This window comes from Cottoperca gobio, chromosome 15, assembly GCF_900634415.1.
Source record: "Cottoperca gobio chromosome 15, fCotGob3.1, whole genome shotgun sequence".
NCBI lineage: Eukaryota > Metazoa > Chordata > Actinopteri > Perciformes > Bovichtidae > Cottoperca > Cottoperca gobio.
The window spans coordinates 15,294,941-15,583,298 of NC_041369.1; the positions used below are offsets into that span (position 1 = coordinate 15,294,941).

Consider the following 288,358-nt stretch of genomic DNA (forward strand, 5'->3'; position numbering starts at 1 on the left):
TTACAGCTGCATGCTGACTGCATTGCAAGCACAGCAGAAAACACCTGATAGCATCTCCTTGGGGGAGGAACCGCCCGACCCCTTTGTTGTCTCACTAACAGTCATCCCAGCGCCATAAATCATGTTAATTACTTGACTGATGGAATAAATCTTTAAAAAGTCAGTCTGTGGCAGTGAGGCTTGGAACAAGAGGTTCCCGCACCGCAGTTCTGCTTGCTCTGCGTTATCCGTCATCTCATAGTCACTGTGTAATCTGTCCATTTGTTGTTGTCTGAGCGGGACTTTTGAAGATGTGGACGGGCTGAGGGAGGGCTGGGTGTTTTTGACACAGACATCTTCCAGCAATCCATCTTCCTATGGGTGGTCTCTAAGGGTGGATTTCATCAAATGAAGCTAATGTTAAACTAAGGATCCGCAGGTTGATGTGTTGAAATGCAAATTACAAGATGGTCTTCATTTAAATCACGAGAAAACATCAGAGTAAGTCTTAAATCACTGTTTATGTCTGCTTCGGAGAGAAAGATTTAAAAGCTAGATCAATCTTCAAGCCTGCAGACGGCAGAAAACCATTATCGTATGAAAAAGAGGATAACGTTTTTTTTGAAAGCATCTGTAAATGACGTATTTATTTCCTATTGCTACATGCTACCAGATTACATGGAACTGCAACAGTCCGACTCAGAGCTTCGGAGCAGCATGCCAAAGACATGAAAGGTCATTCACACACAATAACAATCCCTATAAGAGTGCACTCACAGGCTTGTGGGTAATTACAGTTCTTTTGCTGGAGTGTTTTGTGTTGCGCTTTGCTTGTTCTGTCTCAAAAGCTAACAACCACTCATTATTCACGGTCTGAGTTGGGCTTTTTTTTTTTTTTCAGCAGGGCAAATTACACACAAGAGTGACAGCTCTCAGAGAAAGAGAGGACCAACAGCCTCACCGGGTTCTGGTAAGTGCAGTCTTAAATCAAGGGGGCAGGGACGCTGACTACAGCCTTGCAGTCTGTTGACTTTGTGGCAAGGGCAGCAAAGGGTTGAGAACATGGATATACTGTACTCTTACAGTGCCCACTACAATAAACCGCCTTTCAGCCATAAAGTCTCCATGATATACTTTTGTAAGATACTTGTCCAATACATATAAATGTCCATATATCAATATATCCACTGAAGGTGCTTCTGGGCCAAACAGATAGGGCTGTCCCAATACTAAGAGAGAGTGTACTGAGGCGTGTATACAGCCGTGTGTGTGCAAAGGCTTGGAGCCCTTCAGGCCTTCACTGGCACCACACAGGGAAACTAGCAGACAACTAGAACTCACACATTCTTGTACATGCACACGCAAACACACACAAATCTACCTGCATGGCTAGTTTGGGGAATGTTTTTTCTTGGGAAGGATTTATGACGGCAAACAGAGGGTAATGAAACCCAGAGAGATATTTACTGTCAGTGTCAGAGCTTATTATCCCGGGGAGGAAAATGGGGTCAACTGGAAATATTTGGTGAAAACAGGGTGTTGTCTCTTGTCTGAAAAAAAACAGAGTTCTAAGATCTCAAACAGTGAGGTCAGTGTCGAAGCATCAAACAGCAACAGTAATAAACGAGCAATTCACTGAGAGCGTCTGAAGTTTGGATTATTTGTTTGCAGAACTTTGCCCATGGTGTACTGTTTTATTACTTCGTTATGGTCCATCACTGTGCAGCTGGTGTGGCATCTCCCTCCTATTTAAAGTGTACCCAAGGCCACCATGTGCACATCAAGATGATATATACTCGTCACACAAGAAGAAGTAGGGCTTTGTTTGAAGAATATGGCACTGTCTGGTATCAAATTCAAGTACAGAACTTGTATTATAATACAGCCATTTTATGGCTTATGCAGTGCTATAATTTGACCAAAGATATAACACAATTTTCCCCCAGATGTAACACAAGTTAAAATTAACCGGAGAAAATTTGAAACTATTTACAGATTTTGAGGAAAATGTATCATATTACCAAACGTTAATATTTAATTTCAAAGGACAACGAAGCGGTTTTTACTACGCATTTATTTTTTACCTATTGGACCTTCATATGAACATTTCACCCTTACAAAGTCACTACAATCCTGCTCTTCCTTTCAGTCCGTCTTCCCATTTTCACATGCAAGGATTATCCTGATAATGCAAGCCAATGCCGCGGTATTGATCACGGCATTTACCTTGTCTGCTTAAGAAAGGCTCGTCAATACAATCAAGCAAAAATGAACGAGCTGCCAAAAAAACAAGCTTCTCTGCAGACAATTAATCCATCCAGAAGATCATAAAAGCACAGAACTGGCTTCGCGGTGCGACGGCAAACACTCCTGCGACGCTCAGTTTGAAGAGGAACACAGTGGTGTTATATTAAAACCAGACGAGCGTGGATGCATTCCCATTCACACACGACTCCACTGAACCAGACCCCATGAGCACATTCAATTATTCTTCTCCTAAGCCATTACAGGGAGAACAGCTAATATTATCCCCGCCTAATGGCAGATAATACACAATATTCAGGAGTTCAGTGTACTAAGCATTTGCACAAGCCTTAGTAAAGTCCCGTACTTAATCATCCATCTGGTACTCTGGAGAGTAGGTTGGAAAAAAACCAGAGGCAACATTTCCGTTCGGGCCAATCTACAGTGGAACTGCACATGTTGCTCAGAGGAGGCAGGGATAGAGCTGCCGTTTCTGTTACTGCAGAAGATGTTGTTATTGTGTGCTCTACATTAGCAATATCCTTTAACTTTAAGGACAATAACAGCAGAAGAAGAAGAATTATAGAAGAGAAGGTGTGACAGACATTACACGAAGTTAAGATAAATAACAAAAATGACAAGTGACCTAAGTTAGTCGAGGCGCTTCATGAATATCAAACAGCTCCTCTAGAACTTCCTTAATTCTGCAGCATCATTTCCTCTGGGAACAAACTTAAATAGATCACATTGGTTGGGATACATTATCCATCACAGCATCCCCATTTATCTCAAGAGCTTAATTTCTATGGATGATGTGATGCAGTTTCCAATGCATCAACATTATTTATGGTTTGACATTATAAAAGTAAGTGCATAATTTATGGCCCTAAATTAATGCACTACCTTCCGTGTGCTGTCTGTTTTTCAGAGATCCAAAGCCAGATTGCCGCATGCCAAAACTATGGAGCAATCCCATTTACAGCAGAGAGCCCACAGCAGCCGTGATTTATGACAGTAAATTAAAAAGAATGAAAAATTTATGATGGCAATTTGTGGGTAGTCATAAAACTATTATGGAACTTTGAAGTGGTGTTTTGTCCTTTTGCATGTAAGTGATGCAAGATGATCCAATGTTACAGAAATATCTTAAGTCCTTATTTGAAAAGGATCACCACTGACTAGTGCTGATAGCTTGCATCAAAGTTGGGAAGTTAATTGACAGCAACTATTGATGAATTCTAATGAATAACAGTGTTTTAGGAATCAACACATCACTACAGCCCATGCAGTACATGTACAGTACATGCCCGCTAAGTATGTATTCAACTTCTCTTTTGCATGAAATCGAAGCCCCAGCTGGCATTTGAGTGAATTCCAGGCCATGATTGAATGAAAGACCATCCTTGACTGACAAATGATATATTAAGTTTTCAGTCAGCAAGGGGGAGAAGCCAGGCATGTCAGTTACCTGCTACAGCAGAAACTCCACTTGTCAATCTGCCATTGGCAGGGCTAAACAAGATCTGAAATGTTAAAAGCCTTGCACACCGTAGTTTTTCACTTCCTTGTGCGTCCCAGGCACTTAGACATATCAGCCATGTGACGGCTATGAATCAGTGTCTGCCATGAATGTCAGAGTATCGCATTTATAAGTGAAATACCATTTGTTAGGCCTGTGGGCATGCTTCTCCGGTTTCAGGATATGAGAGAACATCAAAATGACAGACAATTGACTCCTGAATATTAATGGTAAAGTGACCTTCATAAGGAAGAATACATCATCGGGTATGTCGCCATGACACATTTCCTATGGGCAAATTAGACGCACCCATTGAAATGGCAGTGTTAAAGTTAGTATTAGTGTGTAATTATGTTTGTGTCTAGTCCATGTGTGGGCCATTAATAAAGATCGGAGTGTGCATGTGACGGAGGTCTGTGGGCAGTGTTGGGCAGCTCTGAGTGGCCCTCTCCTTGACTCTGAAGGTGTTGATTATGGATGATTAATGGCGCAAAGGAACAGGGAGAGAAAGGTCATCTCCTGGGTTTTAGAGGGAGCAGCTACATTGGGAGTAATTAAGACACTGGTGTAAGCATGATTAATACGCACACACTGACACTGCACGGTAAACAAGGCAACCAGATGGTTGGGTTTTCAAATTGTATTTCTGCATGTAGCGCAGGATAGAATACTGACTATATGGATATGATTTCGCAATTGTATGCTCGACTCAATTTTATTCAAGTAAATAGTTTAGCTACAGCTTACCTATTTTGAAGACATTTACCCAATCAGCATGGTTCAGGATCCAGCAAAACAGGAAGACATGAAAAAGAGGAAAAAGTATAATTTACTATTAATTTCTAATAGAGATCCAGGCAAAAACATACATACTAATAATTTGTACAACCTAACGTGCATTTAAATGTCTGACCTGTTCCCACGTATTTGATTGATGCAGCTGATGTATTACATGGCTTTAGCGGTTCAAAGTAGCATTTGAAAATGAAGACGAGCCAAACTAAGATGACCCATATCCGCAGAAAATCAATCAACATCAATATGTTCCCACCACAGTATTCTCCACGATAGAACACATCAGCACATCCTGTAACCGGCTTATACTCATATTACACTTGGCTTCATGTATCATATAGCATGTACTCATGTGTAACACATCAGATTGCACAAATTCTAAAGCATAGCGGTCATAACTAGTATCCAAATGATGGATGATAAAACTAGATGTAGTTACCCCCAGGCTATTAATAACTAATTCAATTGTTGCATCAACACCATGTAGGTATCTAGAAGAACTGAAGCCCCCACTCAGGCCTCTCTGACCCTGTGGTCTTCTGTCATGTGACAGGCTTCTATAGAAACATTTACTTCACAGTGCACGAGTTAGGGCAGTCTGGGGAGACAGGTGTCCCTTCACTCCAGTAAGCAAAGCTAACTTCTGCTCATTCTGCGGTCTCATGTCTCCATGTCTGATGTGTCAGTCCTCTTCTTGCAGGACACTGACTTGCTGCATGGGTTTAATAAAGGTTTGTCAGACAAACAATGACATAATTGTGTGGGATTGTAGGTTCAGTTCACTAAGAGAAACATGGCAAGATGTCATGTTATGTGTGTAACTGACAATTACAAAGATCACAATGTTGTTAAAAATACACTGCATTGGTAATAGTAACACTATCTATGTGCACTACACAATTAGGTGTATGATGACTGATGAATGTGATGGTCACCAAGGACTCATACTAATAGCGCCATTAAAATAATAGCTGACAAAGGTCTTCAGCTTTAGATCTTGTCTAATAATCACTGACAGTAGAATAGTACAGCTATAATCAGTCTGACTAAACTCATTATGAAGGCACAGGGGCTTGGGGGCTGTAGTTGTTGAGAAGTTAGAGCAGAGCATGGGGAAGCGGGGGACAGTGAGGGACAGTGAGGAGAAGGAGAGCCATGTGGAGGGAAGTGTTGAAACATGTGTGCAGCTGGGAGAGACACCAGCATTCTCCACACTGCTCACACATCACCTCTGTCCTTCACTTCCTCTTAGTCATCTGTATTCTGCTAACACATACAAAAAAAAAAACGTTTTAAGTTGATGCATTCTTGTAGAGTTAGGTCAACATCCATGTAATGTCCTCTTAAATATGTACAGTAATAACTGATTTATGCTCTATGGGATAACACGCAGCCGTCTCCACCCGATACTTGTCGAGACAGAAGGCCCAGTGTCAGCGTCCTCTCACGTTAATTGTAAGTGAGTTCCAGCATCAGGCCTACAGTATGCTGCACGGCTTCACATGTCAACAAACAGAAGACTACCAGGGTTGACAGTCACCAAGCAGCTCCACACGCTAACCCAGCTCCACCAGAGGCCCTGCGATGTGATCGCACCACAGAAGACAAAGGGATGGGCTCCATATGGCCAGGAATCACAGCCTTCAAAAAGAAAAAGAATGGAACCGTGAAGAGAATCTGCATGACAGCGCCAAGAAGCAAGCAGCATGGAAATGGGATCCAAGCCAATACAACACTGATTTGGTGCAAAAGCTGTTTATAATATAAAGAGTGCAGGGAAGATCAAACTGCTTGAATAATTCTGTTTAAAATCCAGGGCAACTAATTCTATTTCGTGTTTGTAGTATTCTTTTGTTATCATATTTTCTAGGTCAAAGTTCTTTGTAGGTTTCCAATATGTTTGGAGGTTTGAATCCATGTAGAAACGGTTTAAACCACTCGTTTATCAAGAGCAGTCTTGTTTAGTGCATATTTTGACAGTCTGGAAAACTCTTATTCCTGAGTAAGATAGAAAGCAGGACTTTTCACTTCCTAACACAGAGTGCACACAAATGTTGGCAGCACATTTCCTGTTGGAACTCTATGTCTCCTTTGTCCTATCCAAGTTTGTTAAACCGCTGTCATTTCAATTGTTCTGCAATAGAAAAATTATAATCCACCTGTCAACGATGACAGGGTGTTGGAAAACTTGGATAATGGATTGTGTAGGGCTCTGAAATTTCAACCAGGGCACTTACTGCCAACTAAAACCATTACCAAATGACAATTCTTTTCAGTTTATTTGAAAATTGCACTGAATCACCACTGCTTCTCTGACCATCTAACCACAATCCATTTCCACAGCCAGACCCAGATATCAATGAGAGAGGGGAAATGAAATATTGACTTGTTTGTCTCCTTACATTGTTGACAACACCATAAAAACTCCATCCAGCACACTTAACTATTTCACCATAGTGCAGATAGTAGAGGGTGACTCAGAGATAGCGGTCCTATATTTAGGGTTACGCTGACATTGAATTAATAATTTGATTTATGAGGCCATTCCAAACTATTTCCATAGATAATCAACCTTAAAAGGAAAGCAGTAGTGTCCACAATTAGGGATTAATGCTTTCTTTGGCCAACTTGCTCTCAGGCGTCATCAAGGTAATTAGGGAAAGACAAATTTACACAGTTTAACATAACAATGAAAGTCAAGTAAAAGATGTAGCAAGGGGTTCGGCTTCGAAAGGACCACATTTAGTCACACAAAAAGTATAAAATGAAAGAAAAAAATAACAGTTAAGATGATGGGGGGGGGGGGAAAATCCAATATAGTGTTGATTCCTCTGGTGACCTCTGTACAGTGAGCATGCTGTTAGTTCCCCAGTGTTGTGTAGGATTGGTTTGGTTCACACTTGGGGCCTATACACCCACAGCCCACTGACAAACACCGAGAGGGATCACTTTGATCTCTGTGCCTCACTAAATCAACACCAGACAAGGTTCACGCAAAGGTCGGCAAAGTCATCTGATCGTCACATTCCAAAACAGAGCATTTCATGACAGCCATGCGCTGGTACGGGTTAAATGTCACCAAAGGTTCAGGCACGACGACGGAAGACGGACAAATTTAACAACGCAAAAAGAGAAATAGATCGGTCAAAGGGAATAAGAAGAGTGGATTGAAAGCTGAAAGACATATGGCATTTATCAATTATTCACACTGACTATCATACCACATTTTCAGAAACTGTTAAATTAAAGACTTTTTACAATAATAGAGTATGACAGTTGTGAATGTACAAAACAAGAGAAAAAGGTAGTTTTGTTCTTCTGATACGTCTGCTCCGCGTATACCATGGAAATCAAAAGTTAGGCTAAAATGGGTCTGGGTTTACATCACTTCACACCCTTTAAACACACTGTATACACATTTTCCAAGCTGTGATACTGAGCAGAGACAAGTATAGCAACAGTAATACAATCCATGTTCAGATCACACAAACACAGCGGTTCCCTGTACCATACAGCCATTTACACAGGGTCACTAGTCTTCACAGGAGACCAAACCTATCATAACACAGCTGTGAGAACAGACCTCCTTTGTATTCTGAGAAAAGAAAGGGGGGGGTAAAAAGATGATCCAATTAAAGTTGTATATCATTGGGCTCTCCTCTGTCAGTGCATATTCCTCTGGCTCTATTAGAAGCCAGCTCCTCCCAGGCAGGCCAGTGTAGCTCTGTAATTACACCCCTTCCTTTGACAACCTGCATGATTGTTTTCCTAACACTGTATTACTTCGTTAGTACTTTCCAGTGCGCGGTATTTTTAAACTGTCAGTCTGGCCCGACTCATCCCCCCGATCTGCACACGTCTGTTTATCATAACAATCATTAATAACTGTCACTTGCCAACATCCATAGAACAAACTCATTGCCTCATTACCATGTTGCAGCGTTTGTTCCGGCGCAGCGCCTGTGTATCGCTCACAACAGGGCCAAGCCAATTACTTTGCTGAAATGGAATCGCATTAATCAAAACTTAACAAGGTGGCAAATTTAAAGATATCACATTGCAAAAGACAGCATAACTAATATGTCACTGTCATAGTTGCTGTGGAGGTATGCAGCAGGCGGAGACTAAATATATCACCTTCCAAGGTGCATATGAATTTTGACATTTCATACGAGTTGAGAAGCATTAGAGACAGCATGGAGTATACAAAGTCGAGCACTGGCTGCTTCTGAGGACTGCCTTGTCTCTCTACTAAGCAACTAGACATATAGAGGACAGGAAAGGTGGAGGAGTGCAAGGGAGAAAAAGAATCATGCAGACAGAAGAGTGACACAACAAAAGTGAGTTAAATAAACCTGAATAAAAGAGGGAGGACAGAAGTGGAAATCACGGGGGCAGCAGAGGGACAGGAAGAGAGTGCAGGAAGAGAAAAGTGGGAGGAACAGAGAAGAAGACGACGCGGCAGGGAAGGCGCTTTCGACTCGGAGAAATATTAAAGCAGAAAAGAAGGTAAAGAAAACCAAGCATAAAGGGAAATAAGGATAGAGGGATGAACAGGGGAGCAGTGAAGTAGAAACGAGGAGAAGGAGAGGGGAAAAGGGATAGGGAGGAGGAAGCGCCGAGCGTGTCTCTGTGAGCGCCAGCAGGCGGCAGTTCATCATGTCTCCCTTCACAGAGACGTTTTCTTTTACACTTTAAATGATGATACTCATCAATCACAGGCTGACAGCTGCATCAAGCCAGCTGCAAACATGCAAAGGCCAGCAGTGTGAAACCTGCTGACGCCACCCATCGCTGCATACAGGAGGAATCAGTCAGCCACTCGGCCTCCGCCCAGGATTTATCTGCTCTCACAACATACCAGCTTGCTTTTCTCTCCGGCAAACCTAGAGTAAATACAATCCATTTTAACAAAAGTACCTTGCATGGGTTTGAGGAGTGACATGTAGGCTTACTTTCACTTAGGTTTGAGACTTATAATACTATATGATAATACTAGTAGTAGGAGTAGTAGGAAGTAGTAGGAAGTAGTAGAAATACAAAAGTATTAGGTATAGAAGCCACATGTTTATCTTTACTTAACATGTAGTATATTTAGGAACGTGCACTAAAGAGGAAGTTTTTGAAAATATGACTGAAGTCAAGCTATAGCCTTTTTGACCACTGTCTGACTGGACAAAGCATGAATCTGGACTGGAGCTCCCTGACTGAAATTTTGCTTTATCAGAAAACTACTGTGACAGGCTTTAACCCCCTGTGTCACAACACATAGCTGCGGTTCTTAGACGATTGTAAACCCTCCATCAACCCCAACACCAGAGATCCTGAGTCTTTGACAGAAATCCGTATGTGGATCAAGGTACATATTGATAGATAGTGAGACATGGAGGCATACATTTTAACATTACAATGAGAAGTTAAGAAGATCTGTTCAAATTAGAAGACAAGTGTGTTGTGTAATCCAACTGATTTCCCCATGAATGATTCGCAATAAATACATGGTTAATGCATCTGCAATTCATCTGCATTATGACTATCATTCATGAAGATGACTGCCTTTGGGCAGTCCTTTGTGCCAGAGGTTATCCATACACAGCTCATGCACACTACTGGTCTTAGATTACTCCCTTCAGCCATCCTTCACTTTCTCCTCCTCCTCCACCCTTTTATTTAGCGTTCTTAGTGACTGCTTATTTTGAGCACTCAGACAGAGGGGGGTTGAGCTGAACAGAGCCAAGCAGATGGATGCGAATTCAAAGTTTCCTGATCTTTAGCAGAAGTTATGGAGGGTTATCTTTGGCTGTATATCTGGGCCCTGGCAGCTCTCCCCTGGTGATGAAGGATTAAGCAGCACAGCTGTCTCTTCCCAGAATGATGCAGTGCAGTGCTCCCCGACACGACAGCATCACTTAATCTTAATGTCCGCTCCTCCAGCGCAGACGCACAGGACAAAGCCAATCAGCATCACATGCCACGGGGATGGACCCTACTGCCTGGCCCGGGAGTCTCTCACCCTCACAGGCCGATTAATCAACTTCAGACAGCCCAGTTCAATCCCAACCACAGCTCCCCCTGCTCTGATCTGCTCACTCTCTCTCTCACACACATATACACAGTCTCTCTAACTGTTGTGATGTATAGAGCAGGGGAGGGCTACCATGCAGGAACACTTATCAGATTGCAGTCCACATTATGCATGTCTTTGTGTTACACTGAGACAAAAGGGTAGTGAGCAAAGAGGGAGGGAGTAGAGAGTAGAGTAGGAGGATGGGATATTGAATGTTTACACCTTACTTCTGTCACAGGCCACCTATTTGTTGAGAGATCCATGAGCTCCAATAAGGGCTTAAAGAATAATGACTAATGCACATTTGAACAAATGACTCTTTGGGTGGTCTTGAGCAAGGATTTAAAGCCGATATGATACCAGAGCCTTTTATAAGCAGACAACACGCTCCCTTGCATTGCTGTCTTAACTCCTCATTTCATGTGATAGCTTAACAACCTGGATCCAGATCAGGGGATTGCATTAATGCATGTTGCACACAGACAAACCATAGAGAAATGGCTTACACTGCCCCAGAGAAAGGAAATCCTCAGAGAATCTGCTCTGACATATCAAATACAATTCATCAAGGCGTGCAACAATTACAACACCACCATGAGGACAGACAGGGAAATAATATGCATGGCAGAATGATGTTTGGAAAACACACCCAAGTGTATGTTTATGACATCCTGTAGAGCCCTGGTCATGTGCAGATATAGAATATTAGCCCCATAAGTTATTCTCAATTGCAGTCAGTCTCATTACCCACGGGGCATTTCGTGGAATGATGAAGAGCATTTCGGTTTCAAGTAGAATAGTGGGGTGTATACAACATTAACACATGCAGGACTCTCAGGCGTCCCATCCGAAAGCCCGCTATGATTTAAGAGAGCTAATTTAGAGTAATAAGCATTGAACACCATGAAAGCATCACCGCGCTGCTAGTATACAGTATGACCTTGAATAAGTAGTAAAGCAACATAATGGGGTTCTTTATCTGAAGAATACTCTAATCTTTCTTTCACACAGTACCACTGTATCTAATATATGTGTGCTTATATAGTGCCTTAATAAAAGACATAAAAAGGGAGATGTTTACATTATTGTATCCGTTTCAACACTGAACTGCAATTCATAACAGAAAACCACTCTTAGGCTCGACAATAAAGACCTGCTTTTATTGCAATAGAGTTCATGGTTATAAACAAAAGGAATTCATCTTATTAGTCAAGTGATGTTATGAAACAACTTCTGGTCAGATATACAGCGCATTCTAGGATTGGATTTCTTTTTCTGTCGTTTCCAATCTCTTCACAGAGCAACGTCTTAATCTAATAAGTTATTCAGGAAATATGATATTCGCCAAGCAGCAGTGGTCATTTACACATAGTAAGGTTGTTTCTACCGGGGTAATTGTTGTTGGCAACAACACAGCGTACCCCTCGGGCAGTTTGCGATGGCGTCTGAGAGTGATTTTGCAGCGTTATCGTCCAGGCTAGCAGGAATGTTCTGAACAAAATGAGCAGAGCCCTTTGGCCGATCCCAAATGAGAGCTTTCCACGAAGACCTCACTATGTGAAACCAGAACAAGACTCGGAAAAATAAATCTTCTTAACCATGGGACACTCTTCTGCCAAACTGGGCAAAGCCAATTTCCTGTGCATTATTAAAATTTCATGAACGGAGATACTTATTTGTGGATTGGAATAAAAAAAGGGTAGACCTAGCAACTAAAAGATCAAGGATGTTGTGGTCTCTTCCATCAAAAGGGTGATGATTCAAAGAGAGACATGGCGATAAGAGAGAACAGGAATACAGGTTGTAGTGAGCATACCAAAAGCTATTACCAATCGTGAGAACCGTGTGGGTCAGGGACATTTCTAAGAAAGTCAGCCACCATTAAAACTTTGAGCTGTACTCTTTTTGACATTTGTTTTGAAACATCCTTGCCACGTTTGCTCGTTGTTTTCTCAAACTTTTGTCCAGCATGTATTCCCACTGCTGTTATTCGTGATGTGGGTTACCAGTTGGCTCCAGTTGAGTTGCCTGAAACCCTGAATCTCCAAAAGCCACCTGGTGTTTATTAAATGGGCTCCATTTAAGATAGCTTCTATGTGAACCCCATATCATAAACAGATCAAGATAACTGGCAACTGCTGAGTAATTTGGCAGCAAAATAAGCTAAGAGCAGAGAGACATTAAGTCAACAAAACCTGCAGTATAGCACATCGCTCTAAAACACAAATATAGTCACTTTTAGTGTCGATTGATGATTACGTCACATTGGTAGCTGGAGCCAAAACAAAGAAAGGACTGGAGGCAAACAGAGTAGAAGTCTAAAGTTACACCATCTCTGAAACGCTTCACCGATATGGTAAGACCTTCTTTTTGTCAGTCTTCCTTTTTTGTGTTGCTTTGTACATAGGCATCCGAAGATTTGTGCGCCCTCAGTTTCTGTTTACTATTCACGCTTGGTTTCTCCATCCGGTTTGTAAATGTCTGGCGATTCCACCATAGGTGTAGTGACAGTTAAGTGACATATTTAAAAGGAAAGAAATCGTATTTTCTTTAGCCATCGCTAGCCAGCGTTAGCTAACATCTGCCTCCATCCACAAAAATACCTCATTATATTTACTAACAGTAAAGGGGTCTATAGACATTGATATGTAGATAGACATACTCAAATTATAAATACCAGTCTGCAGCCATTTTTGTGTGCCAGGAAAAATGTTGAACCAAGTCTCTGTTTAGTCCACTATTCCAAAAATCCCACTTCACTTGCACATGAGTGCTCATGGAGAATATGAATCACATACTGCAGCCATGATATAGTGCAGATAATTTAAGCTGCTGCCTAAAAATTACTGCGCCATTACACTGTTATAGATTTCTACCTGTAGTGTGAAACCATCAATGGTCTTCTAATGATATGATGATTGAGCCGGGACATAGTTCCATTAATTCATCATTCTATATTCCCCTCCACAGCTTCCAGAGACCCTGCTAATACAGACATCATCTCCTGTCCCACGCACATAATAAAGGCCTGTCAGATCCACAGCGTTATTAATTAGCACTTCTCTGAGGTGAAATTCAATCAATTGTAGGCCCTGTGATAGCTTTTTAGAAGGTTATGCAAATCAAAAGTGACCGAGCCCTGTTGCTGACACGGTGGCCGTTGAGGAGAAAACCTAGCTGCACTGCACAGTCACTCCTCTCCTCCTCCTCCTCCTCCTCCTCCTCCTCCTCCTCCTCCTCCTCCTCCTCTTCTTCTTCTTGCTCCTGTCACGGTGCTAACACATTCATTACTTTAACATTTGAGCTCTCATAGCTCTGATAGCATCACGGAGGGCGAGAAAGAGAAAGGGATAGAAGGAGAAGGGGGGTCTTAATGTTCATTTAATTAGAATTAGACATATGGCGTATGAAGCAGAGAGGGTGACAGGCCCTGCAGTGACTCACCTGAGGGGAATGAGGCTGCACTCAGACACCATGAGATCATAGGAGTGCAATAATGGATGGACAAAGGTATTTGATCTGAGTAGGTTGACTACAGCTTCATGCTTTGCTTTAGTATGGATTTCTGTATCATAACAGGTTAGCTTAAGTAATTATAACACTGAAGCACCTACACAGCCATAATACATTACTGTTGTAGAGTCTAGGTGGGCGGAGATATAGTTCCTGTTGTTGTAAAGCAATAATACTCTGGACTCTTAAGGAGGCTTGTCCCTGCCTTTAAAGCAACGTAATGTAGGATTCTGTATTTACCTACAGTTTCAGAGTGCAATTCACTTATAGCTTACACCGCTGACGTGAATATGAACAGCTGTAACGCCGTATGTGCATTTGTTATGATAACATATGATCAAATATAGTGATATGACAACTTAGCTAACGCAGCCATACATCAGGCAAGTGCAACAACACAAGACATAGCAAGCCAGCTAATATTAATATCACTACATAAAATATGGTGAAAATCAGCTTAGTGCCGTAAAGCCTCATGCACTCGGTGTAGCAACAACATGCTTTTGACAATGTTATTTTAAGGTAAAATAGTTTAAGTGCATAACGTCGCTTTCAATTATTTTCGTTCTACAAAAATCGGAAACGAGCACTCTCTTAAAATGCTGTGCCAAGACAAAAAGATACAGAAGGAATGTCAAGGCTCTTCTGTGATTATAAAAACAGACTTGAACATTGGCTACCGAGCAGTCATACATCACTGCAAATGCACACTTACATGAAAACATGTGCGCATGAGGACAGCTAATGGTTCCAAAATCTCTCCTTGGAACCCATGCATTTTTCATGTCGCTGTAAAAGGACCGTCTGTGGCAAAGCTAACGGCGTCGGACGCTAATTGATCTTCGCCTTTAATGCGTGTGAAACAAGGGAGTGCCGAGCCATGCTGCAAAACTGTCACCTCAGCCTTTTTCCTCTAATGCAGCCATAAATCCTGTTGCCGTCGCCCACTCAGTCAGATGTTTTCATTACTACCATATCAGGTTTATTGAAATTACTGACATCTGCATGTTTCAATAATTGTAGGTCCTGCAAAGCTGTTGTAGCAATTTCAAAAAGGGGGAAGCCTCGCTCTGCATTCTGGATCAATTTTCTGCTCTCGAGGGACAAGAGAGGGAATGTGATATTGGAAAAAGGCACAGAGGGCCTGATAGATTGTGTGGTTACCCCGTGACGGAGACAAACAGTTTAATCCGGTGTAAATCGGCAGGCGCAGTGTGAGATTGTTTTATACAGAGATGTAAATTGCATTGTCAAACTCAGTCATCTTCCAGGTATGGGGCTTAACAGGAGCCACTTTAGAATGGGAAAGACAAACGCTTATCTCACTCTGCAAACCCTGGGGGGAGGCACAGAGCCACCTGGAGCTATAGCGCTCTCTTTGTGAGGACAAAACACCGTCAAATGAGCGGAAGCACAAATACCTGCTGAATAAGGTGTTTGGGATTTATCAAAGCTGAAAACTATGACACAAATTTGTACATGTAGCCGGCTGCACTGTAGGTTCTTATCATTTCACTGTAATGGGATCCCGGTGCAACGCAAAAACAAACAACAGCATAACCTAATATAATAGACAGTATGAGACTGGGAGGTTACAGCGCAGAGGTAATGCATGTGTTCCTCCTGTTTGAGTTATCTATGGTCTATCTATGCATAATGCATACTGGGATGGGTCCCATTATTATGGCGTAGCCAGGCAAATGAAATATCCCTCGAGTTTTCTGGGCGACACGGTCCACTAAATCAATGCAGCATTTTGATAAAGCTGTGTGTCTAGATAATAAGTCAGCAATAACTACTTGCAATCATTTCATTAGGTACAGTATGGATGATACAGTTAGGGAAATGAGAAAAAGAGGGTTGTGTCTCTAATGTGGAAAGTGCTGGCTCTGTGCCTGTGTGTGTGTGTGTGTGTGTGGACTGGGTCTGTACTGCTTTACTTGTGAGTTAAGGCCTGTGTGCGTGTGTATGTCCTTGTATGACGCACAAGCCTGTGTGCGTGTGGTAAATGTGTGTGCTTGGTGTGACTGGGACTAGACTGATGAGGCTTTAGTATTTCTGTCAGGCACAGTTTGGGGATTGGAGGAGTAGGCGTGCAGGAGCCGGTGGCCATACATCTCTATTACACTAGATGGTCACCACAGTGGCCAGCTGTTTATTCTCATTAGCTCACACGTTGGCCGTCCAAACTGACTCTCCACACAGCCTTGCACGAAGCCAAGTCCATTGTGGTCCAGTTCAAACCAGTCCAAAACAGATGTAGTCACATTTGAATTGTGTTGTGTGTGTATTTTATTGTTTAGTCAATGGGTATTTTAACAGTCTAGTATATTGGAAAAACCTCCAGTCCAACGGCGGAGAAAATACTCACAAAAAGGCACGCAGAGCAGAAGGTATATAGGCAAAAATCAATATTGACAATCAATTCTACCTTACAGCCACTCAATAATTCCTCCCATATGTCCCCGTTCTGCTTGGTGAAGAATCACAGGTTATTGGATATAATGACCATTTTCTATATTACAATAGCTGTCTGCCGTGTGCTGGAAATGCAGCCGTGTGACAGTGAGGCAGAAGTATTAGCAGCCTCTCTTGGTGTGGGATATGAGAGAAATGGCTGCTTTTTCATAGCGGTGCACAGACAAGGCTGCAGTGAGAAAAGCTAATGGCTATGATTAATGACAAAGGGCCAGAGGAGAGCCGGGACACAGACGCTACATATATCATCCTCTCCCATCAGTCAGTGCACCTCCCAGGACCCTCTCGGTAGAGGGAGGAGGAGGTGGAGGAGAAGTGGGGGAGGAGGGGAGGTGGAAAGTGCGAGTGAGAGAGGCAGAAACCGAGAGAAGGAGGAGAGAGAGAGTTATCTACTCCCAGTCCTTTACACGCAGGAATTGCTTCTGTCTTTCTTCTTGGGGGAAAAGTGAAAAAAACAAGTGACAAAAAGGTGATAAGGTGAACAAGAAAATGGCGTGTAAAATAACTGGGAGATATTCTGTGTGAGAGGAAGAGAGAGGGGGAAAGGGAGAGAGCAGTCTGTGATCGTTCCTGATTTCAAGCAACTTGACTCTTCGCATGCCGAAGCCACATTTCCAAGGTCTTATCTGCCATATGGTCGGCCCTGTTTAGATGATTTATTAGGTGAGGAAAAGCGCACTGATAAATTTTACTGTGTTTCCCTGCATAGGCAACCCGTGGTGTCAATAACAAAACTCAGGCGTCTTTAATGAAAACTTTTAGTACCAAAAGGGTAACCATCTATTTATGAGTCACTATAATATTACACCAGCAAAAAGAAATTATCCGTGCTTCTCACGCACTCTACAAAAAAGGGCTGAATTGGACAGGGGGGAGAGCACAGATCATATCCATATGTCAGCAGCTCCCAAGCACCCTGCATTTAACATGGCGCGGGTGAATTTCTGCTTAATTGAAGCATTCAGCTGTTTACAGCTCACACAAAAACAGCAAGGGTTTATTTATGGCCAATTATAGAGTAGTGTTTTGAGTGAAGGAGGCCCATTATGGATTCCAGCCCTTTTGATTCTAATTAGTCACTGTGTTCTGGTTTTTGGTTTACATGCCTGATTTACTGGGAGGCAGGCGGTGGGGGTGGGAATTAATTTCCTATTAAACAACATATGCCCGTTACTAAATCAGACAAAAGCTTGCATAGAAACAAGGCACGAAAACAATAACTGTAGAACAACCTGATTTAGTTCTGCAGTGGTTACCTCTCTACTCTTTTTGATGTGCAGAAATGAGGAAATTAAAAAATAAACAAGGCTATATGCAACATAAATCTGTCTGTCCGGCTCTGATTTAACTTTGTTTAGTATATAATTAGATTATTATCATAATCAAAGTTTGTATAACTTAAAGTCACGGGAACATTTTGTTTGTACTCCTTTTAGAATGTAATGTTATCATAAGACTATACCAGATATAATAGACTACAGTGTAATAATAAGATCATTGAAACAACTTTAAAGCAAGATCGTCGACAAAACAGAAGTATCAACCTGTCACATGACTAACTACACCAAAGGGAAGTTTGTGATTGCAAATGCAAAGAGGTTTTCTTTTCACCCTCGTGTCTTATAAACTGATGACATGTGTAAGCTATTCATTACGTGAAAAACGGTTTCCCAAACATGTGCCAACAGCTTCCTAACAATGAACTGTTAATTTGCAACTAAATGGGAGTCCAGAGCACCTTTAAGAAGTCATTTGCAAACCAAAGCTGGCCCTTTGAAGTACAAATATCTTACATTTAACAAGTAAGAGTCACAAAGGTCACACAGGACAAAAGGACTGATTTACAGAATCGCTGTCAATATGTTGCTAAAATACTTCAACGGCCAACACTTTTTATAATAAAACAATAACCCACAGTTAGATGAGTGAAATATTAAAGCGCAGAACGAACATAAAATTGTATCTAAAATCGAATTACTCAGAAAAAGAACATAATAAAAATAATTGATGCATAAGATTTAATGTTGTTCTCCTGTTTTATGATCAATGGATAACCAGCACTGCTCTACTTTGTTCCTCTCTTAAAGCTTTTTGACTTATTTATGGGGACTGTGTAGCAATTAATATTGCACAGACTGCATTGTCATTTTTCAAACCATTTCCCAGGAAATGTTCTACACCCCGTAATGGCCCCTCTAACGCTGTAGCTGTCATGTCCTGGACAGCTGCATTTTTACAAGACAAACTCAGACACGTCACACTCATCTCTCTGTGGACTAACTTGCTGCTCATTGCCACACAATAAACACACACGCATACACAGACCCACACAGAGGCCAAGGCCAGCAGCTGTTAATAGCTGCTTGGAAAACTTTGATTAATATTTCACCCCTTGTTGCAGGGCTGCTGAGCGAGTGTCACCTTCCAAACAGTGTCCCGTGAAACCTTTTCTTTCAGGGACCCTGCTTTGGCAGGTGGACATGATAAATCTGTTAGGAGGACCCTCCAAAACCTCATTAGGCTAATTACAGCGTAGCCATGCAGCTCTGATGCATGTCTACGTCTGTGCCTGTGCGCACACATGTTTAGGTGGAGGTTTGGACTGCAGCCAGGTTAGCAGTGCAGGCACATGCTTTACGGAGAAATTGAGTCCTCAGCTTTCAAATTAGCAAACTCTCGAGCAGAATTACTTCCCACTTGTTTATTCTCGGTCTCATGTGCTTAGGAAACTCAGGTCTTGGTCAGACCTTTGCATCAGATTCAGCAGGCCATAGTTGGTGTGTCTCAGGGGAAGGGGTTTGGCTGCAATAAATAACAAACACAGGCACGAAGGGTGTGAAAACAAACTTGGCTGACACACATGGATGTAAATATTTCTGTTCCGCTGAGAGCGTTTTTGAACAGTTTTTGTCATTAAATTGGAGGGGCAAGGTGACAAAACCCTACATGATGTTGAGTCTCATCATGTACTGTTTCCCAACTGTAAAACGCTGACAACATCATTAGGTCGAAACACAGCCTGTGCATACAACGGCTTCAGTGTTTAGTGAGAAGAACAAAAAACATATTTAGCCTTTATATGGGTTTAAACCTATAGGCTACTTTTTTTATACATTATTATATTTTTTACAGCTACTTATAATCCAACATAATTATTCTGAACTTCAAATCACAGACTTGAGACAGTGTGCTAATAATGTGTTATCAATCATAACCTGTTTGCCTCCATCTGCTCCCACAGAGTGAATGTGACAACAGCACCAATGATACCACAAAGAAATGCGTATGAGAGAAATATGAGCGTATTCGTGTCATCCCACACCTCGGCGTGTATACTGCCGCATGGCACAGCTTCTCCGTCAGCTGTTGTCTTTTGTTTTCACACACCTCACACTGTTTGCAGCACCTGTCTTTCCCATTCCTCTGTGAAGACTGTGTAGAAGGATAGAGGATGGAGAAGGTGTGTGTCACCTGGGGTCCTCTGTCTGAGAGAAGCTGTCATGCCCATCACTGCCCCAGCAGGGCCGCCAATCACACGCAGGCAGGCCCACGCCGAGACAAGGCCAGAGAAAACAAGCAAACAAGACAACAATCGACAACAATCTTTAAACGAGCTTGTCATTCTCCTCGGAGAGATTTCCATTTCAGCTACTTAAGCGGCACATAAAAACACGACAGCCTTCGCCAACAATCTCTAAACACAACTCTGGTGTTCTCCCTCCTCAGAGAGATTACAGATTTCCAGCCATTTAGTAGAGAATGAGAGGCGTCTGCAGATTGAGGGGATTGGCACAGCAAGCGTTGCCGTGTCGCAGCCTGACTGGGTTGAGCGCGGTGTGGCGTGTCATTTTTGGGCGCGCTGTTGCTCAACATCAAGAGAAATCGATGGCGTCTCCACAGGGGCAGGGAGGCCTGTGGAATAGAGGAGCTTCTCAGGTCTGTTTGAACTCATTTTCTTTTCTGGGCGGTTGCCCCCTCGCTCAGCCCCCTAAGGCATCTCCCTCACAGCAGGCCCTGACAGCTTGACACATTGACAGCTGCCGCTGAATGACAACTGATTTGTACAAATTTCAAGCCTTATAAATCTACCTGTCACAACAAGAGCATAAAAGAGCTTGGACCCAGCAGGTAATTCGGAAGTGGTGGGGGAAAAAGAAAAAAGCCCTGCTTCCTCTTCTTCCTCCTCCTCCTCCTCCTCTTCCTCACACCTGACAGCCCGGTCTGAGAGGGAGAAAGAAAAAGATGGGAGGCAGAGAGTAAAAAAAGACAATATGGCTCTTTTTTCTTTTCCTGCTAGTACACCATCATCCTCTCCTCAGGTCCACTTTCAATAAGATCTGATGAAACCATTTTCTTACCAACAGGCGATCAATTGTCTCATTTAGAGATTATAAACAGTGGACTGAAAATGGAAAAGTGCAATTTTGTTTTTACACCGGCATTAAAGCAGCGCCACCTGCTACTCACAGGATTATCACATCAGTCTGCTTCTCGAGGCTCTCACTGGGTAAATGAGCGGGCTCTTTTTACGGTATTTAAACAATATCCAATACTGCACTGCTGTAGTGCCCCTACCTCCCCACTCCCCACTCCCCCTCAGCCTTTCATCTGTTGGTAATGGCAGACCTGGCGGCCAAGGCCTATAGCTGCGATAAATCCTCGTCAGGAGTATATCTTATAGCTAGATATAAAATATGAGAGACAGGGGCAGAAGAAAAATCAATAGAAGTGACAAACAGAGAAAGGGGTTTATAATTCTAAATGAGTTGTCTGTCTCATTTTTACAGGGATGATGGCTCGTCTGTAAATGACTACTCTTCTGTAAATTTATGTTTCACCGTTAACCCATTCTTTAAATTCAAAAATATGAACGTGACATGCTGCTGACTTATAGCTAGAGCTGCTAAGACCCCCATGCTCCCGTGCTTTCTGTAAACAGTCCATTAAGATAAAACCTGGTGATCCAACGCTGCAGACAAACGCTACTCCTCCCTACCTGTGTTTGGCTTCACTTTAAGCAACAATGAGAAGCAGATCAGGAGATAACAGCGAAGAGGTCATCCAGTCTCTCTGTTACAACTCGTCCATGCTGGGGCTCGGCAGGCTCTCACTGTTAAACAGGAATCACATAACTGACCGATGACACTTCTTGTGCTTGTTTACCGCTGGTTGTGATGGATGTCTGGTGGCTGTTGGCAATGACTGGGAGCAGACTGAATCTGCAGAGCAGGCTGTTTTATGTGAAACTGCACTGTTTGCATGCAATCTGACAGTTGGTAATATGGGTTTTTTTGCAGACAGGCATGAGTCATTAAACTAAGATTGACTGCCACAATTATCAGAATGTCAACGTACCACAGCACTGAGAAGATGCCATTTTGTGAAGCGTGGATCATGAATGGCTCTCAAAGCGGCTGTATGAACTCAGGTCTGTGGGGAAGAGAACAACTCCCTGCTTTTCCAAAACTCACCAACTCACTCTTTCAATGTTGTGTAACTGCCGGCTAAACCGCTCCTATTTGCAAGTAGGCAAAACACTCTAATCCTCCATTTGTGTGTATTCATCCCTGTCCTAAATGTGCCCTTCCGCACTCTAACCCTCAAAGACCCTTCCCTTCATGCAGCCACCGACCCTGCTGTTTGATTAAGACTTAGCCCACTGCTTTATCCCTGAACAGGACCCCGGCTGGGCCAAAAAGCACGAGTTAAGCAAAGGGATTATCAGTGCCACTCCCGTCGAGGCAGTCAAACTGTCACACAGATCAAAGCGGTTCCCAGCTGACCCTCAGTCATTTAAGGCAGGTGTCCTCTCATATTCTAATGCCGGGACAAATGCACAAACTCAGCTATTGAAAAAAGGTACCGCAGGATTGTTTCCCTGCCATAATTGGAATCGCTGCCGTACATCATCTGAGGATTTGTTTCTAGTATGTCATGTTGAATGAAGTGCAATGCGTAAAAGCTGGATAGGATTGTCATTTATCCCTCATTAAACTTTTGCATCAGCAGGACGTATAACCTATGAGTGTGTCTTCATTAAATGATTACAGTTATTTTTAATATCAAGTATCACAGTCTGTTACATTAATTATTTTGAACCTCAGATAAAATAAAACTTGCAAATTGCAATTACTTGTATTGCAAATCGCCTACAAACAATGTTGGCAGCCGGATAATGCTGAACATTTATTGTGAAATTGATGTTAGTGTTGGAGGAGAGTCCCAGTAAATAGTGGGCTTTATTGCATTCTATATTTTACTAGAGTTACTGCTGTTGCTGATATTATCACATTTAGATGGACACCAAATATGTATAATCCTCTTCAATATACAATGAAAACCTTTTTAAATGAATCCTGCAATATGTTTTTATTTTGTTACAGCTGTTACTTGAAACAAAACAGCAATAGAGCAATAGTCAGATGTTTTAACTGTGAGATCACAGTTGATGACAAGAGTCCTGTTATGTCTTGATAATTTGGGAACATTGGCATGACAAGCATTGGTGCCATAAATAAGTGAACACAGACTCTGGTGTGACACCACTCCAGCGGGAAGACAGCCAAAGCTCGACATGTCCCTCAAGACCTCCCAAATAACGCTGGTGTAAAATCACTTCTCTCAGCACCCCAAAAACACCACAGAAAACTAAAGGGGTGGGGAAAGTAAAGAAGAGCAACAAGAAATGATGAGCACATGATACAAAGAAAGATTGATAGTTAAGAAAAAATAAATAAAAAGAAGGTGTGATAGCGTGCCCAATAGTCACACAATAATTAAAAGCCCTGAATGGTTCTTATTATGGCATCTGAAGCCCAGCTGGCCTTGGATCCAGCAGGTCGGCTGCAGTTCAGCTGAGGGTCTTGTGATCCGGGGTGTGGGGTGGGGGAGGGACTTGGCTTTAGAAGGAGGAGTTGGGGCATGACGGATGGGCCCTAAGGTTGAATGCCAAAACCATAAATCCAACCTCCGCCTGACCCCAAGTTCCTATAAAGTTTATTTACATTTTCACATTGCGTACACCTCTAAAACGTCTATGTTTAGACATTTCAAAGCAGCATGACGTGCCCATTTATCTTACTACCAGGCTCTCACAGAAGACAGGGAGCTGGGACCAGTTTATCCCACCCTGACCTGACTGGCTGTCTGCTCATATCCTCCCCTGTTCAAGGTTCACTCAAAGGATCTTTTATTAATTTGTGTAGGGAGTTTCTATTTATATTATCCGGCAGCCGCCTTTGCAGCTCGCCTGCTGGGCAGAGAATGCTTTGAGGCATTTAGGGGCTTTTAACCTTCTTCATATTGTGTTTGATATCTTTCCCACATGTTATTCCCAGACTCATTTACTTATGTTTATTTGCATTGATTTAAGCCTAAAGCCTAAATTAGATTTATGGAAGACATTGGCAGTAAAGCACTAACCACAGTATCACATTTCCTACTGCGAGGTGTCATGGGGGATCGTGTCTATTTACACTTCAATTCCTTTAATGATTTTCATTCAGAAATCAGTTTAGCGTGTACTCTCATCAGTCCTGCTTAGAATGATGTCTGGCAACTTTGAACACAAAACTGCTCGACTGTAATTAGCAGTAGCAAGAATTCACTGTTTTACTGCCAAAACGTTAAACAAAACAAAACCTTACCAGGCCAAAAGAGCTTGCATGCTTTCAACTCTTTTCTTCTGTTTGTGAAAAGCAAGATAAATAAATAACTAAAAGGCAACATCCTGCCGTTTCACTTTCCTGCAGCCCCCATACACTGCTCTTTTTGATTTGAGCGCCTGTTGAGAAACCTTGTTTGGACAGCCATGGGGTGGAGCTGCCAGGCTTATAAGTCTGCCATAGAACACAGGCACACACAGGGCAGCCCGCAGGGGTCCTCTCATCTTTAGAGGGAGGGGATTCTACCACCTTAGCGGGTGAGAAAGGCACAGTATTATTACACCCCATCAAGGAAACTCCAGCTGACAATAAATCCCTGAGTGCTTTACAGTGCAGACAGTGAGCATGGAAGAGTGCCACTGAGAGCGAGAGGGGAGGAGGGAGAGGAGACAAGGAGATGAGGGGAGGGAAGAGGGAAGAAGACTATCCCTCAAAAGGCCATAAAGCCTTCAGGCTGTCATTCAGGGCAAGCACCATGGCAACGGAAAGTGTTTGGAAGTTCCTTTTTTTTTTTTTTTTTAAGGAAGGAGCACAGTTGGTCGGTCACAGTTATTACATTCCTTTTAAGGCTAATAAATGTCTGAATTCATGAGGCAATTATAAATAATATACTCAGTTACATGTATTTATTTGCTTCTCACAAGCTCCACTGAATGCATTCTGTCTTTCAAAAAGTGTGTTAACATGCGCACAATCCTAATTCTATTACCAATAACTTCATTCTACTACAAAAAAAAAAGTGACAGTGGAAAACAATGTACGGGCAAGTTGGCAGCAGGCAAAACCATTACTCGAAGAGTGTCCTGTCAGAAAAATCTGCCATGAGCTAAAAGAAAAATACACATATAAAATAATCACTGATGATTCTGGGCTAGTTCTGTGGTGAAGACAGCGCTGTATGGCCTTGTGTGAGAAAACAGGGAACATGCCTAAGTTATTACTGCAGGAAGGCAATCTGTCAAAGCCAGGCTGTTCTGGCATAGCCAATACCACTGGTGAGATCAGAGAGTCAGATTCTGCTTGCAATTACTGCTAAAGGACCTTGGATGCAGGCAGCCTGCTATCAATTATTTCCCTGGCCCTAGACACTTGGAGCTGTCAAAGCCCTACTGTCTTCTGTTTTGTAACAGAGGGCCCTCTGAGGCTCGAAGGAAGCCTAGCCTCTCTCCGACATCAAGGGAAGATAGTTTGTGTCATTAAGTGGTGCTATTATGGATTCACACACACTTCAGAGTATGTTTTTCTCCTACTTTTCTTGCTCTTTCCAATCTGTTACTGTACTATACCATGCCGTCTCTGCCTGTATCTGTTTCTCTCTCTCACTCCCCCTACAATGAGTGGATTAAAATGAAAAAGAGAAGACAGACTACGAGAAGACGTGTTCTGGCTGACAGCTCTGAACTGGGTATTTATGGTGAGGCTCTGGGCTCTGATATTCACCCTGGGTACTTTATGTGTACTGAACACGGCCCCTTAATGGGTACAGAGATCTCTTGTGCCCAACTGTGCAACTAAAACAAAAATAGTTTTTGTTTACTTCACATTATTTTACTAAATTAAATATATATAATATGTTTATTTACCTTGTCTCCATTTCCAATTACCCCTAAATTATAATGATGAGGCAATTTAGCAATAGCCTAATTTGATATAAGTGAAATTTACATATGCCCCATTGAGCCACTTATCCGTCTACATTTTGTAGTGCATCCTTCCTTCCTTGTGGAATAAAGGATAGACGGGATAGATTAATCATTTTTCCGCAGGATGACATTACTTTGGCCCACTCAGCCCTGAGCCATCCCCCAGGGCAAGACCCTGGATCATCCAAGACTGGAGCTTTGGCACAAAACGACAGATTCCCCCCCCACAGCCCCTGCCAAGTTCCAGGACCTTATCACTGAAAATTACATTCTTATGGTAAGCAAATGTGCTCTAAAGCAATACTGCAGTTGCCAGTTGCATGAAACTGTCAGGGAAGGGAGGAAAGGTCATTTGCTGTGTGGCTTTCAGCAAGTAAAATATGGCACAAACAGTGTGTGTGTGTGTGTGTGTGTGTGTGTGTGTGTGTGTGTGTGTGTGTGTGTGTGTGTGTGTGTGTGTGTGTGTGTGTGTGTGTGTGTGTGTGTGTGTGTTTATGGGCGGGTGCATAAGTGTACTCACATGCACCTAGCTGGAAGAACTGGGGATCAAGGGATGATAGCAAGGTTATTGTCATCTAAGCTCCTCAAGGTCAGCTGCCATCATCAGCACAGGTATTATCTCCTCACACAGACAGCTAATGTACTGCAGCTTTGTCCTTGAAACCAAAAGGCGGTCAAGAGATGGTCAAGCCATTTTTTTTTTCTTTGGCTAGATAAAATTGGACTGATGACTTTTACATGTGCATCTTACATGGTTTGAAAAAATAATTTAAATGCCGTATGAATTATATGTACAGTATGTCCCTAAGTGAAACCAGAGAGACCTTGACAGCATAAAGTTGAGTGTCCATAGAGCATATATAGTTATTTTCTGAGCACCTGTGTCTTTTTTTTCAAGTGCTCCCAATGAGCAGAGAGCATACGCGGCCTGCTCTGAGCGCATCTAGTTAAAAATGGTGCTGTTGTCGTCATTGTCGCTCATTTTCAAAAAATCCTCCGGTCGGTGCTCAGGGTGAAGAAACAATGTCAAACAAAAAGATAGTAGCCCAAATAGATAATAAAAAGCAAAGGGGTGATGCTAGTCTATCATACAACGACGGTTAGAATGGTGATATGTTGTCATGAGATTGTTGTCATAGAAACAAAACCCAAGCGCAGCTGGAGCACTTTTGTTTTGATGAAGCACTAAAGATGAAGCGCTTCTCTGCCAGAGGAAAACGCTATATGGACACATGCCTTAAGACAAGAATTCTAATGTGTTGGTTAAATGTTAATATGTAATCAGCCTTCCAGATAGAGACAATAGAAAGCGGAAAAGCCCGACAAGATGCTTGAAGGATTAAATGGCTGATCGGCTCCATTGTTTCCCTCATCTTTGTCAAAGGGTCAATGAAAATGTACAGCACAGCAAACTTCACTTACTAAAGTCTTCTGCTTCACTTACTCTCAACAACAACAACTGTGTATATATATATATATATATATATATATATATATATATATATATATTTATATATAAGAAGTGAAATCAGCTGAATCAAGTATTTCTACAGTATATCCAGACAAATCTTCAGTCAATTTCGTTATCCTCTTGGAATAAGATGGAATAAACCCCGACAATACCAACAATTGTTGTTGACAAAACTATGTGAGAGGATTGTCAGTCATTGAACAGGTTAGAGGATTCAATTCCACCGCCTTGATTGATACCAGATATTTGTTTTCGTAGGAAAATTAAACTTTGGCTTTTAAGCCAGTGAGTTCCCTTATCTCTCTATTCTTCAGTAGGTTTAGTCATGCACGGAGAAGGTGCTCAGAAGTTTCCGAATACATTCAGAGAGATTGGGAGGAACTCACTCTGTCACAACCTTTTGTGAAGGGTTTACAGCTTAAAACCGTTGCCCTATACACCGGTGACCCCTTTTCCCCTCCGACTCAAAAGTTTCTCCAAACATCAAACTTGGGATTATCTTTTGATTTCCTTTTAGGTGAAAAGAGTTCTTAAATCCACAGCTGTGGGGTCTGCCAGACAAAGGGGGAGGAGGAGAGACTGCTAAGTCACCATATTTATCATGACTGGGTTACCTCTCCTGTCAGAACCTTTTTTCTTCCACATGCTAATTGGCAATATCTTCCAACACTTCTCCAAGCCTCCTTCATCAACCCCCCACCCACCCCCCTCACTCCCCATCCACCCAGTAATACGCCCCTTTTTTTTTAACCCGCTTTCCCTTTTTTTTCTTCCCCCTCCCTCTTTTCCCTGCTTACCCCCATACAGAACCCCTCTCCCTGGCCCAAGGCTGTCCCTCACTGGAGGGATGCAAGGTCTGCCAAATCAAGTCAAAAGCCTATTAGCATGCTAATCCACAATAAAAGCTCAGGATCTCCTGGGCTATGTTTGGCACTTCACCTAGGTCCAATCGGACATATAAAGAGGTGTTGATAACTTATAACCAAGTTTAACTGATTCGCTTTAAAGCTAAACTCCATATACAGTATAAGCTTGTGGTGATCAGACACACACCAAATCCAATCAAGAGGTGGACTATTTAAAAGTGAAGGCTCCACAAATGCTCAGAGAAAATGCATGTAATGTGTGTCAGTTCAAAGGCTGGAAATACAGTGATATTCATGGTAAGACTACGGAAAGAGAGAAGGGTCAAATGAAGCCAAGAGGAGACGTTGTGATTCTTAGACCCAAAGCCCGGGGGGGCTCTTTATTGAAAGTATCAGTCTTGTATCTACGTTGAAGGCTGTAACTATCCACATCCGTAGCGCTATAAATCACAAAAAAAAAGGCCAGCTTTACTGGCACCAGGATCTTAAAAAAAAAGAGGTTGGACACAACATTTTTGAACAGTTATTATTCAGTGGAACTTCCTGATGTGTGAAACATGCAATTAAGTGATTTTGACAATATTGTGTAAATGATTCAGCTCACATCTACAAAAAACCTTGACATGAAAGTAACTAATTATTAACTTATGATTACAATTACTAAATACTAGATATACAGTGCGTTATCTGTGCCACAGTAACCCAGATTTTGATGATGTCATCAAAATTCCTTTTCCATTTTTCATCAAAAGGCCGCTCATCTTCTCATACGATAAACATTTCATGCATCCCAATTCATCATCTATTTTCTGAAACACTGACACAGATAGGATGATAAATGTAATGCAATGTATCTGGCAGCAGCATTAACTTAAAAAAAAAAAAAAAAAAAAAAAACTTCTCCAGTTTCTCAGAGAGCGCCAGGCATGGCTCGCACATAGGGAGATCAGAGAACATGGCCGCTGTGGTTCGCCTGCTACCATCCATCAGACCCCAAATGGCTTCCCTGACACCACCACTACTCATTTTCCAGCATGCCTTATGTGGCCACCATCTTGAAATGAACAGTAGAGAAAAAAAATGGAAGAAGGGTGCTTTTTGATGAAAGGGGCAGGGAGGGTTGGCTAAAACCACTGCCAAATATTCTCCTAACAATAGCTTTTCAAACACATCATCTGGAGAGGTGGGCTGTAGATGTAGTCCAGGTGCACACCACTAGCGAATGAGTTCTCTTGTCAATAGTGTACGTTTGAAATTTTTGACACATGCTCACCCCTACCTTACCCCTCCACTGCTAATGCCGTCCACCCTCGACACACTCCTCTCCATATCTTTACTCGTCTCTCCTTTCTCCCCCACCCCTCCCTTCCCTTCCCTTCCGTGTGCAGAGGCAAGAGTCAAATTTACAACAACTGTCAAAGTCAGGGATGACAGATAAATTAATCATCTCTTCATGAGTTTACATCCCAGGCATCTGGGCTGCTGATCTGGCCCCTAACAAGCGCAGGGTCTCAGCGAGCTGTCTTTTAAAGCTGATGTTTTCATGGCCAGAGATGAATTACCCTGTCAGGAAAATCTATTTATACAGCAGTTAGAGGGTGGGGCTCTGGATGCAGGACAGCGTGATTTCATGGGTTAAGGTCCCCTTGAAGCATCTCTTAAATCTGGTTCTGTCAGAAACACATCAGCACCAGGTCCGTTTTTGGAGTACTTTTTATTGTAGATTTTCTTCACATATGCAGACTTATTGTTTTCATCAGACTGGCTGATTTCCGGCTGGCTCGTACTTTGGACATTCCTCCCTATATAGATCCAAAAGTAAACTTCTGTTTGATAGTGGCTCCATTAGGGAAATTACATTATGGTAGAGTTTAAAAGCATAAAGAGCAAATGCAAATTCACATTCATCATCCCAAAGTCAGACAGGAGATGGAGTACAAGGGATGGAGTTGCCCCTGAGGATCATGGACCCATTATCCAACTCAAACAAATCCAGTGGATGTAAATGCTCTAAATCCCACAGGCACTAAATTACTCTTAACTGACAGACAGGTATATTTTGACAAGGCATGAGAGCTTTTTCATTTACTGGTGGAATGGAATATATTCTTAGGGGCCTATTTTAGTTATCAACATAAACGCATCTGTATTGGGAATGAAGGGCATACAAAAAGGGTTAATATTTCTTTTAGTACAAGTCAACATATATTCTTTATTTATCAAAACCTAAAAGCAGGATTCCCACTATTTCTTGAACATCAAATTCAAGGACTTTTCATAGTCTTTCCAGGCCCAAATTATCCCCAGAAATGCAGACACTGAGCAAGGACCAGTGGGATTTGTTATGATGAGCGCTAGCAGGCTTTACAGGAGCTCATAGAAAGAAAGAAATCAAAATAATTTATATTATGGACAAAATAGAGTAATCAAGCACTTTCAATGACCATGGGCATCTATGTCTATTTTCAAAAAAATTCAAGGCCTTGATTTTTTTCAAGGATTTCAAGACCTGTTGGAACCATGTAAAATTCAGTAGTAACATTTGACTTACAACGCACACTTCTGTATAAATACTTCAAATGGATTACCTGCATTATAAAGTACAACGGCTGGGCCACATCGTCCACATTTTTTAAGCTTGGAAATAATGAGTCATGATTTAAATAATTGTTTTCCTAGACTAAAACTGAACCTAAGACTGAAACGTGATTGAAACATACATTTAGAACTTGATGTTGTACTGCCGTACGATGGTGGTTCACTTACAGCACTTGGTATTAGTGCTAAAATTGTCACATGACCCACATGATCTAACAAGAGGGTCAGTGTGTGTGTGTGTGTGTGTGTGTGTGTGTGTGTGTGTGTGTGTGTGTGTGTATTTCACTTGCCTGTGATTATGGAACTAGGGTTACAAACGTGTAACTCGTTCCTGAAAGTGCTGATGACTTTCCTGTTTCAGTCTCTCTGCCTCTCTCGCTCTCTCTTTCACTCTCTCACTCTCATTCATCTTAAAATGGATTGCTCTGTCACCTGGACTAACACTTTACTGAGAGCAGCCATCAATACTTTTTGTCAAAAACTGCAGGCTACGCCAGACATGTCATCAATCACCATTTACATAAAACAAAGAGCTTTCTATGACTGCCAGTCAGAGGCAAGACTGCTCTGACTTTGCTGAAGATAAAAGGAGCTGTTTCATAGGTCCACAGAGACACTGACTGCACTACAGGCCTACATGTGTTGTCAATCTCAAACCAATTGCTATTGGTTTGCAAATAGCAAGCAATAAATCAATGAACCGGAGCTATTTGATCTCATGTATAAGACTCAAGGTGAGCCTACAGTTTTAAAGAACAGCTCTAAATGAAAAGACAGATTAATGTTTAAATTGAGGGGGAAAAAGCACCAATAGGACATTTACTGTTTATAATGTTGCTTACAAATTCTACAACGAGAGAATGTTAAACACTAAGGCCGAATGACAAAATACAACTGGAACATTTGATTGCTTCACCAGCATCTGCGGCATGTCAATGTCCGCCGGTGTTTGGACGAGTTCAGAAGTCAAGAGATATGAACGGCATCAACCTCCCCATCCATTCCCAGTAGACGAAAATAAGCGAGCGTTGATATGAAACACGCAGCGGCCTCAGAGGTCTGGCTCATACATTCACAGCTTCTGACACCCAGAGGAAAGCAAGATTTCATATCATTTATTTAACAGAAGAAATATGGTAATCTTCTTTATAATTGTCCCCACTCCAATCCATATTTTCCAGACAAATGCAGTAAGCGGACACAAAAATTCAGAGATAATCTATTCAGCCGATATGGTTTGTTATTTTGGAAATAATGTATTGCATAAACACTAAAAAGTGATTCAATAGAAACTAACACGATTTCTTCTGTTTTCTTCTCACCTAAGGTTTAGCAAAGACGCACACATGCAAGCCATGTGAGTGTGCGTGCATACATGCACAAGCACGCACACAAAGAATTCAATTTGGAAACCATCATTGGAGCGCAGAGGAGAACTGGAAAGTCATATTGCTATAATGCTCAGATTATCAATCATTCTGACATTTTATTGGCTTTATCACTGTACATACCATTAAAATGATGTCTGGCCCAGATTGTCAGGGGGCAAACATTAAACAGGCCAGGATTAAAATGCAGATCCCAAACACCTTCCCCTCGGCAGCTGAAATTGCACAGGACTAGGCAGCCGACTTTGGATGTGCTGTCAGCAGAGACATCGCATCAACACGGAGCTGGGCTGACGAGTAGATAGATAGTGTCACACTCAGGAAATGCAGAGGCTTCCCTCTATTTATCACATGCTGTAGTCAGTCAATGCACTAAAAGAGTGATAACAAATGAGGGGAAGAAACATCTATTAATCTCCCCTTGCACTCCTAATCAGACATCATTGGCAAACTCTTTTGCACTAGAATGACATGCGGCTAGCCTACTGCTCATGAAGGAACATATTAATACCAACACTTGTGCTATTAAAAGTAATTTTGGTGGCTCTGAAGCCTGTGAGGAAAGCAAATATCCATATTTCAAAAGATCTTGACAGTTAAAAGGTTGTTAATGGGCATTTAAATGCTAGTGCTGCTGCCAAGCTTGCAAAGAGAGTCATAAAGCAAAAGAATGTCTCCTCTCTCTCAAAAGCTTTAATCAAAGCCATGTAAAGCAAGCAAATATACCACGCGGCCGCCTGTGAAGAAGGAAAACTTTTTTTAACAAAATTCTAATTAAAAAGACATTATTTCGAGTAATTCATTACATCTGTCGCAGCGTCAAATTTGTTTATTTCAGACTTTGATGAGCATAGAGCAGAAATAATGAGGGACATTTTAAAAAAGAAATGATACCGTGCCAGGGAAATCATTGTAAGCTTGTACTATGGATGAAAATGCGGTATTTGTACCATTTCTACAAAACAAACAAGAGGTTTGGTTGACATCCAGATCTTTCTCAATTGTCCCATTGTGGAGGACGTCCAGACATAAAGTGAGAATGTCCATTACAACAAGTCTGACATGATCAGCAAAAATGGAATGAATGGTAGGAATGTATTGTGGTAATATTTAGATACGTAATTCTCAGCAAGACTCCTGCAATGATAAAAGAGCCGGTTTGTGCATTTACATGCTTTCTACAGTAACATTAATTGTTTTTTATTTTATGGTTTCCTTGATTGTAATAATGGACTGAAGAAAACACAGTTTTGAAATTGCAATTAATATACAAGTCTTTATCTAAGTCCAACATTATTTGGAGCAATTCATCATAGACTTAAAATAGGAAACTATGGCTTGAATAATTAGCCTACAGCATGTTCGGTTGTGCTTAAGATGTAAGACTACAAGTGAAGCCGCATGCAGAGTCAACCTTACTGTAAAGGAAAATCTCAGGGGAAAGTCTGTGACAGTTATGAGGATTGTTTGACTTTGTTTGCTGTGTCAGTCATCTGATAAGAAAGAAATGACACAGTTCTTACTATCAGAAGAGAGTTTTTACTGGTATTTAATAGAGTGCATGGAGTTGTATCAGCAGAATTTCATTTGTAGTTAAATGTATAGTTATGGGGCTTCATGATACATACATACATACATATAGAGGTCCTGCTGAGGTTGCATTATTAATCTTCACTCCATTCCCATATTATATACCTGGTGTTATATACATATTATATACCACCTTTTTTTTCATATGTTAATGTAGGAAATATGTGTACAATATGAATTTGACCAATAAACAATTAAATCAATGTACTTTAAATGAATTTATTCCGCAGTGTCTGCGTTTCTAGGTTTGATTCTACTCCTACATGTGAACTTAGTTCTGGTCTCTATATGGTAAGATCCATTGTTGACATGACATGAGAAGAAGAATTTAAATATCTGAAGTGAGAAGCAGTATTGAAATGCATTGACAGTATATCCAATGATTGAGTGATGAGCAGAAGTCACAATATTAAATCCCCCCCGACTATGAATGCCTCCTTGTACTCTAGATAAGAAGAGGAATGTACCCGTCTCTACACCACAGGTCTCATGACTAGACACAAGATGTTTATATCGACGTCATTTCCTCAGTCGTGCCAGCCCCGACTCGAGCCAGTCAGTCCACAAAGGTTTCACTTCATGAAGTCAAACTCGCGTCAAACAATATTTATATCTAGGTCTCGGTCAGCTGTTGTGGTAGTCAACTCATTCAGCAGGTGATTTAAGTGTTTACAACATCCAGAACGAGCTCTCATCCACATCACGTCATCAGCGTTATGCAAAAACGGGAAAACAAATGATGATATAATGTAGCATAGAGTTTTGATCGTGAGCTAGCCGAATTAACTTTCACAGCGTAGACGCAAATGACTGGCTGCCCGTGTGAACTGTACAGACGAACAGACACGGGTCCTCCTGTGCACAGACTTTGAAGCCTGTCACAAAAGGCTTGAGACAGCACTGTTCCTCTCATTAATCTCCCAATAGAGGAAATGACTAGACTGACTGGGCTCGACATTTTTTTTGTTCCCCCATAAAGAGAAACACAGAAGAGCTTGGAATGAGACTCCACACATTATGAAAGCTATTATCTTCAGCTGCCAGTCTTGGTGAGAGAGAGAGAGAGAAAGCTGGTAATCCAAAACTAATAGGCAGAATGAGAGGTGCAAAAAAGTAGGGGACTGGGTCAGATCATCTCTCTCTCTCTCTCGTTCCAATTACTGACAGACAGTTGAGAATATGAAATGAGACTGAGGAATGAGGAAATATTCATATTTTCTCTGCATGGTATTAAACCCTGACAAAGTAAAAGAAAATTGATAGTGGTTTCAATTTTGACAATGTATCAAATCTGACAAGATATTAAACTGATCTCAAAACACAGACTGTCTGTATCATTGCCAGGACAAAATAGGATGTTCTCATCTTGGGTCATAAAAAAAAGATTTATTACTAAAAAGAGACAATTTGACATTTTCAAAATGACTGTTCCAATCCCTTCCTTTCATCAAATTATCAGGCTAAGAGCATAGTCTGATGTTTACAACTCCAGACTCAACTGGCACCGATCCTCAGACACCAAAACCAGTGAAAATAGCAAGCATGACATAACTCAAACTACTTGATCTGCAGTCAGTCACTGCATACAAAATCCCTTCAAATCCTTGATGACTGCAGGACACTCATCTACCACATACACATCCATCATCAGATAGCTTGCCAGAGGGTCATTCATGGTTCTACTAAAACAGACTATCCAACATCCAGAAGATAATGAGCAACAGATACGACCACTGCACGATACAGATAGAATATATTGCAGTGTTATTATGCTTTGAAAATATGCAACATTCAGTTATAGGCTCTTTTTATTAGGGCCTATTAATATCATTGTTTGAATGACAAGTATTATATATTCTAAGCTTTCTTTTTGCAGTTGTTAATATATATATATATATATATATATATATATATATATATATATACACTCATATTTGTGAGAGCATGAGTTCTCCAAGATCTATTTTCAGCTACAATAATGCACAAAAACAACACACTTGGTCACACAAGCCTTTTTTTTGTTCTGCTTCCGGATATTCTTTTCAATTCTAGGTACCCCGAGCATCCTCCACTGGCTCTACCACTTCAAAAACACACCTCATGAAAAAATCAGGAGGCCTGTCTGACATGTGTCCCCGTGCCCTGATGGCATGCCAACACCAAAGACCAGCATTGATTTTCTGTAACGCGGGGTCGGATTAGCCCTCTACAGGGATTAGCTGCCTGTGCAAGGCCTCAGGGTTCGCTATAAAACTAATAATTAATTTAAACAGCCGGGCCCATGGAAAGATACACTCACTACACGTTCGCAGCATGAGGGGGTGAGTATGAGTGACGGACTGTCTGGCACTCTGTGTAAGGAACAGCTGTGCATATTTATAGGACTACTGTATATTCATCTTGGTTCTGATGATTACCTTCGCAGTTGCAGCCCCGCTTTGATGTAGCCCCACATGGCTACCACTATATATCTATAATAGTTAATGCTACAGATTAATATGTAGTGTTAATTAGATGTATTTAACCATTAGACTTGGTTTAATTACTTAAATTGTCTCATGGCCTCGTCAGTAGCCAATTAAGATTGACAGGGAGGTGTTCAGCCGATAAGATCAAGCTGACAAGAACACGTGCTCCCACACTCACACCATTCTGAAATCATAATAAAAGGTCAATAAGGATACAGCATGTACTCAAATATAGCCATACATGTCTGCAAAAGACAGCGACCATGCTGTTCCTTGTCAGGCGGTGTGGTGACAACAGGCTGGATGATCTAATTGCAAACAAAGCCAGCATTTGTCTCTAGGCCGTTAAGAAATGCCTGACTGTAAGATGATTGTGTATCAACACTGTCACCTACTAATTACTTGTTTTTTTTCATACAATTAACTATCATTTGAAGTCACAATATGCAGAGAAAAAAAGTTACGCGGGTACTATGATATAAAAAGTGCTAAATAAGAAAACGTCTAAATTAAATTGGCTATATGTAACCAAATGGTTCATATGTAAACATATGAAGCAGGTCCCCTTTGGGCCAATCACATAACAACTAAAAATATAGAACATTCCCTCCACGGCCGCTAACAGGTGTGTAACGCCACCACAACTGAAGAAATTCATAATGAAAACATTAAAATGCTTCAAATGTAAGCCTTTTATTTAACCAAAATACAAAGAAAGTCCACATTTTTTATTAAGTTTCCAATTGCACCTTCATATTTTTTAAGATGATCTCATTTTAAGTGAAACTTATTTACTGTGAATGGAGGAAAAACAACAATATTTTAGTTGTGTGAAAACATAAAAGCAAGTAGAAATAAGTTTAAAGCAATCTGTTGCCACGTAACAAAATACATGTTTCCATACAAGCACAGTTTTCTTAAAAAAAGAAAGATGCTTAAGCTGTGTTATTAAAGCTGGGATGAATCCATAGGTTAAAAATGTTGAAAGCAACAATATCTGTGACAATGAATGTGTTATGGATATGGTTTCTCAAAATGTAGGCCAACCCCTGAATCTCTTGCTCTCATTTAAAGAACTCTCATCTCCTCTAGCTCACGGTTGGGGCATCCTTTCACCTGTAAAAAGAAATGATTTACAAACTATGAAAACAGCAGCCGTCTTTAAGTATATTATTCTTTAATATACTAAGGCACTAATCCATTGAAATGCAGCACATGCTCATTGGCAATAGTCGTGTTTGTTTACAGCGAGTGTGTATCCCCATGCCTTGGAATTAATGTGGTAATAATTATTGACAAGAAATAGATAAATGCATGTATACAGTATATGTATACATTTAATACTACCCAAAACAACAAGCCTGAAGCTGTATGAATAAAAGTGTCTGAGGACAGATGTGTGTTTTACTTGAAGTGAAACGTAAACAATGAAAACCATCACAAGTTGAAGCATCTCACAGTATCCTTCTGTTATCATTCCCCTTCCTTTTACCTTGCTGGCAATAAGGGTTGCTATAGTCAGAGAAGGTAAAGGGATTTCGCCTTCTCTTCAAAAGACTTTGATCTGACTGACACACAAACGGCCCTCAGATCACAAGTCTACAGACCCTGTTGGGCCTCTCTGGCTGGTCTGCTTGTACATACACTCCGTCCCTATGAGGATTCCTTACCCTCCTCCCATTTCCCTTCGTCTTTCCCTTTATCCCTTCTTCTTCCTCCTCCTCTGCCTCCTCCTTCTGCTCCTCTTCCTCTGCTGTTTGGTGTTTTTTGAAACATCTGAGTACAGACATGTTCTGAGCTTTGGAGGACCCAGGGGCCCGAGATCCAGACAGAGGAGAAAATAAAGAAACTCTACAGTGCCCACGGTGCAAAAGCTATCTCACCACTATCACTGGGGAGAAACTCTTAAACATCACCAAATGTCTGGACAGACAGAGAGGATCAGAAGGCTGTTTGGTCTGTTGTTCACAATCATACTGTCAGCTAATGGTGGATTCAGCAGCTCACAGTAGAATCACTATGATTTGAGTCAATTCATTTATCTAATGGAGAGACAGTGTTTTATGAGGGAAAACAGAGAATAAGAATACTGTACTACACAGACAGCTGGCCCCAAAATGGAAGGGTTATTCCTTGTAGTTTTCCAGCACAGACGTGTCAGCAGCACGGACCTGAAACATGCTGTCACTGTTTCTTATCTCAATATGTCCCTGGGTGGAAAAGTGAGGCAACAGCTTAGTGATGTCTTGCAGCCTGCCTGACCATTAAAACATATTTCCATGCTGATGGATGTCAGATGTAGCCTCAAAAAAAAAAACATAGTTCGCCCTTGATTTCTGAGCTCATTCCCAACTACAGTTTTCTAAACTTATTCTTCATGCTTTGCAAATGGAACAAGCGAATGTAGACTATAAACAAGTTAAATATAATAGAGGAAAGGGTAGAACAAGAGTGCAGCCGGGTGAGAGCACACGGGCCGTTATCTCCCACAAATGATCCTGTCTGACCAATATCAAGTTCTTGGGATGGCGGTTTGGAAGGACAGTCAGTGTATTTTATAAGTGAAAGCTGTGAAAGATGTGAGTAAGTTTATCTGAAATAGAAACAGGAAATGAGTTACAGCTGTGTTGAGAATGTGGCACAGCTGTCCAGGCCCAGAGATGGTTTAAGCATTCTACAGGAGTGCAGAAAAAACACGTGGACTCACCCACGAAGGCCGTTAGGGGCCTGAAATTGCAGAGCAAGCAAATCAAATGGCCCACGTGTGCAGTAGTATATCACTTCAAAAGTGGCAAACCGTGATTAAACCTGACTCAAATCATAGAGGTTAAAAAAATATATTATATTATTCCCACGTCTTCACCGAGATGTAACGGCAAATTATTTTAATAATCATGAGGCCTTCAAGAGCTGTTATCTCTAATACCAGCTTCCAACTGCATTTTATGGTCATAGGATTTATTCATCAACTGACAACATTTATCATGCAGCCCTCTTAAAAAAATCATCTCCTAAAATTCAAAAACACGGCAAGAACTGCAATCATCCTCTAAAATCTTGGCATGAATACACCCGTGTATCTGTCTTCACTTTTCACCCCTGGGCCTTTTAGAAAAAGGCTGTGTGAGATTGAAAGCCATGAAGCGACCAAAACTGCCTGGACCAAACCAAAGGAAGCTCCTTTGTTCCTCTTCCAACACGGGCTCCAAACCTTTTTTTTTTTTTTTTTTTCTCCCTTTTTTCCATTTGGGAACCAGCCAAGGGAAGTAGAAGTATGGCTGCCCCTCTCCATGCTCTGTTCTAATATGTTCCATGCCTTCCAGTTGCTTACATCATCAATCTGGGAGATGGCTAAGTGTGATGGGGTGAACATAAACAGTGCTTGAGTTATGGGCTAAAAGAGACGCAGGTTGTGTCTCAAACATAAGTCGGTGCCCTCTTTCCTTTTTTTTCTTAATTGGGAAAACGCTCATACGGAGAGGTCCTAATCGCTGGCGTGTATCCTGAATGACTTTTTTATGTATTACGTACTTTAAAACCAGTACGGCAGAGGGAGAGGATTGAAGAAGGGAAAGCAGCTTTACAATATCAAAATTCACCAACATTATTAACTTCAAGCATCAAGCTTGTTATTGACAGCTGAGTGTCAGTCCTAATCATCTCCCTTTTAATGCTTGCTTAAAAATGCACACCCTCATGTCAAAACCTGAGTACACATTAACTCTCCCCAGTAAAAAATTACTAAACATGTCACTACTGAATTATACATCTGACTTTTTCCCCCCCTCTCATATTTACATGGTGTTTCGGCAGAATGTGTGTAGTAGTTGAAAAGTATTTAATAAGTGTTTAAATATGTACAAGAGTCAAAATCTTAGCCAGTGCGCGCACTGTACAGTGGATGTTTACGCAATATCAAAAGACTCTGCTATGCCGATCAAAATGAGTAAGACATATGGATGGTTTGTTTTTCACTTGCCAAAATAGAAAAGGGAGTATGTCCACTTGGGCCCCATCAGGTCAAATCATAAAGATCCATCACTGGCTTTGCACTCTGCTAAAACGCTAAGGAAACATATTGTAGATTTTAAGACCCTTTTTATTCAGCCAGACTGTGTACTAAAACTAATTGGATTTCTGTCAATGGAAAAAATATATCCCTGGGACAGCTTTGAACTCAATAGCTCTGACTATCCAACAGCACATGAGGGAGTGGGACCTTGCCACATGCCAAGCACCAAGGAGGAAAATGAAATCGGTGGTCAACATAAAATATTAAAATAGCACGGTATCGAATTTTTGAAAAATGATGTCAGGGTGGCTCATTATGGCCAGCAATGCAGTGAATTAAGCTACATTTAGTGGGTGATAATTGAAATCATAGCTGTAGTCATTACCACTGACAAGTTTCTAAATAATACTCAATAAATCCCCTCTTTTTAGCAAAGTCCCTGTGACAGCTGGCAGTGCTGAAAAAAAATATAAAGTAGAGAAACAGAATCTCTTTTCCTTTCTTTCCTCTCTCCCTACCTCCCTGCATTCCCCCCCCCCCCCCCCCCCCCCCCTCAAAAAAACTCTTCTTTCTCTCTCTCTCTTAGAGCCAATAAAATGTCAGCTTTTATTCTCCTCCTCCAAAGTGTTGGCTAGATGTCAGCAGACCCTTCTAAAGCTCTGCCACTGCAAGCTGAAGGCTTGTAAATCTCTGTGTCAGTGGCACGCCATCCGTCTTGGGATATACAATAAAAAATGTGACGCAGTCATAAAAGGAATGGCATCGCTGCCCAGTATATATAATGTGAACAAAAGGAACATAAAGATGTTCCATTCCATTCAGAATCCAAAACCACAAGATGGCCCTATATTGAGGAAGAGAGGAGGACGTGAATTGCCCTAGAATGCTGATAGCAGCTCCTGACAGTGATTAACAGATGGTTCACCAGCCATCAGTGGACTTTTGTTGTGTTTTAACAGAGAGATAAAGATTTATACTATACAAGTTATACTGAGGGTAAAGGAAATGTGAAGTTGATAGACTAGCTGCTCGACTTTTGCAGCCAAACCCTGATATAGCTTATTCCCCTTGTCCCGTAGACCTACAATGTTGTCCAAAGAAATATTAAAAACACATCAATGTGCCCCACTGTTGCAGTGGGTGACATGTTCTTTCATTATGATTAACATGGGCACTGTAGATCTCACTACAGCACCAAATGTGTCACCCGCCGTTGGAACATAGTCCCCAACAAACGCATCGTCTAATTTGGGGTTTGGTACCATTTGCTTAAAACTACAGTGCCCAGCTGTTTTATGAAATCACAAAAGACTTTTTGAAAGATGAAGCTATATATCTGTGACCCACTTTTAAAGATTGACATTGTCAGTCTGGGTTTGGGACTGTGTGCGAGAGACAGGGTAGGGAAGTTGGAAAGTAGAAACGTTGTTTGTTGGTTGTTGTTGGTTTTGGTCTTCTCACTGAATTTGTTGACATTGCGAAACAGATTTTTGCATCATACTATTGCAATGAATTTGTTCAGTTCACTAAATATCTGCAAACACAGACAAGAGTCTACCAAGTTTATCTTTATTCTTGGTTGCGTGAAACTTCACAGCTGTCTCTTAAGAGAGTGGATGTTTGTATCTCACTGTTGCACACATGTATACTTCTGCAATGCTTTGGGTAACTTCAAAGATTGTTGCACAGTGTCACAGGATAGTTTGTTGCCATGGTAATATTTTTGCGACTTCCTTAAAGTTGAAGCCTGGCAGAAGTAAGAAAATATTTTTCACTTACAAAACTTATTCCATGAGTGAAACCACATCAACCTCTCGAGAACCAACAAGACCTTGATTGTGCGATTACTCGTTACTCATTAGCGTATTCATTTACTCACCAAGGTAAATAATGCTGGATGTGAGAGTGGGGTTTCCTTTTAAAACCTACATGAATACTTTCATTTCCATTGAAAAGAAAGACTTTACTGGCTATATATCTAATTCAGTCTATCCAGTGTGTTCAAAATGTGTTTTTTATTGATTCTTGCAGCAAGAGTCAAACACAAGGCCAGATGTACTGGGATAAATCAAACACTAGATCTTAATGAATGCTTGGCCTGAGAGCATATACCACATTTCATGAGATCCATTAGGCAGGATAAAATATGCAGTCCATCTGCAAACATCTTCTGCCCTTGGGGCAAATTTGTTATTAAGGCAAATTAAAATTAAGAGTGAAAATGCATTGCTGGACACAGAAAACACAAAAACAAAACAATGGACGTAATGAAGGCCACATCATTGTGGTTTGGTTGCAATTTGTGGAAGAGCTTTCAATCATTTACAGGTTGTCCATTTTGTCAAAGAAAAAAATGTAACCTTTTACAGATCTACCCAAAGACATTAGAACAAACTCTCCAAAAATATAATTTAATTTCAAAGTCTTGATTCATCAGATACCACACATGTTATTTTGATTAATAGAAAGAATTACTCTTCATTTCTTCAGCAAAGGAATCTGTGACTCAGGCTCTCTGTTGGCACTGTTTTAACCATCTCCACAACAGCGAGAAAAGTGTTTCCAGCAATCACATAAAACAAAATTCTGATATAACCTCAAATTGGAGAGATGGAGGAACAAGACAAGCCATCCATTAAGCATAACATCCTTAGCTCTATGCCATCCCACCACTTTCCCAGGAGTAGTAGTACATCATTTAGAAAAAACATCCCAATGAAAATTAAAAAGGTTGGTTTTTTTCCACCAATATGGAATGATAAAAAAAATAATATCAATGTCCTTGATATGAATAACTTATATCCTGCCAGACCCTGTCCATCTCATCTCTCTGGTTTAAATCTCTTAGGGCTGGGAGAGCTTTGCATCGTCCTTAATTTATGAGAAACAGATCAGGTTATCCCACGATATTGGCCTAAACAGGCCTGATAGATCGGATATGGAATATATTCGCTGAGCAGAACAGAGTACGCCACCACTATTACCAGACACACACACACACTCTACGCTCCCTGTTAAGTGATTTGAAGACTTCATACTGCCAATGTTTCATCTGCTCTCCTCCTAACTGACACTTTATCTGCATACCGGCATCTCTGAAGATTGAACACTTAGGCAAGACAATGACAGGCTCTCTTGCCGTTGTCACTTCTCATTCTAGGACTGGTCTAATGCCTCTTACTGGGCTTCTGCCAATAACAGACCCCCCGCCCCCTCCCCTCCCCTCACCATCAAACAACCAGAGTCTACCTAGCTTGGATAGAAAAGGAGCACTTGATGTCTGTGACACTCATTTGTCAATTAACAGGCCCCTTCCCGTGTTGACATACAGCAACTTGAAAGACAGAGCGGTGCCTGTGACGAATTAAGAGAGACAGATGAGTGAGGCATGAGCGGCGGAGTAATACTATAATGTTCTTTAGATATGAATATAAAACGACACAGCTGACAGGCCATACAAGGTTTTATTTCATTTCTCAGTGTACCGGGCCTCCCTACTTTGTCTTCTTTGTTCTCTTTTCATCAGACTACTTACATCTCATTTTGACAGCCAGGCGACATTTAGAGCACTTTCGTTTTAAAACGCGAGTTAGCATACTTGATTTGTCATTAAAATGCAAAACGCCTGCCATCACCAACATAGCCCGGGTGAACACATACCCCCTCAGACACACACACACACCACACACAGGCACACACATACTGTACACACACATACACAGGTAGCTGAGGTTAATCTGCAATGCAAAAGTCCAATATGGAGCCCTCTTTCTTAGTGGCAGGCTGAATTTCAACTTAAAAGTCTAATGTTAGGAGTTCATCTGCTACACGCTTCTTATAAGTATAAATGAATTAAAGTTCTACGTGGTCAGAAATGTAAAGACAGCTGCCTTGCTCCAATTGTGTATCAACTCGGTCAAGATCTGACCACGTCTACAGTAAGAGAATGTATTTAAATGCATCACTTCAACTGTAAGACACTGGGTGAAAAGACAGCATAGCAGGATGATACGCATGCTAATTAAGGCTCGACTTTAAAAGCATTATTCATGTTACTAACAAGATGGGTTAAATTTGCCCGGTCTGACAGTAGACAGTATAAAGGTCAACCACTGCAGGAGAATGCTCCCAATGATGGAGGAGAGAGTCAAGTACCAGTGCTACAGGTTAACTGCATTCCCTGTTAACAACTGGTACATTTTCTCTGAATGGGTCAATGGTTGCTTAGAGTGATTGCATTAACATTTCAGAGCATATTCATCTAATTTGTCTTGGAGTCTTACCTTAGATGAAACTGGGATACCACTAAGAATAACCCAATCACATACAGGATTTAACTTTAACCTTGATTTTGGTCTAGACCTTTCAGAATTATTTCTCCAATATTTTACCACAGTGAACAGAATATTAGAAATACCTTTATCATAATGTTGAATCAATACAAACTGAATATGCTAAAAGTGGTTATTATTGTAATCCTTTTGTATTGTAATGGTTTGTACATATGTTTCCATTTTAGTGTACATTTTAAGCACCATACTTTAAATCAAGTTCTGCTGTGGATAGCATTTGTTTGACAGATTTGACCAACTGGAATGACCAACATCATGATCAACTATAGCAAATATTTGACAGTCGTGTGTAACATTTTACGTGCAATTTAACATCACATGTGCAGTAATCGGTATCACATGTTGTGAGAGGACAAGTGATGGGCAGATCTAACTCGCTAAAACAGATCTAAGTAAAATAGAGCAGGCTACACTTTCAGCTTAGGTTTAAGGTTTCACAAAAGCTGCCATTGCACAAATGTGATTTGTTTATCGGGATGCCATGTCACACCTGAGAAGAAAGGTTGTCACTGTTATAACAACATTAGGATTCATCCTGTGACTCGCTGACATGTGTCCTCCTCAAACCTCATGTGTCCAGGGTGGAGACACTGCATATAACAGAGGCAGGCACCCAAAGTGCACCCCAGTCACCAGAGAGGAGTCATGTCAACACAGCACATGCCCACTCATTGCATTGTGTACACACCTGACCTGGAACAAAGTGGACGACACAATACTATCCAAGCCCGTCCCGAGACAGAAATCTCACTGTGAGCCACACTTCTCAACACATTGATGAGACAGGCTGACACTGCAGCACACAGAGGGAGAGGTGTGGGTGTGACAGCCCGCTCCCATAATTTCATCCTGCCATTACCTGCCCAGCCACTCACAGTTATGCTCACAGAGACAGATGCACAAACACTGCATGCAAGCAAACATGCACGAAGCATACACACAAACACATGTGCAACACACACAAAAGCACACAGGACTCAGTTAAAGGTGGTGCCAGTACATTTCTTCTCATTGTGACTCATTGTCAGTTTGCTGGATGAGTGTTGTCAATTGAGCTGACAGAAATAAGCATATTAGCTACAACAAACTCTGGCAATGTCTCGCTCTCGATTTGAGTCAAGCAGCATGAAGAAGTGCACGACGCTGAAGGCAGTCCACCAAGTCTCAACAACATGTGCATCTGTTTACACCTGGTTTGCTTGAGCCGACACCGAAACAAGGTCACAGTGTCGATACACAAATGCCTCTAGTATCTGACGTGTATGTCACATAGTAGATTCCTGAATGTAGAAGCTAGGAGATAAATAATTATATAATATTCTGAAATGAGGTTTAATGTAATCTGTGATTCTGGACAATCGTATATTCCAATGAAGCTTAGCCTAAATGTCATCTTTTCTTAGGACTCCATAGGGAGCATGATCATCAGTATCTGGCTATAATGGCTTTAAAGTACAGTGTCAGGTGAAAATATAAAGTACCATAATGTTACACTAATTTAATATGTGGATGGTTCATTTCTTTACGACAAGGGCGAAAGTGTACCTTTACATTTAGTCAAGCCATAATAAGCTATGTCTGCTTAAATGTGACATTTACTAGCCAACTGTTTTTATCAAGACATTGTGTAAAAACAATTATAAAGGTGACAAGTTTTTCACCATTAAGCTGTAAATCAGGGGCCTCTGTCTATTAGGTTCATTCTTATGGGGATCAAAACTTCTGAGTGGGTTGCTATTTCTTAGTTAGCATAAAACTTGATCACATGTTGAGCAGCTTATTGAATTTCACAGCTCAACCCACCCATGACCTCCCAATGTTGTCATGTGAGCACCCACAGACACCCATCGCAACAGAGAACACATTTAAAAGTGGATCTGTAGGTCTGTAATGTGAGTGTGTGTACGGTGCAAAGGCTTGCATAACCACCCTAGCAGGTCAGTAATGCAAAATGTCTCGCTATGGATAGAGACATGGTGTTCACGCTGTGCTCACGATGGGAGTGAACGTTAGCTTGCAATGTTAGCCATTTAAACACACTATCTATCGGAAAACAATATGAAGCACTATGTAACACGTCATTTTGCCCACTAGCAAACCATCAGTCAATAGTCCACTGATATGAGCCCCAAATGGTTTGAGCAGCACTTCATTGCTTCTGCACCGCTTCTCTGCCCACACCACCCTTTGAAGTTTGGTAACGATATCTGACATCTGAGATTAGCCAAACTGAAAATTAATAATGAATTAGTAATATTTGAGTCATAAATATTTGATTGTAAACATCAAGTCCTTAATGTGATGGGTTCAAAGGCGAGGAACATAATACCGGCCTTGATCTCGCTGGAAGCAACACACATAAGGGTTGTTTCAGTCGGATTCCATAAAGCTGTTTACAAGACATAACATCACTTCCTCTGAGGTAATGCCAAGACGTCTACTGTTTGACTTCCTTAAGTATGTTGTACCATGCGCATGACAGTAATGATCTGATGGCCATCATTCTGTGTTAAACAAATAAAGATTACTCGAAAGTCTACTAGTTACTGCAAGTTAGCAATGAGAAGGAACATTTCAGCAAATGTTTGTTTTTTTATTGCAGAGCTTGAAGTGAAACATATATCCGAACACCTGAATTTGTGTGTCGGAGGGCAGCATGACCAATAAAAATGTCAAAACACTGTCAGTCTATATGACTTTCATCAGGTTTATGAACAAGCATCACAACAGTTCCTTATATAAGCCACACATAGATGCAGGGTAACTACTGACCACATGTTTATGGTGCCATACAATTGACAAAAGGTTGTGCAGACCAAAATGTTGTAAATGCAATAAATATACCTGCACGACGAGTAAAATGTTCAAAACAACAATAAAGCTGTCATGTCATCTGGCTATCATGTCTGTTTGTTATGATGACATTTTACTCAATGGATTGGGAACAAGGTGACCCTGCTGGACACAGCATAACAAAAAATCTGCAATGAGACATGAGTCAAGTTTGACCAAAGTATGTACACAAGATAAAAGAGGGGAAAAGTTAAAAAAAAAATCTCTTTAATTTTCACTTTTTCAACTTGTTTTTTTTTTACGATATTTATGCAAACACCAAGCGCAGCCTTCAAACTCAACAACCATTGAAAGAGTCAGAATAATCTCCCATTGTAGCACATTTACAACGATTGGGAGGGACAATGCCTTTTGTAAAGGTAAGCGCCATACAAGCAAAACTGTGTGCACACATAAATACAGCGAAATGTAGGTCAGTAGATCACAGGTTATACGTTTCCTGGGAGTGATGTGTTTTTTTTACCCAGTAACATCTATATCACTGTCACTACACACATTCACAGTGCCTTGCTCAAAGGCGCTTCAACAGTGGGTTCATTCATTAATTTATCTATCGACTCAAAACATATTTTTCCAGCTGGTCTGAACGCTGTGTGTAAATTGGAGATTTTGCAGCATGACACAAAATAAATCTGTTAAATTGAGGACTCCACATTTTCAACGGCGCCTCAAGACAAAACAAATAAACAAAAAAGCACCTCTATTGAGAGTGCTTCATAGCCTGACAGTCATGAAAAAGGTTCAGAAACAAGAGCACCTTATAACCATCATCTCCTTTCTTTTACTTGCCAGATCAACTGTGCTAGTCCTGCTGTTGAAATGGCAGCCCCCTCTGAAGCAGCTGCCATGAGGTGTTCCTTCATGTCCTGACAGAGAAATCTTTTCTTCTATTTGCCCCCGAATTAGCATGTCACATTTATCGATCACGCCTTTTATCCTGCCCCAGCGTGGCACAGCTATAACACTCATTCAGTGAGACACTCTGACCACCTATAGACCGACGACACACAGTCTAGTGCACCTGATGTAAGGATGCATGTCTCCAAGTAACAAACCGTGAGACAGACAGACAGCATATGCATCCAGGTGGTTACATGTTTGTCACATCTGTCATTTACCTGAGCTGATTGAAGCTTAGATCCAACCTTCTTGCAAACTGGCCATATGTGTCTCCAAGGAAGTTTGGGATTTCCTTGCAGTCATGGCCGATGTAGGAAATCTTTATAAATAAAACAGAGAGATAGGCTGTGTGTGAGATAAGTAGAAGTAATACAATTGCACAGCAAAATAATATTGTTTGATATCCCTTTAAAACAATAATGATTTTGAATGATAAATAATGATACTATGATGCAGCAGTTAACCCCACAGTGAGGACGTAGGGGTAAATGTGTGTGACTAAAGCCATGACATACATTTTGCAAAGTTATAATACTTTAGTAGAAGCTTTCCAATTATCATTGTACACACTGCTAAATACCCTAACAGTTTAAAACATACCACCCTGCTCTAAGTACACTTTATGACATGATAGTGCTACAACTTGGAGGCATTATTCTTTCCAGGGCAGTTGTAGGAGGAACTGCAAAACTGAAAGTCACGGTCACGTAAGCTACACTGTGTCACATGACACTGGTGAGGTAGAAGAACTAAACAAGCCCACGTATACATTTAACACTGGTAAACTCCACTATTTAAACATAACGTGATAACGTATCGCCGAAATATCGCAATAGGACAAAGTCCGACAGAAACATTTCCCGACACCAACTTACTTGAGTCCCATTCAAAGCGACCAACGACTCGTTATGTGCCATAACTTTCTCCTGAGGGTGACAGCTCGGTGACTGTGTTAAGATACGCTATCTGACTTGATATCCAAGGTCCTGCTCACGGTACAAACCCCGCTGCTGTCAACATTAAAAACAAAAAAAAGTGGTGTTTGTGGATATAGCCCGGCTACTTTGGAGAGCTTCGAAATTGACTTTACAGTTTCCGCGTGCCGTTTCAATCAGCTGACCTGCCGTTGTGCGGAAGCATGCGGGCACAGTGTTTGTTACGGATCAAATCTGAGTGCTGACCCTTCTCCTGATGAAAGAACAGTAGCCTAAAAGCATGTACCTTTATTTACATGTTAACAATTATACTGCTTTAATAGAAAAAAAGAACATCAGCACCTGTTGAAAAGCATCAGTAATAGCCTACCTGTTTGTAGTGACTATACCATGTACCAAGAGATGTTATAAAAATCTCCCATATCATGGCTTAAAATTTGATTCAAGAGTCCATTAAAATTTAATTCAATGCTAAGTCAAGCCATTTTTATTTATATAGCCCAATATCACAAATCAATCAAACAATTTGCCAATTTTACAATCTGCACAGCACAGAACACCCTCTGTTCCAAAATTCCCCAAACCATTTAATGGGAATAAAAATGGAAGAAACATCAGGAAGATCGACTGAGGACGGACAGACATGCAATAAATGTTGTGGGTATAGAATAGACAAACATACTAAAACTCCAATATAGACACCCATATGACAAAATGATTCATATAATGTGTACATAATGTGGAAATGGATTGAGGAGGATGTGAAGCGTCACTAAACAGTTTTGTAAACCAAAAAATATATTACTTGGAAATACTTACGATAAAGCATACATCTCTCCACCTCTCCACTTAAAGCACCATGATATGATCACTCAAATTACAAAAGCTAACTAATGTATCACTTGCCCTATTTACATATGGCTAGCCATTTTGCTCATATTTGCTCAAGTTACCTTTCTGTGTCAGCTATTTTTGCCGTAATCAGTTTTCATTGGAACTAGTTTCTACCAAAGAAATAGTTCCTATGAAAACAGTTGCGATATCTTACCTTGACTTTTATTTGTTTAATATAGGCTAATATTTCGGTGATGTGAGCATGACCAGCAAAATTATACTATAGGTATATCTCTAACAGGCAGATATCTCAGCGGCTGTGCAAATAAAACTAAATCTATATTCTCACTTACCACCAGTAGTAAATTATAAAATATGTTTGTTTGTTTGTTGTTATGAGTTATGGTGTTGTTTATCTTTGTGTTTGTTTGTTTGTTAGTTTGTGGGTTTTGCGGGGGAATTAGTTTGCTTGTTGTAATTTGAAACTAATCTGAAAGTTTAGTGCTGCCCCCTGTATTCGATCACACAAAAACATATGTCGCAACTTTCAGTTTTATAAAATATGTGGGGGTTTTTCCATTGAATACAGCGGGCAGCAATTAATCCATTACAGCGTTACTCAAGTAAACTACAAGTACCTCAAAATTGTACTGCAATAGAGTACAGGAGTAAATGTAATTAGTTACTTTCAACCATTGCAAATAAGATTGATGCTCATGGCTCTTGTTTACCAGTATTGGAAGTATTCTCAAACAATGTTTAACTTCAATGACAAACTTCAATGTTGAGGAAGCAATGAGTGTGTCTAGTCCATCCATCCATCCATCCATCGTCTACCGCTTATCCGGGGTCGGGTCGCAGGGTTAGGGTTAGGGTTAGGGTTAGGGTCAGCAGCTCCAGTAAGGAACCCCAAATAGTTTATATGTTAAATATAGCCTATATCGGGTTAACTTCCCCTCTTTCAATTGGAAGCAATGCAGAGCTGATTCCCAAAACTTAGTTAGCATAGTTAGCATCCAGATCCCATTCAGTGAATGAGTCCCTCTGAATGAGGCTTCAACTTCCATAGTGATGTGTTTAACACTTTATTCAGTGAGATATTAATATTCCACTTCACAGTGATATACAAACCTGACAAAAGTAGTGGCAGTCAGAGCGATTACCATGTCATACGCAACAAACCATTAGACCGGGAAAAAAAAGGGGAGAGAATGGGCACAGCAAAATAAGATTTAAGCAATTTGTTGACAAACTCTAGCTAATAAATGTATTTTCTACTGTCCTAAACTAAGAATTTAAATTCTTCGGTTGGATCCATCTGCAGACTACGCTGCTCTAATCTGAGGAGGGAGCTGTGTTCAGAGTCCATGGTTACACTGTTATTAATACGTGCTAGTTCCACTTAATGCCACCTGTAATGTGGAATATATATATATATATATATATATATATATATATATATATATATATATATATATATATATATATATATATATATATATACAGTTTATATAGTTCTAAGACTAATACATAACATGATGCCAAAGGTTTGAGATATCGTCAACTGAGGGTTAACAAGGTCTATCTGCACTTTGACGAGTTTTGAGAAAAACACATTTGAAAATTCAACAGTTCATAACGTGGACACTATAAAACCAATTCCAACCAATTTAGACATATCACATGCTACACACTAGGTAGTGAAATGAAGACTATTTGGGCCATCCGATTCAGTGCGTATTATGGGTAGAAACTAAACTAATTTTGCAGATAGACCTTTGTGGTTCCGAAATTGTTGGAAAACCAGAGTCCCAAGGGTCTATCTGACATTTCCCCACCCGAAAATGTAAAATTTAACCCTCAACTGTATTATGCACTTAGCTTCATTAAGCTCTAAAAATGTTTACACAAGTTCCACGTGGCAGGAAACTTAAAAGTGAAAATTATATTTGCTAATAAATCTGAATTTTTAAGACTTTTTATTAAATTACTAATGATCTTAACTTGAACTACTAATGATCTTAACTTGAACTAATGATCTTAACTTGAACTACTAATGATCTTAACTTGAACTACTATCTACTAGATGACATACATATAAAACAGTTGGCAGCAAAACGTTTTGAATAAGTTATTCCTGTGCTTAAAATGATCACGTGATTCATTTCCCGCCCTGCTATTGGTTGTCAGCAGATAGACCTTTGTGATACTAAAATTATGCTTGAACATGTGGAGATAGACCTTTGTAGATCTCACTGACTCAGCAAATATATACAAAATCTTCATGAATTAGTGATGCAGATAGACCCTGTTAACTTTAAAGCCGTTTGAGACATAGACCTCAAATTTGTCCAATTTGTCAGATACACCTTGTTAACCCTCAGTTGACGATATTATGATTGTGGTTGTTTTTGGCTTAGACCACATCACAAAACTCTTAATAGGCAATATTTTAGTTTTAATGTCATAATGCAATGGTCAAAGACAAAATAATATGTCTGCTGCAGTGCAGTCAAATGTGGAAGAAGGGGTAAAACCTATAATGTATTCAGTGACTGATTACAAATATATGCTCCTGTCCACCCATCCATAGTTTGGGAATATAATAGTTGAGCTTTAATTGTCCCCAAGAGGCTGTTGAAATGGAATGCAAGATAAAATGGCCGCATACTATATATATATATATATATATATATATATATATATATATATATATATATATATATATATATATATATATATATATATATATACGGACAGAAACAAACAGAGACACAAACTGCCTCTTTGCATGGTAGAGGACATTTGCTGGAATGATATGGGCTTTATTCTTGGCTTAGCTTGGCTATATCCGTATAGTGTATGGGCACGGGCAACAGGTAGATTTCACTTATAGTAATATATACTTCATAGGCTGATGGATACCTTGCAACTACTGCAGGTCAACTTTGCATATATTGGTATAGACTTCTTAAGATTATTAATAATATCTCTAGTAACTTTTATTTTTCATAATGAACCAACCCTGAACCCAAACCCATTTTGTTAGTGGCTTTTCTGGCTTGGTACCTGTTCAAAATTGCAACAGTGTGTATTCTGAAATAATGATGACTTCTTAAATGCTGTAAAGAGCTTGTGCTTGTGTCTTGGTCAAGTTCTAAGATTAAATGTATAGTAACCGTTAGTACATAGTAACATTTGTGTATCTGTAGGTTATGTAACAACTCTTATCCTAAACTACCCAAGTTCAAATGTATTATGTATCCCTAACCGTCTGACTATAGAGATCACTGGTTAAAGATATATGGGCACTGGGTCATTTATTTACTTATATGGATCTTAGAATAATGCCAAATTTGTTATTGAAATATTATCACATATTTGACTCTCACTTATCTTTCTATTCATATTTTCCCCCTGCTGCCACAGAATATCCAACACATATTTATATTTTGAGGGTTTTGGATGTGAAAAGTCTGCAACTTGACCTATAGGTCAAAGAACCTGTGGCAGATGTTAGCAATATAATTTTATCAAACTCTTGAAATAAAATAAAATGTTCCTAATGAAATAACATTTTATTTGAGAGAAATATGAACACACATATTTTAATACAAAAATATATATTTATTTTACAAGGAACATGAATGTATCAAACCTTTATTACCAAGCATAATACTCCTTTTTTATTTCACACAATTTAGTATAGCTTGGCAGGTCAACTAAACAATAAGAGCACCTAATTCAACAGTTTCGTTATACTTCTCGTTCTCGTTATACGTCTGTTTTTTTATGGGGATCACTGTCCCCTCCTCTAATAAAGGATTTTATAATCCTGATACTACATGATGACACACTGTATATTAAAGGTACGTGTATTAATTATAAAATCGTTTGTGAAAAAAAACTACCAAAGCAACTACTGCATTTGTGTGGTGATGAAAAACTTATATTATTAAAGTGGAAAAAAATACTATATTTTAAAAACTAAGGTTTATACATCACTAAACTTTCCTTTTTCATTCATTCATTGAAAAGTTACTGTATGTGTCACTGTGCATGCAAGCCCGACATTGCAGCCAAACACTAAAGCAGCTTACCTCACAACTATGCTTATCCTTCTCTAATTTAAAATGTGCTAATGAGTTCAAATCCTGGCTGTAGTGCTTTGATTGAAGTATCGTGGCAAACAATGCATATTTTGAATATTTTGCCCCGAATGGCACTCGGTTGAGAGATAAAGTTTGGGAACACCATGTTGTTCCTGTGGCTCTCGCTGCACGTTGTGTGACGTCACGCGGGACCTCCCATACACGGAAAAGCTCACTTTCCCCTGCTGAATGCCCGGAGAGAGAGAGCGCGCGAGAGTGTGCATGGCTTTAGTCTCCACTGTGCCTTTTGCGGTGCTTCATATTTTTACAGAATGCAATAGCGTGTTTGTTTAATGCAAAACTGTTCCGTTTAGACAGAAGGACTGCATCTTAATGTTGTTACATTGTTCTTTTTATTTTTTTTATCTTTTTACCTCTCTGACGTTTTACATCGGAGCTTAGTAGGAAATGATTCCAGGTAATGTCGTGTCACGGACTTTCCTGTAAACCTGTCCTTCCTCTTTGGAGTTTGACAAACATCTTTTCTACTTCTTGCATGTATTTTAATGGTTTTAATACCCTAATATTGCCTGTATCATATTTGATCTGTTCCTCTGTTATCTAATATTTTGAGATTATATCTGTCTATCAAAAAAAGATTTTGTTATAGCTGGAATATCGCCATAAAGTAATAAATAGAGTGAAAACGGACTGAAATAAAAATGCTAATAATAACTCTTATGAAGAGCTTCAAAAGTCAGAGCCTGGAAAATTAAAGTAGCCTACTTTTTTAAAATTATAAATACAGGTAAGATTTGAAGGAGAAATTAGGAAAGTTGTTTAATTGTGTAATTTCTATTTTAAGTGGCTATACATGCATACAAATCAACATTGAAATGTGTTCCTCTTCGCTTCACAGCAAGAAGACGGCCCAGCATATAGTTTGCAGTAAACCTGCAAGTTCAACATATTTCCTCACGAGATGTAAATAGTTGTATTTGCATGCGGAGAGTGAATCATAAACATGCCAGTGTTATGAAATATATGGGGATATTAAAACTTTCTATTTAAATATCATGAATTATGGTCGCAAAAATGTGTTCCCATTTAAGGGGAATGCCGAGTATTTTGGTGTCTGGTGCAGAAGCCCATTCGTCATACGGACAATAAAGAGGGTTTTCGCCTGACAGTGAAAATTTATGGTTGCCCTTCTTTGCCCTAATAACTCACATATTGTGTCACGGACTGACAGCCCTTGCAGAAAACAGCAAGCCTGTTATCAATCACACATCTTTGCATATTGTGAAACGTCCCCCCTTTTCTGCCAGACAACACTGAAGACATTTGAAGGAATAGAGCTGAGCTCATTTAGACTTTTACCCCCCCCCCCCCCTTCTTACAATCTCACATTAAAAAGAAAAATACTGTTGGCTTTGGAGCTGCTGTTTATTTATATTACACATTATCTCAAAATGATGACTTATGTATTCATAGAGAAGACAATTATTGCTAGTTTTTATTTATTCATAGTTTACAAAGCTGTAGTCAGTCATGCAGACCGGTGTAGGCCTATAAACTCAAGCCAATCTGTTGTCAGCAGATAAATGTTGTTTTCCTCTTGTGTAACGGTCAGTTTATATTTCTAAATTGTTGCATTAGATTCTACTTTGTACTATGTGTAGAACACATTTGGTTTATATTATTTTATTCACAATACCCTTTATCCTAAATTGCCTTTACGGCATATTATGAACTCCAATGCATTGTGTGTTTTATTTATAGGGTGTTTTTTTTGTTTTGTTTTTCTACCCAAAAAAAAAAAGATATTTTGCCCCTTGACTGTCCACTCCAGGTTTTCTTGCTCTCCAAGTTGACCTGTCAAGCAGATTACCACAGAAAGAGATTAATGGCAGAGGCGGGTTGCAATAATAATCGTTTTGTTTGATGTGACAACTTTGATAGGCGTTGATTTACTTACAAACTGATAGGCTTTTAATTGAGCGCCTCCATCCCGATTGAGATGAAAGGAAAACCGCATTGAAAAGCTGCCCGATTGCCCTGGAGCCTCAATACTGATTAGCCATCTCAGCGGTGAATAGTTCAAGGCATTTTAAACTTCTTTTCTCAACGGCCTGACAGACCATTTCTCTTCTTTTCTTTCTCCCTGTCCGCTTTTCTACCTCTTAAAGAAAATAAATCATTTTCATTGTATGTAAATAAAATCGAGCTGACATCAATATAAAATGTCTGGATTTCTTTTTTTGTTCCCCGTCTTTGTTATTCTTGTTGCAGATGACAGTGTGCCCGAGGCAGATGACAGGTTTTAACAACACAATAGCAGATGCGTTTAGCCGAAATGGACAGGGTTCTGTTTTGAGAGACCGTGATGTTTCACCGGGTTGTTGCGCATTATCATTTTTGAATGAATGTTTACTCTCGCAGATTATTTAAACTAACGTAATACGAGAAGGAAAGGCTAAATTAAATATAATTGATAATGGATGTACTCGTTTTTTAATTTGTCCATTTTAACTTTCTATTTGAAAAATAATCGATAATTGTTTTTATTTTTATTTTGGACGTCTTGATGTTTTTTTTCATTTGTTAAAGACACGCTTTTTTCATGGTTTCCCTCAGGCTTCTTGTTAACACCATAATCGGCCGATTATAGTAAAAGCACTTTATCACCTTAAAGCCCTAACAGCTACTTCACAGAACATGTGAGCTAAACTGTCTGCAAGTTATTAAAGTTTCATCACATGTGCCACCTCCGAGGTGTTTAATGAAGAATTCCAAAAGTCACAGACTTTGTTGAATAATTGACATAATGGAAAATGTAGTTTAGTCCTCAGCTTTTGCTTCTTTTTTCCCGACATTGTCTGAACTGGGGAAGTCGGCTATTGTCGGTGCATCTAAAAATTAAATCTTAACACGAGAATCGATTTATTTCCTCTGAAAACTTGGTGTCTCTAGCATAATGTCTCTCTACCCATTTGTTCTTTTCCCGCAGTCACACTGGCATGTAATCAGCCACAATAGCTGACATAAATCAAGCGGTGGATTGACAGCGTCTGACAAATAACTGATTGATTGCGGTGGAGCAGAATTGACACTTGACGGAGGGGTGGAGATAGAAATAGAAGGGCGGTGTATATTATACTGAAAACATGTGACATTCACATCCCTCCATCACTACATTGGTCTATTCCTGTCAACGCTTGTCTGTTTAGGGAATTCACGCTGAAATGGTTGGTTTTATGTTTGCCGGTGGAAAGAAAGTCCCAGTGGTGGACGTGCGCACACTTTGTGCGTCCCTCGGGCTACAGACCGTTGGAGAATAACATACATATAAAAATACTTGTTAAGCTAACGACTGACTTCTAAATAATATAAATGTCACCTATAAACTTCGTTAATGTGTATTATCTTAGCTAGTAATGCCAAATGAAGCCGTGAAAAGGTCAATACTATAGTTTCCATAGAAATCAGTAGCCTAATAGATCGAGCCATCATAACTTACATGTGTTTAATATAAGACTAAGATAACAATTAGTTATGTTGTTAATAATAAAAACCTTTATTCAACTCCACCCAGTAAATAAGGTGAACAAACTGAGTGCCATTTGATTTAACGAACATACTCAAAACGTCCATACTCAAAACTCAAAACTTTCTTAGTAGACAAAATTATATAAAAAGTGATAAAGTCAGTGAAGTTTTTAATTTTAAAAGTGAAAGGATTGTTCATCTATTGTATTATTGCCACATGATTCTGTATCCTGGCGCGCATTGAAGCCGAAGCCCCACATCCAAAATAGTGTAAGCGTTCCCAGTAACCAACATATTTAAGCCTATCTCCTCCCCCGAGCTGTCGAAATAGAGGCGCTTACAAAGAGGAGAACGTCACATCCCCTTGACCCTCCAATCACCTCAGGGTCCCATTTGATTGGAAGGCGGCAAAGGCTTTAATCTCGGACTAATTCAGATGCTTTTGAAGTGAACATTTCTACCAGTTCGTACTTCGGGAGTACAGAGCGAGGACCTGCAGACAGACGCACTCAAGGCGCAGCGCTCATGGTGCAAGACACAGCCTCGGATCTGCGATAAACTCGCGCGGTCTCCTTCCAGCAGCCGCGCCTTGCTTCTTTACTACCAGGATTACTTATTATTGAACCGTTTTACGATTCGTTTTCCCCGAGAGAGAGGCTCGATGCTTTTTTGATTTTCTTAATGAATCTGACTAAAGCATTGCCGTTTCATTTCCTGACAATTGGGACATGATCACATCGCCCTCGGCGTCTGTCCTGAAAAATAGAGGTATTTGTGTAGCCTGGGAAAGCAGCAATTCTCGGAATAGCAGCTCAGCGAGCATCAACAAGCCTTTTCTCCACTCAGCACCCCCGTGTGATCCACTACGGCAAGCAAAAAGACTTCCCATCAAGGTTTTGAAAATGCTTACCGCACGGTCGGGACACATTTTGCACCCGGAGTATCTGCAGCCTTTGCCTTCTACCCCGATTAGTCCTATAGAGGTAAGAGGAAGATTTAGATTACTTAATGTAGGTATAATTACAATGTCAGGTAGCCTATTTTAGTTATATGTGCTTTTTGCGTAACAACGTTTTGGGAGCCTTTTGCTGTTATCCCGTAATATATCCTGTCCAACTGTGATTCCAGTGTTGAAAACAGTTATGTGTAGTATAAAGCCTCGCAGTTTGTTTTTTGTTCACGGAAGAGCCGTGCGTAATTACCAAATGGATGTTCCCGTTTAGAAATGCGCATATCCCTATTAAACGGCTCTCTCTCAGTCTATGTATTTTGTAATCATACAATAAAGTAGTCGATGTGGGTCTAAATAGAATTATCAACATATTTGTTATCTTTTTTTTGCAGCTAGATGCCAAGAAAAGTCCGTTGGCTCTGCTGGCGCAGACTTGCTCTCAGATCGGCAAACCGGACCCACCACCCTCCTCCAAATTATCCTCCGTCACAAATGGATCTAGTGAGAAGGAATCTAAATCTGGTCCTTTGAAAATGAGTGACATCGGTGTGGATGACAAATCTAGCTTCAAACCGTATTCGAAGCCTTCAGATAAGAAGGACTCGTCTTCAGGCGTCTCAAGCGGAGAGAAGACTGGTTTCCGAGTGCCGAGCGCCACCTGCCAGCCGTTTACACCGCGGACAGGCAGCCCTAACTCCAGCACTTCTGCATCCCCCATGCCATCGGACGGGAAATGTGGGGACAGGGATGACAAGAAGGAGTCTGATTGTAATAAAAGTACGGACGGGTCTGGCACCACGAGTCACAGCAGGATAAGCGTGAGTTGTGGTGGAATTAACGTGGAGGTCAACCAACACCAGGAGACGACACCTGGCACTAAAACCTCCTCCTCGGACTCATCTGTAACTTCTGTATCCTCCGCATCCGTTCTCGGGTCAGGACTTGTGGCGCCGGTTTCTCCTTACAAACCCGGACAGACAGTTTTCCCTTTGCCTCCTGCTGGTATGACCTACCCGGGTAGCTTGGCTGGGGCCTATGCTGGTTACCCTCAGCATTTCCTGTCCCACGGAGGGAGCTTGGTAAACGCACAGCTGGCCAGTTCACTGGGCTGCAGTAAGGCTGGATCCAGTCCTTTGGCTGGGGCTTCTCCACCGTCCATCATGTCAGCCTAGCCTTTGCAGAGACCCTTACTGCCTCAGTTACCATTGTGCCAGTCACTTAGCGGGCGCAGCCAGTGCTTCCTGCACGCACGAAGCTGCAGCTGCAGCGGCCGCTAACGCCCTCAAATCCAGCTACCCACTAATGTACCCGACACACCCCATGCATGGCGTTCATACCTCGGCGCCATCATTTAACGGACACCCCCTGTACCCATACGGTTTCATGCTCCCCAATGACCCTCTCCCCCATGTTTGTAATTGGGTGTCAGCAAATGGACCGTGCGACAAGCGTTTCTCCTCATCAGAAGAGCTCCTGAATCACCTGAGGACTCACACTGCTTTTAGTGGGGCGGAGAAGTTGATCTCTGGTTATCCCGGGTCTTCATCACTGGCCAACGCTGCAGCAGCGGCCATGGCCTGCCATATGCACATGCCACAGTCAGGTGGCCCCGGGAGCCCCGGAACTTTGGCTCTAAGGAGCCCGCATCACGCGCTGGGACTCAGCAGCCGCTACCATCCGTACTCCAAAAGCCCCCTGCCAAACCCTGGTGGCCCTGTTCCAATGCCTGCTGCCACCGGTCCTTACTACTCCCCTTATGCACTGTATGGCCAGAGACTCACCACAGCATCAGCGCTTGGATACCAGTGAGGGGAAAAAAAGGACTTTGAAAAGTTTATAGTTCTAAGAATGCAAATATAAAGACTTTTATATTAACAGCGCTAAACTTATGGGCGGGATCCTTGGACTTCAACTGTATTTATTTATATGTCTGCTTAAAAGCAGGCGATAATAGCTGCAAATGGAAAATATTTGAGCAACTCAAAAAGTGCATTATGTTGAAACTGAACTCTATAGGTAAAATGAAAACACACACACGCACACACACACACACACACGTTAGAGTACTAATTAAAGTAGGGGTCTTCATTTCGATGTTAATTTGAAATTGCTATGATTGTATGTGTTCTTATTTAATGTCTCATTGAGAAGAAAATAATTTACATGCATGTTTGTTTCTTAAAGTTCAGAAATTGTCCACATTTTAAATTGCCGTTATTTTTCAGGTGTACACCTTGGAAAGAGAATTGGTATTTTTTTGTATGTATTCTGGAAAAAATAAGAAACAATTCTGTTCCATATCTCCGTGTGCCTCATTTTCTGATGTATTAACGTTATTTGGTGTAAAATAATAGTTGAATTTATAATCCACTGACAGTTTTTAAAATTGGTCTGTTAAATTAATGGGGTTAAGAAAACCTTATTGATCATTTCCGTAACATGGCCTATAGGTTTTACAGGCTGTCATACCTTTTAAAACAATTTACTGCTGTCATATCAGAAGTCATTTTGACTATCTGCTGATATAATGTGCTTCTTTCTTTCTTTCTTTCTTTCCATTATATTAGTTCATATGCCAAATAACTGAGAAGCTTTAATCGTTTACTTTTATCAGAGCACATGTGTTATAAAGTTTAAATTAAACTTGAATGAGAGTGGAAATTCGTTGTGTGTGTGTGTCTACACAAAGTTAAACGGGCTCTATGAAGTGAATTTGTATGAGAGAATTTAGTTTGCTGGTGGGTTACATTTGTCAAGTTGTTTGAGAATTGATTTGACAGCTTACTTGCCACTTTCCCGGCTTAAAAGTAAAAAAAAAATTAAAAATGAAATACAACAGGAAAAAAAAGTTGGTCAAGGACAGCAGATTGTTCTGTGGTTTAAAAATCCTATTCACGCTTTTGTGTTTTAAATTGCTGAAATTAAATATAAAATAAAAAACCTTACATTTGATAAACTTAAAAGAAAGATGGACGGTTACTTGAATACATTTCTCGTTTTTTCTTTTTTGATTTAATGGAATCTTACAAGCGTCTTCGACCAGAGGGTCTTTTTATTTAGGATAAAGCTGTGGGCTGAGAGCAAGCCTCTGATGCTCCACCAGAGCCATTAACTCTTTCATATATCAAATCGGTATAGGTTATTTTTCATCATTAACAGGATTCTATTATTTAATTTGCATTTGATAATTTAATCCAGCCGTAAATCTAATGCACTAAATGTGTTAGTAAAAAAGAAAATCCTTAAAGTTATGGGACTTTCATGCAGGTACGAACACCCACAATTCGTAGTTTAAATTGGCAAAGACTAGGAACATATTAGAGTCCTATTTATATATTTTTAAATTACAAATAACATACAACATGAACAAGTCGTATTTCTTTTTCTTGCACATACAACGGCAATGAACGTATTGTTACTGCTGATTGTGTTTGTGATATCCATAAGCAAAATCAGCTGCTTATTTGAACTTGTGTCTTTGAATATAGAAAACTTTAAAAATCGAAATTGGTGCATGGGTAGATAATTGAGTTCACACAGACACATTAATTACCCACTGTGTATGACTTTAAACCGCAACATAATGATAAAAAGAGCCTATATATTTAGCCTATGCTTATCTTTGCTATTTTCGACACTACACAACATTAACTTCGTCTTTCGGTTCTTTTCGGCATATTGTTGACCCAGCTGTGTTACAGTTATTATTTATTTAGAAGAATGCCTCCTCAGCTATGCTGTCCCTTGTCTATCGCGCAGCGGCTATTCAGACGAAACAAACTCCTCTCATAGTGTGTATAAGGCCCACACGCGCCCTAAACTGATGTAATGACGGTGAAAGGGAGCAATTTCCATTTTTACCCACATCATGGTGGCTGGGCTCCGAGGGTCCCGGTGGAAGGCAATTTATCATGTGCCCCTCCCCCTGGCCCTGTCACTGGAGGAACAGGCAGGCACATGTGTGCATGAATTACCCCCTCCCTCCCTCCTTCACTGGAGATTTCACACAGAGGAGAGAGAGAACATGGGGTTATTAGAGTATGCAGGAGTATTAAAGTGCACATCCACTTTGTCCATCAAGACCTTAAAGTGCTGAGGTGTGCACGGAGCTCCACAGAACAAATGTGTACATCAAGCCAGAGCGTAATGGTACCATTTAATTTAATAATTTAAATAATAAAAAAAAGGAGGTGAAATTAAGTGGATCATGGTGATTACAAATCTGCTTAATATATTTTTTATGGATTTAAGAGGGATCTTATTAACCAAATTAATAGTCTGATGAGTCTTGAGAGGACAATGTGCTGTGGGAGGTGTAGTAAGTAATCTGGAACAGTAAACATGAACAGTGCTATGATAAGGCTTTTTACATGGCAGCAGGGCCTTTCCAAATTAAAATTGGTCAGAATCAGAAATTGCAAAAAGTAAGCAGTAAGGCCCAACACTTTACTTCAGGGGTATACCTTTAAGGGTTTAGGGAGTTTAAAGTGATGGTCTTACTAAAGAAGATATTAAATTACATTAGACATTTGCCATTCCTTAATGAAGACAGCCGCTCATTCCGGTGCCTCACAGTTATGCTCCTGCCTGGTTTGCCTGATGGATGGTCTTATACATGCACATCCATGTTAGCAGCTAACAAACATAGCCACTGAACTATTTTTTTTAATTAAAAGTATGAAAAACCGTAAGTCTTAAAAAAAAAAAAAAAAAAGCTTTTGCTGTGCTTCATCAGTTTTCTGGTCAAGACCTAAAGCAGCCATTTTAGATTCTTGGGAGATACTTGGATCCTCTATAAGCGAGAGAGACACCGCAGGAAACCTGGCAGGACATCTGGCGAGAGGGGGGGACACACACACACACACAGGACGTGACTCACACACACCTAACCCCATAGTCAACCCAACTGAATTACTACCACTAAAGCTGTCATTAGTGGGTGTGTGGCACAATATAAAGACATGCCGTTGTCTGCAGTGGCAAGTCTATAGTTTGTGTAACAGCTGTGTCAATAAGGGGAAGCTGCTATAATGTTCAACCCCGTGCCAGACATAAGTCACACAGTGATTATTATCTTTTATGAATGCATGTGTAGTTGTTTTATCAGGCTGCGATTACAATATAAAAGCTCTCATTGGTAGGAAAAAGATACCTTTCAATAATGGCTTTGTTTGCACGGTTTACTTTATGGACACTTGATATTTAGTAGAAGTATAGATTGTTACTTTACAAATACATTTAGATTTTACATCTACTTATACACCACAGAGTCTGTTACCATCTCAGCCTTTATACATATACTGTACATTACACGAGGCGCCTACATTGAAACTACGCCTTTGTGCTCCAATTGTAGCAAACGGTGTCTTTTAAGCTGAAACACCCGACTGTCCTTATCGCAGTGTGTGATTTATGGTGATATGGGCTGTTGAGGTGTCCGCGGCTTTTGTGATTGTAGTAATGAAGCCATAAAGTGAGCTACAGTAAAACAAAACAGAGACTCGATGGTCATAACCAGACCTACAGCTTTAGGCAAATCCGTAGTAAATCAGCCTATTATCCAGGAGATTAAAACAATCAACATTGTTGTTGGTCACGTCATATCCATCAACGCAAAAGTACGCTTTTCTGACAGATTGATCCTAGAATGCAGTCTCCAACTGAGAGCAGTAATAGAGGTAATTTGGTTCTCAAAATCTGTGCCAAGGCAGAGAGTAATCCCTCCCAGCTCTTCTACATGTGGTTACCCTCCTCATTGATTTACAAATACAAAGTGCTCATCCAGGTGATGCGAGAGAAGTGGCAGTGTTGATCTATCTGTGCCACTCAGCTCTGGAACCAGTGAGACACTTTCTTGTGCTTAGACAGGCAAATGAGGTCATTTCTGTCTACTTTGGGATCTACGGTGCGCTGGGGTGTTTTAGTGTTCAGATAATTTGCCCATTTTCTGATTCTGACAAAGAATATTTTATGGAAATGCACCCTTATCCCAGGCACCTTAATGGAGTGTGTTGGAGTAGTATGGAAGCTGATGAGGTTGTTGTCTGTCACGAATAAATGTAAAAAAAAGCAGGGAAAATGTCATGCATGAGCTCAACTGCAAAAGGCTTTTTGCCTTCATTGGAAATCAGCAATGCCTAAGCACTGTATCGCCGGGGCGTTACGGCACACAATCACAAGGTTATTCTAATAGTTTGAAGCTGTGTGAATACAATATAAGACATAGTACAGCCTCTGTCTTTGTGTGTAGCCATCCAGTGGATTATCAAAGACAAAGTCATCCGACCTAATTTGAGATAAAGTCATTGGCTTTCCAAGTTCTTTTGACAGGTTGAGGTTTCAGTCTACCACATAATTGCTGTCTTCTGCTGTTCCAACCCTTTTTATGAGTAAATCCTGATGGTGTGTCACCGGCCTTACATGACAGTATGAGTACATGATGTCATTTCCATGGGTGTGGGCCACCAATTACCATGACTCACATGCTTACTAACTACATAAACCCTGGTCTTTTGGATTGGATTAAGATACAGTATAATGATTGGTCAATACTCTTCAATTTTACTTTCTGGAAATGTACACAACTTACACTCCTGGAAAAAAACAAACACATTTAATAGCTAAGTGATTCATGACTTTATGTAAAACAAGTGTTATTGGTTATTTCATTGGATGACTCTCTGCAGGTTTGGCCTACATTTGAGGAGACTGTATTATGCAAACGGGTGTGTGTGCACAATAGCAAAAGGCCGCTGGTTCATCTGTGACTCGTAATTGATTCAAATCATTTTTTGTCTGATATGGCTACCATACCTAGCGGTTTTTATTAGCATCAATTGCAAATATGTATGGCAAATATAGCAGATTTAGATGGTTGGTAACTTAGTGAAGTAGTTACATTTACATCCATGATTAGTGCCAAAGAAAAAAGTCTAAATTCTTACATTTATCACCAAGTCATTGCTAGAATGACACAAAAATGACTTGAGCTTTTTAGTGTATTAAATGTTAAGGTCATACAGTAGAAAATAAATAAATGCCACACATAACTGAGTAAAATCGGTTTGGAAGTAAATATTGCACTTGCACACATGGCAATAATAATTACCATAAGAAAATGAAATAATGCAAATTAAAATGAAAGATAGAGTTACTGTATGGAACAAATTATGAATAATTTATAATATATGAATAACCCTGAGATGGTTTTGGAAAGCACAGTGCACCACTCCATGTGTTGAAGCTAACAGGATACAATGTATTAAAATGATTAAAGTTGACCTGGCATCACCGGGCAGGACATGTCATTCAACATCTAAGCAGAATCCACACAACACATGAAAAATACAGGCCCTAAGCAATCTTATGAAAATCTGAAATATATTTGCATACTAATACAACACTAGTTAGCTTGAGGACAAAACAAGCATCTTAGTGACTAAGTGCTACATGAAAGCTATAAAGTTACACTGTGGAGTTTTTGTTGTAATGTCATATCCCACACACTAAATCACATAACTGAATTAAAGGAACATTCATTCTTCACTTAAATGGATTATTGCGGATGTATCATGCATTGCTGGGTGCTAGATGAACAGTGCTGTGTAACCACAAAATGTGTTGGCTTTGAGCAATGAACTATTTGGCTTTATGACTTTTTCTTTAGTGGAAAATGTTGCTCCATAGGTGTCGTCGTTGCTTGATCCACCTACGCATTAAGACTAATGGCTGGATGCAGAAAGTTCAGGCACATTCTCAAAGGGATTTTCAAAGAAAATCACAAACTGAAGTGGGTGAAGATTGAGTCAAGTTGAAGGAAAGTGGATACAACCAAAAGTTATATAACAAGACTTCATCCACTTTTTGGCAGTGGTGCCCATGGGGTTTGGTTAATGGGGGGATTGGTTGTCAGTATCGTGGCTAACTTACCCTGCTCTTCTTTATGACTTCAAAATGTTTCCTTTATAAATTGCGAATGGAAAGTTCCTCATAAAGTAAAATGTTTTGTTTATGCATTACAATAAAACACAATGGCTTCAGTACACAACCAGTTATTACAACCAACTATTACAATGTGCAAAGAGTCATTCATAAATGAAAACCTGCTGCTGTGATATGCTAACGTTAGCATATTTTCTAGCTGATGTCTCACACAGCTAACATGAGTGCTACTATTTGGAGATTTTGCTTAGTCAGAATGTGACTACACTTAACAAAGATATACGATTAGAACATTAAAAACTTCTCTTATCAAGTGAGTTCTGTGCAAACACGTAGCTATTTCACTTAAATGAAAAGCAGTTAAGGAGTGAACACACAGTTGCCTTTGTGTTCGGCTCCATTTCCCACCTGTGCGGCTGTTTTTGGAGAAACAAAACCCGTAAAGAACCATATGGGAGCATTAATAGTTCACTGTGTATCGGTGGTACTCCATAGGACCATTATCCAATTTAAGGAACCACTGAAGACCCAGAACTTTCTGTATACACTCCACTAGGATATTCTTCAGAGTTTCCTGGTCAGAGCCAAGTGTGAAAATCAGCAATATATAACACTTATGTGATTTATGAGAGCTATATTTATCACATTGATATAAACTATTCAACTATTACCAGCCTCCACATTACTCCAGCAATTCATTCATGTCATTGGACCAAACAATTCCCTCGCCTGCACACCGCCAAGCCTAAACCAAACTACTTCTCTCTGCCTGTGCTCGTATGACTTTCAATAGAGACTTCTCCAAGGAAATAAGAGGAGAGGGGGACATATCTCAACTCATCCACATGCAGTAAGTGATGATGCTGCGATGTATCACACATTGATTTGAGGCATTTGGAGGAGCCGAGCGTATTAAGAAGGGAGCGCAGTAGACTAATGGGCCTGACTGGGAGACAAATTGGGCCAGACATACAGCAACACAGCTCCAGGAAATATGGGGGCTCGCATCACTTTTATTGCTTTAACACATTTTAGTGTTAACTGATAAATTGAACCTCAAATTACCTACAATCTATTTGTTTGTTCCCTTTGTTGTTGTCGTCTTCTGCCCTGCAGAAGGTAAAGTGAGAACATTATAGGTGGCCGTATGCTGAGCAAGCAAGTTTCTCCATTTTCCTTTTGAAATAAGTTGCCTATTTATAATAGTTCCGGCTACATTATTCTGTAAAATGTGAGTTTAGGAAAATCAAGATGCCTCAGTTGTATTTCCCGCCATGATAATATGATTATAGGGACATTATTTCATAGGGAAAAGGACAAATGTAGCAAATGTAACAAGATAACTTCAGCATATCTTTTTAGGTGATCACATTTACAAGAACAAAAATAGAACAATTATGTAAAGTAGCTAGAAATCATGTTTTAATTTAGTCTGGATTCCAGTTAGTGATCTCAAGTTTTATTTAGAGGCTGGGTGATCTTGTCATTACACTTTTACAGATGGAGCTGGACTGTATTAAGTCATGTAGTTGCCCGATGCTGAGGGGTTTCAAGATGGCGATAAGAAGAAAAAACCTCCTACGTCTGTCCAACTGTACCATGTCCTGTGACAGATACAGAAGACATGTGCTGTCTATCTTCATTTCCTGTGGCTAGTCAAACAGAAATGCAAACAGACAGTCCATCTCAGCTGCAGACCACTGTGATACAGAGTCTGCCTGTATGATGTTCCCTCTGTGTGTGTGTGTGTGTGTACATAGTGACACTTTATGTAGCGAGTATGAATGGAGCAAAGATGTTGCAATGGCATGACAGGATGAGTCCTGTTTATTATTTCTAATTACTTATATACGACTTAATTTGGTCGCTGAAGAGAAGGCACTCACAATCCAACATATAACACACAGTATTGAAACAGAACAGATGTATGTGTGATAGTCGGCATCCCTCAGTGTTTGGGTTAGGGCTAATATCAGATTTTAACTACACAATTATAATGGCAAAAAGAATTCCCAAAAAAGATATTATTGTGATATCTATTGAACATTTGAATAAAACTCCCCCAAAAAACAATAACGTTGCAATCACTCAAATTCATCTTTAACTGTTTATTGAATGTTTTTTTGTGTATAGAGGTGGAGTCTGTAACCATAAAGTGATTTCAGAGACGCTGGATTATTTACACGATAATATATGTGTATCATCAACATGATATTAATATTTGATATCACGGTTATCATCAATACAGGTATATCACAACACCCCTACTTTGGATTAAGTGCAACTGTTTTATGTGACAAGAAACTGGCTTCTCTCTCTACAATGTGACATGACCTGACACATCTTTTTGAGTGCCAGAAGTGCTTCCCCTATAGACAGGCAGTATATGAATAAGCTGGAGGTCACAAAACACACAGGAGCCTGCAGAGTGTTTCTGATGTGGCAGTCTGTAATAGTTAATTTTCTTTAAAATAAAAGCTGACAAATGCAAGCCATCAACCTTTAAGGCTTTACCTATTATGAGAGAGCACACATAACTTACACATGCACACCCGCCGCACACCCAAGGAGTCAATCAAAAAATAAACAGATGAAATCTACTGAAATTTTCAAGATAGAAAAACTGTCACTAGGATGATTCTCACCACAAAGAAAGCGGAAAAGACAAGTGAAGGGATCTTTTGAAACCTAAGGTAAATAAGAGGAATCAGGCGTTGAACATCCAGGTAATAACTGATGTTATGACTTGGCATTTGCTCTGACATGCATTTGAGACAGGAACATTAAAAGATATCCACCATTTGACAGGTATCACAGTTCCCCCAGGCAAGAAGGATTCTCATTTTGATGAGTGTGTCAGTCACAGTGAAGCCTGTCGACAAGCCAGATCTCAAGCACCGACGTTCAGGAATAACTCTTGCCTCAAAAATTACAAATGGAATATTTGAATAGCTGTGTGAAGGAAGACTGATTATTGCTGAACTACAACATGTTTAGTTTTGGGTGTTGAGTCTTTAGCATTATTCTGAAAACACAGATTTTACCAAGGCTTTCCTGGCATAACCAATAATGCCACAAAATGCTTCAAGTCACAATTCTGTTCATCCCATGTTTAACACTGAACACGGTTTTCCATTTACGATGCACTGGAGAGCTTTTTGCTTGCCTCATTCTTTGAAATAACAATGTATATAAAAAAATAAAGCATTTATTTGAAACATAACACAAGCCACCGCTTCCAGTGTACACTAGCTCAATACTCAGCAGAGTGCAATTGTACAAATTCCCAAAATGGATCATTCATAATCAACTTCAATGAATCGGTTGTGACTGAAGTTGACAGGGCTGTGGAGAGATGGCGGACGACACAGGGTTTTAAATGCCACGCTCAGCGCCAAGTGTGAATAGTCGCTCTGTATGCATTTTTCACTCCGGCATGTGCCATGTTCAGTATATGACACTCACACTGATTTACTACCCTATCCCAGCTAAATAATTTACAGGGATATGGCTTTCTGTGCTTTTAATGGTTGTTGTATAGACCTGCTTGCCTTTAAAATGTTCCACAGGCAAGCAGCAATATGCCTGGATGGATGGGAGACCTCTCAGCACTGATTAATAAGCTGCTCAGTACTTCACTGCAAACATGGCGTCATGAAACACTGCATAACCAGGAGCAGCCGAGGCGCAGCTGAATGTGTTGTGTGCTTTGTGTGCATTTTCTGAATAGGCCTCAGTCCAGGGCGCCACAGGTAATACGAGCGATCTGATGTAGTGCTTATACAAAATAGATCTGTTTTAAATTGTGGATGTGTGATTTACACTCAGTGATCACATGGGAGCCCTATTATGAAATATGAATAGGTGGTTTTCTTTGTCAAATGTTTGTGTTTGTCGGTCTAAATGCTGGTTCAAAGAAACACACCGTTGGTTCTTTGTGGGAGGCCAATCTAGTGGTTAGCAAACAAAGACAAAGACTATTATTTAATACAATGTGATTCAAACTGCATTTCATGGTTGATGCCAATCAAAAGAATGACATGTTATTCTCTGTTAATGTTTAATGTCTATGGCAGTTCATTGAATTTTGTAGCAGGAGATATGCAAACAATTAATCATCCAAGCTTTTACTTTAGAGTACCTGTTGCTTGTGCTCTCTGATAACAATGGAGCCACCCATTTGTGTGATGACTGTACACTTGATTTGTAAAGCACAAAATAAATGTGTTCTGCATTTGACACACCACATGAAAATATGTTATGAAACAGCCAGCCACATTTGAATGATTAAAAAGAAGTATATAAAATTCATTTTCAAAACACTTCCAGTTAGCCCTATGCTAACTTGAATGGGGGTTAGCATAATGAAACCATGCGGCTCTTGTAGACTTTTCAAATGTATCTGACTGAATGTCTTAAATTCTGACGGTGAAACGAATCATTTTGCGGTGGTTGTGACGCTCAAAACTATTTATCTACCTTTTTACAGCCGCAGCAGTAGCGACGGAGTGGGCTATTGTTGAGCGTAAGCACAAGTTAGTGAGCCCAGCACTCTCTCATACACACAGGCTCGTCGGGCCAGAGAGCCGGTAAACATTTAAACTTAGAAATTAAGACATTTTCTCGTATAGAGGACGTATCAGGATGATGATTGTAGCACTCAGGCGGTTATACAATTCAATAGTCAACAGCAAGGATTTTATAAAGGGGAGTGTCATGGGGATGTAATCTACTGGCTGCAGTGAGTCTTTGGCCTAATGTGCGTCTATTCGGGCTTCTGTGACATGAAAATGTTTGAGAACCACTACTTCAGACAGCCCAAAACTGCAGGGAGGCAGAGAGCATTTTCCAGTTCAGAGCTCAACACTGCGCAGCATGGTTTCGACAGGTTGAGTGCCTGCATGCTTTCACTCTGAAACGATAGAACAATATCCCCTTGTTCCTGGCGAAAAGAAAGAGAATCAATGTGACAGCTGTGAACAAATATGAAGTTGATGGGGAAGTCAACCATACGAGATGCAAAATGATTTTTCTTTTCCTTCTTAAATATCGTGAACTTTCGAAGCTGTAATTGCTAATTTGATCCATGAGCATTGTGATACATTTTTCATGATAAAGTGCTCCGCCGTCTGTCAGGAGTTCGACATGATCACAGGACAGAGATTGCTGACTTCCTTGTAGGCATCTTTTCAGCTATAAAAAGGCAACCAGAAAACTGCTTTTAATTCAATCCAATTATCATTAAAGCACTTAACAATCCATTTAATTATATATGGTCACTAGCGGGAAAACCAAACTCTTTATTCCTGTGCATAACATCAACGTTAACATCCAATAATTGTGTATGTAAAGATTTACTAGTTAACTGTAATTACAGAGTTAATTCCCCTTGTGCTAAAGAGAGACAACTTTATGGCGATTCACATCATTTTTTTGTTTTGTTTCTGTAGCAGTTATGAATTCTCCACATTATGCATGTTCACACTCTACATTCACACACACACACACACACACACACACACACACACACACACACACACACACACACACACACACACACACACACACACGCACACACACACAATTCTGCATATCAGGGTTTTAATAAGCACTCAGAGGGACATATCTTTCCAGTCCTATCTTTCCTGATTACTTTCTACAGACATCTCTTTGACTCTATTTGGCTGAAATAAACATTCAAATTCAAGTAAAAGCTGCCGCCTTTCTACAGATCACAGAACAACACACCCTGTAGTCTCTGTATTTTCTGTGGGCTATTTAATGGTTCATCCGTCTCATCTGTTCAGTTAAATGTGCTTGTCGAAAACTATCTGAGCCTGCGCTCTGCCGCAGATTTAATTTCCATACACACTGTATACTGTGAGCTTTTAGCTGTTCTGGTAGCCGAGTCTCTTCGCAGTGAAAGCTGGACCTTGGCCACAAAAAGTCTATCGTTTGAGTATCACATGGTTAGTGGTGTTTCCTTTGGCTATATTTATGTACTCTAACTGTATCCCCTTTCATTGAAACCCTAACCAGTGGGTGATTTGTCTCCATAAGAGAGTGCCATTTAACAAGCAGCCATGCTGGGGTGGGACCCCAACCGGAGGACTTGTTAATAGCACACATCCACATCTCACCAGATGCTTTCCAGAACCAACCAACATATACTGAGAGAGATGTCGAAAGCTATTTTTTATGAATGCTGGACCACAGCGTTAAACTTTAAATGAGTTTTAATGTAACTTGCACATTTCCTTCTCCTTTTCCATCTGGCACCATCAGACAGAGAACCAGAAAGGAGCTAAGAAGTGTTGTGTAACTTCTCATCATTATTTAGTGAGACCAGAGAATTACACCTCGTTATTACCTTACCTTTAATAAGTAATATGGTCGACAGAGGCAAGATTATGTTTACATTTAGTTAGACAACCTTGGGTCTTAAAGACTTTGGCCCAAGAGAGCTTACTTTACTGTTTACTTACAGTCAAAAGTATTTTCCTGCAGACTTTAAGAACAGTAAAGTCACGGATCATCTTTTGACTTTATAATTTAAACTCCTGCAACTCTAAGTCAGTTGTATGTATTCCACACTTCCATGTCTATTTGTATTATCTTATACGTACTGTTTATGTTTCACAACTTACTAAATGTATCTTTCACAGTTATGATATTTTTAACAAGACTTTCTTGTTAAATTTCATATTGTTTATATTATACTTTTTATGCATTTCATTTTTTAATACATCTCAGTGAATCTGCACCTGATTGGATTTGCAACTGTAATTTCCTTTTTAGAGACAACGTCGGTAAAGCTCTCGAGAATCTCTGAAGAATGCTTTATAATAGAATTTCCCCTTGAGGGATTAATAAAGTATAAAAAAACAAAACAAAACACCCTGCATGTGACGCATAACACGTGGCGCTAATGGTATGAAATGGTACACACTTCCTGTCTCATATGTGGGCGCTGTCTAACGTATTTGCATTTTATTTACATTACATATGCACACAGCTAACAAACATAGTTAGCATTACAAAAATGAGTTAGCTCGGGCATTTGCAGGTGTTAGTTGATGTTAACTTCAGTTTGACTTAACGCCCTGTGTTGCCAGATATCGCATGAGTTTGTTGTTTTTTGTAAATATTTGCTTTGGTGACAATGGGGAGAAAAAAATGGTCATAATCTGTGTTCCCGTTCACTTCTCCCATTGTATGTAATAGACTCAGAGTTACTGCATGGCGGTAGCGAAACCCACGTGACACAGGCACAGGAAATTGACAATGTTTCGGGGTCAACAGCAAAGTCAACTACCCTACAGTCATGTATACTTTCAGTGATTATATTTGGCTTTGTGATGAGTGCTGTAGCCTACAGCTATAATGTATGTTTATACATATATGCAAACTGATGTAGCAGGACTTTACATGACATCTAAATGGCAATCTTGATTTTCTTTACTCCTACTGTTTGAGTCATTCTTTCAACCGTCATATGTTGATCCAATTACTGAAGATTTAGTTTTCCTCCAGTACTAATGTGAATTTATGTTATCTAACATGTTTGTTTTTGCTTTCCCCCTCAGTAGATGAGTTCCTGACCCATTAAGAGATGATACCTTCTCAAATATGTGAGGCGCATACTGTAAATTGGAACCTTTTTAGATTCACAGGGGCCACTGAGGGCAATCTTAGATAGACACTATACATGTCACTCCTCACTCCTTGGATCAATTTCGAAAGTCTCTCTCTCTTGATGTAATTGCCCTCCATTTCATAAAAAAAAAGATTTATTGAAAATCAGATCTCAGGTTATTGGCCCTGATGACAGCAAAAGATATATGCAGAATTTACTGTCTGCTTTTACAGCTGGATTTCAGAAGTAATTGTTGCGGGACATGACGGTGAGTTAGCAGTTATAAACCTGTCCTCCATATAAATTACCTAATCAGGAGATCCCAGTGGTTATATAAATTGAGCCACTCATTCGTCTTCAATGGCCTGTGTGTGCATATAAAACCACAACGACCATCATATACTTCACAGGAAAGGGGGTAGCCGTTGCTGTTTACAGAGTTAGGGGGAAATGGATGACTTTTTGCATGCTCAATCAACTGTGAAATGTCCATTTAATCATCCCAAGAAACCCCCCTGGTTTATTTGTGCTGCAGCACAGATTTACATTTCCAAACATCCCCCATATTAATCATTACTTCATCACGCCCTCCAACTGACAAGAAGCATAAACCACCTCAGTGTACTGCCCTGTCGACTAATGTGTGTATGTTTCTGTCTAGGAGCGTGTGTGTGTATGCGTATCTGTGTGTATGCGAGCACTTTAAATGTATGTGTGTGTGTGTATATGGGTGGGTTGGAGTGAGGGAAAAGCCTGCCCTTTGATTCACTCACCACTCACTGTGTCCAGCAGAAATATTGAGTTTTAGTGGCATGATTGCATTCTTTTTGTCCGCTGAGATGTTTGAAATACAACTTTTCGGGCGGGGGAAGCCAAATAGGAGTCACTCACATGTACTTTTTCTTCTCATGAGGAAATCAAAGTGATTTATGTTATTTTTCAGGAAACGGCATCAAAGAAAAACACATGAAGTGAAAATGTCACATGCTATCGTGTTTTTCTAAAGGTTGAACTCGCTTTAAAAATAGCAAGCATTCAGTTTGACTTTTGGATAAAACACTGTGAGCTTTAACAAAATGGCTACAGAAAATGTCGAGGTCAAAATTTAGCTAGTTGCAAAAAAAAAAAAAAAAATACCTGCATCCTGGTCTGTCCTCAGCAGACAGCTTGAGTGATTTACACATACTGTACTGCTGCAGGAGTACCTTGGCAGAGCCTGTCTACCTGCCACCGTAATGAAATTCAAGACGTTTCACCATCAACAATGAATCCTTCATAAAAGAGTGAAGTATGAGTTTATCACCCAGGATGAGAAGCATGTTACATTTGCCACTTTAAACAAGATGAATGGGTCACTCAGCCATTTACATTCTCATACATTTTTATGACTCTGCCATGAAGTGAATTTGATCTATTGGTAACAAGATAAATGATGGGCATAAAGCTTTGGCAGTTCTGACTTTAAACAATCTTTCATTTGATGCCAGTCTTTTACTTTTACATGACGCACCGTCTGTCTTCACAACCTTGTGCTCAAATAGTTGAAGAGTAAGGAGAAAAAAAACATTTCTTATTTCCCGACAAAAGTTTGCCCATCCAACATTAAGAATTTCACTTTACACCACATATTTTGCGTGTTACATGTATGTGCTATTCGTGATGGGAAACAGGTTGACCTCCAAGGTGCACAAAGGGATGTTTTGTTCAACCTAGTCGATGGAGACGTTCAGCAACCACGGTAGTTTGCCTTTCAGAAGCATGAAAAGCGGCTGAAAGCTTCACTTTGCAGTCGCCAGCGCCTTTCAACGTTTTTTTTCTTCCCCTTAGCAATGATGCTCGTATGTGTACACATAAAATGCCAGTAGCACGGAAACTGTGTAGGGTCGCAGGAAATACCCCCTGTCAAAGAGTGATGCAGGACGGTAAATGGAGCTGTCCGAGGGATCAGAGTGATGGAAGAAGATATCCTCTCCGTCTTTCTGACCATGTCCTTCATATCCTTCTCCCTCTCATTCTTGTTATCCTGCTATTTTACACATGGCGTCGGCTGGTTGGATGTAACCACTGTGCATTCCAGCAGAATGATCTGTCTCTGACTGTCACTTAGATGAACATTTTAGCTGTATGGACGGCAGATTAAAAATGTTGCCGTCAGAGCACCATGGATGGATCCTTCTGGAGACCTCAGCAACCCTTTGTTGTAATTTGGAAACAGCCCTGGTCCATTAAGTCACTGGCGAGCGAAGGCGTTGCAGCGCAGACAGAATGATGTATCACCTGGTCCGGCTAAATGACAATTTTATTTCTCACCTCCACTTTCACTGCGAAACATAACCAGCGCACTTTTCTCCGTGGCAACTTTCATTGAAACTAACGTCTGTCAAGTTAACTAGCAAGTGAGTTTGCCACAAAAATACTGACATCATCCTCTAATGCTGATTTGTTGACTGACAATACATGCCAAGAAACACAGACAAACGCAGCCTATTTTGGCGTGCGCGTGTGCATTTCACTGTGAGCTTTGTGGTTAAAGTACAGCTGAGGTCATCCTTTGTAAGAAAAGCATGGAAAAGGCCGCTGGGAAGAGAAACAGGAAGTACAACACACAGCCTTTGTTTGGGTATCCACGCCAAGGCCTGTAATTTATACCCCAATGGCCGACAGCATCGCCACTAGAGGCATCGCTGCTCCGAGCGAGACGGGAGAGAAGGAGAGAGAGGGAAAGAGCTCCATCATGGAAAAGGGAGCTCCTGTCTGCTGCAGTGGTCCAGGACAAAGCTGAGAGCTCCCAGACGCCCTGTATGATTAATGACTTATGGCCACGCTGTGTGGAAGCCTGGTAATTAGCTACAGGCTGATTAAAGACAAGTAAACTTCTGCTGATAACCCGATTCTGTTTCTCCCCAGCGCCGACACTGGCATGTGGAAGCTCTTACTGCCAGGGTTGCAAGAAACAGACCAACGTTGAGTATGATGAATGTAGTCTCCAACAGGCGTATACAGCCTGTAATTTAAAACTATTTAGCGTGTGACATATTGGCATTGTGCTCTCTCTGTCTCCCTACGTTCATGTTCGTGGTTTGCGACGGCGTCCAAGTTTCATGGGGCTGTTGTTTTGAGTCTGCGCCTCGGTTATTCATGAATAAAGTTTTGTGCTGGCTCCCTCCCTTTGCTCCCCCCTGGTCTCCCCCCCCCCCCACCGTTCATAGATTTTCCTCCAGACATTTGCATTTTCGATAATAGCGAACAAGGAGAGTGGCAGCCTGCCACCAGAGTTCGTCAACTACCAGATTTGTACAGTTTGAGCTGTCCAAAAACGGACAGGAGAGCTAAAGCTGGGCCAGAAAGAGGACAGCATTACACTGGATTTACCTTATGAGACAAAATGTAAGCAGAGTTAGCTAAAGCATGAAAAGAAAGAAAAGGCCTCCAAGTACTCCAAAACGACCCACACAAGCATCCAAAGTCTTGTCTCTGTATTTTTCACGAGGTGGGACTATTCCCCTAAAGTAAACAGATGGAGCAAAAGAATAATGGATAGCAACATTAAATAAAGCTGATGTCAGTTGTTTTGCAGTGGAGCTCCGAGACTTCCACAGATACTGGAATTAGTATCCGTGTTACTTAATAAATACTGTGCACTGTCATCATCCTACTCTGATGGGAATATAATGTCATAACAAGATGTTATGCAGATGTAACATTAGAGACGGGAGCCAGTTTTCCAGCGGATAGTTTGCTACAACTAATCGTGCTACAAGTGGCAAAGTGAAAAATGGGCTCTGCTCGAAATGAAATACAGCAGTGTTTGTGTGTATGTATGCGCACACGAGTGCGAGGGTCTCTGCTAGGGAAAGGACAGTGCCACAGGGCAACCGTATATGTGCTGAGATGAAATGCCTGGCCACCCACTCCTCTCCTTTTATCACCCCTCTCATAATTAGGTTGGTTAACATACTGCCGTGTATGCAGTCATATTGACTGGAAGCTTAATCATATTAGTATTGAGTTCCCGTCCCTGCTTGCCCCAGGTGACACTTGTAAGTCCAGAGTTATAGCCCTAACCTATGGGAGGAAATTAGCTGTGGACACAAGTTTGCTCTTGTTCTCCACCCTCTGTGTGAAAATATTTAGCAGGCAGGGCGGGCGACAACACTGTGAGAAATTGAAGGGGAAGCACAATGTTCTACATAGAGCGCCAGTCTAAGGCATGAAAAATGCAGGAAGAGCAGAAAGAGGTGCAGCGTGTGTTAGTTTGGCTGGCAGTCCATTAGGCCTGATAGACATTTCACTTACCAAAGTCAAATATAACAGTCTAGCATTCATTAATATGAGGAAGGGTCCGGGGAATCAAACCCACCATCTGGTTAAGACGACAGTATAATCTACAACTCATGATTAGGTCTAAGGAGTGGAATTTCACTTTAATCTTTTTCAGGGCTTGAAATTTCCATCTGCACTGTGCGGCACATAATTTTTCTTCAAGACAAATGTGCTGTTTTTCATGTTCCAAAATTAGATCAGAAGAAAACGATTAATCATGTCATGGCCTGGGAAAGGAAACAAAGATCTGATTTTTCTCTCTCTCTCTCTCTCTCTCTCTCTCTCTCTCTCTCTCTCTCTCTCTCTCTCTCTCTCTCTCTCTCTCTCTCTCTCTCTCTCTCTCTCTCTCTCTCTCTATGCACCCATGCCCCTCCCCTTTCCTCACCTCTTCCTTTTCTCCCCCTCTAACCTCCTTTCATCCCCTTTGTAAGACCTTCCTCCTCCCCACCTCCTTCCTGTATCTCTTATCCCCAGCCTTCCCTCCGCTGTATTTCCGCCCGTGTTCTGGACAGCGTTCCTGAGCCATATCTTCCTCCCCGTCTTTGTGTGAGACAGAGTTATTTTTCTCTTCATCGCTCGGCCCTGACTTCAAAAGAAAAGATACGCAGGCTCGATGATTAATACGAAAAGGCGACGTGTCTTCAATTAGCATAGCCTTCCCTTTTCTCCTCCGCCCTCCCTATGGCGGCGAACAACAGATGGCGGCCTGTTTGTATGTGACTTCACAACCAAATCTAAACCAGGAAGAGTGCAAGTCACCGGGACTGCAAATTAGTGAGGCCACGCAACTGTCAGGTGCTGGCCTCCACTGACAGTTGTAGCCCATTACGGGAACATTGATGTTTTCACAGTGTGACAAAAAGGAATCCTTTTTTCCCCCTCCTTACAGAGGACCTGTCTGTCAGCCAGCTCTCAAGTCATAACAAATCACTGGCACTCAGCTGAGGCTGAGCATTGGGAGCGTCAGGGGAAGATAAATGACCTGCAGGCCTTTGAAGTGCTTTGGCAGTTCAGATGGCTCGGCGGCGCTGACAGAGAAATATACACAACAGCGTAACCAATAATGAGAACATTAAACATTCCTGCCTCCTGACAGGCTGACAGGAAAGCCCAGCCTGGCATCAATCATCTTCTGAGGCATAACCTTGACAATTAGTCTCCTCTCTGCCTCCAGCTCTCACCCTGCGCTCTCCAGACTCCAATACCCAGACTGCACTAGCTGCCAGGCTCAAGGCGGAGGATAGGATGGCGGGGTGAAGATGACAGCAGAAAGGAATGAGGGCCACAATCAGTGGACAAAGACAGAGTCCCTATCTGTATATGTAGGTGACAGCGGATGTGGGCCCAAACAGGTCAGGGTGTCACATTGGATTTATAGTGTCATCTTAACCAGAAAGGCCGAGACTACTCTGCTTTCTGCTTCATTCACCTCATATTTATAGTCTCCTGTCTGTCTTTCTTTCCAGTTCTAATTTTCACAGATAATACTATATTTTATTATTATATATGTATTATTTTGAGACTATATAAAGTGATGAAAGTACAGTATATTGGTGGAAATATCATCATGTTTTTCTTAGCTTTTCAGCCATTTTTGGAGCTAATCATACATTGAGAATATTTCAAATGCTTTAACACAATTGGAGAAAATAAATCCAATAAACCCAACTGTGGAAAGTGCATTTGTATTTCTCATTTCTTAAAACTTTACTAAAACTGTGTTGGGATTAAATATATTCGGAAGCATTTTGTCTTCATTAGTATCCAAGCAAATTACCTATAAATATTTGGTTTCGTTATCCAAATAAGTATATTTGGTGTGACAAGAGGAAACTGTAATGCCTTTCAGAGCTAAGCAGCACAATCAAAACATACACGTCTCTCAATAATAGGTACTGAAACAGCAGGAGCAGCCAACGTCCCCCAGCCATACCGTTACTGAGCACAGTATTTCACGTATGTTTCCTCCATTAGTCATCCGCATGTAAATCAACACAGACAAGCTGACCCCCAAAATGTTTATGTTCTCCAGTTTCCAGCACTTGTACACTGCTCTGGCCGGACATTTTGTTGCCGCACCAGAAGAGATGATTTATGTGGAATGAAGACATTTCCCCTTTGACTAGCACATTTGCGAAAAGGTATGTCAAGGATGTGAGGAGCCTGGTACAGGCAACCTTTCAAGAGAGTATTTTTTTACCCGCTTATTGGAAGAGCAATAAATATATGGGCGACAGGGCCTTCTCATGGTTACAAAGCTTACCTGCAACTGAGCTGGATAATTAGCAGGCCCTGAAGATGATGTATGACTTTCATTACCCTTTGGGACTGGGCAAACTAAATGAGGACACAGCTAATTGCCGTGCAAAGCAGTCTGGCATGATGGGGGAAAATGCAATCCCTGCCTCTCTCTCTCTCTCACTCCTTCTCTACCTTTCTCTCTCTCTCTCTCTCTCTCTCTCTCTCTCTCTCTCTCTCTCTCTCTCTCTCTCTCTCTCTCTCTCTCTCTCTCTCTCTCGCTCTCTTCTCTCTTGCTCCGTTGAAAAAAAGGAGGCCCTGTTGCGGTTGTGGGGCTGTGATCTCCCTCTCCTCCCTACCTCGCTGCCCGCAGGAGTTCACTGACTGTCCATAAATCAGGAGCTGCTTACAGCTGAAACTACCCTGAGTCATCAACATGCAATAAGCTGAGTGACAGATTCCACCCCGACTACATTACACCCTCAGTTCAAACAGTCTTGTTCTCTACTCTGCTTTCTCTTCACTTTCACCCTATCTCCCTGTCGGTCTGCCACATCTTGAACTTCTTAGAAATCCAAACTCATCCAGGCACGGTGAAGGATAAAAACAAAAGCTGGTATAATCATAAGATCTTCCTGTCTGCCAAATGTTCAGGTGGGCTAGAGAGACGCTATAAGCGGAGTGGGTATGAAAAGTGTTTCCAGAAGCAGACCTCTCAGGAGTTCCAGTGGTGGAAGCTAATGTTTAAAATAGTAGGGTTAAGTATGTTGGCATCCATTACAGCGACAAAGCCCTGCTCTCCTGCTGACATGCCAATTCAATTCAAGCAAGCCTCTCATTCATTTTGGGATAGTGGGATTGTTGGGTAGTGATGGTTGAGTTTGTGCAATTGCAACCTTACTAATAGAACTTGGACTCGACTTGATGCTTGGTATCCTCTTAGTAGGACATCACGTTGCAAGTATTAAAATGTGAATGACAGGTTTGAAGTTACTGTCAAGTGACCTATGAACTTATAGGCCAATGGTAAGATGTACTGTTGAGAAAGTTGTTTCGAGTTCAAATCCATAAACCTACATACATTGTTCTGTTGCAGCTGTAAATACAACACTGACATATCACACTGTTAAGTTTGTATGGCAAACGTGGTAGCAAACAGTTGCCTGTTTGCAGATATGGAGCAACATTGACATTCACTTGAGTCCAATGTACAGTAAGTCCAATATCACCACATGTGGTTACATCCAATCCAAGGCATCCATTCGAAATGACACATGCACTGACTACTGGAAGCAGTTAACACACCTTGAGCAGCTGCTCTGTCAGACATGCAACAGAAGAAGAGCGACTCCTGTATCTGATTACAGTGCACCCAAACAAACTGTGGGTTGAGAGGATCAATCACGTCACGGGGAAAAAACACTAAAAGAACACTGTCAGCAATGTCATCTGACACGCTAGTACTGAACTCATGATTTGAAGTTTGTCTTCTGCATGACATCCAATGTGTGAATGCACCAGCGTTGGTCAGCCACGTGAACACACTTATATAGCGAGGCAATGCACACAAATACATTGACTGGCTAGCGCTGAAACAATAAATGACTCTGGGTTTGACATAATGAAAAGCCTAAAGATTATAACTGTAATTTAATATACATTTATGTTATGCTTTTTATTACATCTGTATATTATGACAATTCAACATTTGAGCCTCTGTTGGTTTAAGTAACAGATTATTGTAAATGCAACATTATTGCGAAGTGTCGGTGCAGGAATATGCGGTCTATTTGATCAGATTTATACTTTTGGATGTGACACCTCCCCAGTGCTTTACCCTCAATTAAACTAATTTTCATCATTTTATATTCTAATGGGGGTCAATCCGCACATAACAGTCGCTGCCCTTCTCTTCAGCAATGCCAAAGACCTATAAAATACAGAGAAGCAGCTCTATCACCAAATGATTTGGTCAGCCATGAAGTTAATTTACTTCACTTGAAGCAGCAATCTGCAGCCTATTAATTTCCTCTCAGTACAGTGAATGAGGTCTTTTTGAAACTATTTCACCTCTCACTAATGAAGCAATTGTTTCCTCTACCACGTGTCAGCTCGTGGAGCGTCACTAACCTCAGACAGACACAGAAAGGCTTTTGAGCTGTCAGGAGGGTTTTTGTTTATTTTCCGTCAGCTGTGCCGATCTGACACTTGAAAGGTACAGCTTGGTTTAGCTCCAGATGAAACAGGCACAGTCCAGTGATGTGAGGATGTGTCTTACTGCTCCAGAGATAATCACACAAGTCAAACCACCAGGCCGTGCCTGCTCTTACGTTTACCTAAATTAATTTAGTTTTGATAAAATTTCAAATTAAGTGAAACGCTAATTGTTCCTGAGAGCATTACTATTTTAGGCTGCGTGACATTAAGGGCTTCAACAAACAAAATAATACTTGGATGATTTTGTTGTGTTGCAGGAGAACAAAGCCTTTCTTCAACTATGCAAACAAGTTTATGATTTCTTCCTTTCTTTGATTTCTACTTCAAGTATCTGTTTCATTTGTTCTATTGATTCCAACTTTGTCTCCTCATCTCTGCCCACAGACGTCAAAACTCATTGGATCTGTTTTTTTATTTATACTGACAGTGGGGTGAACTCCAGTGATGGTTGAATTCCTCGTTGTCCTGGATGGAACTGAGCACAGCAGGAAGGGAGCAGGCCTCAGAGATGCCTCTTGTTTATCTCAAGGTGAGAATTGTTTTTGTTCTCACAATTCTCACAACATATCTTCCTTCTTGGCCTGCAGCTCCGAGGGGCACATATGAAGAGGAGGTGAGTGATTCAGACTGAGACTTCTCTGTCTGTCTCTTGTTTTGTTTTTTTATGCGGGTGTTTTTTAGAGTCTCGTACCTCCAATAGTATCTGGTCCGTTCCAACGAAAGTGTATAGTGAGTTTTTGGCTCCCCACTTATAATTTTAGATATCATTTTAGGTATAATCTTTAGCATCAGGTATGCCTTTGTTCCATAACTTTACTGTAAAGACTAACACAACACAAACTATCACTATCACTTGTAACAAAATGTACATTTCAGTGTGTTTACAGCAAATCTGTGTACTGCTCAGTGGTAAAAGAAGTACACTGATTTATTTAAGTAAAAGTACAAATGCCACAGTCTAAAAATACTCTATTACAATTTGTAACTTAAGTGAAAGTACAGAAGCATTGTCAGCTAAATATACTTAAAGTATCACAAGTAGAAGTACTCATTATGCAGAACGGCTTCTTCCAAAGTGTTTTTAATTATTATTATTATTATTATTATTATTATTATATTATTCACTAACAAATACGTGTACTGTACAAGCATTTTAATGTTGTAGTTCATCCACGTGGAGCCACTTTTAGATCCTACTAGGTAGACTAATAATATCATATGTGTTATGTAAAAAGTAACTCGTGTAAAATAAATGTTGTGGAGTAAAACGTACAATATCTTCCTGAGATGTAGTTGAGTAATATTAAATGGAAATGTTCAAGTAAAGTACAAGAACCTCACAATTGTACAAAAAAAGGGTACATATCATGCAAAACTCACTTTTTCAGTGCTATTACACATAAGTTCTGCACTGCCTCCGAACCCACAAACTGTGAAATAAGACAGACCGGCCTCGGCCAGAAAGCCTGAGATTCAACAATCCATTGAGATTCTGATCCCCTTCCTTCATTATATTATACCGCTCCCCATCTGGCTATCTCCACCAATGGCTTGAGAACCTTTGCAATTTTTCTCGCAAGCCAATCAGAGCAGACTGGGCTCCTTTTTTTTTTTTTTACGTGACGGGGGCTTAGAGAGACAGGTGCTAAAATGGAGTGTTTCAGACAGAGGGTGAATACAGATATTTTCAGACAGACCGTATGAGAAAAATAGTATGTTTTTTGAACAGTAAAGCATGTAAACATGTTCTAATAGCAACCCAAAATACAAATATGAACCTGAATATGAGCATGATATGTCCCCTTTAAGTTAAGTACTTAAAGTAATGTACTTAGTTACATTTGACCTCTGGTACTGCTTATCCTTTGCTTTGGTTTTATAACAGCTTGTTACTCTCTCACGTTCAGCAGCTTGTACAAGGGACGTTGTTTGAAACATTTTGAAATGTCACAGTAGGAAAAGCACAGGTGTAAATAATAGACTGAATGATGGCTGAATTCCATTTAGCTGCTTCAGTTTACGGTTCCTGGTATTGTGCATGCTGGTTCACAGTCACACAGTAAGCCTGTCATGACCTACTGGGGCATTCAAACAGAACAGAGCCATCATTAATGACACCTGTCATCAGACCAGTCCTACACATGGAAACTTATAGGAAAGAAGAAGCAGTTGAGCCCTGCACATGGACAGAGATGTACATTTTCCAATTGTATCTCCTGTTAGCTAACAACAAAATTATTCATGTGGATATTAAAGACCCTGCTCACGTACATAGGGGTTTCAATTATCATGGCTAATATAACCTTTACTCAGGTTGGGCCACCAAACTTCATGAACCAATAAGGTGCAACCTCTCCCAACCCGACTGGTACAACAAGACTAATGTCCCATTTCCACTGCATGGTACGGCTCTACTCGACCCGACCTGCTCTTTTTTGGTTTACCATTAAGAAAGGTTGTGGATAGTACGTGGTACTTTTTTTAGTACCACCTCAGCCGAGGTTTCAAGCGAGGTGAGCTGATACTAAGAGGTTTTTAATAGCAGACTACCGTCAATGGTGATTGCATTCTTTTTTCTTCACTCAACCCTGATTTGTTTTTGTTTTTTTTAAATAGCAGGCGGCAAAACTACGGCGTACACTACGTCTTACAATTGATGATGTGCAGATGTTCCTTTGTTTGGTTGGCGATGAAAGGATTCTGCGAGCCTCCTGTTTACACGACAGTTTCAAGCGGCGTTGCTACGGCAAACAGCTAATCACCCCGCCTACACTGCGGGGGTACTATGCGCAGTAGATCATCAGAAAAGTATAAAAGCAGGCAATGTGACCCAGTTAGCAAAACATTTTGCAGGTTCAAAATGTAAAAAAAGTATAATTCCCAAAGGACAGACCAACAGAAAAACAGCAGCTACTTAGAAAAAAAAAAAACATCTAGAGCTACAGTTTTAAACTGCTGCTGCTGCTGCTTTTCTTGCCAATAACTAGTGCAGTTTGGATTCAAACTGTAAGTCTGAAACTACTGGTTCTGCAATTTGATGACATTGAAATCGTCTGCTATGCATCAATGACTGTTTTTCTAGTTAATCTTCATAAGGAACAAAGCAGAATTGAGGTGACAGTGAATATGAGGAAAATCCTGCTCAGACAGCCATGTTGGGGAAAGTAAAGGTTAACTTTTAAGTAAGGCTAAATTCACAACACAACGTGTACAATTGCAACAGAAGGAGCTGACCCTTTCATATTGTGAGACTTTTAATCAGGACATTTCTTCCAAATTTGAACCATATGTTGGGTTAATAATATCAGCGCTAACCTTTATGTTCCCAGACGTCCAGAGCCAGTAGGTTTAATGATGCTTTGCTGTAAGAACAGAACATCTTCCTAACAAATCCTCTTGGGATAGACTCTTAATACATAACTGCTGTTCCTGATCAATTGTTAATATTATGTTCCTACCTGACCACACTGAACTTTAAACAGTGTCTGAACTTGGAGGGATTTTGACATTTTCTCATCAACATTTCCATTACGAAGTGTTTCTTGACTGATATTGCACTCTAGAACATTTCCTTTTATTATTGTTGGCAATGAGGAAATAACAGGAACAAATGAATTACAGCGAGGCATTATTTGGATCCAGCCAAGACTGTTATCTAATAAGGTACAAATGAAACTGTATCTGCATTTCGCACAACTTTGTTTATATTTTTCATAAACTCTGGGCCTGCTGCTGAAATAAAACGGGTGGAGTTTTGAATGAAACCTGACAAGCACCAATAAATCACACGAAATCATGAATCGATAACAAATGCATTCTAAATTATGAATAATGGCCAGACAGTCATAAACTAACACAAGCACAACTCAGCAGGTCATTCATTTCATGGCAGCACAAAATAAACAGACACATTTCTTTCACAGCACTAATACATTTCGCTGGAAAACTCAAAGAACAGTCCATCTGCTTCGAATAATTTTTAATTTCCTTTTCTGTCCTGTCCCCATTAGGTATTCCACAGAGATATATTGAAAATTCTTTCATTTACCTCCTCCCATATGGATCCAATTACCTTTCTCCCTGTACCGGGCCTGTGCCTGGTCTCTCTTGAGTATGTTGCAAAATACCCCCACCTGTACCTTACGCATACTTTAGGCTTGTTTTATTATCTGTGAGATGCTCTGAGTCATTCAGTTTGTGCTCTGGTGGATTTGGCCTGGGCTTTTGGTTTGATGTCTTCTGGCTCAGGCCAGGAACACCTGCACCTCCAATGCTCTCCCTCTCTCTCTCTCTCTCTCTCTCTCTCTCTCTCGCTCTCTTTCCAGGTTGATCTATTAGCTGGCTAAATGGCCCAGCAGATGTTCACAGGCCAGCGAGGGACTCCGTTCCTGTCCTTTTCACCGCTTCAGTGATGCCGAGAGGATTTACACACGGGGTGGAGGACAACGACACATTTGAGTTCATTTATCACTAAATCATATTTAGGTAAACAATTCCACTGGGTGTCATCAGTGTTAACTGCAGTTAAAACAACCCCTCATTTTCCCATGAACCGGATCATGCTCGGCTTTTTTTAAAGCATTTGGAGGGAATAGAAACTCCTGTGGGATCCAGATATTAACCTTCTTGATCTCATTGTAGTTGACAGAGTAATGATTTTAGGAGAGCATATAACCTGCAACAAGATCATAATGGGGATATCAAAGACTATTTTCCATGTATTTTTAAAATGTTATTTTTAAGTTGACATTTGTGCTTGATGCCTAATTTAAGACATAGCTCCAGTTTTAGGCAATGCTGATCATGCAACCTTTGGTAATTTTGTTAATTTCGCTTCGTCTATTTTTTCCGTCTCATTGTGTCCAATCTGATTGTTTCTAAATCATTGTTTGCTTCACATACTGTAGTAACTGTCCTGATACCTCACCTACACAAGGGAAGTCTTTGCATGGAAATAATCTGTCACAAAAACATGTCACCTCCAGACTTTCTGTAAAAAAGAAGTAGAATTACTTATTGTTTTACACTGAATTTGTACGGTTGGGTTCACACATTCTTAAAAACAAAACACAGTACACAACATATGTTATGCAGTATGCTACAACTAGAGGGATCATCAAAACAACAACACATTATATGTATCTCTAAGTGATTGGAGGACATGGAAACTAGATCATTGTGATTTGTGTGCTACATATCTTGGTGGCAGCAGCATTAACCAAATTAGCTAATTTCATTATTAACTGCATAACTGGATGTTTAACTGTCTCCCACTAAACAAAGCATCTTCATAACATATCCAATTATAGTTCAGCTTCACAAAAACATAGAAACTGGCTGATTTAAGTTGAAATATATCTTTTAACCTTTAGCTTCTGGTCACTGTAACCTCTGAAGCTCCGACTGTGTGAACTGCAGCTGAGTCCACGTTAGTGGCATGATGATCTCATGTTCACACAATGCCAGACTTTTCCTTCACACTATGCCCTCATCCTCAACTGACCCCCAGGTCATCCCCGCTCAAAATAGGCCCCGAGTATCTCTTTTTAAAACCTGTGTTGTGACAGGCTGGACAACACGGCGTGGCAGCTAATGAATGCCTTGGGGACACAAAGTGTCTTAATTAAACAGTTGGAAAAGTGGTGAGAGGACAGCGTGGAGGACAAAGGCCCCTTTAGAGAAACAATTACTCTCCTACTCAAATTGATTGGCATGATGTTTGATTGATAAGTTGATTTGGCTATTGCTGAGCCTGTATAATTGGAATATTTCCTGGGGTAGAACATATGGTTTGATTTACTGGGCAGTTCAAGAGGACAAGCTTGACAAGTAGAGGTAGGGATTGAATGACATTTTTGGTAAGAGAGCAATAATTTATAGTTTTCCCATGCCAACTATTAATAACCGGCTGGCCTCAGCACAGCACCACTTATGTAGGTCTTAAAGGCCAAGTAGGACGTGTTGTCACTGCCGATTTTGTAAATCTTGCCCACAGGAACACAGCTCTAAACAGGAGACTGGAAACAGAGCTGTGAGTGATGTGAATATGTGTGCAATGTGCATGCGTGTATGCTGTCAATATAATCTACAGCACCTAGCTTTATGACTGTGATTTCTTGTGGCACCCTCAACTCTCATTACACAGGATCACACATTTCACTGTAACTAGGCTCAGGAGATAATATCAAGACCACGGTGACTTGTCATGGTTGTGAGTTGCAGAGAATTCATGCTGAAATGACGGAGAAGGAACAAGCTCTGTGCAGAGGAATATGTACTACTACGTGTCCAAACCCTTGATTTTAATTGAGGGCTCTTTTAGAAGGTTCTTAACCAAAATTACACTGAAAGTAAGTGTCACATTATCCCTGACTGTTTAATTAATATGTCTCTTAAAGATTTACAAGAGCAGCTGTTATATGCATGTAAGTTGAGCGAAAGAGGAGAGCTGTGATAGCTGTCAGTGTAAAGCTAAAAGATTGCAGTAGAGAAGTCTTTGCTCTTTAGAGAATTTACTGGCACAGCAAGGGATGAGAAGACATTAAAGGGTATACGCCTGTTCCTGCACCTGACAGTTTGATGGCCGTGTGAAACTCAAGAAAGGCCAAGCTGGTTTGTTTTCAAGCCGTTTATAAACTGTACCAACATGCTCGCAGCACACTGGAGCTGCTAATTCATTGCTGACTTTAATCACTCATCTTGTGATCCCTCACAACAACACAGTGAGTGAGTTTTCATGTGTTTTACAACCTAGCTTCCTGCCTCCTGAATGTGTCTGTTGGGAATGTGTAAGGTTGCACACTAATGCTAAACTCACTTGGTTGGTTTAAAGGAATAGTTAGATATTCTGGAAATAAGATGTTCGTACAGCTTTGTAAATTTGATAATAATGTGTTTGCATATCCACAGAGCCTCTAATGATTGAAGTGACACAGATAATCCTCAACATTTAATAGAAGTTATAGAAGTAACACACTGCTACTAATAAGCTACAAGACAAAAGACAACTATTGATCATTGACCTTTAAGTAGTTCAGCTTTTGAAGCTTTGGGAAACATGTAAATCAGCATCTACACAAACAATATCTAATCCACAGTCAACAACAGCAACACAACATTATCACTTTGACTCTGTGGTGTATTAAACCCCTTGATTGGGACGTGCTATAACTTTCAGAACCCAGTCCTGACCACCTTTAACCCACAATGCTCCAAACAGCCCACAGTACATCCTCATTGTGGGCCTCACTGCTAATCCGGGGTCCCAGCATTTGTGTTTGGTTCACAGGAGACTTCTCAGCTTCTGGGGGCACAGATGCTTGCCTGTCAGAGCCACTTCAGGACGATGGATGGAAGAACAGGCCGCATAGTGCTTGCTCTCTCGTCAGTGTTAACTTACAGTGGAAAATGCTAAATGCCTCTGACACTCTGTCCATCAATGAGCTAGTTAGATGTCAGGGAGGTTTGGAAACAAGACCTTTAGATGAGGAATCTTGACGGGTAGATGGTTTAAAGTCATCATCAAACTGCACAACAGTTGGACAGTAAAGCAACAAGCCACAACTTTATTGTTGAGTTGCAGACAGTGATTTTTACACTATTTTTTACTCTTGCAATTCAGAAACTTGCAAACACAACTTCTCTCCATGTATGCATGTTAAACCAAAAGAAAGCCATAACCTCACAGAGGCATTCACCAATGAAAACGGCAGGTTAGTGAATCCACAAGTTGACCAGGAAGTGGATCTGCTTTGCAGTTCGTTACAGAAATGTTCTGTATTCTTGTTCTCCGTTTCCTTCTCTTTCTTCAGTCAGACTCAAAGACAAATCTTTGAGATGATTCCTGTTGTTGAATCAAATGTTTACTACAATTCAGTAAAATGTTATCATGCCCATTAATAGACAAAACTACGAGAGTAATAGCCAAGTTGATACATACCGGAAATGTACTCTGTCAAGAACATAGTCCCTGCGTAGGGCAAAGATATCCAATTCCATGGGCTAGATACATATCATCTTTTTTATGTGCTTGATTATTGGGATTTAATTACTGCTCCTGGGAAAGTGCAACACACCGGACTGTAATCTAAAGTATCAGTCAAAATAGCACTCGGTAAGCACCAGTTGATGTGGGTCTTGAGAGACACCAGGGGCATGGTCGTCCCTGAGGGCTCTGGTTTCAGTGGTGCATGATTGAGGCTGCCAACCTGACAGGCCCACCTGCCCAGTGGCTACAGCCAGCTGGCCCAGACAATGATTAACGGCTAGCGTAAACTTACTCAGCAGGGTCTCAGACACATTTGTGCATTCACTCACACGTAGGAGTGTTACATGACGCTAAAAGCTATTACAGAGCAGGGGCCCAGACCAAGGCAGGAATGACATCCATAAATGTTTAGTGGGACTGCCTTGCACAGTTATCACTTTTCAAAAGAAGAGACTCACTCTTGTCAATAAAGAATGATTCCAAAGATCAATAGGGCAGATTTATGCACTGTGGTATATGGGAGATTACCCCCAAACCTGGATCCCATATCTGCCTTGAGCTTTTACCCCCTGCTTCCTCCATAAAAAGAAAATGACATCATAAAGAGTAAACTGGGCTTGATATCAGACTCCCTGGCTCTAATCCCTAGGAGCTTTTTGATACCTTTGAATTTCATTTTTCAAGGGCGGCGTACTATTAATCTTTTTGTGGGGTGTAAAATCTAGCTTTGGGAAAGCTATTCAAAATCCTCCAGCTTTATTTCATAAGAGCAAGGTCTTTGACTTGAGCATTATCAATGTTACAATATGCATACTGCTCCTTGTACCTTAGTCCCCTTGGAAGGGATTGTTTGGTCAGTGATTAAACAAATAATTTCAGGGGTAGGAATTCACCTAAATGCACCTGATAAAATGACATTACATATAATTTAGCTGACACTTTTATGCATACAACCAAAAGGGTACAAACTCAGAACAGCAATCAGGCGGAATATAACAACCTTATACTAAATAATAATCTGCAACATTTTCTAAAATGGTAATATTGTTGCTCCGTATAACTGATTTGAATGACATCAAGGTAATTCAACCTTTTTGTACACACTACGAGATAACGTCTCCAAGAACCGGAACCTACTGTACATTTCACTTGACTCTGGGGTGTGCCTTTTCTGTTTTTCCAGTGGCGGTGTAACAGCACTGCATGATGGTCCTTGGACTGGCTGCATTTTTATGATTGTAACAAAAAATCTAAACAAATAGCAGGAGTTACACCAGCCTAAAAGATTATTCACAACCAAACAAATAGTGTAGTAACATTTTAAACATTGCATGTGACCTCAAATATAATAGATTTTGGACCACATTGCATACTGACAATGGGAACATGTCACTTTACAAACTTTATCACACGAGACAGCAAATAATCTAAAGCCCCGTTTAACAGAACGACATTTGTTTCACAAGCGTTAAATAACCGATTGTGGGAAGTAGATGTCGACATTAAATCTATAGATTAAAACTAATGACTCAAAGAGGGATAGTATTGACCATTTTTCAAAAAGGACACAAGTTAAACCCTTTACTTTTACTTCTTTGACTTTAATCACTGCTTTACTTTTTTTTATGCACCTTCATTATAGTGAGTTGAAATTGTACAATATAATAAATAGTTTTGAAGAGCTATCACAGTTCTGCTGATACATACTGTATAAAGCAGATACATCTTAGGCTATGCATATGCAGAAGTGACTCTTATCCCATTATTCCCCAACTAATGATGTACTAGAACCGTGAGATGTAGTACAGAGCCATGCGTCCAAACAGCAATAAAATAAAACACTTCACAAGAATCCAAATGCACATTGTCACCGTCTTTTAATCTCATAGCACAAACCTGCATTTGTAAAAGAGAAGCAGCAGGAGCCCATTTGTTAGGCCAGCCATTTGTTAGTTATGTATATATCGATAAGGAAACTCAGCGTGCAGAGGATAGTTAGTATTCTGGATAGGGCTCTTAGAAAAATAGGCTGTTTTTTATCCCTCCCGTGAAACACCCCAGGCCACACCATTGCTCCAACTCCAATTAATTTCTACACCTCATTCGAATTACTCTTCTATGTAAGTGCAACGTTTTCTAATTGCATTCATCACCAAAACCCTCACTTAAGTTCCCCCAGTATATTTATTATCACGCTAACTGGGTCTAAATTATTAAACCTTAATGATGTGGGCTCTGAAAATATGTTGTCCTTTATTTTCCCCACAGAGAATCAATGTTATACATTAGCAGTATAAATTAAGTAATACTTTACCTAGGCATGTTGCCGCTTTCAATATTCCTTCTCACAGTCCGGTGGCTTGCGGGGGCCTCTGGGGAGGGGATGATATAGTTCATTCTAATGAAAGAGCTAGGTGCTGCTAATGGTTTAAATGATACATTTGTGCGAGAACAGCAGAGAAAATACATATGAAAGATCTGCCGAAAACAAGATCATTCACTATCCCATGGGGATATGATGTCATCGGACACCTAGTGCATTCTGAGGATCCTGGGAGGCCTCTGAATTCAAGGAATGGCTGCGTATTCTGGTGTGATATATGTGGGTCAGTAATAGAAATGGGCAATATACGGTAAAGTCCATCACACTAAAAGGTTAATTACAATAGCTACAGTAGTCCTACCTCTTTATGACGAAATTGGTTGCTATTAATCAACTTTAGAGTGCCTTGTAACATTATAAGGTGTGGAAAGGCATAATGGTCTGACACAATGTAATCTCTGTCTTTTTAGGATACTTAAATAAGCCCTTTATTTGAAAATTATTGCAGAGAAAGTGCCAATTAAAAAAACGAAATCAAAATTTAAAATAAGCTGCTATAAAAGACAGTTTTGTCTGCTTTTGAATAATCAATGCAGTTAAAAGTGGTTATAGATTGAGCCATTAACATGATTTGAAGTAACTGATGTCTTTAATTTAAAACCTTCTTTATTATTATCTTTTCAACAAATCTAAATGGATTTCCGTGCAACCTCTCTTTTTCAAGGTGGGAAGTAGCCTCGAGATAAACGGAGATTAGGGAGCATTGTCTCATTGCAAGAGCATCATCCATAACATCTTCCCTCAGAGTGACTTCAATTACATTAACAAGCTAGATGTTATTGTGAGGGGGCATTTAGAGGTAAAAACAGAGGGCTGCTACAAAGGTATAAGCCTGTGACTGATGACACACAGGTTGAGGAAATACAGAAGAAAGAGCACATCTGAGTGTGGTAGCCTTGATATTTGCCAGACAGAGAAAAGGACTAAGCTCCTCCTGCCTTCTGTCTACTGCTACCAGAATAAATCCCCACTGATCACTAATTGTGTGATTCTTCTTTTCTACATCAACTTCAACCTGACAGGTTATTTCAGCTTGTTATCGGGAAAACATTTATCCACTTGGAATTATTACTGTGCTAGGGCCTCTGGTGAAACACAAACAGTAGTGAATCTTGTAGAGTTATGGTAAGGCCTCTCCTCATTAGATGGCCAATCGACTGGCGGAGCGGAGGGCCCAATCCCAGCCCTTTATTGAGTGTTAAGGAGACACAGACTGACATTTACATCTCTTGCTTCTTCATGACTGGCTAGAGAGAAAATGGCTGCCATAGATCCTGGCTCGGAGGAGCAGCAGCTAAGGTCAGACATTGAGACACATCTTTGTCTCTGAGCAATGCTTCACGGACAAGATAGCACATTTGCTACATAGAAGAAAATGGGATGAAAGCAGAAAATAGAATACAGTGGGTGCAGGGTAAGTAATATGTCATTTTGATGAGTGCGCAACTTGCATACAACAAACGCTGTTCTTCTCCAAAAACAAACCTAAAAGATGTAAACAAGACAAGTCACCCAATCTCATCTTGTCTGTGTTGACTTATTGTGCAGTAGCGGAGGAAAACACTGTTGTGGATAAAGCACCTACATACCCCAAAGAAACCACAACGGCCCCACACTTCTGAGGTGCTCTTTTCGTTCAGTGGCAATTACAATCCACACCTGGCAACATAGAAGACTCAATGCCTAACAATGTCGCAGAGGAACTCTCTTCCAAACTACCCTCCCAAATTGGCTCTGAAGCTTCGACCCAATTAGGGCTGAAATATGGTAACTGCATCAGCCATTACAGAGCCGTGGAGATTGTGCAGGGAGAACTCTTGAAGGTTAGGAGGGGGTATGCTTCAGGAGTGATATGTTGTGCGGATTTATGCTTACACAGCAGAAAAAAGCACCATGACGAGGGGACAGCAGAAAGAAGCAAAGGAGGGATGATAAATAAACACTCCTGGATAGATATCCTGTGGACACATATTAGAGTAGCGAGGAACACATGAAAGGTTAGTGTTTCTGTCAAAAACTAGACTTATGCATATAAACCTTCCTTTTGTTTTTACTGTAATGTGGAGCCTATTGTTAAATGCTAATTCGGTCTGTTCTGTACCGATGTAATGAGACATAGTCCCATCATAGTCTTGCTGAATTGGCATTATTACATGCAGCATTTTACCAATTTATTATAAAAGATTTGTCAATTTGCAAGCCGATACTAGCCACATGTAAAAAAATTAAAATAAAGCCACATCTTTGTTATTTAAGAAAAAAATAAAACATTGAATATATGCTTTTTTTTATGCAAAAAAGAGAATGATGTTTTATAGTAGCTCATCAATATCTCAAGACATTTTAGCAGACCTGCATTAAATAACAAACCGTCTTCCCTTTCTTCCTTCCTGGATGGCTGGCTGTGGCCTACATGTGCTAGTGACACCAAGGTAACTAATGTTCTCTGTGCCAGCAAAGGATTCTGATTTGATATAAGCATTCAAACCTGTCTGCCTTGAGATATGGCGTCTGTCACCCTCCGCTACGATTGATTCTCTCTTGCCCTTAAATGCAGTGCTTGCATGCAAGCCAAGGACACTCGCCTGCCTGGTCAAGTAATGACAATCGTCTTTAAGGAATAATGGCCCGAACGCTGCTTTTGAAAAGTTACCAGGCCGCATCCAATAATGAATTCCCGGTCGATGACACATTGATAGATTCCTATTCTTCAGATGGGACACTGTAGCTGCAGTTTAATTGACAAGAAATGAATTCAGGAGGTTGGGAAAGGAAGGCAGGGATGAGATGGCAGGAGGGAGGAAGCAAGATGGGGACTAAATTCTGTGTGATCAGCAAGGTTTCAAACAATCATTGGCGGAGTGAACTCTCTGCCATATCTATAAGTCATCATGTTTTATAGGCCATTAGGATCTCCAGAGAAGGGCCGTGTGGAGACCGTGGCTTTTTGTCGAAATTAAAATGTCAGAGAGGAAGAAATAGAACAAAACAGGGAATCTGCAATTAATTACCTGGCCATAAAAATTCAATAATCGGGAAGCAATGCTGTTTTCAGCACAGCAGTACTCCTGATCACAGCAAACTGGAATAGAATGCATTCATCTCCCCAAATTACATTTCTAATCTAAAAGGGGATATACTAGAGAGGGAAAGAACCTCCAGCATGAGCCGAGTACTATACACTGCCTGTAACTTACAGTCCTGGGGGTGAGTTTAGTGCATACAAAGTGCAAAAACCCAAATATCTTAAGAATTCAGTATTCTCTAAAATACAAAAGGAACTCTAATCAATTAAACATTCTTAACACATACATTGACGTTTTGGTAAATATGTGGCCAATTTCAAATTTACACTGAGATGCTCACAGTCCTGATACAGTAGGACTTTCCCCATTAGTGAATAATATATAAGCTATATTAGCCTGAGGTAATTGCAGCGAATGATACATGCCATCAGCATATGCCAATGGAAATTCAATAGCATAAGTGTTGTTAATGTGAGAGAAGATACAGTGTGATGTAAGCTTCATTTAATAATGTGTTAACAGCATTGGTAGAAAACTACTGCTAACATGTTGCTTTTTTCCTGTGTAGCTCCTTGTCATGTAAGCACATTGAAAGTAAGCTCTCCTACTTGCTAACCATCACAACATACCAACTGAACAATGACCACATTTTGTAAGAATGTAGGAGCGGGAGAAAATCTCTAAGGAGACAACGCAGGACAAAATTAGTAGCAGATAACTCAACTAAAGTTCAACATTGACAGACTACCCTTCCGGTGCTGGAAAATGAAGGTAAGTTGCAAACACTGCAGTTCCTCGAATGGCCACTTGAGGCAGTCTCAAAAAGCTATTTAAAAATGCCCAACCTCACAACAGAAATAAACATGTTTACAGCATGGTACAACATGGTCTCTATGGCCAATTTACCTGTTTATGACAACTGTATGAAATATGGATCTATAGTATCTAAGGCCTATTCAAACATTGATGACAAGTTTGGTGCATGAATATGGAGTAGGGATGTTCGCTGATCCACTCAATAGACGGAATCGGAGTTTCGGGCTTCCAGTGGAATCGCAATGTATGCTGGGGTGGCAAGTCTAGAAAAGTGAGTACCAACTCTACAAGGGCCGCCATATTGGATTTCTTCTCTACGTGTTTACATTGTATTTAGCTTATTCTTCAAGCGTGTTGTAAACAAACCTACTACTCTACAGTGAGTTCTGAACTCCTTTCTTATGATGAGGTTCAGATGTGGAAAGTCAAAGCTTTGAAAGTATTTTGCCGCAAGCGCAATTTGAAGGTTTCAGGAACAAAGCTGGAGCTTATTGCCAGGGTGTTTGCTGCATCAGAGATGGGCATTGAGGAGCAACCAACAGCTAACGAAAGAATTTCAATCACAGAAAAAGAAAAGACTAAGCTTTTGGTTATGCCGAGTGGCGTTTCAGTGCCTGATCCCTTGACATTGCAGGATGGCTGGGTCAATGAAAACAACAGCATGACTTCTTGGCCGCCGATATACCTCAGCGATATAACATTATCTTTAATGTCTGACCACCCAGGCAACGATGTCGAGTTTCATAAACGAACTTTGGCATGGAACTGCGCAGTCAAGAAAACTGGCGATATCATAAGTGCTTATTGCAGTTGTGTTGCAGGGTAAGCTATTATAAATATATACCTAACTTGTTTGTTCATTATTATAAAACTCAATATATAGAAAGTACATTTGTCTATATATAAATCAAGTAGATAGACTGCATACCCCAGGTCGAGTTCAGGATCAGGGAATTCATTTGCTGGTTTTCCTTGCATGAAATGCTCACTGCAAATCCGCGAAGATTTCTTGGGCTCCCAAGACTTCCCATTGTAATCCTGTCTCTTTACAGCTTTGGTCCATGCTAGTCTTCTATCGTTGTTCTTTAGTGCTGTTGGAAATGGAAATAGTTCGAACAGGGGTTTGCAGTCGCAATTTTTGCAATCGTGAAGCTCACAATGAGATTCTGCCCATTTATTTAGCTTTTTCCCACTGTTTGAACATCCTTTCACCACACAATGTCGGTGTCCAAATCCCATAACTAGAAGAGCGATGATTACACACTAAAAACTAGCCAAATACAATGTAAACACGCTTGAAGAATAAGCTAAATAAAATGTAAACACTTAGAGAAGAAATCCAATATGGCGGCCCTCGTAGAGTTGGTGCTCACTTTTCTAGGCTTGCCACCCCAGCATGCATTGCGATTACACCGGAAGCACGAAACTCCGATTCCGTCTATCGAATTCTGAGTTCTCAAAAGACTTTCTATCATTGTTTTATTAAGCCTAATTAATTTCTGATCTTTAGTCAGAAATTAATTAGGCTTAATAAAACGTTGAAAGGAGCTAGTTGAGGTTGTTCGGGCATCTAGTAAGGATGCCACCTGGGCGCCTCCCTAGGGAGGTGTTCCAGGCACATCCAGCTGGGAGGAGACCCCGGGGAAGACCCAGGACTCGGTGGAGAGATTATATCTCCTCACTTGCCTGGGGACGCCTCAGGATCCCCCAGTCGGAGCTGGAGGATGTGGCTCGGAGAAGGGAAGATTGGGGTTCCTTACTGGAGCTGCTGCCCCCGCGACCCGATCCCGGATTAGCGGTAGACGATGGATGGATGGAATTTCTGATCTTTAGTTCATTGCAATCTATTGTGCTCTGGACTGGCTAAATGGCATGGGGCAACTAAATGGTTAGAGACGATGACCGCTGGGGTTTAAGGACATAATTTATAGATTTAATTATTTTAAATAAAGTGTTTACCTTCAAACACTGTCGTTCATCTACCGCCACGGTATTTACTGATGCTTTGAATACAAATCTAATGTTTTTTTCTACATTTTGATTGATTTCATGTCATCTCATCTTTATGTAATGTATACAGTGTGCCAGGTAGGTTTTGCATATTTGCTAGCCAATACGTCATATTCAACACAACACATCATTTGCATATTGTGCACCCGTGTTGAACCATATACTGCAGATGCTTCCATTTTCTGTTTAAATAGCTCCTCTCAAAAGTTAGTTATGCATCAAGGTGAGAGAAGGGTAAGGACACACGGCAGAGTCCTCGGGACTCCTTGTAGACATGAGAGTCAGACTCCCACAGCAGAGGGTGGTCTGAAGGGGAGGAGGAGTGGTTTTAATTTAAGGAATGCAGCGGTGCTATATTTCACCCTCTGCTGTTGTCTCACATTATCTTAGTAAACATCCCAGGTACTAATATGATATATTTTCGAGCAGGCGGGGTTTCGTCCTGCTCCCTGCGTGATTGATGAATGAAGGAGGAATGAAACAGGGACAGAGATTTATGGTGCTCGGGCTCATAGAATATGTATGATTATCAGCTGTGTGGTGAAAGCAGCTCGGTTTGAGTGATAGGCGCATGGAGAGAAATCTACTAAATGACTCCATTCCTCCTGAGAAGTCACAGGAGGAGGCTTTTTATCTCTGTCTATCTCATTCTGACCCTCTCTTAGACATTTATAGGTATGTTCTTGAGGATGAGTAGAAATCATGCGACTGCGAAAATCTACAATGCATCATAAATCCAGGTATATGAAAAATAGGCCTATTATACTTGACATGCATGTTGGATGTTCAAGATATTACCAAAGAGAGATTATTTTTCAGCTTTGAAAAGGCTAATTTTAGTAAACTATACATACAATTACATTTTCTGACTTGTGGAGAAAACAAAGAGAGTTTCTCCATCAGCAGACAGCGCTGCATCACACTCACTTTGTCTTTGTCTACACTCATCAGCCTCTGAAAAGGTGCGACAGTAATTGTCAGAGTGAAATGCTGTAGTTTATCTTCTGTTATACAGTAATTCTGTCTAAGCTCTGATTTAGCTATAATACCCATTGGCACTTCTGAGTGCCTCAAACCGTCAGCTCCTAATTGATCAATACGATGTCATCATAAATCTCAAATCCTATGCACTTTATTGATCCTTCTGGAGCGCTTTCTGCTTCTCTGCATATGTGATTGCCTCAGCCCACACACATGCCAAGTATATGGCATATTTTATCCACCGGAAGCCTTATCATATGTAGACTGTATTATTTTCTGCATCTAAGAATTACTGCTTGCCAGCATGACTTGAATGACACCCTAGAGAGGGCTTCATTTCCTATTCACCTCAATTTATATTTGCACTAGGGACATAAATAACACTAATGCACCAAGGCGGTTTGGTCAAAGTAATTGTTTATTTCCTTCCTAGTAGACTTGCTTGACAATATTGCTGATGAACGCTTCAATGTCTAGCTCTGAATTTCACCAGAGTGACATTACATTTGACTGTTACATGCATACTTCCCTTTAATATACTTCCCTTTAATATACTTCTCCCCTTAATAGTTGTATGCGATTGCACATTCTGCCAACTCATGAAATATAAGCAATATTAATATGCTACGAATATTTCAACTTTAAGCTAGCCATTTGGATGCTAGCTAGCTAACTAGCCATTTTAGCCTACAAAGTAAACCTTGAAACAAAAGTGTTTACACTTCTATTATACGTCGAGATGTTACGCCACTGTGGGACATTTTAAAGTATGGCCTACGTTCCATTTAACTGCAAGCTTGGCCCTGTGGACCTCAGATTTACTTGCAAGATGCTTCTCTTTGTCCATAGTGAGCATGTCCTGTTTACCTCACACTGTGATGTCAGTGACAATCCAATCTTGTTCCACAAACACCCCAATCTAACAAAAAAGACCTAAAACACTACACAGCCCTGTCTCCTACGAAATCATGTTCCATACAAGTGGCTAGGTGCATCTATTTTCACTCATGTACAATAATTAAATCAGTTGGGGATCTTAAAGGCTGTATTTTCACCAACTTTGTTTGGCTATCATTTCAACACTGGTTCACATTTGTCCTCCGTTTGTTTGTGCACAATTTTACTCTTTCGAAAGACCAGGCATAGAAGCATGCTGATAGCCTTGTGAAGTAAACCTTTTTCACAGCAGGCATTTGGACTTGTCAGCAGGAAAAGGCACAGGTGTTACTAATAACATTAATGACAGCTTGGTTCCATCAAGTCCCAGTGAGCCAGCTTGTACAATACCAGGACCCTGGATTTACTTCACCGAAATGGAATGCAGCGATCATTAATGTTTTTAATTATACTGCCGTGTCCTGTGGCAATGACATTTACCTAACTAACCTGTGAACGGGGCCAAAAGTGTAACTATCCGTGAAAATGAGTGGCCTATAAGAAAATGGTGTCAAAGAAATATGGTTGTCTGAGAAAATGAATTTGCTTCTCTTACAAATCTAATTGTCTTCGACATAGCATGTATTCACTTCATATTTCTCCCAGCAGGCTTGTTGCTTTGGAGGACAGGACGCCAGAAGGGTAAAGGCCTGTTCGTGAGGAATGACTCACCCTGTGTTCATGCGACAGTGGCACATGTCCAAGCGCAGTCCATAAGGTGGAACAATGAGAGGATTTGTCGTCTTGTAATTGTAATTTAATAAAGATCTCACATGGTATCAGTGGAGCCTGACAGACGGCCTTCCGGCGCTTGTTAATGCAATTGTTCTGGTCAGACGGTGCTTTCACAAATCATACTGGTAAGTTGGGTGACAGCAAAGCTCATGGATACTTCCTGAGAAGCTCAGACATGTCTTGGATAGAGGCCAGGGCATGGCTGCACATGCTGTTGTGTTATGAAAATCAAGAGCTATTTGTTTGCAGAACAGGAAGACATGAATTCAAAGAGAGGATTTATTTAGAGGGGGACATTTATTTTTGTGGAGGGTTATAAAACATGTTTAACAGTCTTCCGATGCATACATCAGAACTCATTTTAAAAATAAACATTTATTATTATTGTCAAGACATTATTTAAACACGACAATGAAGTAAGTAGATAATTATTAAACTTCATCTAGTCTCTAAAAAATACGAGGCGTTGACAGTTTGATGATTTCAAAATGGAGGCTTTTGAGGATTAAACAATGCCCTCCCTCTGCTACTCTTGTTTCACCTCTCTCTTTCAGTGCTGATGTATGGGCGATGTGTGACAGAGGCAGCTCCAGTAAAACGCTGCATACATGCCAAAATACATTTTACAAGCACTGCTCTAATCAGCCTGCAGCCAGAGGCTCATAAATTGTGTCTGGCGCTGGTGAACAAACGCAGCTTATGGTCACTGCTGAGGGTTGGATATACAGCAGGCCACGCTCTCTGGGCCGAACCAACTCTAAGTGCTGCTGCTGATGTTTGTGAGTCACTTCAATAGAGGGAAGAACAACCCAGTGCCTTTATATAAAAAAAACGACAGGGTACAATAATTTATGCGCCTGTTTAATCAGTTGAGTGCATGTAGGCAAATGTTTGCATATTGCTGCATGTTTTATGTCAGATGTAAGTGCGTGAGCACATGTCCCCATGCTTGGATGCTTTCACTCATGTGGAAAGTCTGAAATATGTTAAAAGCTGTCATTGTATCCATATTTAGGGACCACTGGAGGATTCATCAAGGGTTCATATACTTCTGCTCGTCGGAATTATCAGAATGATTTGGAGCGCTGCAGCAGGTAGAATGTGTCACTATTCCAGTTGGGAGGTTGTTTTGTTCTTTTTAATCTCAGCTGTAACCTTCAGTGTCCTCCACTGACAGGAAATGCAGTTTATCAACTGGGGATGACACCGGCGGAGGTGATATATGCAGGACTGAACTTCCCCAGATAACTCTAATAGCGTGAAGCCCTGTTTCTGCTCTGTTCTTCATTTTCAACCAACAGGGAAATTCCTGAAGTAGGAGAGGTTGATGAAATAAAATGATACTTTGAAGTATGCGCTTGAGTCCCACGATGACTTTGCCAAGTCCTCAAATGACATCTCAGAATTAAATAAAAGCACCTTGTCATCTTGGTAAAAAAAAACAAGGCGGGGGGGCGGGGGGGCGCAGCCTCTATCTTTAGATGTTTTTTCATGCTGTAGGTTTATACATGAAGGTAAACCACACAAACATGTCAGCTGGGGAAGTGTGGACTGGCAATATCTGAGACTGTTGCTTAATAAAAGAACAGCCATGGTGTGTGTTATTCTGCCAAGGCCAACATGTGTCTGTTGGCCACAGGCCATGAGAGCTGGTGTTAAAAAACAAGAGCACATGGCAGAAGTATGTGTGTCCTAAACTATATAGAGGCAGATCCTACTGTATGTACACTATGTTCTGGACTGGAAATATCATGCATGTCATTGTACAACAAATATCCTGTCTCAGAAATGCATGTCATTGTACAACAAATATCCCGTCTCATAAGTTTCTTCGTTTATATCCATATTATTGTCATTTAGGTGAGTAATGAGGAGAGCCCTTTTCTTTTTTACAATTCTTTAAATTAAAATGAATCCAACTTGGATCCATTGGGTGGCAGCACTGAGCATGACCTAAAATTGGAATTGTTTCTATAAAAAGTATTGATGAAAATATGTGTATGGTTCTCACATATCAAGTGAAAGGGATGACATTTAGATTTCTAGTAGTCACAAGCTATCCCTGACAAAAGGAGAAAACATGTTTACAACAGTTTTCTGCCATTTGTGATACAAAATGCATACATTGTGTAGATGTACATCGAAGCAAGGCATGTTCTGTGTTTAACAAAGTGCAGAACACACAGTCTTTTCATGACATATCTGTAATGGTCTTCACCTTCAACATTTCTTCACTTTTACATAGCTGTCGAATAAAAGCCCTGCAGAGGAAAACTCATAACCGCTCTGAGAGTAAAGCCTGCTCTATGAAATCTAAGATTTGTTGCTTTTTATTCTAAGAGAGGATAAGGTTGGGTTTACACACACACACACACACACACACACACACACACACACACACACACACACACACACACACACACACACACACACACCTTCTGCTCTGGTAGTCAATAAGCAGACTGCGGCTTTGGCAGTGCTCTATCTTATTTACAGGACGTTTGTTGCACTTGACATTTATCGTGGCTCCGGGGCCGTGAACTTCATGCAAACGCCATCGAAGCATTCAATGCCAAGGGCCTGGGGCCTCCTGTCTCGGCGTCATCACAAGTCTTTTCACGCTAAGATAAATCACTTCAACTGGACCCCAAGCACAGGGGAGGAGAGGAATGGAGGTGGGGGATGCAAAGGAGCAGGGAGAAGGGCAGGGAGAGGGGTGTTAACATCCAAGGAATACCTGGGGGTTAACGCCAGCCCCATTCCTCCCTCGTTAATTGTTGGGTGCGTTCACACAAATATCACTAACCATTATGAAGGCAGCATATGGTTTGAGTAAATGCTCTTTAGATCTCAGAGGGATGTAAATACTGTCACCACATGACTGTCCTTGGTCTGCTCAAAGCCACAGGACATGAAAGCTCTAGTTCCTAACCATCTGATAAATGCAATATCTTGACCTGGAGGCATGGGGGGATGAGTGTGTGGTTTTCTAAGAGACAAAGGCTTGTAGCTATAACAGTTCAACTGTAATCATAGATAATAAAGATTTTTAACTGCATCTTGTGTAGAGTTCTCCAGGTTGTTAGCATGGTACCATCTCATGGCATGGTCATGGATAAAGAACTACTTGAAGTACTGTATGTCCTTATAAGTGATTATCAGTGGTATAATGTAACTAAGTACATTTACTGAAGTACTGTGCTTGAGTACAATTCAGCGGTACAGTACGTGTACTTTAGTCTGATTATATTTAAATATTTCCATTTTATGCTACTTTATACATCTACTCCTCTACATTACAGAGGAAAATATTATACATTTTGCTCCAATACATTTATTCCACAGTTACTTGTTAATCTTCAGATTAGCGTTGTGTATTAAATGATGATATGCTATGATGAAGTTGTAAATAAGCTTATAAAATACCTTTCATTGTTGAAGATTTAGTGGCTCCCAACCGTTCTGGTTTGTGACTACAAAACAATAGTTGGGGCCCTTTGTCCTGTTTCAGACTGACAATCTCAAACCCATCGGCTGTACACCATTTCAACGGTATTACATTGCTAGGCAACTGCTTGGGTCCATGACTACTTCCTGTCAGCTGATTCACACACACTGCAGAGCTCTGGGAAAGCTAGTGAGTGGGCCGGATGATAGTAGTCACATAAACATTAATGTACTTTATATCTTCAGTTGATGAGAAACAATAACAGAATGGAAGAAAACTATATTTTTGCCACACATTATAGGCACACTATGTAAAATATAATATGATTCTGCAGTCCCCTTACACTATATGGTTCCCACACTATAGAAACGATAGAAACTAGCGGAGGCTGACAGTCAGGAGGCAGTGTATGGTCCTATTATAGGCAGAACAGTACAAGATGTAATAGTGGTACACATTAAGAATGGCTTCAGTATAGAGTGATGAATGCGCCTATGGAGCCAACCAAATCCTCCGAGCAGCTCCCGGGGCAATATATCCTCACGCCGTCAGTCCAAAATTATAAATCAAACTTCTCGCAGGACCGTTTGATTCATTACAATTTATCGACAATAATTTACAGAAGTGGTTTTCAGATGCTTTTAACTTTGCAGCGGCAATAATTTACAAACCCCGCAAAAAAGAAAAAGAAAACAACACTGCTGTATTTTTCTACTTGACTGGCAGTGCAGTAGCTAAGCGATATGGAGGAGTGAAAAATTACATCGTTGATGAAGGCTCATTGATTCAAATACTTGATGTTGTTGGAAAGGCAGAAAGATGACACAGAAGAATTTGCTTCAGGCTGCCTCCTGAGCATCTTGCTACAGAGGTACTCTGACTCAGATGCAATGCAAAAATGTGATAATCATTTCAGCATAAAACACACCTTAAGGCAAACAAATAACTAGACAGTACAAAGTACGCAAAAGAAAACAGACTACTTATTCCTACCACAATAGCTCTATCGAGTAATCAAAACACACGGACACTAACAGACACTGGACTCAATGTTTTTCAGTTGTTGAAACAGTATTAATAAGGATTTAATAATATTGATATAGTTTACTGATTTTAGTTCCACGCAGAGATAGTGTCACTAATGTTTGTGTTAAAGTCTGTTACCTCAGGCTTTCTCTCGGGGGGGGGGGCTTTGTAACTTTTGACTTGATATTTGGAGTTTGCATCACAACCTGTATGTGTGTACGTGTTCATTATATCCTGCCCTTCCAAAAGGTACTGCTGATCTACACAGAGGCTATTTCTGGTGCCGTGTGACACTGATGAAGTTGACAGCAATCGCCTTCCCACATCACAGCCACCGCAAAAGGTCAGATCAAATGAGAGGGATGTGTGAGCAAAGCCTGTCCTCCTGCCTCAGCTTGATCTGGCCTCAGGCACTCTGGCTGATGAGGCCTAAACATCAGCACAGGGTCATTATTTCAACTAGAGGAGCACTTAACTTCTTTACTCCTCGTCTCTGAGGACACTGCTGCAGCACGGTGGACGAAGGAGAGAGAAAGGGAGGGCACAGCGTTGGGTTGTGTCCCCAAGTATGCATAACAACTTTTTTGCTCTCTCTTTTCTTTTGGTGAATAACATTCCTGCAAACCCTGTGTGAATTAATTACTTACAAAGCTGGCTGCGTATCAAAGGTAAATTATTTAATTATATTCCCTGCATCTTTGTTAAGAAGCCAACTGTCACGCAGTGGTAAGTGGGGCTGTGGCCCTCTGTGGCGCCTGAGGGGTGTGTATGTGTGTGTGTGTGTGTGTGTGTGTGTGTGTGTGTGTGCGTGTGTGCATGCGTGCGTGTTTGTCTGTGTGTTTCCTTTTACATAAAAGAAAGAAAGAATGAAAATAAAAAAAGAGAGGCAGAGTGTTTCTATGTGTACTAGTTTGAGACTGTCCTCACTAGAAAGACTAGAGAATTCTTCACTTCAAACACCTAAAGCGTCCTGTGTTTATGTTTTCTTTATGACAAGTGACCTCATGTAGTCATACAAACTGTTCTCTATAAGAATGAAAAGGCAGAAGCAGCATGACATTGTTATAGCACTAAACCTCTTGGGTGGAGTTTGAGTGTACTAAGGGTCTGACTATGACACCAAAGGCTGCAGAGAGTCTCTGCACACTTTATAAGAAAGAAAACACACAGCATTATATTTAAAAGTACACACACATATACACACACACACACAAACACACAATAATGTTAATATTGTTTCAAAATAGAGATCATACAGTATAACTTGTCAGGGATTTGGGTACCCAGCTGGTGAATTTAGGAGATCATCGTGAACAGAAAAAAAAAGTGTTCTCAGCCTGGATTTGAACGTTTCAACAGAGCTTGCCTCCCAAGTGTGCAGTGGGAGATTATTCCAGAGAAGTGGAGCCCCGTGTACAAATACTCGACCACCAAAAGAGATTTTCTTTTCATTAAAACGAGCAGTGGTTAAGGAATCGTCATCATGGGCGTGATGGAGTATATGGGGAAATAATGCTGGAGATATATGAGAGAGCCAGACCATTTAGAGCCTGATAGTGTAGGTAGGAAGGAGGATTTGTTTAATTATCCAACTGAAAGATCCAGCCCAATGTTGCCAACTCTTTTCCAATAAAAGTAGCTAGCAGCATTAGCTCCAAAAGTCACTAAGTCTAGCGAGAAAGTTGCCAAGTTGGCAACACTGACAGCCAATTATCATTATGAACTTAAACAACGAATATTTCTATTGTAAGTACTCACAGCTGTCAAGCTAGTAGCTGGCGGAAGACTGCATGCATTGAGTGTGGGAAGGTAGGCGAGCAGGTAGTTTTGCAGATTGGGTTTATTGCAGTCCTGTGACAGCCACAGATACCGGATTCTCTCACAACATTTGATTTATGGATTACTGTTGGGATGTAAAGAGTATTTCATCAAATAAAACCAAGAATATTTGCACACACTCAGGAAACATGCCTTTTTGTTTACTTTATAAAAAAGGAGCCATTTGCTGCCATTCATTCTTCCTGAAAGAATACTCAGGCTAGTCCATCAGAGTAAAAACAAAACCTGTTTCTCTGCTTTGTTTTCCTACTAAGTTGTCATGACTTCTTCATTTAAGGGAGCCTCAGGCTTGGTTTAAAGTCATATTTTACTAAATTAAGTACAATGTAAAAAGTAAAACATCCAGAGGGCAGATCCAGGGTCCAATATGACATAAATACCATCCATATGCCATGCATGTTTAAATATACATATGCACATACAGCACATGCTCACAAAACCTCTAAATAGACTCACACCTGTTCTGAAATGGAGACATAACATGTGCAAGTGTTTTGTTTATTTATTACTACAGGAGAAATAATTCAGCAGCCAAATTCTCCCCCTCTAGATCAATGTAGAAGATACATATTAATGACGTACTGTTTCAGATGCCTTGTTTATGGTTTATAAGAGAGCTTTAAGGATGAAAGAGACTCACCTTCACAATCAGAGTCAACACCTCAGGAGGAGAAGGCCAGGTGTTAGGTGACAAGAGTATCTGTAAAACACACACAGACAGAAGGACAAAATGATGTTCTGTCTTCAGGGCAACAGTAAATAAAGATAAAGCTTTCATAATGTGGGGATAAACAGACACAAATCAGTAGATCTTGATTTGTATCTAACAGAGATGCTTTCGTGATGTCACAAATCACTGTATTGAGAAAATGACTAACAAAGGGAGACATGTTCTTAATGAAAAAACAGTTACAAAAAATCCTTCTATTCACACGGCTGAATAATTGCTGAAGAAGCAGGGCCCTTCATTAAAGATAAATAGAGCTGTTACTGGGGTTTTGTCACCACACAAAGAAGCTGTTTATAGGACAGAGGCCTCGGATAAACCATTTTCTGGCCAAACAACGTAAATGAAGCATAATTGGAAGCCTATTACCAAATTGAAAAACGGGTGCCTTTTGTTTTAACTGTGTTAGAATCGAACTGAGGGCGCCTTTCCCACCGTGTAAACCTACATCAAACTGCAGGGCTCAATAATTATAATGTTCAGGATCCTTCTGAGGGGCGAAGAAAATCAATAGACTAAGGACAAAGAACCTATAGCCATCACTTAATTCTCTTATCACTGTGATTTAGGGGAAGAGGAGGATGTTAAATAACTGTAAATCTTCAGCTATGACTTTGAGGGTGCTTTATGGCAGTTCTTACAGCGTCTCCCAGACAGAATGTCCATACCTTCCGCAGACCACACAATTTATAGCTTTATTACCCTTTGTCTTAAAGAGCAGGGAGACATAGCAGGGAGGAAGGAGATAACAGCCCAGCACAGCGGCGGTTGGAGAAAAAAAAAAGTCAGATGCCATCATCGACAAAGACATATCTCTGTGACAGGTTTACAGCTCAGGAGGAGGCCTTCTATTTGGGGGGTGGAAGACGAGAAAGCGTGGGTGTCCCCCTTCCACCCAACCATCCATCCATTTACTCCCAACCCACATATATCCACAAACTGCAGCATGTGAAAACCCTGCCCCCTGTGGAGGGAGCAACATTCAATTCCTGACTTATCCCTCCATCAGATTGACTTTGCTGTTTAGTTTCCTCCACACCACCGCTGCCACCACGCCTTCATAGAGGTCACAGGGAGGACTGACACAGGGGGAGGGGTGAGGCGAGGGAGGGCTGACAGAAGGAGGGAGGCGGAGCGCTTTTTCACCACAGAGTCATGAGTTCCTCTCGACCGGACAGATGCTTCCTCATATTTTCTTGCTGCACTGACAAGTGGCTTATTGTTTCCCTTGATAAGGGTACAGTGTTCCCAGTAATGTGAATTAGAGGGAGGCATAAGTCACTGAGACACAGGGTGAGACTGAGTCAATAGATAATGGGAGATTTTTCATGGATGCAAAAGGCACGGTTATTATCAGTGCCGTTAAAAGAGCAAGACCTCCTATTTGGCTTCAAGCTACACTCATAGGTGGTGTGAAGGCTGGAAATAAAAGTTACACTTTGCTTGAACCCTGTGAAACCGTCTTAAATTGCAAATGCCACCAACACCCTGCTCTAAATTATGTCAACTCATGACAACTGACTATTCAGCAACTAAATGAACTAAACCTTGTTTTGACTCCGTTAATCGAAAAACAAGCCCTTATGCAGTAGGACAAAGTAGCTGATGGTTTATGTGTGATTTCTTAGTGACTCTGCTTGTTTACTAATGTTAAGGAGGTTTAGTATTTTTCAGTAAGCAGGCTATTACAATAACTTAATGATTTAAAAGAATAATTGATGTTGTGAAATAGGACATTTTAAAACTTTTTTTGTATGAAGTACGACACTTGGTGTGTGTAACTAAATATTTTCTATTACTATCTATGTGTACTATTACTTAATACAGATCTAGATCCAGAAGCAGATAAAAAACAATTATCAAAATCAAATACTGTGTCAACATATTATGCAAAAGTATGGTCTCTGACTGCATTGATTGCTTTTTTTGCTGCTCGGAGGCTGCTGTCAAAACAACACTGACATATCATCACCTTTTAAGTTGATACGGCATGCAAACAGTTGCCTGTTTACAAGCCGATACAGAGAAACATTGTGTTTCTGGTCACATGATGAATGTAGGTCTAATATTCTCTCTCATTTTAGCTCTGCTTTGCTCTCCACTAACTCCTGAGGGAAATATCTGGCTCTTATGCAGCTAAATGCGCCACTATGTTTATCTGCTAGTCGCTAACTGTGTCTGTCTGCAGTGAACATGAAATAAAACAGTAACCAAACTACACATTCAAATTGAAAATATAAAAATATTGATTATAACAACTTTAAACTTTTATGAAAAGACAGTTACATATCAAAATACATGATTATCATAAATTAAAGGTGGCCAACCAAACATGGTAAAGCTAACAACAACATGAGTCATTGCTGAACCTCTTTATTGAGCACTGAACTGGGTTACAAGAAACGCAGACCCAGCATATCTTAAAGATCTCATAAAGATCTCATAGTACTTTATACTCCAACTATCCAACTAGAGCATTGCGCTCCCAGACTGCAGGGTTACTTGTGGTTCCTAGAGTCTCTAAGAGTACAATAGGAGCCAGAGCCTTCAGCTATCAAGCTCCTCTCCAGTGGAACCAGCTTCCAGTTTGTGTTCAGGAGGCAGACACCCTCTCCACATTTAAGAGCAGGCTAAAGACTTTCCTTTTTGATAAAGCTTATAGTTAGGGCTGGCTCAGTTTTGCCCTGGATCAGCCCCTAGTTATGCTGCTATAGGCTTAGACTGCCGGGGGACACCTCCCTGCTCTCCTCCTTCTCTTCCTCTCTCCTCCCCTCCCTCTCTTCTTCTCCCTCTCTATCTGTATGCATTTATGTAAATGTATGTTACTAACTCAGCATCCGGGGCATCATCCCCAGGAGTGTCTGTGGCAGGTTGCCACTGATAAAGTTTACGTCAGGATCAGGAATCGTGGCTGCGCCTGCTGCCCTGGTCCTGCTGGACACCAGGAAGCCTTATTGACATTATCCTGGATTCATCCAAACTTTTTACTTTTTTGATCACAACATAATTTCTGTCAAATGGATGTTGTATTTGTTGTTTATCCTGTACATACGACATCTATTGCACGTCTGTCCGTCCTGGGAGAGGGATCCCTCCTCAGTTGCTCTCCCTGAGGTTTCTTCCATTTTCCCCCTTTAATTATGGGGTTTCTTTTAGGAAGATTTTCCTTGTGTGATGCAAGGGTCTAAGGACAGAGGGTGTCGTATCCTGTACAGTCTGTAAAGCACACTGAGACAAATGTATAATTTGTGATATTGATTGAGATTATATAAATACATTTGATTTGATTTGATTTGATTTGATTTGATTTGATTTGATTTGTATACAGTTTGACCCAAGTCTCCTCAAACAATGCCGACATCAAAGTGAGAGTTTGCATTCTCCTGCTTGATAAGTTATTGTTAACAGCTGTTCAGTCAAGAAGTACCTTTTTGCCAGAACCTCATACTGAACAGCAGACAGGAAGTCAAGAAAACAAAGGTCTTCTCAGGTGATAAACACAAACGTTTGATGTCTCAGACTTCAAACCCAACAGCAAATCTATAATATCTTCCCTTTCTGAAAAAACAAACCTACTTTTCCGACAATCATTTTGGGGTGTACAATTGGAATTGTTGTGCCTCTCACACAGGAGTAGTATCTGTAAGAAACTTAAGGGAGTATAAGATATTCACCTTAATGATGTAAAGCTGCAGAAATTGAAAACCAGGAAAGAGGTTTAGAACAAGTACATACCCTCAGAGAGTGATTTGTGGTTGTGTATTGAGCAGCTTGAATCCTGCACCATTCAACATGGTCAGTGAGCAGAGCTGCAGCGAGGGTGTCCTCTTCCTGACAGCTCCCCCTAGGGCCCTGGAATACATTAACCACTATGGTCCACAGGGGTGTTGGGAATAATTACTCACTCCTGCCATGTGACACCCTCGATAAATTAAATTCCCCCTTTAAGTTTTAAAGGCAAATGCATATTGTGGCCATCACTTAGAGGCTGGCCTGTCCGTGCTTGTGCATAATTTGTTGTAACAATGTGTTACCACAACTTGGTAACTCGAGCCAGCAGCTGACTACAGATGAGTGAGCAATGTGCCAATGAAGTCGGAGGGCAAAGAGGAAGGGTGGAGAAAAATTGCATTAGAGGCTCTGTGTATGTGTCCTCATAATTAATATTTTCTAGTCCGTCAAGCTGTAATCTAATTATGAAGTATGCCTTCATCTGCCATGAATCATTTCTGCACTTTGTTAGCTAAATTGCGGGAAAGAATCCAGACACATCTTTGAGATTTAAATGATTTTTCTTTGTGAAAGGCACAGAAAGAGTTAGTGGCCTAACACAAAATGATTGTTAAACCCCTGTAGCTAATGGCTTTAAAGAAAATGTAATTGTGATTTAATAATTGACAAATTAAGCCCACGGAGCTTAAATTTTTTGGCAATGGCCATGATCCATAAAATCGTTTTTTCTAACAGCTGCATGTCTAAAAGAGGTAATTACATTCTCTGTTAACACATATAAAATCTAAGCAAATACACCCAGCAGACGGCTGCGGATTAGGGGTGAGATGGAGATGTCACCCCGTCCTCACGATGGCACATCTGGAAGATAACTCTGGAAAAATACAGCCGGTGATAGGTTCTTTCAATAAAAAGTCTCTAAATAAATTTCTACTGTGCAGAAGTTGCTATGAAAGTGACAACCCAAAGACAAGCTCACAGAACTGTGGTGAGGAACGTCAACACCTTCTCTCAACAAAAAAACGATGACCTCGAAAACTAATTACGTGTCACACTGAGTTTATATTAAGATTACTTGCTTCAGTCTAATATCATTTTATTTATGGAACACTCTAGAGAAGAAAATCACTTTGTCTGTCATTTCTTTCAGCTAGTGTGGATTATTTGTGTTTGTGCAGCACTGACATTCAACAATACAGAAACATTTGTGAACATCCATGCCAGGTTTCCAGAGTAGACAATTACCTCAAGTCCTCCTCCTCCTCTGTCCGATGAGGAACCTGACAATTCCCGTCTTATTAGACTCCTTGGAGCCAATGTTCTGTCTTTACATGAAGAGACCACCGGCATCAAGTTGAGTGAAACTTTATATTTCCCTTCTGTCTGGGCTCTTTTTAACATGCTCTAATGATCTCGATGAGCAACACATTCGCTAGTAAGACAGAGAGCATGTGAAAAAGGGAGAGACAGAGCAGCTATAGAAACCAAATGTAATGTGTAAGATGTGTAACGTGATTAGTCGAGCCCCCAACCGAGGCCTTCAGTCAACGGCAGAAACGGTAAAGATCATAAGAAACATTAAGAGAAACTCTGTCATGATGGGAAAGAACATCTGAGTTCTCAGCTGCCGCCATTCATTTTCAGAATGACAGTGAGTGCGGTTGAAAGCAGTGGGATCTCTGAATGGCATTAAGCTTTCAACTTTGATTAGGTGACTTGCAGAAGATGAAGAGGAATCATTTAGAGGAGGACAAGTGTGTCAGAAGATAATGGCTCCACAGGTTGAATATGGCGAAGAAACACTGGCTCCGACTGAAGCTGATGAAACACAGCAACAACCTGAGAAATCCAGGTGCGCGCATGTTTATCTGTGTGTTTGCATGAACGCGGCATGCAAATTTGTGTGAATTTGAATGTCCGTATTTACGCACGCTCGCGCGAATGCAGTGCTTGTTTTATGTGTGTGAGTGGTGTGTGAATACGTGTGCATACCTGCCTGCCAAGGATCTCACTTTCTTTGTGCTTCATGTCAGGCATCTCGGTCTCTGTGACAACATTTCACACTAAGGTGGCATGTCTTGAAAAGCAAAACTCAGAGGGATAAATATCTCCAGTTAATACTTTGTCGTATAATATTTAGCCAAATGAATGTCAAAAGTTAATTAGTTTGATTGCCTGCATGGAAAACTTTCAGCCTTTGAGCTCAAAAGAAACCTCACACACATGTTTGTCTGTTTAACAATCACCTTCTGTTTAGGCTTATGCCCAAAAACCAGTGTGAGGGACTGCCACCTGGAGATTGAAATTGTAGCTGTGAAAGTACAAAATCCTTCGAAATGTCTTTTAAAACTTTTACGAATGTTCTCTGTGCCCTGACCAAAACAAAACATGATGACAGGTGCCAGTTTACGACATCCCTCTCTTTATCTCTGAGTCTCCTCAATTTCCCCCGACAGAGAGAGAAAAGACAGAAAGAGAGGGGGGAAGAGAGAGGGAGCGCAGGGGACCTGAAGTGTGTTTAGGAGGAAGATGGCTGTCAGTAGCTGTCAATCGTCGGCTTTTTGATGCCATCGTCTCGGCACAGGCCTGTCTGTCTCACAGTGTAACAGCTATCAAAGACTCACTCACAGCAAAGACAGGCGCTAGGGTGGAAACACAAGGAAATCCACACATTCTCTCATTTACACCTGGCATATAAACTTTGTGAAATCTGGGTCTGTGTCTGGGTCTGTGAATCATGATGGAGCGGATCGTTCTCACCTGGCCTTGAAACCATAAACATGTTGAAGTGATAGCAGTCCCGTTTGTCCATGGCGTAAGGTCATTGGTAAATGTTTGGAAACAGATTTGGACTGAGATTCTCCAATGTTCTATTTTATTTTGTTTATTGTACTACTTTTGGTTATATGGGGCCACATTCTAATAATTCAATAACAAGTTTGTTGCTCTAAGTTGTAACTAATCACGTTATTCATGGTTAAAAAAAACTATTTTAGTAATACTTTATAGATCAGTAGGAAGCTACAAACCAGGTGCACGTTCTCTTCTAGCATAACCTTGTCATTTTATATCTTTGTATTATCTTGATGCCTAATTAGAATGTAACTCATTATTTAAGAGACATGGGATTCTTTATGATCAATTCATAATCAGGCATCATGTCTGCAGTTATAAATGTAGGTTACTCATTGGTATACGATGCTTCCAATAAACCAATTTGTCCATAATAGTTTAATCAAATTGTCCAAGAAATGTGAATGACATTTATATCAACAGTAACCATAGTTATACATTGTATAGCTACACAATGATAGTTTTAGTTTTTTTTTTACTAAAGAAATGAGTGGAGAAAACAAATAATACAGCCATGGAATAAAACATGACCGTTCCCAGTACAAACAATAATTCTGCTGATCTTTTTTTTGCTTGCTATCCTTGGCCAATCCCAGCAAGTGACAAATCATTCTACAGTACGCATTTGAGCGGTTAGCCATGCATCCAGACTTCAGCTGCGGAAACATTTTAATAGAAAGCAGCACAGTTGTGTATTTCAAATGGTCGATATCATGAGGAAAGAAAGACAGTCCCACATTGGTTGCCTTTATTTTCTTATTATTGCCAGCAACAGAACATTTTAAAGAGAGCGTGAGACTGCACGCTGCTTCGGTGATAACATAAATCTGTCCTGCTGTCCTTGGTGGACTGTCTGCTTTTCATCTGGTCGACACAGATCACTTACAAGGCCTAGAGTTCCCACACCGTACCTCTTTATTGGTCCAAGACAACATCATGATGACTGTGTCCAGACGACCAGATCACAACTGGACACAGAAGGCGGAGGAGGAGTTGTTGGCCTCTCCTGTAAGCTCCCTTGTGGGTTGCTTCACTCTGTCCAGTTGGCAGGTACACAGACAGATCAACTAAATATGGCAGGATCCCTACTCACACAGCTCAATCTGTGCTGTGCCTGTAGTGTGTAGCTGCCTTCGGGAAGTCCTGTCAGCGCTTACCATTTGGCCTTGAACCTTCGCTAAACTATTGAGTTCATCATGCATAAAACATTAAAGATGTACATCTAAAAGGCTGTGGCTGCCTGTTTATTGGCACTCACAGTTCCATAAACCATTTTCATCCCTTGCAGGATGAGACACACATGCTCTGCAGTCCTATTGATGGCGTTTAACACAGAATATAAACCATAAAACACAATAATAAACATAAGCGGAGCAAATAAATCTGATTCATAATAACCCTGAGGTGGGATTTATGTAAGCAAAGATAGAGTCTTTGTGCAAATTGATGATACAAGCTCTATCAAAGCACCAGTGAGACACTAATATAGTCTTATAAACACACCAGAAACACTCTAAAGTAGCTTCATCTCTCCTCTTTGGCTGGCCTAAGTGCTTAAGTAATGTATTGCTTTCATAAGTGTGCAACTTCGTAGTACTTTCTTTGGTGGAAATATGTCTCCATCCTCTGGGTAGTGTGATTAAGAATAAAATACAAAAGAGCATTACTATGGAATAAATTCAAACAGTGACATAAAGCAGCAAAGTGTTGAGCTGAGCTGCAGCAGTTCTCTCTCTGAGAGGCCCCTGTGACAACGGCAGAGAGCTCTCGAGGTATCCATCACCAGCACACACTGTCCCCCTGGCACCCGAGCTAATGTATCACCTCTGGATTACAGTAATATCTGTCTGATGGATGTTTTCTGAGTGGAGCGGGCCACATGTACCCCAGACAGAAGCCTCAGTCGCTGGATGTAGCTCTGAGGAGAGGGGGCCTCTGCTCCTGGAGGTCCGTTATACTTCCACCCCCCTCCTCTTCTGAGCCCGAATTTTGAATACTACACCTCCTCCCAATCCATTCATCCTGCCTTCTTTCCCCATTCTTCAGCTTTTTGTGTGTGTGTATGTACATGCATGCATGCCTGCTCACATGTGTTAGTCACAGGTCTCCACTGAGAGACCGACTACCATCCCAGGGCGATGCCTGGGTTCCTGCAGTCAACTTTACTGCCTTCATTTGGCCTGATGAATGGCTAGCTGCCTTATCAGTCCCTCTGCCTGCAATCTCAAGTGCTTCCCTGGAGCCTCGCACTGCCTGCAGCACCGCGTCCTCTCTCCAGCACACTCTCTTTCTGCTTCTTTCACACAAACACAAACAGGGGTGCACAATTACATACATATAATACTATTGTCGATGTACAGATCAGCAGAAAAGGACATGCACATGAACAACAACAATATACCGCTTGCAGCAGCCAAAAACTCTGCAGAGCCCAAACACAAACATGCACACACACACACAAACACATACACTCTTACACAAGGCACACAAGCATACGCACACATCAGCTAGCAGATCCATCATCTTTATTTCTTCCCCAATGTGCTCATATTTTTCTTGTGGCTGCACCATGCACACAACACAAATGTTTTTCTATTTTTTCTTTTTTTCTTGAGGAAACACAAAAGAAATCACACCTCTCTTTCTCCCTGGCTCATGCCAAAATAATCAATGCTTTCCAGAGAGGGACTTGTGGCGCGACATGCGTGGAGGGAAGGCAGAAGGATGCAGACATAGCTCCAGGGCTCTGGTTGTAGATAATAAGTGAGGAGCAGTCCTTGGGTATGTTTTACAGCTATCAAGACTCATCATATTTGACATGCATTCTGGTGTTTACACAGTCTCCTCCGTAAAATCCTCTCCAGCTATAGAAGGGAACAGGGTGCAGGGAGCATAGACAACGCAGCACGTACACACATACACAGAAGAGCTTAGAAAAGAGGAGTCAGTTGTTGCCTTTGCGTTTCTCTCTCTCTCCTTCTTTTCTCCATATCCCATCTCTTATCCACGGCACAATTGGCGGCGTTAGCACCTGTCAGCTGACTGACTTCTTGTTCCCGGTGGCTTATGAAAAAATCATGGCTGCTGGGCTTCAGAGGCTGCTTTCCCATCAATATGAATTCACCATGGTCTTCATGCAACATTAGGCCAGGTCCTGTTTTCATACAACAAGCCACACGCTCCTTCGTCTGTAATACACGAGAGGAAATGAAAAGAGTAAATAGTCCTTTTAGAATGTTGCATTCGATCATGGGTGGAACCAAGTCGCCTATGAAAGGGACCAGTATACTTGGCTCTCAAAAGCACATTTGCTTTTCATTCCCAGATACTTTCAGCACTGTGCTCTGTTATTAGTGTGTCCTGTTTTACTGTAAATGAAACAGTACAATTCTCAGTGAAGCCCTGACATGGTTGTCTCTTATTGTTATACTCATTTCCACGTTTAGATGGGTAACTCTGTTTACAGTATGTACTTTTGGTTTTAGCGCTAAATCAGTACATCATGTGGCATGTATGAGGATTATACAGAACTGAATGAAGTAAAGCCCCCTCAGCAATATTTGCAGCTCCCAGTTAGATGCTGAATTATTATGTTAATTTTTACTCATATAAAGATAATACAGTAAGTCAGACGAGAACGCATACAAAACTGTTTCCCGCCTCTCTGTACTGTAATTTCTCTAAATCAATGGTTTCCAACTCCCACAAGCAGACACAATACGAGCTGACTTTAAGGAACTGTAAGAAAAAAATCCTCCTTCACAAAACATTATGATTAATTTTTGGCCTTTTTTTCTAATATTTAATTATATCTTTTGAAAAATAGTATAGTTACGTCTGCATAGTTTACAAATCCCACTTTGAACTCCTCAGAAGTAATAAGAATGCACCATGTGATGAGTAAGGCTGGGTATTCTTTGTAAATCTTTTAAATAAAAGTACCAAAGTACTAAAATGATATTATACTTTGAGGATTACAAGCTTATATTTAATTTAACAAAAAGAGCCACAATTCTCAAAAGTCTAAACACAAGCAGCTTCGCAAAGAACTCTATTTAAATTAAATAATCTAAACATGGCAACACTTGGATTTAAATCTAGAACTACGTGATCTAAGAAATCTGACCAGACATTTGAAGCTTTTATACTTGACATTATTTAATATCGTTACAGAGAAAACTGTTATTATTATTAAGTATTAAGGTTGAAAATGTTCAAAACGTAGCCTTAGACATGAGGGGTTGCAAGCAGACGGTATCGGTTTGCATTAATGGGTCACAAGAAAAAGAAGAAACTACTGCTCTAAATAACCTGCCACAGCCAAACAGTAAAACGCTCAAAATGACGAACTGAAACTGAATAACTAACAAAAAAAATGGACTCATTTGGCCTTCACTATACATCTGCTTGGCTTGGACCTGCTGCAAACCCTCTGCTTCCCTTCATCTCTCTATATCTCTTAGCCTTTTAAACAGGCTGAAAGTCAATTAACCACACCACTTCTCCCTGACATCATCGCGCTAATACAAGCTGCTCTTGACCTTATGTTTGTGTATCTTGAGCGGATGGGAGCGCCATGCTTCTCCCTGATTGGATTAACTTCAGATGTGGTCTGTGTCCGGGTCTATTACAGAGGCTGTGTTGTGATTTCAAACCCCAAGCCCAACCTCCCCCCCATCCCCACTGTCCCACCCCTCTTCTCCTTTACACCTCCCTGAAGGCCTGCTCTCCCAACACGCCATCTCCCAACACCCCACACATGAAGAATTGTCACACACACACACACACACACACACACACACACACACATATGCGTGTGCTCATGCCTCCAAACAGTCATATCCCATGTGTCTCCTGCACAGTGATGGCATGCCTGAAGAAAGCGTCCATCCCTACAGCCACATCCTCTTTCTCTCTCTCTCTCTCTCTCTCTCTCTCTCTCTCTCTCTCTCTCTCTCTCTCTCTCTCTCTCTCTCTCTCTCTCTCTCTCTCTCACTGTTCCCTATTTCCGAGTCCATAGGGGTCATCTCAGACAGAGGGCTTATAATCAACTCAATTAAGCGAGTCTTATTGCCATGGCAAATTGGTCTGGGTCATAACATTATCATTAGCGCCTCAAGTGCGGTCACAATGGGACACGGCAGTCAGATGAGAGTGAGACTAATAGGAGGGGAGGATGAAGTGACTCTGGACAGGAACGGAGAGTTTGATGAGCAGATAAAAATGTGACTTTTTGCTCACGAAACAGCAGAGGAAGTACATTGTGAAAGTATTCAGTACGTTTACAAAGAAAGAGCATATTTCCTGTGAAAGTGACTGACATCCACGGTGAGGTGTTGTGGGAGCAGCTCCACTGTGTACACAATGATATAGCTGGGAGACCTGCTGGCTTAAAAACCAGTGGTTCACCCAGTAATTGTTTCTGAGGATATGACATTTGTCTCTTCTCGTGGCTTGCTCAAGGTGTCAACACCTTTCATATAGCCAAGATTTTTTCACTGTGGCTCACGTGCCCCGAAGCAGCCTGTTTGATCTTCTTGAGGACTGTCAACTTATTGTGTGACTCCATGGAAATTGAATTATGTATTTATTTACACGCCGGGTTAATAGAATAGATGCCTAGGTGATTTGAAAGTCAAACAACCGCACCTGCCATTCATTTCTGTTTTTTTCTTCCTGAAGCAGATCCTCTGTTTTGTTCTGTACGGCTTGGATATACAAAGAGAGGATGATAATGAATTGAATGGCTTATCCTCAACAGTCACGCTCCAAAATACACTGTAGTTTAATACAGCAGCGATAAATCCAGATTTCCATGATTGAAAAGCAGTTTTGGGGAATATTTTTGCTATATCCTCATCTACATTCTGCAACTCAAGTGGCCTACATAAACTGATGCTCTTTGTGTGCACGTGTGTGTGTGTGTGTGTCGAGAAACACTCGTCCGGGCCTTGCACAGCAGCACAGTGGCCCAGTTTGAGTAAAATCAGTGTCAATGCATCTCTAATGGTGTGTACTGGTGCGTGCGCACGTGTGTGAGCGTCTTCCGGAAGCTTTAAACAGACATGTCATGTTGGGAGACGCTGCTGTCAAACGGAGGACAAGTCTGAGGATGTCAATTGAATGCCGAGAAATGTCTGTCAGTCGTTTTGACGTCGGTCTCTCCATTGTGATTAGCATCACTTAATATTCATGCGTGCTTATCTGCCTGCTGAGACGGTGCCAAACTGACTTCTGTTATTAGAGTGCATCAGAAGCAGTCTCCCCGTGATAAACACACGGCGGATGTAACAGCCATGTGGCATTACAAGCATGTCAATATGTGCCGCTCTGTGTACTCGGTGATGGTGTCACAGGTCAATTCAACAAGAGGAAAGTGATATTACTTCCCAGACAGGGGAGTGAAGGCATGGCTCTCTTTGTGCCACAAGCCTGTGTTTGTATGGAGAAGACTGTGGATTAGCTAAACAACACTGCCACTTGCTGTTCACATTTAGGTACTAAAGAACTGCATAATAGGAAATGCAGCTTGAATGAACTCATGAGTGCTGAGAGGCCTAAAAACTTTCAGATATGTTTTTGTGGTCTTATTTCAGGAGTTTCTAGATAATGCTTGAAAATAAAATACATACCAGTGTATAAGTTTTAAGACAGGCCTGGTTTTAAATATATTACATTCCTAAATTTCTTGTCTGCATGGTTTGAATTTAAAAAGCCCGTTTTCAGATGTGCAGTGTCTTTTGTCCCACACGCTAAATGCATCAAAACAGGAACCTCTTGAATTATTTCGTTTCATATTAGCAGTTGTACGTGTCAGTTTTGTTTTCTTGTGTCTTTACCACATAGTTTTTTCTACCTCTGAGAGAGTGTGTGAATGTGTATCATTGTGGCTCTCTGACAGTCACGGCCGGGAGGAGGAACAGTGGTGTGCTCGCTGCAGATGGCAGCACACATTTTTTCATTCCTTAAACAGACACAAAAAAGCAGCTGAGGGACCAGGGCCTGTCTGTAGAATGTGCTGGGGAAGAGTAGGTACTTGGCACAAGTAGCAGAAACAATTAGCGTCACATAAGCAGAGGCCTGAAGCAGCTGGAGAGAGAGAGAGGGAGAGAGAGAGAGAGAGAGAGAGAGAGAGAGAGAGAGAGAGAGAGAGAGAGAGAGAGAGAGAGAGAGAGAGAGAGAGAGATGTTGGAAAAAACATGGCATCTCATTTTCACGCAGAGGACCTTAGCAGAAGTGTGTGCACACTCTGAGAGATCCCCTTCCTTTTCTCTTCACATCTCAAACATTTTCTTTAGAGACAGTTCATGTCATGGCTCATTTAATTGATGTGTTCGTGTTGGCGGCATGTTTTTGTTTGCATCTGTGCATTCTTAATTAGGGAATAGACAGAGGAAGCTCTGCGTCCTTGGAGAGACCTCACATCCCACTCACATCCCCAAAATCCCTTTTTGAACATTCCTGGCTACAGTCTTCCCCGTTTCCGTTTTGAAGTTGCAAGACAAGATGATCTGAAGTGTGGCTCATGAAAACACTCCACCGGTCCTGTGAAAACATTGTGCTCATTAAACTTTGCCTACTTTACAGATAAGCTCAAAGTAAATGTTAAATGTTTTTTTTTAAAAGCACTTTTGAAAATAGGAAAAGGGATGCATTGGCCTACTTCCTGTAAAGCACCTGAAAACATAGTTTAAATTCTTAATGAATAGGTTTGGATTATTTTAAAGTCGAATGCAATACTCATAAAAACACATACACGAGTTGCTAGGGTCTGCTTTTGTCTCACAACTCCCCTTATTTCTCTGGCTTTTGCTGGAAATTTGACAAGCTAAAGTGCCCATGTTGACCTCTCGCTCTGTAGCTGTGTGTCCAGTTTCTATGTCAAAGAGAAGTGTTGTCTATGAGAGCATAGCCGTTACCATAAATGGTACAATGAACGTCTAACAGTAAGCACAAGCAGAGAAAACTCATCATGTCAGCTTACTCTCTGATGCCAGTTACAGCAACATCTAGCTAAAGTCTGCTAACCATAGCTAACATTAGCCACATCACACTACTTTCTCTCTTTAAGGCTTCCTTTTGCATTTGAACACACACACTCACACTGCACGTACTAGTTTGAGTTGGAACCCTGGATTTTGCATCATTGCTTTTGTACACTCACAAATACCTGCAATGTTTGGAAGCAGTTGGATTATATAAGTTATTAGACTGGTGGCATTCTTCTTTATTGTTCGCTAGCGCCATATATCAAAAACATTTCAGAGTAAGGAAGTCTTTATGCAAGCACAATTAATAACAAATGGAGTTTAGACTGGACAAAAATCCTCTTAATTCACTTTAATCATAAAACATCTCAGAGGACTGCAATACACCTTTCTACCACTAAGAGGCGGTATTGTATGGCAGTGATAAAACAGTAAGAGCTGTAACCTCAGCAAAGTTCTGTCTTTTTTTCATAATGATTAGTTTACTCAACCCTTCTGCTACTTTAGAAAGTTGGTACTTTGGTACAGAAAGAAATAGTCTTGCTTTCTTCAGCTGACAACAATTTAAAGCTACATTTAAGAGAGTGTCTTTCATGTTTTTATGTACTCACACAGGAATTTACACAATGAGGAAAGGCTTGTCAAATACGCAAAAGTTCACATTTCACAATTGCACAATTTAATTGCAGTGACACACAGTGCTGAGCAATATTGTACATTTGGAAGGACGATGAAAACAACAAACACAGATAAAACAGTCCAAAGTGTGCTTGTTTGAACTACAAAAGAACTATTCTGAAATATTTTGAGATTCACAGCATCAGTGGACAAAAAGGACAAACTCCAGTCAGTGTTGGTGCCTTTAAAAAAAGAAAACAGACGACCTTTGTCCTGGGACTCTTTAAGTGATTTAATCTCTACATGGATTTTTAAGTGATTTAATCTCTATTATTTTCCTATATTAAATGTTCTCTTCTTTTTTGTTGATTCAAACAATGTTTGTCAATCTTACAAAAACATCTACTTTTGCAATACTTCTTAAAAATCAATAAACTGGGGCCTCTCAAAGGTTGAGCAAAGCAAACACCGATGGTACTGCACAAATAGAACTGACACAGAGAGATTCAGTGTATTTAAACCGAAGCTGTTCAACCTTTCTTTATCAAAGCCCAGAGCCCATAACATAATGGCTATACGCATCAAAATGATTTTTTGGATTGGACTTGCTGTTGTGCTAACAGGTAGGAGACTGTGGTTTTGTGTATAATCTGGCAGGGGACAGATTTCTTGGGTTGGTGCTAACGGTGACTGCTGTTCTGTTTCTCGTCGGTCAGGTGTGGGAAAGTCTGCCTTCATCGGGAAGAGCCACAGCAAAGGGAAAGATGATCCTGTGCTGCAGTATGTTGTTAACAACTCACTGAGGGAGCACCCAGTCCTCACCAAACTCAGACTGGTAAGAGAAACAACAAGCCCTCACACACTAGTGTCTCATGTTCAGATGGAGATGATAGCTTTAGTATTGATTTCATAACACTTTGATTATTGTAATTCCCTTGTTACTTGTCTCAGCAAGACACCCCTGTGTTGTTTACAGGTGTTTCAGTATGACGCTTCTCTCTACAAATTGATATCTTTACATTTTTTCCCAATGAAATTCAGTTCAGGATTCTTTTGATCACTTTCAGCTTAGCATGGGCAGGCGCACCCCAAAATGTATCAACATGCTGAAGCCACCAGCAGGTTATTTAGGTCAGGCCGAGGCCGGTTGGTCATCCGGAGCTCCAGGCTAAAAACTAAAGATGATTGTGGCTTTGAAGTTGTTTCTTCTAAACTTTGGATCAAACTTTAACTTCATACTTTTAAAAAGTAGCTGAAGACGCACCTGCTTAGAATTGAATATGCTCAGTTTGTGTTAGGTGTCACATTTCAATTATATTATCTTTACTTTATATATGACTACAATAATGAACTAAAAGAACACACAATTACCACCCTACAGTATATCGTTTCCGGTTCCCAAGCAATACAATTGTAGACCACTAGAGGGCAGCACAGTGTCAGAAGAACCCTCCAAAGCTAATGAGGACTGAGAGATGTTGTTTATCCATTAAGTCAGACAATATAATGATAACTGTATGTATAACTATATAAATGTATAAATGTATAACTGTACATTAAATAGTTTGACATTTTCATTTCAGAGAACCCTTGAAGATCCATGGAACATCATGATGGTTGCCAGTGAACAAGCCCAGTTTATGGCAAATCTTATTAGACTGATAAATGCAACTAAAGCTATTGAAATTGGTGAGATTATAGAATATTATGGAAGCAAAAAAGGGCCATGATAATTATAATTTAAAATCAACTGAACACCTGACTCTGAAAGCCATATATATTATTTTATCTGACCAAACATAACCAGAGATCTGGTTGATTCCATTCGGGCTCAATTGGGGTTTAATTTTTACATTTTTAATCTTGTTTTTATATTTTTAATATAGTGTTTTTAAAAAGTGGATTCCTAAAATGAAAATGTATTTAAAAGCTTTTGAAATTGCACAACTTGAAATTGCCTACTGGGAATTTTAAAGAGGGGAATTCAAACAACATTAATTTTTAATAGATGGTGTTTTACTGCTATGAATTTAGCAGTATTCAAATGTCAACAGTATTGATTAAGTTTTAGAAATATGCAATCGGTTACTTGTGAGATTCAAGTCCATATACAGCTTTTCTTTGCTCCCATAGAAGACTCTCTTTTATCTTTAAAAAGGACTAAAAATGTACTTCTGATGTGATCCAGTTAACATCATATTCATTCTACAGGGATGTACACAGGGTACAACGCTCTGAGCATGGCTTTGGCCATGCAAGTCAATGGAAGTGTGGTAGCTTGTGAAATACAAGACACCTATGTGAACATTGCCAAACCATTTTTTAAAGAGGTGAGAACATTTCTTTCTGAATAGCATGACTCAAGTTGTCTACACACGATGACAGAAATAGGATATTGCTCCTTTAATCTTAACTCAGTGCAGGTTGCATTACACACCCTGGTATTTGTGTAACATTTGAATTTGCAAGTTTAGTCAAATTGATTGTTGCTTCTGTCAGAGCAAAATTGTGCAGCAGACAGCACACCTGTACATCCTGCACACCCACCTCCTGTCAATATGTCTTCACAAAATGTTGCCAGCTGGAGAGTAAAAAAGGTGTCTGCTCAGGAAACTGTGGCACCCAAACAGTAAAATCAATTCCTTTTTTAGCCTTCCCTAAAATTCTCTTTAAGAAACAATTAAAGATCCTGAACAACTCAAACACAGTTTTACCTTTTCTCTAGGCTGGAGTTGAAAATAGAATTGATGTGCGCTATCAAATAGCCATGAAGACACTGAGTAAGTGCTTTTATAAAAATCAAATACAAAAACATAAAAATTTCATTTGGACATTTTTAATTTTCATCTCTGTTCCATCAGATGAACTGATAGCAGCCGGGGAAGCTGGAACATATGACTTTGTGTTTATTGATGCTGATAAATCCAACTATGACAGATACTACGAGAAGTCCCTCGAGCTCATACGAACAGGGGGCATCATTGCGATTGACAATGTAAGTACACTTTACACAAGCACGCTCTGTCATGCTATGGTATGTAGAGTGCAGCATGCTTTAACTGTGAACAGAATAAATCAGCCCTGTTATCGCCGTCTTCGAAGGTGCTGTGGAGCGGAAAGGTCGTGAATCCTGATCCCAGTGACATCACCTCCCAGGCTCTGGATGCTCTCAATAAGAAGCTACACAAAGACCAGAGGATTGATCTGAGCATGCTCACTGTGGGCGACGGGCTGTCCATCGTCATTAAACGCTAATATCACGAGTTAAAAAGTTACACGTTTGTCTTTATGCTGCTTTAGTTTTGATATTAAATATAAATGTTGATTACGTTGCCTTCTGTACTTCTGACAGATTAAACATGATACAACTTTCTCTCTGTGTTTACTGCCTTTATAAAGACAGCAATCAGAAAAGAGCTATAAATAACATGAGAATATATACACCACAGTGCTACAGCTCCGGATCATAATTTGTTTTTGGGAAATAGTGGTTTTCTTAGTGAGAGCACATGAAACATTTGTTTTATATTCAGGCTGATATCATCGGCTCTATTTTTAGCTACATTACAATGTGAGCACAACACATCAAAAGTACAAAATGATGCAAGTGGAATACAGCCAGGGGAAACTAATTATTTTAACACTTGTTCTGTCTTCACATTCTGTATACTCCCCTTGTCCTAAGGGTAAAAAATTACCCGCCTCCACTAAACCTCTTAAATAAAGCAGCTTCAATTAATTTTCAACCCAAAATCAATTTTGCAGGAAGAAACAACCTATAATTAATAACTACACACTTTATAAATGTCTTCGTTTTCCCCTTTTCACATTGCAAAAAGACTGCATTTTATTAGTGGACACCACTCGTCTTTCTTTTACAGCACACTTGTTATAATGCTTTTCTTTACTAAAGTAGAGGAATATTATTATCAGTTCATTGTCTAGCTTTAGATAGTACTTATGTCATGGGTGGGTAATGGTACACCTTCCCAAATAAGTTGTTTTTCTGAGATCAATCAGTTGCAGGAATAATATTTTTGCGTGTGTGTGTGTCTAAATCTGTGTTTTCGGTGGTGTATATAACTGACTGTGGTGGTGTACAGCTCCCATGAAATTATAAACAAAAACAATTTTTCACTTTTTCTAATTTTGGGCTCATTTTAGGTAAAGTCATTCAATTTCAAGTTGATAAAAGGTCGTTTAGGGTTTTTCTCTGCTGCTAAACATCGCGGTGGGTCATGTTTTACCCTAAGACAACACAAGGGTTAAGGAAGCTACAGTTAAGCTCTTTAAATGTGTATGTATAACATTTCCCTTCAATATGAAGTGGAGTAGAAGTCTAAAGAAGCATCTAATGTACACACTGAAGTACTTCAGAATTGTACCTCAGTACATTACTTGAGTACATGTACTTAGTTACTTAGTTTCACTACTGAAAACAAATAATTAAACCAAAGAAGAACCAAAATACATGATTTCAGGCTTTTCCTCTTGATCTATATGGCAATATGATTTGAACACTGTACTATAAAAGGTGCGAGTTTAAATCCGCTACATACATAGAGAAGTGCCTGTAAAAGACAGGCATGTGGCGTCATCTTTTAATGACGTCATCTTGTAAAAGCAGTAAAGCAGGTTGGTCGTGAAACACCGTAGAGTGGTATTAATGAAGGAGTTTATTAACAACTTAAATGCTCAGAAACACATGATGATAATAATAATAACAATAATAATAATAATGCACAGAGGCTTTATTGTTTGGTGACTGTTATTTACACTCAGTCCACCCACATCCACGTCATTGCTGTCTGCGACAAAACGTAGTGTCAGCTCTCATTAGACCATCAGCTGATGCTACACCTTTTCAGCACCGCGGACAGCTCCGTTCTGCATACCGAGCAGATGGCGACGGTTATAAAAAGCCCTCATGGAGCGTCTCTGCATCGGAGATCCACCGCTACAGCCTGAGTCTCAGCATGGATAACAAAGTCTTCTTCCCGCAAAGAATCACTCAAGATGAGTATTCACAATGCAAGCCAAAACGTTCGGCTTTAGATACCAGTGCAGTGTCCACGGGCATGAATCTGACCAAGTATAATGAGAAAGAATTGATGCATGGTTTGAACGATCGTCTCGCAGGATTCATAGAGAAGGTGCACTACCTGGAGCACCAAAATCACCAGCTACAAAAAGAAATAGGTGAGATCAGAGATAAAGCGAAACCCGCATCTCGTCTGGAGGAGGAGTATGGACCAGAGCTCAGGAAACTGAGACAGCTGGTTCAGGATATTACTCATCAGAAGCATGAGATTGAAATCGAGCATGAGAATTTAGAGGAACAACTGTACAACTTGAGAAGACAACATGAGCAGGAGGCGCGTAGCAGATCGGGTACAGAGAGCAATATCGTGGTCCTCAAGAAAGACAGCAATGACGCGTGTCAGGCTAAACTAGAGCTGGACAAGAAAGCACAAGCTCTCGTGGATGAAATCCACTTCCTGAAGAGAAACCATGAGGCCGAGATGTCAGAGATGTTTGACCAAATCCAGGATGCGCAGGTGACTGTCAAGGCGCATGAATTTGGCAACTCTGGCGTCACTGCGGCACTCCGGGACATCAGGACACAACTGGAAGGTCATACCGTGTCTGACGTCCAGCAGATGGGAGAAACTTTCCAATCTCAGTTTGCAAGGTTAACGGAGGCAGCTGAGAGTAAGAGAGAGGCTTTAAAAGCGACACAGCAAGAGATTCAGGAGTGCAGGAAGCGACTGCAGGCCAAGAACATCGAACTGGACTGCGCTAAAGGTACCGGGGAAGCGCTGGAGAAACACCTTCATGACGTGGAGGATCGTCACATGGAGGAAATGATTCATTACCAGGTGAGACTGTGTTTTTTTTAAGAGCAGGATTTAATATAGCCGGTGTTCACACGGTGTCCAGTAACACATGTTCTGTCCTCTCGTTTCAGAACGCAATCAAAGAACTTGAAAACGAGCTCATAAATTGCAAATTTGACATGTCCAGTTACCTGCGGGAATATCAGGACCTGTTAAATGTGAAGATGGCTTTGGATGTGGAGATACTGTCTTACAGGTAAGGTGTGCTGAAACCACGTTGAATTAAGGTACAACTCTATTAAAGAGTGACAGCTATCAGTGTTATTACAAAGGCAAGCATTTTTGGAGGGAAAAGATGATTACAAATCTCAGTTTTCCATAATCTTTCCTTTTAATCTTTATCCTTCAACGGCTTTTAAGAATGATGTGTTACAAAACAAGTACAATACAACTAAACAAAGTACAGTGTCTAATGCAAACATCACAATATTGAACTACGGGTAAACGGTCATTAATATAATATATATATATATTTCCTTGCATTGCCTACATGTTGAGGTAAATAAATCAAATATGACTGAAAGGCAAGTAACTAATCTACAACTCTATCTACAAGACATTTCATTTATGTTAAAAGGCCAAAAGTGTTTGGAAGGTTACTTTTGAAATGCAGTACATATTACTAGTTTCCCTGTTTAACATGTAATGCACTTCTTCTAATTACTCCAAACTTAACTTATTACATTTTATACATTTCTGATTACTTTTCCAACAAATGTTTTAAACTGGGAAAAGCTTAAAAGTCTTAAAAACATAACCCTAAGTGTGAACCTCACACCAGTAATCAACACTGAAGCTTTATTAAAAGTAAAAACATAACTTTAATTAAGATCAAAATATTGCAACAGAATGCATGTTATATCATGTTTAAGTTTTTACATCATTTTTCTCAGCAGCTGTAAGTGATTATAATTAGATCTACATGTAACTAGTTACTCCCCAACACGTTTTTTGCCACCGTCTTAAATATTTCTCATTAATGAGGGTTAAAATACAAAATCTGTGTCTCCTCCCTTGCAGGAAACTTCTCTGCGGTGAGGAGGCTCGGCTATCTGCGATGTCAGACACCCACGTCTCGCTGCCCTACATCTACCACCAGTCCCCCGTTTACACCCTGCCATGTCTCAGCCGACCGGGAGGCCCGCACAGACGCGCTGAGCCCCACTACAAGTTCGTGGAGGAGATCATAACGGAGACCACTAGGGAAATTGAGATGTCAGAATTTGAGGAGACAGGATCGGAGGAGACAGAGCTGGAAACATATGAGCAGGAGTGTAACAAAAGAGATAGAGGGAGCAGTGAGGAAGAGGTGGATACTAAAGACAGTCAAGAGGAAGAAGGTGAGCAGATGTCTGATAGTGAGCAGAATCAAGTAGAGTCAGAAGAGAATTTAGTGAATGGAGTTGATGATGGGAGTCCTGGTGAAGTGGATGATGGTGAAAAAGGTCCACAAAGTAAAGAAGAGTCAGAGAAGACTGAGGCATTTGACAATGGAGGAGACATAGTTAATAATACTCAAAGTGAGGGCATTGATGAGGAAGAAGATAAGCAACATCACAAAGTAGCTGAAAACACAAAAGTAGAGAAAGAAGCTGCAGTGACAATAGTAACAATTCAGCAAGATCTCTCTTCAAAACCAGATGATTTAAAGCCAGAGGTCCCTGTAGTGGATGGAAAATCTGATGATGGTAAAAAAGGAGATGCTGAGAAAGATAGTTTTATCTCAGCTCAAGCAAAGAAGGCTGTTGGACAAACCACGGCTCAAGTATCTATAGAATCAGACAAAAGCCAAGAGCTAAGCAGTGTAAAAGTGCAAGATAAGGTTCCGGCTTCAGAAACAGCTGAGAAAACTGCAGATTTTACAGCAGAGACAAAGATCACTCTGTCTGTAGAGATAGAGGAGCTTTCAGAAAAGGCTCAAGTACCTTTGAGTACACCAAAGAGTGAGAAACAGGAAACCAGTCATACAGAGCCAAACAATATCAGTCAATCTGAGGCTGCAAAAGGTGAGGATAAAGTAACAAAAGGCATTGAAGATGGTAGACACGGTAGCAATATAGGTCAAGATAAAGAGTCTTCTCTTGAATCTGATGTGAAAAGTCTTCCTGAAGTGGAGGATCAGAAGACAAACAGTGGGGGAAAAGCCCAAACTGCGTTGCCAAGGGAAAAGACAGCAGTCAGTGCAGAAATCAAAGCGTTGCAGCAGGAGGCATCGGAAGGAAGCCAGGGTCAGAAATCAAAACTGTCTGAAGTTTTAGAGAAAATAAAGGATCATCAAGGTAAAACTGAGAAGGTGGAGACTAGTAAGTCAGAGAAATAAAAATAAAAGAGCACTAAAAAGCCAAATAGGAAAATCTGCTGATGTATGGGAAGTGAGGATAAAGGACATTTCCACCCTAAAATTAATGTGACAGCAGTTGGCAGGCAAATATCAGGGATAGTGAAGCTAAAAATAGAGAATGGCTTAACTAATACAGATGCAAATTCAAGGCACAAGTTGAACCAAGCAAAGAGAAGGAAGCTGTAAGAGCATGATTTTTGCTATAGCTTTGCCTTTGAACCTCTCATGTGATGCATTAAACTTGTATGACTCACCACTCAATGTAATCATGAATGTACAATATGCAAAGTTACATTTAAAATTGCACCCATCTATATTTGCTTTGATAAGTGCTGACAAATAAATGCAATATGAAAAACAACCTCTGAATATTTTTTCTGGCCTCAGCATGTTAATGTGGATCAATGTCTTTTCTATTTGAGCCACTATGTTCTTCACCTCTTTCTATAAACCACTCCACTTACTGCTTAGCCACTGAAACCTCCATCCATCAGATGTTAAGACAAACCGCTACGGGTTGCTGTAGATCGATATCAGACCATTTAATTAATGGCAACAATCATTTTACAGAGGCGGTGCCATTCCACACAAAAGATTAGACCGTAAATCAAACTTTCTGCCAACAAGTGTCCAGGCTGCTCAGCTACTGTATTTCCTGTAACCTTGTAATGTTATGGCACACATGATCATTAGTGCCATTATAGGGCAAGACAAGACACTCATAGCTGGACATATGAACAATGGTGAGCACCATCTCAACTATGACTTGTCATTCAAAATGTAAATCTAGAGTAAGGGGTGTTCTTTAATGTATTTCTTATTGCTTTGTTTCACTCATCTCTTCTGAAGGACTATTGGTTTCTTTGCTAAGAAAGATCATTTGCTCACGGTGGCTCATTTCTCTAGATCTTATTCTTTGTAGGATCGTTTTCTTACCTTCCGTTTAAGATAATGTCTTCGTTTGGTTTCCTTCAAAGCTTCCATTTCCTTTTAGTGTTGAAAAGGTTTTAAGCCTAAACACCGGAGTGATTTATACAAGAGTTCAAATGCAGGCAAACATACCGACCCAGCGTGAAATGTAAATAAATATTCAACAGCACCCAACACTAAATAAAAATTAGTTTTAAACACGCAAAAGCTTGGCTTCCTGGAAATACCACATTTAAAAAGACTTGAAAACAGCAGTTTAGAGCTGATTTATAAGGATGACTGGCAGAAAACTGCTTAAAGATAGGTACTCAAACTGAACTCAAGTGATTTCTGTGCGCTTCCATTATAAAAACTGGAGTCTACTCCATGCAGTATTACAAGCCTTCTGAAAAAGCGCACAAACATTTTTCAACATGCTTGCTCATTTTGTTTTGGTGTAGCGTGCGTTAAGGAATAAACAGAAACATTCCGTAAAACACAAAATGACAGGAAAGGTTTCTGCTAAATGTTTGATTAGTCTATTGTTAAATTCCATTTGCACACATTAACTACAGCCCAGACCATCTGGTGGTACAGGCCTCTGGAAGGTTAACGTTAACCAAACAAGATAGATAATGAGTTGTATTTAGTTGCACTTCAACATCAAAATATAAAAAAAAAACTGCGTTGGTGGAGTTCAAAGACTTTATTGAAAATGTATACATACACATAAGGACCTCCAAGACTTGCAGGCTCTGTCACTGCCCAGTACAGGGAAGCACTTTTCAAGAGTGCAACTCCGAGTTGCACCTCTTCCAGACAATGATAGTTTGGCATTACTGTGAACATGAATTATGTGCCTCCCGAGTTGTCAGTTAGTACAGAATGAACATAAACTAATTCTGCTTGGTCGGCCACATGTACAGGTTTCTTTCAAACTTACAGACCCAACTTTAAGCAACCCAAAAACTGCCCAATTTAAGGGAAGGTCTAACAGAACATCACAAACCCTAATGGCCGACACAAAACAAATCATTACAGAGCTTTAGTTTGTCCTTGTGTGCATGAACAGGAAGAGTGCAGCATTATTTAAATAGCAGAAGAAGCCTAGTGTATTTAACAAGGTTTGTAAATTAAAACGGTTTAGATGACAAAGGAATATCAGATGGTCATGATTGTAAAATCAGAGAGAAGGTAAGACGACGCTCCAACACAAAACCAATCAACTGATGTTGACCAACTGGGGATAATCACAATAAAGCCACACAGAGTTGGTGACAGGCAAAGGGATTGTATTTGATTTTCTTATTATGGCAGTAGTGGACAGAAACAATGACATGATTTATAAATAATATGCCACCAACTATCTCTTGAATAGATGCAACTACAAAGTAAAAAACAAAAAAGGTCAAATATGACAGAAGCACCAACTTGAAGTGGTACTCAACAAGTTAAGAGTTTGTTGTCGTAGCCTTTGAACCAATCTCTCCAAGATATCGCCTTGCTGGTTTGAGTTGGACATACATTTAAGGCCAGATTCTTCTGATATTCCCTAGTTCCTTGCAGCATGTTGAAAGCTTAGGCTTCCAGTTCCAAGCCCAGACCCAGCTTGTGGCCTCCTGCGTTGATGTTCTTGCCATCGACCAGGCCAGACAGGGTGAGTTTCACACCTGCACAGGCAAGAGGAGCCAACATTAGCCATTACAAGTACAACATTACTTTTCTCAAACACGTGTGACTTCTGAGAGTGATGGTTGAAGGGAAAACGCAGGCGGTTAAGTGTTGCTATAAATGAATATTCTAGGTAAAGTCATTCATAGTGCATTTTACTGTAGAGTTTAGTAAACATCCTTCAGCTGTCATGAACCGGAGGAAAACACCTTACCTGGTCTAAGAGTCTGGGTGTACCCAACACCAACAAGGCTATTGTTGTTCACTTTAGTCTATGGAAGAAAAACACAAAAACAAAATGTCATTTGGTGACAACAAGCACATTCTCTTGCCTCACACACACTAGTCTGAAAGCCTCTGCTGCACTACTTACAGTGATGGAGGCATCCTTGTCCAGCTGGAATTTGGCTGCAATACCGAAGCGTGTGCTGTTGCTGCCAGCGGTCCAGGCCAGGTTGACTGCCGTCTCCAGCTTGTCGCTCACCTTCTGGTAGATGGAGCCTCCAAACTCAGAACCATCATTGCTTTAAAGATCATGAGCAAAGGAGAGATGTCACGCTACAGGAAACAACATTTGCAATGGCTAAAAGGAGGCGTTGGAGTTTTTGCCATTAGCTCGTAGAAACATTCATCCACTTTTCAATATTCTTGTTTTGTTACTAGTTTGTCGTTATCGTTACTGCTTGCCCTGGGAACCACTTTCTGATCAACAGATACATTAATTAGCGACTTCTAATACACAATACATCGCATGTATAGCCATTTATAGATTAGAGGATAAACTAATTGAAGTTTTATTCCAACAGAATACAAACAAATGACAAAATTCCAACCATCCTGTGAAAGGTAATCTACTAACACATTGGTGTGCAACTGGAAGTCTCCGGTCTTGTAGCCAATGGCAAAGTTGTTCTGGGTCATCTTGGATTTGGCAGTGTCAAAGCTCATCTGGTAACCCGCGAGCCACCCCTCGTAGCCAACGACAGCAGCTCCGTGGATGGTGGGGCCAGCGAAGTCAAAGTCGACATCGCAGCCCATGTTAACGTACTCACGCTTGTAGGCGGTCTTAACTTTGCCACTCTTCTTGCTGTTTAAGAGAAACACAGCTTTGATTAACCTCAACTGAAATCAAGACAGATTAGCATGCGTCAGAGTGAGAGACAACATATGGTCTAAAGCAGACAGCGTCTTCAATGATCTTGTTTTTTCAGACTGTGTGGAAATGCTCAAACTGCATGACAGCCAACATTTCTAAAATCGCTTTGTCTGAAGTTTTTGACGAACATTTGTCATAGCTGATTTTGATATTTAAATTGTTGAAGAGGTAACATAAAATAAAGTTTACATAAGCTTTTAATTAATGTTTTTATACATGTGGAACTCTGGGCCTGTCCTTAAAGCACCCCAGGGTGTTGTGAAATCCACCTTGGGAACCACTGCCATAGATTTATGATCCCAGAGATAGCATTTGTCCTCTGCCAGCTGTCAGCTCAAGTAGCAAATGGGATAAGGAAATTATCGCAGTAACACCCACGTCAACTATTTCACCAGCTTCACTTTGAATTCGAACTTCGGAGTCGTTGCTGAACCCAACAGCGAATCACAGTAATGAGTTACAATAGACTTATTCCATATTGGGACTGAGGGGGGGGGGGTCACATGGCAGGCAGCTACACTTGTCAGACGCACATACAGCACTGATCAGGTTGCTAAAATGACTCCTGTAGAGAAGCTGGAGGCATAGTTAAAGTAAAATTCACATTAAACTAACTTTCCCATCAAGTCATTATCCATTAACTTACCCAGTGTTTGGTGAGAAGGTCGTGTCAAAAGTCAACTTCAGTCCCTTGGCAATCTGAGAAACGATAACAGAAAACATTTGTTAAAATAAATGAATGTTGCCCAGTTATGCTCACTGGATAGACATTAACATCCTGACACCTCTTGTTAAATACCAAGTGTAGAAAATGTTTGAATATTTTCCTAACCTGATCTTCAATGGTGATTTCTGTTCCCAAGGTGTTGTCAGTGTTCCACTTCTCAGTGAAGGTCAGGCCATATTCTGACCTCTTGTATTTGGTTTCCAGGCTGCCCGCAACTTTGCTGGTATCAGTGTTGGAGGAACCAGCCTGTTTTGAATTCCTGCAAGGGACAATTTTAGAGACATGACAATCACAAGGAATGCTTAAAGACACTGCATGAAGTCACTGATTGTAAAGAAACTCATTCATTGCTTTCTCATCAAAAACAAGTGTGTAATCTTGAGAGCTGCGACACAAATTACAAAAACAAAATTAGCAATTTTGATCTTCGAGAAGATAATTCATCAAGCCACAAAACCAGTTGCCGGTGTCAGCTTCTCAAGCGTGGGGCTTTTCACTTCTGGTTTGCATCATTGTAAATTGAATACCATTAGGCTTCAAACTGTTGGTCAGTAAAAACTAAAATGCTATTTGAAGGTGTCACATTGGGCTGCGGGAAATTTACGAAATTATTTTGCTGCTTTACAGAATTTAAGTAGAAGTATTATGTTAAAATATTGATCATTACTTCAGCCCTTGCCATGTACAAGCCATGGAAAAATTAAGACTTAATGTGGTTAGGCTTCATTGTTCTGGGTGGCAGCTTGCGTGATTAAAAACAGAGACAGGAAGTGTACAAAACATAAAATGTTGGGAACTTAACTTGCACATCGAGAAATTGACATTATCCTACGAGACTTTAATGTACCGTTACATCACTTCAGTTACAATGAAGTAAGTTCTAGTTCTCTATTCTTAATCCACAAAGAAATGACCTTACCACTCCACTGGCTGACTTTGTCTTGACATCGAGCTTCACCATGCCAAATCCTGAAGACAATTTCATTTGTTCAAATAATTTCAAAACAATATCAACTGCACCTGGCAGAACATTTTAACATCACAGTACTACTTGGTCAAACTGTAAGAACCCATACCATAGCCTTTGTTGAAGATGTCCTTGGCAGACTTGCCCAGGTCACCATAGCAGGGAGGCACAGCCATTGTATCTGTAGACAGATGCAAAAAAAAAAAGTTACTTTCCATTAGCTTGTGTCCTGTTCAAAAATAATTGTTTTTTAAGACAAACAAATATTTCTCAGCATTCCATGAATTTAACAATTCACCTCCAATGTGCATTAGGGAGACATATTCATAGCACCGACTCAAGAGCTGCAAACGCAGTGTTTGTAAGTGAATCTCTTAAGTAGCAATCCATCAGGCAAAACAAATATTTGGACTGAAGCAGGAATTGCAGTCTCATAAATGTACCACTCATTCCTACATGTTTGTATTGTGAAGTTGCAGTAACAAAGGTCTGATGTGAATGTTTTCAGGCAACACATCTTGCAAAATACTAACTGGTAACAAGAGGCATTAGTTCTTAAAGCAAAAGAAAATAAGCCTCATGAAGATTTCAATGATACAGTATCTGCTCTTCATGTGGTTACTACACCTGTTGAGAGGATAGCTAGACTTTGCATTGGTGAGCATTTACACACGATATCTTCTTAATGTCCAGTTAAAGACCAGATGCATAGGACTGACCGGAATCTACTGCGTGGGTCAGCTCACACTGAACAACACCTTGCTGCACAGTGTCACACTTTTCTTTAACTATTTTATTAATATGCAAGTTCCATGTTACGTTGAGGGTGTGAGTGCTGACATAACAAGTTGGTTTCACTTTTAATGCAACACGTCTGGCACAGTGACATCATTCCGGTGCTGCAGGTAGTCACAGCAATACAAGTGTTTTGACAGCCGATGTACAAGGTTACTGAGCGAGAGGAGCCATTTTGCCGCACTGGAGTTCCTACTTCAGGCCTGGCTCTTGTTAAACAAACTCCTTTACGTGAATGGGCAGGCACAGCGGGGCGTGGCGAAGCACATGCCGGTGCCAATTACCGGGACGGGTTAATTAACCAGTTTACTCGCGTTATCAGTTACCTCATTACTGCTAACTAGGCCGTAGGGGGGGGTTAACTAAAAAATATGGCTAAAGTTAAAGTAGTAAGCTGAGAATATATTCTTAAGAGTAGCTTTGCATAATAGCCGCAGCTTTATAAGTAGCATGCGACGTGTAATACAAAGCAAAACTCCTGCTTTAACTTGACATGTGTCAGATGCAGCATGCCGAGCTTAGCTAGCGTAGCTAACTTTGCTAGCCTGAAGAGTACCGGTGTGCGTAAAGCACGCTTAAACACAACTTCTGGCTTGTTACGAAGTTGAATAACAGTGTAAAACTGAATAGAAAGCTCTCTTACCAGTAGAGGATGGGGCTATCGGTAAACTAAAGTGACTTTATTGAAGATGTTCCTCGCACGGCCGAGGCAGGCGTCACCGGTAGAAGGGCGAGCTGAAGGAGACTGCACTGCAACGAAATCCAGACCTATCACATCCCGGCTCAGGACCCGGGACGACCACACAATGCGCCTGAGTAAAAATGGTTGGTTTCACGTCACAGTGCTGGTCTTTAGGATAGTTTTTTTATCTTTTTTTGATTTATTGTGTAGTGTACCTATTTGATATTTAGGCCTTGTTTCTGGTTGTTTATTCCTGGCTCTAAATGTTATCGGTGTGTTTACTGCCAAATAAAAGAAAGAAAGTCGGAGAAACTGACTTATGTGCAGCAAAGTATGAAAGTCAATATCCACCACTATGACACTCAACAGCCAAATAAATTGCTGTGCTGCTACTGTGCATTCAATAATTTGTTTTGTGTGGTCAAACTTTAATACACAAAACATAGTGCATCTATTTATCATATCTAACAGCTGTAGGCTACTTTTTCTGAGTAGTTTGTATTGTCAATTGGCAATAATGTAGATGATATGTTTCGATTACTCGGTGCAAATTTAGTAGACCCAACATTTCAAAAGAAAAGAGCAGCTATCCATGTATATGGCCATGTAGCAGTAGCCACAATTGCAAAATTGATGAAGTGCAGTCCTTGTCTCACCAATAGTTATGCAAAAAAGGTTTTTATCAAACCTTTATCACTTTATCACCCTCCCTTCCACAAGTATACAATGCAGTGATATTACCAAGTTACCTGTTGCTCTTTCTGTTCTTGCTGTTTGCAGTTTCACAAAGCTGATGAGATAAAAATGATTTTGTACTCTTTGATCTCTTTATTTAGTTAACACCATCACTTATTCTTTAAACATGCAATATAAATGTGCATCAGCTTTAAAATGAATGACATGAGTTCATACATACAATAAAATACATGGTTATTATACACTATGCGTTTATAAACATCCTGAAAATAGACATCAGGATCATATTATTGTGACTTTATGCCTAATAAGTAAAAGCAGTAAACCCAATATACATGTATATGTTTAAAGACAAACAAACAGGTGAGTGACTCTCTGTAATGTTTGCAGCTATGCAGAGGTGGTTACAAACACATGGCAAAGGTCAACAAACAACAAACAACTTGCTGCTGGAACAACATCTTTTCAACCTGTTGGAGAACAAAAGTAAAATGAAAATGAGGAACAGTTTGACTTGATGAGACACTAACAAAATGGTCTGCAGAAAATACTGAACTACAGTATATATAAGTGTCAAATAGTGTCTTACCCTCTGGCTGCTGCTTAAACACAGAACTTTATATTCCTTCCACATCACTCTCCACATGAGACCTCTGGCTAAAGAAGGGGAGACAGACAACACAAGTTTGCATTTTTGGAATAATTTTTAATTTGTTTCATTAAATTACTGATGTGGATTGTAAAATAATAATAAATGAAGTTAAGTTCCTTTTAGTGTACTTATAATGGTGTAATACAAGTTATGGTTTTAATGGTTACGGGTTACCTCGCCTGAAGTGTTTCTCATGTATCTTACTTCCCCTTCAGCCTGTTCGTGTGAAAAACAAATGTCATTAATGTAAGATAATAACATTTTACTAGATGAGTTTCTATTAAACTACTTTAACATGACCACTTTTACAATAATATATTAGTTTTGATCGTGGTTATTGTTTCTTTTTAACAATAATTAATATACAGTATAGAACTGCAGTAAACATAAACCAATTATAATGATATCCTCTCTTCTTTTATACTGTCATGCAGCCTTCTCTGCAAAATATGCCATCAGGAAATGAATCCACATATTTTACCGTTGTTGTGGCTGATGATTCGACCTTTCTCTGCTCTAGAAGAGAAACAAAAAAGAAACCTGTCACTGACTCTTACTGCTCAATGACAGTGATGTATATCAGTCCTCATTTCAAACTTAATATTTCAGAATAACCTCAAACACAAATCGTTCAAAGTGCAGTCCACAATATACTTACTATGTCTTTTGAAAATAAACCAGATGAACAAGGTCACCATTACAATGAAGATCACACTCAGGCGGATACCAAAACTCTTTAAATGATGCGAAGGACTGCAGCATGACATTTTAAACACACAATGATTATTAATGTAAAAAACAGAACAAATATTCTTAAATCTACACATATACTGCACAACTACTTTGACACAATCCTATAAGTTATGGCTAATAAGTTTTACAATATAACTTATCATCTAATGTCAGTACAAACACATGTAGAGATTCCCACAAGGACGGTTTTCTCTGTCACAAAATGGCACTAAAGCACTGCAGCAGAAATAAATAAATAAAAGCACACAATGCAAATGACAGACTTGTTTCAACAGTCCAACGATGTAGTTGCAAGAAAATGTAAAAATCTTCTGACCTTTGCTGTTCACCCTGAACTGTGATAAGTGCTTGGTCTGCAGAAACAGGGTTGTGATTCACAGCGGAGGCTGATACGATGGTTAAACTTCTTGTTGCTGGAATTGTGAATAAAATTATGTGTGAATATGACTACTAGAATAAAATGACAATAATGAATGCTAACATCTTATCTATATTAAATCAAAACATTTATAAAATAACTTAAGGTGGTTAAACTTCTAGTCATTGCAGGTGTGGCTATAATTCCAAACAGGACAATGATTAGTCCAGTAATATGGCAGTGTGTATGCTTTATCTTTTAGGATACCACCAAAACATTTGCAAATGGTTTTATTTGACATAAATTATAATTTATATTAACTTGTAGTACTTACTAGTGGTAGGTCTGTCAGTAACAGTTACATGCACTGGCATCTGGAAGTCATCTTTAACACATGAATACCAGCCGCTGCTCTCTGTCTTCAGTCCACTCATAGTCACAGTGAAAACACCTGGTCCACTCTCACTGATGGTCACTCCTGTTCCATCTATTGATCCAGACGACCCCGTAACACAGGACCTGCCCAGCTTGCACCATTTCATTACTCCAAAGTTACGATAGTAACAATTGATGTTTATATTACCTCCTTTAAATCCTGTAATCTCCTGACGGTCCACAGAGACAGTGGGTGTACCTTAATGGAGAACATCATTCAATGGACACTTGTGAGTAGCCTATGCTGCTGATGTTTCAAATATATCTTGCATATAGTTACATCTGGTAGATAGATGAGTTGAAAACATATCGAGGAAGTGAGAAGGATTAAGAAACAGTATTATCAAAATAACCAGTCTGTCGTAATAATGTAGAGAACTCCTCAGTGCTTTTCCTCTGAACTGTTAACATTTTTAAAATGATTTGAAATTGTGCATAAAAGGTGCTTTAAGGACTCTTACCTCCGGTGGCTGGCAGTTGGAAATACTTTTTGTCCACAGCACACCAGTAATCAGTGTCCTTATTCGTCACATCTTTTATCGTCACCGTGAAGATTTTTTGGATTTTATCATCAGAGATTGAAAACTTTTCTGAGATACTTTGTGAATCAGTTCGGATTTCAGTAGAGCAAGAGGACCAATAATATCCTTTACGCAAGTACTTCACATTGTTTATGTATTTAGAGTCATAGAGACAGGGGATAGTGATCGAATCTCCAGCTTTCACTGACACTTTACTGACTGTAGTTATACTGTGACTTCCTGCAACAGAAACAAATACAGCATTTTAAATGTTATAATAATAATAATAATAATAATAATAATAATAATAATAATAATAATAATAATAATAATAATAATAATCTTCCTTCATGTTATCTGTTGTTTCACACATTTGGTCACTATAGCTTTCATAATATATAAAATACAAAACTAGAGAATATTACAGTCTAACTGATATTATCATCTTCTGACACGACCATTAGAAGCATAAAATACAATATACACAATTATAAAATGATTCTTGTCACTGACCTGCGAGTCCAGTGAAAATGAGAAGAAAGCTGAGATGAACAGCCATGTCGGTGAGTGAGAAGACGAAACGACATGAACCAGCACACTGCAAGACTGATCGTCTGCTTCCTATTTTTCTAAATATGCAACAGTTCAAATCTGGGTGTAACGTACAGTGAATACAACATTTCAAAACATGTCCACAATGACAATGCTAATATACTCATGTTTAACAGGGAAGGTTAACATGTTCATCATCTTAGTTTAGCGTGTAAGAATGCTAACATTTAGCACAAAACACAAAGCAAAGTGAGGCTGATGGGAATGCTATTAGCTTTTTATGTATTTGTTCATTAACAACTATTACATTTTTGATCTGATGATGGTGCTGGATGAAAAGTTAAGGGATCACCACATTTGTAGGGATACATTATCTGGACACCAGGAACATCTTTGCCAATTCTTATGATAATCCATCCACTCGCTGTTGTGATTTTGACAAAGGTGGTGCACCAACAGACAGACAGACTGACATTTACATCCATATTGCCGTGCTGCTAGTGTGGCTAGAACATATTGGGAAAAAGCTTCACTCTGTATCCTAAAGTATGTGAGAAAAAGTGTGAGTCTGGGTTTGAATCTCTTCAAATTTACCGTGTGTACAGTGTGTTGTTCTACATGAAGCACAGAGCTGTATATCACGTCCACATCCCTCTTAGCATCGGACCGCTATGGAACAAAGACATGAAACAGATCAAATTAACAGTTGAACTTATTCCTTTTTGTTTTGCTTATTGCAAATACATATGTGTATGATCAAATAATAAATGCTGTTTGAGTGTACTTGTGTCTTTTCTTGTACTTGTGTTGTGCAATACAAGTTATGGTTTAGGGCTACCTGGTCTGAAGTTCTTCTCATGGGTTTAACAGTGCTGTATGTTACTGCTTCTTCAGCCTGGTGAAGCTGCAAACCATCAACATGAAAACTTTTGTTAAAATAATAATAATAATATTAATATGAAACATTTCCTAAAAAATACTTCCTTTTTAAGGCAAACACGTGATCAGAGGAATCACCAAAGAGTGAAATGAAACTTTATTCTATAAAATAGTCCAAAGAAATGATTAATAATTTTTGCACTAAAAAGAAAAGAAAGAAAGGTTGAGGGACAAGAATTTTGAACGATCCCTTACATGGCTTGAAGTCTTTCTCTTTTTCTTAACAGTGCTGTATGTTACTTCCTCTTTAGCCTGAGTTGAATGAGCAGAGGAGAGAACATGAATCGCAAATATGAACAAAAAGCCATCATTAGTTTATTTATTAAACTGTTTCCTGGATTGATGATCACACATGTGCTCAACTGACTTTCTATCTGTCAATGCTTGCACTTATTGTCCTCTTCCAAAAAAACACAAGAATGATAAGTGTTAAATTAAGCAAATGGCCACGATAGTGCGTATTCTTTGTTGTAAAACATTGTGTTGGGAAATGAATCATCATATTTTACCGTTGTTGTGGCCGGCGGATCTATTTTGTTCTGCTCTAAAAGTGAAGCAATAAAAACTCCTTTCAGTGTCGATGGAGCTCAATGACAATAAGGCACAATAGTTTACATTTATGGTGAATGTATTAATAAATAACACTTTTGGCATGAATTGGATTCATCATTATTCAGCGTGGACTTACTGTGTCTTTTGAACATAAGGCAGATGAACAAGGTCACCAGTACAATGACGACCAGCAAACTCAAAGTGATGATGAAAGAAATCACACGGCTGCAGAAATGAATAAATAAAAGCACACAATGCAAATGACAGACTTGTTTCAACAGTCCAAAGATGTAGTTGCAAGAAAATGTAAAAATCTTCTGACCTTTGCTGTTCACCCTGAACTGTGATAAGTGCTTGGTCTGCAGAAACAGGGTTGTGATTCACAGTGGAGGCTGATACGATGGTTAAACTTGCTTGTTGCTGTAATTGTGAATACAATGATGTGTGAATATGAATGGTAACATCTCATCTATATTAAATCAAAACATTTATAATATAACTTACTTAAGGTGGTTAAACTTCTAGTCATTGCAGGTGTGGCTATAATTCCAAACAGGACAATGATTAGTCCAGTAATATGGCAGTGTGTATGCTTTATCTTTTAGGATACCACCAAAACATTTGCAAATGGTTTTACTTTGACATAAATTATAATTTATATTAACTTGTAGTACTTACTAGTGGTAGGTCTGTCAGGTAACAGTTACATGCACTGGCATCTGGAAGTCTTCTTTAACACATGAATACCAGCCGCTGCTCTCTGTCCTCAGTCCACTCATAGTCACAGTGAAAACACCTGGTCCACTCTCACTGATGGTCACTCCTGTTCCATCTATTGATCCAGACGACCCCGTAACACAGGACCTGCCCAGCTTGCACCACTTCATTACTCCAAAGTTACGATAGTAACAATTGATGTTTATATTACCTCCTTTAAATCCTGTAATCTCCTGACGGTCCACAGAGACACTGGGTGTACCTTAATGGAGAACATCATTCAATGGACACTTGTGAGTAGCCTATGCTGCTGATGTTTCAAATATATCTTGCATATAGTTACATCTGGTAGATAGAGGAGTTGAAAACATATCGAGGAAGTGAGAAGGATTAAGAAACAGTATTATCAAAATAACCAGTCTGTCGTAATAATGTAGAGAACTCCTCAGTGCTTTTCCTCTGAACTGTTAACATTTTTAAAATGATTTGAAATTGTGCATAAAAGGTGCTTTAAGGACTCTTACCTCCGGTGGCTGTCAGTTGGAAATACATTTTGTCATCTAATCTTCCATTAACCTCCACAGCACACCAGTAATCAGTGTCCTTATTCGTCACATCTTTTATCGTCACCGGTGAAGATTTTTTGGATTTTATCATCAGAGATTGAAAACTTTTTGAGCTACTTTGTGAATCAGTTCGGATTTCAGTAGAGCAAGAGGACCAATAATATCCTTTACACAAGTACTTCACATTGTTTATGTATTTAGAGTCATAGAGACAGGGGATAGTGATCTCCTCTCCAGCTTTCACTGACACTTTACTGACTGTAGTTATACTGTGACTTCCTGCAAAAGAAACAAATAAAGCATTTTAAATGTTACAATAAATAATAATAATAATCTTCTTTCATGTTATCTGTTGTTTCACACATTTGGTCACTATAGCTTTCATAATATATAAAATACAAAACTAGAGAATATTACAGTCTAACTGATATTATCATCTTCTGACACGACCATTAGAAACATAAAATACAATATACACAATTATAAAATGATTCTTGTCACTGACCTGCGAGTCCAGTGAAAATGAGAAGAAAGCTGAGATGAACAGCCATGTCGGTGAGTGAGAAGACGAAACGACATGAACCAGCACACTGCAAGACTGATCGTCTGCTTCCTATTTTTCTAAATATGCAACAGTTCAAATCTGTCTCCTCCTACGTTACTTTACGTTGGTGAATTATATTATGTATATAAATATCTATGCAGCTAGAGCGTACTTCCTGAATATAGTAGACTGGGTGTAACGTACAGTGAATACAACATTTCAAAAGAAAAGATTTGCACTCCAGGTGTATGGACTGGATTGTGTTGATTTATTTAAAACAGGGTAGTAGTGACATTGAATGATTAATAAGATTATGATTTGTTTTGCATAACTAAATCAAGTAACAGAAATATCATATACACAGACTTATGCTACTTGTTTCCTATAATATAATATATAATATAAGTTGTAGTTTCATTGGGACACCTCGTCTGAAGTTTATCTCACATTGCTGTATTTTACTTTCTCTTCAGTCTGATGAAGATTCTAATCAAATGTTGTTTAAATAAAGGTGATACATAATTTTATTAGACTAGATGTGATTAGTTTAAATCAACATCACCAGCTTTGTTAAAATAGTAAGCATGAACCACTTCATATAAATACTTCCTTTGTAAGACGAACACATCAGAGGAATTACAATAAGAGTGTACTAAATACCTGCAGCTACAGTGCACCTTTAGAATAAATGTACTGTAGACTTGGGGGCAAGAGCCAGTGAATACACATGTTTTGAACAAAAGACCAATACTTCAAGCATACGGAGTGAAATGTATTTATTAAAACACGAGAGTAGAAACAATTGCAACCTTTTAGTTCTTGTATCCAAAAGTGATAAAGATAATGAAGCTTTAACGGAATCACTCTCTCTTCATATAATGGCAAGAAAAACATTTTCCTGCTCAAAGTTTTCAGAGATTTCAAATTGAGTTGTCTATTGTTGATAGTAGGAACATTAGATAGTCATAAATCATATAGTTTGTATTGTTGACATGTCACAAATCAGATTAAACCAAATATATAACCACTGCAGTAGACCTAAAGTACCAAGTCAATCAATATATACGATAGCTTTGCTTTGGAAATGTTTAAATATCATAAATCACTTGAATTGTTATAAGAAAGTATCTGTGATTACAACAGCATTTATATATTATTTATAGCATATACATGTCATTTCTGGACTTTTCAAAGTTTTGTGTAAATAAAACACATTTTTAAATTTTTATTTGAAACCTTTGTTTTTTGACACAACTCTTGAACACATAGTAAACACAAAATGTAGCTCTGCCTGTTCCTATGAACTTCATGAATGTGCACGTCACCTATTGTAAATGTCACTTTTCATATATCAAACTTGCACCATAAATAAAAAGAATAGAGAAGACATGGGAAATGCAAAAATAATATCACCAGAGTCGCAATTTAGCCAGAAGAGATGAAAACATAAAACAAGAAGAGGGAGAGGGAAATGATGAAAACAGAAACTGATAATTCAATGATTGTGTGTGTGTGTGTGTGTGTGTGTGTGTGTGTGTGTGTGTGTGTGTGTGTGTGTGTGTGTGTGTGTGTTCCTCCTGCAGGTTCTGGAGCTTGTTCTTAACCTCCTGCATGTGCGTAGGATCTTTTCTAAGAGTATAATGCTTTTGTCGATGCATTTGGGAAACACCACTTAAGCTTTAGAAGGTTTGTCTTGCAGTCAACGTTAACTATAAAACACTTTAGGGAAACCAGGCCCAGGTCAATATTAGTTTCAAATGTTGTACAGCTTTGCAGAGGTGGATAAAAAAAAGAGAAGATGTACATCCTCAAAATTTAAAAAAGAAGGTTCTGCAAAACCACAGGCTTGTGATAGATAGAAGGATAAGATGCAGGGTTGGGGGAACATTTACAGCTTTTTCAAGACCGGAGCCAAGCTGCTGTATGTTACATCCTCATCTTTTACTTCAACCTGTTGCAGAACAAAAGTAAATTGAAAATGAGGAACAGTTTGACTTGATGAGACACTAACAAAATGGTCTGCAGAAAATACTGAACTACAGTATATATAAGTGTCAAATAGTGTCTTACCCTCTGGCTGCTGCTTAAACACAGAACTTTATAGTCCTTCCACATCACTCTCCACATGAGACCTCTGGCTAAAGAAGGGGAGACAGACAACACAAGTTTGCATTTTTGGAATAATTTTGAATTTGTTTCATTAAATTACTGATGTGGATTGTAAAATAATAATAAATGAAGTTAAGTTCCTTTTAGTGTACTTATAATGGTGTAATACAAGTTATGGTTTTAGTGGTTACGGGTTACCTCGCCTGAAGTGTTTCTCATGTATCTTACTTCCCCTTCAGCCTGTTCGTGTGTAAAACAAATGTCATTAATGTAAGATAATAACATTTTACTAGATGAGTTTCTATTAAACTACTTTAACATGACCACTTTTACAATAATATATTAGTTTTGATCGTGGTTATTGTTTCTTTTTAACAATAATTAATATACAGTATAGAACTGCAGTAAACATAAACCAATTATAATGATATCCTCTCTTCTTTTATACTGTCATGCAGCCTTCTCTGCAAAATATGCCATCAGGAAATGAATCCACATATTTTACCGTTGTTGTGGCTGATGATTCGACCTTTCTCTGCTCTAGAAGAGAAACAACAAAGAAACCTGTCACTGACTCTTACTGCTCAATGACAGTGATGTATATCAGTCCTCATTTCAAACTTAATATTTCAGAATAACCTCAAACACAAATCGTTCAAAGTGCAGTCCACAATATACTTACTATGTCTTTTGAAAATAAACCAGATGAACAAGGTCACCATTACAATGAAGATCACACTCAGGCGGATACCACAACTCTTTAAATGATGCGAAGGACTGCAGCATGACATTTTAAACACACAATGATTATTAATGTAAAAAACAGAACAAATATTCTTAAATCTACACATATACTGCACAACTACTTTGACACAATCCTATAAGTTATGGCTAATAAGTTTTACAATATAACTTATCATCTAATGTCAGTACAAACACATGTAGAGATTCCCACAAGGACGGTTTTCTCTGTCACAAAATGGCACTAAAGCACTGCAGCAGAAATAAATAAATAAAAGCACACAATGCAAATGACAGACTTGTTTCAACAGTCCAACGATGTAGTTGCAAGAAAATGTAAAAATCTTCTGACCTTTGCTGTTCACCCTGAACTGTGATAAGTGCTTGGTCTGCAGAAACAGGGTTGTGATTCACAGCGGAGGCTGATACGATGGTTAAACTTCTTGTTGCTGGAATTGTGAATAAAATTATGTGTGAATATGACTACTAGAATAAAATGACAATAATGAATGCTAACATCTTATCTATATTAAATCAAAACATTTATAAAATAACTTAAGGTGGTTAAACTTCTAGTCATTGCAGGTGTGGCTATAATTCCAAACAGGACAATGATTAGTCCAGTAATATGGCAGTGTGTATGCTTTATCTTTTAGGATACCACCAAAACATTTGCAAATGGTTTTATTTGACATAAATTATAATTTATATTAACTTGTAGTACTTACTAGTGGTAGGTCTGTCAGTAACAGTTACATGCACCGGCATCTGGATGTCTTCTTTAACACATGAATACCAGCCGCTGCTCTCTGTCCTCAGTCCACTCATAGTCACAGTGGAAACACCTGGTCCACTCTCACTGATGGTCACTCCTGTTCCATCTATTGATCCAGACGACCCCGTAACACAGGACCTGCCCAGCTTGCACCACTTCATTACTCCAAAGTTACGATAGTAACAATTGATGTTTATATTACCTCCTTTAAATCCTGTAATCTCCTGACGGTCCACAGAGACACTGGGTGTACCTTAATGGAGAACATCATTCAATGGACACTTGTGAGTAGCCTATGCTGCTGATGTTTCAAATATATCTTGCATATAGTTACATCTGGTAGATAGAGGAGTTGAAAACAGTATTATCAAAATAACCAGTCTGTCGTAATAATGTAGAGAACTCCTCAGTGCTTTTCCTCTGAACTGTTAACATTTTTAAAATGATTTGAAATTGTGCATAAAAGGTGCTTTAAGGACTCTTACCTCCGGTGGCTGGCAGTTGGAAATACTTTTTGTCATCTAATCTTCCAATATCCTCCACAGCACACCAGTAATCAGTGTCCTTATTCGTCACATCTTTTATCGTCACGGTGAAGATTTTTTGGATTTTATCATCAGAGATTGAAAACTTTTCTGAGATACTTTGTGAATCAGTTCGGATTTCAGTAGAGCAAGAGAACCGATAATATCCTTTACACAAGTACTTCACATTGTTTATGTATTTAGAGTCATAGAGACAGGGGATAGTGATCTCCTCTCCAGCTTTAACTGACACTTTACTGACTGTAGTTATACTGTGACTTCCTGCAACAGAAACAAATACAGCATTTTAAATGTTATAATAATAATAATAATAATAATAATAATAATAATAATAATCTTCCTTCATGTTATCTGTTGTTTCACACATTTAGTCACTATAGCTTTCATAATATATAAAATACAAAACTAGAGAATATTACAGTCTAACTGATATTATCATCTTCTGACACGACCATTAGAAGCATAAAATACAATATACACAATTATAAAATGATTCTTGTCACTGACCTGCGAGTCCAGTGAAAATGAGAAGAAAGCTGAGATGAACAGCCATGTCGGTGAGTGAGAAGACGAAACGACATGAACCAGCGCACTGCAAGACTGATCGTCTGCTTCCTATTTTTCTAAATATGCAACAGTTCAAATCTGGGTGTAACGTACAGTGAATACAACATTTCAAAAGAAAAGATTTGCACTCCAGATGTATGGACTGAATTGTGTTGATTTATTTAAAACAGGGTAGTAGTGACATTGAATGATTAATAAGATTAAGATTTGTTTTGCATAACTAAATCAAGTAACAGAAATATCCTATACACAGACTTATGCTACTTGTTTCCTGCTATGGTTTCAGATCAGTTTTTGGCAATTAAAATTACACAGAGTTACACTGGAAATGTCTCTTTCACTTGATGAGAACACCAACCTGTGATTGTGGAACGACAGACGAGACACATATTAAGTTTCGCCGTATTCAGTTACATTTTATAAATGTAATATATTAAGCACAAACACAGTTGCAAATGAAAAAGGAGAAGGAAGAAGTTCCTGCACAACCAAAAGATAAAAGCACCTTGCAACACTCTCGTTTCAAAACATATAACTGTCCAGTAACCGAGAGATAGAAAGATTAGAAGACAGACATTTAAATGTGTTGGTGCTGCTGAGCCAACGTGCTGTATGTCACATCCTGGTCTTCTGCTTCAACCTGTTAGAGAACAGAAGCAGAAATGACCATTAAGAACGAAGCCGAAGTTCATAATGTTGACATTTTTCAACTCTGACAAAGAGGTATTTTCAAACAAAATTAATTAAAAAGACTAAAATACAGGAAGCAAGAAACAATTCCTTTTTTATTTTTGAAAAAGAGAAACAATATGCTTTTTAATATTTACCCGTTTTATGTTTTTTTGCTTTATGGTAGTCACAGAACTGTACATCAAGTCCACATCACTTTCAGAACATGACTTCTGGATAAGGGACAAATATTAAACAGAGAATTAAACACTTTCCCTTGTTTCATGGATTTCAAACGGTTTAATTCATCTGCACTTGGTGAAGTAAGAAGTTAGTTCACTGTGTGTGTTTTGTGTACTTGTATTGTTTAATATAAATCATGTTTTTAGTGTCAAAAAAAGACTCCAAGTCACTCTCTTCTTAAAACATTACAAGGTCTTTATTGTAACAAAACTAGAAAACCTAAAAACTCCCGTTTCAGCATCAAGCCTTCGTCAGGGAGAGGTGTTGGTGTGTTAGGGTCACTGACAGACAGATTTTCTATTTCTTTATTTCTTCTAAATATGCAATTGCAACACTTGATATATGTCTTCCTCCCCCTGTATGACACTGTATGACAGGGGTGGGCAATTAATTTTTACAAGGGGCCACATGAGAAACCCGAGCTGTGTTGGAGGGCCGAACCAACAATAAATTGAACTTAATTCTGCTCAATATTCAATTTCTCCCATTGTAAAAAGCAGTACATTATATATTTTGATTAGCTGCTACTGGTAAACAAAAGAATAAGGATATTATCTTCCAATAAATATATGAAGTTGTGGAGTGGGTCAAATAGGAAAATACTCCTAGAGAAGTAATAAACCGTAAAAACATCATTACATCAGTATTTTATTTTTAACATGTTAATCTTCACAAACCAATACTGAAAAGGTGTTTCACAGTATGTAAAGATAAGCAAGTAATCAACTTTATACAAAAAGCAATAAGTGCTTTTGTTGTTTTTCAGTTCTTTACTTGTTCAGTGAGAAAGATCCAGTGTGTAAAAAAGAGTAAAAGTCAGGCAGTGAGACTGACCTAAAGTGCTCTGACAGAAGTGTGTCAGACTGCAGGTCAATGAGTTCAAGCTGAACATCACTGGGTGCATCATCCACATTGCATGTAAATGGGGAAAAATCATGTGCATTTCATTCTCAACTGTTTTAAAGTCTTGAAATCGCCTCCAAAACTCACCATGCAGTGCTTCTAACATGGATGAGTACTTGTGGAGGTGATCAGCTGATGGTGTGGCTTCCTTCAGTGTTGGCAAGTGGGTGAGAATGTTGTCCTCCATTTGGCTTGAGAAGCTGCAACTTCCTCATGAAAGCCTTCACTGCATTGCAGTTTGACATTTAGTTAATTCATTAGTGCAGTCACATATAGATTGTGTGAATGTGACGTCACGCTTAAGTCCCAACCCGTAAATCAGCCATGTTGGATGATATACACAACCAAGACGGCACCCGTTTGCGTGGGAGTTGCTGCAACACTTCGTAATTTTCTTTGCATTTAAACGTCTAGGATTGAAAGAAAATGCCAATCGTCATAACGCTACTCGTGACCCAGAGAAACGGTTCTTTAGATTTCCTAAAATCATCAAAAACAACGATCCACAAAAGAGGGATGAATTGCTGTCTACCGAACGCCGTACGCTGTGGTTTAGCAACATAACTCGTAAGGATTTAACAGAAGAAGAAGCACAATTCACCCGTGTGTGTGGCGTCCACTTTATATCTGGTAAGAGCTCATGCTAAAGCTATGTTTTCAATGTTTACGTTAAACATTTGTGCTTATGATATAGCCGAACACTGTAAGACCTTACTTCTCCATATCGCTGACTGGTAAATAAGGCACTTTCTTTACATGTGATGGCAGCCATTTGCTCTTTCCTTCTGTGCATGTTTTTGTTTGGCTTATTCTTGAGACTACTTCACTTGTGAAAAGCAAAGCACCAATGTGAGAACATGCTTCGCTTACTCCAGCCATACAATCACAGTGTGCAAGGATAACATTGCCGCTCTTCTCACTCACAAACCACGGCTTGAGCGGTGTATCTCGAGCTCTTTGAGAGTGATTTACACGGGCATGGACGAGCACCCTGTCATCTTTCACTGGTTTGGTAAGAAGACTACCAACCCAGCCAGAAACAAAGACATTATAAGCATCTAAGCTCTTGTAGGCCTCCATTTGTGCGTTGGTTGCCCACGATGTTTGTAGCACAAGGTAGTTCACAATATCCGGATATTCAATCGGCGGTAATGAATCTAAATCCTCAATATAATCCGACGGCTTTAGGGTGTACGGGTCAGTGCCGCAAATTTTGACTTTTTCCTCTGAATCTTGCTCCAGAGAGTCACAATACTTTGAAGAAGTCAGAGTTGTATTGCTGTTGTTGTTCGCTTTAGACGCCATTGTTGATTTGTATATCATCCAACATGGCGTCGCACGCATACGTCACACAGTTTTGTCACATGTTTGCACACTATCTATACAGCAAAACCAAGGTCTGCCATCCAGTCTGCATCTGAAAGCTGTGGGACGTCTTTTCCTTTCTTCACACAGAAGTCTTGAATCTCTTCTCTCAGACACTCTTTGCCCAGGCTGAGCCACCTGACAGCGGCGTGGTATGTCACGATATTCAGTCTAATTTTCCTCCAAAAGTGCAACAAACTGTCTGTCACAGTGCTTGACATCAAACAAGCTCTTGCCCTGATGAAGTTAACTATTTTAGTTACAACATCAACAATATGGTTAATTTTTAGAATTGATCTACACAACACTTCCTGATGTATAATACAATGCAACAATACCAATTTCTGTTCAGGGTTCATTTCTGTCTCTTTATACTGCATACTCTTCAAAAGTCCAACATTTTTCCCCGTCAGATTTGGACAACCATCCGTTGTCACGCCTGCCAGTTTGTCCCATTACAGTCCCAACTTGTCCACACATGCATTTACATCCGTGAACAAATCCCTCCCTGTTGTTGTCCCTTCCATTGATTGCATGGCTTCTCAAATGCCTCCTTTTTCTCCGGACATATGAGTGCTGCAGAATCCACCAAACACTCCTTGATAATCTCTCAGTCAGAAAACGGTTTACATTTTCTAGTGATTTTGTGGGATAAGACATAACTTGTGATGACAGCTGCATCTCTGGATGTGCAATGTTTTGTAAAAGGTCCTTGTTGGTTTTGCAGTTTAGCTAGCAAAGCACCCGACTCCTTTTCCCGCTCTTCATCAGACAAGTTCTTGAACGGCGACTCAAATTGTAATCCTTGAACACAGCGACCTGCGCACCACAAACTAAGCACACGCCTTTACCTTTGACTTCTGTAAATACATACTCAGCAGTCCATGTCTTCTTGAAAACGCGCCATTCTGTATCAATCTTTCTTATTTTGGCCTGAGCGGACATTTTGAGGGCCAGCATTACTTGTAGCTGTTCACGCGCGCGGTGCGCATACGTAAATAAAGAAAAACAGTTAGAACGTTATTTACACCATGCACGCAATACAATGGTGTTGCTTTTATTTTGAAAAGGGTGCTGTTTAAAAAAATATATATACTTTTTCATATATGTTATAATTTAAGATTGTCCTCACGCGGGCTGGATGTGGCCCGCGGGCCGTACAATGCCCAGGTCTGCTGTATGACATAAGTGTTAGTTGTGTGCCATATATGTGATTTAGCGGCATTGATATATTGTTCACGTCTATGTTTTCTGTTTTAACCCAGTTCTCACGGGATGGATAGGATGTTAATGGATGAGATTAAACCCCGTATTTTAAAACAAGACCTCGGCCTCGTGTTCATTACTGGAGGGAGCTACAAGGTATTTAAATCAAAACCTCTCGTTGTCTTCTCTTCACCTCAGGCATTGTCTCTTCTCGCTCCACTGTCTCCCTCCCCCCTTTTAGCTGCTGTACTAGGGCAATCAGCTGGGCAGCAAACCTTGTCCTGGCCTGCTGACTATTGGTTTTGCAGTCTGGTGGCTTGTAATCCCTGCTGCATCCACTGGGAGGTAATGCATCTCCCATCTATGACCCTCTCTCTCATGACATCACAATGTATGAACATGTTCCCTTTTTAGAGTGTGTTGTTCTACAGAGCAGTACATCACGTCCACATCACTCTTAGCATCTGATCTTCTACAGACATGAAACAGATCAATACAAATGTTCAAACTGTTTTGTTGCTTTATTCAATTACAAATGTGTGTGGTGAAATAATAAATGCTGTTTGAGTGTACTTATGTGTCTTCTGTGTAATTATATTGTGTAATATAAGTTGTAGTTTCATTGGGACACCTCATCTGAAGTTTATCTCACATTGCTGTATTTTACTTTCTCTTCAGTCTGATGAAGATTCAAATCAAATGTTGTTTAAATAAAGGTGATACATAATTTTATTAGACTAGATGTGATTAGTTTAAATTAACATCACCAGCTTTGTTAAAATAGTAAGCATGAACCACTTCATATAAATACTTCCTTTGTAAGACGAACACATCAGAGGAATTACAATAAGAGTGTACTAAATACCTGCAGCTACAGTGCACCTTTAGAATACATTTACTGTAGACTTGGGGGCAAGAGCCAGTGAATACACATGTTTTGAACAAAAGACCAGAACTTCAAGCATACGGAGTGAAATGTATTTATTAAAACACGAGAGTAGAAACAATTGCAACCTTTTAGTTCTTGTATCCAAAAGTGATAAAGATAATGAAGCTTTAACGGAATCACTCTCTCTTCATATAATGGCAAGAAAAACATTTTCCTGCTCAAAGTTTTCAGAGATTTCAAATTGAGTTGTCTATTGTTGATAGTAGGAACATTAGATAGTCATAAATCATATAGTTTGTATTGTTGACATGTCACAAATCAGATTAAACCAAATATATAACCACTGCAGTAGACCTAAAGTACCAAGTCAATCAATATATACGATAGATTTGCTTTGGAAATGTTTAAATATCATAAATCACTTGAATTGTTATAAGGAAGTATCTGTGATTACAACAGCATTTATATATTATTTATAGCATATACATGTCATTTCTGGACTTTTCAAAGTTTTGTGTAAATAAAACACATTTTTAAATTTTTATTTGAAACCTTTGTTTTTTGACACAACTCTTGAACACATAGTAAACACAAAATGTAGCTCTGCCTGTTCCTATGAACTTCATGAATGTGCACGTCACCTATTGTAAATGTCACTTTTTATATATCAAACATGCACCATAAATAAAAAGAATAGAGAAGACATGGGAAATGCAAAAATATTATCACCAGAGTCGCAATTTAGCCAGAAGAGATGAAAACATAAAACAAGAAGAGGGAGAGGGAAATGATGAAAACAGAAACTGATAGTTCAATGATGGTGTGTGTGTGTGTGTGTGTGTGTGTGTGTGTGTGTGTGTGTGTGTGTGTGTGTGTGTGTGTGTGTGTTCCTCCTGCAGGTTCTGGAGCTTGTTCTTAACCTCCTGCATGTGCGTAGGATCATTTCTAAGAGTATAATGCTTTTGTCGATGCATTTGGGAAACACCACTTAAGCTTTAGAAGGTTTGTCTTGCAGTCAACGTTAACTATAAAACACTTTAGGGAAACCAGGCCCAGGTCAATACTAGTTTTAAATGTTTTACAGCTTTGCAGAGGAGGATAAAAAAAAGAGAAGATGTACATCCTCAAAATTTAAAAAAGAAGTTTCTGCAAAACCACAGACTTGTGATAGATAGAAGGATAAGATGCAGGGTCGGGGGAACATTTACAGGTTTTTCTCGACCAGAGCCAAGCTGCTGTATGTTACATCCTCATCTTTTACTTCAACCTGTTGCAGAACAGAAGAACAAATGACAATAAGGAAGAAAGATCCAATTTGAACCAGATTAAGAGTCTACTACCACACTAACACCTCTGTGAGGCTGTACTTAGGCACAATGGTGCTTTGAGCTAGTTGCTAACTTTAGCATGCGTACATGTCCACAATGACAATGCTAATATACTCATGTTTAACAGGGAAGGTTAACATGTTCATCATCTTAGTTTAGCGTGTAAGAATGCTAACATTTAGCACAAAACACAAAGCAAAGTGAGTCTGATGTGAATGCTATTAGCTTTGTATGTATTTGTTCATTAACAACACATTACATTTTTGATCTGATGATGGTGCTGGATGAAAAGTTAAGGGATCACCACATTTGTAGGGATACATTATCTGGACACCAGGAACATCTTTGCCAATTCTTATGATAATCCATCCACTCGCTGTTGTGATTTTGACAAAGGTGGTGCACCAACAGACAGACAGACTGACATTTACATCCATATTGCCGTGCTGCTAGTGTGGCTAGAACATATTGGGAAAAAGCTTCACTCTGTATCCTAAAGTATGTGAGAAAAAGTGTGAGTCTGGGTTTGAATCTCTTCAAATTTACCGTGTGTACAGTGTGTTGTTCTACATGAAGCACAGAGCTGTATATCACGTCCACATCCCTCTTAGCATCGGACCGCAATGGAACAAAGAAGACATGAAACAGATCAAATTAACAGTTGAACTTATTCCTTTTTGTTTTGCTTATTGCAAATACATATGTGTATGATCAAATAATAAATGCTGTTTGAGTGTACGTGTGTCTTTTCTTGTACTTGTGTTGTGCAATACAAGTTATGGTTTAGGGCTACCTGGTCTGAAGTTCTTCTCATGGGTTTAACAGTGCTGTATGTTACTGCTTCTTCAGCCTGGTGAAGCTGCAAACCATCAACATGAAAACTTTTGTTAAAATAATAATAATAATAATATTAATAATATTAATATGAAACATTTCCTAAAAAATACTTCCTTTTTAAGGCAAACACGTGATCAGAGGAATCACCAAAGAGTGAAATGAAACTTTATTCTATAAAATAGTCCAAAGAAATGATTAATAATTTTTGCACTAAAAAGAAAAGAAAGAAAGGTTGAGGGACAAGAATTTTGAACGATCCCTTACATGGCTTGAAGTCTTTCTCTTTTTCTTAACAGTGCTGTATGTTACTTCCTCTTTAGCCTGAGTTGAATGAGCAGAGGAGAGAACATGAATCGCAAATATGAACAAAAAGCCATCATTAGTTTATTTATTAAACTGTTTCCTGGATTGATGATCACACATGTGCTCAACTGACTTTCTATCTGTCAATGCTTGCACTTATTGTCCTCTTCCAAAAAAACACAAGAATGATAAGTGTTAAATTAAGCAAATGGCCACGATAGTGCGTATTCTTTGTTGTAAAACATTGTGTTGGGAAATGAATCATCATATTTTACCGTTGTTGTGGCCGGCGGATCTATTTTGTTCTGCTCTAAAAGTGAAGCAATGAAAACTCCTTTCAGTGTCGATGAAGCTCAATGACAATAAGGCACAATAGTTTACATTTATGGTGAATGTATTAATAAATAACACTTTTGGCATGAATTGGATTCATCATTATTCAGCGTGGACTTACTGTGTCTTTTGAACATAAGGCAGATGAACAAGGTCACCAGTACAATGACGACCAGCAAACTCAAAGTGATGATGAAAGAAATCACACGGCTGCAGAAATGAATAAATAAAAGCACACAATGCAAATGACAGACTTGTTTCAACAGTCCAAAGATGTAGTTGCAAGAAAATGTAAAAATCTTCTGACCTTTGCTGTTCACCCTGAACTGTGATAAGTGCTTGGTCTGCAGAAACAGGGTTGTGATTAACAGTGGAGGCTGATACGGTGGTTAAACTTCTTGTTGCTGTAATTGTGAATACAATGATGTGTGAATATGAATGGTAACATCTCATCTATATTAAATCAAAACATTTATAATATAACTTACTTAAGGTGGTTAAACTTCTAGTCATTGCAGGTGTGGCTATAATTCCAAACAGGACAATGATTAGTCCAGTAATATGGCAGTGTGTATGCTTTATCTTTTAGGATACCACCAAAACATTTGCAAATGGTTTTACTTGACATAAATTATAATTTATATTAACTTGTAGTACTTACTAGTGGTAGGTCTGTCAGGTAACAGTTACATGCACTGGCATCTGGAAGTCATTCTTTAACACATGAATACCAGCCGCTGCTCTCTGTCCTCAGTCCACTCATAGTCACAGTGAAAACATCCTGGTCCACTCTCACTGATGGTCACTCCTGTTCCATCTATTGATCCAGACGACCCCGTAACACAGGACCTGTCCAGCTTGCACCACTTCATTACTCCAAAGTTACGATAGTAACAATTGATGTTTATATTACCTCCTTTAAATCCTGTAATCTCCTGACGGTCCACAGAGACACTGGGTGTACCTTAATGGAGAACATCATTCAATGGACACTTGTGAGTAGCCTATGCTGCTGATGTTTCAAATATATCTTGCATATAGTTACATCTGGTAGATAGATGAGTTGAAAACATATCGAGGAAGTGAGAAGGATTAAGAAACAGTATTATCAAAATAACCAGTCTGTCGTAATAATGTAGAGAACTCCTCAGTGCTTTTCCTCTGAACTGTTAACATTTTTAAAATGATTTGAAATTGTGCATAAAAGGTGCTTTAAGGACTCTTACCTCCGGTGGCTGTCAGTTGGAAATACATTTTGTCATCTAATCTTCCATTAACCTCCACAGCACACCAGTAATCAGTGTCCTTATTCGTCACATGTTTTATCGTCACCGTGAAGATTTTTTGGATTTTATCATCAGAGATTGAAAACTTTTCTGAGATACTTTGTGAATCAGTTCGGATTTCAGTAGAGCAAGAGGACCAATAATATCCTTTACACAAGTACTTCACATTGTTTATGTATTTAGAGTCATAGAGACAGGGGATAGTGATCTCCTCTCCAGCTTTCACTGACACTTTACTGACTGTAGTTATACTGTGACTTCCTGCAACAGAAACAAATACAGCATTTTAAATGTTACAATAAATAATAATAATAATCTTCCTTCATGTTATCTGTTGTTTCACACATTTGGTCACTATAGCTTTCATAATATATAAAATACAAAACTAGAGAATATTACAGTCTAACTGATATTATCATCTTCTGACACGACCATTAGAAACATAAAATACAATATACACAATTATAAAATGATTCTTGTCACTGACCTGCGAGTCCAGTGAAAATGAGAAGAAAGCTGAGATGAACAGCCATGTCGGTGAGTGAGAAGACGAAACGACATGAACCAGCGCACTGCAAGACTGATCGTCTGCTTCCTATTTTTCTAAATATGCAACAGTTCAAATCCATCTCCTCCTACGTTACTTTACAATCGTGAATTATATTATGTATATAAATATCTATGCAGCTAGAGCGTACTTCCTGAATATAGTAGACTGGGTGTAAAGTACAGTGAATACAACATTTCAAAAGAAAAGATTTGCACTCCAGGTGTATGGACTGAATTGTGTTGATTTATTTAAAACAGGGTAGTAGTGACATTGAATGATTAATAAGATTATGATTTGTTTTGCATAACTAAATCAAGTAACAGAAATATCATATACACAGACTTATGCTACTTGTTTCCTGCTATGGTTTCAGATCACTTTTTGGCAATTAAAATTACACAGAGGTACACTGGAAATGTCTAAAAGTGACAGACTGAAACACAAAGTACAGAGAAAAACCGAACACTAGAAACTGTATGCCCTTGTATCTGGGTTTTATGTGAGGCAGTAAGCCTCAAGAAAAGATGAAGTCCAAATCCTTTAACAGTTATATTTATGAGACTAGCGAGCTCTCGAGGACACTTAAAGGACCTCACACAGCACCTAATTGTACTAACATATCTGTGGTTAGGTAGTCATGTGGCTTCACAAAGTGGATTAAATATAATTGTGAAACGGACGCTCTTTCACTCGATGAGAACACCAACCTGTGATTGTGGAACGACAGACGAGACACATATTAAGTTTCGCCGTATTCAGTTACATTTTCTAAATGTAATAAATTAAGCACAAACACAGCTGCAAATGAAAAAGGAGAAGGAAGAAGTTCCTGCACAACCAAAAGATAAAAGCACCTTGCAACACTCTCGTTTCAAAACATATAACTGTCCAGTAACCGAGAGATAGAAAGATTAGAAGACAGACATTTAAATGTGTTGGTGCTGCTGAGCCAACGTGCTGTATGTCACATCCTGGTCTTCTGCTTCAACCTGTTAGAGAACAGAAGCAGAAATGACCATTAAGAACGAAGCCGAAGTTCATAATGTTGACATTTTTCAACTCTGACAAAGAGGTATTTTCAAACAAAATTAATTAAAAAGACTAAAATACAGGAAGCAAGAAACAATTCCTTTTTTATTTTTTAAAAAGAGAAACAATATGCTTTTTAATATTTACCCGTTTTATGTTTTTTTGCTTTATGGTAGTCACAGAACTGTACATCAAGTCCACATCACTTTCAGAACATAACTTCTGGATAAGGGACAAATATTAAACAGAGAATTAAACACTTTCCCTTGTTTCATGGATTTCAAACGGTTTAATTTATCTGCACTTGGTGAAGTAAGAAGTTAGTTCACTGTGTGTATTTTGTGTACTTGTATTGTTTAATACCAATCATGGTTTTAGTGTCAAAAACAATATTACACGGTCTTTATTATAACGGCATGTTAGACCTAGAAAACCTAAAAACTCCCGTTTCAGCATCAAGCCTTCGTCAGGGAGAGGTGTTGGTGTGTTGAGTCACCTGGACTGATGTTTTTCTCATGTTCCCAACATTACAGTATGTTGCGTCCTCTTGATCCTATGTTGAAGGAGGAAACCAAATGTTGTTAAAATAAAGACTAAAGAGGTTAAATGTGATTACAATTTCTACCTTTTGTTAAAATAGGCAAACACATCATGGTTAGAGGAATTGTCAAGCATCTTATGACTTTGTGAGCACATTAATGCTCAACTGACTTCTGATAGTGGTTACTGTATTCTCTTGATGAAAGGACAATATAGCATAATTAAGATGTATTTTATCTGATAGAAATATTCTTCGATGGTACAGTCTTGCAACCTGTTCTCCACTGTATGTTAACTGAATGTTTGCAGTCATGGGTTACCCGGCTTGAAGTCTTTCTCTTGTGTTTAACTTCACAGTGTGTTACTTCCTCCTCAGCGTGTGTTGAAGGAACAAAGCAAATGTCAGAGGACTTTCTCAAATCTTGCCGCTAGAAGAAAAGGGATCACAAAAGTTAATACAATTCTTCCATAAAAGTCTGTAAAGTTAAGGCATTTAATCCTGAACCTAAAATGTGAACCTCATGGTGGCACCAGAGGGAAAGCGAGAGGCTCAGCAAAGTCATTATGATACATTGTATATTAATTTCATGGCAATGCATTCAATGTTCAACCAAAACCAAAAAAAGACAGTATCTTCTTTGAACATTTTAATATAGTAAGATTCACTTTTATAATTGTTTACCTGTATGCTGTGAATCCTTCTAACCTTTTATAAAATAAAATTATAATTATTAAATTATATATATATATATATATACATACATATATTGGGAAATGAATACATATCTTACTGTTGTTGGGGCTGATGACTCTGCTTTGGTCTTTTCTAAAAGTTAAAAAGAAAATGTACAATGCATAATGATCTCAACTTAAAGTGTACACATTTCAATATATAAACATATAGACATATATATGGCATGAATTGAATTGATCGAACTTTACAATTTGACTTACTGTGTTTTCTCAACATGAACCAGATGAACAAGGCCATCATTACAACGGAGAGGAGCAAACTCAGACTGATGATGAGGCTCTTTATGTCAATTGAAGCACTGCAGTAAAAACATGTTAATATACATAACCTCTTCTTGTTCAAACATTGCTACAATGCAATGTAAAATGTATTAATCTACTATTACTATTTATTACTAGTACTATTTAATCCTATTTTCATATCAGTGTAGGTTATAAAAGAAGTTCCTTAAAAACATGCATAGAGAGATTGTCTTACAAGGATGGTTATATCTGAGCACAATTCTTTAAATACTGCATGTAAATGCAAAGACTGACCCGTCCTGTCCAGTCTTAGCAGTGGTAATAGCTCTGCCTGTCTGGATGGTATTGGGAGTGGTTGATAAGGTGGTTAAACTTCTAGTCATTGCAGGTGTGGCTATAATTCCAAACAGGACAATGATTAGTCCAGTAATATGGCAGTGTGTATGTTTATATCTTTTAGGATACCACCAAAACATTTGCAAATGGTTTTACTTGACAAATTATAATTTATATTAACTTGTAGTACTTACTAGTGATAGGTCTGTCAGTAACAGTTACATGCACTGGCATCTGGAAGTCTACTTTAACACATGAATACCAGCCGCTGCTCTCTGTCCTCAGTCCACTCATAGTCACAGTGAAAACCCTTAGACTCCTCCACCTGATGGTCACTCCTGTTCCATCTATTGATCCAGACAACCCCGTCACACAGGAGCTGCCCAGCTTGCACCACTTAATGGCAAATCTACCGTGACATTGTATGGTTATTTCTTCTCCTTTAAATCCTGTAATCTCCTGATTAACGACAGAGAGAAGTGGTGTACCTTAAGGGAAACAAACTCAATATAAACTTGTAGGAAGCTTAATAACTGTCAGATATACAGCAGGTGATGCTTCAAAGAATGCTTTGCATCTACAACAGTTACAACTTTACATTTACTCTTTACTTTTGACTGACAAAGTAAATTTAAAAAAACAATCAGTCTTTGTAGCCAAATATAGACCCTGCTTAGGGACTTTTAACCAAATTATTGACTGTGAAGGCCACACCTTCAATATCTTTATACAGGTGTGTAGAAGGATGAAGGTCTAAAGACTGAATCATTGGATTTCTCCATGAAGGACAATTCTCTCTACCAAACTGTTAAAAGATCAACAAGTATTTCAAATGTGCATAAAGGTGCTTTAAGGACTCTTACCTTCGGTGGCTGCCAGTTGGAAATACATTTTGTCATCTAATCCTCCATTAACATCCACAGCACACCAGTAATCAGTGTCCTTATTCGTCACATCTTTTATCGTCACCGTGAAGATTTCTTGGATTTTATCATCAGAGATTGAAAACTTTTCTGAGCTACTTTGTGAATCAGTTCGGATTTCAGTAGAGCAAGAGGACCAAACACTTCCTTTACACAAGTACTTCACATCGTTTATGTATTTAGATTCATAGAGACAGGGGATAGTGATCGAATCTCCAGCTTTCACTGACACTTTACTGACTGTAGTTATGCTGTGACTTCCTGCAACAAGAACAAATACAGCATTTTAACAGATATACTTGCTGATGATGTTGTGCCTTCCTATGACCTGCATGTTATAGCTGTTCATATTCAGTTTTGCATACTAAATTATAGGTGTTAGTGTTTTAGTTATCGTTAAAGGATTATGTAACACAACAATGTCCTGTCTATTTGTATCATCATTTGACATGAGAAACACAAAGATGATGAAAGACATAATATTCTAAACCATTTTAAAATGACCTGTTACTGACCTGTGAGTCCAGTGAGGATGAGAAGAAATATGAGATGAACAGCCATGTCGGTGAGTGAGCAGTCAGACAAAAACATGAACCAAGACACTGACAAGACTTCTATTTCATGAACTTTTTTATGTGCAATTCCATCTGTTACAGTCTTTCTTCCTCCTAAGTAAGGTAGTTGCATCACATAGGTCGGATGATGAAGTAAATATTGCAGGCAGTCACATGGTGTTCTGGGTCTGCAACTATCAGTGAGCATTGTACAGAGTAAGTAGTCCATCAATCCATTTCCTGGTGAGTGGACATTCTGACTTGAAAAGCAAAGTGTGTTATCTTAATAACATTAGTAATCAAGTGTCCCAGTAATCCATGACTACGTGACACATAGCCAGCGCACAATTTACAACATAGCCTACTTTGAAATATGAAAACTGACAAGCAACGGATTATTAGGTCTCGGCCTGTTCGTTAGATGTTTTACGTTTGTACTTCCTGTTTTATTTTGTTAATTACCTGTTCTTTGTTGTTTCTACTTCCTGCCCCCAGGTGTCTGTTCGTTAGTGTCCTCACCTGTGTTTCGTTGGTCCCTCTCACTTCCTGGTGTATATAGTCTGTGCTTTGTTTGTCTCTTGTTGCCAGTTTGTCTTTGTACATTGATGTCAAGAGTTCCAGCGTTAGTACCGTCTTCCTGTTTCCCAAGTGTTTGATTCCCCGGCTTCCTCGAACCTGTTTCCGTGACCTGATTCTGTCTCTGCCTGATCCTTGTCTGCTGTGCTGCTACACTGAGTATCTACCTGTGTACTGAACCTGTTTCCGTGACCCGATTCTGCTCCTGGATTATCCCTGCATGCTTTGTATGATTAACTGCCTACGTGTGTACCATAGCCACTGCAAAGTTTCAGTAAAGACTATTTACATTTACATTGATCTGCCTCTGAGTCGTGCCATTGAGTCCCACCATCCTTCTGTCTTGATCGTACCGTTACACGGACCACAAATGCAAAAAAAAAGAGTGTTTAAAAATTACGAAATTCACCAATTTGATTGAAATTGAAATAATTTGACGATTTGATTAGAATTTAAATAATATAACACAAAATAAATGTATGCTGGATATAACTAACATTGAATTTGTATTTATTTCAGGTGTGAGGTACTTATGTTTATTTGTGAAATGATGGAAGAATTCAGATCTTTAAACAAAAAACACTTAGCAAAAAGAAATGTAAAAAAGATCTTTTACATCAGTTATCTTTCCAACTCTTACCCCTTGTCACATGAAGATCAAGAGTTGAGTTATTATGGACTGTATTTATATGCAACATTTGCCACAGCATGCCTAACTGTTATGTATAATTTCATGAGGCCTGACTCTGGCTTCACCAAGCAGCCCTGGTCTTGCTTTATTTTGGTCCGACTGTACAAACGTTTGTTAACCGATGAATATTTAAATCCTTTTATAAGAGTGAACCTGAATGGATACGTTCGAACATACACCTCTCAATGAATGCACTTATTTCTACACTATGAACTATAAAAAAAAAAAACTAAAGGGTGGTGATGAATTGATATGTGGACACTGAAAATAAGTATAAGAAAAGTAATTAAGAAATGACTTTATTTGTATGAGATACAGTACATTGAGTGAGCTTTACACATTGAAATCTTAAACATGGCTAGAAGATTAAACAAGCTACTGAGTTGAATTTAAGATACTTGCATACATGGAGACCTTGCAAGGCCTCAACATTACTAACTAATGTGAACTTTAGGCCAACAATACAATCGTTAACATGTCAGTATTGGCAAACAAACATGGAAGTGCTTCTTTGAAATGTTAGCTGAAGAGGCTAATGTAAGGTGAAGGTGTAAATCTCAAAATACAAAAGTTAGAAGTTACTGCACAACTAAATGATAACACCTGAACGTTGTTATTGGAGAACTGGTGTCACAATGTGTTGCATTGTGACACCAGTTCTCCAGATAGATTACAAGATGGAGACAAACAGGAGTAACATGTGCTAAGATGTGCCGGTGCTAAGCCAATGTGCTGTATGTAACATTCTCGTCATTTGCTTCAAACTGTTGGGGAAAAATTTTTTAATTACAAGAAAGAACAAAATACAAATTATGACAATCTAGTGAGACCAAAAACAAAAAGGGAACAGCAGGATATGATGGTATCAGACTGGGTTTTCTTAGTATTTACCGTTTGTACACTTTGTTGCTTCATGGTAACCACAGAACTATATGTCACGTTCACTTCACTCTTAGCATGTGACCACTGGGTAATGGAAAAGAAAAGTATACATCAAACATAAAAAAAAAAAGGCAACAAACTGTTCCCTTGAAATGTCAATGGATGTATGAAAGAGAAGTGAGCACTTTCTGTTTTTGATGAATTACAAATTGTTTTTAATTGCAGTTGTGAATGGTAAATTAAGACATTACATTTACTTTGTATTTTTAGTATTTTACATTCAAGCACTTGGCCTTTAAAAATAGACTTTTTTATTATTATGGATTTCATGGTTTCATCAACAGTGCTGTATGTTTGCTCTTCAGTCTGTGTTATAGGAGCAAACCAAATGTCAGATTGTACTTTTTGTACTTAAAGTTTAGATCAAAATGTCAAATGAATCTTCCTTCTTTGTGAAACTCTTGGAAATAAAGTTTTTCTTACCGCTGTCATGGCTGATGCTGCTGCTTTTGTCTGCACTAAACGGGAAACAGTAAACATTTCTGTTACTCTCAATGAACAATGGTTTATATTAAATAATACATATTTAAGAATTACAAACATGTTTGGCATGAATTGGATTATTTGAAGTACAGTAAAGACTTACTGTGCCTTTTAAACACAAACCAGATGAACAGGGTCACCAGTACAATGACGATCAACAAGCCCAAAGGGATGATGAAGGGCTTTAGGTCAACTGAAGGACTGAAGCAGGAGTAAATCAATAAAAGCACACAATGCAAAGTTATGAAACATAATTTATTATCCTTATTACATCATCTTAAACCTTGGTTATAACCAATCAGTCTTATTTATCATATAATAAATAAAAACAATTGGTTTATTCGATCGTAACACAGTTAATTCAAAGCCTTCTGACCTGTCCTGGTCACCCTGATCTGTGGTAGTATTTATATCTGCAAAAACAAGGGTGACATTCACAGGCTCATGAGGTTAAATGGCTTATTGCTGTACGAGTGGCTATAATCCATAAAGTAGAGTAACATTACTACATGTATTCTTAATGTACAACATATATTAATAAACACATGCCAACGTTCATACTTGTAGTACTTACTAGTGGTAGGTCTGTCAGTAACAGTTACATGCACTGGCATCTGGAAGTCATCTTTAACACATGAATACCAGCCGCTGCTCTCTGTCCTCAGTCCACTCATAGTCACAGTGAAAACACCTGGTCCACTCTCACTGATGTTCACTCCTGTTCCATCTATTGATCCAGACGACCCCGTCACACAGGAGCTGCCCAGCCTGCACCACTTAATGGCTTCAACTCTACTGTGACATTGTATGGTTATTTCTTCTCCTTTAAATCCTGTAATCTCCTGATTACCAACAGAGAGAAGTGGTGTACCTTAAGGGAAATCAAATTTAATAGAAAAGTGTGTGAAGCCTCATATCAAAGCAAGTCTCCAAAACAAAAATGACACACTGCTTTGAGTATTTCCTCCAAAGTATTAAAATAACATAAAGTATTTGAAATGTGCATAAAGGTGTTTAAGGACTCTTACCTCCGGTGACTGACAGTTGGAAATACTTTCCGACATCTGATCCTCCATTAACAACCACAATACACCAGTAATCAGTGTCTGTATCCTTCAGATCTTTTATCGTCACTGTGAAGATTCTTCGGCTTTTGTCATCGGAGATCGAAAACTTTCCTGAATTTCGTTGGTTTGTTTGAACTGCATATGAGCAGGAGGACCAATAATATCCCATGCACAAGTACTTCATATTGTTTATGTATCGTGAATCATAGAGACAGGGGATAGTGATCGAATCTCCAGCTTTCACTGACACTTTACTGACTGTAGTTATACTGTGACTTCCTGCAACAAGAACAAATACAGCATTTGAATGATTATATAGCTTAAACTATTCTTATTGTCTCCCAATGATCACAGAAGTGTGTATTAATTACTCATTCCATCATCATCTGTCATAAACATCTGTACACACACAATTACCCCTGACTGACCTGTGAGTCCAGCGAGGAGGAGAAGAGCTCTGAGATGAACAGCCATGTCGGTGAGTGAGGACTGTGAAGACAAAACAAGGACTGATGCACTTAAAGACTAATTTTCTACTTCCTGATTTTCCTAAACATGCAAATGCAACGGTTAAAATCTAGCTTCCTATTTTTCTAAGCAAGAAAAAATATATACAGCTACATTTTGCTTTTAGCATGAGAGTATATGAAACCTGAGTACAGGACTTTATATTCATGAAAATAATTAAATAAGTAAAAACCTTAATAAAATGTTTGAGGTAAAATATAATAGTCATGATGTATATTTTTTCATTTTCAGTTTTTATTTGCACAATAATGAAGGGTAACTATTTACACACACAATCGAAACACACATCTGTCATTACATTTACCAAAAGAATCAGAATTATTTTAATTTCTTTCATTCAGTAATTGAGTCAGGCACATATCACATCTCAAACAATGTCTGTGATTGTCCTACTGGATTGAACACTACATGTACTTAATTAATGATACAAAAAATAAAATGTTTTAATCAGACATAGTAATAATTAGAGCTGCAACAATTAGTCAATCGACAGAAAAATAAATCAGCAACTATTTTGATAATCGATTAATTGTTAAAGTAAGTTTTTCATATTAAATTGAATATCTTTGGGTTTTGTATTGACAAAACAAGACATTTATCTCACCTTGGACTTGGGATAAACTTGTTTTTTTGATTAATTGATAATTCAAATAATTGTTAGTAGCAATATGTAGAGGATGTTGTTAAAGCATCTCGTTAAAGCCAATGTGTGGAGGAGGATGAGGAATGGAAATGATTAAATGTCCTTCCTGGATCATGATAGGCTTCAATGGCAAGATGTCAACTCTCATTAGAAAAGCTGCACCAAGAGACGATGAAGTGAGTTAAAGCATTTTACTCACAAAGCACCTTCCTATATTTGGTCGATTTTAGTGGCCTCTGATCTGCTTTTGGTCCATATTAAAATATTTGCTCTTACTCACTGTGTCAAACAGAAAGTGACACATTTTCCACATCAAACCTTTAATTTAGAGTCTTAACACAGTACCACCGTGCAGTTCTCGCCCTCCCAAATTCTTGATTTTAACACATGCATTTGGGGAAAAAATAGCATTTTCATCTTGCTTTTTCTTTATTATTTGATGAACTGTATGTGTGCAGGTTTGCACAAAATAACACAAGTGACTAAGAGTCTCTCAATTGCACACTTGTCTAATACAGACTGCTGGGTTGATTGATTCATCCAAAAGGTTGTATTATAATGAAGTGCACATCAGAATAACTTCATCAGTGTGACTATACTTGCAGGATTAATGTCCTCCCATCTTTTCTGCTAATTAGCACTTATTCTGTTTTCGTTTGTATTGTGTTGTAGATCACACTTCCATCTACTGGTTCAGTCTAATGAGAGAAAACAAGCACAGAGGACAGAATGCTGAATAATTATGGACTAATCACGACCACAACACTCATCAATTTGAGTTATTAACAGATAGTTGGCGTACTGAGATGCCTATATTACGTTGAAATTAATCACATACCGTTTGTCGCACGCTCTCCTTTATTAAAATGGTACTGTACGTCACAATCTCTTCGGGAATATTGTTCTGCTAGATAAAATTCGCAGTCAGAGCGATACAATTTCAGGGGAAAGAAAAACAAATACAAATGTTGTTTAATACACTGCTCACTTTTATATTGTGTCAAACAAAATAAGATGCTCTCATCTGGTTTACCTTGTGCTGGGCTGCTGGATGTTGATTATGAACAACGGTGGCATAATGCACATCAGGATCATTCCCAATTTTGGAGCCCTGTAAGGAGTGAAATTGAAATTTCACGCTAATCTCATCATATATTACATCATTATGTTACAATTTTAGCTAGCTCCTGTCTAACTGCATAACTGTTTTGTTCATTTGAATATAATTGGACTAGTCACTTTGCATGTCAGAGGTTTGCCATTATGGAGTGTATGTCTGTGTTATGTTGAATACTGATTAACGGAGGTATCTCTGACAGGAATGCCATTAATTAACCCCTTCCGAACCCAGTTTATATGCAAGCAAGCCTACTTTTATCTACATGGTCTGGGGTTTTACATACTGTATGTGAGGAGCATTTATATACAGGATATCTGGTTTCAAATGTTCCGTTCATTTTCACTGAAGGTCTACATTACCCTGCTTTAGAGGAGCACAGAAGCTGCATGAAGAGAAGAAACATTATCGCTGCATTTCCATTTTCCTTTTCAAATTTAATGCTTTTAAATATGATATTGTTGTTTATGCTTGTTTTGTTTGGATTTGGTGCTAAAGGCTTTTTTTTGCCAGGGGCATATCTTGCATTGTGATTGCTGTTACTAAAAATACATACAGTATAGGTCCCATATTACATTTTTCACCATTGTTGACCCTCTGGTGTCACAGAGTCTGATGGGCCACAGCTTTTGGAGTACAGTGCACTTATCTTAAATTACTTGATACAATCTTTCGAAACAATATCCTCTCACTGTCAAGGTGTCATAATCCAAATGAGAAAAATTCAGATCCTTATCAGTTATTTTAAGCTGTTATAATACTCACAGAATTGAGCAGCAACAAGTACGTTATTGGGAATTCATTTGCACTGAGTTTCTCCTTTCACGCTATATAGAGGCGACTTTGGGAATGAGCAAACTTGCAAAACAATTATTTATATGTTTTAGACAAAGAAAAGGTGGCTGCTGAGTCTATTGTTATGATTACTAAAAAAAATACTTTATAATTTATTTCAATTTATCAAGGTTTAAAATGTTCTATTTTGCTGAATTAGGCTTAAATTAAACGAGCCAGGTACTAATACCCTTAGACCCACTGTGGGTCTTGACGGGTCATTTTTCTGGTTTAAAATTGTGTAGTATATTACCATGTACCATGCTGATGTAGATCTAGTCACACTCAGTGTAGCTGTATTTGAAGTACTATACAGTATATACTTGATTAGTCTTGTTCCTTAAATGCTGTTCTATGTGATGTATGATCAGACTAAATTTGGACATACTGTAAAATGTTTTGTTCACCAAGAAAAGAAGAACATAAACCAGCGTGTCACGATGTGGTACAGGGGAGGACCCAAATGCAAGCACGCCAGACGAGACTTATTAAACAAAAAGAGAGCTTTAATCTTAAAAGCTTAACAAAAACAACAAAACAAGGTACAACGAAAAACTGAACAGAACAAACCGAGGGTAGGCACGAGGGTAGACTATACGAGGTAGGTAATAACAATGACGAACCGACAAGGAACACTGGGACAGACGGGGATATATACATACAGACACTAATCAAAGAAACGAGATACAGCAGGAGGAGAAAGGCAAAGACACAAGGGCAGGGTGAATGGACACAGGAGGATCAAATCAACAATCACAGAGGGATGGAAAAAAACACAAGGACAGGAAGTAAAACAAGACACGACACAAGGGGGAGTGAACATTTCAAAATAAAACAGGAAGCAAGTACAACCAGATTGTGACACAGTGAGGAAGATGACCAATTATTTATTACCATACTAAAAAACAAAAATGGGCTTTATCTTACCGCAGTAATGTCAGGGCCCTCAGTCTTGGTGTTATCTACAACACATGATTTTTTTAAAGAAAATATTTTAAGAAATAGATTATTATAATCCTGAAATGGTTTAAGCATAGTTTACAACAGACTTACTGCGCTTTATCATTATTCTGTATCCAACAAAGGCAGCGAGAACAACCAACAAGACGAGAGTGGCGGTGAAAATTGTCACAATAGTCAAACTGGAAGAGAAATGCAGATCAGAGGTACATTTAACTAAAAAGGGTTAAACTTTTTTGCAAAACTTATAATGTTGTCTGAAATTGGCCTAAGCATTCATGTATTCTTCTTCTACAGGTTTGATTCATAAAACCAAAAAATATGCAGCCACATTTTAGGTATGTGTTACATAGAGTTTGACTGAAAGACATGTGCTTTGCTATATGCAACATAAGAATATATGCTAAAGAACAAAAGTTATATGCCATGCTCTAATACGTGATTTAGTGTTTTGAAGAGATTGTACAGTATACCGTTTATCAGGTGAGCTGTATGAGGAGCCACAAAGAGTGAAAAGAGGGTGATTTGCAGAAAACGTAATAAAATCTGATTTGAACCCATTTAAGATGTTCAAAAAGTGGAGAGTACAGACCTCTTGTGTTTATCTTGGAGGCTCTCTCCACCTGCCCCGTTTATGGTGGAGTTTGTGGGCTGAACTGTATGTTGCTCTGCACTCATAAACAGGGAGGAATTCTGGTTAGCTGTTTGACGTGTCCCTGTAAAGTCTGAGTAAAAAAAACATTAGTACACATTGTAGATATCAATGTATTTTTTATACAGTACACTGTACACTGAATATATTCTATTCTGCAAGATTAACAGGCATTGTTTCCAGGTTTGATTTGTGTCACCTTTGTTGTGTGCACTGACTGGCTTCATTTTTTATAATAAGTCGCTAATTTACGAAAATAGAAAATGGTATCTTACTTGCTGTATTGGGGCTCATTGTAGTTGCAGTAGTTGAGGTTAACTCATGAACAGTTATATGAACTGGCATTTGGAAATCTGTGTTGGCGCAGCAGTACCAGCCACTGTTCTTTGTCCTCAGTTCACTCATAGTCACAGTGAAAACTTTTGGGACACTTTCATTGATGGAGACTGTTGCTCCATCTATTGATCCAGTCTGATCTGTCACACAACTGCTGCTGCCCAGCTTGCACCACTCTGTTACTTTTGGATATTCATAGCGGCACCAGACAGTCACACTTCCTCCTTCAAATGCTGTCATTTCCTGCTTGTCCACATACAGACTTTGCACATCTTAAAAAACAAAATAGTCTGATTTTATTATCTGAGACATGTAAGTGAATAAATGACATTTGTTTTTTTCCCTCACCAATTATTTCAACTGTGTTTAAAACATGTAATAGACTTTACCATTGGTGACTGAAAGCTCAAAACGTTTTTTGACATCCAGTAAAACATCTCTCTCCACAGAACACCAGTAGCTGCTGTCATCATCCGTCAGATGATTAATAGTCACCGTGAAGATTCCTTGGTTTTTGTCATCAGAGATTGAAAACTCTTCTGAATTATCGAGCTGGTTTGTTTTAACTACATATTTGCAGTTGGGCCATTTTTTTCCTTTACACAAGCATTTCACATTGTCTCTGTATTTCGACTCATACAGACATGGGATGGAGACGGAGCCTCCGGCCTTGACTGACACTTTACTCACACCAACAATTTCACCGTGAATTCCTGACAAAACAAAAGCAGACAGACAGACTTATTTAATAGTGGTGCATTCAAATGCATTGTGTATATCACCCTCAGTTACAGGTTACTCAGCGACATAGCTACATCTGTTACAAGTTAGTATCATGACTTAACTGTTTTTAACACATTAATCATTATTAGTAAGACTCACATTTTATGACTCAACATCAATATATCAGTATAAACTATTTTCTTTAAATTATTTATACAGAGCGTTCTTATTAAGGCTTAGATAACTTACCCATGAGCCCAACAAGTATTAGGTGAAGAACATAAAGAGAAGTCATGGCTGCATCAATTCCATGAGCGAATGAGCACTTTCAAGATTACACTGGGTAGTTATGACTCAGTAGCTTCCTTATTTACAACAATGTGCTTTTGGTCCTGCTTTAAATCTACTGGTTATACTTTTACAGCACATTTCATAGGTAGTTAGACCTTTATTAAGGAAGTCAATTAAAAGGCCCTGTCACACAGCTCCGTATGACAGAAACATGCCGGCGTATATGAAAATTAGCTCAAACTTTGTCAGAGTCCAAATACGTCCAACTTTTCCACAGCTGTGCTGTAGCTGATGTATACATAATGAATTATTATACGTATGTCAAACATTGATGGCGTATCACTTATTTATTTAAAACGTATCAGAGCGTCTGGCCAATGGAGCTGGAAAAGTGCCATCTGGTTCACGTCATGCTGATGCTGGAGAACGGCTAACATGCTGAACGCTAGCTGTACTGTAGAAACACGTTTAATAAGTTACTCCGTCGTCAGGCATCATCTTAACATAGGGTAGGAATAGGGTATCCACTCGTTATCAATACATTGGCTGTAGGGTTCACCGTCGGCCTATATCTAACGTACCTCTAACGTAGTCACGTAGGTATTCACGTAGGTATTTACGTACTATATTTACGTAGGTAAGTATTCACGTACTGTATTTACGTAGGTAAGTATTAATCTACGTATTCCGTATTCACGTATGTCTAACGTCACGTAACGTCTGCATATCTTATGAAGCACACGTCGGGTACGTCCGGAAATTTTTAACAAGTTCAAAACATCAGCGTTCAACAACGCACCGCAGCGTAACACAGTGAGCTCTTAACGAATACTACTTATACCTTACCTTATATCTACGTACACCAGCGTGTTGCCGATATTTTGTATACGCCATATTTTTGTATACGTTATGCATTCGTTGGGCATTCGTCTGATACATTTTGTATTAGGAAGTGATGCACTATCAATAGGTTAGACATGCGTATCTGTATATGTTCACTTTTCCGATCCGATGAAAAGTTGGACGTATTTGGACTATGCGCCGGCATACGTTTCTGTCATACGGATATGTGTGACAGGGTCTTTAGTTAAAGAATATGCAATATCACCCTTTATTATACAATCCTAATATATTTACTATAAAATAGATAACATATTGTGAAATAAATAACTCCTGATTGTATTAATCCACACTTGAAAGACTATCATATGTATTTGTCTACCTCAATCAATATGTATTTCTGCACAATATGTATTTTCTGCACTAAATGTATAACGAGCACAATATTGAATGTAAACACAATAGGTACACTTCTCCTTCAAGGTAAACAGGTCTACAACCATCTCATCCTGATGCTGCTCTCCAAGGAGCGTGACAGCGCCAACGGAGACCAATGAGGAGAAGGTTAACGCCTTCTCCATGTATTCAGCCATATGTTTACGACCCTTTGTACACACTTCTCGCAGAGCCGCCAGACAGCAACCTGGGTTTGTTTAGAGATTCAGCCTGTGGACGTGGCGATGTGATCACGTTAATAAATATATCGATTTAACTAGAAGATTGCTGTTTTGATTCGACATTCAAGCTCCGAGTTCTTCAACTTTTTCCTCAACAATATTATAAATATAAATGGAATTTTCTTTTTTTCATTGTTTACAGTCATTCCCAAGCCTTTACTGGCGCAAAATACAGTATATCAAAGATCACATATCCAGACTCTTTGACCAACAGGTGTTTGTGTGAGCACATGAAGCCTCAAGAAATTAACCCTTTTGCGAACCAATTTGCTGGAAAGCTTTATGAGGCTTCATCTCGCCATCACTACTGCAGTGCAAACTTCCCCAACTCTAATAAAGAGCAGGACAGTGCTAACTCTTGGCCTTAGAAGTAATGATGACATGCTAACGTTTGCAGCTGTCATGAGATCAAGTTAACACACTTATATATATATATATATATATATATATATATGTGTATATATATATATATGTGTATATATATATAAATATATATATATATATATATATGTATATATGTATATATATATATATATATATATATATATGTATATAAGTGTGTTAACTTGATCTCATGACAGCTGCAAACGTTAGCATGTTTAATATATATATATATATATATATATATATATATATATATATATATATATATATACATACATATATATATATATATATATATATGTATATATATATATATATATATATATATATACACATATATATATATATATATATATATATATATAAATAAATAGGACCCGGCCTCGGACTAAAGCCCCATGTTCAAAGCTTGACTCGCGCGTAATAAGGAGCGAGCTGTGATTGGACAAACGCTGTTCGAGGGAGGGGTTAAACAAACAGTCTCTTTGGGTCAGAAATGTAGTTTTGAGGCGTATCAGCCAAACGTAAACAGATTAGTTTTATAGGACACATACTAAGTAAGAAAATCAGGTCGTGTACAACTACTAGTTACTTGTGGTTACTGTAGTTACGACGTGTTTGTTGATACCGACCGATGACGTTTTCTTCGTCGACTTTTGATGACGTTTTTATGTAACATCGCATTACATTACGACAATTCAAAGCGACAGAGCAATATTTCGGCGCCCGGTTTAACTTGAGTAAACTGATGAGAGCCGTGAATTAACAGCACCACCAGCCAGTGGGTGCATATTTTCTGATCGCTGATCTTCAGTGATGGAGTACGGAAAGGAGAGAGTGGTGGCGTTAGTAGATATGGACTGTTTCTACGTCCAGGTGGAACAGAGGCTCAATCCAGCTCTGAGGAACACGTCCTGCGTGGTTGCCCAGTACAAGACATGGAAAGGAGGCAGGTGAGTTTCTGACACAGAGACATTGTTTTTATGATCCAATCCACGCAACTGAAACTGAAGCGAGGAGACTGTCTCTTAAAGAAGGATTGTTATGCCATCTGGGTAACATCACTTCCTCTAGTCTTTCAATATCAGAAAGTGGTGCAAAAAGACTCAGGTCAATGAGGCTTTACTGTTATGATTATAGCGACTCCATATTGCCAAAGCACAATGGCTGTGTTGAAGGGTAGTATGAGCATAAATAATACAGTACAAATGAGTAAATTATATCATAAAATCAAAATACTAGCTGAAGAATGACATAAATGACAGGACAGAAAATATCCCACGAGACTTCAGCGTAAAAGTTCATTCTTTAAAATAGAAATACCAGTTTGACCGAAACATTATCTGAATTTAACGTCCACTTACTAGCATTTCCACACCTTCCAGTTATCTCAAAGTCTTCCCCAGCAGATGGAGTTTGCTCAGTTGTCATCTTGGACAAACTGAGATTTCAACCCCTTTCTTGCTCTGATAAAGGATAGTCTCCTTGATCTTCTCTCAGGCTGTCCACTGACATCTGGCTCCTTCCCAGTCAATGCTGTGATTGGACACCATGAGAATGTGTCCATTCAGTTGCGTGGAGTATTTCAATTGCTGTCTCTGTGTTGGCAACTCATCCGCCTTCATCTCCCACAGATAACCCACCTTGGACTAACTATGAAAATGTTCACAGCGTTTGTAAACATGCGGTTCTCAATTAAATATCATCCTCTGTTAGTATCATAGCTGTGAGCTACGAGGCCAGGGCCCATGGTGTCACCAGGAACATGTGGGTGGACGATGCAAAGATACTGAGCCCAGATCTGCAGGTGGCACGAGTGCGTGAGTCTCATGGCAAGGCAGACCTGACACAGTAAGTGAGGGTGATGTATTATATAACATCTACGCCTAATTCACAGATCCTGTTATTTTAATATCTCCTCTCCTGTAATCAGTTGTTATCTAAATCACCTTTTTGACCCCTGATTAGTTATAGGGAGGCGAGTGTGGAGGTGATTGAAGTAATGTCTCGCTTCGCTGTAATTGAGAGAGCCAGCATTGACGAGGCCTACATGGATCTGACTGCTGCCGTACAGCAGCGGCTGAAAAACATGACCGACAAACAAATTGATCCTCACCTGCTGAGGGCGACCTACATTCAGGGGTACCCGCAACGTTTACCTGAACAGGAAGCATCTGCAGATGACGCTGCCTTGGATAAAGGTAGACTATAACCAAACTTTTACTAATCGATTACTCAACGAATTGCTCGAGCACTGGGAACAAAGACGCAGGTTTTGAAAAGTGACACTTCCTGTTTGTCCGCAGAGGAGCAGAGGTCCAGAGGTCTGCAGCAGTGGCTGGCATCCTTACCTGTCCCTCTATTAGGGCAACAAAGCCCTGCAGAACTGCAGCTAACTGTCGGGGCTCTTATTGTCGAGGAAATGAGGGCAGCCGTGGAGAAAGACACAGGGTTCAGCTGTTCAGCAGGGATATCGCACAATAAGGTAGGGAAGAAACCTTTTGTTTTATTCCTATAAGTATAGCGACACTTTTTAAGAGCAGTGATTGTCTTCGCTCTGGCCAACGTTTACTGCTTACTTTTTTCAGGTGTTGGCCAAACTAGCTTGTGGTCTGAACAAACCTGACCGACAAACTGTTCTGCCTTTGGACTCTGTGACAGAACTTTTCAACTCTCTACCCATCTGCAAGATGTGAGTTCAAAATGCTACCCTGCAGTACATTATTTACTCATCACGAATGACACGCATATCCTAACATAGAAGTGTTAAAAAAAACACTGACTGCACTCTGGTATTGCTTATTTCACCTGTGCAGCCGTAACCTGGGGGGTAAGATGGGTGCCTCCATTACAGACACTCTGGGAATAAAGAACATGGGAGATGTGACTCACTTCTCTCAGGCTCAACTGGGACAGCACTTTGGAGAAAAAACAGGGTAAGACAAAATCTCTTTAAAAGTCAAAAGTGACTGCTGATCTAAAGTCTTGCTTAGTCTTTGCATTTATTATATCAGACCGTGAGAAGTTAAAGTGGAATAGACATTTTAATAACATAGTCATTACATGGCCATCCTAATATATTATTTATTTACTCTTTTACTTCGCCTGTCCATGTTTTATAGAAACAAAATGGCTCTGGGCAAAGATTTTCTCCTACAAAGACAAACTTGTTTGATAAAAGTGCTCTGAGCAATTTATTTAGACTTAGATTACCAAACACATCTACCATTGAACCTCTCTGCTTTGCAGCCAGTGGCTGTATGACTTGTGTCGGGGGATTGAGTTTGAAGCAGTGAAACCCAGACAGCTTCCTAAATCCATTGGTTGCAGTAAAGGCTTCCCTGGGAAAACATCGCTGGCTACAAAAGAGCAGGTACAAACCACCAGTCTCTGGTTACCCTGTGTTGTAGTATAACGAAAATGAAAAAGCATTACTCAATCTGTCTTCAATTTTAATTTCACATTGAGTGGACGTGATGATACTTGATGTTTAAGATTATAATAGACACATTGTTGTAATATTGTTAACAAATATGCACTTTAACATTAATTCATTTTCATTGATGATTCAAACCTATGCAAATAGTTGTCATGTTAATTATTAATAACGTCTGTGTAGGTACAGTATTGGCTTCATCAACTGGCCCTTGAGCTGGAGGAAAGGCTCACCAAGGACAGAGAAGTGGTGAGCCACCTTATTATAACAGTACTACCCACTTCCTCAACTGGATTTCCTGTTGATGTCCTATACAGTAAACAGAACTGGGTTTCACATCAGTGCCTGTCATCTCTCACCTTCTTACAGAATGGTCGAGTGGCGAAGTTGTTGACGGTTGGTGTACGTCAGGTTGGGGATAAGAGGGCGAGCAGCTTCTCTCGCTGTTGTGCTTTAGTGCGCTACGAAGCGACTAAACTGTCCGGTGACAGCTTCGCCATTATCAAGAGTCTCAACACAGCAGGAAACCAGCAGGCAGCATGGTAATTACAATGTATTAATAACACGGAAACATTTAAAGTCATTGTTTGTAGGAATGATGTGTGATTATACTCCAATCCTTAATCCACAGGACTCCACCCCTCTCCCTGCTACACCTCTCAGTTAGCAAATTCAGCGATGCTCCATCAGCAGGGGGCATTGCTGGATTTCTTTCTAGTGATGTCACTTCAACCCAGAGTCTTTTCTCTGCCTCTCAGCCCTCCACCCAGTCTCCCTCTGAACTGAAAAACAACTCCACATGCAAACAACCTGGCACCATCCAGTCCTTCTTTCAAAAGGCAGCTGAGAAACAAAGACAGAAGGTTACAAAAGAGGTAGACGAGGAGGAGGATGACGACGATGTAGGCTCCACAGGGATTCTCCCATCTTCCTCCTCTCACAAAACCCCCTATAGTCGGTTAGAAGCAGATACCAATAGCCCCGTTTCTCACTCTAAAAATGATTCACCCAGCTCCCAATCTGGCATTTTCTCTTTCTTCCACAAGAAGAGTCTCGAGAGAAGCTCTCAGCCCCCGGCCCCAACGTTACACGAGCCTGAAATGCGACATGAGCCTGGACCTGCGGAGAAAAAAGACTCAGAAGACACTGTTGTGTCAGACACTCAGTCAAAACAGAGCTCATCGCAGCAGTCACCAGGTGACGAGTTGAGGGAGGAACTGGACATTGATCCAGATGTAAACCACCATCCTTCCAGTGTGGCCAGAGAGGACCTGTTGAACTGTGAACGCTGTGGCCAGGAGGTGTCGGTCTGGGAAATGCCCGAACACAACGACTATCACTTTGCCTTGGACCTCCAGAATTCACTGTCTTCATCCACAGGTTCAGCATCCACCTCTTCCTCCACTATTGCTGTTTCTCCAACTCCTCTCAGAGCCCAGTCCACACGTGGCAAGACAAAAACCAGAGGCCAGTCAGGATCACAACCGAAAAGGCATCGCTCGGAAGGTGGAAGCGTGGGCACTCTGGATTCTTTTTTCAAGAGGAACTGAAGATGCGCTGTAGAGCTGCTTTTTAAAAAAAGTAAATACAATGACAAACTTATCCATCTATCTATCTATCTCACAAACATGTGCAAAGTCCATGTATTTGCTCAAATAATGGAAAGCCATTTTGGAACAGGATACTTGTTTGAAATGATCAATGCTATTGTGCTTTTATATTATAAGAATGTGTACATATTACAGAAAGTCTTACTTTATGCCATTTTATTTCACATGTGCTTTGTTATTATTCATAAAATAAAGTCACTACTTGAGGAACAGTTTTGTAAACCAGCTTATTAAAGATGGAGAGTTAGTGGGGTACATTGTGTTGTAGTATTGTGTTCTGACAGCAGATGTCACTAATCAGTTGAAAATAGAGCAGAAATTCACTGCCAGTAGGCGAAGACTAATTGCACCTTTTATGAGCCATCATCCTGGATTTACTTTGCTACCATGGTGAACCGGAACAGGGAAATTCCTCTTGCATTGTCTTGCATCAGCTGCGTGCCAGGAAAGAAACAAAATCTTTTAAAACGAAAGTGTTTATGTTGCGAGTCATGGTTTTGTGACATGTGAACCAGTAGATGAACAATGCTGGGTGTATGATGGGATCATTGCTTACAAGGCAAACATAATGAAACACCTGTTAAAGAGACAATAACATTTATTGATGTACATCATGAAACACAAACTGGATCTGTACATAAATATTGCATTTCACCCAAATAATGATCAGAAAAATTACACTTTCAATTTAAAGGAAAGGTCTTAAATGTGATTTTTAAAAAGTGAAGATGTGTTGGTGTCATTAAGACTGAAAACCATGAAGAACGTGATTGAATAAATTGTAAAATCTGGAACAACTACAAATCTATAAAATAGTCAGATGCATTTAAACAAAAATAACACCTGATACCCTTCATAAAGACTATTAAATATTTTGGTTGAAATGCGTTCTAAGCTTTCCTCTGAGTCCACACAAAGTGTGCATAAAAACAACAAAGCAGGGCACACATTTCAGCTGACCCCTTTATCTTTGATGTCAGTGGGACAACAAATCTATGCCAGAGTCACATCAACATGCTATAATCAGACAGAAGGCCAACAGCAGCCTTACACAGAGTAGCAATTAACATTAATTTTCAAAGCTGCTTCTAAATATCAAAAGCTGTTTCCAGGAATAGCACCAACTCAATTAGATAGTTTTACTAATTGTACAACGTTTGGGTGTAATGGTGGGCTACTCCAACATTAGTTCCATTAGGCACTGTGTTAAAACCCAAAGTTGGTGACATCAGTTACGGAAGGGAAGAGACGACATCAAGAACCTCAAACATAATTGCTTTAAAACAAAGCTGCATCAGTAGGCAGTTTCAAACACTATACAATCCCTAATCAAACATCTCTTTGGGAGAAACACGCGTCTTTCTTTTCCTCCCCACCAAGTCAGCAACAGAAACCTCCAGTGGAGTGGATCTGTGAGAGTGGAATGCTGTCTAATATCTAAACTGACCTGAGTAACTAAAGCACTTGAAAAACAGGCAGCAAGAGCACTACCGTCGTGAGGCGTTATTTGTGATTAAAAAAAAACATAATTCTCTGGACATATGTGACATAACAACACCACTTGCAAAGTGAGTGACAATGTGAGTCATCACGGCAGGCTGACAAACAAACTGGGTAAAAGTTCTAACTTTGAATACCTCGCAATGCTGTTCCTTTACCTTCACAAAGTGTCCTTTTGTCAGCAATAGTATAGCTTGAAGCGAGGTGGTTTAGCTTATAAACAACTGACCAGCTGTCTGAGAACCACAAAAGTAATGCCGTTACTATTTCTTCACATGATTCATAAAAATATTCAGAAAGAGTATTCATATACAGTGAGGCTTATATTTTTCAGTCAGGCACTATAATGGTCATACAGACAAGCTGTTGTGGGGTGATGACAACAATGGCATTGGTGATAAATTAATGTCCAAGCATCTCATACTTGCAACTGTTTGTAAACAATTATCTGCCAAAAGGTATATCGAGACTGGCATTTATGTTTCAGTGCAAGTGCGTGTTTCTCAAAGTGTGCGCTAGGAGTGCACTTAGGTGTAACCTACGTAAGGAGCACTTCAACGTAGATGTGTGTACGCAATTTCCTAGCTGCCATATGCAACTATGTGTTTTCTTGACGCTCAATGGCTGAGGGGTGTCTTCTTATCAGTGCTGTGCAAAGCAACTCTTTAAACCTCAACACCAGAAAGTGGACTAAAAAAATAAGTAGTTATTTAAAAAGGCTGTAGGAGACAAGAGTAGGAAGGTGACACCAAGGCATTTTGAAAGCAGTGATAAAACAACAATCTCCTGTGCAGAGAACAGGACAGAGTGGCCTTCGGAGAGAGCAGGAAGTTGTTTATAAAGCATCATTTTTTTGTGTGGGACGGCGTTTTCTGTTGTTTTTCCTCAGATAAACTTCAGGCTTCGTCATCCTCGCTTGGGGAAGGTCGGTACTGGGCAATGGGCTGCAACTTGGTGACGTGGCCGATACCTTTTGTCACGCTCTCTCTGAAGAGCACTTTAGCTCCCACCTTCAGGTATTCTGGGTGCTTGATGAACTTGAAGCGAACCACTGCTTTCTCCCCTGTCCTCAGCTCCTCCTGTGGTACGGCGTTGTCGAGAGAATAGGAAGGGGAAAAAAAAACACATGAACCAAATGTCGGACATCATTTGTAAGCCCAAGTCCAAGGTTTTAGAAGTAAAGGACGACTTTCAGACAGGAACAGTTGTAGCGGATGAACTCACCTTGCCGTATACAGCTTCCACAGTAGCGGTCTGTCTCACATTGCCAATGTGCACAGTAACCTGGAAGCCCTTGTGGAAGGTCTTGGCATGGAAGAGCAGCACAATCTCAGCCTCGAACATCCAGCAGATGGTGGGATCCATCTCCGGACTCACCATCACCATGCCCTGGAAGTGGAAAACACGTGGACATTGTGCACACATAGATTACAATTCATGTCCAACGTGCAAAAACATATATTCTTTCCCCATATTAATCAGTGACAAAGTACCAAATTAGACATTTATTTTCATGAAAATGCAACGAAAACTCCCTCTAAATACTGAGACGGGCAAATAGTATTGAGAGGATGAGAGAGTTAGACTAACGTAAGACGAACATTAAGTTTCTGACCTTGCGTAGTAGTGAGCGGTCGAAGTCGCCCAGGGCGAGTGTGGCAGCCTGGCCGGCCCTGAGTACCCTGCACGCTGAGCGGTTCCTTTGGATGCTCTCGATGGTCAACTTGTGGAACTGGCCCAAGTCTGTGGGCCCTACTACAAGATCATCTCCCTCCCGGCAAATACCACTGCATTCAAAGAGAACAGTGGGTCAGGGAAAAAAAAGAGTCCAAAAGAACAATGCAAGTTTGAATACATGAACATGAAGTAAGCACGTCAACACACTGACCTGGACAGAGTACCTCCCACCACAGTCCCCACCTCTGGCACTGTGTAGATCTCATCCACCTGTAATGATGCACGCTGATGTCAATCACATCAAAATCATGTGCATGTAATGTGTATGTATTTACACTGCCAGCTGATCTCTTGCGTACATTCATCTCAGACATACCTGAAACTCAGTTAGCTGTTGCATTAGCTCCTCCTGCTTCTTGCTGTTGCTGAGAGGAGGGATGATGTTGATGAAGACCTTGATCAAGTCTAGACTCTCACCAGACACACTGGACAAGGTGAAGATGGGTGTGATGCTGCCAGAGAGCACAAGCACGTGATCAGTACACACAAACATCACTGGCGAGTACGGCTGACACCTTCTGGTGTTTGGTCGATATACTCTTGTCTGGCCAATTCATTCATTGGTGTTCACAAACGTGTTACGAACATAAACAGTTTCATGGAGCCTGTACGTAAGCATGTGGGATCTATAATAGCATATCCAGCTATAGTGTACTGCTACTCTTATTAGGACAGTGTGACCCCCAGTAGACAAATAGGAATCCACTGATCTAGAGATAACATGCCGATTTAGTTTTTTCCCCTCCATCGACCAATGGATTGGTTAAAGAGTAGGTAGAATTTCTTTGGTTGGCTACAGCCCTACTGGTTGTAAATTATAGACGGGGCACACACATAACTGCAAAAGAAAAGGTTCATGGACACATTCATTATGTAATTGCTTCGTACTTGGGAGAGTGGGCGAACTGCTGTGCTGCCGTGACGGCATCGTCCGTACTGCTTACAACCATGGGCACCTTGTTACAGCCCGGCTGCTTCAGGACACGCTCCAACTGCCGCACAGTGCGCTCCACTGTGGCTCGCGTACAGAGGTCCACTTTACTGATGACGATGAAGATGGGCACCTTCAGGGCCATTGCGATCCCAAGATGCTCCCGTGTTGTACCAGCTGGAAAAGCGGAAGGAGAGGAAGTTAGGTCTGGTCAGAGGGTTTCACCACATTGAATCTCATTCAAGTACACCTCCATTGTCTCAGCAAACATCCCTTTGGACACGTAAGGAAATCCACATCCTTGAGGGAAAGGACTGTTTACACTGCTTATCTGCTGGCCCTTAAAGTGAGTCTGAGGTTCAAGAGAACATGTACGCAAGCTGACAAAACCAGGTGGAATTTACCACAACGTATGATTGGTAATTATATAATTAATGTCTAGGTTTTACAGAATGCCAAATACAAAACTTTTTAAAACACATTAACTTCTCACAGAGGAAGCAGTGTCCTCAAGCCATGTGTGGTGGGTCGTATTTCTTTGTAAACAAAGCTGACGTGTGAGAGATTAGATATAGGTACAGAATGTATGTGTATGTAGATTATGTCTCGGTTCAGAAATAGGTCTCAAAGCAACCAACATCACAAAGGAGTTCAAGGGTACTGACTCATTATGTAGATTTACAGGTTGAGACTCAAAATACCCTAACCCCTTCATCAACTGAGCAGCGGGTTGTTTTGCTATTTGCAAGTTATTTTCAGTGCATCCAAAGTAAAGGTTCACAGGGAAATATCAAAGTCAACCTCATCCCTGATGGAGGTGCCAAGATATTTGGCTTGTCACACATACAACCTAAGATAAGCCATATGCATTACACAGATCCGTTACCCTGTTTTATAATTTAAGCTGTTGCTCTTGGGTTGCAGACACTATGTCCCTTTTCTGTCTGTTACGTAGGTAATATGGTCCTCGTTCTTGACCCCATTTCCCCCAGAATAGCCTATTTAAGAACAGTCACCCAGACAAACACAACTACACCTACAGGTTATTCTACTACTACTACAGGTAGGCGGCATCACTTTTGTTTCATTGATTATGACTAAAAACAGCAACAAATTAAAAATGTAGCATTTAACTTTGTTTAGAATCAAACTCAAGATTTGGGTCTGTCACACTTTTGTTTACAACCTTTTGTAAAATCAGTGAAATCATAGTCACAGTGACCTAAAAAAAAAAAACTGCCAGCCATACATTAACAGTAGCTGAATATAGTTCACCCAATAACTCCAGCAGGCTGTGAGCTGGAGTGCTAAGTAACAAGTGTTCATTTACAGGTCTCTTTGCTATTTGCAAAAAATAAATAAAAACATAAACAACGTATTCCTTATAACTCTATGTTATTTAAGACTATTGCAGAGATTCTTCACCGCACGTCAAGCTTTGACAGTGTGTTCTTATCTGGGCCCACCAGCCAGTTATCTGTGCCCGCTAGAGACCCTCCTTCTCAAACTGATCAGGCATAGCCCCGTGAAAGTATTTAAGTCAGGATGGCCGAGCGGTCTAAGGCGCTGCGTTCAGGTCGCAGTCTCCCCTGGAGGCGTGGGTTCAAATCCCACTTCTGACAACAATTTTTTTTTTCAATCTAATTCTAATAATACAGCAAAAATCAAACACAGACAAAAGTGTAAGCAAACTATTTGTCTTCACAAGCAAAGCAAAGAAGTGCACAGCAAGTTTCAAAGTATGTACTTCTTGGACCTTGGTATGGTAAAAGCTTCCTGCAGTCACTCGCTGTTATCATAAGAGGTCTGGGTTGTTGAAATATGAAATATTCAAAATATGATGCACTAATACATCATCTATCAATAAAGTAAGTTGTTCAAAGGTAATACCAAAGTGAGAATAAAGACCCACTAAAAGGTTGCGCAACGCAAAATTAATCCACATTCATTTGCTATGGTACACGAGCAAGTAGCTTTGCAAGGCATTGTGGGATTACTTCTGACACTGGACTAACCAGCGATGCAAAAACAAAATGGGAGGGGGGGGGGGGTCGAAAGTTGAACATGCACAGAGCTACCTCCAGTGGGTCAGAGGACTCTGACATGAATGGATGGTATTTGAGATATTTCAGTAGTGGCAGGCAGGCACGGGAAGGAGGGGTAAAGCGGCTGTGTCAGGACTGGTGGTCGGTTACATAAGACCAGATATCACATGCAAAGTCACAGCTAGCCAAATCTGTCTATCAGACTCGCCCCGCAAGTGCAAGTGTCTATTACCAGCCTGTGTCCCTGTGCCACTTTCAGCTAGTCTTATCTGAATAGTCGCAGAGACACTAGTACATTTCAGCTGATGCTCAAACGCTTACAAAATAATTAGAAGCTCAACTGAATCAATTAATACTCACCAATGCCCGTATTTGCGCTGACGACCAACATAGCGAAATCCGGACAGTAGCTGGTGAGGCCAAAGATGGTGGTCTTCAGGTATTTATGGTGACCCGCTAGATCTATGAATGTGATCATTTTAGAGGCACTCTCACAAATTTCCTCTGCTGTCCGAGACTCGCTGTAATTCACAACCTAGGAAAAGAAGAAATGTTATTATGTCATGATCCAAAATACATTCCATATTATTTAAAATATATAGGTCAGGCTAGATATCAGTCACTAACATTACTTGCATGACATTATTATTACATTGTCTTTCCTCTTTATATCCCTATTACCAAAACCATATTGTCTTGTCTGATCTACTTGAACATCTCGATAAGGAAACCCTGTGGTAACCACAACGTAATGTATTTAACTTGTGCTGCTATTCAAAACAAATGATGTAAGTGTATATAACTAGGATACACATTATGTATTCTGTGCCGTTTGATCTTTTCTTACCTCTCCTTTACTATTAAAGCCAAGGATCTCAAAGCTGATGCTTGAAGTGCGTCCGGTCTGGATCTCATGTAGATGTCTGAAGAGGTTGAGCCTCGCTCTTCCCCGTCCATTGTCCAGCTCACCCTGTGTCAGAACACCTAACAGAGTGGACTTGCCCGAGTCCACATTACCCAGTACAGCTACTCGCAGGTCCAAGAACTGTGGGAAAAAGAATAAACAAAAGCAGGAATAAAATGAAACAAAAGAACAGATCACTAACAAAAAAGATACATGCCTCCACAGTAGCCCTACTAACCTGCTGGTCATCTGGCACCTTGCGAATGAGAACTTCAGCAATCTTATGAGGCACGTCCGAGTCATAGTCGACCTCTCTTTCTCTTAGAACAGTGATGTCGGCTCCAACCCTGTGAGAGAAAAGTAACACAAGTATATAAATTAAGTGTGTAACTACAAATAATCACTTGTTGATTATGATATGCATGCCCGTGCAAATTAGACAATGGCTTTGTTTTTAATGGCAGATTTCTATTTACAATTTGTTTAGTTAGGCTTATAACTTGATGTCAAACCGTGACAATACACTTAGCTTGCAATAAAAAGTATATTTGACATCTTGACTTACTTCTCTGCCAGCATATGGAGCGTTGTCAGTGATGTCCTCAGATCTTCCTCCGATAGTCCCACCAGCATGCCATTATCCTCAACACCTATTTGATAGACAGCTTCGCCTCGACCCTCCTGCAGTCGCCATTTCATTTGTGTAGCCAGGTGCTCAAAGCGGTATTGCGTGGGGTTTATTAGCTTTAGCTAGACAAAAAAAGAATATGGAAATCATTGCTGAACTGAAACCTGAATTGTGGAATGTTAAATGGGTCTGGACTAGTTAGTTGTTAAATACTTGCAGTGCAAATGACTAGCATTACAGAGGATTACTGTAGGGCAATCAAACTATGAAATAAAATGTTGAATGTTGATGCTGCAGCTGTCCACATACTAAAAATGCTCTTGCTAATCCACTATGGTGTTGGCTTTTCATGTGAGATTGCATTTATATATTTGAACATAATACCTACACATTGCTGACAGCTTTTTCTTTTTAATGTTATGATGATTGAACTTTAACCTCCACACACACTAGTGTTATATGAAGCAACGAGCCCACTTTGAAGAAAACCAAAATATATTTTGAACACAGTACGGTCTTTGCATAACCGCTAATTTGCTTACCTTGTACTCTATATTTCCCTCTTCAGCCTAGTAGAGGAGGAGAGAGACAAAGAGAGACAGACAGAACAGGAACAAAAGCTGTGAGACTGTAGAGAAGTGAGACAACAGGCTATTGAGTTGTTAAAAGACACAAAGAAAAGCAATCTGACAGAATGAGCGGTCGGTGAACTACTGTGAATAGGTTGTCACTGAGAGCTATACAAACTGCTTAGCTAGCCTTAACACACAGCTACTTAATGTGTAATTAGACAAAGCATTTGTAAATGTCAATGTACATTTAAGGTTAACTAGCCAATATCCCTACAAGAGGGACAAGTATCTCAAATGTATACTAACAATTAAGCTCAGTGCAGGACAGTGGAGCTGGTTACATGCTGGCCGCCAGCTGAAAACACAACTGGAATATGTTGAGACTTGTCCCATAACACATAAAGAGTGTATGACCATGATCATACTTTACATTTAAGGACAACATTGATATATATTAATATTAAAAACAAAATCTAGGTCATTCTAAACTGCTTGTTTGTGGCTTCAGGTTAAGTTATGTTGATCTTGAGTTCAACACAATTATTTTCTGTTTCTTTTCTTTTCTGTTGCGTGAGTTTCGATTTAGGTGACTAACGTTATAGACACGTGATCAAAGTAATAGTTCGTAACTGTGTAGTAATACAGCCCTTAAGGGAGTAAATGTCAGAGATGGTAATAGTAACATTAGCTGGACAGAATACACAGCCGCCCCCCGCCCCCCCCCCCCCCCTCACGTATTTACAAACACAGCTGTTCCTCCTCTGCTAGCTAGCAAAATACTAGCCATTAAAAGCAAGCGGATTTTAATTTAACAAACATTTGGCTTACTATTGTAGAACTACTGTGAATGACTGATTGTAAGTAACAGGAAATATAAGATTAGTAATTTTAGCCGAACATATCCATATAATTAATGTTCCTTTAAGTTACGTTAACGTTACCGACTAGCTACGTGTCACTACCGGTTAGAGAAGGACATCTAACCCCGGCGACAGGCAATGTAATGTAAAATGTACATTTATTACTGTTAACATATTACAACTTGCACACAAGCACTCGCATTATTAGCAGACTTTGTATATGGTCTTAAATAATATTAGCTTGAGTACGCTAGCGGTGAAGTTAGTTGTGCGCGTAATTGCAGACTTACCTCTGGAGGTAGATATGGGGTGTTATTGCTTGGTTTGTAGTTTCGAGGGAATCGAGCTTTGGATTTCTTGTTGTTCTTTACACAAGCTTTTTTTGGGGCTACCCCATAGCTATTTCCCGGCTTGACTTTGGACGCAACACCTTGAGGTCCAGAGCCATTCCCTGAGCCAAATAATTCCGATACCCGCGCTTCCATCAGCTACTTTTTTTTGGGATCTAACTTGTTAGCTTACCACTACCTGGATACAAATGCTGCTATATCATTAAAATAAACCTCAGCCCAGTCATGCAAGGGGTGGTATTTGAGTGGAGTTATCCGGCTAGTGGTAGCTTACAGACCCCAAAATAAAAACAAAGCACCGACCGCCCCCAAACTCTTCAAACCGAACAATAACAACACCGTCCGAGACCGTCGTTTTGAGTTTACAGTGTGCCTACGTCACAGTCCTAAATGTCATGGGGTGTGCTTGAATTATAACTGCAGAGCGCGAGCGGGCGGTTCTAGTTGTGTTCTAGCTTGTACGAGATTGAATGTAGGCTTAAACCCCGCCCGCCTAGCTACCTAGGTTCTCACAGCGTTCAACAGGGATGAATATCGTTTTGCAGAGCTTTGCATCAGACGAAAAAGGAACTACATACTTGTTTATAAAGACTTCAGAAAGGTTGCTTACAAAAAATGATGCAACAAGATCGAAAAATATGTCATCAACTTAGAGATATTATAAAATTTGACATATAGGTTATAGTTAATTCAGTTGTAGTCTACATATTAAATCGTGTTGTGGAAGCATATTGATATCTAGACAAAACGCTCAAAACAGAAAACAATAGATAACACAAAACGAAATCTGGTTTATTTCCATAAAAAGGTTTACAAAAGATTACAACTGTTGTTGCAATTAATTGTAGTTATTGGTGGTATCATACTTATACTATTCAGGTTCAAGTAGTGTATTTCACAGCATTATCACACATCCTGTGCAGTGAGTTGTTCCAGCTCTTTAAGCCCAAGTTTATTTATTGTTTTCTCTTTATTTGGAATAAAAAAACATTTTTTCTTTCAAAACAAGCCTTTAGAATCACATCACCGGTGCTGAATGTAAGTTAGACAAATAACTAAGTAACTCAACTCTTTTTTTTTACTTTGAGTTACATAAACTACCTTATAAATTGTTATATTCTTATCCCATTGGACATTTTAGTCTGTCCAAATAATTAGTCAAAGACACCATGAAAGAACACCATGTTCTATTTTAACACATGGACTTGCTTCTTCACAGAGCTCAGGACAAACAGAGTAAATTAACTGTGACTGCTTGTACCGCCAAAGAGACTGAGATTTGAGAAAAGTGAGCCAACTCCCCTGTGGGAAATGAATACTTTCACAGTGTGGCATTTTTGAAACTCAACACTGATTGGTCCGGCAACCTCTGATGTCAGGGTTCAGCCCATTCAGTCCTGGCTGAGAGAACTGTTATGGAATGTCTTACAGCCTTAAGTTCCTACAAACGTCCACATTCACATCTGCATGCACACACAACACTCTCCTGGTTCTGCTCTTTCGGTCAGCATGAGTTGTCCACTGGTGATTCTGCTCTGTGTGGGACTTCTGCACCAGAGTGCGAGTGCTGTCCGTATGGATAAACTAGCACCCAACAAGATCTGTGGAGATGCAGAATGCTCATGTAAGTCAGAGAATTAAAGAGAAGCATGCTGAAAACTGTTGCATGTAAAATCATGAAATACAATGCATGTAATTGTATAGTTTTCTTCCTCTATACTTCCCTTTATTTTCTTGTTTCCTGTGCTATATTAGATGTTATCTCCCTGGCCACAGCCTTGGATGACTTCATAGCTCCTGACTGCAGATTTATCAACATCAGAAGGGGACAGATGGTCTATGTGTATTCTAAACTCATACCAGAGGAGGGCGCCGGAGTCTTCTGGTCTGGAAGTGTATGTGAATATTCGTTACATGTTATTTATTAGCAGTGCAATTCATTTTAAATGCAAAGGAGGGCGAGTGCAACAGCTGTGACGAACAAATAAGAACTTTCTAGCCTTTTTGAAAAGAGCTAAATGTCAAGAAAAAAACATTTGGTTACATATTCAATGTCATTGTAGCTTTAATGAACAAGCATTTAAATGACTTTAACTAAGGAAGGTTAAATGTATAAAGCATTAATAATGTGGTGGTGGTTTATTTGTTGAAAAGGACATGTTATTTTTGCTGGCAGGTTTACAGTGAGCGGTATGTGAACCAGATGGGCATCATTGGATACTTCCCCGCAACTATAGTGAATGAGACACAGAAGTTTACAGAAGACACAGTTAAGATCCCAACAACTGTGAGTATATTGGTCTGTTTCATAACATCTGTAATATATTAGATGATTACTTTCATTTTCGGGAATGATAGGTGGTTGAAAACATTAATCTCACGTTATTTTTTTTCAGAACATGGACTTCTTCTGTGATTAAGACGTGACAGACTGAAGCCTCTTTCTTCTCAAGTCTTGCTTTCAGTAACTCTAGCTTTTATAAAAGTTAGGTAGACAGTCATCTCTCGAGCCAGCGCGTCAGACCCTGTTCTATTACAACCTGTGGTGCTGTCTCCAATCGGAGCAAAAACCTGGACAGCCCTCCATAGTTCACAGTCTGACATCTATCTGTCTTGCTTTGTCTTAAAAAGATACTTTACTCAATAAACCCTTTTTTCATATCAATTGAAAATGTTGATATTAGTTTTCCAGATTGCTACTTTGACTTTTCAGGATGGGTAATTGTACTGTACATTTCTGCTGACACATCTAATAGCTGACTTTAAATTGCCGTGTAGATATTCTCCTGTTATTATCAAATGCAATTTGTAATGCCGATGTATCCTTTTTATTGCAGTGTCAAGGTTTCTTGACACTGTTATCAAATGTTTGATGTTATGATTCCTTCTAAAGCAGCAGGTAGAGAAGTGCTGCTTATCTTCTCTTTTTCAAAAGAAATGTAATCTTTCAGAGAAGTAATTGCACATGCATATATCCTCATGAAATCCATTCATTGTCGACCATACCCAATTAGCCATCAGGTTTTTTCTTCTTTTTTTTGCAGTTTTTGATAAAAGCTCCATTAGATGTCTCATGTTGCTTTGAAATATAGTCACCCCATGCCAGGCAACCTTAAAAGCTCACAAAGGCTGCAAACGGCCATTTAGAGTAATATGACCTTAGTAGCTTTGCTTTTTATTGTGATGAAGTTACTTCAAGGTTAAGTTATTTTCCATTCAGTATTACATTAAATTAGTTACGTAAGTGATATTACATTATTTTGTACATACAATCCCTCTAAATCTTCTGTATCTTGTCTAAATGTCTGTCTGCCAGTTTGCCTGTTTCTCACAGATGCAGCTTCCAGAGAACTATTATGATTAAACATGGACTGACATATTGTCACTGTTAAGACTCTTAAAGGATGATTTAAATCTCTTTTTGATTGGTTTTGAATCATCAGTATCTCTTTTTTTTTTGTGAGTCATAGCACCCACCCAGATACGCTGGTGAATGTAACATCTCAATCAAATCTTTTCCATTCAAAACAGTGGATTATCAGCTCTTTGGATTACTAAAGATGTTTCATTTTAACAAAGAAAGCCTCATTCATTTAGTTTATATTCTCCAGAGCTGCCAGTAAATGTATCTGCCATCTCCTGAATGCTCTTACATGACTGCCACATGCATTGATTTGTGGAGCAACCGCAAACAGGTCATTTTCATTAGTTTATTCCTGTCTGACCTGAGGCTTTCTTAGCAGAGGCAGGCTTACGAGTTTAAGAAATAGGACTGTCACACATTACGATCAATCTCCTATTCCCTTCTCAGCCCAGATCAATATAAACCTGGCTCATATGGGGACATCTACCACAAAATGTCACTCAGCAGAAACATACCTGGGGCATGTCTGAGGGATCTGTTAGTGCAGTGAGAAGAGAAGAGAGAAATATTTCCTGAAGCATTTCTGGAAGTAATTTCAGTTCAGAAAAATAGCATTTCTCTCAATATGTGGTGATATTACAATGACATTGGCGTCATCACCTGAAGTACTAACACTTGTCTAAATGTTTAGCATATTTTGCAGTTGCATTTGCCTCATATGCAAATATTAAAAATACACAAGTCACACCAAGTTAGTTACCCCATCAGACAGCTGTAGTTTTAGGGTGTTACCATGGAGACAGGCAGGGATACCATGACAGAAGAGATTGATGTGTGTGTGTGTGTGTGTGTGTGTGCGTGTGTGTGTGTGTGTGTGTGTGTGTGTGTGTGTGTGTGTGTATGTGTGTGTGTGTGTGACTAGGTGTGTGTGTGTGTGTGTGTGTGTGTGTGAGCTTAAAGGCAGCAGCTGCCAAATGCAGGCTACAGTAGATTTGTTTTTGTTTTTCCAACCAGTGTCGCACCCACACCTCTACGCCCAGCAGCGCAGTATCCTGTAAAGCTGCGAAATCAACAGCTTCAGGTTTAGTTAGCATTTGAGCGTGACATTTTAGACTGGGGAAACATGAGACCTTTTTCTATTTCTTTTTACATCCCAAAAAACGTGTGAAAAACACTGTGTGATACTGTGAAACAAAGACGTAGTACAACAGCTATTACTCAGAAGTCACATCACTATTTCTTCATTCCAACCACTGTAGCAGATTTTTTCTCAAGGATGAAGCAATTATACAAAGGAGAGAAGAAAATATAAGCAGCCAAAAGATAATTTCACAAACATTTATTTGTGAGAGAAGACATCTCAGAGCAGTGTACTGGAAGAAGTATTTTCTGTTTCTAAAAAAAAAAAACCTCAGATTCAGCAAAATTCATGTGGGAATGAAAAAAAAAGATTGAGGTTAGAAGAACATTTGAAGCGCAAACATACTGGTCCCCGGATATGGGATGACTCAGGGTGTAAAAAGAAAATTTCTTTCCAAACGACAAGGGGCTTTGTCCTCCTGAGAAGAGGTATTCACTTAGGACAATGACACACATACAACTCCTATATTATCCACTAGAGTGATGGGAAACTTTATTCTATGCCTGACTAGAGGAAAAAGCATGCACAGGTGTGTCTGTTGTGATTGACTTAATCAGTAGTGCCTTCAAAGTGCTTGAATGATAGTGTTTGTCGGCGCAGATTTTCTTCAAGGGTGTCAGAAAATGCCAGCTCACTGCTTATTTGAACTAAATCAATCAATCAGTCAGCACAAATCAATCACTGCTAAAGCCTGAGGATCCGCGGCGTCCTTCTCACTTGATTAATATCCATTACATTTGAAAATGTATTTGTCAGTCCAGTTTTGTGTCAAGAATGTGTGACCACCAACCGTTAACACACTTCAAGGATAACAACAATACCTATAGAAGAGTTTAATCAAGAAGAAAGTGCAGCTTCAATTATATTCTTTTACTTCACTATTTATCTATGTTACTCTCTTGTTCTCTTTCTCTCTCCATCTGTGTTATACCTCTGACTCATATAATTGCACAAGCTAGTGTAATTCCACCCATTTTTCTCCGTCATACAAAAACACAAAGAAACCATTGATTTCAAGGACACCATTGTATCTACTACTTGGGTATTACTGCTGTATCCTGGAATAGATAGAGTTCTTGAGAAGGCATTTAAACCTGTATTTTGGAGAATAAAAAGAAGAATATGTCATCAACTTAGATGAAGTGTTAAAGTTTCCTAAAAAGTGCGTGTGTGGAAGAGGATTGGCTCAATCTGCGTCTTTTCAGAGTACCAGTAATGTATGATGCAGTCCATATTGATGAATCCTCATCGCTACGGTTGCCTGCGCCACATTTCCATCACACCTGAATAAACCCTTTTCTGCAAGACAACCCTGTCCTCACCTTCCCCGTCCAATGAAATCAACTTCCTTCCATTCTTTATTTCCCTCTGTTTTGCCTGTCACCGTGGTTACCAAAAAGATTTAGGGAAAGGCTACTGTGTTTTTTTTGTGTCTCTCTGTGTGTGTGTGTGTGTGTGTGTGTGTGTGTGTGTGTGTGTGTCTGTGTGTGTGCGGGGGGGAGATGTTTGGGTGCTGAGCACTGTGAAAGAGGACCTTCAATCATGAGCCACGAGATGCTTTGTGTAAAGCAGCTAACCATCTCTAATTGGCTGCTAAAGTTATCTTGGTCAAAAGGTCATAAAGCCGAAAGGAAAAGACAGGATATGAATGCTACCATGAGGAAATTAGGCACAGCCATTAGCCTGTCATTTTGAAAAATATCAAATCAAGAGACCTCATTCTGAGACTAGTTTGGCACATTAGTTACTGACATAAGGGATGATAAACGCATAATAAAAAGGTCCAGTATGTAGCAAGCTAATAATAAAATGACATGATTGAATGATGCTTTTGCCCTTGACAAACATTTCACTGGCTACCGTTAGCCAAACAGTGTCCTTACAAAATGGTATGATCCTGTACGATCGTCTGGATTTGAATTTGATGTGGATAGAGCATAACTGATAAATAAGAGAAGAAATCGCCCTTAAAAGAATAAAATCTACAGCAATATGTTACAAGTCATCTCATCAGATGTACATTTCTAAGACAATGCAGTAAAGCATAATGCAGACAGTACATCTCAGTAAGTGCTCAAAATCATTCAAGCACACATGAAAGTGTCGTGCCCGAGGGAATCCGACTTACACTCGTCAGGTGGCCAGAGACATAACTCCGAACAAATGCTAATGTGCGATATGCTCGAGCAGTGTTTGGCCTCACAGCAAAAAGGTTCAGTTTGAACCTGCCGGCTGTTTGTATGTTCTCCCTATGCCAATGTGGTTTTCCTCCAGGTGCTCTGGTTTCCTCCCGCAGTCCAAAGACATGCAGGTAGGGTTATTTCAAGACTCTGCATTGCCTGTAGGGTGTAAATGTCAGTGTGAATGGTTGCATGTCTCCATGCATCAGCCATCTTATTGGTGGATGTGTCAAATCAAATCAAATCAAGTCAAATGTCTTTATATAGCCCAATATCCCAAACTACACATTTGTCTCAGAGTGCTTTACAGACTGTACAGCATATGACTCTCTCTGTCCTTAGACCCTCGCACCGCACAAGGAAAAACTCCGCAAAAGAAACCCCATAATTAAAAGGGGGAAAATGGAAGAAACCTCAGGGAGAGCAGCTGAGGGGGGGATCCCTCTCTCAAGAGGGACAGACGTGCAATAGATGTCGCGTGAAATGATGTCACGATGTGTGTTGAGAAAACCGTTTGATCACCACAAAAACAATAGCCTATATGAGCTGGGTAATACTAGTTGGTGTTTGCTGTTTTTAATACATTCTATTTTATTATTCTCAGGGACATTGCACATTGATCAACATTTTCTGTGTGGTGTGGCAAGCTAACAAACAGTCCGGTTCCAGAAGACTGAAAAACTGTTGGTCACTGTAGATATTAAATAAATCTCTTTACAGAGAGCCCTGAAAATATGTGTGGGTCTCACAAAACTTTGACAACTGAAATCAATGAAGCCGTATGAAGGCTGTCATTCCTTCGGGTGCATTATTGTGACTTGGAGGTAACAGATAATTCACAATACTACAAATATTATGTCTCATTTTGAAAATCAACCCAAAAAATCACCAAAAAGGGATCAGTCCCTTTTTTCTACAAACCCATTTTATTTTTCATCAAAGAATAGAGCATGAACACATCTTAGTGCACGTACTCTTTGCTTCTCCACTGCTGTTGTTGTGCTGTGTGCATCCAAACATACGCACTGCTTACACGCAGCGGGGCGACTAGTTCAATCCGACACATAATTGCAGTGATGGCTGAACGAAAGAGGAGCATCGTTTGGAGCTATTTCAGATTTAGCTTATTGATGATGCATTCACCTCATCACCTCCCGTGCGTTAAGTACACAAGTCACTTTTAATAATAATTAAAACTATCTGTATCGTGTGTCTGAGATTCTGGCCCTGTAATGGATCAAAACCCAATTTTGCAGTATGGCCCGCCCGTACCTCACAGTCTTGTCTGCTTACTTCCTTGTAGCATAAATAATGCATGCGTTTATATAACACATGGCTGGAGGTCTTAGAAAACACTGTCTGCTGTGTTTGATGCCCACATGTCATGACTACACATTGTCTACACGGTAAAACAGTTGAAATCTCAGTAGAGGCTATTCAGTTTGTTTGCATAATATCACTGTGACACTAATAATACATTTTTCTTTCCATATATAAACACCAGAACATCTAATTCACTTCTCTGAGCAGATACAGAATGCTTTAGTCCTCCCTCAATATGACAGTATGTTGTAAGGGCCCTATGTTACCGAGATCTGGTGTCCATTTTGTCCCAGGGAGTCTCCTTGCATTAGACTGACAGATTATTGAGGCAGAAGAGAAATAACCGGCTATCACTCCCTTAATTCATAGCTTTTGGAGTCGCAGAAATCTTTTATCAGAAATCTTCTATGTCCTGTCTTTAAATATATATTTTTTTGCAGTGGGTTTTTCAGAAGCCTCTGCGCTATGAATAGGCTGAGTGTTTGTCATGACAACCAATAACCCATTACAAAAGCAGTGAGGCTAAGTAAGGCAATTTAGTGGTGAAACAAAATTGTGTGTTGCAGGATTTCTCAGTGTTTCCTTTCACATACGCATGTGGGTGAACACACAGCAGAATGGACTTTTATATTGGAACATTGAATGTGTTGTGCTCATTTATTTGCTTTCCTGGTGTATTAAAAGTGTATTGATGACATCATTTGGATGCTTTTCTGTAATATGTTTTTATTTTTATTTTAGAATTTTACAGCAATGTTGTTTAATATACATAATAAGCATTGTCATTTTAATCAAGCAGTTTAATAGTGCCATTGTTATGCACCAGAAGTGGGAAGAATGGTCCTACATGGCTCATTACTTTTAGATTGTGTTTGTTAACACGCCATTGTAAGAGAATAACTCAAAATTCAATAAATAGTACCAGTGATTGAATAACAATAAACACATTTGTTCTTCCGAGCTGTATAGTTCTAAATTGCTTGTTTTTTTTTAAGCATAGCAGCGTTCATTTTTAATGTTGAATCTCAGTACGCTGCATAAGGCTGCGGTTCGGCTGTTAGGTTAATCCTTTCTTTCGAGTTCCATATCTCCCTCTTGCAGCCACCCACAGCGTGTAGCCAGAGAGTGACATGACAGCTGTAAAATAACTTATAATTATGGAAGAAATGGTCATGTATTACTCAATTTGTTCAAATGTCCAATCACAGGGGGGGGTTGGGGGGGGGGGGGGGGGGGGGGTGTATCTGCGTCACAACATGTACATCAACCTGACAATGACAAATGAGTGTCAGAATAAAACGACATCCTGCTTTGTGCAAACCACTTGCCTCTGAGCCCTTACAGGTAGGCAGGTTGTCCCAGAGTGCATGTTGATGCTTTACAGAGCCCTTGGGAAGTTTATAGACGAACCGGGTTTGTTAAGCTTAATGGTCCTTGTATTGATTGGCTAGGGTATCCTCACAAATCGCAGGGGTAGAATGAACAATGAGATTCTCATTGAGGATCTCTAAATGCATTTCAGCTTGTAGTTTTATTGACCCTTCTGGAGCGGCCATCGCAGGGTTTATTTACACACTTTGCTCGCAGCCTATTTTTACAACTGCGCGATGGATCTGTGAAGAAGGTGTTGAGGGAAGTGCACATCATGCACATCACGCTCGACTGTTATAATGGAGTGAACAGCTTTTAAATCATATCTAAAATAAAGTGGTTGTGGTCAGTAAAGTTGGAAAGTGAAAACAATGAAACTATATGCAAATGAATTACCTTTACGCGATTAAATAAATGAGGCTACACTGAATAAATGAATCAGCCGAGGAGAGAACTGCTAATTAGCTGTGCTGACTTCACAGTCAGTAGGCAGAATGGCAGGCTTATCGCTTAGCTGCTGTCAACTCTGTGCAGCTACTGAGCCATATGGAGACTGTGGCCATCACTAATCCTAGCCCGGATCAAACGATGCAAGTTCTCACATCTGTGTGAAGAGTCTGATGAAAGGTGTCTACCTCCGTGTTTCCATGAGAGTCACCGCCGCAGATTAAGTGCGCACCGTTCACAAACACAAAGGATATAATCGAAAAAAGCCTCCCAGCTGAGCCGCAAAGAAAAACATGCTCACCCAAATGCACACATACAATAGATTGGTTTTTTTTTACGCAGCGTTTCTCTGCAACCGTTGTAACCTTTGTTCTCAGTAACCAACGCTTAAATGTCAAGTGGTTGTGTTAATGATTTTATGTCTATATTCCTGGAAGTGTTTACTTCGTATCACCCTTTTCCTCAGAAGATCTCCTCTTTCATTTACTCCTTCCTGGCAAAGGAATTAGGAAAATATAACGACGGAATTTTAAACATTGCTAAATAGCTAAACCACGTAATACGTTGCTAATTGTTTGTGGCAGAGACATGTTTACCCTGTGCCCTGTGTGGCCTATGAAAAATATCCATTGTTTGCTTTTTTTAATGGACTATGCTCTTTGGCAGCTAGTATAGAGGGCAGCACTAGAAAGAGGCTTGGAAATCTCTGAGATACCATTACCATTAGCCCTAATGTCCTTTTAAAATGGAAAGAGCATCAGTACCCACACACAGAGACTGCTGCGCATGCTGCTGATGCTGTTTGCGTAATACAGCCTGATTGTCATCATATTCTGCCAAGGTTACTTGGCCTGTCCCCTTCCTGTTGTCACAGACACATTAGCCTCTTGGTAAAACAGGCACACTTTTCTGAAGCTGATGAGATGACGTTGAGTATTTAACACACACAATGTCTAATGACGCTAACCTAACGGAAACAAATGGAAAGAATGAGCTCTTTCACTAACACGACAATTTCCCAGTGAGCTATATGTGTTTTGAATGAGGACATGGAGCTCAACATGAGCTTGTGACAGTAACATTAGTTACATGATGATTATTTCATGTTGTACCTCAAAGGTCAGGCTGTCTCATCAGACTATAAAGGCATGCAATGTTATACCCTGGATTGCCCGACTGAAGCTGATAATTGCTCCGACATCAGATTGGAGGTGGCTGGCTTCGACGACTTAATGACCGTATGAAAGGAAATGGGAAAGTTGGCAGTGTTGTGAATAGCTGAGTACTAGGTCCAGTTTAGGAGGCTTGATTAGAAAAAATCAACAGTGTCAAATCAGAATTATCAGCAGCAAGTGTGCCTGAGGTGTTTGAATCTGGCATGTTGGGGTGCACTCGGCATGATACACTAGTAATGGCAATTTAACATGACATCAACGTCACTTCTGACACGCTGGGCATGAATGAAAGCCTGGGAGATGAGAATAGCTGATTCACAAACTTGCTATAAACTCTAAAGCACCCGGTGATATAGTTTAGCTAATTACTGTTGTGCTTTTGAAAAATCATCCCATTACGTGACACAGATCAGTAGCTCCTTGTAAATGGGTTCTGCTTAAAATACAACCCAAACAACTTTTCTACCTAAAGGCCTTGTAAACTCAAAATACATTTTCCAAACTGCCAATTTGATAAAACTACAGTTACAACAATTAAATGATTGCAGCTTGGTGCACTGACATGTTTCATTAGCGGCAAAGCACAAACCCAAAGACATTGTAAAATAAGTTCCCTCTATGAAGTGTCACAGATTCACCATCCATCCATCCATCCATCCATCCATCCATCGTCTCCTGCGTATGCGGAGTCGGGTCGCGGGGGCAGCAGCTCCAGTAGGGAACCTCAAACTTCCCTTCTCCGGGCCACATCCACCAGCTCCGACTGGGGGATCCCGAGGCGTTCCCAGGCCAGTGAGGAGATATAATCTCTCCGCCGAGTCCTGGGTCTTCCTCGAGGTCTCCTCCAAGCTGGACGTGCCTGGAACACGTTCATAGGAAGGCGCCCAGGTGGCTTCTTTACTAGATGTCCGAACCACCTCAACTGATCCACAGATTCACCAACATTTTCTAAATTGATCACAAACTATTTATATAATTTAGACACATATTGGTAGTCTCTGATGTTCTACATGTTATAGTGCAGATCTTTTCTGGAACATAGTTAACTGTGCTATTTCCTTCAAAGTGTGAGTGAGTTTACCAATTAATCAAATCAGACTGAATATTTTTTCATCCTCTCTCGCTTGATGAACGTGATTCATCTCTGACGTTAATTTGCATGTCCTTTTATTCCCTCCTAGGTGGTGCATTCATTAGGCAGCACAGAATACTCACCTCCAAATAACTAATACACAGAGGGAAATAATTATTATGATTATGCATAATCTTTGCCCGCACAGTTGTTTTTCTTTTCCAATTAAGCTAAATTTATATTCGGAATACGCTTTGAATAACTAAGCAGGTGGGCCCATTGCTTCTGCTTCACCTCCACTGCTGTTTGCGAGGAAAGCTGTTTGAGAACTGCACTGCTACAAGCTGTGATGTTGGATTGTTTTTCCACTGACCATTAATAATACAGGATATTTTTTCCCATACTGGTGCTAAGCCTCGGCACGAACCCACCGAGTTTATGTTTCATTTGTTCAGGGATTTATAGAGGGAGCTGGGTAGAGAGAAGAAATGACAATTGCATAGTTTATCACTCCAGTTGGTGAATAAAACATAATGCAGCTGGTAAAATAACACAATGATCAGTTGTGCGTTTGTTCACTGCTTTTCAGAGAGCAAGTTGAACAAGTTGAACCATCATAAACTCTGCGTGCATTGGCGCTGAGCTATGCGTGTTCACCGGAGCGGCGGCCATGCTTCTTCGCTTTGTCGCAGTGTTTACATTGAAAACAATGGAGGTGGTGGCGGCACCTTTACGATGGATCACATGACTATGTGAAAGCCATTTCGTAATAAAAAACCCATGGAGAGTTACCAAGTGACTCTGTAGTTCCTTTCAGCCTTTCAAACCTTTTAACGTCTTTTAACTCGTTTTTTTCATTCTCTGTTTTCATTAGAATCCTCTAAAAACCCAGCGAAGCAAAGTTAGAGATGGTGGTGAACATTGTGTGTAACAGCTACTAGATAATGGAGCATTTAGCAGCTAAGAGACACATTTCCCTCAGGAGTTACTAGAGACCGAAACAGAGCTAAAAGAGAGTGAATATTGGACGTACATTGGGCAGGTTGATAATGTTGCTCTGTATCTGCTGGATGTGTAAATAGGCAACTGTATGCTAACGAATCTGTATGTATCTGTATGCTAACAAATCTGTATGTATCTGTATGCTAACGAAAGGTGATAATAGCCCAAGTTTATTGAATACATACTTTGGATATTTTCACTGTGCCTGAGTGCGGTAGCATTAGGTATGTAAGTGTTGGCTGAACCACAGATTAGTTGTTTACATTGACTACATATAGAGAGTTTGGTAACACCCTAATGACATTAAAATGTTCATGTTAAGTTGCAGCTGCTTGGCCGTATGGGGTAAAGGTTTCTCTGTTTACAAATAGCTAGGATGATAGACTCTTTGAAGTATTACAGTACTTTAAGGTTTATAATATGCTCAAGGTTAGCTTAAGGCGAAGCAGAAGCACAGGCAGGAATATCAATAGTGCTCATATTAGCTAGCACCCTGCAGAGAGAAATATCAAAACATCACAGCAGTGTACTACTGGACCACACACATGAAAGCTTTGGGCTGTGGTAACCTGGATTACCTGTTTCCCCACAGCACGGTATTTCCTGAGACTCCCTCTATGGTGCAGTGGGGATGTAAACAGCTCTTACATTGCAATATGAACATTTTATGAGATGGAAGGGAGAGGAAATGTTTAACTAATTTGCAAAAGGAGAGAGAAAGAGAGAAGGAGGGCATACGAGTAGGGTGCGAGTGAGGAAGGATGAGAGTGATGAGTTCAGTTTAATCTTCTTCTGCACTGTGTTGCGTGGTCCATGACAAATCGAGCCGGTGTTTCCACCTGAGTTGGCCTAGCTGTCTGCCACGCCTCACAGCACATCAGGCCCAACATAACCTTGTGTTGTCCCTCTGATCCCTGCTATGTGCTTCTCCAGCTGCCCTGGTGGAAGTAACATATCTGTACGACACAGTGTTACAGCCCAATCTGCTTTCGGAGTAGCTGCATTTAAATCCTACTTTCCGTGACTTACTCTGACTTTACATCTCCTGTGCAAACTTACATTTGATATGTGTCAATTTATTCACAGAATTTGGTATTGATTACATCTTGGTTTGCATGAATTAAGCATATGACTGAACCAAGAAACCTTTAACCGCCTGCTTTCATGTCTAGAAGACCACAGTTGAAGCCAAATGAAATGATTGAATGACACCAGGGTAATGATATGTTATCACATGTCAACCCTCGGCCATTATGAAAACCAGTGAAGTCTGTTGGTTTTGATATCTGTCTACCTGTGAAGGCCGGACTCTTATCTCACAGAACCAGAGGCAGGCAGTGGCCTCCTATGATATAGAGAGAATGGAGCAGAGAGACACAGAGAAAGAGATAGAGCGAATGAAACCATTACAAGAGCAGCTCCCGGCACTATCCACACTGCAATCAATGCGGATATAGTACCCACAATCCTCCTCTCACTCAGAGACATCCCGTCCCACAACACTGGCTGGCACTGACGGAGCAGTAGAGTATAGAGATGCCTCTGAAATGACGGCTTAACTACAGGGAGGCATAAAAAAAGCCTTTTGCGTTTGTCTTTTTTTTTTTTTATCTCTGCCTTTCTCTGCACTGCTCTTATTATCTGGGGAAATGATAGAGAGGGATACTGTGAAATGTCGGCTCCATTTGGAGGTGTTTAACTTGAGGATTCCCAAGTTAGCTTATGCTCTCTCGGTGAATGTTTGCATTTTAGAGAGTGTTGGTTAAATCAGCATCTAAATGTGAGCAAAGGAATGAGATCTCTCTTTAACAATAAAATATTCATAAACTCTGCATATAAGATGCATAAAAACAGCTTTAGTGCTAATGTACTGAGTGTTTCTGGATTGATTTCATTTAGCATTGAAAACACTACAGTGCAGCAGTGAAAGATCAATACTCTTGTCTCTGAGAGCTAGCAAACAATTCCAGTCTGGTGGAAAGCTTGGTGGCCGAGGTTGCAGAGGCTTTGTCTTGGTTTTGTGATCCTTATGTTGTGGTGTATGCACATGTTTATCAGTTTGTATGATAAGCATGTGCACACACTGTCTTATCTCGCATGTTTTCTGTGAAACTCACAGCGGAAACACCGACAGGCAGCCTACATCCACTCCAGCCTCGGGCGATTATGAAAAATTAAAGATCCATATTTTTCTGCTCCTCCTCCAACACCACCGCAGATACACATCCATGGGTTTTAACAACTCCATTAATGTTGTTTTGTCATCTCTGCACAGCCTATAATATAGGGTTGCCTAATCAAAAAGAATAAAATAACAAATATCCAATTTCCAAAAGTCTCTAGAGCTTTAAATTAACAATCAACCCATAATCATTTCATATTATATGTTTATTTGGTACAAAGTCATCCAACAACAGTAAGTGCTGCCATGTGAACATATGATTGCTATTATTATGGACTGTTCAGTTTCCAATGAAGTCTGCAAATTGCTTAACAAAAGCTTACAAAGAGTTCAATCTTTAATAAAATTGTGCTGTGAAGCCTCTTTTCCAAATAAAGAAAGCACGATCTCTAAGCTATTAGGAAACAATGAGGAGGAGGAAAAGTCTTCTCTGTGCTACCAGGGAAACATTAGGCATCTCACTTTGTGTTCTTGTTAGGAGAAGGTTCACATGGCACAATATGTTTGAGGCCGTTGTTCAATCCCTATTGTGCGGTTATCCATCAAATATTTACTATTTTAACTTGAATATCCTAATTTCACACTCTGTTTCAATGAAAATGCCCTCTCAAATTTCATTGCAGATAATGTAAAAACTATCAATACAGTTTAGTAAGATCAAGTGACAATTGATCATTAAATAAAAACAAATAGATAACAAGCTTCTGCTTTCGAAATGACTTTGAATCTATAATATTACATTAGTATTTTCCAGGATGCCTTGTACTTAATTGAAAAGTCTAAAACACAGTCTACATGCATATATTGACTGCTTCAGAAACATTACATAAGTTGAACCTTGTGTTGAGAATTACTTTTCAAACTTTCAAATCTTTATTCATGTTTGAATAATGAAATAAATCATCTTGTTCTTATATAAATACAAACAGTGCAAACCATGAATACCTCTTAAATCATCTTATGAGTTCCAAAGCATCTTTATAAGCCATCCATCCATCGTCCACCACTTATCCGGGATCGGGTCGCGGGGGCAGCAGCTCCAGTAAGGAACCCCAATCTTCCCTTCTCCGAGCCACATCCTCCAGCTCCAACTGGGGGATCCTGAGGCGTTCCCAGGCCAGTGAGGAGATATAATCTCTCCACCGAGTCCTGGGTCTTCCCCGGGGCCTCCTCCCAGCTGGACGTGCCTGGAACACCTCCCTAGGGAGGCGCCCAGGTGGCATCCTTACTAGATGCCCGAACCACCTCAACTTTATAAGCAATTCTCATAAAAGTAGCAAAGTGATAAGGTATCATATAAAAGGTGAAGTATGTTTTTGAGCACTTTAAGATGGTCTCCAGTCTCCTGAATCCCAAACACAACTGTTGGGGTAAAATGGATCCGCGCTTCGTCTTATTCTCATCATACTGTATTTTCATTATAAAAGACCAATACATTCAATAAGAGTATAATATAGGTACACATTTCTTGCACAGTTTTTAAATGGTTTAAAGTAAATGCGTCCATAGATGAGCACTCCTCTGATGAAATGGACCTGAAATCTGGGGTCCCGCAAGGCTCTATCTAAGGCCCATTTATTTTCAGTACTGTATATGTTACCACTTGGTAATATTATTAGAAATCACAAAAGTCAATTTACATATTGCAATGCAACCTAGCTAAACATCTCTGTTAGCTCAAATGATCACAGTTCTATCAATTACCTGATTGCATGCATCTCTTAAGTCTGTGGATGACCCCGAACATATCGCAGTTTAATCAAGACAAAACTGAGATCCTAGCCAATGGGGCAAAGGCTGAGAGCGACAAACTGTCTGACCACCTAAAATAACTTACAATAAACACCAAGGAACAGGTCAAATTTAATTTTGAGTGCCACATTACAGATGTCACTAAAGTGTCCTATCATTTAAGGCACATTGCCAGAGTCAGAGATTTAATACATGCCCTTATCTCTAGCAGGCTACACTACAGTAACGCTATTCTGTGGGGTTTGTCTAAGAAAGCTCGTACAGAACACAGCAGCACGTGTTCTGACAGACACCAGACAGACAACCCACATTACCCCAATCTTAAAATCTTTACATTGGTTATCTGTCTGACATGGTTATCAGTCTGACATGGTTAAGACGTATGTGCCTGCTAGGTCCTCTCACTCCAACCTCTTGATTGTTCCCGAGGTCCGAACTAAAAGGCACAGAGAGACGGCCTTTGTTAATCATGCCCAACACTCTGGAACAGTCTGCCTGAAGGTCTCTGTGGGCTTTCTAATCTAATCAGTTGACTCTTTCAAACTAAATCTTATAACACATCTATTTACCATCGCTTTCTCCTGAAGTATTTTCACCTGATGGTTGTTTTATCTTGTCTTTTTTAATTCTATTGTATTTGTTTTTATGGTTTTATCGTAAATGTTGTGATTATCTGCTTGTATGTTAAGCACTTTGTGTTGCATTTTATGCATGTATAAATAAAGTTTATTTTGTACATCAGGAACAACTTAAGCTGAGTAATATCATGCATATTATACAACCAACTTGATTATACACTGCACAACTGAGTAACATGATTTCCACCATGTTAAATTGAGTCAATTTCAACCGTAACAATTGCAGGCTTACCTGTGCGAAGCAGAGGTGTCAGTCTTTGAGTATTACTTCCCACAGTGGGAGATGGAGCAGCTTTAAAGGCATACAAACGCCTACACCTCTCAAAACATCAATTGTTAGTGATTTGTCAGAGAAAAAACAACTGTTAAAAAGCAGATGAGGCTATAGCTTTTCTTTGCAGGTTTTCCCGACATATACATATGATGGAGGGGATTGCAGTTCATGCGAATCTGCAGGCAAAACACGAGTGTGGATTAGTCACGAGGGTCGAGCAGAGAAGAATGGCGTAGTGATGGAGAAGGGAAGGTTGCTGGCTTGCCCTAGCTAAATAAATAATCTCTGGGCTGCAGAATTGAAGGAGTGTGGGAGGAGGTCTGTAGGGAGCATGGAAACAGTGATTAGTAAAAGCGGATCCACTTATAGAAAATCCACCTTCATTATTTTTCCAGACTTCTGTGATAACTGATCCACGTGCTATTGTGCTCCCTTGGTACCACACCTTTCAAATAACATTATGTAATAGTGAACATTGCACGTGACAGTACGCCATTATGATGACAGATTAGCATCTTTTAAAGAGGTGCACAGAGATGATCACTTTGAATACAAAAGACTGTTCATAAAATAAAGGCTTTTCTTATTCTCTGCATGTACATTTCTATCTCACATTTCACTGAACAAGTGAATGATTTACCGGTATGACTGCAGAGCATGACATTTCTCAACACCAATTTCACAATTTAAGCTGCTTTTATGAAGCTGTCTCTTGAAATTTATGCAACGCTAAATACTTGAAATATGAGAGCTAGCTAGTGAGATAAGCAGGACTGTTTTTTTTAATCTTGTTTTAGCTAAATCTTGTCGAGATATTTGTTTAAACTATAGACAGTGTGGGTTTTAGGGACAGCAAAGGTATAATTCAAAATCAGAAAAACAAAAATAAATCCTGCTTCAGTCTACACGCTTATGAATAAAAACACATACAGAGTTCTATTATTGGACAACCTGCTGTTTCTAAAATGGGCCACTGAATAAAAGGGGCCCTGGGGGCATCTTTATTTAAGACAGGGCAATGACCTGTCGCATAAGGTGACTACTGCAGAGTCCTTATTGTTGAACTGAAAAGACGAGCTTTCCAGCTGTGCAGCAATAATCATACATGCTCCTTTTCACTGAACCTTGTCTGTATAAGGGAAATTAATAGCATCACCCACCGGAACTCGTTTCTCCCTCTCGCTCTCTACTTTCTCACATATGCACACCTGCTGTTACATCAGTCTACAGCAGCCCTGTGACCCTTTCATGTATCGGAAAGCAGCGAGGAAGCACGAGGAAAGCAGGGGAGCTGGAGTCCTTTAATGAGCAGCCTTTGTAAGAAAAGTCTTTTTTGCACGGTTCTTTCTGACAACCTACCGTTCACATCCAAATGACCAATTATAGTCCAGTGGCACTGTTCTTACATTCCACTACACAAAGAGGGTCAGACTGGTCAACATACGGCATACGGCACGTCGTTTAACATTTGTTGTGAATAGTATATTGTAGAATTGTGCCTAAAGGAATTCTATTTGAATATTAGAAGAGTTATAAAGGTCACCATGAGCTATATATAGCACATTTGTCCCTAGAGATATTTCGTGAATCTGTGTTTTCATTCCAATGAGGCCAGAAGCATGATCTACTGATCAATACAATTCCTATCAGCTCTGAGGGTTATGGGAGGAGCTCTCCAAGGTGCTGAAAAGTGTCCCCGAGCTCATCTGGGGGAAGAAGAAACGGGACACGCCCGCCGGAGCCCATTGGTACAACGTCACTCGCATATACTACCCGAGCGAGTAAGGTAAATGAATTACAGTTGACAAGAGGAGGAAGAGGAGAGATAGAAAGCTGAGGATGCAGGTTTGGTCCACAACACACAACATCTCCACTCGCTCTACCCAGCAGGAGCGGCGACATCTCGGTGAAATAGAACTTCCAGAGGCTGACGACGAGAAGATGAGTCCGCAAAAGCTTTGATTCAACCCCTTTAACATCCTCCTCCTCCTCTTCCTCCTGCTCCCATCTTTAGAGCGGAGCATCCCGCACACTGATTTCACTCCGACGGGCAGCCAGACAGGCGGATTGACACAAGCCAGACACGATGTGTGGATCTCCCCGACATGGGACAGCCGTGGGATTAATAGTGCTGCTGAACGCGCTGCTGCTCGCGACGCAGGCTGCAGAAGCAGTCTTCACGGACCATCTTCTGGTTCAGTTGCACGAGGACGCACAGGATGAGGCGCACCAACTTGCAACACAACATGGGTTCCAGAGTGCCCGCAAGGTAAGCGTCCTCGGATAAAATTGTCACACAATGCTGGCACTATAGGCTTTTTCCCCCCTTCCTTGTCAGGAAAAACTTTAAGAAACATGTATTATTGCAAATCAAAGCAATTAGATTAAAAACATAGCTAAACCTATTTGCCAACGTTTATTAATTGTCCCTTTCATCAGAAATAGTCAAACATAGCGTATTTAGAAACACAGGCAGCTCAGTAGAGAACAAAATCGAGAGGCTTCTCGGGGTTTTATTTTGGTTTGACTTCAATACACTTTTTTATTAATTTGATGACGTCATTCCTACTCAAATGCAGGCCCTGGCTAGTAGGTTGCCCATTGGCCTATAGCCCCGGGGACTCAAAGCTACCCAGGCCTAATTCATTTATATTTCCAAACACATCCAATTTCAGTGTCCTACTAAGCAAAATACTTTTTTAATTTTGACATTACATCTCCTAAAACATGAAGTTAAGGGGTCAGCTAAGTCTTGAGATACATTTGATACATTTCATTATTTGTATTCTTAGTCATTACATTGGTTAAATAAATAAAGTGAATGAGGAGAATTGTGTTTATTTACATATAATTATTTGAGCACCAGGTTTTACATGAAATACACACCTTTCTCGATCTCTCACACACATATAGTGTATTCACATTGCATATCGTGACATACTGTACATGGCCTTCCCTGCAGATATGGCATTTTTATTACCTGAGACAATAGGTCTTATTTAATAGCTTGACAAATGCAGCACGTATTGAAACATGTCAAGAGACGTAACAAGCCATTTATGGCAGACCAATGGAAATAATTCCCTGACAGTGTGTGTATCTTGTCACATGTCAAAATAAATGTGTGGGTGAAATTGGCCGGAGCCTCAGCCAGTGAGGCGTAGCAGTGAACAGAGGGGTGTCTGCGCTGCTCTGAATGGGGATTTTTCTTATTTTTTTACCTCCACAATAATCTGTAACCCATCATAATATCATATCTGTGTGCTGGTTGTGCAGCAGTCCTGTTTGCTAGTTCCTTTTCTTGTAGGCATCAGATCACCCCCACCCCCCCACCCATCTACTACCTCCCTGCCTCCCAGGTTATGTAATCTGCAGCTATATTTGTCTTAATGGGATATGCATCATTAAACAATGTCTGTGTCGTTTGAATTATCTGCTATTGTTGCTTAATTAACAAGACTGGGACACAGACCCGAGACACACACACAAATGTGAACACAAAGAGAGAGAAAGAGATCAACAAAGATAAAAAACAAACCTGAACGATTACTAACGGAACATTAAATGGATGTGCAGCCTATTTTATTTTTTTGTTATTTGCATCGCATACATGAGCTTTCATCGTTTTTGTGCCACAATGGTAGAATTAAAGAGCAGTGGAAGATAAGTAACCCTTTTTCTTCCATGAGAATTTCATTTTCACATTAGATCCGACAGGCACATCTGAAAGCGTTTGGTTTGGATTGACCCGTACCCTGGCTGTTATAAAAGCATAAGGGGTCTTTAATCTGCCGGAGGGAAAGCTCTAGATGATGCATCTCATTTCCCTGCCCTTGTGATTTATTATGGTTGATTCCAGCACTGTTCTCCAGTGCCTTAAAATAGACCCTAGGTGAGAGCCGGGGAATCAGTGCTCTTGTTCCCACCTGGAAGATGACCTGCTGTCCTTCGTCTATATTTTATATTATCATATGTTTAGTATTTTCAATTCACACACTTTATAATTGCTGCATATGTGTTGTCTCTCATCTCTGCTTATGATTTATCTTCCTCTCGTTTTTTTATTTTTTACTTTTTACCCAGCTTCCCTTTGGAGAGGGGCTCTTTCACTTCTATCCTCAGGACACTTCAAAGAGGCGGAGCAAACGCAGTGCCCGCAGCAGACAGAAGCTTCAAAAAGACCGCAGGGTAAGCAAACACACACACACACAGAGATGCACGTTGAGAAAAACACGCTGTGTGTTTACTGTTCGCATGTGTCTAGAAGAGCATGTCTCCCTATTCGCTTTGCATGACAATGGTTATTTTGAGGCTAGTGTCCATGTAGAAAACAGTGCAGCATCAGCGCTTTAGCAATACAGTAAGAAAGTTCCATGCAACAAGATGGCAAAAGTCCAAATATTTATTACAGCTTCAGGTACACAGAGCCACCTCAGCTCACTGGGGACATGACATCAAAAGCCACAAGATAAATACAGGACTCACTGTAATGATGAGCCAACATCACGAGGATGCACATATCACTTAATATAGCCAGAGAGATGAAATAAGAACATGGAATCAGGGTGATTTAATTAAGCAGGGAGAGGATGTAAAGAAGAGATTATTGATTTTTCATGCAAATGCTGAGAGTGTGAACTGTGTGAGTATTTGGAAAATCTTATGGTGTACAGATGATGATGATGATGATGATGATGACAGGAGCGCTGGTCCACAGTTATAATAGTAGCATTCATTATAGCAACTGTCAAGTCAAACACTGCCAGTAGTTATTAACAGGAAATCATTCTTCCCATCCTCACAATGATAATAAAGGACCAACCGAACGATCAAAATTGAATATTTTCTGAAAAAACAAATCTCTAAAATCTGAATATCCAGTTCAATTCTATTGAGTTATGGTTGATGTGTGAAAACCAGAAAGGACAGAAGAACACAATGTGCTATTAAAGATAACTAGATACTTATGGTCTGATGTTAATAACTACACTGTAAACGTAATATAATACTATCTTAAGCTGCACAATCCTTTCTGTCTTTCTAGTCTCAAGAAAATAAAGTGAAAATAAAGGGCAACTCGAAACCCTGTGGAATGCGACTAATTCAATATTCAGCTCTAAATCACTTACTTAAACTCCCTTTTATAGACGTGCCGTTGGTGATAGTTTTGGATTGCTTTGAATGTGTTTGCTTTGTTATGTTGCGTTTTTGTATTTTACTATTTGTGTTCAAATGCCTTCTTGTGAAGCGTTTTGATGAGACACACACATAACTTAGGCCTAGGTGGAGCAGTGGTACCGCCTTTGCATTGTAAATGATAAAGTATGCTACATTTTTGCGAGTATGAGTTATATTCTAATGTGCTATTCCAGCATGAAGTTATGTTCACATTTAAAGTCCAAAGCCATTTAAATTATAAGCTGAAATAATGTATTTCATTTTGGATGTGGAACTCAGTTTCCCAGAGTTTGAGGTGACGTCCGCTAATTGATGTTTTCTCTTTCAGACCAACAGTCCAAAACCTAAAAAAAAATGTATGTACAGTAATAAGACAAGGAAAAGCTCAAACCAGCTAATGTTAGGCGGGTTTGCTTGAACAATAACTCAAAACACTGTTCAGTAGTTGTAGATTACTTTTCCATCGATGGGTTCATTGATAAATTGACCAATGTACTTGATAATATAAAACACAAAGATCTGCTGTGTCTTCAAGCTCTAATCTAAATAAAACAGCTGAGCTGTGTGTTTAGCTCCGTCCACCGATCGAGGCGCTGAAAGTGGAGGTCCTGCTGCAGACAATCAACTGACCTCTCTAATTGTGGTTGTGAGAGGTGCTAATGAAAATAAATGTGAGCCACTCCACCGAGCTAATACAGCTAATGGAAGTGTGACAGCACGGACATGGGCAGGTCTACATTCCAGATGCTGGGTTTTAATCAGATGCTTGACATGCTCATATGCAACACAACAGTTATTGATTTGTGTGCATCTCTGGAATGGATGAGGTCAGCTAGTGGGACTTAATGCTGCCTGTTTATCAGTCTGAGGTGTCTTCCTCCCAGGTTTCAAGGCGGTACGGCGGACATATCTCAGTCTTAGATGTGCAGTTCTTTAAAAAAATAAAGGAGTTTGTTGCATCTGAACATGTATGTATTATGCAAAAAAACAAACCTAAATAGTATTTCAAGTTTAAATAAGAGTGTAACTTTTTGTCTAATTGAGCAGCAGCATTGAATGTATTGGATGGATTTCGTAGTGTTGGAGGAGCCCTACTCTTTGTGGGACTATTAGTGGAGCATGTTGACCCACTTCTGACTCACCCATGAGCTTTTCCTTGTATTCCTTTGCTTCTTTTTCTATGTGTCCTTGTCCTCTCTTGTCCATTTACATCTCATGTCCAACATTGATTTCAAACGAGACGTCTATTCATCCACATACCCGTGCCTTCCCCCTACCCACCCATCCACCCACCCATCCCTCCTTCCTCTCATTTATTTTTTTACATGAGACAAATACATTCAAAATCAATGTAAAGTATATGAGGAAGTAGGTGTGGAATAAATAAAAGGTGGAAAACAGAATAAATCTTTGTGAATGAGCAGCATCCCCTGACCCTGAAAGACACATGCCTTGGAAAGCCTGGAGGGAAATAATGACAAGGAGAAAGGGAAGAGGCGGCACAGCTCTTTGATTTGAAGTGAACTGGAGCGTTGTGAGTAGGCAGTGGGCAAAGGGGCAAAGGCTGCGGGTGATGGTGGTGCATGGGCACTGGTTGATGTTGTGAGTGGGCAGTATGACATGCCGTCTCAAGGGAAATACCAGCTCTCCTGCCAAGTGATGGAATAAACTGATGATGGATGGGGGGGATACTGTACTCTAGAAAGTGCTGGTAGTTTCTACCTGAGCGTGAATTCATTTAAATGACAACAAATGTAACATGAGGCCAATTCAAAAAGAAAAAAAAACATTGGTGAAAGGATGTGCCATTTAAAAGTCCTCCAATACATATAATTATGCAAATATAGTGATTATTTTCAGAACTGACTTGTCATTAAACCGACTTACTGACGTGTTGATTTACAGTGTGTGTGCATCCTGATTGCTTGGAGTATACGCCATAGAAGAAAGATCTAGATGAATAGGCTTTGGCCATTTTAAAAGACCATCTTAAGTGCTGCTCTGCTCTCTTATCTGTGGTGGTAAACACACCGGACAATGCCCGTTCCCCTCGGTCACACTCGAGTGAATTTGCTAAGGGTAAGCACAACAGGAACATTTAGCCACAGGGACCAGATTTAAAATGTAGCTTTGACAATGTTTTTTTTTCTTCTAATTATTATTATAATCAGTATTTCAGATAAGAAAATATAATACGATTGTCAATGAAATGTTTACAGTGGAGATGTATTTGTAGTGCAGGTAGTGTAGGCCAACAAAGTATTTCCAGTAAACCTACACACATAAAGAGACAGAATAGGACCTACAACTAAAGTACAAATTGAAAGCTTCACTTATAGGCTTGGTTTAGGTATTGCCAGACTCTAATAGATTAAATGACTCATGCTTCCTTTGCCTCTCCTTAACCTCTTCAGTTTTGAAGGTGCTTATTGGATGAAACGTCACAGAAAATGGAATGCAATTTGAAATTAGGACGGCTGAATTGATTGGCTATCGTTGTTGATTGCCGTCATCCTCACAACTACTGACGGAGATGAAGACAGTGATATATCGGGAGTGTATTGTTGGCTTGATTTCTAAATGTAGCAGAAATGAAAATGCAACATCATTGCCAAAGAAACCCAATCATCTTGATGCCAGCTGCCTGCTAATCAGGCACCTACATTTCAAGACATTTATCCCCATCATGTATGTCCTTTGTCCTATGTTATCTTCTGCTGCTTGCTAAATGGCATTGTGGCAGCTTTCAGTGGGTATTTCTAATCCAAAAAACAGCTGTTCATCCACCTCTAAGTGTCTTTGATGATTAAAAGAAACACAAGCGTATTTGTGAGTGTAATTGCCGTGGCTTTTTCTCGAAAATGTACCAAGAGGAGGAGAAGAAAATGTAAAAACTCTTTTGTGTGGCAGGTGAGTTTGGAAGCCTTGGCTCCAGCTGCAGCCCTTCTGATTAGCAGGAGAAGAATGGGCCTTTTGATTTACATGATGTTCTGCTTTCATGGTACAGTACAGCACAGCTGGGTTTGCCGATTTCCTGAGCACAGAGCAGTACACACCTACATCTCACTCGTCAGAACAAATCCTATTTCTAGTTTTACTTGTGCGTTCCAGCACAGGCACTGTTGTGCACTTTCAATTTCATTTTGCTCTTTGTATGATCCTTTTAAATGTTTTGTGAGAGTTGTTGTGTTGCCTTTAATCTGACCCTGACTTGGCCTTTCTTTTGCTTTTCTCTCTCTAGGTGAAGAATGTCTTTGAGCAAGAGGGTTTTGATCGTCAGAAGCGAGGCTACAGAGATATCAATGATATTGAAGTCAACATGAGTGACCCCCTATTCACCAAACAGTGGTATCTGGTGAGTAATCCAGCTGTCTGCATGCCGCCTGACCTTCAGCACTGACCACCATTCTTCCTACTTAATTGCTCAGACGCCAGGCATATTCCCCACTACTTTATGAATCCACGTTGTAATACATTCTTTAATTAGCCTTGCCAATACTGTCCGTGTCATCTCAACGCTGCACTCATGCCGCCTAGTTTCCTCCCCTCTTGTTTATACTAACTGGCAAGCGGGAATTTTATGCCGTGGCAAGTTTGCCGTCAGTCTTCTGGTATGACATTTACTTACCCTTCTTCTCACCTTCACTCTACCATCCCCAAACAGTTGTTATCCATAGCCTCCCCTTCCCACACACACAAAAACACACCCTCCATGTAGACTCATTTTCTAATGTTGGCTCACCTGGGTGCCATGAGTCATGGATGTTCTCCATATTGTTTGAGTGATTAGATAAACACGGGCCAGGCAGACGGGACCCCTGGGCTGGATCTTAATGTGGCTGAGGCTTGGCAACTGGGCTACACAGGCAAAGGAGTTACCATCGCAATCATGGACGACGGTGAGTGTAGCGTTTCTTACTCTAGCATTATATTATTATACCTGCGTATATTTATCGTACCGATTTATTCAATTACTTTATTGACACAATAAAATTAACAGTAAAAAAAGTTTGCTTATGTCAGGACAGACAGACGAGGACCCAGGAGCGCAATTTCGAGATCAAGGATTCTCTCTCTCTCTCTCTCACACACACACACACACACACACACACACACACACACACACACAGACACACACCAGGGATATTCAAAACTCGTAAGGCGAAAGGCAAGTCGGGTTTACTGGGGCTGGAGATCAGAGTAGTAGTGACAGGTCCTGGATCACAGATCAGGAGTCAGAGTTGAAAGCAGACAGGCAGGATTCCGATGCAGGCTTGCAGACGATCTGACAAGTGTGGACTGAAAAACAGGGCTTTCTATACAGGGCATGATGAGTGGTAAATGCAGTGCAGCTGGTAGGTTAACGAGGGTGGAGCAGAGCAGAGCAGAGACAGGTGGAGGTAATCAGACAGAGTAGAGAGAGCAGGGAGCAGAGTGGCACATAATTGAAAACAATTAGTGGTGTTACCAGGCAGGGAGAGGGCTCATGACAGCTTATCAGAATATGTATGGTGACCACTGATAATTTGGTATGAAGAAAAGGTTTTTGTGATGTATTGAGTCACAGGACTAAGTTTTTCAAAAGCTGTGCAACCATGTATCTACAAAATTGCAAAACTTTCCAACGTTTCCATTTTCAAGCGTAAAATGTAGTTGTATTTTCTAAACTCCTAAAAAGAAGCATTTAATCCTTTCTGTATGTCACGGAAATTAAACTCACCAAGTGTGGAGTTAATAAGTAAAAGAAAAATGAGTGTTACTGCATTACTGGTAAATGGTCTAAGAGTTGCAACAGTATGTGATACACTTGTGTATGCAAGGCCTTTGCCTACTTTATTTACAGTAAGTGCACGACAGCCACTAGTGGCAGAAGAGTTATTGGCAGTAAAGTGTAGGAATACGGTTTGTAAATAGATAGTACATTTTAACTAACGAATACAGTATTACAATATAGCAATAAATATAATAAGTAAAATAATCCATTAAAAAAAAAACAGGCTCAAAATGTGATTATTTTCCCTAATGCCACTTGATACGCCTGTGATGTGCTGTCGCCTAACCACAACTGGCATCCAGTTTAAAACCAAAAGATATACATGTTGTGATATAACTAGAGAAAAGTAGCAAATCATCACATTGTTGGCAATTAATCTTTTGTCGATCAAGTCATTAGCAAAACTAAAATGTGAAACTGTGGTGAAATAGCAATATGACACTTAAGGCCACACTATCCTCTGTGAAGCACTTCCTCTAAGGCTTAATCATATCACTGATTAATGTCAAAATCACATTTCAGGCATCGACTATCTACATCCAGACCTGGCATCAAATTATGTGAGTACTCCAGTGTTATTGAATTTCATACTTTCCTTCATTCTTTTGAAGTGCTGTTAATAAGTGAAGCAGGTGGTTCAGGTGGTGGATTTCATGGGCTTTTTGCGACACTGGCAGTGACAGGTGCTTTCCAAGTTGCCTTCATGGCTGCCGAGTCTCCTTGTATTCCTGGAGGATGCAGAGACAGGCAGACGGCCAGCCAAGCTGTTTAATGTTAATGCACACTGCACTGTGGCTGGCACAATGGCAGGCCGATCTGTCACAAGCAGAGATAATGCCAGGGTAGTTGGCGCTGCATAATGTGATGCTCTATCTCCAGAATACTGATAAAACCTTAAAGGACAAGAGGGATGAATAAACGGAACAAGGAAATGCAGAAGGCTTAGTTCGACTTGATTATAAAATGTGTAGTTTCGTCAGTGCGACTGCACCGTTCTGTCATCTTGAATCCAGGATGTTTAAATGGAAACCTTCCAGAGGAAAGGTGTTGTGAAAGAGTGAGTCATGGGGTTTCGTTGGGCTCAAAGGACATCATTTTGACAAATATGTCCATGCTTTTTCATTAAGAAATGCCAGTAGTTTGCGTACTAGACTTATTTGTTAATATATTGATGCAAAAAGGTATTAAAGATTACACCAGTACAGTGTGCTCTCTGTTTTGCTTTTCCACCTCAGTTCATGTGAACACTGCGTGATCCTTTTAAACATGGTTTACATAAGTGTTGGGTTTTTTCCCCGTGTGCGTGAGTCTGTACACTTCCCACTATGTTTGCTTGCCTTTGCATGTTTTTTGCCTGTGAACAGAGATGAGCCTTGGCCCCAAAAATAACACTCAGCCTCAGCCGGGGTGATGCAGGAGCACGCTCTACTGGATTGATGCATCATGCTGTGCATAGATCTATAGTATATGTTTGTATGAGCGTGTACAAGAGAGATAGAGACATACTGTATGCAATCCTCCTACTATCAGCTGACTTATTAAATAAAATAGAACAAAGTGTAATTTTGTGTGTAGTACTTTGTGTGTACTTGCGTATCTGCTTTGGACAAGCAAATGTTTGGGCGTTCTTGTTTTTCAAGATTTCCCATTTGGTGTGATGATCAAAGTGTAACAAGTAATATTTTGATATGGTGCGGTAATTGTGAGAATGTGTTGGCCTGAGATAAGACATTTCTAACTTGGTAGGTTAAATTTCATGGCATATTTACCTGCAAATGCCAATAGTTAAAGTACTTTTAATACGTTTTTGCATGAATAAATACATCGATAAAGATTTTATTATCATGCTGCTTCTAAGGGATGTAATAGCAGATATTCTGTGATGGTTATTTCCTCCTACCTTTAACAGTATTTGTTATCAGGTAGCAGTAGTCTTGAACTTCACTGAATTAATACATTTATAATACAATCGTGATGTTCAATTTGACTTAATTCCTACAATGTTTCGTTCTGTCTCAAAGAGAACTATTGCACTATTACACACGGGGAAGTTACATGTCACATAACAAGTTGATCTCATATGTTGCTTTTGTTTGAGTTTGTATGAGAGATAGACAGAGAAAAGGTGAGAGTGTCACAAAATGACCTAGAAGAGATTCTCAGAGATGTATAGTGCTGGGGTCTCATCATTCGCTGCGACAGAAGTGGCTTAAGATCGACCGTTTACCAAGAGCAGATAGAAGGCCAGTATCCGTCTTCACTGTCGGCGTGGACCTTTTCAAATAGTTTCTCTCATTTTACTTTGACTGTAAAGCATCTTGCAAGTGACTTTCAAGTAAGGTCACATTATGCAGAAATCCTGCATCTGCTCACTAGATTATAGATTAGGTTTGTCAGCACCAAATGGACTGTTGAAATCAGCCATGATACCATGATAACAAATGGCCCTTAGAGATACATGAGGATGTTTTCTCTGTGCTTAGGGAATAACGCAAATCCAAAACAGCATGACAAGCTTTACTCTGAATTTAAAATATTTGTCTTTTTAGTGGTAGAAGAAGTGTTCAGATTCTGTATTATTATATATATATATATATATATATATATATATATATATATATATATATATATATATATATATATATATATATATTAGAACAATATGTCATTCACAGGAGCAACTTTTCAGCAGAATTAGTACATTTAGCAGATAATACTACTGAATTTCTGACTTTAACTTGAAATTGACAATGTTTACATTGTTGATACTTTTACTTTAGCATAGAATATATATATATTTTTTAAATTGTATTTATTTGTTTACTTTATTTATTTAGTGAAATATTGATTATTATTTTCCTGTTTGGACCTTGAATCATCATTTAAATTAAACCATCTGAGAAATATTGAGGAAGGAAATCCTTATTTGGCAGAACTGCTCATAACTCATAGACATCATGCATGTCATCTCTCTCCCCTGCCTTTCCAGTCTCGTGCTAAGCTGTCACTATCAAATAAAGCAGAAATGCCAAAAGATCTTGTAAAGATAATAACTACCCACTGCTTTTATACAATGATCACAAGCCAAAAGAGTTTGGAACCACTTGTATAATATTTAACAATGCATTGCATCTTTAAAACATTTCCCGTTTTTTTTATGTAATAACGTTTGCCATCTGGGATACGATCCCAGAGAGGATACCATCGTTTGTATTTACAGTTCAATATTTCATTTCATTCATTTATATATGAATGACTTTAACCATATGACACACATACAAACTCAACATGGTTTCAGGAAGTGTTTATTTTTATTTGTTTTACTACAAGTGGCAGAAACTAGAAATATTCAAGTTAAGTACAATCATTTAATGTTATACTTAAGTACAGTAGGCTACTTTTATTTACATTATATTATATTATATTACATTTTATTTTACTTCATTTAAATCTGAATATTATTCTTTTATCTCTAGAAAAAGTGGGGCATACTAGCCTACGCTACTGCAGCTTTGAGTCTTTGCTCTCTCAAGTACTATTCGCTCAGAGGGCGGGGAACAGACGAGGGTTGCCGGGGAAAGGTGAGGTGGCTGACACTGGGTGCAATCCATTATTACGACCCCAGTTGTTTACAGGACACCAGAGGAAGAAAAGAGTCTGATTGATAGTGGAAGATATGAGCTTGAGAAGCACAGCGGGTGATTCATGGACATTCCCCACTGTCATTTATTACCGGGACGCAGCACTTTTCACTGCATTTAATGAAAGAAAAAAAGAAACACACTCCTGCTCTTGACATGAGCACAACACCTGCTAAGGAGTGGCATGTTCTCTCTTCACAAATGTTCTCTTCGTGACTACACAATAACATTTTCTTTTCACATTCTTAACCACCTGCTTCACTGCTGCTGTTGTGCCACCTGTTAAAAATATTTTGGTTTTTGCATTGTTTCACCTACATATCTAGAGAAGAAGAAATAAATCACAAATGAGAGTTGAGATGGCATTTACTCTTCTATTTATCATCACATTTTCCTTAAACAATCACAGAGCTATGAATCTTTCTCTACCGTCACCCTATTCGTCATCAGCATTTGCTACTTCCCTCGAGTCACCTGCTCCACATCGTGATAATTAGTGTTTCTCCATTGGGTCAGTAAGCTTTGGCTGTTTTGCTTTCTCTTTGTTGCTGACTGAGTCATCTTGTGTCAATGTCAGCCAGCAGAGCTGACAGGCCGGAGCGTGGACACAGCCCCCAAGATTGATCTGCTGTGTTCAGCTGTATGGCTAATGACCACGGCTGTGGCTTCTATATACCCAATGACCACTCGAAGTACCTGTTACTGGGTTACACTGCTAAATGGACACCACTGCAAGTGACATGAGAGAGAGAGTACAGTAGATTGCAGTAACCTCAATGACATTTGGAAGTGTGTTACAGAAAGAGCAATAGGCGTGAGACTTTCCCGAGGATGTCTTTTGGATCTTGAATCCAACTCTGTGTGTTTGTGAGATCTTCAGACATGGCTATTCTGGGAATTATGTTGACTGCATAACGTCTCTCTGGCAGCTATGAGTCTCTTGCGTCTAGTTTCTCCTGCTTTTCCGCTGCTGTTCCTTCTGATCCTATTACTTTTGGCCATGTGGAATTAAATGCTGGCAGTGATTGGGCCATTATTTTCTCAGCTTGAAATCCCCACTGTGACCACACATTATTCCAGTATCGCCGCAGAGTAAAGACTTGTAGTTAGATTTGAGTGTGTTTCTATTAACTTCTCTAAAAACAGTTTTTAACAAAAAACTTAAAATTGCAGCCTCCATTTATAGCAGGTTTGTTGAAGTAAAAGGAGCGGTGCGTAGGATTTAGAGGGATTTATTGGCAGAAAAGGAATTTTATATTCATAACTATTTTTTCATTAGTAAATAATCATCTGAAACTAAGAATTGTTTTGTTATCGTTAGCTTAAAATGAGCCTTTCATATCTACATAGGGAGCGGGGTCGCTTCCATGTTTGCGACTCCATGTTTCTACAGTAGCCCAGAACGGACAAATGAAACACGGGCTCTAGACAAAGCCTCTCAGGTTTTTACATTACCTGAAGGTCACCGGAGGAAAGGGTGGGCTGAGCGCTAGGTAAAGCCTACACACCTACACACTGGTGCTTTTAAAGCATAGGTCTTTCAACAGGGGGTCCACGACCCCCAGGGGGTAGAAATAGTAACCACAACATACACTACGGTTTTTGTACAGATTAAACAAACATTTTTGTAAAAAGCGTCAGCTAAATTAACTGTAATGTTTTTATCATTTATGTTTATTTCATTATATAGCACTTTAAAAAGCAGAAGAGGTTTTGCACCAAAGTGCTTCACAACAACAAACAGACATACATAATATATGTGGGTTAGTTATTAGCCTGAAATCGTCAGACCAAATAACAAATGCAAATGAGTCTAGAACCGCTGAGCAACCAGTGACCAGGTCCGACCAGTATAGTCAATCAATTACAGAACAGTAGTACCAGCCAATCACAGCACATTAGGACGAAACTTGAGCGACAGAAACATTCAAACAGAGTACAGCGTGCAGATACGAGTTGGTATATTAAACCTTTGCCAAATCCTGTTGGAAGTATGGCAAACATGTTTTTCTTATCAAGAAAATGCAGTGATTGTTTTGCTTTTATCAAAAATATATCGTCCAGTTCGTTCAACACTGACGCGATAGGAGCCTTAACAGAAAGTTCCACATCAGCTGCAGCCATCTTGGTTTGTTTTTTAAATAATAGATAAACGGTTCTGATTGACCCGGCACGTCTCAGACCGCTGGCAATCTGTCCAAAGCGGAGGGGGGCCAGACGCATCTGCCAGAGTAAACAAAACATGAGCTTGCAGATTCGTCTGGTTCCCAGGCAAGTTAGTTATAGCTCAGTGTACCTAATAAACTATAAGTATAAGCATCAGTAGAAAGCCATGTTTTGGAAAAACCCATCGTGATGAAAGAGCAGACAGAGATAAGGTCAGCACTTCACCATGAAATGCTCCTCTCTGCTTTCTCTCCTTGTGTTTTTCTGTCTTGATTTTGTTGTTTTTGTAAATGCATCCATTTGGTCCTTTCAGAATGCCGACGCCAGCTATGACTTCAGCAGCAATGACCCGTTCCCATTTCCGCGCTACACAGACGACTGGTTCAACAGGTAAAGCTCACCCGGCCGACCCCTGTTTATATATACACATAGTCAGTGTGTTTTTGTGCGTGTGTGTTCTCTCCCTGGAGTCTGACAGCTCTCTTCTATTGATTTTCTCTTCACATACTTCCATTAAGACATAATGGTGCAGTATAAACAGAGCTGCGGTCCAACACAACACAATAGAAAAACATAATACCTACTTTTACCCGCTCACTTGGAGGAGACAAGGTAGATAAAGGAGGACTAGCACAAGTCTCCTCTCAGTGTGGCAGTGTTCACAGTGGTGACCTCCTGTCTGATAAAGCCTTATCTCCCTCCCATCTCCCAATCACACCGGTGATCCACTGCCACTGCAACACATGTCGAAGTGAGGAACAAAGAGGAATATATTCTTTCTCCGCCTCTCCTCCTCCACCATGCCTCCATCTGCTCAGATTCATAAGTGTGTTTGTGTGTGCGTCTGTGTGTGGGAGTGAGAAGGGAGTATTTGGGTTTGCCAGTGTAGCAGTTGCTGACTGTCGGGCACAACTCGCTGGCTAATCAGCTGGTTGTTATAAATAGCTGCCTGTCTGTAGCAAAGCATGCTGGGAGAGAGGGGTTGACTCTCTGCAGTGTCCCTGTAGAGAGCGGAGGGATGGAGAAATAAACACATCACATGGTGCACACAAAACACTGATATGTGCATATTCAGTCGGACACAGAAGGAATGTTTGATACATTAATGTATATATTTTCTTGCCTCTCCATGAGCTAACGTTCTTGAGGTCACAGACTGTTTATGCTAATTTTAATTGATTTATGGCTACGGAAAATGCTAAAACCTCTTCTATTAACAATTTCTAGTCAGGCACAAAGTCAGCAAAAGCAGGAGTTGCATCTAATCCGGGAAATCTTATCTATCCACAAAATATCCTTATGTAAATGCATGTAAATTCATGCAAATATTCATAACTACATTCTCTGCTTTTTGCTATCATCAGTCATGGCACACGATGTGCTGGAGAAGTGTCTGCGGCAGCAAACAACAACATCTGTGGTGTGGGTGTCGCCTACAACTCCAAGGTGGCAGGTGTGTGTCATATTTAAGCTGCAGTTCGGACAGTGAGAGGACTGACAATGAGCAGTTTAGTGAGAACATAGCAAATACAATTTCTGTATAATGTTGTTATGAAGGGATCAAAGGTATGATGAGAGTGATTTACTTTGTATGCATCATGTATAAAATATGTTATTGTGTAAGAACATTGTTTGGAACACATTTGTATTGGAGCAAACGGTATACCTCCTCATAGCATTGATGCAAATTACTGCAGAGGTCAGTTAGAGTCCAGCAACAAGACAACACCATTAATCTGGACCGCTCCACGTTTCCGTTATATATAGATTTTTCTTTAAATCTGCTCTGGGAATAACACAGCATAAATAACAGAATGAGTATTGACTCCTTGATTTGCTGCTATGAAGCTGACATCACTTTCTTGCTATTGTTAAGGGTTGAGATGCTATAAATGTGTTGCATTGTGCCATCTTGACAGTCTAGATATGGTAAACCTAGCGAGCTGAAAATGGTTTTCCAATTTAGTAGCCAGAATTGTAATGTCAGATTCATATGGAGATGTTGCTCTTTCAGGTATCAGGATGTTGGACCAGCCATTTATGACTGACATCATTGAGGCATCATCCATCAGCCACATGCCTCAGGTTATTGACATCTACAGCGCCAGCTGGGGACCAACTGATGACGGAAAGACTGTGGATGGACCCCGAGAGCTCACGCTGCAGGCTATGGCTGACGGCGTCAACAAAGTAAGTCAACGCCATTTCCGCTGTGCAGAGGGTTTCATAATAATGTGCCAGAAAGTAACTTGTGTAAACTTTTCCACTTGTATCAAGCCACTCCTGTCAAGTCTGTTTAATTTGCTTCTGTAGATTATTAGTCTTGTTCACTCTTTTTGTTTTGACTGATGTCTGTAAAGAGCTTTACTGTCCTCACAGGGCAATCTGATTTACAATACAACTACTACTTACATACCACTAATACGAACATCAAAAGGTCTTCATGTTGAGGTTGCTCTGTGTTGATACTGATCCGTTTAGAGGCTAAGGATGTAATTGGACAGTCAATTCATTACAGCATCCCTAATATGTGACACTGCTTTTAACTGCAAAATAATGTGTTTCCTATCAATGAACCATTGCCCCCCTCAACAACAAAAAAAAGTCAGAGTGGAGTTTCAGGGCTTCTGGAGCTGATTAGGCATTCTGGTCTTGCTGAAGGACACTTTAAGCCCTCTGGTTGAAGGGCAGTCACACACACACACACGCACACGCACACGCACTCAGCCAATGGCAATTATTTGCTTGATTAATCATTATGCACCATGTGCAGGCAGGTGTGGCTTGCTTTAATATGATAGGGTAGCTGGGTAGCAAAGCGAACTGTAATCTCTGATCATGTAAACACAACTAATCAAGCATCAGCCTCTTTGATTCTAATGACCACTTCTATAAGCTACTGTGTAGGATGAACATTATGTGTGCAAAAAAAGGAAACGTTTACAATTAAGATGCACATTATGTTATATTCACAACTGAGTCAGACAGAGCGGCTTCAAGTCTGCGTCTTAAATATAACGGTGTGCTTTGGCAAATTGCCATCAATAATGGAAATAAATGACACCGTGTGACGTGCAAAATGAAAGCGCTTTGTTTTGCTTGTGCGGGAGACAGAAGGCCTGAAGCTCATAAGTGAGCTCAACAACTGCTCACACTTGTCTTTGCTATTCAAATAGAGAGCGACATAAATAAAGGCGAGGACATGCCACTCCTCCTCCATTTGATCTTTTGTTCTGCGGGGAAACTGTCGGCCTTTTGTAGAAACAGGTGCAGCATGTGGTGAACAGTACGCTCTCTGCGTTGAGCCACAGATAGTATTTTCATGTTTCAAGGCAGCTGCAAAGATTACATTTGTACCGTGTGTTTGAATGTACAGAATGTATCCATTGGGAAAAGGATGTTCAGAAAGGAGATACATGCTTTCATTTGTTCATGCCTTGACTACAATAAAAAGACATATAATATGCTGAGAATGCTGCAGCAAAGCAAGGCAGGATAATATCCATAACCAGATATCCTGTCTTAATTCAGACTTACTTTCTTAAAGCGTTGCTATGTTCCTCCACCTGTCTCTTGGTTAAAGATGGTCATGTTTTTGCCATCAGATGATCCGAGAGGACTGATTGGATTGTAGTCCGTGAGTACGTCAGAAACGTACTGGGAAGCCCAATTATTAAGTGCATTAAAAGACTTTAAGTGCATTTTTTTTTTTTAATCTGGAGCCATTAAAGTGATCGAAGCACTGGAATAATTTAATCAGCTTTGCAAGTATAGGTAAGGATTTGATTGATTAATAGTTTCAGTTTCAGTTCTCAATATATTTGCTACAAATTTCCCTCCTAACATTATGACATTTTTCAGTTGCTTTTTCTGTCCTAGCTGTATAATTCAAATTCGTCCTTTGATCATTCGGAGTTATATTATGTACATAATTAGTGAACTGGCACACACTGACACATACCGCACAGTTGAAGTCAGGTGAAATTCCCAATTCTCATTTCATCCCATGCATGTCACTCTAGTAACAAGCAGAACTGTGATGATGATCATGTTGTTTTAGGGGCGCGGAGGAAAGGGTAGCATCTACGTGTGGGCATCAGGAGATGGTGGTAGCTATGACGACTGCAACTGTGACGGTTATGCCTCGAGCATGTGGACAATCTCCATCAACTCAGCCATCAATGATGGACGCACCGCCCTCTACGATGAGAGCTGCTCCTCCACCCTGGCATCCACGTTCAGCAACGGACGCAAGAGGAACCCAGAGGCTGGCGTTGTGAGTGCATTTGTGTTCAAGCACATGTTTTTGACATTCCATGGTTCCCCGAAGTCGCCGTTTTTAGTTTGTATGTGCACTTTGAGCAGTCAAAGACGTCTCAATACTTTGTAACCTTTTACTGTATGTCTCACAAAGATAGACTGAACTGCAAATAGCTTCTTTTCAGTTGGCCCGGCACGCACTGTGTGCTAGGCCTTTCGGAAAGATTAGATGAGGCCAGGGATAAAGCGTAAAGCTGCCTTCACATAATAGGAAATGTTATCTTTGCTCACCGCGAGGTAGCTAGTTAGTTCTGTTTCTATGGTTACCTCCCCTGCTTGCCTGTGCCGCTTCATACGGCTGTTATCTCATTGGTTGCGGTTTGAAAGGTCAGCGGCAATCAAGGTCAAAGTTAAAATAATTTGAACTTTGAGCGCAGCGCTCGGTGGCAATTCCGAGCAGTAAGCCACAGCGAGGGTAGCACTTCTGCCTAGTCGGCGGCACCGCTCTCTCCATAGGAAAACAACGGAACAGCATGCGCAGAGCAGTTTTACCGGTGACCATGTGACAGCAGCTTAAGAAGCTGTTACTCTGTAAATGCTGGCTGGTTGTGAAAAATGAAGGTTCAGGTGGAGGAATAGCTCTTCTGTGATTACCTTCCTGGACATCCAGATGCATCTTTCTGCTGTAGATGCTCAGAGCTGCCGCCATAATAATAATAATAATAATAATAATAATAATAATAATAATAAATTGTATTTATTTATTTATGATCATACAGTGTTGATCATGGCGTTTAAGTCCTACTGGATGAGATCAGGAGAAATAGGAAAATATTTTTAATGGACTCCTCTTTTATATGTTATTATCTTTTTTTTTCTCGTTAATTTCTATCAAAGTGCTTTACTTCCTTTCTGTGAGGGAAAAGAAAAGTAACAAAAGGGAACAGGGAGAGACAACAAAGTGAATCGAGTGACTGACCTTAGCATACACGATTACCTGTAACTGGATCGCGGCTAGAATTGTGTCACCATGTGTGATCGTTGAAAGGAAGAATGGATGAAAGCATACCATCTCTGAAAAGAGAGACATCTAATGCATGTCATGTGATGCTTACTTCCTTACTTTCATTGAGAGTACTCTCCTGAACTTGATGGTTGGTGTTAAGAAAAGGAATACTATGTTGTATTTTAGCATGCACTCATCAAGAATACAGAGCGACTCTCTATACCACGCGTTTCCCAGTGTACAAAAGCTGCAATGTTTGTGTTTGCGATTATGCAAATCACCTTTGGCTGTTGACAGAGCCACGGATCTTCCCTAGGGTTTCCCCTCTAATTTCAGTCAATCTGTTATCATTTCTAATTAAGCACCAAATTAAATAATGAAATGCTTATTCAGTAAATACAAACATAACTGGCCTGCTGATGTGTGTATTTAACAGTTCAGCCAATGTACACTCTGCACTCATGTTTATCCTTGAAGCAAAAGGATTATATTGATTGAGCACAAGTCTGTGAACTGAAAATGCTTTCTGAGAAATGTGAATATTGAATGTCTGAGCTTAGAGACTGTTCAAACAGATATGGTAGTGTACTGTTTCGAGAAAGGGGAGAGTCTTTAGTCACTAAACAATCCTGTGATTTGGTTATTTCAGGCGACCACAGACCTGTATGGAAACTGCACGCTGCGTCACTCTGGGACATCAGCAGCAGCTCCAGAGGCAGCTGGTGTCTTTGCTCTGGCTATTGAGGCAAAGTATGTACCCAATTAGATGGACTTTCTGTATAAAACACTATTACGTTACACATTTGATTCCTCTCTGCTGGAGAAATCGCTGGTCAGAAGGTATGGTTTCACGATAACATGCTATAAACCTTTAGATTTAGATAATATTTCAGCTGAAAGTAAAATGTATGCTATTCACTTAAGAGCTGCTTGACGTTCTTAAAGTACAACCTTGAGCTTTAATAGTGCATTGATGTGTAGTAGCGACTCCCTCTGTCAATCTCCATCCTCGGATCCTTTATTCTCGGTGTGTGTCTGAACTCCTTAAAAGCATGCATGCATCATTTCCCCACTTTTCACGGAGTTCCTTATTTATCACAAACATAAGTCGAATAAAAAGAAAAACAGCACTTATTCTGTCGTCCACAAAGTGGACTGCTTGTGCCAAGTACACAAATCATATAAGGATCAGTGCTCTTTATATCTCAGTAAAAAGGCTAAACAAATACACTTTATATACTGTTAAGATGGACTCAGCATTTCTGTTTTGTTCATTACTTCCTATGCATGTAGCATACAGACTGGCATGATAAAACCCACTGCAGTACGTGATTACCTCAACCTGAAAATTGTACGTAGGCTAAATGGTGATAGCAAAGCTTCAATTATTAATAACAAGTGTTAACCGTGTCATATTAACACTGTGGTACAAGTTGGAGTTTATTTTATAATTCAGAGCAGATTGTTCCTTGTGGATCAGAAACTAATTGAAAACACATGGCACTTAAGTAAACCTGCCCACACATAATTAAACGAATATGACGAATCTAAGACCTGGAGAATTACTGCTTCTAAAAATCCCAGAGGAGAGCCTTTCCTTTCTCTCAGACACCTCATTTCTCACATTAAAGATTCTGATGTCATTAACCGACACCATTTAGTGGAGTTGGGTAAAGAAACCCTGTTTGCTCTGCACACACAATAATGATGTTGCTGTTGGGAGGAGCGGATGCTCACCCTGTCCGGCGGCAAATAAACCATGAGGCTGTTAGCACGACTGCACGGCCTTTTTACTGCCCAAACACACTTGAACCAACGGCAGGACTCATTGAGTCATCCAGAACAAAGCTGTCGCTACACACTGCTGAGATAAAGGAGGGAGACACAGACAAAGGCAACCATCTGCCTCACAGTACAGACACTGTGATGTTTAGATAATTGAAAGCATGTCATTAACGCAAAACTATGAATCATAAATGCTTTAATATTTGTTAGATTAGATTTTTTCAGGCCTACTAGATTGAATTTACAATATTGTCTCTCCTCCATCACTCTCTCTTTCCTTCACCCCCCCACTGCCTCTGTCCTATGCACGCTGGTGACTGTTTTTTCCGCCCCAGCCCTAACCTGACATGGAGAGACATGCAGCACCTGTCAGTCCTGACCTCCAAGAGGAACCAGCTCCATGACGAGGTCCACCAGTGGAGGAGGAATGGCGTGGGTCTCGAGTTCAACCACCTGTTTGGCTACGGTGTTCTGGACGCCGGGGGAATGGTGAAAATGTCCAAGGAATGGAAAACTGTGCCTGAGCGTTTCCACTGTGTAGCCGGGTCCATTCAGGATGTCCAGTAAGTGACATTTCTACACATTACATTTGCACACGATTTGTTCTACACTTCCCAACAAAGCTTTGAATGGAAAAACCAGCTGAGCACAAGAAACACACTCATCTAATTACTGAGTAATTCAATAAAACATCTGCGATGGGAGTGTCCACTTTATAACAATGTAATATTTAGATTAGCTGCTCAGTCTATCTGATGGTCCTGTAGATTTATAAAGACAGAGACTGATGAGCTGACAGGCGCTGTTTGTTAATGAATGCATTACTCTTTTGACATCTGACTTGGATTTCTGTATGACAGATTATGGTACACAACATTCCTAACACAATTGTTGAGAAGATGTTGAAAAGCCTTTGGTCATCTCGTTTTGATTTAAAGTTGTTACGACCCGGCTCGGGAAGGGAAAAGGGAGTAACATAAAACCAGATGTTAATGATAAATAAAGATATTTATTAATATAATATGGGCGATTTCAGTTGCATTTAAGGAAACAAATGGAACAAAAGGAGGACTCTTCACATGAGAGCAACGAGGCGTTAAAGCCAAACTAACAAAAATAAACCCCAACTTAAACAATCCTAAAACAAACTCGGGGTGAAAACTTGATTAACACAAAATACGTAAAGAGCATAAACAGCACCGAAGCACCTAGCGTGCTATCTGTAAACAGCTTGTTCAGCAAGCTGACGAACAACCTATCACAAGCTAAGGGTTATGACTAACTAGCAGGAAAACGAAGTACCAAATGCAACATACAATATATACAAGAGCGACAGTCTCAGAACCAAACAGAAGTGTACACACTTCTGTTTGGTTCTGAGGCTGACAACACCAGCCCCGACTGTAGAGCTGGCCAGGCAAGTTGTATCCTCTGGTCTCTCCAGTGCGCCTCGGATTGGAGGACCGGAACAGGTACGCTCCAATCACAACTCAGTCTTCATCAGGTGGGCGGAGAGGTATCGCTGCAACCAATCAAGGGCCGGGGGGTCATACACAATAGGGAAACAAAGGTGCATGCATCCACAGAATAATCCCCGTAGATAAACAAGGCAGACGGTAGTGGCCGTGGTCGTAACAAAAGTGAAAATGAAATATCTTTTTCCATTTGAAAATATTAATTTGCCATAATGTTAGAGTGGTGTTTTGATGAGCTTTGGAGGAGATCCTCAGGCTCTGCCCCCATTTTTCTTTCTTGTTTTTGTTCCTCTCACATTAAGTAGCATCTCCCCTTGTGTTGCCCTTTCTTCTTCCCCGCATCTCCTTCATCCACAGCCTTTCTTTTCTGTACTTCAAGCCTCCCTCCCTGTCACTTTCCACTCTCACCTCCTCTTCCTCTCTTTCCCCTGTTCCTCCTCTGCACGCCTCCCAAGGGCTCCGCTATCCATCCATTCATCACATCCTGAGGCTTTGAGCTCCCGTGTGTGTGAGATGCCTGGTGGTTTCCTGTGGCTAGTCTTCTTATTCACTCTAATTAGAGAATCACAAATGGCCCAGCATGTCGTCACTGACGAGCCAGGACGGGATTCCAGGTGGAGGTGTTCACGTTTGTAGATGTGTGAGACCCAACACTGCGCTTTCACATGTGTTGAGAAAATGTCAATGTGTGGGTGAAGATAAAGAAGCAGACTAAGTATGCTACGTCTGTGCATTGTTTTGCCCCCATCAACACCTCCGATTCCTTATTAAAGTCTCTAATCAGTGCTCCACAGACGATGCAGTCACGACAACATGGTGTGAAAGTCTGCCTGTGTGTGTGTGTATGTGTGTGTGTGTGTGTGTGTGTGTGTGTGTGTGTGTGTCTCCCTTAAGAGCAGTGTAAGATAACAAAGGAACATCCCCCAAGAGTCATATGGCATCCCTGAGGACATCATAATAGTGGATAGGACTTTCCCTATTATGCAGAGTAGTTAGTATGCCTTTAGACGTTCCATTGCAGAAAGTGGCATCAGCTCTTTGCTCAGTCATGGACAAACCTTAAATATCTGAGAGAATAACAGATCGTAGAGGGAGTATTTATGAGGGAGAAACACTGTCTCTCTTTTTCATCAGTTCACTGTTTCTACAGCAGCACCACAGGGCTTCTGCTGCCTCCTATGTGGTAGGGATATAATTACAACGAGCCCACCTCTGGTGATACACTATCACCAGAGAAAAAACAATAAACACCAACATGGTAATGCTTGCAAACACACTCAGCATTGATCTGATGGCTGCTCTGACTGGCTGTGGCTTACTTAGCTGGAGGAAAACTTCTCATTACCAGTGGAGCTGGCACGCAGTGCCCCACTGTGCGGTGGGGTTGTTTTTAATCTGCATTGGTCCTGCCCTTCAGAGGCATCCCTCTCTCTGCTCTGTGGACGACTGCTGTAATTACTCTGGCACTTTATCTGATGGGAACTGTGTACCTGCTGCGTACAAAATCATTTGGGGGGGGGGTTCAAAAGTGAGATCTGAACATATTCATTCCCAGATTTAGTTATACGCACAGTCCTTATATTCTAATAAACTAATAATAGTAATTAAACTAGAGCCATCTTGCGATGGGATCTTGCACATCAGCCTTGACTCCAAATAGGCCAAGGGGCGTAGAGTGGGGGGGGGCTAATGGCCCCTTCCCCACTCCCTACCCCCCTGCTTCCGGCGCCCTAGCTTCGACAACACCCATCTTTGAACCTAGCCGTCATTTTGACCTCAACTACACACCTACACTAACCACCACACACAGACTCACAGGCTGGAAACAATGCCAGCATGAGCTGGTAACACACAGTAAATAACACTTTTACAGATAATGTAGTATCTTGTTAGTTTGTAAAATAACTCTTTATATTTTCTTTTTACACACTGTCAATTGTTCTGCTTTTCTGGGATTAGTAATTTGCTTCATCACACACCTCTCTGTGCTCAGCATAGTGCTCTATTAATCATTTTTCAAACTGAGTGCCGTTCCAAACATATCTCTCGTTCTGTCTTGTCCGCCTGCGGTGCGGTCTCGGCCTCTAATAATATTATTAAGCCTCCTTGTAACCTTTGGATACCGCCCCTGCCCTGCTGTGTTCTCACTCTTTCCTTCCATCACCCAAAGAGATGGGAACAGCAGTATGTCTTCCCTACCACAAAGCAACAATAATACATGGCTGCTCTTACACTCTGCTCTGAACACATCTCGTCATGGTCTGAAAAGGGGCTAGCTTCAGAGTCGGTCCAGTACATTACATGTTACACATATAGTTTATTGACAAAAGGCCTCAGATTTACAGTTGGCTTTATAATAAACATTATTCTACAATACAATTGTATAAATCCATTGGCAGTGAGGTTTTATGGCACATTGTTCAAACCTTTGCTTATGATACAATTACTGTTTCTAATTGACAATTTATCAAACAGAAGTGTAAAACATGTGCAGTTTACAACTACTCACATGTAATAATTTGCGTTTTTCTTTCTTTTTCTAACTGATATTTTTGTTTAATTGATTGATTTATTTAAAAAAACAATCCATTGTTAGATTAATTATTGATTAAAATAAGCATCAATCGATTTATGATGCACATAACTGAAAGTAAAGCTTCTTTCTATTCTTCAGATTTCTGTGAAGAAAATATAAATTCTGAATGAAACCATAATAAGACTTTTGGACAGCAAGCAATACAAATCTTGAAAGTGGTGTCAGCCGGAACATTATATGTGACAAATGTGTGGCACCAAATATAAAAAAGTTATATATAATGTATCCTAGGATTCTCCATCAAGGTGAAGTGGTTCTATAGGAAAACTAGTTCAAGTACTTTATTTACTGGCACATTCAAAAGAGAGCATGGCGAGGTATAAGTAGAAATGATTATTTCCCCTGCTCTCAGTCTTAGCTGCAGGGATATACAAAGCCATCTAATCATGTTGTGTCTTATATCATTTGTTACTTGACTTTTGCTCATTTTTAACACTGATATTTGAGTTTCCTCTGTCTCTCTGTCACACCGCTCTACTAACCCATGTGTCCTTCTCCAGTAAAATCCAGACTGACAACAAAGTGGTGCTGACCATCAACACTGATGCCTGTCAGGGGAAGGACAACTTTGTCCGCTACCTGGAGCATGTCCAGGCGGTGGTCACTGTCAACGCCAGCCGCCGTGGCGATCTCAACATCAACATGACCTCGCCCATGGGCACAAAGTCCATCCTGCTGAGCAGAAGGCCCCGTGACGACGATACCAAGGTGGGCTTCGACAAGTGGCCCTTCATGACCACCCACACCTGGGGCGAGGACCCCCGTGGGACCTGGGTCGTGGAGGTGGGTTTTCAGGGCGAGGAGCCACAGCGTGGAGCCCTGAAGGAGTGGACTCTTATGCTGCATGGAACACAAAGTGCCCCTTATATAGACCAGATAGTACGTGATTATCAGTCCAAACTTGCTATGTCCAAAAAGGAGGAGCTGGAGGAGGAGCTGGATGAGGCTGTAGAGAGAAGTCTGAAGAGCTTGTTGAGTAAAAACAACTGAATTCCCATCTGCATGTTGCCGACTCTTTGGATTTCTCTTTCTCCCTCTCTGCAATCTCGCTCTATCCTTCTATGAATCTCCTTAGTTCTTCTCACTCTCTCGTCATCCACCCTTTGGTCTACCTCTCTTTCCCTCCTCACTCTGCTTTTTGTTATCAAGTGTTTCAATTAGCCCCCAACCGTCAATGAATGTTTCTTGTAATTCAATCATGATAAAAGTGTAACCTTTATTAAACTGTTCTAGAGAAAGCAAACTATATCATCTGATTTTTTACACTACAGAATTGTACATAAACCAAATATAATCCACTCTTTAATGCTCTTGCTTTAACTGCCCTGCATCTCTCCTCTGCCAACTGTTGTACAGTTTGTGACTGTAAATGATTTTCTGTGTCATTCTACTTAAAGTTTAATATCTCGCAAACAGAGCAGTGATACTTCTTTCTGTTTATATTTTTTATGTGAAATGCACTGTTTATATAAACAAGGAAAAGAATATGTGATTTATTTTGCAGCCTGTGGTCCTCAGTTCATATTTCATAATCTTTGACGTCTGCTATAATAAATCTATTCAGCTGTTTATTAAAGCATGTGAGTGATTTGCAACACAATACTGAACATACTGAGTAAACGTAGCATGCCCTCCTCCTTCATTTCAAGGGCAAAACTTTGTGAAAAACAAAGAATTTGATCAGAAGAAAGAGAAAGACGCTACCAAACCGTGTACATGTAGCACCAATAAATCAGGCAAAACTAGGAATGTATTTATTATAAAATCTAAAGAAAATGTAGAGAAGACTAATGTCTATTGCCGCCTGGCTGAATTTGGCAGGAAATGCACTGGATCTTTAATAGCAGAGAAGGAAAGGATTCGATTATGGCAAAATGTATTCTGTGAAACAGAAGGCAACAGGTTTTATGAAAAGTGATACTTTTTAGAACTATTCCTATAATATCATAGACAGGTGTGAATACTATTGATCTGAATCATCTCATTTAGGTGAATATTTATCTTTTAATAAGATCATCTGATTACATGTAATGTGAAACGTAAAACGTGTCGCTCATAGTGATGAACCCACCGAGAAGTATCACCTGATTCTGCAGTTCCACTCAGATCTTTGGAGTGTTTTAGTTTTTCCCCAGATCATTGTTTTAACTTTATTGTTTTAATTCTGATAACAGGGAAATGTTTTTACAGCTTATTTCTGCTGCCCTTTGCCTCGCATGACCAGACCTATGTGCTCTTTAATGGAAACAAATTATGATAATAAGTTAATAGTTTTAATAGCAGAGAAGGAAAAGAAAATGTCTTCATGGCAAAAACAGGGAGCGCTAAGAATAAAACGAGTTGTGGGTCAGCAACAAGGTGTAGGCTCTTGGAAATGTAGTAATACAACTTAAGCAATCACTGGGGACTACCAATTATCTCAACCATTATCTCATTTGTCTAAACCCAATTGCTAATATACAAGCAACATGAAATAAATTGCTTGTTATATATGTTTTTTTCTTTTTGTAATCTTCCTCTCACACTAGTTTTCCAGAGATGGAAAGAGTAGACTACTAGAATATTATCCTGAAGTAAAAGTAGCCTACTGTTACTTTAAAGAAGTTTATCTCAAGTAGAAGTATACCTACTTATGTAAAACAACATAGGATACTTAGATAAAGGTAAAACATGTAGGTCTGTTAAAATATACACTGAGCTAAACAATACAGTGTTACATTATTATTGTTCCTGTCAAAGTAGCCACTAAAAGAACAACATCACACCACCGAATTAACCAGAAACTAAATCCAGAAAACTGAACAAACATGACAGCTAGACAATAGATAACAACAGCTATTTCCACCGCGGCAGGTGAAAGCAATAAAAGGCTGACATTTCTTATTTAAAAAACAACAAGCAGACAAGGTAAAGGTGTAACGTTATAATAGGCTATAAACTCCACAGCGACTGCGGCCACAAACACGAACCCTCTAATCAAACTGCGTAGTATACTCACCACGTGGAGCGCACACGCAACCCTAGGTTGCTATGCAACGCAGTGGTAGTAAACGCCCCCACTGTACAGTGACATATTTGCATAATAAAGGTGTTGTTGTACTCACCTGTATGGACCTATGGACGGAATTCTGTGAGTTTCGTGTACCGCAAAGTCCTCCGCATTCTGCTCCAGGTGTAACTTCTCTGCTCGTTCATTCTCAATGCAAAATAAAAGTCCGCTCAGCCTTTCTTTCCCACGAGGCCTATAACCAGTCATTCCTCAATTGTTTTAACAGAGCTGATAGAGGCTCTGTAACGTTAGTCACATCAGATAATGTCACAAACAGCAGAACGGCCTCACATACTTCACTAAAGATAAACGTTTGAGAGAATACATCAACGATTTTAGCATTTAGCATGTTAGCTAGACCCAGAATGCAGCTGTTGGTGATGCAATATCGCTGGAGTGTTCGATTTGGGTCACTTCGCTGGGTGGTGCATTAAATCAGTGATTCATTCAGGTAGAACCTTTTTAATTATGCCGAAGTACAATAATGGCAATCATAACCTTGACCTATGATGTAATACCTAATTGTATTGCATTGTTGTGCATTGTGTAGCCTACTGTGTTCACTAACTGAAAGCCCCGCACCACTTGCCGGCTCGCACCCCCTGACATTCAGCCAGTAAACAAACACATTCAACATTTACGTTTTCCTGTCAGTTGAGTGTCACTACGTGTGTACAGCTTTTTCTCTGCTGCAGCTGCTGATTTGGCTCCTTTTTATGTGACTTTTGTGTTTACTCTGTAACGGATATGACTTTAAATGTAGCAATGTAGCATACTATAGAGAAAAGATTACGGCTTTTTAAAGATATATAAAAAAAGACAATTAGACAAAATGTTCTTTCTTACAGTAGTGCTGTTTTGTGGTGTTTTCTTCTTTTTGTTCAGCATTTTTATTCTCTTTGGACTTTCAATCATATTTAGTTTTAAGATGCCTGGCTTAATCAGGTCAAATATTTATTATTTGTCTCATAGATCCTCTCTGACACCCTTTGCTCATTCCGTCCTTATATGATATCATGTTTGTGTTGGTCTTTCCCTTTTTTCTAGAGACAGACTGGATCATACTAAATGCAGGGGGACATTGTGAACTGCTCAAAGTCACATAAATAATGAATATGTTCTTGTGGATGCTGCATCACTTAAAAGAAAATGTCTTAACCCTGGCATACCTGTCAACCCTCCCGTTTTTCCCGGGATTATCCCGTATTTTTACTTCCATCCTTTTTTTCATCCCGTTTAAATATTTTCCCGTAATTATCCCGTATTTTTTTTTAAAGTGTAAAGTGGCCTCCGGTAGAGCAGGTGGCAGTATTATGTTTAACTTTAGCTGAAAAACATTATCCACCAGTAAACACACAGAAGAAGAAAACAGGAACAATAACACAGAAGAAGATGAGAACATATGGATGAGAGTCACAGTGAACGGGAGATAGATGGAGACGCAGTTGTACATGCCAAACAAGTTAAAACTTTATGTAAGTACCAAATGGGAGGAGACCTTCCCTTATTTAATAAAAGCAGAGTCGGGCAAACTCGTGCTTTTTGTAAAGTGTGCCATTCAGATGTTAGCACACCGCGGCAATCGGTCCACATAAAATCGTCAAGCACAAGACGCCAAAGGCACAAAACATAACTGTCAGACTTATGTGTGACAAAAGTTTGGAGGCAGCCAAGTGCCCTGAGAGATGTCAGCTTTGCACAAAAATAATGTAGCCTAGCACTGCGAATTTAGCAGTGTAGCGACTGTTCCCGATTGACTGCAAGGATAGTACACTCGTCAAACAAAAGCCACACACTCATCCATATCAAATAATTGATGATATAAATGCCATCAATAAATACATAACTCTTATAAACATGTCTGTACAAGTAATACATACTTTAAATAAACATGTATTTCCTGAATGTATATACCCGTCCTTTATGTGTTTTACGTTTACATTGGTTGCTGAGAGCTGTTAAAATATGGGCGTAGTCCGGCAAAGAATTTCTCTTATTTTGAAATTCCAATGTTGACAGGTATGCCCTTAAGTGAGGGTATGAAGGATACTGTGACCAACACCTGACGAACTGTTATGTACACCAAAAATATAGGTGAACTTTTAAAAGCAAATGAGTAAATATCATACTGTAATATAAAAATAGCTGAGTACACAGATAAGCATACATAAATGGTTTCATGACTCAAATATGTGTGTGTAGTGTTTGGTGCAAAGTGGCTAAAAACAGAACAGAGTATCAATTGATGTTTGAATCTTTTTTTATTATTCAATATATCAAAGCAAATTAATTCACAGCAAAATTGTGCTGAGGTCAGGCAGTGGCATCCAATTGAAAAAATTAGCTCAAAGGGGAAAATTGGAGTTCTAAGACAGAGTTCAGAGGGGTGGCACAACTTCTCAGTTTTTCATTTCATTTCTCTTTATTGGTGGCGTGGAACTTCGTTTTTCATTGTCCTAAGTTTTCAGACAGTAAAGGACTCATAGCATGAGCATGGATGTTAAGTCGAACAGCAGTACTTATGGAACCAGCAAAATGTATTCTGGACACAAGATCAGAGACTGCAAGCAAATGGAAGAGCATTGAATATCAGAGCAGGAATGTGTAGTTGGTCTTTAAGCATGGTTGGTTTCCCTCAGAGACAAACACATATTTGTCTTATTGCAGCAGTTTGAGGAACAGTGGAATTTATTAGTATTGTCTTCTCGGTAGAGGACCTGAACCATGTGACCCTGGTGGAGCTGACTGACTTCATGTCAGGCGTCCTGGTTTCAATGTTTCTTCTTGCTGGATTTCTCGATCATGGTCTCAACCACCAAGGAAGTCTCCTCATAACCTTTAACCTTCCGGCCATTGGAGAACTTCTCCACAGACTCCACCACCTCCAACTTCTCGTAGCTCATGGCGTCTGGGGAAAAGCTGCCAGAGCTGGTGCTGGTGCTGGCACCACGAGGCGCAGGCCTTGGAGTAGGCCCACTTGGACCATTGTCATCCCGGCTTTTCTTGCGATGATCGTCAGCTGGAAGTGGGCTCGGATCTTTAGAGTGTGGGTGAGGCTCTCCGTTCTTATGCTTACCTTTACCTCCATCGTCCTTACCTTTACCACCCTTATTATCGTCCTTTCCTCCTCCTCCATTAGAGGGTGGGGTGGGAGGGGGAGGCTTGGGATCTACTATGGGCTGAGGAAGAGGATTTGGAGGTGCAGGAGAGGGTATAACGGGTATGACGGGTCCGTAAGGCTCATAGGGAGGTATCATTCCATCTCTGATAGTGACGAAGATGTGGCCGGCTGATGGTGTGGAGGTGCAGAAGCATGGATCCGGGTAGCTGCCATCGCCGGTGACAAGAACGTAACGACCCTTGGTGTAGAAGTCGGCGATTGGCTCAGGCTTCTTGTACTTCCTCATTCTGTCTCTGACGATGTTACAAAGAGTGTCAAAGGCCTTGCTGATCTGAGCTCCGTCTGGGACATCCTCTGGAGACACTCCAGTGAGAACAGGTATCTGCTCTTTTCTCTTCACTCTCTCCTCCTGCACTTCCACAGATGGGATCCCCTTCGTTTCTTCATCCGGAGCCTCTCCAGCGGCTCCCCCATTTCTTTCCTCCTGGCCACTGTCCATTACATCTCTCGGGGTCAGCTCTTTCTTCTTCAGGACCTTCTTGGCCAGGATCTTCTGGCGGGGCTTGACACTGGTGATATCTTGGATAGCCTGGGTGATATCTGGACACAAATGTGGTCATAAGTCAATTGTGAATGCAACAAAACACCCAAATATTCTGGGATGTTAAAGACAATAAAAACATTGCACTGTGTTTTTAACTTTGTAAGACTGAATGTCTAAGAGAGAGTGTAGTTATCTCTCTTAGAGATGCCAATGGTAGCTGCTTGTATGTGCATTCAACAGTGATTCTCAATGTAAAGCAGCTGTGATGTGCTCTTGGTACTCTTACCTCTCCCCCTGCTGGATGCAGTGGGTGTGTGAGTGTAGCGGTAATTAGTGGTGAACAGGGTAATGGGAGTGCCAATTATTGCTGAATTCAACCTGCAGGAAAAAGAGAGCGGAGAAATGTCAGCCATGCAGCAGCCATGCACTCAACAGTTTTGCTATGCCGAGAAATCTGGTTAAGAAGTTGTTAATCCATATTTTTCAAAAAAAGGAAACAACAGGTAACTTTAAATAACACAATACAGCTAATCTGACATAAAATACCCTCTGCTTGTTGTTGTGCTAGTGCGTAGAGGAAAACATTTGTTGTCACCTGGTGCCATCTGCTGGCTGATTCTGCACTCTACAATAACCTGGTAACAACAACATGTGACTGAACGAGCTGAGGAATTTATATTGTACAATTACACTTAAATAACCCATGGCTTTTTAAAAAGTCAATATCTTTAAACGTTAACATTTTTTCATGAATAGTTACTTGTCAAGAGTTGGATGTGTAGAGAAGGCCATGAAAGAGCATTTAGGCCTTCATGTAGGGAGATAATATTTACATAACTATAATTGACTGTTTAAAAGAAATATTCCTGTAGTTTTACAACTGTTTTTCATTGCTAATCACACATTTGTGCTGGGGTTGTGCTGTCTAAATCTGGACCTGAAATGTATAGCCCTGCGTTCGTCTAGACTCTAGAGAGAATTTAACAAGAATTGAAATCCTTAAAACCCATTTATCCTGATCATAATTTGTTGAAGCATTATGCACTAACCCTAACCCTATGTATTGCCTTTACATTTATATTGCATCTACTTTGGGTCAAATTTACTGTTCTTTCAGCAGTTTTTTCAGCCTTTAGTGCTCCATTCCTATACATGTCATTCTTTTCATGGTTAACCTGCCTGACTGTGAACAGTTAACCTCTTCAATCCCGCCTTGCACACCTCGGTAAGCATGTCTTCGTGTATCAGCAACCATGTGAAGCCACTATACCTGTTGTCTTCGTTCTCGATGATCCTCTTGTACCTCTCCAGCTCATTTTCAAGGGATGTCTGGTACATGGCCAGGTGGCGACATTCACTGGTGAACTTTTCGAGGGACCTCTCAGCTTCCTCGATCTCCTTCCGCAGAGAATCGATTTGCTCGTTGTACATCTGGATCTCATCGTCATAACTCTCCTGTGTGTTTTTGATGGTTTGCTCCAACACTGTAGTCTGAAAGAAGAGACAGAGGCAAAGATTAATTATTAAGCAATTAAGATTGAACACATTAAAAAAGCCTTAACAGTGGTATGTGTTGCTAATGAAAGTGAGAAGTTAGGAAAAATCATAAATAATTATAAATTTAATTTGTATCTAACACAGGGGTTAATTCTTCAGTATTTCATATAAAATTGTGCAAAGGAAAACAATGTTTTCAGACAAATAAAACAATAATTTATTGATGTAAAACAATGTGATTAACCACCCTACAGAGGCTTACAATGTGATATGTTTTACATTACATTGTTAGCCCTCTGTAGGGTCCAAATACATGAGATATGGTGCAAATCTGTAGGAACAAAGCAGCTAAGTGAAGAAACACTCACTTTGGAAATCAACGCATGCACTAAATTTGATTGTGTGCTATTTTATTCCATTGCACGAAACCCACAGTGAAGGAAACAAGGGATTCACTAAACCTTTAACTACCCTTCAGTGATGAGGTGGTCATTGCTGACATCCAGTGGTACTTCTGCAGCATCTACCTTTTAGCATAACATTGTGGAGGCTGCAGGGTGATGGCCTATTTAATGCCTTGCTCAGTGAGTATATTATACGTTAACTTTAACAAAGTGAAATAAGAAAAGCAAAAATTAAAATGCCCCTTAAAAAAAATCATTCTAAAAATCTATGTAAACCTAGAAAAATTATGATGGGATTTTTAAAAAACTGATTACTGATTGGTATGTTGTAATAAACAACAAGTAAGCAATTGTTTGCTTTATTTGCAATTGTGTTTTTTCCTTTTAATTAAATTTATGTTTTGTTTTTTGTATCTTTCTAATTAATTCCTTATAGTTATCTTATGAACATGTTTTGGATCATTTATTAATACAAAAAATGATTACTTGATTAATTTATAAATAGATGAAAAAAACTGAATTGGCCATTTAAATAGTCACACAAAATGTCAAAAACCCACTGGATCCAGCTACTCAAATGTGAATATTTTCTTGGGGATTTTCTAGTTAATTGTGGAAATAATCTGTAGATTAATCAATAATTAAAATTAGGCAGTTGTAGCCCTACAAAATGTAGAACTATTCTATTGTTTTAAGTTATGAGAGAACAGGAGCCTGAACTGGTCTTAGTGGTCTTTCTTCTAATAGAAACAGTTGTGGTTCCTTTATGAAATCATCTTCAATGTGCCTGGGTAAATATTTGATTGGTGGTAAAAAAAACAACCAACAAACACAGGAAAACAACGCATGTAATTAACGTGAAACCTCCTGTTGATGTGGTGACTGTGTGACCCACCTCAGTCTGTAGGCGGTGTTTCTGGGACTGCAGCTGACAGAGGGCGCTCTTATATTCCTCCAGCTGACTCTGCAGTCCAGGAACTTTCCTCTGTGCCAGCAGCTTCTCCTGTTCCTTCACACATTGAGCACAAATCAATGAGAGCATGCATACAAGCAGTGTGTCTTTACATCATGGAGATTACACCAAACACACACACACATACACAAACTTACACAGCCGTCAGTCAAGTCTCTTCATAAAGTCTCACCGTTAAAAGCTTTATGATTGGTTTTTGGGTTATTTTTTTAATTAAGGGGCACTATACCAATTGTGTTGCAAACAGCAGGGATGTTATCTGTTCATCTACTCTTTATTAAATTAAACTATTGATTGTTTGGAGTTCAGTGTCTACTACCCAGAAACTGAATTAGAGTTTTACTCTTTACACTTGGGAAACAACAATGTATCCCAAAAATACCTTTATTAGGTGAAATATTTAATGAAATAGGAGTGTAGTCTCCCCTCAGTGTTAAAATATGTTTTTTATCTGGTGACTAAAAAGACCATAATAGGATTCACATGATTTCCATACACATTGTTTCTCCATGTATGATTTGTGTATATGCCTGTACATACAGCTGGACTCACTGAGATTCAACTTAACCAATTAAACAATTCCTGCATCCAGAGAAGCTCTGCCTAAAGCTTTGTCTGAATAAAACTCCAATCTGCTAAATAAATGTCAAAAATTAGCATCCACAGCCATTCTTCCAGGCATTTGCTTCATTAAGTGTCCTAACCCTCAAACTGAAGGCCTGACCATGTGTCTCCGGTTGTCTGTTTGACTGTCTGTGCTTTTCACACATGCACCCACTCACGTATACAGTGTCAAACACAGACAAATGCAAGCACAGGCGACCAAATGGACTGAGAAGCTGGTAACCTCATCAACCAGAGACACGTACCCTGGGCTGACACACATGCAAACACCATCTTCTCCCCCAAGGGACTGCAGCACACACACACACACACACACACACACACACACACATACAAAACACACACACACACACACACACACACACACACACACACACACACACACACACACACACACACACACACACACACACACACACACACACACACACATTAATGGCCTCACCTCGGAGGTGCCCACTGACACATTGGGAGCAAGGGGAAGTGTCTGGTTGATTTGATGTAAAATGTTTACATAGGTCTGGATCTCTGCAAGGTTCTGTAGAGAAAGATAATAAAATATGCAACTCAGCAAAATGAAGAACATCCCGATGCGATTCCATGTTGTGAACTTGAATCACTTTATCTGCTCTGCTCACAAACCTTTTGCTTATTTACTTTTATTATCCAATAAAAGGTCTTAATTTAGCTGAAATATGTTTTTAATGGTGCTGGCAATTTTTTTTTTTTTACAGCAAAGGGAGTTTCTATTAACATCCATTTTGTACACACGTGATGTCAGACTAAGTAATAAAGGATAGATGTATTTCCTCTCCAGAAGACACTCAGGACCACAAATCCAATATTCATGTGAGACTACTCCCTATTCTTTCCCACATAATATAATAACAGTAGTGCCCTTTGATATGCTGTCTCAATATTGCAGAGTCACAGATTAATTCATCATCAAAAGCAGTATTTTGTGAAAATAAAAAAGGGAGAAATTGCCCAGGCAAGAAACTCTATGGAAAGTAAGCCTAACGCATTATGTGAAAGTATTTTGTGGCCGCTGTGTCTGAACCGAGGGTTATATTTCATTTTTGTCTTTCCTCTGTGCTTTACTGCCATGTGTCAATACCTGTGAAGAGCAGTGTTACATTTTCTCTGTAATCATTTCCTCACTCACATCACAGAAGATAAATGGTTGCTAAAGCCCCAGGTACATCATAACTTCTTTTGGCACCCATGCAAGGTTTTGAGACTTGTCATTCGAGGAGTAGGGGCCTGAGCTCAGGAGTGTTTCACAAGCAACACAGAGAAAAACACACACTGTGGAACAACTGTTATTTGATGTGGGGTAGGTTTCTTGACTGACTGTGAAATATCCAATAAATCTAAACAAAATATACCACTCTGAGATTTAAGATAGTCTCAACAATAGGGGTACAATTTCAAAATGCGGTCGCCTTTGAAAAACAATTTGTCAGAGATAAAACTGCTTTGAACGATGAAAAGAAGTTATAAAAGCTCAGTGGCTTTTAGGGGCCCAGTTTTTGAAAGCCATCGATAAGGACTACTCTACTGTGAGCATCAATGTAATTGTTCACCGTCACTTACGTACTGTACGGATCTTCGCTCTAGCATCAAAACCTATTGATTTATATACACTGATAAAGCCTGCAGCACTCTCCCCTTGGCCATTGGTAAAACAATTGCTTTCTGTAGCATTCTGTTTGATTGATTTATTTATTTCTGCTACCTTTTAAATGTCATATTGTATATTGTACATACGCTTACGATGTTCACAGAATAGACTAATGACACATAATGATAGCATTTACAGGCTAAACTAACCTGCAGTACTGGCTCTCTGTGTAACCCTAAATCCCAGAAATGTCATCTGTATGCTAATTGTTTGCAACTGAAAATGCGCTTTGAAAGAAGCGTAATGCCACCTGAATTATATTTCTTTTCAACATCATGAGGTAGGAAGTGGAAAAATGTTCTTCACGAACATATCTGCAAAACATCAAATGGCAATCAATTTCAATTGTTATCCTCCCATAGTTACTTAAGTAACATTTTTGGGCATTCAAACCATTTGATTTGAGGTTTGGGAAAGATTGTGGCATAGCACATATTTCAATCATGAGATGGGACATGTTTTCTTTACTAAAAATGAATAACCAGACCTTAACCAAAGGGCTGTTTGTTGCCTAACCAATAGCAGGACTCAGGATGGGAAATCTTTTTTATTTGTTCTTTTATTTTTTGTTTTATCTCTCTTTGTTTGACCACTTGAAATACCTGTTTAACTGCATTTTCTCTGTATGATGTTCTTTTAAACTTTCTGTTTTATTTCTCTATGATTCACTATTTTTGCAATCACATTGTATGGTGCTGTATTCTGCGAAGCACCTTGTATCTCTGGTTTTGAAAGGTGCAATAGAAAAAAAAGTTGATTATTATTAATAATAAAACAATGATTTTGAAGATGGCAATGATGAGATCTCATTGAGAACCTAATACTAATAATAATAATACATTTTATTTGAAGGCGCCTTTCAAGACACCCAAGGACACCTTACAAAATACAAAAGATAAAAACGGCAGAACATTGGAAGGGTGAGCAGACAAACAAAACCAGAGATATAATGCAGACACGTAAAGAAAACCAAAAAAAAGGGAAGGACACAAAGTGATGGAAACTACAGAGAGTAGGCCAGTTTGAGTTTAGAGGTAGGATTTCTATCCAAAGTCTTGCCTGATTATATGTCTTATGAGATGTGGTTATTGTAGGAGTTGTTTGAGACCATGGAGTGGCACAAGTTAGTTTCCTTGTGAGATAAGTTTATTTTGATAATTTACCATTATTGCCACTGACCTTCTTGTGTCTATCTCTAGTGGAGTTGATGTCGTCCTGCAGGAATTGTGATTGGATCTGGAACTCCAGGTTTCTCAGCAGACAACTGTCAGCCTCCTGTAGGAGGAGAGAAGAGCAAGGAACAGTGAAAGGTTCAGTTTTGTATTGTATTGAGTTCATCAAGAGCCAAATAACACTGACATTGTGCATTGAGTTCGGAATGTTATATTATTTAGCAATCATAAACCCTTTTTCACACATAAATTGATAATTAAATATTGGTAATTCTTGAATCAATAATGTAAAAAATCTCCTTTGATGTACTCATTACTTAAATAAAAAAATAGCATGATTTGTAAAATAAATAAATAATAATAATTGTTTGCCGTCTCTTGTTTCACATTTTCCTGTGTTTAAATGTTGTAGAATTCTAATAAAAAATATTGACAAATGTTATTCATTTCAGTTTGTATGACTGTATAAACAAAACTTAATTTAATCCATACAATACCTTATTTAGTTGTTCCAGTGTTCCCCGTAGCTGTTCTTGATTATCACATTCGTTTCTATATCTGGAACATAAAACGTTGAAATAAAGAAAGGGGAGGTACAATGTGACATTTATCATATTAAGCTGCAGTATTCTATAGTGTAGGAATACTTACCTTAAATAACATGTCTGTCATTTGATTCTTATTGCATGTTTGTGTTGTGTGTTTACAGGACAAGCTCATCTCTTTCTTGAAACGTGACGCCTCTGTGTTTGTTATGTCTCAGAGAAACCACAATCTACTTCTCAACTCAATCAATAATGTAGTGATGCTTTGTCGCCTATTACACCATGTTTGTAGGTAGTTGTAATTAAAGGTTTGGTTCATTTAAATAACACATTCTCTCTCAATCTCTCGAATGGTATATATCCATGAAGATGTTATATTATTTCCCAGGTTTTGAAACATCTGCTCGTGATATTCCTGCCATCAAATCAATACGACTGAAGTAAATAGAATTTAATGTGTGGTTACTCTGGATACTCCACAGACCTCATGCAAACACTTTTCACTGGAACTACTTTCTACCAAACAAATAGTCTCTATTCAAACAGTTGTGTTCTGTAACCAGTAACATGGAGACTCTTTCTGGAAATAAGTGGATTCATTTTAAAAAAGGCTTTCAAATGCAGCTGATAATTTATATAACCATTACAAATTCAATTTCATTTACCTCCTTTACCTCCTTTGTACAGGCATGGATATATTTAGTGGTGAGAGAGAACATGCATTTTTTGTTTTGTTTTGTTTTTTTCAGTGATTTAGGTGAACTGACCCTTTAACTTTCCATTAGTTCTATTCAATGTTCATTCAGTGTCTTGCTTGAGGATGACCAAACATGTTACAGTACTCAGAATACATCGATTCTTTAGCAATTTGCATAAGTACCTGATTTTAAGACAGTAACATGAAAGATTTGACTTTTCATCCATTCGGACACTGACTATGTATTCATTTACAGTTTCCCTGTTGATTTGAGTATCAATTATCTGATTCTTGAGAACTTCTTTAGGAAGCATTTCTATACATTTCTAATCACTACATCTCTAAAGAAGATAAGAACAATTCACCACTCTCTTACTTGCTGGTGAATTCATCCAGCATGCGGCAAGCATCTTTCAGCTCTCGCTGCAGCTTGGTATGGTCAGAGGAAAGCTCTCGGATGCGCTGCCTGTTGACTTCTGTCTGCTCTGTGAAGGCCTCCTCTAGGCCGCTGGCCTCTTCCATCCGCTGCAGCGTCTCCAACTGCTTGCGGAACACGGCGTTGCGCTGCTCCAGGACTCGTGCCCTGTTGATGTACCGGGCAAAGCGGCTATTGAGCTCCTGAAGGCTTTCCCAGCCCTGGATGGCTGAGATGCCTGCAGAGGATTCAGGGTCCACAGGTTCCTCATCAAAGACATCTGAGCGCTCATACTTTTCCTTGCGCACCTCGTGCAGGTAGCTGGTCTTGTACATGGTGGTACGCTTCCCTCCCATGGGTTGGTGGTATCCCCGGAGTGCTTGGTCCCCTTCAGCTCCTTTACTGTGTGAAAACTTGGGTGCTCACCCTTGGCTGTCTCATGTTAAACTAAATGCTTCACAGCACTGGCTGGTGGCGAAATAGCCCCCAAAAACTCCCCCTAGCTGTGGCCACGCATGCTACGAGCCTGGGGCCTTCCAGCGTTTATTGTTGTCTTTGTGGCAGAGATTAGAAAGCCATGTTGGTGATGACAAAGCACAACCACCAAAAACAAACAATTGGCTGGTCCGCGAAAGCACTGGGTTGTCAAACACCATTATTTTGGTTCTTAGTCAGCTGCTTTCTAGATCCCTGTTTGATATGGCAGATTGGATGGTGGCCTGCCACAGTACATAGGGGAAATTGCGGGCAGTGCAATTTGTGTGGACTGTGGATAACTATTCCTGCCAGAATTGGCTAAGTGTTTACACACTGAGTAAACTAGGCTGAAAACAAAATCTGTTGTTTTTTGTTAACAAGTGGGTACTAATTGTGTTCGGGTTCATGATCTCAAAAGCATTACACAAGGCAACCTACAGAAATGTGTTTATATTTGGTGATAAGCAGGCAGCTGGGAAACCTGCAATCATTATCCTCTTACAATACAGTGATTGTTTAATGGTTGTTTTATTTTTGTTATAGTTCTGTCTACGGCCAAAATAAAAAGGAAAAAAACACTTAAACAAGAAGCAAACAAAATGATTTTGAACTGAGCAACTCAGGGTGTAAGCAGGATCTAAAAATGTAATAAAAGCTTCAATTTATTTATGAACATTATGTGGTTTGTTTTGAGAAAATAAACAATGAAAGAAAAGAGCCAATATTTAAATACAAACGATTGAGGCAATATTTGTGTTTTGCGGGGACGATAGCGCTGAAGGGGTAATATCTGAGCTCTTAAATGACAGGAAAGAGAGCCTCCAGTTGTTTTCCTCCAGGTGCTTTTAGCCGACATCTCTTTATTTCCATCCTTTCCCTAACACTTACAATAACATTTAGCGAAGATGAGAGAGAGTGATAGAAAAACGAGGAAGAGACAGAAGAGCTTCTGCTTTGGCTTGTTCTCTGCAGCCTGGGTACAAGGTCAGTCAAAATGCCTCTCTAGACAGATCTAGCAAGCTGTCTGTAAAACGGCTGAATGAAACACATGTCAAAAGGCTTTACATCAGCACTTCAGCATATTTTGGCCCCAGAAAAGTCCACAGATCAAGAGCAGACTGTGATAGCTAAACGCATAATGAAAAATAAGCTTATAAACAAAAAGATTAATGAACATAGTGTAGTGCTTATTTTTCATTCAAATACTAAATGTATGCTTTTCTTTCACATTCAGTTATTTATATCAAATAAATATAACCAGATATAATGTGATGACCTTTACCAACTCCTACGTACTGTTTTTATACTATACAAAAATATAACGCTTTTCTATTGTTTTGCATTCAGCACCTTTTCCCACAGTATCAAGGTGTATGTCACTGACATTTCAATGTAAAATTGGTCTGAAATCCTTTTCTACATCGTGAACTGTGGTAGGAGGAAGTGTGCAGTGACGTTTAAGGTCACCTCTAACCTGCAGCCAGTTAAGGCCCTGTCACACATATCCAAATGGCGTATGCTGGCGTATACGAAATATCGGCAATACGTTGATATAAATTAAGGCTGAACGCTAGCTGTACTGTAGAAACATGTTTTATAAGTTACTCCGTCGTCAGGGAAAAGCTTAACATAGCTTACGAATAGGTTATCCACTCGTTATCAATAAATTGGCTGTAGGGTTCACCGTCAGCCGACGTAGCCTATATCTAACGTACCTCTAACGTAGTCACGTACTGTATTCACGTAGGTATTTACGTACTATAGTTACGTAAGTAAGTATTCACATACTATATTTACGTAGGTAAGTATTCACGTACGTATTCCATATTCACGTATGTGTAACGTAACGTAACGTCTGCATATCTTATGAAGCACACGTCGGTTACGTCCGGTAATTTTGAACATGCTCAAAACATCAGCGTTCAACAACGCACCCCAGCGTAACACAGTGAGCTCTTAACGAATACTACTTATACCTTACCTTATATCAACGTACACCAGCGTATTGCCGATATTTTGTATACGCCATATTTTTGTATACGTTATGCATTTGTTGGGTATTCGTCTGATACATTTTGTATAAGTAAGTGATACGATATCAATAGGTTTGACATGCGTATCTGTATACGTTCACTTTTCTGATCCGATCCGATGAAAAGTTGGACGTATTTGGACTCTGACAAATTTTCATATATGCCAGCATACGCTTCTGCCATACGGATATGTGTGACAGGGCCTTTAGATAGTTGATTTGGAAGTATTTGATGACAAACAAAGTGTATTTTTTGGGATAGTAATAAGGGCTCCCACAAGCATATTAATACACTCCTGTGTCCTACAGATGCAAGTAAACCCAGCCGGATATTTAACGGATATTCAGTAACTTGCTGCCACACAAATACATTCACATATAGTGATAAAACAAGCAAATGATAAAGAAATGCAGGAGGAAATGTGGAACACCAGTTAGAACGGTTAGCAATGACTGTGTGGTTAAAGAGTATGGACGAATACTCAGTGTCCCCAGCAGACCCGACATTTTGCCACCCTTTATTTATATTTAAACCCCATTTATATATTTTAATTGATTATCTTTTACTGCTGCTTATCCCACATAACATTGTCACCAATAAACTACATCACTATCTGTCCAGCCTCAAGCAGAGGCCATAGATTATTATATTATAAACCTTATGCATATTCTCCATGACTGAGGAGAGAAAGCCAGGATCACACTGCCGCCATTTTCCATCTATATTCTTTGGTTACGAGTGGCAATAAATGTGAAGCCTGGTTGAGATTAGAGAGCTGTCCAGAGTTGGAAATGAGAGCCTAGTGTTTATCCTGCTGGTCAGGCCTCCTGGGCAACAGTGACAGACACTAGCAAGGCTGAGCAAGCAGCCCCTAATATTTAGAGGGTAATAAAACCTAATACGAAAATGCAAAGGCAGTTTTCTCATCTGTTATGAGCTGATTTGTTCAAGTTCTAGAAAATAAAAAATGTTTTTATCTTCCTCTTTCCATTGTAGATGACTGAAGAAGTTGTCTGTTGGTTCACTCGTGTCTCGTTATCCATTATTATGTTTAAACTGCACTGCTTATATCCGTCAGCCCTCTGCACTCAATGTGAGAGGACACAAAAAGCCATTTCGCCGGTACCGGAAGATGATTGTCAGAGGCGATACAAAACCCAGCAGAGTTATCTTTTCATTGCAATAAGGAATTGATCTAAAACGTCATCAGGACTGCTGTCTTTTTCTGTTCATCTGCTGTTCAGGATGGTTAACCACAGAGATATGGTGGTGACAGCTCGGTCCATACATTCAACCCCAACCAGAAAGAAGAAAAAATAATAGGTCACATTAAATTCAACGTCTCACTAATCAGTCTTAGAAGTAGTATAGATTCAAGGAATTCTGCAGTTATATGCAAGGTAGTTTATCATATATTATATTCTTGTTTGCTATGAGCAAAGATATTCCATCTCATACATTGATTACTTTTCCCCAAAGCCAATATGCAATCAATCTCAGTAACAGCCATAGGTGTGAATATCAAGCATGTCTTGTTTTATCTGAGACTGGCAGAGAGGGCACGTTCGACATCATGCCACACTTTACACTTACATCAACTGAAGGAAAATCCTCCCCCAGACGGGACTCTTACACTGTCATTACAATAATTTCCGATATTTTCCACTTACAGTTATTGGAACATTGAAGGTACAAAGCTAGAATATTATTTATAATAACACAGGTATTTTGGTTCACTATAATTTTGTTATATTCTGTTGAGTTAAAAATGAAAGTTGGTTGGTTTGTTATTCCTTTATTTGAACATGTAGTCTAATTCAGATCAAGATCTCTCTTTTGAGAGAGAAGCCTGTGCACAAGAATGAACGTATACATTAAGCACACACACTATTAAAAGTTTCAAAACAACACACACTTTACTCAATAGGCAATAAGCTCCACAATAAAGAAAATAGCAACAAGTGACAGGCCAATAATGTTCAAAATCTTCCAAACGAATGACAGATTTTCGCGCCTTTGTTTAGTTAATGTATTCAGATGTTGCCTACTATAAAGTACCTAACTATGATGCTACATTGGAATGAATGTGGAATATGTAAACAATCACAATATTCATTTTATAACCTGATATCCATCCTCTTGGATATTTTCTGCCATGCTGGATATTATTTTACCAAGCCGAGTTGTATAACTCTAGGAATTTAGAGAAATGCATAATTAATTTATCCTCCATTATGTCTGTCACGGTGAAGACACACTGAGCATGGCGCGTGGATGTAGTAACCGCGACGTCACCCATTGGTTTGTGGACTACCATTTTGAAGACTTGAATTTGGCATTTTAACCAAAAAGGTTGGAGTAGCGTTAGCATACGAACGCTAAATCACCAGCTATTGATATCACTAGCTAGCTAGCTTGGTTAACAAGCTGCATCGATAATTCCTTTTAACTGTGATATTAGTTGGGATGTTCATTTTGGCTAGCGAAAAACAGGCTTGTTTGTAATGTGGACCAAGACCGTTTTTTTGTACCAGGTTGTTAACATTGGGCATTTTAACATGGGGGTCGATGGAGATTGCTCCCTTTTAGAGCCAGCCTCAAGTGGCCATTTAATGAACTGCAGTTGTTGCCACTTCTGCATAGGCTTCACTGCTCAGACCCAGAGGTTGCCACTAGATCTACTACAGCTTCCACTAAATGGCAAAAACTGTGAAAATATAGTACAATTAAATAAATATTTTTTGGATTTAAATGTGAGTAGAGAATCATATCTGAGGAATATGGTATGGTCATGGAGTGACTGCATGTAAATGTCCTGTTTTCTTTTCTTGTGAGAATTGGTCAAAGTTAACTCAACCTTAATTGTAAAGAACATCTTGATTACACTGTATGGACATCCATTTAGCTTATCAACTTTTAACTGTTTCAGCCCTCGAGGACACTAACCCATGCACGCGCACATGCACCTGCCTCTCTCACGCCTCGTGTGCTTTCTCCACGTCACTTCATCCTCGGATTTCTCACTTGAGGCAGAAGAGAAAGAGGAAAGAAACAGACGCAACTCCCCCCCCCCCCCCCGCTTTCTCCAAAGCCCTCGGTAGAGCGGAGCGGACTGGCAGCAGATATAATCACTGTGCTGTGCTGATGCAGCGACCTTCTGTCTGCACCGGTGGGATTGTCCAATAATACTGCACAACACAGAAAAGTCAATTACATTATTTTTTATTGTTCAGCTGAGAAAAGTCGTCGGACCTTTTTCAACGTTTTCTGGTAAGTGTCTTCTAAGATTACTTTTATTAATGTACTGGGTTTTATCCCTCGAAACACTTGAAGAAGAAAGAGAACACGTCTATCTCTCCTCTATAAATATAGATTTGAGTGTGTGTGTGTTTAATTATATTGATTAAATTCACAGACTGTGACCCCCTCTCTTGATGAATGTACATATTAATTCTCCAATTGAGACCCCCTGCAGCTTAATAAAGCCACGTTTAGTTTTATAAACTAATTTAAGCTCTAATTTAAGTACATTTTTATTTGAGTTCTGCAGATATTGAAATTATTTTTGCATGGTATTGCACTATAAATAGAATATTACTGATCTCCTTAAGCAATAACTTTTTTTCATTTATTTTAATGAAGCACTACCTCAGTGGAAATCACCTAATGATCATCATGAGTGTAAAACCAAGCTATTTGAGATCATTGGTCAAATCTTTTGAGAACATCATTATCATCTCTTTGTCTGTCTTTTTTTTACATTAAAAGAGCGTGCACTTAATTGCCTTGTGCTACCGTATCAATATAAATCTGGTATAATCTGATTAAATGTATTATTTCTTTATTCTAATTGGTTTTATATTATTATTTTGCTTTACCTCATATACTTGCAGGGGGATTTAAGTGACCACTTTTGCAGCAAATCAAATGCCCCGTCATCACACTGAGCCTAGTCTGTGATGTTGGCTTGCTGTAAAGTGACAATGTCCTAAGTAATTACAATAACTTGTTTGCTACACATAATCACCTCACCCACTAACATTTTGTGACAGAAAATATCATACATGCCAACATGATTTATTGCGTACTGAGATTTTATGTAATCTGTGTTGATCATATCTTGTCGTCATGACCCTGACCCTGCATGAGGAATGCTGAGATGGGAACTTTCTGTTCCAGGTGAAGATGCACTGCTGTTGCCAAAGAAGATTCAGCGTGTTCAAAATGTCATCTGCACACAACTAATCTAATAATTAACTCAATGAATCATTGACATATACAACACCAGAAGGTTGTGAGTTCAATACCAGGGCTGCCACCATTGTGCCCCTGAGCAAGGTACTTAACCCTAAGCTGCTCCAGGGAGACTGTCCCTGTAGTTAGTTCTCTGTAAGTCACTCTGGATAAGAGCGTCCGCTAAATGGCCTTTTAATGTAATGTAAATTGACACCATGTACCAAAAAGTAGCATAATTTTTCACCTAATTTGTTGGATCTGAAATATAAGTCTTTCTAAACATAAAATAATAGAGACATGGGGGACTCCAACATCAGCCACATGGTAGCAGCTTATACAGACATGCAGGAGACTCTCCCAACAGGCAAGTTGGATCATTACATGGACAGCTATGATATGGACTATGGCATCCCTCCTGATGAGATCCCAGACACCACGCAGGGCCAGGCCTTCTTTTTGGCCACCATTGTTATCGGTGTGGTGCTTGTCTGCATTATGGTTGTCTGTGGATGCGGAAATTTCATATTCATTGCCACGCTGACACGCTACAAAAAGCTCCGCAACCTGACCAACCTGCTCATTGCCAACCTTGCCATCTCAGACTTCATTGTGGCAGTGGTGTGCTGCCCGTTCCTGGTGGACTACTATGTGGTGAAACAGCTTTCCTGGGATCACGGATTACTGCTGTGTGCCTCTGTCAGCTATCTCCGGACAGTGTCACTCTACGTTTCCACAAACGCATTACTTGCCATTGCAGTTGACAGGTGAGTGTATTATTTCTGTCATATTTCTGTGGGTTTATGTGTTCAATCCATTAAGCCGCAAAACCTTCGAGCATTGTCTCCGGAGATTTGAATCTATAACGCTTTCACGTTTTTATCTGGCAATATTCTCTCCTCTCCTCAAAGAGCCTCACACAATCCATAATAATCAGGACTTTGCTCATCTTTGTTGGACACTTAAAGTTTAATCGCAGTGGTTCTAGTCCCCACTGGTTCTATGTTTACTTTTATCCATGCAAGCAATCCTTTTCATTGCACAAACTGGGACTATACTGCACTTGAGGTATGTCTTGATGTATAACTTATCAAAATAAATTATTTGTACACACTATCACTCCTTCTTCAAAGGATTATGTAAAAACATGCTTTAACTCATTCTTGACTGTTAATTAGCTTGAAAACAATTCCCTTGCTACTCTGTTCAGTATGCAACTGGTAGATATCCTCTCCTGATGAATCTGTGTATCCTTATCCATCTGTGCCAGCTACATTATCGATTTAACGCCCCTGTGGCACAGGCTGAAATATACTTCAAACATCAACGGGTTGAAGGAGGAAATCATGCTGTTTACAAACCAAACCAATCACCATCTTGCAATGGGATCATACCAGCCGCAACACCACATTGGGCCATAAGGGTAAAGTCGGGGGGCATATGGCCCCTTCTTCACTTCCTAGCCTTTTACTTCTGTCACCCTTCCTGGGTCACTTTAATCTGAACTACACACCTGTAAAGTTTTGCTCGGACCATGCCTATTTTCGAGCTCGACTGTCAAGTTCCGTTAATGCATCTTGCAGGGTTGTGACGTTGTGACTAAATCTGTCCACATACAGACAGACATTTCAACACCTGTCATCATACTCAAAACGGCTTCTGTGGTAGTTCCTGCTGTCTCCAGGATCACATTTTGCCATGATGACACACAAAGACTCACAAGCTAAAAACAATACCAGCGTCGCGGCTGGTAAAATTCCAGTATTTTACACAATAGAGCCCTCATGTATAAACGAAAAATACAGGAGAATTTTCAGATTTCAAAACAACCAATAAAAGCATTTCTGGCACCTCCATTGCTACAAAGTACTTTCATCAAAGCACAGCTACACACATGCTCAATAGGCCTTTTTCACACAAGACATGTTTTAACCTGTCTCACTAGGAAAAGCACAGGTGTAGATAATACAACTAATTATGGCTGGGTTTCATTGAGCTGCTTCAAGGTCCTGCACGCTGACTCACTGTACTGTCACGGCTTAATGGGACACTTGAATATGACAAAGCCATCGTTAATGTGATTAGCAGCACCTGTGCTTTCCCTTTTTCAACAAGTCAAAAATGTCTTTAGCACTTTATTCACATAAACTTTAAAGGCCCTTGGGATTTACAAAGCTCGATAAATGAAGCTAAGGATCATGATTGCTTTGGGAGAGGCACAGATCATCAACACTGTATTGCTGTTACCCATACAGTAACATGGCACTTCCTCTCTCTAATTGATTGAACTGACTGGTTAATTGCCTGCACCTGTGTATTGGATATTAGGGCCCTAAATCCAAGGTTATGTAAGCATTGATGAAAGTGTGAGTGACTCAAATGGTTGCTATTGTGTTTTGTCTTCCTTGTGGCATACTTAAGTCCTTTTGCACAATGCAATAACGTTATGACTGTTTATTTTAGGCTTTCCTCCCCTGTTTTGTGTGTGAGAAGTTCAGTTTTCCAAATTTAAAAACTGAAAACCCTGACTTCGAGAGAACCCAGGTCTCCAGAACGCAACCTCCACCACCACTTCCACTCCCTTGCTTTTCCTTGCATTACATGAATGTCACATTACTGTATTGCCTTATAGTGCACACCTAAATGTAGGGTGCACAAAACATCCACAGAAGAAGCGTGTTTAAACTGTAATATGCCTTGCGAGGAGATTTAAACGCAACATGACGGCTGTGGCTGATAAGTGTTTAATGTGCAACATGATGATTATAAAGTACAGTATTGTTCAGGTAATAATCCTCCTGACTTTGTGTGAGCTTACTTATGTTAGCCACAAAACAATAATAACTTATAACTTACTATTATAACTTACTGAGTGCAGCCTGTTATAGAGAATCCACAGGGCTGCTGCCAAGTTAATGGGTGATAATTTACTTCTTGGTGGTTGTCATGAATTTGAATGTGGCACACAGGCTGCTTATGTAAATCGTAAGTGTATTCTAAGGTAGTGTAAATGGTAATAATGCAGCTGAAAAATGTTTTGAATACGGTTCAACGGTGTTAGAAAAATATACATTTAAAGAGCATTTTTAACAAATGAACCACTGAATTGAGTTTGTTGACATTTAGCTGAAGCAACTTTCACATTATATAATGTATATCAATGGTAATATAATTAAGAGGTTGTTCTGTAATGATGCTGCTGATTAACATTCAGAACATGATGAACTTTAATGGAGCTTCAACAAGTGTAATTAAGAAACACGACCAATAATACACAGAGGAACATTGGACAATTCAAAGTGTTTTTTCATATCTATTTAAGTGCGGGTTAAACAAACAACATACTGCATGTAAATAAGACAGCTTTACAGTCACCTGTACATTTTCTTTTACTTCACCCTCAAAAAGACACATTTGTTTATCATAATTAAATAACAACAAATATATTTTTCATATATGTATCAATTATTTTTATGTCTTGTACATTTTACCCACAATTTAGCTAAATTCAGCCTGATATATTGAACATTTTTGTACATTTTGATATATTAAAATATACTTTTTATATATTACTGTTATCAAATAATCTAGATGTTAACAATTTGAACAAACAAGAATCACTTTTGTATGTTAGTTCATGCATTTACCTTTTACTTTACATATTGATAAGAGATTGTGCCCTAAGTATAAACAAGCCTGTATACTTTGTGACTCCATAAAATCAGCATGAACAATTCAGTTCACTGAATAATATAGCACTATCTAATGGACTTCAATCTTCCATGAGCGACAGAAAGCTATTTGCCTAATGTTTTGACTTCACATAGAAGTCAAAAAAAGTTGATTTGATTGCATTGTATTTCTAGTTTTCCCCTGCCTCTTCAATGCAACAATATGTCTGTGTTCTTCCAGGTACATGGCTATAGTCTATCCTCTGAGGCCTCGAATGAAGTACCAAACTGCCTACTTCCTGATAACAGTAGTCTGGATTGTTCCCATTCTGATATCAATTCCCTCTGCCTACTTTGCCTCTGAGACCATGTATCCTCATGGCAGCTCCCCAACCACTCACAAAGTCTTCTGTGCCCAGATCTGGCCTGTGGACCAGCAAGCCTACTACCGCTCCTACTTCCTGTTTGTTTTTGCTGTGGAGTTTGTTGGGCCTGTGATTGTTATGGCAATGTGTTACTCCCGAATTTCCCGCGAGCTCTGGTTCAAGAGTGTCCCAGGTTTCCAGACGGAGCAGATTAGGAAGAGGTTGCGTTGTCGCCGCAAAACAGTGATGGTCCTGATCGGGATCTTGACAGCGTACATCCTGTGCTGGGCGCCCTACTATGGCTTCACCATCCTACGAGATTTCTACCCGACGCTCATCTCCCGGCAGAAGAACTCATTAGTGGCCTTCTACATCATCGAGTGCATTGCCATGAGCAACAGCATGATCAATACCTTCTGTTTTGTCAGCGTCAAGAATAACACAGTTAAGTACCTGAAGAAGATTGTACTGCTGCGCTGGAGGTCCACTTATGACCCCCGTAACACTGTGGACGAGATGGATATTAGGACCTCCTCCATGCCTGTAACAGAGGAGATTGATTGCATTACTTTAAGGTGAAGAGAAGAAAGTCTTTACCATAACCATCATTTAGATTTTGGATGTTGATATACAGAAGAGTTGACAGTGATGATCACATTTAAAAAAAGGTATCAAGCATCCTGTAGCACAAGTAAAGGTCAAACCCTAAACATTGGTTGATTACCAACATATCTCAAACGTTGATTGTCAGAAATATATACAGGACTTTCATTTGAGGTATTATGAGAATGTAATTGTTGTGCTGTAACAATACGCTGTGGTATTGTGAACTGTTGTAGCTCGTATATAATATCTATTACATGTAAGACTTGTGAATACAGCTTCTACTGCCGTTACTTATCTACGATGTTGACTACAGATAATCTTTGTATTCTACGTATCTTTTTTAATATTGATTTTAGTGAAGTTAAATAACTAAATATTAAATATACTGTTTTTATTCTGGGTTTTTTTGGTCAATGTTCAGTAAAGATGTCATCGTGTGGAATGTAGAGCATTGGAAGAAGTCTTTTGAATGTCTTAAAATAATATTTATTTTCTTGAGTATTTATCCTCAAAAACAAATACATTGCATGCACTTTGTAGACTATTGTGTTGTATGTGTGCTTATGGTAATAAAAAAAACAGACACTGGAGAGAAAAGCTGGTTTTGTTTATTGAGCTTTACTTAATAATAAAGAGAATCAGGAGTGGTAGGATTTATTTGTTAGTCATGTTGGCCAAACACATGTGCACACATGTGAATATTCAAAGCCTAAGCGCTGTTCCTGTTCTCATGATATCGAAGCAATTTCTGGGTCCTTATAAACAATGTGGATTAATAACTTTTATGTGGATACATTCACAGTGGATGTGCATAATGAAGTGTTGAAAAGTCACCTTTTTAAACAACATAAAGCCTCAGGTTTTGGTGTGACTCTTAGGTTCTCTTTTCTGATTTATTTTGTTGACTCGACTATCTTTTAAACTTGTATCCTGAAAGCCATTTTTGGGTTGGCCAGTGTTACAGCCGAGGCTGTAGGCAAATAAATCGTATTTAATGATATACAGTTCAGTATGAGCTGCAGGGGGTCTAGTGCAGAGTGGAGCCATTGAATGGAGAAGGCGGAGGTATGATGGGGGTTAGGGCTGAAGCCAAGGGAAAAACCGAGCAGGCTGGAGAGCTAAAAGACATGGGGGGGGGGGAATCAGGGAGAGCAGGGACAGGATGCAGCAGAGGGAGGAGGTTTGGAGGCAGAGGCAGAAGTCAGGCTGGAGGAAACTACAGAACGGTTAATTATTCAGCTAGAACTTGACTGATTGTGAATACAGAGTCTGTGATCTAGCGATGTGGAGGAGTCAGGACCAGAGCTTTATAACAGAGTTGATTGGATTGTTGGTAGCTGGTAGCCAGGCTCCTGCACACCTGTCTCCACTCCTGCAATCACACACACAGAGGGGGAGGGAAGAAAGGCTGCAAGCGAAGCCAAAGAGGGGGCCATGACGGCCAGCTCATGAATTTTACATATTAGTAAGTGCCTACCGCTGAATTGAAGTAGCAAATTCATGCCCGCTTCTTTTTATTATAAGACACTTATATCTTATGGAATATCTAATGAATCGCTGCCAAAATGCATTGAACATCCCAAATAGTTTATATTTAAATGTGTTGAAGTATCACAAGGCAGATCTTTTATAAGTTTTATAAGAGTTATTAGTTTGAGTTTTATCATTTGAAAAAAAAGATGATTGGCTTCCTAACACATGACCATGTTTTAGCTTCTGAAAATACGTTTTATGTAAAGATCTTGAGTCATCCCGGTGTAGGATATTCACGGCAATAATTTTAAACGTCAAAAGTCAGTAGTATTTCTACATTTAAGGGACAGGAGGCAGTTCTCTGATAGCCACAAAGCACACACCATGGCTAGAGACCAAAGAGGTTTTGAAAGCATCTTGCTCAGGGTCATGCATGGCTGTGGCTATTCTCAACACACATAAGAGAAATACATGTTGTGCAGGCTGCAAATCTAGAAAAGGATCAAGGACATTTCACAGCAAACCTCATTTGTAATATGACACAGATGGTTCTCTCAGGAAATCAAAGTGTAAATGACAAGATTGATTACAAAGCCAAAGATGAGTTCTTGCATGGTTATACTAGGGCGTGTATCTTGACGCAGATGTGGATCAAGATTCAAATAAATCCCTTCTGCACGTTTACAAAGAGAGAAGTCCCAGGAAAGATTATGATCTGCACAGAGAAACCTGAATGAAAAGAGAGGAAAAGGAGAAGAAATGTGAGAGAGAGAGAGAGAGAGAGAGAGAGAGAGAGAGAGAGAGAGAGAGAGAGAGAGAGAGAGAGAGAGAGAGAGAGAGAGAGAGAGAGAGAGAGAGAGAGAGAGAGGGTCAGAGAGATAAACTATTGGCTTTATAGCATAAATAGCATAAAGCTGGGGCTAAAGAACAGCCTCTTCATTGGCTGTTTTTCAAACATCCCAGGTTTGCTGCAGATAGCGCCCAGCTGTGCTTGTGAGATACAAAAAGATGTCGGAGAGATAAACCATTGACAGTTACCTTATGTACATCAGCAAGTATTTATATGTGTTTATGGTACTCCCCTATACAGGCTGTAAAAAAAAAGTAGACGGCATGTAGTGGGGACAGGTTATTTGTTTTAAGATACAAAAAAATAAGATAAAACTTCTTTTTTTCTTCTTCTTTTGCCTCTTTTTCTTCTTGAATATAAATTAGTTAGCCTAGGCGTCAAATGCCCTCGTAAATCAGAGTGCATCTTTAGCTTTCCATTACGTAAGTCATGGTGACCCGCTGACTGCTTACGACATCTTTATGTGACTCACAGCAGTAGGTTAAAATGTTAATTCACATTCTGATTCTGATTCACATACACGGTTTAACAAGCTTCCAACCATTCACCATCTGTAGAGTAGGAAGTGTAGCAACAACATATTGTGTCTGGAACATATCTGCTTAAAATTGCATACGTTGACCTTTTATCTTATTAACCTCACTCCACAATGCGTGTCACTCTCATTATTTTACATTGAGCTTCACCATTAAGTTCTTGTTTAGTATGTCAGCAGCTTGAACAAATTATCCCCTCTTATGCGAATTTCCTTCGGAGGTGCTGTTGCCATTATCAGAATCCTTGCTTATTGTCCACATTACTCTCTGTGCTGTGGCCCCTGTGGGTGAAGTGTCAGTTAGCGCAGGTGTGTGTTTTTTTCTCCTTGTATCTTATGTTCCTGGAGAACCTACTATTAAGTTGCACAAATAAACATTTTCAAACACATGTTTTGCTTCCGTCGGGCAGCTCAGCTTCTCATTGTTTGGCTCTGATGGGCAATTTCTCAGAGTGTTTACACTACACCATTACTTTTACTTTTCGGGGCTTTTCATGACTTTATGATAGAGAGTAGTGGAAATTGTGAAAGGGGAGAGAGAGAAGGGGAACATCATACAGGAAATTACATTTCTTTTGTCTGACATTCTTCAGTGTATTTCCTGAGCTCAATGTAACTGATTCTTTTCTTTTTTTGTGTCCCAATTGCAACCATAAACATTGTTGTCTCCCCATATAATTAATGCAATATTCTAATAGTTGGTATGGTAATGAGCATTTTATGTGCTAGAAAATAGCTAGATATTAGTAAAGACATTATGCAAATTAGAGTGAAACATTTTATTATGTTAATATTACCCTTTATGTAAAAGGTGTATAATTGTATCTCCCCACCAGGCTGACCGTGTGTGTGCGTGTGTGTGTGTGTGTGTGTGTGTGTGTGTGTGTGTGTGTGTGTGTGTGTGTGTGTGTGTGTGTGTGTGTGTGTGTGTTCATGTGTGTGTCCACTCTCAGTTTGACCTGCCATACTGTATCAGCATTTATCTTTTCCCAAATTGTTATATCCATTTGGAAGAAATCTCACCTGTCAATGTGATTCTAGCCCAATGACACCAATTACTGTGGAAAAACACTGAAAATCTATCTTATCAAACATAAACCTGCACCATATACCTGCAGGCTCAAGACGAGGCTCTAAAGGTGTGTAACTTGCTCATTCGTGGAGGACAGCAGCTGAAGTCAGCTTGGATTTTCTCCAATGGTGACCGAGACTCACAGCTAAGGACCCTGACAAAATATCCACACAGACTTCCCAAACTACGCATGAAGCATAACCCACTTCTCTGCTCTTGATCTGTATGTTAAGTATGTTCCAAAAATTCAGTTTCTCCAAGGCATGTTTAAATAAAGTACTTCAGTGTGGCGCCATTGCCTTTTCACAGCTCTTGAGTAGCGTATTCAGCAATATATAGACAAAATGAGGACTGTTAAATGTTTTATGCTCCAGCTCTACCTAAAGGACAGAAATGATTGCTTTTGATCTTCTAATCTGACCCTCGACAGGAAAGCAAATAAGTGACTCTTCATATACAAATCAGACTTAATGTGCAGCAAATCTCAGTGAAAAACATCCAAAGGACAAATATGCAACCTTTGTCTAAATTTAGGATAAAATCTAAAAAAAAGTGTGACTCATTAGACTTTTACAAATGTATACATATGTGTACATCATTCCTGTCCCATTTCTTTAAAATTGTATATAGAATACGAAATTTTCTCAACTCACTGCACAGGGACAAGAATCTCCTCTTTAGATCAACAGCTGTGTAGGTTTTGCCAGGATCTAGCATGTTCAGCGGTCTAATGAGTTGTGGAGGTCTTTCAGTCCTGTTAAGACCACCACCACTCTTAGATAGCAGTTTAATGTGACGTGTGTGCACTTCCCTCCCCTTACATTGCCCACAGCTTTGCAGGCAAGAGACATCCTGTGACAGCAAATCGTTGGCTGGTCATGAATAATGACTCACTGGAGAACAATTTGATCAATACTGTTCCTTTAACAGCTTAAATGAATGTCCGTTTGTCTACTGTCTTTTGTTATATAGTGTTGCAGGCGTCTCTAAACAGCAGTGTGTGAACTGAGAGGATGTTTTTATTCGAACAATACCCTTATAAATTGTACATAAAATGAATTGGCTGTAACTCAAATTCAACTTCAATCTATTCTTATTTGTTTTACTTGTAGACACACAAACTCTCCTCTTCTTATTAATTATAACACACATGCTTTAGTGGTAAACTAATTATGTATTGGCTGTTTTCTAATGGACTCCAATTTTTCACTAAATCCCACAAAGCCGAGTCATAAGAGCAAAGGATCAATAAGAGCAGCTCAGCAGGAGATCTGGAAGTGAACAACCGTGTGCTGTTCTGCCTTTGACTCAACTGGTGTCAATACATTGCAATTTAATCATGTGTATAATGAATCATCAGGCACGGCTCTATAACAAGAAGTATGCAAGAAAGTTTTGCTATAAATAATGTGTTACTGTGGTTGCGATGTGACATTTTGACACGATAATGTTACGGGAGATAATTAAGTTTGATGCATTTGTGTCATTCTTATCTTTACATACGGATCATCCCCCACCAGGCGTGAAATCAAAATGTGAATCCTCCATTAAACTGTGTCATTAGATGTTAGTGTGGCTCAAGCCTCTGCTCACAGGGCCGGCGTAGTGATGACAGGCTGTCAAGGTCCAGATATTACCCACTCTGGAACCTCGGAGAATAAGAGGAGTAGGAGAAGTAAACAACGCTGACCATGTGTACAAGTTAAAATCACCCATCAACTCCCTGCCGAGACCTTCCATCAAAAGCAAACTCTCCAGCTTCAAGTACCAGCGGGCTTGAGGCCTTTGTCAATCACATCTTCAGTTACTGCCTTGCGTGGGTCAGAAGATTCAATGTCAAACATAAAGGCACTGTGAGAACACAGGAGATGGATCACTTTGGGCAGGGGGAGAGACCAAATAACAGACCAAATGTATAGCATTAATTTAATAAAAATACATTTTGCTTTGCTATTACTGTTTGACAATGATATTCTACTTGTCCTAACAATACAGATCCTGAAACTTGCCTAATTGTATTGTCTGTAACTGTTATTTTGTATTCTTTGACTAATATGCTGCTTGTGTCTTTGTCAGGACACTCTTCAAAAGGCGATTTATAATCTAAATTTGGCTTTTCTTTGTTAAATATATTTTAAATAAAAAGTTAATTAAAGAATCGAATTCAACACATTAGTTTTTTTTTATTTAAAATAAAACATCAGCTTTGTTTAAGAAAATAATAATTAGTAGAAGCATCATTATGAAATATGTAATTATTGAACTGTTGTGTTACGCAAACCTAGTTTCTTTGAGTTGTATTGCACTCGTCATTTATTGTGAATTGGACACTTGCGGTACAAATTCAATGAGCTTGTGCTGGTGTCATGGATGGCCGGCATTCACCCCAGGGATAAGAAGAAAACAAGGATAGTCTTGTAGTCTTGTCTGTGCTTTGATAAGAAGACACATTGAGTTGCTGCCATGAGTGGTTGAAATATGCGTGTCACTCAAATGACTGAGTCAGAATTAAGGTTATCAATCTGACCTTGAATCTACAGGTTGGTAAAGAAGCCTTATTGTCATGTAAATATTCTCACTTTGAAGAACAGACAACAGTTTATAGACATGATTCTTATAAAGACTATACTGAGGTACTTTTGCCTTTTTTGCCATTTCAATTCTTATCTTGTTCCTTCAGAATCAAACATTGTATATTGATGGTATTCAGAGGTGAAATGGGATGATTTCATCCTGTGTGAAAAGTAAGTACTCCGACCTGAAAGACCTCCCCGCGTGACCTTCGAAATGACAAATTGTGTGAATTATTTCAAACATCTTCTGACCTTTTATCCATCTTCTTGTATGCTGTATAATAGAACATGACAGTTTGAAATGGATTACTGCAGAGGGAGACTGCACTGTTCAGAAAAATGACCTCTTTCAGCTGAGAAACTGTGAAAGAAGTGTTACCACAAAGGAGATCTTTCCCTGACCTTAATCAGGTACTTTTAGTTCTATTAACGTGCCTTTAGATTATTAGAAATCAAATTATTCAGTCCATCAAACCCTGTCAGTCTTATTAAGAGTGGCCCAGATCCCCTGTTTGCTAATGTGAAGCCCACTGCAAGACATTTGAGAGTACTATTGAATTCAAATCTAAGCTTTAAACCACAGAGCAAAACAATTTGTCCAGTCCTACTTCCTTCAATTACATAAGAACCATCTCCAGAAACTCTCGCCTGGAAAAAGTAATTCACACACTTATTTTCTCTTGACTTGATTACTGTAACTTCCTCCTTTCTGGCATCAAACGATAGTATTCGTTCTCTCCTCAAACTAGTTCAGAATGCAGCAGCTGGGCTTCTCTCTGCTTTTAACAGACAACATCACATCACCTCAATCCATGCCGGTGGCTTTGATTTAGAATTGATTTTACTGATCACTTTAAAAGCATGTCTTGGTCTGGGCCTAAGGTAAATTGCAGAATTGTTAACCCCATATGAGTCAGTCCGCAGCCTCCGATCCTCAGGTGGGGCCTTTCTCGCCATTCCAAAGTCGAACCCTATACCCACAGAACTAAGAAACGACATATCTCTCAACTCTTCCTCCAAATCTATACAGTGACTATACGGTGACTGGACAATCAAACATGCTGTGCTTTTCATTGTCAAACAACTTGTCAGGGACTGCAGATGAAAATACCCTGTATGGCTAAATCTGGCATATTTACATGATGGACTCAAGTGCTCATGTTGTATAATTTGTATTTTCCCTATTTAAAGAAATAAAAAAGAAATAAAAACATAATGGTGAACGTACTGTTGCCATCAGGGCTTTTTGAGCGACCTGCCTGAGGAGAACCAGTGACTTTAAATCACTTCTTGAAAACCATTTTTATACATTTGCTTTCATGCAATGTTGTCTTTATTTTTGGAGTATTTTTATTTCTTTCACTTTTTTTATTTGTATTTATTTGTAATGCATTTTGTCATGCTTTTGTTTGACCTTACTGTTTGGCTTTGACTACGACTCTGTTTTTAGGTGATATATAACTAAAGTTATGATTATGATTATATATATTTTATTATAGGGCTGGCATGTCATAATGGAAGGCACTGACAGACAAGCCATTTTGTACTTTTGATTTAAGTCTTGAAATGGTGAATATCTGACTTTGGTTATTACAAGTCCAAAGAGTAGACACCAAACGATCATTATTTAGAAGGAGGCACAGAATATATATATATATATTTCATGTTTTGTACTTATACTGTATAAGAAAGCAGGATAAGGAATTGTGTAGAGAGTATCATACTCAGAGCTGAACAGTGAGCTTTGACCAAGCTGTCATGCTGCTTACATTACCAGTTAATGGATCCAGCCTTTAGGGAACTTCAATCATCCATTCTATGGAGTGTGCAAGTCTTCAAAATAATGTATTCTTATGTGCAGTTATTCTGTTATTCCGGTTGCACACAGCTGTTGCTTCATGACAGTATAGGTTATAATGTCAGAAAATGTTGCTCCAATCATATAGGCTTGGCATGCCTACTACTTTAAACAGTGTTAGAATATATTGATTCAAATGGATTACCGATGTCACAAGCAACATTTAATATGCACCTGTGTGCATAAGATATTTTTAAATGTTGAGAAGACAAGCAAAGCATCAACACGTGTCAGTCTCATCTTGGATTGCTCTTTTAAGATGTATTGAGTTAGTACTGACCAAGCCTGCGACACACTCAGACTTTTAGAAAGATACAAAGGGCTGTAATTAATCTGATCTTGTTTCCTTTTGAGAACTGCTCCAGGTGCTCAGGAGGGAGCCTCCTTCTATCTCGTCTCCTTCTCATTTTGCTGTGGGTGTCTGCTGCAACAGCCCTGCCTTGTCTCTACCTGTTTTCATCTAAACGAAAGAAACGTAGCTCACAATGCTGAACCCACAGCATGAATTTGCTTCTCTGCAGCTCCATGGGAAATCAGGCCGCTTTTAGTTACTATACAGACAATAAAGCCTACACATATAGTAAGCAGTAACCTCCTATAGGTGTTTGATTAGGTTGCTCCATTGACTGTAGATCCTTTTCATTCTCATCAAAACCATTCAGTGACCCCTTTTCAGTGGGTCCTCCATCCCTCTTCATGACCTTTTGTTCTTTTTATGGAAAGTGTTTCATCAAAGACGTGATAGTGTCTCATTATACATACCACACCATATATTCTTCATTGTATTTGAATCCCTATCCTGTGAAATTGGAATGGATTATATACATTAGATTTGTGTATGTATATGACCATTTGTGTCACTTAATAGATCATGAAGTTCCCGTGAATATATATTTCAATGAAGAACAAAAATGTGTCATCTGCAATACATAATGAGTCAAACATCAGATCTATTGAAGTTAGAACAAACATCATTTTAAATATTTAATTCAAAATCAGCTGACAGATCCAGTGTTGCAGACATGATCTGTGTCTGTTGAACAGCTGATGGAAGACACAGCTTTTAGTGTGAAGAGCTTTGGAGTACTCCACCTGGGCAGAGGCTGAACCGCAATTTGACAGCAGGGAGCAAATCCAATCTAAAAACCCATGTTAGTTGAGAGCCGACTCATATAAAAGACTGTTCTTGGGGAGCTGCCAGTCGAAATGTGTTAAACTTTGTTCCATGCAGGTCAAGAAAGGACTCTCAAAATATCAGTTTGACCAAACTCAGGAGTGAGTCAGGAGCCTGATGTTACTGAAACTTGAAAATGTTGTTCACTTGCCAACAGGATCCAGCCACATGAGACTTCTCTAAGTATGTTCCATTTTGAACACTGAACAACAGAAAAGTGGTTCGCTTTTTTCCAATTTCGTTTAATGGCAGCTGCAAAACATCAAAACTGTAAAACACCGCTATCTTCCTTTAAAACGTGTGTCTTGATGGAATGACTGTTTAAAAAAAAAGAACTTCCTGTATAACTTTCAATAATGTCACCATATCATATTCATGTAGTTGTGTGATAACAGAAGCAGAAAGAAAAAATATGTCAAAGACAACACTTCTATGGAAACATTAAATAAGTAATCACACAGTCTAAATGGAGTTACGTATATCCTGCTGACAAAAAGCGGAGTACCCTGTTAAGCAAAACTCAGGATAAGTCAATGTTGTAGCCGCGTCAAGACACATCGCCAGTTTAGACTCGTGAAGTTGACTGAAAGCAAAAACAGAAAGATTAATAAAAAAACAGCCGTGTTGTGTGGTCAGCTACATTGCTGAAATTCAAAAAAGGTAACAGCAGGCAACACTAACATGGAAAAAGGCAACTTGGCCAATTCGAAAAGCTCTTTGTTTCCCATGATGCAACAATACATTTCAAATTTGTTATCCTCTGATTTTTGGTGCAGTGCCAGCATAATGTTTGGAGTGCTAAAAGTGTGGACATGATTTGAGAAAATAGTGTTTTCTTGTTTCCGTCAAATTTATTTCTCAAATTCTTTATGGATTCTGCTATTTCTCCCTTTGTCGTTTCACACTCTGTTCCTTAACAGAGATGGGGGGGGCTTCACAAATGCATTCGATCAATTTGTAAAAACATCAACCTGCACACACATGTACATTATGGTGTACATCGTTACTTTATTATCAGAGATACTCAGTATTAGTACATACTAGTTTTCATCAACAAGTCAAACCATTTTGCATATCATGTTGGACATTACAATGAAATGAAAAGCATTTTTCTTTAACTAAAAGTGATACAAGTCAATTTTTCCAGACAGCAATAGTCCTCTTTTTAAAATAAAGATTATAATATCTGTTGTTGAACTTTGGTGCTCTGCTTTGATCTGCAAGCTTTGCATGATGACCATGCTTGGATTATGTCTCTGTTGAATTATTTATTTGATATCTTCCCAGTTTGGTGTGACCCACATCCCTGTTGGTGTCTATTTGACCAGTAGGGAAGGGTTTAGGGTTTACACTATGTACAATAAATATAATTCTGATCATGCACAGCTCTTAACTGGATCTAACTCATCATATTTCTAAGGAAGGTGCTGCAACAAGCTACAAGTAAATTAACTGTGCACCCTTATTGCAGCAATGTACATACATACAGCTTTTAAAGAGCCACATTTACATCAACCGGGACTGATAACTGTTATATTACATTTTCACTCACAAGCTGGTTAATCTCTGATTGATCATGTCAGTCTGTGTGTGCATAGAACCCTGAACGGCTCATTTAAATGTACTGTATTTACTACTTAGGGTATAATGAAGTTTGTACTGTTTGATGTTTACATGTTACTGTTTCATAGTTACAACTTCACTAAAGCTTTATCGAACGGTCGCATTTTCCATCTTTCAAATACAGTTCTTGAATTTGTTCTTGTTTTTCATTAAGGAGAACATGTACACCAAGCTCTGAGGCTATATGTGGATGATTAACCACAGTGGGTTGACATTTATCCTACGTTTTACCTTGTTTTAAGTACAATAACAATCGAAACACAACGCTCACAGGAAGGTTCAGTTGATATATAGTGCCCTCCTGTGTTAAAGAAGTAAAATACACACTCATGCAGGCAGTGACAACGACGTATGTTTTAATTTCCAAAACAACTAGTTATACTTAGAAACTTATATACGAATATCAACATTAATGCAATCATTATAGTTTGCATCAATCAAACATTAGTAGATTTGATATCACTAATTAAGATTTACATTATTTCCTTAGAAATCAAGGATAACTTGTGTTCTGCCCTCAGGCTCACAGTGTTACATGTTGTGTCTGAGCTGTGCTGAAGAGTGGGCTGAGAGAAAATAAAACTGCTGTCTGAGCAAGCGAGTGGGTGACTTAGCCGATGGGCACCAACACAGCAAAAAGGACAATGTTGCTAAAGTAATTCAATATGCCTTGTTGGAGGAAACAGCTTGTTGGTAAAAGGTGACTAAATGTCCCTGACATAACAAGATGATACAACTCAACGGGCCTGAAATAATACATTTGACTAATTCCAGAGGAAAACTGCACAAAACAAGGTAAAAGTTGAACAAGAGGGTTAATCAATACACCGTGATCATTTAGAAAATAATGTTTCCATTTGGCATTGTCTTCGCAATATATGTTTGGCTTTCGTGGGAGTTTGTTAAAACCTGCATGATTGTCTGAGTGGATGTGACTTATTTTTCACTTTTCCAGATCTCAGCAAATCTTTTGGTAAGTATAATATTATCACTACTTTATATAGGGGTTTGTTTATGAAGCGGGCTTTAACCAAGATTTTGCCAAAAGAATCTGGACTCACGGAGACGTCTGTGTTTTATACGTCAAAAGGTCAATAAAGAGGTCAACACTGTAAACGTAAATAATGTGTAGCAAAGGGAGTAAACCAGTTGAAGGGCCACAGGGGCCCATTGTTGATCTCATGCTTTCAAAATATGGCCCTGATAGTTTAAAACATTTACAAGAATGGTGTGCCAATGTTATTTTAGACTATTTTAATTCTGGCTATTTCATTTCTGCTATTTCATTTCTGCTATTTTAATTCTGCTATTTTTATAATGCTACTTCAGACTCATTTACATCAACACTGTGATTATTTTACTGTAAATGCTCTTATTCTGTCTAATCTTGTACTAATTGTTATGTTTTTGCTGTGAAGCACTTTGGGCTGCAATTCTTGTATGAAAGGTGCTATACAAGTAAAGCTTATTATTATTATTATTATTATTATTATTATTATTATTATTATTATTATTATTATAGAACGGATGGCCAAAAGGATCATATCTATGAAAATAAGCTACAAGTTGTAACACACTGGATGCTATCCTTTCATTATCTTCACTTTAAAGTGTTACTTTACAGAGGGTTGTTTTCTTATTTTTTTTGTCATACTGCAGCTCAAGCCAGTCATTTATGCCACTGATAAATTCAACTCACAGATGCAGCAGGCCTGTAAGTGTGACGGCGTGATATGATTCAGACTTAGTTCACACCCACAAACTGAGTGTGCCTGTATGATAGCTCAAACTATCTCAAACTTCTGAAAGACAAGTGAGCAGGGAGGAAATAAGAAAAAACACATTGGGCAGAATAGTAAGCCTCAAACCAAACGACACATAACGCCTATTTCCTTGTAACCACTCTTTCCTGTCTTACTATCAGTATACTCCCTATTATACACCATGCATTTACAGACACAAAGGTTATACAATGTAATGTGTTTTTAGATACCAGAATGAGTTGTCTTTAGCAACAAGGAGTAATAGCTTGGGCCGTACTTGGGCAACAGCATGGTAATTACACAGTTAATAACATGTGGCAATGACAAAGAGGTTTAATTTCTGTAATAGGGTCAAATATTTTAAGCTAATAATGGGGCAAAACAACATTGCACCAATATTACTATTATTAACAATGTAGTATTAAGTAAGTATTACAATAAACCATAACTCTACCAAAATATTCTCATTGTTATTTAAAAAGGTTATTAACTGTGTAATTACCATGGTATTACCCTGGTATAACCTGTTGTTCCCCTTATCACCTTGTTATTACTGAGCTGGAATGTAAAGTGCTAGAGATTTAACAATAACAACATACTGTTACTGTTACATTTAGACATTATAACCTTTATTTCTCTTTAATTTGTTACATAGTGCATGCACAAAAACATTATAACATTAGTTTGATAGTTTATAGAATAGTGAATCTTTACAGTTTACTCTACAATGACACAGAACTACATTATGATAATAACTCAGTTATACGTTGCAGACACACTGTTAGATGTGGGATTTTACAATCAATAGGTTCAACTGTGGCTTCCCTCCTGCACCTGTTATTTTCCACTTTTTGAAACTGCCTGTATTGCTTGGATCCACTCCTTTCTTTCTTCCACTGTAGCAGCTTGGAGGAAGTAGTGAGTCTCATCTGAGGTGATGATCTCAAAGAGGTCGCCGTCAATGTCATATTTTTTGGCTGAAACCAGGAAAAGAAGAGAAAAAGGAGTTTAAAAGGTATGAGTTGATGAGAAACTACTAGACAGTAAAATACAATTATATTCCCTGGTCACAGTGGGGAAGCATGCGTATCCTGTGACAGCGGTCCCACTCACCATCAGGAACATATTCCACAGCTGTAACTACAGACCCACGGAGATGGATCGAGCCCAGAGGGTCATCACCCTGACACAACGACAAGAGACAAAAGAAAGCAAGAAAGTCTATGTGAATAAAATAAACTCTTATTCTTTCTTATTTCTTATTTCTGCTTGTACAAGTCCACATATTTACCTTTGTAGGATCATAATAATGCATATAAGCAGGGTCGTCTCTCAGTATGAACTTTCGCACCTTCCAGTTTTTTCTCTTATGTCCCTGTGATAAAATGACAAAACGAGCTTTATCTGATTTGCATACGTGCCTTTGCGTCAAATATATATGAAAAAAGGCTTTCAGTTAGTGAATGTACCAAATGATTTGCCTAATGGTAAGAGCAAAATATTTTTTCACTTTCCACCACAGGGTATTTTCATCTACGTATGTGTGAATGCGAGAGCTAATCTAAAAAGCGTGATGTTTTGTAGCTAAACGGCAGCTGGCGTCTGAACAAGATGGTCTTATTATCATGAGCACAGTGTGAATGATCATTGTGAATGCATGCAGTGGAACAAAAACACTGTGACACTTTTGCTTGCTTTGTGATTCACCTGTTTCAGTAAACAGCCCTGTTTTACGATGTTTCCTCTGAATTCTTCCTTCAGAAGCACATCTTCGTCACTGGAGTAGCCTTCGCAGAAGAACCCGCTGTCTGCCTGTCGCGGAGCACAGCCATGTACACGCACATCATACATAGATACACATAAACCATGTTTCATCACCTCTGACCGTATTAATGAACTATGCTAAATGTTCAATAGTAACTTTTTCAAACTTACAAAGTAATAAAGAGCAATTGTCTGATCTAAGAAGGCTGATTGCTCTCCACTCTCTGCTCCCTCTTTTGACAGGTCGCCCGCAGGTTGGAGAAAACCCTCATTCAGGAGCCCTGTCGCTAGCATGAGGGCCTCAGGCCTGTTTCTCGCTTTCTCCTTTGAAACCAGCCACTCCACCACTGTCGCACCTGCACACAAAATAAGGAAGGAGCAAAAAATGGCGAGACCATTAGAAAGTTATAAAAATAACCTGGAACATCAGTAAAAGTAAGACAACAGTACCGGTGAAGCAGTGGTTGAAGACTCGATTCTCCTGCTCCAGTTTTAACTCTTTTACTCCATCGTCTTGGTCTTTCATCAGTGTGTACAGTTCTCTGAGAAAACACAATGAAGACACTGTCAACATGTTTTGCCATACTACCATTTCTATCACTGAGCACAAGCAATTGTCTGTTCACTCAACCCCCGCCCCCCGGACAGGGGTTGTCCAATCATAGCTTAACAACCATATCCAGGCACGGCAGGCCTGTCGAGCTTCACATTTTCCGAACCGGTGTACATGGGGGCTCGACTTGTAAGAGCGAACGGACGAATACAAAATACGAAGTTTGTGTCTTGTTTAAGTGTTTCCAAAAGCGAAATCACAAAAGCAAGATGTCCAGCTACCTAGTTTACTATCTATAGTAGTAACGCCAACATTTAGTCGGAGGCCAAGAAGTATATCTTTACAATTATATTATTTTGTGCAGTTACAGGATAAAGTTACGGCTCTGCACTGCTGACATTGCATTCAGGGAACTGAAACAAACTAAGTTTGTGCTGATCTCATCAGATACTAGTCCTGAAAGCATTTTATCTGGCAACTAAAGTGAAACAAACTATTTAAAACACCAGCAAAAGTAAAGCATAAATATAACCTTTGTGTTTCTTGTATATTTATGATTTCATAGACTTTACTAACTACCTTAAACCAGGTTAAGGTAGAATTAAATAACTTGTTTTTTTATTGGGAATACTTTTTATCTGGGAACTGCAAGCTTTAGTTTCAGTATTTTAGCATAATATCATGTCCGTAGTCGTCAAGTGCATATTGAAGCTCGCTTTACAGGCTTCAGAGAGTTTCCAACCAGTTCACAGACGTTCAAACGTTAGCCTGAATAGCTGCCACACTACAGCCGGTAAAATCTGACAACAACAGTTATTATCTCAGCCAGCAAAAGCGATAGTTGACGGTTCTAAGCCTGCTTTTGTCTGCCTCTGTCTGAAGTCAAGGACCCATTTATTAAAAACAATTGTAAAACATATATGTATGCAGTGCGAAAACAGAACAGTTGACAGCTGGTGTGACAACAGTGATTAAGAGGCGGGTGGGCTTTAGCTCAGGGTCAATGCTTAGAATTAGTCTTTTCAAATGATTGTTTCCACCACCAAGAAGATGTCACAGAACATACGTCAGGTTGATTTTCTCAGGGAGGCGAATGGAGCGTCTTGTGGACTTCCTGGCAAACTTTCTTCCCCCCTGTAGGCAGGTAATGGCTCTCTTGATGTCCTTGACCCAGCACTCTCTCTCCTCCACATGTGAGGCTTGGAAGAAATGATCCTGCTTCTTTTCTGTGGTAATCTTGAAGACCAGCTAAATGGAGAATTATTAGTCAGTCACACTGTTACATTTTCAGTTTTCTCTTGGATTTGTTTTTGCTTTAGATATGAGGATAATTAACAACAAATACAGCTGCTAATTTGGAAAGAAAAAGACTTAATTAGCCGTCTCAAATTAATTAAATCTACAGATTGAGTATTTCAAATCTTAAACATTAATTGTAGTCTTGAAGTCTGTTACTAATCCTACTCTGCTATGACTCGTTTTTTCACATCTCTAATCCTTCAGTGCTAGCTGATTTTTCAACAGCTATACTTGACATTTTCTTACCATCCTCTTGCCAAAATCCTGGCAAGGACTGATAAGCGTGGCTCCCTTTAGTGGGATCATTCCTTTCGGAGAACGGTCGGTTTTCTTTTTGTAGAATTCCACCCCATCTTCTGACAGCACCACCCACAACGCCTTCCAGGAGTTTAGCACTGTGCCCTGAGGAACAATAAGACAGTTGAAAACAGGCAGCCTTGAGCAAAAGTGTGAAAATACATGCGTTGAAAATGCAGTTGTTATAGAAACCGTTTTGTACATTACCTGAATATTTTGGATTTTGTACTTATTGTACCGTCTTTTGCTATCACTAAAGGTACTCGTGTCTGTTTGCTTGAGAAATACATATTTCATTTGATAGGAATTTCCCTCTGTAAATATTAATTTTGCTTTGTGTTTCGTTTCACACACTGAGTTTGGTAAAATGAAGTGAAAGAATAACTTTATATCATAAAAAAACGATATCGGACGGGTCTTATCTAATCGAGCACCATGTGATATGAACACACGAAAATGAAACTATAGTTAGGAGTACTGGTAATACGGAGGAGGACAAGGAATTACAGGCTTTGGCAACCCCTCTCCTGAACAGTTTCTTTATATGTAACATTTTAGAAAAAAAACTCTCATGCTGTGTTGATCTTCGTATCCTCTTCTCTCTTCACTTCCTCAGGGAACAGAAGCAAGTTGTTTAACCACTGTAACTTTTTTTAGCAAGGCATACTCCTGAAAAAAATATAACTTTTAAAGTTACATAACGTCTGTTAGAAACAAAGACTTCCCAAAAATATATCTGCTGTGAAAACACATGCTTTCAAGCGTTACAAGAAAGCTGTGAGTAGAACTGTGGCTGTGCCCCTCAAATTCAACCATGCAGGGGATAAATAAAACAACAGAAACCTGTAACAATATATAGTGTTGGAATATTCGCCTTTGCCTTTTGAACTACTCTACTCCTGAATCTTGTCATTCATGCTCTGCACTGTGTGTAGCAGGATACTGGACCAGTCATACTGTACGTTCTTTAATACACTGCGTATAGTTGTATTACTAACATTTTGTTTGTGCAAAACACAGATTTATAAAGCCATGTGTTTATTATGTTTGTTAAATTGTGCACACATACATAAACAAAATGTCCACTCCCACAGGTATCAACACTAATCTCGATCTTTATTATTGTTAACAAATCTGACCAAAAGCCAACAATGATTTATTACGTTTTATTACAACTTAAAAAAAAAAAAAAAGGTAACAAGATTTATGTTCAGCTGGGCAGTGAAGTTGTAATCAAACAAGACTTAAACAGGAGTAAATAGAGCTTTTGTTAGGGACTATTTGGATTATCGTGGATTAATATACATTTGGTGGTCCAGTAAGTTTTTATGGCAGAAGGACGGTGTACGTGGGATTGACTCAAAAATAAACTACCAAGCCCATTGCAGTACATGTATTTTTAATCTAAGGACATGAAATAGGCTAAACAATATGGAGCTTTTCCATAATTCTTTGTGCGAGAGCATTCACTACAGGTTTTTGTTTGACCTCAGCATTTGTATTTCTACTCACCCTGCAAAGTATGTCATGAATGCACATAAACTATAAACTGTTTGCATATTACCCATGTCTGTTCCACCAATCTGTCCATGAAGAAGAACATTTCTTCATCTTAGCAATATTAAGGCAGGACCATTACGTTCAGCTGTGGCTATTTATAGCATCTAGTGTCATCACATTATTCAAAGAAAAAAACATGATATCTCAGTCGTCATCAAACAAGATAATCCATGTCGACCCAGAGTTTACAAAGAGCTTCACAATGTAGGACAAAATAAACATACAGGATACAAAAAAAGATGTCTGAGAAATAACACTGAATGTAAACTAAATAAAAAGAAGAATAAAATTCAAAAGCATTTAATTAAAATACCTTGTATAAATGTTCCTTTCATTGGCATGTTTGGTGTGCTGAAATAAAAAGTCACACTTGGCTCAATATCGGAAAGAGTGTATGTGTGCAAACACATTCTCACTGCACTTTCTTTTTTTTCTTAATAAATTCCCGTTTTTGTGTGGGATATGGCTTATGTATTAATTTCGTGCAGACACATTGTTTATATGTCTGGTCACTGTTGGAATTAAGTTTGTTGTGTGTTTAGGGATTTATGGCATATTGCAAGGTTTATTTCAGGTCCTGGCATTCTCAGGTTTTCTATCCAAGTGTCAATCTTGCTTTTATGTCGGTTAAATGCTGAAACACAAACTACGAAACTCATTTTATGTTTTACTCTATGGTTTCTGGACAGAAGCAGGAACTGGATTGTTTTGTTGCAACTCTACAACAGAAGTGTGAAATGAAAATCTGCTCTTCAAATTGCTGGTTTGACTTGGAACAACATTCCTCTTTATAGCGCTGTTTGTCATTTATTTCGAGATGTTCATTTTTGTCACAGTTTGTGTGACTGAGGCATCTTGGCTAACCCTAAACTTGCTCTAACTGTGGCAATGTTCCTAGCCCCATACGGCATTCATCTTGGTTCAAAATCTTAAAAGTGGTACTTGTCAAACCATCATTTTCTCTCGTTTCACTATAATATTGCCGACCAGTAGGTGTAGAACCATACGCAGAAGCAGTCATAAAGTTACCAAAGTTGACAAATATGTTATTTAGTGGATAGTAAGTATTGTCGTGTAGTCATTCTCACCCTTTTCACCAAGTATCCGTCTCTGATCTGTTGTGGTTCCATGGCTCTGCTCTTTGCTGCTGTCAACTGCAACTTCTGTCACTTTTTTAGTAACTGCTGAAAACATTTCCTACCAAATCCACCTCTCTCTCTCTCTCTCTCTCTCTCTCTCTCTCTCTCTCTCTCTCTCTCTCTCTCTCTCTCTCTCTCTGTCAAAACCCCACAAACACACAGGAAGTTGGGCTGGTGTGTGTGTAACTGATGCATGGTCAAGCAGCTTCCCTTTTCTGTAGTCTGTGGTATTATTAGTATTATCAGCTGCTAACTGCCTAATGATCTTACGATGAATGTAAGGCTTTTTGTAGTCATTTTACGCAACTCTATTTCTCTCTTCATTGTCTCAAGCCACTATAATAGATTTTATTTGCCCATACTCTCAAGCCTATACGATCTGTGTACTGTAGTTTTCTGTAAGGTGACAAACGCTGAGTGTTTTGAAAGGCACCAGAAATAAACTGTACTTCTCTCGACAGTATTACATTATGGCATTCACAAAATCCTGCTGAGCCAATGTATCCATCATAACTCTATATTTAGTATGAATAAGTATGAGTGCTTGATTTAGCTGCGGATGGGTACATCACAACGGCTGACCTGAGTCAGACCGCAGTGGGCCTATTTCTGTAAAACAAAAAAAGAGCTTCCTCTTTTCATGATTGCTAAATGTGGTCTAAGTGTGTTGTACTTGTACAGTTGTACTAATGTATTAAAAGGTGTATGACAGCTGCAGCAGCCAGTACAACAATGGCACCATAAGACTTAAGATTAAACATGACACCATACATGATACAGTATCTATTTATTAATCATAAGGGGTCGTTCTCCTAACTATGAAAAAACATTAGACTTGCTCTCACTTAACTTCAGTTGCAACAGAGTTCCCTCACTCCTTATCAGAATGTGTCACAGCATGCTGTTTTACAAACTGCAGTCATTTCATGACAAGAAAGGAAATCACTTGGTATCTGAGGCATCAGCTCTCATGAACATGGTGACACAGCTGTTTGCGTCAGTGGAAAAACTCCGGATCCAACAAAGAAATGAGTGGCAGGGATCAAACACTGGGTGCTAAGATTCAAGATTCAACATAAACTTTATTGTCATTCATGCTGTTCGCAAGGGTAAGTGCACAGTGGAACAAAAATATGTTGCATTCAGCTCACGAATGTAATGAAGCAAAGTGCTTTGAAGAGTAAAAAAAATAAGTTAATTAATTGCAAGCTGTGGGTCAGAGTGGTCGTCCCACTCGAGCTTGATCATACAATACTTTGTATGTACATACTGTACTTTGAGTTTATTTGTATTCTCTTTACAATAACCTGAACATCTGTACACTGATCCAATAGAATATCTGAGCAGTAAAATCTGTTTTAATATTGATTCTGAAAGATACAATGTGTAGTAACACAATTTACAGGGATGGCACATACTAATAATAATCACATCAGAAACAGCAGTTTATTCTTGTGATGTTGTTAATGTTCCTCTAGAGGGTGACATAAACACAAGCAAAATAAGCTGAATGAAGGTGCGCTGCACTGCATTGAGGGAACACAGAGCACTAAAAAGAGGATTAGAAAGAAACAGGCTATAGATGATGATGATGATGATGATGATGATGATGATGATGATGAAAAATGGCAAATACCTCATAAGAGTTAACACAAAAATAAGATTAATTTGCATGTCTGCTGGATAAACTCCTTTAGAGAAATACATCAAATAGGCAACCGGAGCACAAAAACAAGCTGACCATGAGTATAAGATATTTTATGTCTTTAATAATTCTCCTAATGGGAAGAAGATTTAAACTAGCCGATCAAACTAACTATTTAAACTTTATGACAGGATGACACTGTGAAAAGTCACCTTCTGATGATAGATCTCATTCTGATAAACGTGGCTCTCCTGGACGTCCTCTATGGCTGTGGAATCGATCAAAAAGGACACTGACCATGCTGTTTGTGTGTCTGCTTTGAATCATGCTCTCCTCTTTCCCATGCTATAAATAAACATCAAGCGGGGCTGGTGTTTATGAGTTTATATTAATGAATCTTAGGGCAGTGAGTTTCATTAACTGTCAACATAAGAGTCATCCCTCTCGCGCTGGTAATTGAAAAGGGGCTCCAGGTATGGAATGTTAATTTCACTGAGAAAACTAAGATGAGACAAGAGAGGACACATCTCTTTTATTAAGAGTAGAGCAAGAACACTCATCAAGGACATCTTCAGAAGAAGAAAAAACACTTAATCCTGGTCTGCTTTGCTCGAGACACATAAAAGCTCAGAGAAAAGCAATCTCAATCTGAAATAACGTCTCTCCGTCTCTCCTCTTCATCCTTGTGCTTCCTTTTTATACATGTGCCGCACAGAGCAGTATTATGTTGATGTGCTTTACATCCTGGGAATAGATAGAAGACATATTAGTTAGCACTGAGCTTGAAAAGGAGACGAGCGATCTACTGTAAGCATGATGAAACTCAAGAAACAGGACATCCCCACCTGCTGTCTTCCATTGTCAAACACCTGCCAGGTGTACTTGTGATGTAACTGGACCATAAGGTACTGAACGTTTCTTCCGGTATTGACGATAACCGTGATATTTAAAAAAGGGACCAAATACATCAATTTGTGCACGTTTAAGTACAACTGTATATTCTTGTGCTCTACTTTAGTATTTACATTTCATGGTGCTTTATAATTCTAGTCCACTACAACTCAGAGGCAAAAGTACTTTCTACTCCACTGCATTTATTTGACAGCTGTAGCTGAGCAGATTCAGATATTACATGTATAAAATACATACCGGTAATCAAATAATCAAATATTATAGATCAGTAATTAAAAATGACCTTGACGAGCTAAATTAAAATGCTGCTTACAAATCGCTAGTAATAATAATCCTATCATATACTGAATGTAATATTACTACACCCTGAAAGGAGCCTTTCTGCTTAATTGATATTTTCACTTTTGACGCATATTTTTGCTTTCTGCCACCACTTCTAACACAGTACAGTAACAACGGTATAGAACGAGTTCTAACGTTGCTCCACTTTTGAGATCACTTCCATTTCTCATCCTCCCTTTCCTCATATTGAACACGGCGATAAATACTGCATGTGTTGTTCCTCCAGCTGTCCCACCCTTTGCCATAGCTCTTGTTTCCCAGCACAGGCATTGACATCTTCATCCTAGTTCTCTGCACCTCACAAGCACCATCAATAATTCTGCTAAAGAGTGCACTGAGCTGAAAATGGGAGGAGAGGTTGGAGGGGGGGGAGGGTGGGGGGACAGTTGATGGCTTTTCCATTGCACACTCAATCTCTCTACCTCGTTCCATTCCCATTGTGCTCCCACACTTCCTAACATGACCTTCTGCAATGTTGTTTATCATCTCATGCTGTACGGACAGGCACACACAGCAGCCACACTTAGCCCTGACAAAAGCAAGCACTCTTGAGCGGCTGAAGCGAGCTCTCAAGAGGGCTTTTATTTGTCTGTTTTAAATTAAGAGTAGCGGCCATTGTGAATCAGTGAAAAGGTTAGCAAGTTTTTGTTAATAGATAGCAGATATATTTGAAAAAATGCAGGATGAAATTGAATCAGTGCTTGAAAAACGTATAGTTTATTAAAAAGCCTTTTAACATCATCATGATGATGAGATATTTTAAAACAAACTCTATTCTCCCAATAACAATACATCAAGTGTCCACATTTAAGCTGCAAAAGGACATTTCTAATTATTTATTACATTTGGTCAGGGCCTATGTACAAAATACATTATGACATGTAAACAGCAGCTAACACACTTAAAGGTATGTTTGCACTGGTTTGTACACACATATGGCTCGGAAGTTCAGCAAGATGCAATCTGAAAAGTTTTCATGAATCAAAAAGGCTGGAGACTGGTGCTTATAGATGGCACTGGCTTCCCTTGAGGTGTCACAACACGTGTTTGTTTCCCATTGAGCCAATCCTTTATCTGAAACTCAGATTCCATGATAACAGATGAATCAGACATCTTTTTCTGTGGATACATTTTACTCTCTCGCTGGGAAATGCAATAAATCAAATCAAATTTATTTGTATAGCCCAATATCACATATTATATATTTGTCTCAGTGTGCTTTACAGACTGTACAGGTTACGACACCCTCTGTCCTTAGACCCTCGCATCGCACAAGGAAAAACTTCCTAAAAGAAACCCCAGGGAATAAAGGGGGAAAATGGAAGAAACCTCAGGGAGAGCAACTGAGGAGGGATCCCTCTCCCAGGACGGACAGACGTGCAATAGATGTCGTATGTACAGGATAAACAACATAGTACAAATACAACATTTGACAGAAATTATGTTGTGTTGAAAAAAGAGAAAGTATGGATGAATCCAGGAAAATGTCAAAAAGGCTTCCCGGTATCCAGCAGGACCAGGGCAGCAGGCGCAGTCACGATTCCTGATCCTGACGTAAACTTTATCAGTGGCAACCTGCCACATGAAACACAGAAACTCTGGAGATGATGCCCCGGATGATGAGTTAGTAACATACATTTACATAAATGCATACAGATAGAGAGGGAGAAGAAGAGAGGGAGGGGAGGAGAGAGGAAGAGAAGGAAGAGAGCAGGGAGGTGTCCCCCGGCAGTCTAAGCCTATAGCAGCATAACTAGGGGCTGATCCAGGGCAACCCTGAGCCAGCCCTAACTATAAGCTTTATCAAAAAGGAAAGTCTTTAGCCTACTCTTAAATGTGGAGAGTGTGTCTGCCTCCCAAACACAAACTGGAAAGCTGGTTCCACTGGAGAGGAGCTTGATAGCTGAAGGCTCTGGCTCCCATTGTACTCTTAGAGACTCTAGGAACTACAAGTAACCCTGCAGTCTGGGAGCGCAATGCTCTAGTTGGTTTATAAGGTAGTACTCATAAGGTACTATGAGATCTTTAAGATATGCCATTAATATCATTTTGACCGTTAATTGCTTTGTAAGTCAGGAGAAGGATTTTGAATTCTATTCTGTATTTTACCGGGAGCCAGTGCAGAGCAGCTAATACAGGAGTAATATGATCCCGTTTCCTTGTTCTTGTCAATTCACAGTGCCACTGCATTTTGGATCAACTGAAGAGTCTTAAGCAACTTTTTGGGACAACCTGATAACAATGAGTTGCAGTAATCCAGCCTTGAAGTAATCAAATGCATGGACTAGTTTTTCTGCATCATTTTGAGACAGGATGTGTCTTATTATTGCAATGTTACATAGATGAAAGAAGGCAGTCCTTGAGATTTGTTTTATGTAGGAGTTAAAAGACAGATCCTGATCAAAGATAACGTCAAGATTCCTTACAGTGGTGCTGGAGGCCAAATTAATACCATCCAGAACTTCTATGTCATTAGAAAATGCGTTTCGGTGGCGTTTAGGGACCAAGTATAATAACTTCAGTTTTGTCTGTGTTTAACATCAAGAAGTTGCTAGACATCCAAGTTTTTATGTCCTTAAGGCATGCTTGAAGTTTAAGCCAATTGATTGGTTTCATCTGGATTTAATTGATAGATATAATTGGGTATCATCCGCATAGCAATGCAAGTTTATAGAGTGGTTCCTTATAATATTGCCCAAAGGAAGCATATATAAGGTAAATAGAATCGGTCCAAGTACAGAACCCTGCGGAACTCCAAGACTGACTTTGGCTGTCATGGAGGATTTATCGTTAACACATACAAATTGAGATCGCTCAGATAAATAGGACTTGAACCAGCTTAATGCGATTCCTTTTATGCCAACACAATGTTCCAGTCTCTGTAGTAGAATGTCATGATCAACAGTGTCGAAAGTAGCACTGAGGTCTAACAAGACAAGAACAGAGACAAGTCCTTTGTCTGATGCCAATAGAAGGTCATTGGTAACTTTCACCAGTGCCGTCTCTGTGCTATGATGAA

General features: G+C 39.7%; 19 protein-coding genes, 1 long non-coding RNA gene and 1 other non-coding gene across 42 annotated transcripts in view; 8 read left to right on the forward strand and 13 right to left on the reverse strand.

Moving 5' to 3' along the window:
- The window catches only part of lrmda (leucine rich melanocyte differentiation associated), a 190,470-nt gene extending 140,960 nt beyond the window's left edge, over window positions 1–49,510 (reverse strand). Inside the window, exons 1-2 of the mRNA XM_029449994.1 lie at window positions 49,276–49,510; window positions 48,619–48,719 (exon numbers count right to left, since the gene is read on the reverse strand). Coding sequence (XP_029305854.1) covers window positions 48,619–48,719; window positions 49,276–49,317 — 143 coding nt within the window. The 5' untranslated portion in view covers window positions 49,318–49,510. The remainder of the gene's footprint in view (window positions 1–48,618; window positions 48,720–49,275) is intronic.
- An 8,735-nt stretch (window positions 49,511–58,245) lies between these two features.
- znf503 (zinc finger protein 503) lies at window positions 58,246–61,061 on the forward strand. Its single transcript, XM_029450561.1, is given in 3 exon segments — window positions 58,246–58,792; window positions 59,154–59,930; window positions 59,932–61,061. Coding segments are annotated over 3 exon segments (1,671 nt in total). The 5' UTR covers window positions 58,246–58,537; the 3' UTR covers window positions 60,571–61,061.
- A 63,728-nt stretch (window positions 61,062–124,789) lies between these two features.
- comtd1 (catechol-O-methyltransferase domain containing 1) lies at window positions 124,790–127,476 on the forward strand. Its single transcript, XM_029450302.1, has 7 exons — window positions 124,790–124,844; window positions 124,938–125,056; window positions 125,805–125,910; window positions 126,433–126,551; window positions 126,947–127,001; window positions 127,083–127,216; window positions 127,324–127,476. Exons 1-7 carry the CDS (start codon window positions 124,790–124,792, stop codon window positions 127,474–127,476), a joined length of 741 nt encoding a protein of 246 aa, XP_029306162.1.
- Window positions 127,477–129,046: 1,570 nt separating this feature from the next.
- LOC115020084 (neurofilament light polypeptide) lies at window positions 129,047–132,812 on the forward strand. The gene is made up of 3 exons (XM_029449965.1): window positions 129,047–130,100; window positions 130,190–130,314; window positions 131,139–132,812. The coding sequence occupies exons 1-3, from the start codon at window positions 129,198–129,200 to the stop codon at window positions 132,436–132,438; spliced, it is 2,328 nt and encodes a 775-aa protein (XP_029305825.1). The 5' UTR covers window positions 129,047–129,197; the 3' UTR covers window positions 132,439–132,812.
- Window positions 132,813–134,059: 1,247 nt separating this feature from the next.
- Window positions 134,060–139,483, reverse strand: vdac2 (voltage-dependent anion channel 2). Its single transcript, XM_029450261.1, is given in 10 exon segments — window positions 134,060–135,038; window positions 135,254–135,311; window positions 135,413–135,563; window positions 135,899–136,126; window positions 136,842–136,894; window positions 137,028–137,165; window positions 137,167–137,181; window positions 137,842–137,891; window positions 137,999–138,070; window positions 139,328–139,483. Coding segments are annotated over 9 exon segments (852 nt in total). The 5' UTR covers window positions 138,066–138,070; window positions 139,328–139,483; the 3' UTR covers window positions 134,060–134,946.
- Window positions 139,484–140,171: 688 nt separating this feature from the next.
- On the reverse strand, window positions 140,172–143,436 carry LOC115019859 (uncharacterized). 7 transcript variants are annotated; one of them, XM_029449529.1, is made up of 10 exons: window positions 143,295–143,436; window positions 142,722–143,021; window positions 142,160–142,459; window positions 141,987–142,022; window positions 141,784–141,820; window positions 141,373–141,467; window positions 141,196–141,230; window positions 140,889–140,930; window positions 140,652–140,719; window positions 140,172–140,532 (listed from the first exon to the last, which is right to left on the reverse strand). In XM_029449529.1, the coding sequence occupies exons 1-9, from the start codon at window positions 143,338–143,340 to the stop codon at window positions 140,696–140,698; spliced, it is 915 nt and encodes a 304-aa protein (XP_029305389.1). In that variant the 5' UTR covers window positions 143,341–143,436; the 3' UTR covers window positions 140,172–140,532; window positions 140,652–140,695. The 7 variants fall into 7 exon arrangements, 5 of the variants coding, with proteins under 5 accessions (XP_029305389.1, XP_029305387.1, XP_029305388.1 ...); XM_029449527.1 differs by having other exon boundaries at window positions 141,784–141,880; XR_003833507.1 differs by lacking the exon at window positions 141,373–141,467 and having other exon boundaries at window positions 141,784–141,880.
- A 211-nt stretch (window positions 143,437–143,647) lies between these two features.
- Window positions 143,648–145,429, reverse strand: LOC115019861 (uncharacterized). 2 transcript variants are annotated; one of them, XM_029449534.1, is made up of 7 exons: window positions 145,329–145,429; window positions 145,147–145,183; window positions 144,961–145,049; window positions 144,782–144,816; window positions 144,468–144,524; window positions 144,172–144,237; window positions 143,648–144,002 (listed from the first exon to the last, which is right to left on the reverse strand). In XM_029449534.1, the coding sequence occupies exons 1-7, from the start codon at window positions 145,351–145,353 to the stop codon at window positions 143,682–143,684; spliced, it is 630 nt and encodes a 209-aa protein (XP_029305394.1). In that variant the 5' UTR covers window positions 145,354–145,429; the 3' UTR covers window positions 143,648–143,681. The 2 variants fall into 2 exon arrangements, with proteins under 2 accessions (XP_029305394.1, XP_029305396.1); XM_029449536.1 differs by having other exon boundaries at window positions 143,648–143,987; window positions 145,329–145,428.
- Window positions 145,241–146,754, reverse strand: LOC115019860 (transmembrane domain-containing protein TMIGD3-like). The gene is made up of 4 exons (XM_029449533.1): window positions 146,613–146,754; window positions 146,066–146,386; window positions 145,503–145,803; window positions 145,241–145,364 (listed from the first exon to the last, which is right to left on the reverse strand). The coding sequence occupies exons 1-3, from the start codon at window positions 146,656–146,658 to the stop codon at window positions 145,517–145,519; spliced, it is 654 nt and encodes a 217-aa protein (XP_029305393.1). The 5' UTR covers window positions 146,659–146,754; the 3' UTR covers window positions 145,241–145,364; window positions 145,503–145,516.
- Window positions 146,755–147,410: 656 nt separating this feature from the next.
- Window positions 147,411–151,425, reverse strand: LOC115019857 (uncharacterized). Of its 8 annotated transcripts, none has more exons than XM_029449525.1 (10): window positions 151,329–151,425; window positions 150,762–151,082; window positions 150,230–150,529; window positions 150,057–150,092; window positions 149,854–149,890; window positions 149,443–149,537; window positions 149,266–149,300; window positions 148,959–149,000; window positions 148,722–148,789; window positions 147,411–148,602 (listed from the first exon to the last, which is right to left on the reverse strand). In XM_029449525.1, the coding sequence occupies exons 1-9, from the start codon at window positions 151,372–151,374 to the stop codon at window positions 148,766–148,768; spliced, it is 936 nt and encodes a 311-aa protein (XP_029305385.1). In that variant the 5' UTR covers window positions 151,375–151,425; the 3' UTR covers window positions 147,411–148,602; window positions 148,722–148,765. The 8 variants fall into 8 exon arrangements, 6 of the variants coding, with proteins under 6 accessions (XP_029305385.1, XP_029305381.1, XP_029305383.1 ...); XM_029449521.1 differs by having other exon boundaries at window positions 149,854–149,950; XM_029449523.1 differs by lacking the exon at window positions 150,057–150,092 and having other exon boundaries at window positions 149,854–149,950.
- A 5,313-nt stretch (window positions 151,426–156,738) lies between these two features.
- Window positions 156,739–169,914, reverse strand: LOC115019856 (uncharacterized). Of its 3 annotated transcripts, none has more exons than XM_029449520.1 (11): window positions 169,866–169,914; window positions 169,399–169,716; window positions 168,945–169,241; window positions 159,953–159,988; window positions 159,772–159,808; window positions 159,586–159,674; window positions 159,407–159,441; window positions 159,093–159,149; window positions 158,785–158,850; window positions 158,538–158,612; window positions 156,739–157,930 (listed from the first exon to the last, which is right to left on the reverse strand). In XM_029449520.1, exons 1-11 carry the CDS (start codon window positions 169,909–169,911, stop codon window positions 157,868–157,870), a joined length of 1,119 nt encoding a protein of 372 aa, XP_029305380.1. In that variant the 5' UTR covers window positions 169,912–169,914; the 3' UTR covers window positions 156,739–157,867. The 3 variants fall into 3 exon arrangements, with proteins under 3 accessions (XP_029305380.1, XP_029305379.1, XP_029305378.1); XM_029449519.1 differs by having other exon boundaries at window positions 158,538–158,597; window positions 159,772–159,868; XM_029449518.1 differs by having other exon boundaries at window positions 159,772–159,868.
- Window positions 161,533–165,688, reverse strand: LOC115019855 (uncharacterized). 2 transcript variants are annotated; one of them, XM_029449515.1, is made up of 11 exons: window positions 165,640–165,688; window positions 165,065–165,385; window positions 164,396–164,689; window positions 164,160–164,259; window positions 163,824–163,921; window positions 163,661–163,695; window positions 163,552–163,575; window positions 163,190–163,297; window positions 162,826–162,882; window positions 162,477–162,551; window positions 161,533–162,289 (listed from the first exon to the last, which is right to left on the reverse strand). In XM_029449515.1, the coding sequence occupies exons 1-11, from the start codon at window positions 165,683–165,685 to the stop codon at window positions 162,227–162,229; spliced, it is 1,221 nt and encodes a 406-aa protein (XP_029305375.1). In that variant the 5' UTR covers window positions 165,686–165,688; the 3' UTR covers window positions 161,533–162,226. The 2 variants fall into 2 exon arrangements, with proteins under 2 accessions (XP_029305375.1, XP_029305376.1); XM_029449516.1 differs by lacking the exon at window positions 163,552–163,575.
- LOC115019862 (uncharacterized) lies at window positions 167,283–168,533 on the reverse strand. Its single transcript, XR_003833509.1, has 3 exons — window positions 168,474–168,533; window positions 168,311–168,345; window positions 167,283–167,911 (listed from the first exon to the last, which is right to left on the reverse strand). It is a non-coding gene; the product is annotated as an uncharacterized LOC115019862 (long non-coding RNA).
- A 597-nt stretch (window positions 169,915–170,511) lies between the features above and the next one.
- Window positions 170,512–175,534, reverse strand: LOC115019718 (uncharacterized). 4 transcript variants are annotated; one of them, XM_029449248.1, is made up of 9 exons: window positions 175,480–175,534; window positions 174,897–175,220; window positions 174,447–174,779; window positions 174,112–174,187; window positions 173,613–173,701; window positions 173,487–173,521; window positions 171,642–171,719; window positions 171,447–171,515; window positions 170,512–171,306 (listed from the first exon to the last, which is right to left on the reverse strand). In XM_029449248.1, exons 1-9 carry the CDS (start codon window positions 175,523–175,525, stop codon window positions 171,250–171,252), a joined length of 1,107 nt encoding a protein of 368 aa, XP_029305108.1. In that variant the 5' UTR covers window positions 175,526–175,534; the 3' UTR covers window positions 170,512–171,249. The 4 variants fall into 4 exon arrangements, with proteins under 4 accessions (XP_029305108.1, XP_029305106.1, XP_029305105.1 ...); XM_029449246.1 differs by having other exon boundaries at window positions 171,447–171,512; window positions 174,112–174,244; XM_029449245.1 differs by having other exon boundaries at window positions 174,112–174,244.
- Window positions 175,535–177,893: 2,359 nt separating this feature from the next.
- polh (polymerase (DNA directed), eta) lies at window positions 177,894–182,723 on the forward strand. 2 transcript variants are annotated; one of them, XM_029449242.1, is made up of 10 exons: window positions 177,894–178,375; window positions 179,139–179,273; window positions 179,391–179,623; window positions 179,729–179,907; window positions 180,011–180,114; window positions 180,239–180,358; window positions 180,672–180,795; window positions 181,042–181,107; window positions 181,228–181,400; window positions 181,490–182,723. In XM_029449242.1, exons 1-10 carry the CDS (start codon window positions 178,239–178,241, stop codon window positions 182,406–182,408), a joined length of 2,190 nt encoding a protein of 729 aa, XP_029305102.1. In that variant the 5' UTR covers window positions 177,894–178,238; the 3' UTR covers window positions 182,409–182,723. The 2 variants fall into 2 exon arrangements, with proteins under 2 accessions (XP_029305102.1, XP_029305103.1); XM_029449243.1 differs by having other exon boundaries at window positions 178,229–178,371.
- A 325-nt stretch (window positions 182,724–183,048) lies between these two features.
- Window positions 183,049–192,327, reverse strand: gtpbp2a (GTP binding protein 2a). The gene is made up of 12 exons (XM_029449244.1): window positions 191,936–192,327; window positions 190,756–190,782; window positions 190,151–190,335; window positions 189,824–189,932; window positions 189,529–189,726; window positions 189,042–189,216; window positions 186,594–186,813; window positions 186,022–186,157; window positions 185,857–185,915; window positions 185,584–185,755; window positions 185,193–185,357; window positions 183,049–185,047 (listed from the first exon to the last, which is right to left on the reverse strand). The coding sequence occupies exons 1-12, from the start codon at window positions 192,128–192,130 to the stop codon at window positions 184,865–184,867; spliced, it is 1,824 nt and encodes a 607-aa protein (XP_029305104.1). The 5' UTR covers window positions 192,131–192,327; the 3' UTR covers window positions 183,049–184,864.
- Window positions 188,176–188,258, forward strand: trnal-cag (transfer RNA leucine (anticodon CAG)). Its single transcript has one exon. It is a non-coding gene; the product is annotated as a tRNA-Leu (tRNA).
- A 72-nt stretch (window positions 192,328–192,399) lies between the features above and the next one.
- On the forward strand, window positions 192,400–195,375 carry LOC115019719 (otoraplin-like). Its single transcript, XM_029449249.1, has 4 exons — window positions 192,400–193,619; window positions 193,751–193,890; window positions 194,172–194,282; window positions 194,392–195,375. Exons 1-4 carry the CDS (start codon window positions 193,463–193,465, stop codon window positions 194,413–194,415), a joined length of 432 nt encoding a protein of 143 aa, XP_029305109.1. The 5' UTR covers window positions 192,400–193,462; the 3' UTR covers window positions 194,416–195,375.
- Window positions 195,376–211,713: 16,338 nt separating this feature from the next.
- pcsk2 (proprotein convertase subtilisin/kexin type 2) lies at window positions 211,714–238,366 on the forward strand. The gene is made up of 12 exons (XM_029450133.1): window positions 211,714–212,185; window positions 214,000–214,104; window positions 218,336–218,449; window positions 218,885–218,993; window positions 220,391–220,428; window positions 225,989–226,065; window positions 227,040–227,128; window positions 227,690–227,865; window positions 229,736–229,951; window positions 231,591–231,691; window positions 233,062–233,289; window positions 237,298–238,366. Exons 1-12 carry the CDS (start codon window positions 212,003–212,005, stop codon window positions 237,785–237,787), a joined length of 1,926 nt encoding a protein of 641 aa, XP_029305993.1. The 5' UTR covers window positions 211,714–212,002; the 3' UTR covers window positions 237,788–238,366.
- Window positions 238,367–242,164: 3,798 nt separating this feature from the next.
- bfsp1 (beaded filament structural protein 1) lies at window positions 242,165–251,857 on the reverse strand. The gene is made up of 8 exons (XM_029450132.1): window positions 251,484–251,857; window positions 250,363–250,423; window positions 249,873–249,968; window positions 247,455–247,547; window positions 246,308–246,421; window positions 244,782–245,002; window positions 243,798–243,889; window positions 242,165–243,567 (listed from the first exon to the last, which is right to left on the reverse strand). Exons 1-8 carry the CDS (start codon window positions 251,855–251,857, stop codon window positions 242,618–242,620), a joined length of 2,001 nt encoding a protein of 666 aa, XP_029305992.1. The 3' UTR covers window positions 242,165–242,617.
- Window positions 251,858–257,174: 5,317 nt separating this feature from the next.
- On the forward strand, window positions 257,175–263,498 carry prokr1b (prokineticin receptor 1b). The gene is made up of 3 exons (XM_029449188.1): window positions 257,175–257,302; window positions 258,212–259,032; window positions 262,178–263,498. The coding sequence occupies exons 2-3, from the start codon at window positions 258,566–258,568 to the stop codon at window positions 262,878–262,880; spliced, it is 1,170 nt and encodes a 389-aa protein (XP_029305048.1). The 5' UTR covers window positions 257,175–257,302; window positions 258,212–258,565; the 3' UTR covers window positions 262,881–263,498.
- A 12,937-nt stretch (window positions 263,499–276,435) lies between these two features.
- Window positions 276,436–282,531, reverse strand: plek (pleckstrin). The gene is made up of 9 exons (XM_029449165.1): window positions 282,390–282,531; window positions 279,691–279,846; window positions 279,212–279,393; window positions 278,043–278,134; window positions 277,764–277,948; window positions 277,536–277,640; window positions 277,120–277,203; window positions 276,942–277,011; window positions 276,436–276,805 (listed from the first exon to the last, which is right to left on the reverse strand). Exons 1-9 carry the CDS (start codon window positions 282,429–282,431, stop codon window positions 276,666–276,668), a joined length of 1,056 nt encoding a protein of 351 aa, XP_029305025.1. The 5' UTR covers window positions 282,432–282,531; the 3' UTR covers window positions 276,436–276,665.
- Between the last annotated feature and the right edge of the window lie 5,827 nt (window positions 282,532–288,358).

What these genes read in the sequence shown, in the direction of transcription:
- comtd1 (XM_029450302.1), top strand. Translation starts at nt 124,790, where the DNA reads ATGGCTATACGCATCAAAATGATTTTTTGGATTGGACTTGCTGTTGTG. An exon ending in AACTAAAGCTATTGAAATTG is followed by an intron (nt 125,911 to 126,432) that starts GTGAGATTATAG and finishes TTCATTCTACAG; the next exon opens with GGATGTACACAGGGTACAAC. An exon ending in AATAGCCATGAAGACACTGA is followed by an intron (nt 127,002 to 127,082) that starts GTAAGTGCTTTT and finishes CTGTTCCATCAG; the next exon opens with ATGAACTGATAGCAGCCGGG.
- LOC115020084 (XM_029449965.1), top strand. Translation starts at nt 129,198, where the DNA reads ATGGATAACAAAGTCTTCTTCCCGCAAAGAATCACTCAAGATGAGTAT. An exon ending in AGGAAATGATTCATTACCAG is followed by an intron (nt 130,101 to 130,189) that starts GTGAGACTGTGT and finishes CTCTCGTTTCAG; the next exon opens with AACGCAATCAAAGAACTTGA. An exon ending in GTGGAGATACTGTCTTACAG is followed by an intron (nt 130,315 to 131,138) that starts GTAAGGTGTGCT and finishes CCTCCCTTGCAG; the next exon opens with GAAACTTCTCTGCGGTGAGG.
- LOC115019859 (XM_029449527.1), bottom strand. Translation starts at nt 143,340, where the DNA reads ATGGCTGTTCATCTCAGCTTTCTTCTCATTTTCACTGGACTCGCAG. An exon ending in TAGAAGTTTAACCACCTTAA is followed by an intron (nt 141,881 to 141,986) that starts GTTATTTTATAA and finishes TCACAATTCCAG; the next exon opens with CAACAAGAAGTTTAACCATC. An exon ending in AATCATCAGCCACAACAACG is followed by an intron (nt 140,931 to 141,195) that starts GTAAAATATGTG and finishes TCACACGAACAG; the next exon opens with GCTGAAGGGGAAGTAAGATA.
- LOC115019861 (XM_029449534.1), bottom strand. Translation starts at nt 145,353, where the DNA reads ATGACTAGAAGTTTAACCACCTTAA. An exon ending in CCTTATGTTCAAAAGACACA is followed by an intron (nt 144,817 to 144,960) that starts GTAAGTCCACGC and finishes CTTCACTTTTAG; the next exon opens with AGCAGAACAAAATAGATCCG. An exon ending in TGAGAAGAACTTCAGACCAG is followed by an intron (nt 144,003 to 144,171) that starts GTAGCCCTAAAC and finishes TTTGTTCCATAG; the next exon opens with CGGTCCGATGCTAAGAGGGA.
- LOC115019860 (XM_029449533.1), bottom strand. Translation starts at nt 146,658, where the DNA reads ATGGCTGTTCATCTCAGCTTTCTTCTCATTTTCACTGGACTCGCAG. An exon ending in CATTTTCACTGGACTCGCAG is followed by an intron (nt 146,387 to 146,612) that starts GTCAGTGACAAG and finishes TTTCTTTTGCAG; the next exon opens with GAAGTCACAGTATAACTACA. An exon ending in CCAACTGACAGCCACCGGAG is followed by an intron (nt 145,804 to 146,065) that starts GTAAGAGTCCTT and finishes TTCTCCATTAAG; the next exon opens with GTACACCCAGTGTCTCTGTG.
- LOC115019857 (XM_029449521.1), bottom strand. Translation starts at nt 151,374, where the DNA reads ATGGCTGTTCATCTCAGCTTTCTTCTCATTTTCACTGGACTCGCAG. An exon ending in AATCATCAGCCACAACAACG is followed by an intron (nt 149,001 to 149,265) that starts GTAAAATATGTG and finishes ACACACGAACAG; the next exon opens with GCTGAAGGGGAAGTAAGATA. An exon ending in TGAGAAACACTTCAGGCGAG is followed by an intron (nt 148,790 to 148,958) that starts GTAACCCGTAAC and finishes CCCCTTCTTTAG; the next exon opens with CCAGAGGTCTCATGTGGAGA.
- LOC115019855 (XM_029449515.1), bottom strand. Translation starts at nt 165,685, where the DNA reads ATGGCTGTTCATCTCATATTTCTTCTCATCCTCACTGGACTCACAG. An exon ending in GCTAAGACTGGACAGGACGG is followed by an intron (nt 163,922 to 164,159) that starts GTCAGTCTTTGC and finishes TTTTTACTGCAG; the next exon opens with TGCTTCAATTGACATAAAGA. An exon ending in GAAGGATTCACAGCATACAG is followed by an intron (nt 163,298 to 163,551) that starts GTAAACAATTAT and finishes CTTTTCTTCTAG; the next exon opens with CGGCAAGATTTGAGAAAGTC.
- LOC115019856 (XM_029449518.1), bottom strand. Translation starts at nt 169,911, where the DNA reads ATGGCTGTTCATCTCAGAGCTCTTCTCCTCCTCGCTGGACTCACAG. An exon ending in CCAACTGTCAGTCACCGGAG is followed by an intron (nt 169,242 to 169,398) that starts GTAAGAGTCCTT and finishes ATTTCCCTTAAG; the next exon opens with GTACACCACTTCTCTCTGTT. An exon ending in TGAGAAGAACTTCAGACCAG is followed by an intron (nt 158,613 to 158,784) that starts GTAGCCCTAAAC and finishes TTTGTTCCATTG; the next exon opens with CGGTCCGATGCTAAGAGGGA.
- LOC115019718 (XM_029449245.1), bottom strand. Translation starts at nt 175,525, where the DNA reads ATGACTTCTCTTTATGTTCTTCACCTAATACTTGTTGGGCTCATGG. An exon ending in TGAGCTTTCAGTCACCAATG is followed by an intron (nt 174,780 to 174,896) that starts GTAAAGTCTATT and finishes TTGTTTTTTAAG; the next exon opens with ATGTGCAAAGTCTGTATGTG. An exon ending in CTCCAAGATAAACACAAGAG is followed by an intron (nt 173,702 to 174,111) that starts GTCTGTACTCTC and finishes TTTCTCTTCCAG; the next exon opens with TTTGACTATTGTGACAATTT.
- polh (XM_029449242.1), top strand. Translation starts at nt 178,239, where the DNA reads ATGGAGTACGGAAAGGAGAGAGTGGTGGCGTTAGTAGATATGGACTGT. An exon ending in TGACGCTGCCTTGGATAAAG is followed by an intron (nt 179,624 to 179,728) that starts GTAGACTATAAC and finishes GTTTGTCCGCAG; the next exon opens with AGGAGCAGAGGTCCAGAGGT. An exon ending in TCTCTACCCATCTGCAAGAT is followed by an intron (nt 180,115 to 180,238) that starts GTGAGTTCAAAA and finishes TCACCTGTGCAG; the next exon opens with CCGTAACCTGGGGGGTAAGA.
- gtpbp2a (XM_029449244.1), bottom strand. Translation starts at nt 192,130, where the DNA reads ATGGAAGCGCGGGTATCGGAATTATTTGGCTCAGGGAATGGCTCTGGA. An exon ending in GCTTTAATAGTAAAGGAGAG is followed by an intron (nt 189,217 to 189,528) that starts GTAAGAAAAGAT and finishes TTCTTTTCCTAG; the next exon opens with GTTGTGAATTACAGCGAGTC. An exon ending in ACCGCTCACTACTACGCAAG is followed by an intron (nt 185,358 to 185,583) that starts GTCAGAAACTTA and finishes TTCCACTTCCAG; the next exon opens with GGCATGGTGATGGTGAGTCC.
- LOC115019719 (XM_029449249.1), top strand. Translation starts at nt 193,463, where the DNA reads ATGCACACACAACACTCTCCTGGTTCTGCTCTTTCGGTCAGCATGAGT. An exon ending in TGGAGATGCAGAATGCTCAT is followed by an intron (nt 193,620 to 193,750) that starts GTAAGTCAGAGA and finishes GTGCTATATTAG; the next exon opens with ATGTTATCTCCCTGGCCACA. An exon ending in GAGTCTTCTGGTCTGGAAGT is followed by an intron (nt 193,891 to 194,171) that starts GTATGTGAATAT and finishes TTTTGCTGGCAG; the next exon opens with GTTTACAGTGAGCGGTATGT.
- pcsk2 (XM_029450133.1), top strand. Translation starts at nt 212,003, where the DNA reads ATGTGTGGATCTCCCCGACATGGGACAGCCGTGGGATTAATAGTGCTG. An exon ending in AGCTTCAAAAAGACCGCAGG is followed by an intron (nt 214,105 to 218,335) that starts GTAAGCAAACAC and finishes TTCTCTCTCTAG; the next exon opens with GTGAAGAATGTCTTTGAGCA. An exon ending in GCTCTGGCTATTGAGGCAAA is followed by an intron (nt 231,692 to 233,061) that starts GTATGTACCCAA and finishes TTTCCGCCCCAG; the next exon opens with CCCTAACCTGACATGGAGAG.
- bfsp1 (XM_029450132.1), bottom strand. Translation starts at nt 251,857, where the DNA reads ATGTACAAGACCAGCTACCTGCACGAGGTGCGCAAGGAAAAGTATGAG. An exon ending in CTGGATGAATTCACCAGCAA is followed by an intron (nt 250,424 to 251,483) that starts GTAAGAGAGTGG and finishes TTTATGTTCCAG; the next exon opens with ATATAGAAACGAATGTGATA. An exon ending in CACTGGAACAACTAAATAAG is followed by an intron (nt 249,969 to 250,362) that starts GTATTGTATGGA and finishes CTCCTCCTACAG; the next exon opens with GAGGCTGACAGTTGTCTGCT.
- prokr1b (XM_029449188.1), top strand. Translation starts at nt 258,566, where the DNA reads ATGGGGGACTCCAACATCAGCCACATGGTAGCAGCTTATACAGACATG. An exon ending in CTTGCCATTGCAGTTGACAG is followed by an intron (nt 259,033 to 262,177) that starts GTGAGTGTATTA and finishes GTGTTCTTCCAG; the next exon opens with GTACATGGCTATAGTCTATC.
- plek (XM_029449165.1), bottom strand. Translation starts at nt 282,431, where the DNA reads ATGGAACCACAACAGATCAGAGACGGATACTTGGTGAAAAGG. An exon ending in AGGATTTTGGCAAGAGGATG is followed by an intron (nt 279,394 to 279,690) that starts GTAAGAAAATGT and finishes TTCTCCATTTAG; the next exon opens with CTGGTCTTCAAGATTACCAC. An exon ending in AGGGCTGTTTACTGAAACAG is followed by an intron (nt 277,204 to 277,535) that starts GTGAATCACAAA and finishes ATTTTATCACAG; the next exon opens with GGACATAAGAGAAAAAACTG.